The following is a 288,358-nucleotide window of genomic DNA, read 5'->3' as shown; positions in this document are numbered from 1 at the left end:
TGTGGGGTTCTGGTCTGGACAGAATCTTTAGCTCTAATCAATCCAAGGCAAATTGGAACAGTGCGCAAAGCACAAATGATTCCGGAGGGACTGCCTTTTATGTATATATAAATAAAGTACAAAAACTTGTAGGGAGGCGAGAGAATGTTACCTTCTGACCCCCATCATCTTTCTGTTAAATGTTGGCATGGATATAGCCTCAGTAGCCTGAATATTTACCCACTGAAAGAAGCAACAAGGAGATTCTCCCTCACCCGGCTAATGTTTTTCAATGACCAGTAGAAAGGTATTTATGACATTACAGGAGTGGGGTCAATGGCAGATGGGGGAGGGGGAGAATTCCCTTCGTGAGCACAAGTGTCTCTCTGTTCAGCAATGGAGATTCACTAAACTTGATGCTCCTCTTTACACTCTCCACAGCGGAGTCCTAATGTGACACCGGGCGGGAGAGTGATGTGAGCAGATCACTTTCCCTAGATAGGCAGGTAGGTAATGTAAAAGTGCTTCCAGAACATCTATGGAGACCAGGGAAAAAAGAAAAGCAAGACTTGCATTTCTATAGCGCCTTTCACAACCTCAGGACGTCCCAAAGCCCTTTACAGCCAATGAAGTATTTTTTGAAGTGTAGTCACTGTTGTAATGTGGGAAACATGGCAGCCAATTTGCGCACAGCAAGCTCCCACAAACAGCAATGTGATAATGACCAGATCATCTGTTTTAGTGCTGCTGTCTGAGGGATAAATAGTGGCCAGGACTCCGGGGATAACTCCCTGCTCTTCTTGGAAATAGTGGCCATGGGATCTTTTACTTCCCACCCGAGAGAGCAGGCGGGGCCTCGGTTTAACGTCTCATCCGAAAGACGACACCTCCGACAGTGCGGCACTCCCTCAGCACTGCACGTGTCAGCCTGGATTACTGTGCTCCAGTCTCTGGAGCGGGACTTGAACCCACGACCTTCTGACGTAGAGGCGAGAGCGCTGCCCACTGAGCCACGGCAGAGAGGAATTTGCTTGTTTTAATTCACCTAGTGGTCCTTCCACTCTACGTTAAAGCACAGGCCTGTTTTCCTACACTGCCACTGTTTGCTCCCGTGCTACTCATTAACTTTCCTGGTACCAGCAATGACTGTACTGTGCCACAGCTCAAGGCCACTGTACATCGGAGCGGTAAATTCAGAAGCTAATCTCCATTTCAGCTCTGGTTTTAATGGAGCCGTATTCCAACGCTGCCTTCAACCGAATCGCTCATCGGAACCGCGCCAGCAACCTGCCAATTAAAAACTTTGGGTTTCAGAGTAAACCTGCTGTTACTCGAGAACTCAAAATGTGAAACTACTCCCCTCGACACCCCCACCGCCCCTCGACCCTCGCCCCCCACACCTCGCCCGCCACCGCCCCTTGAACCTTGCTCCCACCCCCCCTCGACGACCCCCGCCCCCCCCTGGACCCCCCCGCCCCCCCCTGGACCCCCCACCGCCCCTCGAACCTCGTCCCCCACCACCCTTCGCCCTGCAGATTTTAAGACCTGATCGGGTGGACATCAAAGATCACATGCCACTATTTCGAAGAAGAGTAGGAGAGCTCCTGACCAATATTTATCCCTCACTATAAACAGATTATCTGGTCATTATCACATTGCTGTTTGTGGGAGCTTGCTGTGCGCAAATTGGCTGCCGCGTTTCCTACATTACAACAGTGACCACACTTCAAAAAAATGCTTCATTGACTGTAAAGGGCTCTGGGACGTCCAGAGATCGCGAAAGGTGCTGTAGAAATGCAAGTCCTTTCTTTTGCCTCTGAACCTACACTAGAGACACGTCACGTGTACGATTTGCGATAAGGCCCTGTTATCCAAAGGCAGCAGCAGGCAGCTTGGATCTAAAAGAACTGAATAACGCGGGAACAGACCAACAAGTGGTGTGCATCACGTTTCCATCACCGTGCACCCCATTGGCCACACGCATTCTGCCTCAAATTCACCAAATGTGAATGATTTAATTTGGGTGAAAAGCAACACAGCAGGTGAACCCGTTCACTGGAAAGCAGGTCTGTTTAAAAACACAAGCAGTAATTCCGCTTTTAGTCCACTTTCTATGGCGAGCCACTACGAGGAGACCAAACAGTTAAGTGTCTTTATTTCAACCACAACAGCAGCCACCCCGCTAGCGGACCCTGGCCTTCTTTGACAGACTAAACACACAAGCTGAATAGCAACCCGTCTCAGGAAAATGTGCGCGAGGCTTTTCCCAGCTGGAGTCCGACACAACGACCACCAAGTTTCTTCGCACTAATCCTGTTAACCCAGCTCCCTCCGCCCACTCGTTTCCTAAATAACTCCTGGGAACAGGAAGAGGCAATTCAGCCCATCCAGCCAGCTCCGCCATTGTTGTTCGCCAGGGCAGTTCCAATTTGTTTTTTGTTTTTTAAACCAGTTCCTTGGCTTTTCTCCATATCCCTAAAGCCTCATTTCCTGAGGCATTGTCGATGATAGAAACTGACGTAAGAAAACTACTAGGCACTCGGTCTAAGCGTTAAACAAAGCTTTAATCAACTGTTTTACAACATGGAGGTCTAGTTGTGTCCTTCACTAGTTCCTGTTAAGAATGTCCTGCGCAAGCTGGGCCCGTGCCCGAGTATTTATACTCTCCCTGGACAGCGCCACCCACAGGCTGCTCAGTATTATTTCATGAATGACTGATTCATGTCAGAAACACCTTATTCATTTTGCACCGATGGCCTTTTGGGCAATGTGTTCCACATTCTCACAGCCCTTTGTGTGAAGAGGTTTCTCCTGGATTGACTCCAGTGGTTGAGCTCAAATTCTAAGATACAGGCCATCGTTCTGGATCAGAACTATTAGAGGGGAGAGAGAGAGAGAGAGAGAGAGAGTGGTTCCCCAACTTCATTAAAAACACAAGCAGTAATTCCGCTTTTAGTCCACTTTCTATGGCAAGCCACTACGAGGAATTATTATAAATACCTCCAATCAGACCAATTCTAAACAATAACTTTAATTATTGGGTCTCCCGAGGAACTTGAACCACAGGGTTACACTACCCCAGGTGGAGAGCGAGCGTTAACGGAGGATCAGGTAGGCGGTTTCTCCCTGTATATTCACCATCACATAGCAGATTGGGCCAGTCAGCCCTCCGAGGCCAACTCAGTAATCGACACGTACTTCTGCGCTGCTCCAGAGGCCGGCTGATGGTCAGCCCGGCTCACTGGCGTGACCTGGAGGTAGATCAGTCACTGGGAGGTGGAGGTGGAGGGATAATGGGATTCCTCCAACTCCGCTTCGATGGAAAGCCACTCATAGAATCATAGAAACTTACAGCACAGAAGGAGGCCATTCGGCCCGTCGCGCCTGTGCTGGCTCTGTGAAAGAGCGATCGTGCTTAGTCCCACACCCCCGCTTTGTGTCCGTGACCCTGTCAGTTCATCATCCTCCAGTCCCTGTCCAACTCCCTTTTAGAATTATTGATGGAATCAGCTTCCACCACCTTTTCAGGAAGAACGTTCCAGATCCCCACAACTCTCCGAATGAAAAAATTTCTCCTCTCCCCTCGAGATCTTTTTCCAATGATTTTGATTCTATGACCCCTGGTTATTGACCCACTCGCCAGAGGGAATAGTTTTTCTCTCTCTCAAAACCTCTCATCATCTTGAAAAACTCTATCAGCTCACCTTCTCTGGTCCAAAGAGAACAGTCCGAACTTTTCCAACCTCTCCTCATAACTGAAGTCCCTCATTCCTGGTAACATCCTGGTAAACCTCCTCTGTCCCCTTTCTAAGGCCTTTACATCTTTCCTGAAATGTGCGACCCTCTCTCAGCAGGTGGCAATGGGTTTCCACACACGACTGTCGACGATTGTCTTAAATGGTGGAATACAATCAACTCTGGTCATCCATGAGTCGCTGTGGGCCATCAGCAGCAGCAGTATTGTATTCCACCACAATCTCTAACCTCATGGCCCGGCATATCCCTCACTCTACCATCCAGCCAGGGGACCAACCCTGGTTCAATAAGGAGTGTCGACGAGCATGCCAGGAGCAGCAACAGGTGTACCTAAAAATGAGGTGCCAACCTGGGGAAGCTGCAACACAGGACTACATGCATGCTAAAAAGCGGAAGCAGCATGCTATAGACAGGGCTAAGAGATACCACAATCAACGGATCAGATCAAAGCTCTGCAGTCCTGCCACATCTAGTCGTGAATGGTGGTGGACTATTAAACAACTAATGGGAGGAGGAGGCTCCAAGAATATCCCCATCCTCAATGATGGTGGAGCCCAGCACGTGAGCGCAAAAGACAAGGCTAAATCGTTTGCAACCATCTTCAGCCAGAAGTGCCGAGTGGATGATCCATATCAGCCTACTCCAGAGGTCCCCACCATCACAGAAGCCAATTCAATTCACTCCACGTGAAATCCAAGAAATGGCACTGGATACAGCAAAGGCTATGGGCCCCGACAACATCCCGGCTATCGTGAAGACTTGTGCTCCACAACTAGTCGCGCCTCTAGCCAAGCTTTTCCAGTACAGCTACAATACTGGCATCTATCCGACAATGTGGAAAACTGCCCAAGTATGTCCTGTCCACAAAAAGCAGGACAAATCCAACCCAGCCCCATCAGTCTACTCTCAATCATCAGCAAAGTGATGGAAGGTGTCATCGACAGTGCTACCAAGCGGCACTTACTCACCAATAACCTGCTCAGTGATGCCCAGTTTGGGTTCCGCCAAGACCACTCGGTTCCCGACCTCATTACAGCCTTGGTCCAAACATGGACAAAGGAGCTGAATTCCAGAGGTGAGGTGAGAGTGACTGCCCTTGCCATCAAGGCAGCATTTGACTGAGTGTGGCATCAAGGAGCCCTAGTAAAACTGAAGTCAATGGGAATCGTGGAAAACTCTCCTCTGGCTAGAAGAAGACCTAGCTCAAAGGTTGTTGGAGGCCAATCATCTCAGCCCCAGGACATCGCTGCAGGAGTTCCTCAGGGCAGTGTCCTAGGCCCAACCATCTTCAGCTGCTTCATCAATGACCTTCCATCCAACATAAGGTCAGAAATGGAGATGTTCACTGGTGACTGCAGTGTTCAGCGCCATTCACAACTCCTCAGATAATGAAGCAGTCCGCATGCGACAAGACCTGGACGACATTCCGGCTTGGGTTGATAAGTGGCAAGTAACATTTGCGCCACAGAAATGCCGGGCAATGACTATCTCCAACAAGCGAGAGTCTAACCACCGCCCCTTGATACTCAAAGGCATTACCATCGCCGAATCTCCCACCATCAACATCCTGGGGGGGGGGGGGGGGGTCACCATTGACCAGAAACTTAACTGGACCAGCCACATAAATACTGTGGCAACAAGAGGTGGTCAGAGGCTAGGTATTCTGCAGCGAGTGTCTCACCTCCTGACTCCCCAAAGCCTTTCCACCATCTACAAGGCACAAGTCAGGAGTGTGATGGAATACTCTCCACTTGCCTGGATGAGTGCAGCTCCAACAACACTCAAGAAGCTCGACACCATCCAGGACAAAGCAGGCAGCTTGATTGGCACCCCATCCACCACCTTAAACATTCACTTCCTCTACCACCGGCGTACCGTGGCTGCAGTGTGTGCCATCTACAAGATGCACTGCAGCAATTCGCCAAGGCTTCTTCGGCAGCACCTCCCAAACCCACGACCTCTTCCACCTAGAAGGACAAGGGCAGCAGGTGCAGGGGAACACCACCCACCTCCAAGTTCCCCTCCAAGTCACACACCATCCTGACTTGGAAGTATATCGCCGATCCTTCATCGTCGCTGGGTCAAAATCCTGGAAGTCCTTACCTAACAGCACTGTGGGAGCACCTTCACCACACCGACTGTAGTGGTTAAAGGTGGCGGCTCACCACCACCTTCTCAAGGGCAATTAGGGATGGGCAATAAATGCTGGCCTTGCCAGCGATGCCCACATCCCATAAAAAACGAATAAACTTTAAAAAAAAAAATTTAAACCTGTGCAAGCCAAGCACAATCCAGGACAATCAGACTCAACGCTACCCACTGGCCCGTCTGTTACTTAAGTGACCGACGGTGTGTTGATGTCTGAAGCCAGAAACTGCAACATCAATATTTATTTTTAAGAGGGTTGTGAATCTTTGGCATTTTCTACCCCCGAGGGCTGTGGATGTCGTTGAGTATATTCAAGGCTGAGAGATAGATTGAGTTTTGGACTCGAGGGGAATCAAGGGATATGGGGATCGGGCGGGAAAGTGGAGTTGAGGTCGAAGATCAGCCGTGATCTTATTGAATGGCGGAGCAGGCTCGAGGGGCCGTGTGGCCGAATCCTGCTCCTTGTTCTTACATCACTGAGCTAACACGTTAACCATTTGAGAATAGGACCAATTTTCAGTGTCCAAAAAAAATGCTCAGAATGTTACATTTTCAGTGGGCTCTCTCACAAACCTAAACCGTGTTTCCTAAGCTGCGTTTTCCTAGTGGAGGAAGAATGGCTAGGAACATATGAACAGAAGGAGGCCATTCAGCCCCTCGGCCCTGCTCTGCCACTGAATCAGATCATGGCTGATCTGCATCTCAACTCCATTTACCCACCTTTAGCCGCATATCACTCGATACTCTAACCTTACAAAACTATCCATCTCAGTCTTGAAAGCACCAATTGACGCATCACCCACAGCCATTTGGGGGGGTGGGGGGGTGGGGGGGGGGGGGGGGGAAAGAAGAATTCCAGATTTCCACTATCCTTTGTGTGAGGAAGTGCTTCCTGATTTCACTCCTGAGCGGCCTGGCTCTAATTGCAAGATTATGTCCCCTCGTTCTGGATTCACCCATCAGAGGAAATTGTTTCTCTGTATCTACCCTAATTGAATCCTTTTAACATTTTAAACACACCAATCAGATCACCCCTCAATCTTCTAAACTCAAGGGAATACAAGCCAAGTTTATGCAATCTGTCCGAATAATTTAACCCTCCATGCCCTGGTACAGTGCTGTTCTGAAACAATTAAACAGCCCTGGAGTTATCTAAAGGGTTAAAAAGTCAATCCTTCCCAGGCACTCCTTGCTTTGTGCTTTTGAACAGCAGGCAATGTTCTCTGTGCTGTTGCCCCTACAGACCTTAGTTACTGAACACTGTTGACACAGTTGGGCAGCAGCACATAAATATAACGTTAAACTGATGGGAACCTAGCCTGTCATCAGCTGTCAGTGCCTGCTGAGGAACAGCACTGTAGACAGGAAGACTAACGGGTGCTGGGAGAGACTGGAATCACACTTCTGTTGTGGTCACTTTGCTGATTCCACCTCACCCAATTGAAGAACCTGATTAACCACAGTTCCTTCACCACCCCCCAATTCTGCCAACACTCCCTAATCATAGTCTGGGCAAAGGCGAATGTATATTAAATCGGAGCAGTTTTTGCAAGTCTTGGCTGCCTGTGCTGTGGAACTCGGCCCATTAATATTGGCGGGCAGAATCCACAGTGGATGCATAAATGAGAGTCGCGATTGCAGCTTTCAGTTGCAGCTTCTGGGCCTTGTCCAAACCAACATGATTGTGCCCAGCGCCAGACCACTGCAGCCGTGCCCAACGCCAGACCACTGCAGCCGTGCCCAACGCCAGACCACTGCAGCCGTGCCCAACGGCAGACCACTGCAGCCGTGCCCAACGCCAGACCACTGCAGCCGTGCCCAACGCCAGACCACCGCAGCCGTGCCCAACGCCAGACCACCGCAGCCGTGCCCAACGCCAGACCACCGCAGCCGTGCCCAACGCCAGAACACTGCAGCCGTGCCCAACGCCAGAACACGGCAGCCGTGCCCAACGCCAGAACACGGCAGCCGTGCCCAACGCCAGAACACGGCAGCCGTGCCCAACGCCAGAACACGGCAGCCGTGCCCAACGCCAGAACACGGCAGCCGTGCCCAACGCCAGAACACGGCAGCCGTGCCCAACGCCAGAACACGGCAGCCGTGCCCAACGCCAGAACACGGCAGCCGTGCCCAACGCCAGAACACGGCAGCCGTGCCCAACGCCAGAACACGGCAGCCGTGCCCAACGCCAGAACACTGCAGCCATGCCTGTAGTGTCCATGTGTAGATAAAGACACTGAAGACAGGAGTTGGTTCATAGGTATTTACTAAGCAAGTCTGGGGGGGGGGGTTCTAAAGGATATACACAATACACAGGCTTATATAGCCCAAGTGGCAATTACCGGCATTACGCACACCTGGGGCTCTTAAAGGCACATACACCACAATTCCTCCCCTTCTAGCTAACTAGTACATCATATTTTAAGTAATTATTAATTACATGTTATATGCAAAATAATATACATTGCTGTATTAATTAATTATAAGTTAGTCTCTCAGGAGGCTTCCTGACTCGGTCCGGATAACGCCTCGGGGGTGTAGTAGTTTCTGGTGGTGTAGTAGGTTCTTCTGGCAAGGCTGATTCGGCTTGAAGGCCAGTGTCGGGTTCATCGGGTTCCAGTATCACCGGATCGGAGGTAGATATGGGTATCTCTACTTCATCGTTAGATGTATAGCGTGGTGGTGTAGGTTGTCCCTTTTCGGATGACTTGATGATTTGGTCAGCATGGCGCCTTATTATGCTTTCTCCGATGTCCACGGTATACATCAGTGGTCCTAGTCGTGTGCAGATAGTTCCAGGCTGCCATTTCTCGGTACGGTAGTCCCGGGCCAAAACCGGTTGGCCTATCTGGAAGGCCCTAGTTGGCCTTTCATTCATGCCCTGAAACTGCCGGTTCTCCACGTCCCTTCGGATGTTGGGCTTGACCAAATCCAGCCGGCATCTTAGGTTTCTATTGTAGAACATCATGGCGGGAGTTTGGTTTGTAACCATATGTGTTGCATTCCTATATGCAAATAAGAAGTTATCCACCTTGTGCTGAAGTTTTATGTCTTCATTACCCATGGCCTTTATGGCCTTCTTAAAGGTCTGGACAAACCTTTCAGCCAATCCATTGGTGGCGGGATGGTATGGGGCGGACGTGTAGTGCTTTACCCCATTGTTCTTTAAGAACTTTCTGAATTCTTCGGACACAAATTGCGGTCCATTATCAGAACATATCTGTTCCGGCAGCCCATTCCTGGCAAATATGGTCCTTAATACTGGGATGGTTTTTTCCGTGGTGGTGGAGGACATCTTTATTACCTCCGGCCACTTGGAGTGTGCATCAACCGCGATTAAGAACATTGAGTCCATAAATGGACCAGCAAAGTCGATGTGCACCCTTTGCCAGGGAGATGAGGGCCACTCCCATGGATGTAGAGGGGCCTGTGGCGGAGCATTTTGGACCTTCTGGCATCCTAGGCAGCTCTTGGTCATGTCTTCGATGTCTCCATCGATACCTGGCCACCATACAAACGCCCTAGCTAGGTTCTTCATTTTCACTCCACCCAGATGCCCATCGTGAAGCTCCTTTAGCACTTTATCCTGGAGTTTGGGTGGAATCACCACTCTGGATCCACACATCAAGGTTCCTCGGCACACTGACAGCTGTTCTCTTCTTTGCGAGAATGCTGGCAACAGTGGTTCGCCATGTGCTGGCCATCCCTTCATTGTTAAATCGTAGACCCGTGAGAGAGTAGGGTCATTTCTGGTCTCCCTTTCAATGGCAGAATTTGTCACCGGTAGACATTCCACTATGGTAGAGTGGAATATCTCTACTGGGTCTACTGTAGGTGCCTCTTCTATTGTTGGCAACGGCAGGCGCGATAAACCGTCAGCATTCCCATGCTGTTTTGACCCTTTGCATTCAATGTTGTATTGGTGTGCCCCTAGGAAAAGGGACCACCTCTGTAGTCTTTGTGCTGTCATAATGGGGACACCTTTCTTAGGGTTGAATATGGAGATGAGGGGTTGATGGTCAGTCAGCAAGGTAAATTTTTGTCCGTGTAGGTAATGGTTGAATTTCTTCACTCCCCATACCAGGCTGAGTGCTTCCCTGTCTATCTGGGAATAGTTACGCTCAGCTGAGTTCAATGAGCGTGACGCAAAAGCTATCGGCCGTTCCGAGCCATCAGGGAATCTATGGGACAATACCGCTCCTATGCCGTAAGGGGATGCATCGCACGCCAGTCTGATTGGTAGTGATGGGTTGTAATGAGCCAAAACTTTCTCGGATGTGATTAAGTCTTTACATTTATGGAAGGCACGTTTACAGTCTTCGTTCCATTTCCAAATCACTCCTGTGTGTAGAAGATCATTAAGAGGGTGTAGAATAGTTGATAAGTTCGGTAAGAATTTATGATAGTAATTTATTAATCCCAGGAATGACCTCAATTGTGAAACATTTTCAGGTGCTGGGGCTTTTATAACTGCTTCAATTTTCTCAGGTGACTTATGCAACCCTTCCTTATTAATTATGTGGCCACAATATGATATCTGATTTTGGAAAAATTCGCACTTGGGGCGATTTGCTCGTAGGCCCCGTTCTTTCAGCCTAGTGAGCACCTGCTCCAAATTGGCAAGGTGCTCGTTGTCGTTTTCTCCTGTTATAAGGATGTCGTCTAGGTAGCATTGAGTCCCCGGAATCCCTTGCAGGACTTGCTCCATAGCTCTTTGCCAGATGGCTGGAGCTGATGCTACTCCAAAAACCAGTCGATTGTACTGGTACAGGCCTTTGTGTGTGTTTATTGTGAGATACTTTTTAGAGGTCTCCTCAACCTCCATCTGTAGATATGCCTGTGCCAAGTCAATTTTTGTGAAACGTTTCCCTCCGGATAGTGAGGCAAAAATATCTTCTATCCTCGGAAGAGGATACTGTACCGTGTGAAGGACCGGGTTTACAGTCACCTTAAAGTCCCCACAGATGCGAATTTTTCTCTGTTCTTCAGAGTTATTTTTCAATGCTTTTTTCATGACTGGAACGATGGGTGTTGCCCATTCGCTCCAATCTATTTTGGATAATACGCCTGCCTTTTCCAAATTCTCCAGCTCTGCCTCGACTGCCGGACGTATTGCGTATGGCACCGGTCTTGCCTTAAAAATTTTTGGAATTGCTGCATCTTCCACTTTTATTGAGGCGGTGATGCCTTTCAAGGTTCCTAGTTTCTCTTGAAACACTTCTTTGGCGTTGGCCAAGATGTCTTTTAATCGTTCAGGTATGATGTCATCCTTGTTTTTTTCCTTACTGGTCACCGTCAGTGCCTGAATGGAGTGCCAGTCTAAACGTATCTTCCTTATCCATTCACGTCCCAACAATGGTGGACCACCATCTTGTAGAATGTATAAATACAACTTTTGTATTTCTTTGCCGTTGTATACCACAGGCACCTTTATTTTTCCTTTGGGGTATACTTTCTGCCCCGTATATGTTTTTAAGATAATGGATGTGTCTTTTAGAGGTATATGCGAAAATAGCCTCTCGTAATCTCGTCGATTTATTACGGTTAGAGCTGATCCTGTATCTAGCTCCATTTTAACTGGGGACCCTGCTATTATGAGGGTAACCCAAATGGTCTGGTAATCTTCATTGGCAATTACATTATGTAATTTGAGAGAGCTTAGTCTCTTGTTCCCGGAGTCGCTATCGCTCTTCTGGTCTTTGGAGCTACTGTCCATCATCATTTGTACCTTTCTGTGCTTTTCCTTATTGATTCTTTTCCCGTTAGTGGATTTTTTATTTTCAGATCGGCATACACGTGGAATGTGTCCCATCTTTCCGCATCGTCTGCATACTTTTTCTTTGAACCAGCAATCCCTCTGGTCATGGTTGGATCTGCCGCAGCGATAACATCTCTTGAAACCCCGTGTCATTTCATGGGTGCCGAAGTCCTGTGGCCTTTGCTGTATCTTTGCCGCTCCTATTGCACTGAAAGCCTTGTCCAGTGTTAAATCTTTTCCAGAAGATACCTTTTTTTGTGTTTCTACACTTAGGGGATCGCAGATGAATTTGTCTTGCAGAGAATCTGCCAGTCCTGCCTCGAATTGGCAGTGTAGGGTGTCAACAATCTCCTCAAAATTCTTGTCCATCGGTTCGGCTGGAGTGATTAAGTTGCGTAACAGCTTGTATGTTTCTGCGCCCATTAGATCCAGAAGCACTGAAGCTTTTTTTTCATCTTCTATTCCATTTGCGGTGCAAAACACCTCCACTCTTTCTACATATGTGGTCCAATTCTCTATCTTGTTATCAAAAACATCAATATTGCCAAAGTTAGGCTCTGTTTCGTTATCAAAAGCATCAATATTGCCAGACTTAGGCATTTCAAAAAAAAAAATATGGCGCTTCCCGCGCTTTTTTTTCCTCTGTAGCAACGATATGGCGCTTCCTGCGCTTTCCCACCGCTGTTACCGATAACAACGCTGTTTTACTGTGGTTTCCGTTTATTCACTGTTGGAGACTCGTTCCCGACGGAGGTCTAAACGCTGACCTGCTTGCCGCGCCGGCCGTCTCCCGAGTGCACCCTCCCAGTCCGTTATTGCTTGCCTCCGATTTCGCTGCCTGTCTCAGCTGTAGAGCCCGACGCTGGAGCCCCAGCCTGACGCCCAGGAAGGATTAGCGCAGTACCTGCCACCAGCTTGGCCAGCTGGTGAAACCACAGTTTCTATAACTTCCTTCAGTCTTCTGGACGCTGGAGGAATCGATGTCCTTGAGGTGCTGCCGAATTGCAGGTAAGTCCGTTTCCACTTCGTCGCCACTGTAGTGTCCGTGTGTAGATAAAGACACTGAAGACAGGAGTTGGTTCATAGGTATTTACTAAGCAAGTCTGGGGGGGGGGGGGTTCTAAAGGATATACACAATACACAGGCTTATATAGCCCAAGTGGCAATTACCGGCATTACGCACACCTGGGGCTCTTAAAGGCACATACACCACAATTGCTCTTAAAGGCACATACACCACAATGCCCAACGCCAGAACACTGCAGCCATGCCCAACGCCAGAACACTGCAGCCATGCCCAACGCCAGAACACTGCAGCCATGCCCAACGCCAGAACACTGCAGCCATGCCCAACGCCAGAACACTGCAGCCATGCCCAACGCCAGAACACTGCAGCCATGCCCAACGCCAGAACACTGCAGCCATGCCCAACGCCAGAACACTGCAGCCATGCCCAACGCCAGAACACTGCAGCCATGCCCAACGCCAGAACACTGCAGCCATGCCCAATGCCAGAGTATGGCAGCCATGCCCAACACCAGCCATGCCCAACACCAGCCATGCCCAACCAACACCAGCCCACTGCAGCCATGCCCAACACCAAAATACGGCAGCCATGCCCAACACCAACACACACACGTAGAGTTCAAAGGTACTGCATTCAGCCTAGTCAAGAGGCTACTAGATTGTACACATAGCGCAGGCTGGGATCTGAACTCAACCTTCTGGTTCAAAGTCCAAAACACAATCAAGATATTGATTCTTTATCGGAGAAAGGAAAACATGGCAACTTGGCATAACATTTCTTAGGCAACAACCAAATTCAACACCGAGTGAAAAAGTGCTTCCTGATTTCACTCCTGAACGGCCGAACTCTAATTTTAAGATTGCTCCCCACCCCACCCCAGTTCGAGAGTCTCTCGCCAGTGGAAATAGTTCCTCCGTATCTACCCTAATCAAACCCTTTTTAATCATGTTAAGCACCTCAATTGGATCACCTCTTAAATCTTCTGCATTCCAGAGATTACAAGCCAGGTTTACACAACCTGTCCTGATAATTTAACCCTCTGAGCCCCGATATAATTCTGGTGAATCTGCGCTGTTCCCCCTCAGAGACCAATGTGGCCTTCCTGAGGTGCGGGGCCCAGAACTGAACCCAGTGCTCCAGATGGGATCTGACCAGGGCTCTGTACAACTGGAAGCATCACTTCCTCTCTCCTTTGTATTCCAGCCCCCTTTGAGATAAAGGCCAACATTCCAGTAGCCTTTTTGATTACTTTTTGTACCTGTGCACTAGCTTTGTGATTTTTGTGCACGGGCGCCCACCAAATCTCCCAGTTTCACACCACTTAGAAAATACTCCATTTTGTCTTTCTTGGGTCCCCAAGGTGCAGGACTCCTGAAAACGAATCTTTCAGACAGACAGACAGCAATGGACATGGCCCCGAGTTCAATGCACCAGACAACTGCCATTAATTCTCTGAACAGCTCATGAATTGCTAGCCAGTCTCCGAGGAACAGGTCCACAACACCAAAACAGCAGACAATAAGCCTTCTGTACTCATCACCAGCATTATTTACAGAGCTGCTCTCGACAGATTAAACCCACCATTTACCCAACAAACACAACGGAGTGTCGTACAGCCACCCACCGCCCCCCCCCAACCCCCGCGTTTGAAATTTCACCTCTATTGAAATCAATCAGATGAAAAGAAAACCTGAAATATTTGTACTCACAAACGCAAAACATTTCCAAGTTTTTGTTCCATGGAAACTCAGCGTAAGCTCGAGGAACAGCACCTCATCTTCCGATGAGGCACTTCACAGCCTTCCACACTCGATATCGAGTTCAACTATTTCAGATCATAACCTCGGCCCCTATTACATTTTTATATATTTTTTATCCACACCTTTGGTTTGTGCTCTTCCCCCTTTTTTTCCTCTCTCAGAAACATAGAAGATAGGAGCAGGAGTAGGCCATTCGGCCCCTCGAGCTTGTTCCACCATTCAATTAGATCATGGCTGATCATCCAAACTCAGTAGCCGGTCCCTGCCTTCTCCCCATAGCCCTTGATCCCTTTAGCCTTAAGAAACTCTTTCTTGAATACATGGCAGCTGTCTCTCACTCTGCCAGCGCATTTCACACCTAATCTAGAGCCGTCTTTTGTCTCTTTACCTGTCCTATTACCATCTCGTCTCGTCTTGAATATCTCTTAATGTCTCTTCACCTCTCAGACCTTCCCTTTTGTTCTTTCATCCCCTCCCCCCAAACTGGCCTTTTAATCTGTTTCATTTCCTGAGTTTTTTTCTCAGTTCTGATGAAGGGTCCCAGACCGGAAACGTTAACTCTGTTTCTCTCTCCACGGATGTTGCCTGGCCTGCTGAGTTTTTTCCAGCGTTTTCTGTTGTTATTTCGGATTTCCAGCATCCGCAGTATTTTGCTATCGTATCCAAGTGCATCTCTTCCGACATCACAACAGTGACTATAGTTCCAAAGTACCTCATCGGCTGTGAAGCGCTGTGGGGCGCATGTCCCGAGGTTGTGAAAGACGCTATAGAAATGCAAGTTCGTTCGTCACAAAATGAATTACGATTGGTGTACGGCGACTTGCGTCGGCAAACATGGCAGCTCGGGCACCAAGGCGGTGGCGATCAGCTGGTTTTTAGGCAGCGTTTGTTTGAGGGAGGAAACAAATGCCAGCTCAAAACGTGTTGTGGGATCGCCACCTCCGTTTAATGTCCTACTTGAAAGACAGCACCTCTGACAATGCAGCACTTCCCCCCTCAGTGCTGCACTGCTGTGTGAGAATTAGCTATTATATATTCAAAGCAGAAACGGCTGGAGACACTGGGACCAGCAGTACAGTCAACAACAACTTGTATTTATAGAGCGCCTTTAACATAGTAAAACGTCCCGAGGCACTTCACAGGAGCGATTATCAGACAAAATTTGACACCGAGCCACATAAGGAGAAATTAGGGCAGGTGACTAAAAGCTTGGTCAGAGGTAGGTTTTAGGGAGCGTCTTAAAGGAGGAGAGAGAGGTAGCGAGGCGGAGAGGTTTAGGCAGGGAATTCCAGAGCTTAGGGCCTCGGCAACAGAAGGCACGGCCACCAAAGGTTGAGCGATTATAATCAGGGATGCTCAAGAGGGCAGAATTAGAGGAGCGCAGGGGTTGTGGGGCTGGAGGAGATTAGAGAGATAGGGAAGGGGCAAGGCCATGGAGAGATTTGAAAACAAGGATGAGAATTTTGAAATGGAGGCCTTGCTTAACCAGGAGCCAATGTAGGTCAGCGAGCACAGGGGTGATGGGTGAACAGGACTTGGTGTGAGTTAGGACACGGGCAGCCGAGTTTTGGATGACCTCAATTTACGGAGTGTAGAATGTGGGAGGCCAGCCAGGAGTGCGTTGGAATAGTCAAGTCTAGAGGTAACAAAAGCATGGATGAGGGTTTCAGCAGATAAGCTGAGACAGGCAATGTTACGAGGTGGAAATAGGCGGTCTTAGTTATGGCGTGCATATGTGGTAGGAAGCTAATTTTGGATAAAATATAACACCAAGGTTTTGAACAGTGCGGTTCAGCCTCAAAACGAAACAAAAAACAGATTGGAAGGTAGCAAATGTAACCCCACTATTTAAGAAAGGAGGGGTAGAGAAAATGGGGAACTACAGACCAGTTAGCCTGACATCAGTAGTAGGGAAAATGCTAGATACCATTATTAAGGACGTGGTAACAGGGCACTTGGAAAATAATAATAGGATTGGGCAGAGTCAACACGGATTTATGAAAGAGAAATCGTGTTTGACGAATCTGTTCGAGTTTTTTGAGGTTGTAACTAGCAGAATAGATAAGGGGGAACCAGTGGATGTGGTGTATTTGGGTTTTAAGAAGGCATTCGATAAGGTGCCACACGAGAGGTTATTAAACAAAATTAGGGCTCATGGGATTGGGGGTAATATACTAGCATGGATTGAGGATTGGTTAACGGACAGAAAACAGAGAGTCGGAATAAATGGGCCATTTTCAGGTTGGCAGGCTGTAACTAGTGGGGTACCGCAAGGATCAGTGCTTGGGCCTCAGCTATTCACAATCTATATCAATGATTTTGATAAGGGGACCAAATGTAATATATCCAAGTTTGCTGATGATACAAAGCTGGGTGGGAACGCAAGTTGTGAGGAGGATGCAAGAGGTTTCAAGGGGATATAGACAAGCTAAGTGAGTGGGCAAGAACATGGCAAATGGAATATAATGTGGAGAAATGTGAAGTTATCCCCTTTGGTAGGAAAAACAGAAAGGCAGAGTATTTTTTAAATGGTGAGAGATTGGGAAATGTTGGTGTTCAGAGGGACCTGGGTGTCCTTGTACACGAATCACTGAAAGTTAACCTGCAGGTACAGCAAGCAATTAGGAAAGCAAATGGTATTTTGGCCTTTATTACAAGAGGACTTAAGTACAAGAGTAAAGATGTCTTACTGCAATTATATAGGGCCCTGGTGAGACCACACCTGGAGTACTGTGTACAGTTTTGGTCTCCTTACCTAAGGAAGGATATACTTGTCACAGAGGGAGTGCAATGAAGGTTCACGAGACTGATTCTTCGGGTGGGGGGATTGTCCTATGAGGAGAGATTGAGTAGACTAGGTCTATATTCTCTAGAGTTTAGAAGAATGAGAGGTGATCTCATTGACACACAAAATTCTTACAGGGCTTGACAGGGTAGATGCAGGGAGGATGTTTCCCCTGGCTGGAGAGTCTAGAACCAGGGGTCACAGTCTCAGAATAAGGGGTCGGCCATTTAGGACTGAGATGAGGAGGAATTTCTTCATTCAGAGGGTGGTGAATCTTTGGCATTCTCTACCCCAGAGGGCTGTGGAGGCTCAGTCGTTGAGTATATTCAAGACAGAGATCGATAGATTTTTGAATATTAAGGGAATCAAGGGATATGGGGATAGTGCAGGAAAGAGGAGATGAGGTCGAAGATCAGCCAAGATCTTATTGAATGGTGGAGCAGACTCGAGGGCCAAATGGCCGACTGCTGCTCATAATTCTTATGAAACTACACAAGTCGACAGACTCTGGTTCTGCTGTAGACAGATTGAAACACTGCACAACACCGCCTCAAACTATTTCCTTTGGGCAGTATTTGGTAAGAAGGTCGTTGCAAAAGCTCTCAGCACTCATTAAAGGTTAATTCACTCCTCCAAGTAACTGACATTCTCCTACATCCTGCAAGTTTGTACACATTCAAGTTTAAAAAGGAGTTAGATAGTTCGAGCAGACTTTGAGAAGCCCAAGAACTCTATCTTCTAACAGCTCCCATTTCTTGAAATCTCCCAAGCATTTTATTTTATTCACTCCCAGCAGCAACTAGCGAACCGCGGAAATACATTCCTGAATTCAGATACAAGCAGTGCGTTCTCCTGCCCCCCACGCCCCCCCCGCCTCCTGCCATCCTCCCCACCCGCCTCCTGCTCTTGCCCACTCCCCCCGCTCTCTCCTCGACCCCCCTCCACACTTCCTCCTAACCCCCTCAACCTCCTGCCCCCTCCGCACTCCCTCCTGACCCCCAATCCCCCTCCTCACTCACTCCTGCCCCCCCACTCCCCCTCCTGACCCCCCTCCACCTCCCGACCCCCACCCACTCCCCCTCCTGACACCCCCCACTCCCCCTCCTGACCCCCCCCTCCTGACCCCCCCACTCCCCCTCCTGACCCCCCCACTCCCCCTCCTGAACCCCCCCCACTCCCCCTCCTGACCCCCCCCCACTCCCCCTCCTGACCACCCCCCCCACTCAATTCAATTCAAATCGCTTTATTGGCATGATGACAAGGTACATCTTATGTTGCCAAAGCATCGAAAAACATTCATGGTTGAACACATAAATACAGATCTATCCATACAGTGTATAAACAGATATATCCCTGAGTGTATAAATATACATTCATATAATTTGTATATACTCTTTTCTTATATTTAGTGGTTGTCCCTCTGTTTATGGCAAGCTGTAACATAGTGTGCCGCTAAGGTTACACAATTTCTCTCTTCCCCTAGTAGGTATGGGAGTTTTTGGTCGTCATTCAAATTTCTGAATTCCGGGCATATTTTTGTGAATTTTGGGTAGAAATTCTCCCTTATGCCCTGATATTTTCTACAAGCTGTGAGGAAGTGCATCTCTGTCTCTACCACTCCCTGACTGCAGTGAGAGCATATCCTGTCCTCTCTTGGTAGCCGGGTCTGCCTGTGTCTACCTTTTTCGATCGCCAGGCTATGTTCACTAAGTCTGTACATTGTCAAGGTTTTTCTCAGTTTGCTATCCTTTACCATGGTCAGGTAATCAGCCATGTTGTATTGTCTGTTTAGGGCCAAGTAGCAATTGAGTTTGTTTTGGGGTTTTGTTGTTTCTGCCCAATATGACAGATATTTTTCCTTTTGCTTAGTGACGATTGTGTTGGGTCGAATTCTTTGTGTTACGCTGTCACTGTCCTGGGGCTGGTTATTGTTAGCAGTGTTAGTAGTTACTTCACTGAGTCCCAGGACTAGTTGACTGAGGGTATTCTTCTTTATGGTCCTCTCTTGGCATTTCAGGGCTTCGTAATGATAGCAGTGGGGGTTGCTCATTTTTAGGTGTTTCCAAAATTTGGTGGCTCTTTTTTGGATAGTGATTATTAATGGATATTGGCCTAGTTCTGCCCTGCATGCATTGTTTACGGTTTTCCTTTGAGTCCAGAGGATACTTTTACAGAATTCTGCATGTAGGATCTCAATTGGGTGTTTGTCCCATTTTGCAAATTCTTGTTGTGTTAGCGGTCCCCACACCTCACTGCCATAGAGTGCAATTGGTTCAATTACTGATTTAAAAATTTTGAGCCAAATGCTAATTGGGATTTCTATTTGGATTGATTTTTTAATGGCATAGAAAGCCCTTCTTGCTTTCTCTTTCAGTTCATTCACAGCCAGATGAAAATTTCCCGTAGAACTGATTTTTAAGCCCAAGTATGTGTAGTTAGTGGTTTGTTCAATTTTGGTTGTTCCTAGTGTGAAATTTATTTTGGGTCCCTGATGTCTGGATCTTTGCTGGAACACAAGGACTTTGGTTTTTTGGGGATTTATTGTCAGGGCCCAGGTCTGGCAGAACGACTCCAGCAGATCCAGGTTCTGCTGTAGACCCTCCTTAGTTGGTGACAGCAGAACCAGGTCATCTGCATAGAGGAGGAATTTAACCTTGGATTCATATAGGGTGAGGCCGGGTGCTGTAGATTGTTCAAGTAGTTTTGCCAATTCATTTATGTAAATATTAAAGAGTGTCGGTGAGATGGGCGAGCCCTGCGTCACCCCCCGCCCCTGTGGGAAGTATTTTGTTTGTTTGTCTCCAATTTTAACTGCACATTTATTGTTTGTATACATTGATTTAATTACATCATATGTTTTTCCCCCTACCCCGCTTTCGATAAGTTTCAGGAATAGACCATCGTGCCAGATGGAATCGAAAGCCTTCTGGAAATCTATAAAGCATGCGTAGATTTTGCTTTTGTTTTGATGAACGTGTTTGTCAATTAGGGTCTGTAGGGTGAAGATATGATCTGATGTTCTATAGTTTGGTAGGAATCCAATTTGGCTTTTACTCAAGACATTGTGCTCCTCAAGGAAGTTTATAAGTCTTTTGTTTATGATACTACAGAATACCTTCCCCAGGTTACTGTTTACACAGATGCCTTGATAGTTATTTGGGTCGACTTTGTCCCCACTTTTGTATATGGGCGTTATGAGTCCTTTGTTCCAGATATCAGGGAAGTAACCGACACTCAGAACCAAGTTGAAGAGTTTTAGGATAGCCAGTTTCATTTTATCGTCTGCGTGTTTAATCATCTCGCTTAGTATGCCGTCTGCACCGCAAGCTTTTCCTGGTCGCAGGTCCTTGAGTTTTTCAAATAGTTCTTTTTCTGTTATTATGGAGTCTAGCGGGTTTTGGTTATCTTTTATGGCCATTTCGAGCTTTTCCAGTTTTTTGCATATTTGGTGTTGCTCTGGCCTTAGTGTGTTTTTCTGGTATAATTTTTCAAAGTGGTTTTCCCATGTGTCTCCATTTTGAATGGCCAATTCGTCGTGTTGTTTTTTGTGTAATGTGTTCCAGTTGTCCCAGAAACAATTGGAATCAATGGATTCCTCAATGGAGCTGAGTGTATTCTTAATATACTGCTCTTTTTTGGTTCTGAGTGTGTTTCTGTATTGTGTTAGTGTCTGACAGTAAGTAAGGCGTAATTCCTCGTTTTCTGGCTGTCTGTGTTTTTGGTTTGATATTTTTCTAAGTTTTTTCCTCATGTTATGGCAATCTGGGTCAAACCATTTTTCATAGTTTTTTGTTTTGGGTTTGTTCTTGCGAGCTTTCAAGTTAGACCTTGTTGCCAAATTATCAAAAATATTATTTCGGTTATTCACTGCCCGGTTTACGCCTTCTTTATTGTGAGTGTATATGTTATCCAGAAAGGTGGCCAAGAGAGCTTGAGTTGATTGATTGCTAATTGCTTGCTGGTATTTTTCCGTGCTGTTTTTGGCCCATCTGTACGATTTTTTGGTGTTGTACAGCTTACTGGGTTGTGTTTCGGTGTTGGTTGTTTCTGTCTTTTTAAGATACATAGTAATTTGACTGTGGTCTGACAGTGTTGTTTGTGGTTTGACTGTGAATGCTCTGAAAGAGGATGGGTCCAAATCCGTAATCATATAGTCTACGGTGCTACAGCCAAGAGGTGACTCCCCCACCACTCCCCTTCCCGACAACCCCCCCACTCCCCCTCCCGACCCCCCCCACTCCCCCTCCCGACAACCCCCCCACTCCCCCTCCCGACCCCCCCCACTCCCGACCCTCCCCCCACTCCCCCTTGCGCACACCCACTCCCCCTCCCGACACAATACAATAATACAATACAAATCGCTTTATTGGCATGATAAGGTACATCTTATGTTGCCAAAGCATCAAAATACATTTATGGTTGAACACATAAACGCGGTTCCATTCATACAGTGTATAAACAGGTATATCCCTGAGTTTATAAATATATTTTCGCCTTGTTTATATATACTCTTGTCTTAGTTTACTGGTTGTCCCTCTGTTCATGGCAAGCTGTAACATAGTGTGCCGCCAGTGTTACACAGCTTCTCTCCTCCCCCAGTAGGAATGGGAGTTTTTGGTTGTCAGTCAGATTTCTGAATTCAGGGCATATTTGTGAGAATTTTTGATAGAAATTCTCTCTGATGCCCTGATATTTTCCACAGGCTGTGAGGAAGTGCATCTCTGTCTCAACTACTCCCTGACTGCAGTGAGAGCATATCCTGTCTTCTCTTGGCAGCCTGGTCTGCCTGTGTCTGCCTTTTTCGATCGCTAGGCTATGTTCGCTAAGTCTGTACCTTGTCAAGGTTCTTCTCAGTTTGTTATCCTTTACCATGGTCAGGTAATCAGCTATGTTGTATTGTCTGTTTAGGGCCAAGTAGCAATTGAGTTTGCTTTGGGTTTTTGTTGTTTCTGCCCAATATGACAGATATTTTTCCTTTTGCTTAGTGACGATTGTGTTGGGTCGAATTCTTTGTGTTACCCTGTCACTGTCCTGGGGCTGGTTATTGTTAGTATTGTTATTAGTTACTTTATTGAGTCCCAGGACTAGTTGACTGAGGGTATTCTTCTTTATGGTCAGCTCTTGGCATTTCAGGGCGTCGTAGTGATAGCATTGGGGGTTGCTCATTTGTAGGTGATTCCAAAATTTGGTGGCTCTTTTTTGGATAGTGATTATTAATGGGTATTGGCCTAGTTCCGCCCTGCATGCGTTGTTTACTGTTTTCCTTTGAGTCCGGAGGATACTTTTACAGAATTCCGCATGTAGGATCTCAATTGGGTGTTTGTCCCATTTTGCAAAATCTTGTTGTGTTAGTGGTCCCCAGACCTCACTGCCATAGAGTGCAATTGGTTCAATTACTGATTTGAAAATTTTGAGCCAAATGCTAATTGGGATTTCTATTTGGATTGATTTTTTGATGGCATAGAAAGCCCTTCTTGCTTTCTCTTTCAGTTCATTCACAGCCAGTTTGAAGTTTCCCGTAGAACTGATTTTTAAGCCCAAGTATGTGTAGTGAGTGGTTTGTTCAATTTTGGTTGTTCCTACTGTGAAATTTATTGTGGGTCCATGTTGTTTGGATCTTTGCTGGAACACAAGGACTTTGGTTTTTTGGGGATTTGTCAGGGCCCAAGACACCCCCACACTCTCCCGCCCGACCCCCCCCACTCCCCCTCCCGACCCCCCCCCACTCCCCCTCGCGCACTCCCACTCCCCCTCCCGACTCCCCTCCACCTCCTGACCCCCCCCACTCCCCCTCCCGACCCCCCTCCACTTCCTGACCCCCCCCACTCCCCCTCCCGACCCCCCCCCACTCCCCCTCCCGACCCCCCCCCACTCCCCCTCCCTCACCCTCTCGACCGCCCCCACTCCCGACCCCCCCACTCCCCCTCGCGCACTCCCACTCCCGGCGCACTCCCCCTCCCGACGCCCCCCCCACTCCCCCTCCCGACCCCCCCCACTCCCCCCTCCCGAAACGCCCCCCACTCCCCCCTCCCGACCTCCCCCACCCCCTCCCTCCCGACCCCCCCCCACTCCCACTCCCCCTCCCTCCCGACCCCCCCCTCCGCCCCCCGACCCCCCCACACTCCGCCCCCCCCGACCCCCCCACACCCCGACCCCCCCGACCCCACTTCCCCCTCCCCGACCCCCCCACCCCACTTCCCCCTCCCGACCCCCCCCACCCCACTTCCCCCTCCCGACCCCCCCACCCCACTTCCCCCTCCCGACCCCCCCACCCCACTTCCCCCTCCCGACCCCCCCCACCCCACTTCCCCCTCCCGACCCCCCCCACCCCACTTCCCCCTCCCGACCCCCCCCACCCCACTTCCCCCTCCCGACCCCCCCCACCCCACTTCCCCCTCCCGACCCCCCCCACCCCACTTCCCCCTCCCGACCCCCCCCACCCCACTTCCCCCTCCCGACCCCCCCCCACTTCCCCCTCCCGACCCCCCCCCCACTTCCCCCTCCTGACACCCCCCCCACACTTTCCCCACCCGACCACCCCCCCACCTCCCGACCCCCCCCACTTCCCCCCCACCTCCCGACCCCCCCCACATCCCCCTCCCGACACCCCCCCCACTCCCCCCTCCCGACCACCCCCCCCACCTCCCCCTCCCGACCCCCCCCACATCCCCCTCCCGACACCCCCCCCACTCCCCCCTCCCGAAACCCCCCCACTCCCCCCTCCCGAAACCCCCCCCACACAACCCCCCCCACACCCCCCTCCCGAAACCCCCCCCCACTCCCCCCTCCCGAAACCCCCCCCCCACTCCCCCCTCCCGAAACCCCCCCCACTCCCCCCTCCCGAAACCCCCCCCCACTCAATACAATACAAATCGCTTTATTGGCATGATAAGGTACATCTTATGTTGCCAAAGCATCAAAATACATTTATGGTTGAACACATAAACGCGGTTCCATTCATACAGTGTATAAACAGGTATATCCCTGAGTTTATAAATATATTTTCGCCTTGTTTATATATACTCTTGTCTTAGTTTACTGGTTGTCCCTCTGTTCATGGCAAGCTGTAACATAGTGTGCCGCCAGTGTTACACAGCTTCTCTCCTCCCCCAGTAGGAATGGGAGTTTTTGGTTGTCAGTCAGATTTCTGAATTCAGGGCATATTTGTGAGAATTTTTGATAGAAATTCTCTCTGATGCCCTGATATTTTCCACAGGCTGTGAGGAAGTGCATCTCTGTCTCAACTACTCCCTGACTGCAGTGAGAGCATATCCTGTCTTCTCTTGGTCCCCCCTCCCGAAACCCCCCCCGCTCCCCCCTCCCGAAACCCCCCCCTCCCCCCTCCCGAAACCCCGCCACTCCCCCCTCCCGCTCCCCCCTCCCGAAACCCCCCCCACTCCCCCCTCCCGAAACCCCCCCCCACTCCCCCCTCCCGAAACCCCCCCCACTCCCCCCTCCCGAAACCACCCCCCACTCCCCCCTCCCGAAACCCCCCCCCACTCCCCCCTCCCGAAACCCCCCCCCACTCCCCCCTCCCGAAACCCCCCCCACTCCCCCCTCCCGAGACCCCCCCCACCCCCACTCATCCCTACCGACCACCCCCACCCCACCCTCCCCTCCCGACACCCCCTCCCCCTCCCACCCCGCCCCCCGACCCCCCCACACTCCGCCCCCCCCAACCCCACCCCACTCCCCCCTCCCGACCCCCCCCACCACCCCACCCCGCTTCCCCCTCCCGACCCCCCCCACCACCCCACCCCGCTTCCCCCTCCCGACCCCCCCCCGCTTCCCCCTCCCGACCCCCCCCCGCTTCCCCCTCCCGACCCCCCCCCCGCTTCCCCCTCCCGACCCCCCCCCACTTCCCCCTCCCGACCCCCCCCCCCACTTCCCCCTCCCGACCCCCCCCCGACTTCCCCCTCCCGACCCCCCCCGCTTCCCCCTCCCGACCCCCCCCCGCTTCCCCCTCCCGACCCCCCCCCGCTTCCCCCTCCCGACCCCCCCCCGACTTCCCCCTCCCGACCCCCCCCCGCTTCCCCCTCCCGACCCCCCCCCGACTTCCTCCTCCCGACCCCCCCCCGTTCCCCCTCCCGACCCCCCCCCCACTTCCTCCTCCCGACCCCCCCCACTTCCCCCTCCCGACCCCCCCCCCACTTCCCCCTCCCGACCCCCCCCCACTTCCCCCTCCCGACCCCCCCCCCACTTCCCCCTCCCGACCCCCCCCCACTTCCCCCTCCTGACCCCCCCCCACTTCCCCCTCCCGACCCCCCCCACGACTTCCCCCTCCCGACTTCCCCCTCCCGACTTCCCCCTCCCGCCCCCCCCCGACTTCCCCCTCCCGCCCCCCCCCGACTTCCCCCTCCCGCCCCCCACCTCCCCCTCCCGCCCCCCCCACCTCCCCCTCCCGCCCCCCCCACCTCCCCCTCCCGACCCCCCCCACCGCCCCCTCCAGACCCCCCCTCCCGCTCCCCCCCACTTCCCTCTCCTGACCCCCGACTTCCCCCTCCTCCCCCTCCCACCTCCCCCTCCCGACCCTCCCCCTCCCGACCCCCCCCACCTCCCCCTCCCACCTCCCCCTCCCGACCCTCCCCCTCCCGACCCCCCCCAACCTCCCCCTCCCGACCCCCCACCTCCCCCCCATCGCCAATGGCTCCCTACTCTCGGGCACCGCCCCAATAGGCTTCAAAACCACAGCGTTCAGGATTTCTTTTGAAACGGCATCACTGCAAAAGCTAGAAGTTGTCAAGTTGCCTCTCCACTTGGCTTTCGAGCAAGTGATGAATTTCGGTTTCACTAGCCTTGTGCTAGTCCAATTTTCACTATTCCTTCCTTTCAAAAAGAGAACAGAGAGTTTTGTGTATTCTATTACCCCGATCACCAGAGTGCCGGTTTCCAACGTCAGCACATGGCGCCTGTATTAGTCAGCTCGCAGTGGCATCCCCACAGGGCTTACAGCGAGCTCATGCACAACGAGTCAATGTAATGTTCAAGATTTATATCTTCATAGATGCAACTGGGTTTCAGGACAGCTGCATACAAAAAGATGCCACAAGAATTCGAAATAGTTTTTACACACAACCTACAGCACAGGAACTTAACAGTGGTGTTTATACTCCACACGAGCCTCCTCCCACTTTAACCGCCTCTTCACACCCTCCCCCCCATCTCCCCCCCGTATCCCCTCCATCCCCCCCGGTATCCCACTGTCCCCTTCGCCCTCATGTATGCATCAAGCCTCCCCTTAAATGCATCAATGCTCTCTGCTTCAACCACTTAAAGGCAGGGGAACAGAACATCACTGGTCACCCAGTCACTGTGGTCAGTGGGCAGCACCCTCGCCTCGGAGTCAGAAGGTCGTGGGTTCAAGTCCCACTCCAGAGATTTGAGCACAAAAATCTAGGCTGACACTCCCAGTGCAGTGCTGAGGGAGCGCTGCGCTGTCGGAGGTGCCGTCTTTCGGATGAGACGTTAAAGCGAGGCCCCGTCTGCTCTCTCAGGTGGATGTAAAAGATCCCATGGCACTATTTCGAAGAGGAGCAGGGGAGTTCTCCCCGGTGTCCTGGGGCCAATATTTATCCCTCAATCAACATCACAAACAGATTATCTGGTCATTATCACATTGCTGTTTGGGGGATCTTGCTGTGCGCAAATTGGCTGTCGCGTTTCCTACATTACAACAGTGACTACACTTCAAAACGTACTTCATTGGCTGTAAAGCACTTTGGGACGTCCGGTAGATGTGAAAGGTGATATAGAAATCTAAGTTTTTCTTTCATAAAGGATTTATTCAGTTATTTTCTTTACGTTGTTTAATGATTCTCTCCTCACTTTCTCACACCTGACCTTCAGGTAACCTCCCCATCAAACCTGCTGTCTGGGTTCCATTTACTAGGTTAGCTTTAGCTTGGCTCTGTAGAATGATGCAGCACAGAAAGGGCCAATTCGGCCCATCGTGCCTGTCCTGGCTCTTTGGTAGAGCTATGCAATTAATCCCACTCCCCATAGCCCTAAAGCTTTTCCCCTTCCAGTATTTATCCAATTCCCTTTTGAAAGTTACTATTGAATCTGCTTCCACTGCCCTTTCAGGCAGCACATTCCAGATCACAACTCGCTGCGGAAAAAAATGTTTCCTCAAGTCCCCTCTGGTTCTTTTGCCAATCTCCCGCACTGTGCCTCCTGTCCTTTGTGTGAGATGGTTAGTTAGGTATGAACTAGGCCAACACCCACTGGGAACTGGGCCAAGAGAGTCAATACTCATTTCATATAGAACTCTTACAGGCAAGGAGAGCGAGCAACTTGCATTTATATAGCATCTTTAATGTAGTAAAACGTTCCAAGGCACTTCACAGGAGCGATTATCAAACAAAATTCGACACCGAGGCACGTAGAAATACAAGGGCAGGTGACCCAAAGCTGTGTCAAAGAGGTGGGTTTTAAAAAGAGGAGAGTGTGGGGTGCAGAGGCCGAAGGTTTAGGGTGGGAATTCCAGAGCTTAGGGCCTGGACGGCTGACAATACCCAGCCCCAGGACAGTGACAGCGTAACACAAAGAATTCGACCCAACACAATTGTCGCTAAGCAAAAGGAAAAATATCTGTCATATTGGGCAGAAACAACAAAAACCCAAAGCAAACTCAATTGCTACTTGGCCCTAAACAGACAATACAACATGGCTGATTACCTGACCATGGTAAAGGATAGCAAACTGAGAAAAACCTTGACAATGTACAGACTTAGTGAACATAGCCTGGCGATCGAAAAAGGTAGACACAGGCAGACCCGGCTACCAAGAGAGGACAGGATATGCTCTCACTGCAGTCAGGGAGTGGTGGAGACAGAGATGCACTTCCTCACAGCTTGTAGAAAATATCAGGGTATAAGGGAGAATTTCTACCCAAAATTCACAAAAATATGCCTGGAATTCAGAAATTTGAATGACGACCAAAAACTCCCATACCTACTAGGGGAAGAGAGAAATTGTGTAACACTAGCGGCACACTGTGTTACAGCCTGCCATAAACAGAGGGACAACCACTAAATATAAGAGTATATATAAAATATATGAATGTATATTTATACACTCAGGGATATATCTGTTTATACACTGTATGGATAGATCTGTATTTTTATGTACAAACATGAATGTTTTTCGATGCTTTGGCAACATAAGATGTAACTTGTCATGCCAATAAAGCGATTTGAATTGAATTGAATTGAATTGAAGGCACAGCAGCCAATGGCGGGCCGAAGGAAGTGGGGGATGCGTGGGGATGGCCAGAGTTGATGGAACTCAAGAGATCTCGGAGGGTTGTAGGGCTGGAGGAGGTTACAGCGATAGGGAGGGGGCGAGGCCACGGAGTGATTTCCATCCCATCAGTACGGGCTAGATTCAAACTCAATATGCCAGAGCTCCAAGTCCAACACATTGCTTTACCCAGTACCCCAGCGAAAAGAGAGCGCGTCCTGGGAACAGCCCCACTGTACCAGACACCAACTCCCAACAAAAACTGAAGTAACCGGTCCTCCCAGCGTGCTGGCCTTGTGCACTTCTCAGTTCCTAATTAACATTGCAGAACAAGGATATTGCTTTTCTTGTGGTTTACAAGTGAACCTAAAATACTTTTTATCAGTTGGAGCCAGACAGAGCCTTAACCTCAATCACTTCCAGTGCTACTCGCAGGATCCCAGACAGCTTCTACACAATATCCCAGACTCTAACACACGCACTGAACCAGTGAACATTAGTACAGCCTCTCAGTTATACAAGCACTGTATTTAATTACCAGAAAGATTGCTGCCGGGCCATTGTTCTAGTCACAGACGCCATTTCACACCAGCGAACATTTAAACAAATAGGTTACACGAGTGAGAATCGTCACTCGATAGTCTGCACTGGCCGGTGTATTCATAGAATGATACAGCACAGAAGGAGGCCATTCGGCCCATCGTGCCTGTGCCCGCTCTTTGGTAAAGCTATCGAATTAGTCCCACTCCTCCTGCTTTCCCCATAAAAATAATTCTCCTCAACTTGTCTCTGGTTCTTTTGCCAATTACCTTCAATCTGTGTCCACTGGTTACCGACCCATCTACCACTGCAAACAGTTTCTCCTGATTTACTCCATCAAAAACCCTCAGGATTTTGAACGCCTCGATCAAATTTCCTCTTAACCTTCTCTGCTCTAAGGAGAACACCAGCTTCTCCACACAACTGAAGTCCCGCATCCCTGGTACCATTCTCGCAAATCTCCTCTGCACCGACTCAAAGGCCTTGACATCCTTCCTAAAGTGTAGAGCCCAGAATTGGCCCCAATACTCTAAGCTTCTAGGAGCCACTTTAAATCCTAGCCAGGGGATAAGGTCGATCCGCACGCGTGACACTGCATCACACACATACCCCTCCCCCGTGTCACCCTCGGAATATCAGCAGCCAACTAGGACTTTAATTCCTTTCCGAAACTCTACTGACAGTCCCTGTCCACATGGGAATCATTGATCAATTTCAGTCTGAAATGGGTTTGAAATAACCACCGCTTTTATTTTAAAAAGCAGAGGAGAGAGAGACTTCCATTTCTACAGCACCTTTCATGACCTCAGGACGTCCCAAAGCGCTTTACAATCAATGAAGTAATTTTAAAGAGTAGCCACTATTGTAATGTAGGAAACGTGGCAGCCAATTTGTGCACAGCAAGCTCCCACAAACAGCAATGTGATCATTTTTTTCATTGTTGGTTGCAGGATAAATATTAGCCAACTCCCCTGCTCTTCTTCGAAAAGTGTCAGAGTTATACAGCACAGAAAGAGGCCCTTCGGCCCATCGTGTCCGCGCCGGCCATCAAGCCCCATCTATTCTAATCCCATTTTCCAGCACTTGGTCCATAGCCTTGTATGCTATGGCGTTTCAAGTGCTCATCCAAATGCTTCTTGAATGTTGTGAGGGTTCCTGCCTCTACCACCCTTTCAGGCAGTGAGTTCCAGATTCCAACCACCCTCTGGGTGAAAAGGTTTTTCCTCAAATCCCCTCTAAACCTCCTGCCCCTTACCTTGAATCTATGCCCCCTTGTTATTGACCCCTCTACTAAGGGGAAAAGTTCCTATCTACCCTATCTATGCCCCTCATAATTTTGTACACCTCAATCAGGTCCCCCCTCAGCCTTCTCTGCTCTAAGGAAAACAACCCCAACCTGTCCAGTCTTTCTTCATAGCTGAAGCGCTCCAGCCCAGGTAACATCCTGGTGAATCTCCTCTGCACCCTCTCCAAGGCAATCACATCCTTCCTATAGTGTGGTGACCAGAACTGCACACAGTATTCCAGCTGTGGCCTAACTAGCGTTTTGTACAGCTCCATCATAACCTCCCTGCTCTTATATTCTATGGCTCGGCTAATGAAGGCAAGTATCCCATATGCCCTTTTAACTACCTTATCTACCTGTCCTGCTGCCTTCAGGGATCTATGCACATGCACACCAAGGTCCCTCTGATCCTCTGTCCTTCCTAGGGTCCTACCATTCATTGTGTATTCCCTTGCCTTGTTAGTCCTCCCAAAATGCATCACCTCACACTTTTCAGGGTTAAATTCCATTTGCCACTGTTCTGCCCATCTAACCAACCCGTCTATATCGTCCTATAGCCTGAGGCTTCCCTCCTCGCTATTTACCACTCCACCAATTTTCATGTCATCTGCGAACTTACTGATCATACCTTCGACATTCATATCTAAATCATTAATGTACACTACAACCAGCAAGGGACCCAGCACCGATCCCTGCGGTACACCACTGGACACAGGCTTCCAGTCACAAAAACAACCTTCGACCATCACCCTCTGCCTCCTGCCACTAAGCCAATTTTGGATCCAATGTGCCAAATTGCCCTGGATCCCATGGGCTCTTACCTTCTTGACCAGTCTCCCATGTGGGACTTTGTCAAAAGCCTTACTGAAGTCCATGTAGACTACATCAACTGCACTACCCTCATCCACACACACACCTAGTCACCCCCTCGAAAAATTCAATCAAATTGGTTAGACATGATCTCCCCCCGACAAAGCTATGCTGACTATCCTTGATTAATCCTTGCCTCTCCAAGTGGAGACTAATTCTGTCCCTCAGAATTTTTTTCCAATAATCTCCCTACCACTGATGTTAGGCTTACTGGCCTGTAATTCCCTGGTTTATCCCTACTACCCATCTTGAATAATGGTACTACGTTAGCCGTCCTCCAGTCCTCTGGCACCTCCCCTGTGGCCAGAGAGGTTCTGAAAATGTGTGTCAGAGCCCCTGCAATCTCCTCCCTTGCCTCACACAGCAGCCCTACTACATTGGTTGGGAGGGCGCGGCGCGGCGGGGGGCTCACCTCTAAGAACCGTCTTTCTAGGCTGAGGAACCCTAGGTTGTCCAGTCTGTCCCCATAACCCCGACCTTTAACAGGAGAACAGCCTCAATGACTCCTCTCGATACTGCCTCTAGCTCGTGTCTCTGTGACCAGAACTGGACAGAGAGCTCAAGCTGCCACCTCACAAGACAATTGTACAGTTTGATCACCACTTCCTCGGAATTCAACTACATCGGTTATGCCGATGTTAAATCGTACCAGTAGAGGTGGCACTGGGAGCCCTCTGGTGTCACCAGGCAGAACTCGGTACCACAATAAATCATCATGAATAAAATAATCTGACCCAAGGTCCAATCAAACTGAAAGAAACGTTATGTAACCTCAGTTACTGTGGTCAGTTTTAGCACTGAGCATCTTAAAAGGGAGGGGTTTGGGGAGGTCATTCAGAGCTTAAGTCCTAGATGGTGGAAGGCATGGCCACCAATGGTGGAGTGAAGGGAAATTGGGGATATGCAAGAGGCCAGAATTGGACTGCTGCCTGAAGTAGTTAACTCCGGGATATCTGCACTCCTCCAATTCTGGCCTCTTGCACATCCCCGATTTTCATCGCTCCACCGTTGGTGGCCGTGCTCTCAGTTATCTGGGCCCTGAGCTCTGGAATTCCCTCCCTAAACCGCTCCGCCTCTCTCTCCTCCTTTAAGATGCTCCTTAAAACCGACCTCGTCACCTGTCCTAATACGTGGCTCGATGTGAAATTTTGCCTGTGAACACTGCTGTGAAGCGCCTTGGGATGTTTTACCATGTTAAAGGCACCATATAAATGCAAGTTGTTGTTGTTGTCAGTTGCAGGGCTGGAGGAGGTTAGAGATAGGGGAGGGCGAGGCCATGGCGGGGTTTGGTATCAGTGCTTACAGTCTGCAAATAGTTAACGCCATTTGAGCTGCTGTACAGTTTGAAGATGTTCTTTGAACTTTTTAAATATGCACTATGGGTTGGTCGAGGTTTTAAATCACCAGTCTCACTGATGACGTGTGTTTTTTTTTGGATCAATCTGTCACATACACACAACAGAACCCAGTGCCTTTAGAACAACCTTTGCCAACCTCTCGGTATCCACACACTGGCTTTCCACCGAACAGCTTTAATCCATCCTCCAAAATCTCTCCCTACATCCCCCTGCTGCCCGAGAACCATTTCAAAGCAGTGGGACCCCTGGTAAAGTCCCCACACCTGAAACGTGAACTCTGTTTCTCTCTCTCTCTCTCCGCCTGACCTGCTTGCTGAATGTGTCTCAGCACTTTCTGTTGGCGATTCAAACCAGCAGGAATTCGGGATCCCAGCACGATCGAGGGGGATTCCCAGTTATAATCAGGAATGATCCAAGGTGGTGCGACTTGTTAAAGGCTACATTCTAACCCGGGGAGGGAGGGAGGGAGGGAGAGGATCCTCTCATCATCTGCTCGCTGCAGGATATATGAGTTCAGTGCTGTTGAGGATGTGGTTTTCAATTATCACACTAAGAATCCGTTAAAATAGTAATAGCGAAATGAGAAAGAAAAACTCACATTTGTAACATGATTTTATGCAGAAAGACTCCGTCCACTAGATCCATGAACATGGGCACTTTCTCATCGCTCGTCCCTCCCAGTGGGCCAAAGGTTTTAACCTGAAACAGGATTTTTAATCCCTGGTTAAAATTTGTGAGCAGGTGAAAAAGAAAAATGCTACAATTCCCATCTCCAGCATCTGAACAGGTTGCAAAACATCCACCCCAGCAGCCTGCGTAAACAACCCAGAAGAAAAGTAACATTTGTAGTTGTTTATAAAAAGTACTGACACAGATTCACACTCAGACACACAAACTCACAGATAGACAGACACAGAAACACACACAGACTCTCAGAGATTCACAGTCACAGACCCAGAGAGACAGACACATTCACTCAGAGATAGAGACAGACAGACTCAGTCACAGACTCCAGTCTAAATGTATTGAGCTTGGCCATGCGGGGGTCACCCTGGAGCCGGCGCTCACTTACCCAGGTCACCAGCGGGCTCTGCAGAAACTGCTCCATCAGCTCAGAAATGGTCACATCCATCGTCAGCATCGGGAGAGGAGGCGGCCCGGGCCGGGGCTGAGGGCCGCTCACTGAGCGGGGGGCCCCGGGGCTGAGGGCCGCTCACTGAGCGGGGGGTCCCGGGGCTGAGGGCCGCTCACTGAGCGGGGGGTCCCGGGGCTGAGAGTCGCTCACATCCTCCGCTAAGCGAGCTGACGGTGTTCAGGCTGCCACAGACTGGCCCCGGGGGATTGCTCTCCTGCAGCAGGTGTCCCGGGCCGGGCCGGGCCCTCTCTCTCTGCCCCGGGGGGTGGAGTTGCTCACAGTCCCGGGGGTGGAGGTGCTCTCTCCTGTTCCCCTCTCTCTCTCTCCGGTTCCCCCCTCTCCCCGGTTCCTCACTCTCTCTCCGGTTCCTCACTCTCTCTCTCTCTCCCCGGTTCCTCTCTCTCTCTCACTCTCCCCGGTTCCTCTCTCTCTCTCCGGTTCCCCCCTCTCTCTCTCTCTCTCACTCTCTCTCTCGCTCCGGTTCCCCCCTCTCTCTCTCTCGCTCCGGTTCCCCCCTCTCTCTCTCTCCCCGGTTCCTCTCTCTCTCTCCGATTCCTCACACTCTCTCTCTCCGGTTCCCCCCTCTCTCTCTCTCACTCTCTCTCCGGTTCCCCCCTCCCTCTCTCTCTCTCACTCACTCTCTCTCCGGTTCCCCCCTCTCTCCGGTTCCTCAGTTTGCCGAGTCCACAGAGGAACAAAATTTCACCGAGCCTCACGAGGCACCATAGCAACCCAGCGCTCCCGCCGCAAGCAGCCCGGGAGAGTCAGTCACTCCACAACTTCTGGTTGCGATGTCCTTTGGATGGAATCCCGATACTTTTTTTAAACAGATACAGTACAAACTGGATACTTTTCACTACAGATACAAAGCGGCGCGCCGCCCGCCCGCAACATTGTAACCAGCGGCGCCAGCCGCCTGACTGACAGGCCGCTCCGCCAATCGCCGCGCCGAACGCCGCCAGCCCGCCTTCCATTGGCGGGCTGTGCTACAGGCAGCCAATCAATGCTCGGTGGAGGTGGGATTTAAACCGCGCCGACCGGACAATGAGGAGGGAACAGGGTGACCGGCGCCTCCTGGAGGACACAAGGCGCACCGTAACCATGGGGACATTATACAGGAGCGCCTCCTGTCGGACACAGGGCGCGCTGTAACCATAGAAGATAGGAGTAGGCCATTCGGCCCCTCGAGCCTGGCCATTCAATGAGATCATGGCTGCTCATCCAAATTCAGTACCCTGTCCCTGCTTTCTCCCCATACCCCTTGATCCCTTTAGCCTTAAGAAATATCTCTAACTCCTTCTTGAATATATTTAATGAATTGGCCTCCACCGCCCTCTGTGGTAGAGAATTCCACAGCTTCAATTCAATTCAATTCAATTTTATTTGCCATATATGCAGCAGACGTGTGTACTGCACAATGAAATGTTGATTTTTTACGAGTCCACTCTCTGGGGGAAGAAATTCCTCCTCATTTCTGTCCTAAATGGCTTACCCCTTATCCTTAGACTGTGACCCCTGGTTCTGGACTCCCCGACCATCGGGAACATCCTTCCTGCATCTAGTCTGCCCAGTCCTGTCAGAATTTTATACGTTTCAATGAGATTCCCCTCTCATTCTTTTAAACTCCAGCGAGTATAAGCCCAATCGACCCAATCTCTCCTCATACGTCATTCCTGCCATCCCAGGTATCAGCCTGGTGAATCTTCGCTGAACTCCTTCCATGGCAAGAACGTCCTTCCTCAGATAAGGTGACCAGGACTGCACACAATACTCAAGATGTGGTCTCACCAAGGCCCTGTACAACTGCAGCAAGACATCCTTGTTCCTGTACTCGAACCCTCTCGCTACGAAGGCCGACATATCATTTGCCTTCTTAACCGCCTGCTGCACCTGCATGCTTACCTTCAGCGACTGGTGCACAAGGACACCCAGGTCTCGTTGCACTTCCCCTTCTCCCAATCTATTGCCATTCAGATAATAATCTGCCTTCCTGTTTTTGCCACCAAAGTGGATAACCTCACATTTATCCACGTTATATTGCATCTGCCATGCTTCTGCCCAATCACCCAACCTGTCCAAATCATCCTGGAGTTTCTCGGCATCCTCCTCACAGCACACACGCCCACCCAGCTTTGTGTCGTCTGCAAATTTGGAGATATTACATCGAGTTCCCTTGTCTAGATTAATATATAGTGTGAATAGCTGGAGTCCAAGGACCAACCCCTGCGGTACCCCACTAGTCACTGCCTGCCACTCGGAAAAAGACCCGTTTATTCCAACTCTTTGCTTTGCTTTCTGTCTGCCAACCAGTTCTCTATCCAAGTCAATACCTTGCCCCCAATCCCATGTGCCTTAACTTTACACGCTAATCTCTTATGCGGGACCTTATCGAAAGACTTCTGAAAGTCCAAATACACCACATCCACTGGTTCTCCCTTATCTATTTTACCAGTTACATCCTCAAAAAATTCCAGTAGATTAATCAAGCACGATTTACCTTTTGTAAATCCATGTTGACTTTGTCCGATCCTGTCACTGTTTTCCAAGTGCTCTGCTATTACATCTTTTATAATGGACTCTAGCATTTTCCCCACTACCGATGTCAGGCTTACCGGTCTGTAATTCCCTGTTTTCTCTACCACCTTTTTTGAATAGTGGGGTAACATTAGCTACCCTCCAATCCATGGGTACTGTTCCAGATTCCATCGAATGTTGGAAGATGATCAGCAATGCATCTACTATTTCTAGGGCCACTTCCTTAAGTACCCTAGGATGTAGATTATCAGGCCCTGGGGATTTATCGGCCTTCAATCCCACCAATTTCCCTAACACCTTTTCCCTACAAATACTGATTTCTTTCAGTTCCTCCATTTCATCAGACCCTATGTTCCCCGACATCTCTGGGAGGTTATTTGTGTCCTCCTTTGTGAAGACAGAAGCAAAATATTTATTTAATTGGTCTGCCATTTCTTTGTTCCCCATTATAAATTCCCCTGATTCTGACTGCAAGGGACCTACACTTGACTTCACCAATCGTTTTCTCTTCACAATATCTATAAAACCACAGGGAGCTTATCTCTCTCTCTCTTCTCTTAGGCAGTCCCTCGGAACCGAGGATGATTTGCTTCCACATTAAAAATGAGTTCTCAGGTGACTGATGAGTCCAATGCGGGACCTACAGTCTCTGTCACAGGTGGGGCAGACGGTGGTTGAAGGGGCGGGTGGGTGGGGAGTTTGGGTTGACGTGCGCTCCTTGCGCTTGGCTTCCGCTTGCTCCCGGCGAAGAGACTCGAGGTGTTCGGCGCCTTCCCAGATGCTTCTCCTCCACTTTGTGCGGTCTTGGGCCAGGGATTCCCAGGTGTTGGTGGGGATGTTACACTTTTTCAAGGAGGCTTTGAGGGTGTCCTTGAAGCGTTTCCTCTGCCCACCTGGGGCTCTCTTGATGTGTCAGAGCTCCAAGTAGAGCACTTGTTTTGGGAGTCTTGTATCGAACAATGTGACCCGTCCATCAGAGCTGATTGAGCATGGTCAAAGCTTCGATGCTGGGGATGTTGGCCTGAGCAAGAACACGGACGTTGGTGCGCCTATCCTGCCAATGGATTTGCAGGATCTTGCGGACGCAGCATTGGTGGTACCTCTCCAGTGCTTTGAGATGCCTGCTGTACATGGTCCATGTCTCTGAGGCATACAGCAGGGCGGGTATCATTGCTGCTCTGTAGAGCATGAGCGAAGTGCCGGGTTTGAGGTCCTGGTCTTCAAACACTCTCTTCCTCAGGCAACCGAAGGCTGCACTGGCACACTGAAGGTGGTGTTGGACTTCGTCATCGACATCTGCCCTTGTTGACAGTAAGCTCTCGAGGTATGGAAAGTGGTCCACGTTGTCCAAGGCCTTATCGTGGATTTTGATAATCGGGGGGCAGTACTGTGTGGCAGGGGCAAGTTGGTAGAGGACCTTTGTCTTACGGATGTTTACTGTAAGGCCCATGCTCTCGTACGCTTCGGTGAAGGTGTTGACGATGGTTTGGAGTTCGACCTCCGAGTGAGCACAGACACAAGCATCGTCTGCATACTGTAATTCGACGACAGAGGATGGGACAACCTTGGATCTGGACTGGAGGACTCACTGAGCACTGGCTCTTCACTTAAACTTAGCGCCCAAATTCTCAGACCTTTCTGCCGGGGAGATTATCTCGGAGCACTTAACAACAACCACAACAACTTGTATTTATATAGTGCCTTTAATGTAGTAAAACATCCAAAGGCACTTCACAGAAACGTAAACAAACAAAATTTGACACAGGGCCACATAAGCAGATATTAAGGCAGATGACCAAAAGTTTAGTCAAAAAGGTAGGTTTTATGGAGCGTCTTAAAGGAGAGACATAGGATATGCTCTCACTGCAGTCAGGGAGTGGTGGAGACAGAGATGCACTTCCTCACAGCTTGTAGAAAATATCAGGGCATAAGGGAGAATTTCTACCTAAAATTCACAAAAATATGCCCAGAATTCAGAAATTTGAATGACGACCAAAAACTCCCATACCTACTAGGGGAAGAGAGAAATTGTGTAACCTTAGCGGCATACTATGTTACAGCTTGCCATAAACAGAGGGACAACCACTAAATATAAGAAAAGAGTATATACAAATTATATGAATGTATATTTATACACTCAGGGATATATCTGTTTATACACTATATGGATAGATCTGTATTTTTGTGTACAACCATGAATGTTTTTCGATGCTTTGGCAACATAAGATGTAGCTTGTCATGCCAATAAAGCGATTTGAATTGAATTGATTGGAGAGACGTAGAGGAATGGAGAGGTTTAGGGAGAGAATTCCAGAGCTTATGTCCTTGGCAGCTGAAGGTATGGCAACCAATGGTGGAGCGATTAAAATCAGGGATGCGCAAGTGGCCAGATTTACAGGAGAGCAGATATCCGGAGGGTTGTAGGGCTGGAGGAGATTACAGAGATAGTGAAGGGCGAGCAAGGCCATGGAGGGAGTTGAAAACAAGGATGAGAATTTTAAAATCGAGAGACGTTGCTTAACTGCGAGCCAATGTAGGTCAGCGAGCACAGGGGGAGATGGGCGAACGGGACTTGGTGCGAGTTAGGACACAGGCAGCCGAGTTTTGGATGACCTCAATTTATGGAGGGTAGAGGGTGGGAGGCGGGCCAGCAGAGCGTTGGAATAGTCAAGTCTAGAGGTAACAAAGGCACCCGCTGGGGAGATGATATCGGACCACCCCCTGCAGGAGACAAGGGCACACTGCAACTACAGGGAGATGATATCAGAGCACCCCCTGCAGGAAACAAGGGCACACTGCAACTACAGGGAGATGATATCAGAGCACCCCCTGCAGGAGACAAGGGCACACTGCAACTACAGGGAGATGATATCAGAGAACCCCCTGCAGGAAACAAGGGCACACTGCAACTACAGGGAGATGATATCAGAGCACCCCCTGCAGGAGACAAGGGCACACTGCAACTACAGGGAGATTATATCAGAGCACCCCCTACAGGAGACAAGGGCACACTGCAACTACAGGGAGATGATATTGGACCACCCCCTGCAGGAGACAAGGGCACACTGCAACTACAGGGAGATGATATCAGAGCACCCCCTGCAGGAAACAAGGGCACACTGCAACTACAGGGAGATGCAGAGCACCCCCTGCAGGAGACAAGGGCACACTGCAACTACAGGGAGATGATATCAGAGAACCCCCTGCAGGAGACAAGGGCACACTGCAACTACAGGGAGATGATATCAGAGAACCCCCTGCAGGAAACAAGGGCACACTGCAACTACAGGGAGATGATATCAGAGCACCCCCTGCAGGAGACAAGGGCACACTGCAACTACAGGGAGATGATATCAGAGCACCCCCTGCAGGAGACAAGGGCACACTGCAACTACAGGGAGATGATATCAGAGCACCCCCTGCAGGAGACAAGGGCACACTGCAACTACAGGGAGATGATATCAGAGCACCCCCTGCAGGATATGAGACCGCCCACTGGAGACGATAATTGCAGCAGTGCATCTGCTGCAGACAGATAAATGATGGGAGAGAACTAGGTTTTGATATATCAAAAAAACAGGAATTCCCATGCATATTTAATGCTATGTTTTTTTAACAAAAATAAAAGCAACTTATTATCTGTGGAGAGCAGTAATTATTGGAATGATAGAATTAAACACTGCACATTGAAAATTACAAAAATCCATTAGCTATGCGTAAGGAAAAAGAGGCTATTATTCTGCTGTAAATTGAACTGCCTCACTTTAGAATAGTAGGAACTTGCATTTATACAGCGCTTGTCACATCCTCATGACATCTCAAAGTGTGTTGTAATTATTTTTTGATTCATAGAGTCATAACGGCACAGCAGGAGGCCATTTGGCCCATCGAGTCCATGCTGGCTCTCTGTAGAACAATCCAGTCAGTCCCATTCCCCCGCTCTATCCCCGTAGCCCTGCAAGTTTATTTCCCTCAAGTGCCTATCCAGTCTCCCCTTGGAAACATTGAGTGTCTCCGCTTCCACCACTTCCGTCAGCAGCGAGTTAACAGGTTCTCACCACTCGCTGCGTAAAAAGTTTTTCTTCACATTCCCCCCAATATCTCTTGCTCAAAACCTTAAATCTGTGTCCCCTAGTCCTTGTACCATCAACTAGTGGAAATAGCCTTTCCCCGTCTAGCCTATCCAAACCCGTCATAATCTTGTACACCTCTATCAAATCACCCCTCAACCTCCTTTGCTCTAATGAAAACAAATCCAGCTTCTCCAACCTGTCCTTGTAGCTAAGATCCCCCATCCCCAGAACCATTCTGGTACATCTCTGCACCCTCTCAAGGGCCTTCACATCCTTCCTAAAGTGTAATGACCAGAACTGGACGTAATACTCCAGTTGTGGCCTAACCAGCGCTTTATAAAGATTCAGCATAACTTCACTACTTTTGTACTCAATACCTCTATTTATGAAGCCCAAGATCCCATATGCTTTGCTAACCACCCTCTCAATATGTCCCGCCACCTTCAGGGACCTATGCACATTAACTCCCAGGTCCTATCAAAAAAAGCAGTGGCCCCAGCACTGACCCTTGTGGAACACCACTGTCCACCATCCTCCAGTCTGAAAAACAGCCATTTACCACAACTCGCTGTTTTCTGTCCTTAAGCCAATTCCTTATCCAAGCTGCCACTGACCCACCTATTCCATGAGCCTCAATTTTGTTAACCCGCCTTCTATGTGGTACTTTGTCAAACGCCTTCCTAAATCCACGTGGACAACATCCATTGCATTCCCTTCATCAATCCTCCCATTTACTTCATCAAAAAATTCAATTAGATTAGTCAAAAATGATCTGCCTTTTACAAATCTGCATTGGCTCTCCTTAATTAGCTTAAACCTCTCCAAGTGCCCGTAAATTTTTTCCTTGATTATTGTTTCTTAAGCTTTACCCACCACTGATGTTAAACTGGCTGGCCTGTAGTTCCTAGGATTGTCCTTGCACCCTTTCTTGAACAATGGTGTCACATTTGCCACTTTCCAATCCTCAAGCACCTCCCCCACATCTAGGGAAGATTGGAAAATTATGGCAAGCCCTTCTGCTATCTCCTCCCCTAATTCCCTTGGCTTGCATCCCAGGTTGCTAGCCATCTGGACCAGGTGACTTATCCACTCTAAGCATACCCAGCCTTTTCAGTACATCCTGTCTATCAATTTTCACCCCTTCCATTGCTTCTACCTTTTCCACTTCTCCCGATATTTTGTCAGCAACCACCTCCTTAGTAAACACCGATACAAAGTACTCATTAAGTATTCTAGCCTTGCCCTGCACCTCTAAGCATATGTCACCTTCTTTGTCCCCAATAGGCCCCACCCCACCTCTTACTACCTGCTTACTGTTTACATGCCAGAAGGTGATTTTTGGGTTCCCTTTTATGTTAACCGCCATTCTACTCTCATATTCTCTTTTTGCCAATCTTATTACAGTCTATAGCTCTTGCATATCTCTGCGATTTCCCTGCAGATTTGCTCCTCTAGCTCCCTCTCACTATTTGGAGACTTATAGATTACCCCCAATAGTGTGATCATATCCTTTTTGCTCCTCAACTCTAACCAAATGGATTCTGTCCTTGTTCCCTCAAGAACATCCTCCCTTTCCAACACTACAATGTCTTCCTTAATCAGCACTGCCACCCCACCTCCCTTTTTTCCTTCCCTATCTTTTCTGAACACCTTGTACCCTTGAATATTAAGCCATGTTTCCGTTATTGCCACATGGCTAATTGTGCTCGTAGCTCACCAACCTTATTCACCACACTTTGTGTGTTTACGTACATACATTCTAAACACATTTTTGAATTTTTCATAGTCTTTCTTAGTCTGCTCCTGTCTAATGTGGTACTACTTCCGCCTCTAGTACTACTTTCTTCTCTAGTACTATCCAACACACTCACTCTTTTATGCACCTTATTCCTCTTTTCTACTCCTACATGCTGGTGCCCATCCCCCTGCCAAGCTAGTTTAAACCCTCCCCAACAGCAGTAGCAAACCTCCCCGCGAGAATATTGGTCCCGGCTCTGTTGAGGTGTAACTCGTCCAGCTTGTACAGGTCCCACCTTTCCCAGAAACGGTCCCAATGCCTCAGGAATCTAAAGCCCTCCCTCCTGCACCATCTCTCCAGCCACGCATTCATCTGTTCTATCCTCCTATTTCTGTACTCACTAGCACGTGGCACCGGGAGTAATCCAGAGATTACTACTTTTGAGGTCCTGCTTTTTAATCTCTCTCCTAGCTCTCTAAACTCTGCCTGCGGGGCCTCATCCCTTTTTCTGTCTATGTCGTTGGTACCAATATGGGCCACGACCTCTGGCTGTTCACCCTCCCCCTCAGAGTGTCCTGCAGCCACTCAGTGACATCCTTGACCCTGGCACCAGGGAGGCAACATACCATCCCGGAGTCACGTCTGCAGCCGCAGAAACGCCTGTCTGCTCCCCTAACTATCAAATCCCCCACCACTATTGCTCTTCCACTCTTTTTCCTCCCCCTACCGTGCAGCTGAGCCACCCGTGGTGCCATGGACTCGTCTCTGGCTGCACTCCCCAGAGGAGCCATTGCCCCCACCAGTACTCAGAATAGAATACTGGTTGGAGAGCAAGATGCACTCCGGGGACTCCTGCACGACCTGCCTGGTCCTCCTCTTGTGTCTGGCGGTCACCCATTCCCTCTCTGCCTGCACGCTCTTAAGCTGCGGGTGACCACCTCTAGAAACGTGCTATCCACATAACTCTCAGCCTCGCGGATGCACCGCAGTGACTCCAGCTGCCGCGGAGCTCGAGCTGCCGTAGCTGGTGACACTTCCTGCATGTGGTCGTCCAGGCTACGCGAAACGTCCAGGACTTTCCACATGGCACAGGATGTCCACTCCATGGGACTGAGCTGCCCTGCAAGGCCTCTTATATAATATACTATGAAATAAACTTAAAATTAAAAAAAGAACACTCACCAGGTACTCACCAATCAGCCCCTTCCCATGTGCCAATGTCACTTTTTCTACTCTGACGTCACTCTTTCGAATTCTGCCTCTGTTGAGTTGCTGCCTCTCTCGCTCTGCTCCCGCTCTGGTCTCGCCCAGGTCCGCTGCCTCCTCTGCTCATGGGATGTGGGCATCACCATCAAGGTCAGCATTTATTGCCCATCCCTAATTGCCCCCGAGAAGGTGGTGGGGAGCCACCTTCTTGAACCGCTGCAGTCCGTGTGGTGAAGGTACTCCCACAGTGCTGTTAGGGAGGGAGTTCCAAGATTTTGACGCAGCGACGATGAAGGATCAGCGATAAACTCCCAAGTCAGGATGGTGTGCGACTTGGAGGGGAACTTGGAGGTGGTGGTGTTCCCATGCGCCTGCTGCCCTTGTCCTTCTAGGTGGTGGAGTTCGCAGGTTTGGGAGGTGCTGCCAAAGAATCAATTGATTGCTTTGGCAGTATATTCACCATTGCTGTATCAGCAACAGCCAGTTTGCACACAGCAAGATCCCACAAACAGCAAATGAGAGAAGTGACTAGTTAATCTATTTTGGTGTTGATTGAGGGATGGATGCTGGTCAGTACGCTGGGAGAACTCCCTGCTCTTCTTGCAACATCCATCTGAGTGGGTAGCCAACTTAACATCTCATCCAAAAGACAACACTTCTGACAATGAAGCACTCCCTCAGTCTGGATTAAGCAATAAAATCCATAGCAGCACTTGAATGCACAACCTTCCAGCTCAGGTATCGGAAAGAAAGACTTGTATTTCTATCACGCCTTACACGACCTCAGGGCATCCCAAAGCACTTTACAGCCAATGAAGTACTTTTTGAAGTGTAGTCACTGTCGTAATGTAGGAAACGCGGCAGCCAATTTACACACAGCAAGCTCCCACAAACAGTAATGTGATAATGACCAGATCATCTGTTTTTTTGTTATGTTGATTGAGGGATAAATATTGATAACTCCCCTGCTCTTCTTCAAAATAGTGCCATGGGATCTTTTACATCCACCTGAGAGAGCAGACTCCCTCAGCACTGCACTGGAGCGTCAGCCTAGAGTTTTGTGCTCAAGTCAATGGAGTGGGACTTGAACCCACAACCTTCTGACCCAGAGGCGAGCGAGTGCTACCAACTGAGCCATGGCTGACATGTTGAGAGTGATACTAACTGAGCCAAGCTGTCAGCTCACACATAGGATTGTAAGACATTTTAGGAATAGAAAAAGGCTATTAACCCCAACAAGCCTGCTCCTTCACCTTGTCGTGGGTCCAAGTCCCACTGCAGACACTCGAGAACATAATCCAGGCTGACACTCCCAGTGCGGTACTGCGAGAGTGCTGCACTGTCGGAGGTGCAGTCTTTCAGATGAGATGCTGAACCGAGGCCCCGTCTGCTCGATCAGGTGGGACGTAAAAGATCCCATGGGACTATTTCGAAGAAGAGCAGGGGAGTTCTCCCCAGTGTTCTGGGGCCAATATTTATCCCTCAACCAACATCACTAAAAACAGATGATCTGGGCATCATCACATTGCTGTTTGTGGGAGCTTGCTGTGCGCAAATTGACTGGCACGTTTTCCTATCTTACAACAGTGACTACACTTCAAAAAAGTACTTCATTGACTGTAAAAGCATTTTGGGACGTCCGGAGGTCGTGAAAAGCACTGAAGAAATTAAAATTATTTCCTTTCTTCGTATCTCTAAATCCCTTTTCTCTCCCAAATCGCACAATTGCATTTGGAGCCATTTATACTGTCTGCCTAACTGCCCATCTCGCTATTCCACAACTCCATCACCCTTTTGGACAAAAAGGTTCAGCCTGATCCACTTCTCACTCATAACAGCACTGTGTCCCCTTTGGATTTGAACCGGTCATCACAGTGAGCGATTTGCCTGGAGTAACTTTCGTCACTTGTCTTCAAAAACCCTGGACTTTAATCTTCCCATCATATTCAAGGCAGGAACTGACGAAGCATCTTCAAAAACCATTTTAAGAAGCAAACAAAAATTCCACATAGAAAATTGGTTGAGGGAGGTTGAGCAATAGTGCTATAATTTGATGATGAGGTTGAGATGATGCCATGCAGCATCACAGTGCGGTCCGACTGGCTTTAATTAGAGCCTGTCCTCACTCCCCTCAGACCATGTACTATTTTCATAATACTGTATATCATTTTATGGATCAATTGAATGAATGCAGTTTTAACGACAAATAAATGTGGAAGTGAAGTGACACTGATTGAAGTCTATGAGAGATCTGAAATTTGAAATCACCAGCACACAATGATATTGCCCCATGATTCACAGGAAGCGGTGTTGTTCCAGTTTTATCTCCTTAATAAGGGTGCTGCCTTCGACCAAGTCAGGAAGCAGGACAGAGTCCTGCAGAAGTTTAATTCCTATCCCATGATAAAACAAAAATCTAAATACTGCGGATGCTGGAAATCTGAAATAAAAACAGAAAAATGCTGGAAACACTCAGTGGGTCAGGCAGCATCTGTGAAGAAAGAAACAGAGTTAACATTTCAGATCGATGACCCTTCGTCAGAACTCAGGCCAATCCTATCCTCACTACACACACGCGGACACACTCACACATGCACTCTCACACACGGACTCACCCTCACACACTCACTCTCACACACATGCCCTCACTCTCTCACACAGACTCACCCTCACACACGCATTCACATACTCACTCTCACACTCACACACACACAGACTCACTCACTCTCATGCTCACACATGCATATACTCTCACTCACACACACGCACATACTCTCACTCACACACACATACACAGAGTCATAGAGTCGTAACGGCACAGGAGGCGGCCATTCGGCCCATCAAGTCCGTGCCGGCTCTCTGCAGAGCAATCCAGTCAGTCCCATTCCCCCGCTCTATCCCCGTAGCCCTGCAAGTTTATTTCCCTCAAGTGCCTATCCAGTCTCCCCTTGAAAACATTGAGGGCTAGAAATTCAGTAAGACCCCGCCAGCTTTGCGCCCAGTTACCGCCCAAAGAGGGCTTCTGCGCCAATAGAGGAGTTTGCACTGATATTCAGTGCAGCGGTAATGGCGGCGGTAGCCGGTAGCGCTGTGCCGGCACCGATGACGTCATCGGTGTGCGCAGTGCCCCGGTTCCGCCCCGACCCCCATATTTAGTTGCGGCCGCCTCTTCCGCAGCGGCTGCAAACAACGTTCTGCAACCGTGGCCGTCCTGCAGCCTTAGTGGCGCTAGTTAAGGCGGAGGTGCGGCCGGCCGCTTTTTCGGCGGCTGCCTGCCCGCACCTCCTTCCCCGGCCTCCTCCACCCCGCCCCCCCCCCCCGCGGCATTGCCGGCTGCTTTCCGCGAGCCCGGCACTTCTCCGTGGTGCCGGGCTCATTTGCCGGCACTATCAAGCGGCGATCTCCCCGTTGCAGGCACCTCCCCCTTAAGAGAAGGAGGAGGCCTGCAGTACCGCAGCCTGCTGCTCCGCAGCGGGTGGCGCAGCGGCACCTACAGCGCTGAAATTCAGTTTCAGCGCCCCAAGCGGGGGCAGGCACACCCTGGAATAGCGCCCGGTTCCGACTTGGGGCGCAAAAACTGAATTTCTGACGGTCGCAACTGGCTCCGCGCGCAGCGCTAACTTTTGGGCGCAAGCGAGCTGGCGGGGCCTTACTGAATTTCTAGGCCCGAGTGTCTCCGCTTCCACCACTTCCGTTGGCAGCGAGTTCCAGGTCTTCACCACTCGCTGTGTAAAAAAAGTTTTTCCTCACATTCCCCCTGTATCTCTTGCCCAGAACCTTAAATCTGTGTCCCCTAGTCCTTGTACCATCAACTAGTGGGAACAGCCTTTCCCCGTCTAGCCTGTCCAAACCCGTCATAATCTTGTACACCTCTATCAAATCACCCCTCAACCTCCTTTGCTCTAATGAAAACAAATCCAGCTTCTCCAACCTGTCCTTGTAGCTAAGATCCCCCATCCCCGGAACCATTCTGGTAAATCTCTTCTGCACCCTCTCAAGGGCCTTCACATCCTTCCTAATGTACGGTGACCAGAACTGGATGCAATACATCAGTTGTGGCCTAACCAGCACTTTATAAAGGTTCAGCATAACTTCTCTACTTTTGTACTCAATACCTCTATTTATGAAACCCAAGATCCCATATGCTTTGCTAACTACTCTCTCAATATGTCCTGCTACCTTCAGGGACCTATGCACATTAACTCCCAGGTCCTTCTGTCCCTGCACACTCTTTAAAACTGTGCCATTAAGTGTATATTGCCTCTTCCTGTTCCTTCTGCCAAAATGCATCATCTCACACTTCTCTGTATTAAATTCTATCTGCCACTTGTCTGCCCATTCTGCTAGCCTTTCTATGTCCTGTTGCAGTCAATTGGTATCATCCTCACTGTTTGCCACACCCCCAAGTTTGGTGTCATCGGCAAATCTAGAAATTCTACTCTGTATTCCAATATCTCACACACACACACACACACACACACACACACACACACACACTCGCGCTCTCAAACACACTCGTTCTCACACACGCGCACACTCATATACTCACTCTCACACACACAGACTCTCACACACTCTCGCACACATACATTCTAGTCCAATGGGGGTCACTGGACGCCAATCAAAAGGGGGCACCCCTCTAATTATTTCCCCACCCCAAACCCAGGGGCACCGCAGCCACTAACCCCAAATGAGATCATCTACCTCAGCACGGATGAATGATTAAACCTGGTGTCTTCCTGTTTGCATGGCTCAGTGCCACACTACTTTTAATGAGCACTAATCTGCGATCGGAAACTGATTACACTGCCAGCTATTAATCATTGGCTTTACTGAATTATCCCTGATCATTCCCGTATAATAGTCTATTTATTTAACGGTTTAAGTTTTTGCTAATTGGATTGAGCATGTCAAGCACAAGAATACTGATAGAATAGCAGAGAGACTCACAACGTATAACAAGGTTTCTTGCCAATAGACTTCGGTAATAGTGGGAGAGAAGCAGGTACTTGCATGTAAAATATATTTAACATATTGAACATCATTTTCTGCAGTATTTTTCTGTTAAGTGTGGGGTTTATTAACACCTAAAAAAAAAATCTAATCTGAAGCTTGTAATAACGAACTGATAAAGCCATCAACCAGATCCCTGAAAATCAAAGCTTATCCCAGTATATCAGTAAATAGGAACTAATCATAAAGGTTCAGAAATTGCCCTAACTATGAAATTGTGTAGCAGAACAGCGATAAATTAAGTAAAAAGAACTTGCATTTCTATAGCACCTTTCACGACCTCAGGATGTCCCAGATTGTTTTACAGTGAATGAAGTACCTGTGAAGTATAGTCTGCTGTAATGTAGTCCCACAAACAGCAAAGAGATTAGCTTTTTAGTGATGTCGGACAAGGGATGAATATTGACATCAGGTAGAACTCCACTGCTGTTCTTCCAATAGTGCCATGGGATCTGTTACATCCACCCGAGAGGGCAGACGGTGTCTCGGTTTAACATCTCATCTGAAAGACGGCACCTCCAACAGTGCAGCACTCCCTCAGCACTGCCGGTCGAGTTTTTTGTGCTGAAGTCCCTGGAGTGAGACAGGAACCCACAACCTTCTGACTCAGAGGCGAGAGAGAGCGCGACCCACTGAGCCACGGCTGACATCTTGGAACGACGGAAGTCAGGTGCTACTTGCCCACCTGAAGAATAATTCAGTTGCCGAATAAGTTGCCAGAGAAGAAATGGGTTCAAAAGACAATTAGATCCGTGTCTGAAGAAAGATGGGATTGAGGGATATGGTCAAAAGGCGGGTAGGAGCGACAAATCTATGAAAAACGGGATGGGCTTGTTTGAGCCCAATGGGCTTTCCCTTATTCTAGAAGTTCTATTATATTAACAGCCTGCAATTGTCTCAAGCAGTCAGTTTGTAAAATGAATGCCATTAACAGGGCTGAGAGTCAGACTCAGCGAGTGACTCAATTCATTAGCCCTCCTGTGCGTCGGCACTCTCTATACACCTGGGCTGGTGTTGACACAAGGTGCCTGGAGGGAGCACGATTGTACAAAGAGGAAATTGGTTGCATCCTTTTGACTACTGTTCAGATGACCCACACTTAGATTCAGATTTGAGTGCGATCACTGCACATTCTAACTGAGCTGGATAAACGCTCATTCTTTTCTCTGTTCCCTGTGCCCTTTCGTGTAACAGGGGAGATGGTAACACAATAGATAGTTTATATCTAGGACATTACATTCCAGGGAGGGGATCCGGAGTGCGGGCTGCTGGCGGAGAGTCTCGTTCGCCAGCCGCGCACGTTGGAAAATCGCAACAAGCACTGCTGCCAACATTGCACACTCGCCATTATTCCAAGGGGCTGCACCCCCAATATCAGAGACTCCACTTTAATTCCACGCTCCTGATTTTTGGCCACCCAGTGCGGAGGGGGATGGGTGGGGGTGAGGGTGGGGGCAAGTTGGGGGACCTCCACGTGGGTCTGCTCCTGGCCCTAGGTGGTCATGCACAGGTCCAGGTTAGACGCAGCCCATGGGGGTAGTCACTCTGGCCGCCTGCCTCTCTTCTGCACCTGCCCCCACCACACGCACTTTGCAGTGGGCTGCCCACTGGATGTCTATCAGGAGCGGGAGGTTTCTACCTCCATTGCCTAGAAGAGACACTGAGGTCAGTTGGTGAGCCCCCTCCCCACGTTGAGCTTAGCAAAGTCAGTCCAGACTGGGGTCTGAACCTCAGTGTTATTTTAAAAAGAATTAAAAATTCTCATCCTTGTTTCTAAATCCCTCAATGGCCTCGCCCCTCCCTATCTCTAATCTCCTCCAGCACCCCCCCACCCCCCGAGATCTCTGTGATACACCGATTCTGGCCCCTTGCGCATCACCGATTTTAATCGCTCCACCACTGGCAGCCGTGCATTCAGCCGAGCTCTGGAATTCCCTCCCTAAACCTCTCCGCCTCTCTCTCCTCCTTTAAGACGCTCCTTAAAACCTACCTCTTTGACCAAGCTTTGGTCACGTATTGTCTATATTTCAGAGACTGTTTTGGGAACGTCATGTATCCTAAGACCCCTGTTTTATCCTTTATTTCCCAGTTCCGAGACAAGCGCCCGAATTCTGCGGATGTGGGTGTCGCTGGCAAGGCCGACCATTGAGAAGATGACGGTGAGCCCTCTTCTTCAACTGCTGTAGTCACTGTTGTAATGTAGGAAATTACTATTATTCCACACCTTAATTTCAAAGCCTATACATATTTTAATCTCTCCCTTTGTCTTTTGATTTTTGCTCAGCCTTTTTCTGCTCATCTGAAAAATCTCAAGTACAAATCTCACTTTCCCCCCCCATGTCGTTTATTAACAACTCTGTTCACTGAGAGAGCGATGGATGGAGAGATTTCCAAACCCCCCTGTCTGCTGTAATCCCCCCCTTGAATTGCAGGGGCCAGGGCTGAGTACAACTGCACAGAAAGCATCGTCTCTAGGAGATGTGGGCATTTTGCCTCAGCCCATTAGACCCTGAACTGTTCCTTCTGCTTTGTCATTGACTGTACTGGCATTTAACAAATGAACAAAGGCTTCAGGTCCAAACAGAGACTTCTCTTACCAGGTGTCATGTCTCGAATAACTCCCTTGAGTTTGGTTATCACCTGTCCGCAGCTGCAAGATTGCTTTAGCCAGTCACCAATACTTCCTTTGTGACAGTGACTGTGAAATGTTATCGCTCCATGTCCTTCTTGACTTTGCCCCACTCTACCTCTGAAGACAACCCTTCCCCCCCCCCCCCCCGCCCGCCCCTCTTCCCCCCTAAATCCCTGCCCGTATCTTTCGGTGCTCGGACTCTGGCCTCTTATGCCTCCCTCTGTCCTCCTGCAGAGCCTGCTCGATCCTACTCTCTCAAACCCCGTCCTCTTGCTGCTTCTCTCTCCAACATTAAAAGGCTCCTCAAAACTTATCTTTCCATCGAAGCTTTTTGCCGTCCCCCCAAATTCTTTCAGTATGATGCCACATTCGCTTCTGTGAAGTGCCCTGGGATGTTTACTACATTAAAGGTGCTTTATAAACACAAGTTGTTGTTGTAGTCTTCCTTAAAAAAATATTTATCCCCACATTCCCTGACTTTTTTAATTCATTTTGGAGATAGGAGCAGGTTTAGAAAACTGCATTCTGATTGGCTGAAAAGTAGCTTTAAAGGCCAGTTTTTCATCCAGTTAAAGCCTAGACTTTGAAAGAGAGGAAAAAATAAAAGACTTGCATTTCTGTAGCACCTTACATGACCTCAGGACGTTCTAAAGCTCTTTACAGCCAATGAAATACTTTTGAAGTGTAGTCACTGTTGAACTGCTGCAGCATAGATAGAAGTAAATCAATCTTTGAGCTGTTCCTATTCCTACCTTTCAAACCAGGAAGAGGGCTGACGACGGGTTAGACTTACTGGCGGCTCTCAGAGTCCAAGAGCACCCAGACAAGTATTCTCTGTTTTCCCTGGTGAGAGGCAGCCTGGCAGTAGAGATGTCAAGCATTGAACCATTCCCATTCCCTGTTAATTGATGCAATTGAGGCTCTTTTCCAGCGCGATTGAGGAGTTTTAACAGACCACTTCAACTTTAAGAAGTGTTTGGTATATCTTATTGTATGTAGAACGGGAACCTGTTCTGGGCTGGATTTCCCCATTTGTGCTCAACGAGCTGACCTGTGGCAATCGGAGCATTACAATTTGGCCTCAGTGGCAGTGCCCACGAGTAAGGGCAATGGGCTGTTAGTCAATGTTTCCTGATGGAAAATGTGCGTGTGTGTGTGAGAACATCAGGTGAAGACAGCATTAAGTTTAGCTCCAATATCCAACAGAAGCGAAGAGACTCACACTTGAAGAATATCCAGGAAGATCCTGGCTCCTCTCTGTCCTCTTTATAACCCATAGGTGCCATAGACAGCGCACTCACCAATACTAATGCCCAGTGAGTGCCCTAACCCACTGCATGACCCAAGTCCCCAGTTAAATTTGGACCCAGACCCCGCCAATAAATAACGGCATTAAAATTCATAGAACCCGAGATGGTGGTGGTGGTGAGCCTGCTTCTTGAACCAAAGCAGTTTGGTACACTTCAGAGGGTGGTGCCAAGTGGTGTCAAATTGAGGGCTGTTTATGCTCTGGGCCCATACCCACTAGAAACTGAATTGGGACTACCTAAAAACATTCACATAGGAACATTACAATCAGCAGACCGAGGAACTTTCAACAACAACAAGTATTTATATAGCGTCTTTAACGTAGCAAAATGTCCCAAGGTGCTTCACAGGAGCGTTATCAGACAAAATTTGACACCGAGCCACATAACGAGATATTAGGGCAGCGTCAAAGAGGTAGGTTTTAAGGAGCGTCTTAAAGGAAGAGAGAGACGGAGAGGTTTCGGGAGGGAATTCCAGGGCTTAGGGCCTCAGCAGCTGAAGGCACGGCCGCCAATGGTGGAGTGATGGAAATCGGGAATGTGGAAGAGGTCAAAATTGGAGTGGCGCAGATATCTCGGAGGGTTGTGGGGCTGGAGATTATAGAGATAGGAAGGGGCAAGGCCATGGAGAGATCTGAAAACAAGGATGAGAATTTTAAAATCAAGGTGTTGCCAAACCGGGAGCCAATGTAGTTCAGTGAGCACAGGGGTGATGGGTGAACGGGACTTGGTGCGAGTTAGGATATGGGCAGCAGAGTTTTGGATGACTCAAGTTTAGAGGGTGGAAGATGGGTTGGTTGGCCAGGAGAGCATTGGAATAATCAAGTCTAGTGTAAACAAAGGTATTGATGAGGGTTTCAGCAGCAAATGGGCTGAGGCAGGGGTAACCAACCAGTATCTAACCCATCGCATCACCCAGTACCCCTAGAGTCTGTTCTTTTAACAAAACTAACTGTTTTCAAAAGGCGTCCTAGAGCATTAGTTAAGGTTAGTATAGGGCAGGGTTAATAGCTGCTAACCTGACCTTTCCCTTTAAGGTCACAACTCAGACACTCCGAGATTCTCGACCACTGTAGCTGGTTGTAATTTGCTCAGGTTAATTAAAAAGTCAGTAAATTTCAGGCTCCAGCTCAGTAATTTTCTCTCTCTTTTATATTATAAGATCATTTTGCTTTGTGACAAACGTGGGATATCTGTCATGGGGATACACTAGATGCAAAACTTCAACTGTGAGACAACAGGATCCTGCAACACACGGTTAAAATCAACTGTGGCTGAAATCTATTGTGTATCCGGCAAGCGATCTGCAGAAGCCACTTGCAACAAGCAATCTCCAGCAGTCGGGCACTGTGCATCCGAGCATTCGTCAGGAATCAGCACAAACACACAAAAAGCATCGTGCCAGTCCAGCCACCAACTCATTAGCTCAGAACTGCAACTATTAAAGAGACACTGTAAAGAAGTGACATGGAGGAGGAGGAGGAGGGGGCAACCAGCTACTAGATATATTACAGTAGACATAAGAAACAGTAAGTCAAGATTGTTTTTGTGCCCCTGACTGTTCCTGGCTGTTGACTTTAAACAAAGACGCTACTTAACTGCAGGTCCATGGCAACCAAGGGCAACAAACTGACAGCATTTAGCTCCATACTGGAGCATGTGGTTCAAGAGCATCAATGTAGACAGTTGCAGGATAAATCTGTAAAGCAGTGGCATTACTGGGACAATCAGGGAGGAACGTTCACACATTTAGTGACTGTATGGTGGAGTTGAGGTAGAAGATCAGCCATAATCTGACCGAAGACCCACACAATCAAGACTTACATAAATCAGGTCGTGATTCGGTGACACCACGTTTATCTTTGAAAAAGCTGTAGATGGAAGGAAAAGCTGAAAGGGATCTTCAGGGGGTGGGGGGGGGGGCGGGAGAGATGAAGAGAATTTTTTTAATGCAGCAGTTTGTTATGATCTGGAATGGATTGTCAAAGGGTGGTGGAAGCAGATTCAATAGTAACTTTCAAAAGGGAATTGGATATATATTTTAAAAAGGAAAGACATTTGCAAGGCTATTGTTGTGTATGTACCTTTAAGGGAATAACTGGTCTCAGACTGCAGTACCGGCAGTGACCATCCCTGTATAAAAGGCACTAGCAGCCTTCTGTAGTTTCAGTTCCAGGTTGTCTCCATTCAGTAAAGACTTGTTATAATCAACTCCTGCCGTCCGTGTCTCAATTATACACGGACATAATATTGGCGACGAGCAGATACGAACTTACCTACAGTCTGCACCACCTCATGGGATCCATCCCTGAAGCGAAGTGAGCAGAGGTTGAGGCCAGAAAGAAGAAACAAACAGTAGAAACGGACGTCGACCGTGGGCATCCGCCTCTGAGTCAGCGGAGTTGAAGATTTGCAGGAGAGGCTGTTGAGAGTGGGGCTTGGTTCCTGTCGACGGTGCTTCAGCTAATCGGGCTGGTGGCAGGTAGTACACTGATCCTTCCTGGGCTGCGGTGGTCTAGAACTCGAGCGGGTGGCTTGCAACGGGGCCAAGCAGCGTTGTCGGGAAGAGGAGAGAGAGAGAGAGGGTGGAGCACACAGGGCGTGGCCGGTGCTACGAAGCCGGGCAGCGTACAGACCCGAGAAGAGGGAGGCAAGAGTCCCGCAGGGTTGTTCCGACGACGGGAAAATAATAAAATAAAATTAAATTAAACGCGCAGAAAGCCGCGAGGAGCTGCAGTTTACAACGGAAACCGTGGAAAGCAGCGCTAGCAACAGCGGGCAAGAAGGCAAAGCGCGGGAGGCGCCATTTTAGATTTCCAAGATGCTGAAGACTGGCTATATCACTGCCTTTGATAATGCAATAGAAGACTGGACCACGTATGTGGAAAGAGTTGAGGTATATTGCGAGGCAAACGAAATAGCCGATGAGAAAAAGGCATCGGTACTGCTAAACTTAATGGGCGCAAGAACGTACGGCCTATTGCGGGACCTGATTACTCCAGCCAAACCGAAGGCGAAGAGTTTTAACGAAATTGTTGCTATCCTACAGGAACACCTAAACCCTGCACCGCTGCTGATAGCAGAAAGATTTAAATTCCACAGGAGAACTTAGCACAAAGGTGAGAGCAATGCTGATTACCTTACGGAACTACGCAAGCTATCAAAGCACTGCCAGTTCAGAGCAGGACTGACAGATACCCTACGGGACAAATTTGTCTGTGGACTCCTGAGTGAAGGAACCCAGAAGAAGTTACTCTTGGAGAAAGAGCTGACGCTAGAAAAGGCTTTCAGCGTGGCAGTATCGTACGAAGCAGCAGCCAGGGGAGCTGCGGAAATACAACAAAAGCCACAGGAATACGGCACCCATGAAATGACACGGGGATTTGCAAAATGTTATCGCTGCGGCAGAACAACCCATGACCAGAAGGACTGCTGGTCCAAGGACAAAATATGCAGGCAATGCGGAAAGATGGGACACATTGCACGAGTTTGCAGGTCTGGGAAGAAGACCAACGACAACAAAAAGGCTACTAAGGAACCGTACAAGAAAGTACAAAAGATGACGGACAGTAGTTCCGAAGACCAGATGCGCGATAGTGAATCCGGGAACAAGAGACTAAGCTGTCTCAAACTTCACAATGTAATCGCAAAAGAGGATCACAGAACCATTTGGGTCACCCTCACGATAGCAGGGTCCCAAGTCAAAATGGAATTGGATACAGGATCAGCTCTGACCGTCATGAATCGATGAGACTACGAGTGGCTATTCTCACACATACCCTTGAGAGAGACATCCAAAGTCTTGAGGATGTATACGGGGCAAAAAGTATACCCCAGAGGAAAAATAAGGGTGTCTGTCGAATACAACGGCAAGAAAATACGGAAATTGTATCTCTACATACTGCAAGATGGTGGACCACCGTTATTGGGACGTGAATGGATCAGAAAGATAAGCTTAGACTGGCACTCCATTCAGGCTTAGCTAACGCCAAAGAGGTATTTCAACAAGAACTGGGCACGCTTAAAGGCGTAACCGCCTCAATAAAAATAGAAGAGAATGCAATTCCCAAGTTTTTCAAAGCAAATATGCAATTCGCCCAGCCGTCGAGGCAGAGCTGGAGAATTTGGAGAATGCAGGCGTGTTATCTAAGGTAGACTGGAGCGAGTGGGCGACACCCATCGTTCCTGTCATGAAGAAAACGTTAAGCAATAAGTCTGAGGAGCCAAGGAAGGTTCGCATCTGTGGGGACTTCAAGGTGACGGTGAACCCAGTCCTTCACATAGTACAATATCCTCTTCCAAAGATAGAAGATATCTTCGCCTCACTATCTGGAGGGAAGCGTTTTACAAAAATTGACCTAGCACAAGCATATTTGCAGATGGAGGTTGAAGAATCCTCTAGGAAGTATCTCACGATAAACACTCACAAAGGTCTTTACCAGTATAATCGACTGGTATTCGGAGTAGCATCAGCTCCGGCGATATGGCAAAGAGCGATGGAACAAGTCCTGCAAGGGATTCCGGGGACTCAGTGTTACTTGGACGACATCCTAGTGACAAGTGAAGATGACAGTGAACACCCTTGACTGTAGTGTCCGTGTGTTGATAGAGACACTGAAGACAGGAGTTGGTTCATAGGTGTTTACTAAGCAAAGTCTGGGGGGGTACTAACGGATATAACACAATATACAGGCTTATATAGCCCGAGTGGCCATTACCGGCATTACAGCACACATGGGTTCTTAAAGGCACATACACTACAATTCCTCCCCTTTTAGCTAACCAGTACATCATATTTTAAGTAATTATTAATTACATGTTATAAGAAAAATAATATACACATTGCTGCAGTTAATTAATTATAAGTCAGTCTCTCAGGAGGCTTCCTGACTCGGTCCGGATAACGCCTCAGTGGTGTAGTAGTTTCTGGTGGTGTAGTAGGTTCTTTTGGCAAGGCTGATTCGGCTTGAATGCCAGTGTCGGGTTCATCGGGTTCCAGTATCACCGGATCGGAGGTAGATATGGGTATCTCTACTTCATCGTTAGATGTATAGAGTTGTGGTGTAGGTTGTCCCTTTTCGGATGACTTTATGATTTGGTCAGCATGGTGCCTTATTATGCTTTCTCCGATGTCCACGGTATACATCAGTGGTCCTAGTCGTGTGGAGATAGTGCCAGGCTGCCATTTCTCGGTACGGTAGTCCCGGGCCAAAACTTGTTGACCTATCTGGAAGGTTCTAGTTGGCCTTTCATTCATGCCTTGAAACTGCCGGTTCTCCATGTCCCTTCTGATGTTGGGCTTGACCAAATCCAGCCGGCATCTTAGGTTTCTATTGAAGAACATCATGGCGGGAGTTTGGTTGGTAACCATGTGTGTTGCATTCCTGTATGCGAACAAGAAGTTATCCACCTTGTGCTGAAGTTTTATGTCTTCATTACCCATGGCCTTTATGGCCTTCTTGAAGGTCTGGACAAACCTTTCAGCCAATCCATTGGTGGCGGGATGGTACGGGGCGGACGTGTAGTGCTTAACCCCATTGTTTTTTTAAGAACTTCCTGAATTCTTCGGACACAAATTGCGGTCCATTATCAGATCTGTTCCGGCAGCCCATTCCTGGCAAATATGGTCCTTAATACTGTGATGGTTTTTTCCGTGGTGGTGGAGGACATCTTTATTACCTCCAGCCACTTGGAGTGTGCATCAACCGCGATTAAGAACATTGAGTCCATAAATGGACCAGCAAAGTCGATGTGTACCCTTTGCCAGGGAGATGAGGGCCACTCCCATGGATGTAGAGGGGCTTGGGGTGGAGCATTTTGGACCTTCTGGCATCCTAGGCAGCTCTTGGTCATTTCTTCGATGGCTCCATCGATCCCTGGCCACCATACAAACGCCCTGGCTAGGTTCTTCATTTTCACCCCACTCAGATGCCCCTCGTGAAGCTCCTTTAGCACTTTATCCTGGAGTTTGGGTGGAATCACCACTCTGGATCCACACATCAAGGTTCCTCGGCACACTGACAGCTGTTCTCTTCTTTGCGAGAATGCTGGCAACAGTGGTTCGCCATGTGCTGGCCATCCCTTCACTGTTAAATCGTAGACCCGCGAGAGAGTCGGGTCATTTCTTGTCTCCCTTTCAATGGTAGAATTTGTTACTGGTAAACATTCCACTATGGTAGAGTGGAACATCTCCACTGGGTCTACTGTAGGTGCCTCTTCTACCGTTGGCAACGGTAGGCGCGATAAACCGTCAGCATTCCCATGCTGTTTTGATCCTTTGTATTCTATGTTGTATTGGTGTGCCCCTAGAAAAAGGGACCACCTCTGTAGCCTTTGCGCTGTCATAATGGGAACACCCTTTTTAGGGTTGAATATGGAGATGAGGGGTTGATGGTCAGTCAACAAGGTAAATTTTTGTCCGTGTAGGTAATGGTTGAATTTCTTCACTCCCCATACCAGGGTGAGTGCTTCCCTGTCGATTTGGGCATAGTTACGCTCAGCTGAGTTCAATGAGCGTGATGCAAAAGCTATCGGCCGTTCCGAGCCATCAGGGAATTTATGCGATAATACTGCTCCTATGCCGTAAGGGGATGCATCGCACGCCAGTCTGATTGGCAGTGATGGGTTGTAATGAGCCAAAACTTCTTTGGATGTGATTAAGTCTTTGCATTTATGGAAGGCACGTTTACAGTCTTCGTTCCATTTCCAAATTACTCCTGTTTGTAGAAGTTCATTAAGAGGGTGTAGAAGAGTTGATAAGTTCGGTAAAAATTTATGATAGTAATTTATTAATCCCAGGAACGACCTTAATTGTGAAACATTTTCAGGTGCTGGGGCTTTTATGACCGCTTCAATTTTTTCAGGTGACTTATGCAACCCTTCCTTATTTATTATGTGGCCACAATATGATATTTGATTTCGGAAAAATTCGCACTTGGGGCGATTTGCTCGTAGGCCCTGTTCTCTCAGCCCAGTGAGCACCTGCTCCAAATTGGCAAGGTGCTCGTTGTCATTTTCTCCTGTTACAAGGATGTCGTCCAGGGAGCATTGAGTACCCGGAATCCATTGGAGGACTTGCTCCATAGCTCTTTGCCAGATAGCTGGAGCGGATGCTACTCCAAAAACTAGTCGATTGTACTGGTACAGACCTTTGTGTGCATTTATCGTGAGATATTTTTTTAGAGGCCTCTTCAACCTCCATCTGTAGATATGCCTGTGCCAAGTCAATTTTGGTGAAACGTTTCCCTCCGGATAGTGAGGCAAAAATATCTTCTATCCTCGGAAGAGGATACTGTACCGTGTGAAGGACCGGGTTTACCGTCACCTTGAAGTCTCCACAGATGCGAATTTTTCTCTGTTCTTCAGATTTATTATTATTCAATGCTTTCTTCATGACTGGAATGATGGGTGTTGCCCACTCGCTCCAATCTATTTTGGATAATACACCTGCATTTTCCAAATTCTCCAGCTCTGCCTCGACTGCTGGACGAATTGCGTATGGCACTGGTCTTGCTTTAAAAAACTTGGGAATTGCTGCATCTTCCACTTTTATTGAGGCGGTGATGCCTTTCAAGGTTCCTAGTTTCTCTTGAAACACATCTTTGGCGTTGGCCAAGATGTCTTTTAATCGTTCAGGTATGATGTCATCATCGTTTTTTTTCTTACTGGTCACAGTCAGTGCCTGAATGGAGTGCCAGTCTAAATGTATTTTCCTGATCCATTCACGTCCTAACAGCGGTGGGCCACCATCTTGTAGAATGTATAAATACAACTTTTGTATTTCCTTGCCGTTGTATACAACAGGCACCCTTATTTTTCCTTTGGGGTATACTTTCTGCCCCGTATATGTTTTTAAGATAATGGATGTGTCTTTTAAAGGTATATGCGGAAATAGCCTCTCGTAATCCCGTCGATTTATTACGGTCAGAGCTGATCCTGTATCTAGCTCCATTTTAACTGGAGACCCTGCTATCGTGAGGGTAACCCAAATGGTCTGGTAATCATCTTTGGCAAGTACATTATGTAATTTGAGACAGCTTAGTCTCTTGTTTTCGGAGTCGCTATCGCTCTTCTGGTCTTCGGAGCTACTGTCCGTCATCATTTGTACCTTTCTGTACTTTTCTTTATTGATTTTTTTTTCCTGTCTGTGGATTTATTTTGTCCAGATCGGCATACCCGTGCAATGTCTCCAGTCTTTCCGCATTGCCTGCATGCTTTGTCCTTGAACCAGCAGTCCCTCTGGTTATGGGTGGATCTGCCGCAGCGATAACATCTTTCGAAACCCTGTGTCATTTCATGGGTGCCGAAGTCGTGTGTCTTTTGTTGTATCTCTGCAGCTCCTCTTGCTGCTGCTTCGTATGATACAGCCATACTGAAAGCCTTGTCCAGTGTTAAATCTTTTTCAGAAAGCAGCCTTTTTTGTGTTCCTTCACTTAGGAGACCGCAGACGAATTTGTCTTGAAGATAATCTGCTAGTCCTGCCCCGAATTGGCAGTATTTTGATAGCTTTCTTAATTCAGTGAGGTAATCAGCGTTACTTTTATTCTTATGTTGATTTCTCTTGAAGAATTTGAATCATTCCGCTATCAGCAGCGGTGTTGGGTTTAAGTGCTCCTGCAGGGTATCAACAATTTCTTTAAAATCCTTGTCCTTTGGTTTGGCTGGAGTGATTAAGTTTCGTAACAGCCCGTATGCCTTTGCGCCCATTAGATTCAGCAGTACTGAAGCTTTTTTTTCATCTTCTATTCCATTTGCAGTGCAATATACCTCTACTCTTTCCACATGTGGTCCAATCCTCTATTTTGCTATCAAAAGCATCAATATTGCCAGACTTAGGCATCTTAGAAAAGATATGGCGCTTCCCGCGCTTTTCTTTCTTGTCTGCAGAAAAAAATATGGCGCTTCCCGTGCTTTCCCGCCGCTGCTGCCGATGACAAAGCTGTTTCCCGCGGTTTCCATTCTTTTTTTAATTTTTATTTCTTTATTTACATTTGGAGACTCGTTCCCGCCGGACTTTCTCTCTAGGTCTGAACGCCGGCCTGCTTGCAGCGCCGGCCGTCTCCAGAGTGCTCCCTCCCCGTCTGTTATTGCTTGCCTCCGATTTTGCTGCTTGTCCCAGCTGTAGAGCCAGCCGCTGGAGCCCCAGCCTGACGCCCAGGAAGGATTAGCGCAGTACCTGCCACCAGCTTGGCCAGCTGGTGAAACCACAGCTTCTTTCACTTTCGAGTCTTCTGGACGCCCGAGGAATCGATGTCCTCGAGGTGCTGCCGAATTGCAGGTAAGTCCGTTTCCACTTCGTCGTCACTGTAGTGTCCGTGTGTTGATAGAGACACTGAAGACAGGAGACAGGAGTTGGTTCATAGGTGTTTACTAAGCAAAGTCTGGGGGGGGTACTAACGCATATAACACAATATACAGGCTTATATAGCCCGAGTGGCCATTACCGGCATTACAGCACACATGGGGTTCTTAAAGGCACATACACGACATTGACAACCTAGAACAGGTGCTCACTAGACTACGTGAACATGGGTTACGAGCCAATCGCCCCAAGTGCGAGTTTTTTAAGAAACAGATATCGTATTGTGGCCATGTGATTGATGAAGAGGGGTTACATAAGTCCCCTGACAAAATTGAAGCGGTAGTTAAGGCCCCAGCGCCTGAAAATGTGTCACAACTGAGGTCATTCCTCGGATTGGTGAATTACTACCATAAGTTTTTACCGAATTTGTCCACAATTCTGCACCCACTGAACGCCCTACTACGAACGGGAGTAGCATGGAAATGGAGCAATGAATGTAAGCGGGCCTTTCAGAAGAGTAAGGACTTAATCACTTCAAGAGAAGTATTGGCTCACTACAACCCATCACTACCGATAAGACTGGCGTGTGATGCGTCTCCCTACGGCATTGGGGCGGTACGGTCACATAAATTCCTTGATGGGTTAGAGAGGCCAATAGCTTTTGCGTCACGCTCGTTAACTTCAGCCGAGCATAACTACGCCCAGATTGACAGAGAGGCCCTCAGCCTGGTGTGGGGGGTGAAGAAGTTCAATCACTACCTGCACGGTCAAAAATTTACTCTACTAACTGATCATCAACCTCTCGTCTCCATTTTCAACCCTCAGAAGGGCGTCCCGATAATGACAGCACAACGGCTACAAAGGTGGTCCCTTTTCCTAGGGGCACACCAATATGACATCGAGTACAAAGGAACTAAACAGCATGGGAATGCTGATGGATTGTCGCGCCTACCGTTGCCGATGGTGGAAGAACTTGCAGTGGATCCAGTGGAGATATTCCACTCGACATAGTCAAATGTCTCCCTGTGACAAATGCAAACATAGAAAAGGAAACACGAAATGACCCGACACTATCCTGGGTCTATGATTTAACGGTGAAGGGATGGCCAGCACATGGCGAACCACTGCTGCCAGCATTCTCGCCGAGAAGAGAACAGCTGTCAGTGTGCAGAGGAGCCTTGATGTGTGGATCCAGAGTAGCAATTCCACCCAAATTGAAGGATAGAGTGCTCAATGAGCTTCATGAGGGTCATCTGGGAGGGGTAAAAATGAAGAACTTAGCCAGAGCGTTTGTGTGGTGGCTGGGAATCGATAGAGAAATCGAAGAGATGACCAATAAATTGACCCTTAGTGTTAGGGGGATTAAATACGTGGGGTTACGGGGATAGGGTGGGATATGTGTTGGTGTAGGGGTTACGGGGATCGGGTGGGTTATGTGTCGGTGCAGGCTCGATGGGCCGAAATGGCCTCTATCTGCACTGTGGGGTTTCTGTGATTCTGTGAAGAGCTGTACAGGATGCCAGAAGGTCCAAAACGCCCCACCACATCCATGGGAGTGGCCCTCATCTCCATGGCAAAGGGTGCACATTGATTTTGCTGGTCCCTTCATGGACTCGATGTTTTTAATTGCGGTGGATGCACATTCAAAGTGACCAGAGGTAATAAAAATGTCCTCAACCACCACAGAAAAAACTATCACAGTCTTACGAACCATATTCGCCAGGAATGGGCTGCCTGAACAGATTTGCTCTGACAATGGACCACAGTTTGTGTCTGGAGAGTTCCGGAGGTTCTTAAAGAACAATGGTGTTAAGCATTACACATCTGCCCCATATCATCCAGCCACTAATGGATTGGCCGAGAGGTTTGTTCAAACATTCAAGAAGGCTATCAAGGCAATGTATAATGAAGATATACCCCTACAACACAAGGTGGACAACTTCTTGTTTGCCTACCGGAATGCGACACATGCGGTTACCAACCAAACTCCTGCCATGATGTTCTTCAATCGAAGACTACGATGCCGCGTGGATTTGGTTAAGCCGAACATCAGAAGAGATGTGGAGAACAGGCAGTTTCAGAATATGAATGAAAGGCCGACCAGGAGTTTTAAGATAGGTCAACCAGTTTTGGCCAGGGACTACCGCACAGAGAAATGGCAGCCAGGAACGATCTGTACACGGCAAGGACCTCTCAGGTATACCGTGGACGTTGGAGAGAGCATTGTAAGACACCATGCTGACCAGATTCTAGAGTCACTGGAAAACGTCAACTCCACACCATGATCTGATACACCTGGCGATGAAACCGAAGTACCAATTGCATCTACCACAGAATCGGTGATATTGGAAGCAGACGAACCAAACAACGACATTGATCCTGACTCAACCTTACCAGAAGAACCTGATACCCCAAAGAGGCGTTATCCAGACAGAATCAGGAAGCCTCCTCAAAGACTGAACTTATAATTGCTTAACCTCAACCAATGTATCTAGCAACCGTAATTGTAATTAGTTATCATTTAGTTGTTAAATGAATGTTATGTACTGTTTATCTAAAAGGGGAGGAATTGTTGTGTATGTACCTTTAAGGGAATAACTGGTCTCAGACTGCAGTACCGGCAGTGACCACCCCTGTATAAAAGGCACTAGCAGCCTTCTGTAGTTTCAGTTCCAGGTTGTCTCCATTCAGTAAAGACTTGTTATAATCAACTCCTGCCGTCCGTGTCACAATTATACACGGGCATAATAGCTATGAGGAAAGATCAGGGCTGTGGGACTAATTGGATAGCTCTTTCAGAGAGCCTGCAGAGGCACGCTGGGCCGAATGGTCTCCTTCTGTGCTGTATGATTCTAGGTTAGATTCCACAGTTTTAAGGTTCTGTAAAAGAATGAGCATTCTGTGGGCTTGGATCATTCTGAATCAGAAGGTGGCGGGTTTAGGCGCCGCTCTGGGAGTTGAGCATATTTTTCTAGGCCGACGCATTGGTGCAGTACTGAGGGAATGCTGCACTGTCGGAGGTGCTGTGTTTCTGATGAAATAATAAAGTGAGGCCCATCTATCTCTTCAGAGGGGTGCCAAAGATTCCATGGAATTCTCCCTACTGTCCTAAACAACATTCCGTGGGTAGAACTCCTGCCTCTGGGTCAGAAGATTGTGGGTTCAAGTCACACTCCAGAGACTTGAGCACAAAATTCTAGGCTGACACTCCAGTGCAGTGCTGAGTGAGTGCTGCACTGTCGGAGGAGCTGTCTTTTGGATGAGACGTTAAATCGAGGCCCCGTCTGCTCTTTCAGGTGGACATAAAAGATCCTGCGGCACTATTTCAGAGAAGAACAGGGGAGCTCTCCCCGGTGTCCTGGCCAATATTTATTCCTCAATCAACATCACTAAAAATACAGATTATCTGATTATCATGTCACGTTTCCTATAATAGAACAGCGACTACACGTCAAAAGTACTTCATTGGCTGTGAAGCGCTTTGGGATGTCCTGAGGTCGTGAAAGGCGCTAAAGAAGTGCAAGTCTTTCTTTCTCAATGAAAATTGATCATTCATCTCATTTGATGTTTTTTGGGATCTTGTGGTGTACACATTGGCTGTCATTTGCCCATGTAACCACAATGAAAGCACTTTGAAAAGTAATCTATTGGTTGCAAAATGCATCAAAGACATAATAGGTTATTACATAAACACGAGTGCTTTACTTACATTTTAAGGTCAGATGATCCAACTCAGTTATGATTAAACACGGAAGTCTAAGACTGGACAAGTTACAGGGATGCTGGACATTGGAGCTTTTGTGTTATGATCTGCAATTAAACTCTGTTCAATAATCTTCTCTGGACAGCTGTTGGGCATCTGACTGGAGCTGTTTTTGTTAGCCATGACCCAGTGGGTAGCACTCTCGCCTCGGAGTCAGCAAATTGTGGGTTCAAGTCCCACGCCATAGACATGAGCACAAAATCTAGGCCGACACTCCAAGGCAGTACTGAGGGAGTGCTGCACTGTCAGAGGTACCGTCTTTCGGATGAGACGTTAAATCGAGGCCCCTTCTGCTCTCTCAGGTGGACGTAAAAGATCCTACAGCACAATTTCGAAGAGGAGCAGGAGCGTTCTCCCCGGTGTCTTGGCCAATATTTATCACTCAACCAACATCACCAAAACAGATTATCTGGTCATTATCACATTGCTAGTTGTGGGAACCTGCTGTGCGCAAATTGGCTGTCACGTTTCCTACATTAGAACAGTGACTACACTTCAAAAGTACTTCATTGGCTGTGAAACATTTTGGGACGTCCTGAGGTCGTGAAAGGTGTTTATAAATGCTAGCTGTGGTAACTACAATTAGGCATGGGCTGCTGCCACCCTCTGGAGAACAGAATGTAGCGACTATTACTGGACTATGTCTCCTTCTCTTCCCCTATCTAAGGGGTGTGGGTTGCACAAACTTGCAGGTCTACTAAGCGGTTTGGGGGCTTTATGTCAGCCCAGATGTAACATCATCTATTTCCAGTTTCCAAGGGAAGTGTGACATCAGTAACCACAGTAAGAATCACGTCTAGCTCTCCCCATGGCTTGGCAGGCTTTTCAATCCAAGTGAACAATCCAAAGCAGGAAGGTGCCAGGCCTGATGGCCTCGCCCCTTCCTACCTCTGTGACCTCCTCCTACCCTACAATCTTCCGAGATCTCCGCTCTCCTCCAATTCTGGCCTCTTGCGCACCCCGTTTTTCATCGCTCCATCAGCGGCCGTGCCTTCAGCTGCCTGGGCCCTAAGCTCTGGGATTCCCTCCCTAAACCTCTCCTCCTTCAAACCAAGCTTTTGGTCACCTGCTATATAAATGCAAGTTGTCGTCCTAATATCTCTCTATGTGGCTCGGTGTCAAATTTTTGTCTGATAACGTTCCTATGAAACGCCGTGGGACATTTTCTAGGTTAAAGGTGCTATTTGTTGCTGATCCCTGGTCGGTGCCGAGGATTGGACGAGGGGTGTTACAATTAGCCTCAGCACCCAGATTGAGTGGTAAAATCGTGCACAGTTCCTACTCTTGATCACAATCCAATGACACCATCTAAATGTGCAAGTGGGTGGATGTGGGGCAAGAAGAGGAACAGGGTTGGCTGTGATGTTCTCCCATGACAAAATAGCCCAACAGCATTCACTGTCACAGTAAGTTTGGGCAGAAGACCGTTGGTCATCTAGCCCACCCTTCCAAACCATACATCAGTTTCCCACATCCTCCTCCTCTTTACCCACGGTAAACAATTTTTCCTCATAATCAACCCTCAAGTTTTTAGGGGTTTTTTTTTTTTTTGCAAGAGTGATCTGTAAAATTATTGCTGGAGTTACCACAATTTTAAGAATTGAAGTTATTCATGTTCTCCTGTCCACCATCCCAGTCTCTTGGGTTTTGTTGATTTTTTTCCATCAATGATGCGTTTCACTCTGAGGGTTGTGAATCTTTGGAATTCTCTACCCCAAAGGGCTGTCTGTGACTGTCGAATCGTTGAGTATATTCAAGGCTGAGATTGATAGATTTTTGGACTCTAGGGGAAATGAGGGATTTGGAGATCGGGCGGGAAAGTGGAGTTGAGCGCGAAGATCAGCCATGATCTTATTGAATGGCGGAGCAGGCTCGAGGGGCCGTACGGCCTACTCCTGCTCTTATTTTTTATGTTCTTAATTGTTGTAATTGCTTCCTACTTTTATTGTTTTATGATCTCGCACTATCCTGTAATTTGTATACATGGATGACTTTGAACTTATTTAGTTTTAGTTATTTAGCCTCAGAAGTCCTTTGGATGCTGTCTATTAATTCTACATCTCTCCTGTAATATGGAGACTAAAACTGAACACAGTACAGCAACAACTTGCATTTATATCGCACCTTTAACGTAGTCAAATGTCCCAAGGCGACTCACAGGAGTATTATAACACAAAAAAATGACACTGAGCCAAATAAGGAGAAATTAGGGCAGATAATGAAGCAGTCCATGCTCGCATGCAACAAGACCTGGACAACGTTCAGGCTTGGGCTGATAAGTGGCAGGTAACATTCGCGCCACAGAAGTGCCAGGCAATGACTAACTCCAACAAGCGAGAGTCCAACCACCTCCCCTTGACATTCAACTGCATAACCATCGTCGAATCCCCCGCCAGCAATATCCTGGGAGTCACCATTGACCAGAAACTTAACTAGACCAGCCACATAAATACTGTGGCAAAGAGCGGGTCAGAGGCTGGGTATTCTGTGGCGAGTGTCTCACATCCCGACTCCACAAAGCCTTTCCACCATCTACAAGGCACAAGTAAGGAGTGTGATGGAATACTCTCCACTTGCCTGGATGAGTGCAGTTCCAACAACACTCAAGAAGCTCAGCACCATCCAGAACAAAGCAGCCCGCTTGATTGGCACCCCATCCACCACCTTAAACATTTACTCCCTCCCCCACTGGCGTACTGTGGCTGCAGTGTGTACCATCTACAAGATGCACTGCACCAACTTGCCAAGGCTTCTTCGGCAGCACCTCCCAAACCAGCGACCTCTTCCACCTAGAAGGACAAGGGCAGCAGGCGCATGGGAACACCACCACCTCCAAGTTCCCCCCCAAGCCACACACCATCCTGACTTAAAAGTATATGGCCGATACTTCATCACAGGGTCAACATCCTGGAACTCCCTCCCTAACAGCACTGTGGGAGTACCTTCACCACACGGGCTGCAGCAGTTCAAGGCGGCGGCTCACCACCACCTTCTCAAGGGCAATTAGGAATGGGGCAATTAATGCTGGCTTTGCCAGCGACGCCCACATCCCATAAACGAATAAAAAAGTGTGACCAAAAGCTTGGTCAAAGAGGTAGGTTTTAAGGAGCGTCTTGAAGGACGAAAGAGGCAGAGAGGTTTAGGCAGGGGATTCCAGAGCTTAGGGCCTAGGCATGGAGGCACAGCCACCAATGGTTGAACGATTATAATCAGGGATGCTCAAGAGGGCAGAACTAGAGGATCGCAGATATCTCGGGGGGGTGGGGGGGGGCGGTTGTGGGGCTGAAGGAGATTACAGAGATAGGGAGGGGTGAGGCCATGGAGGGATTTGAAAACAAGGATTAGAATTTTGAAATCGAGGCATTGCTTAACCGGGAGCCAATGTAGGTCAGCGAGCACAGGGGTGATGGGTGAACGGGAATTGGTGCGAGTTAGGACACGGGCAGTGAGTTTTGGATGACCTCAAGTTTACGTAGGGTAGAATGTGGGAGGCCAGCCAGGAGTGTGTTGGAATAGTCAAGTCTAGAGGTAACAAAGGCATGGATGAGGGTTTCAGCAGCGGATGAGCTGAGGCAGGGGCGGAGACGGGCGATGTTACAGAGGTGGAAGTAGGCGGTCTTTGTAATAGTACGGATATGTGGTCGGAAGCTCATTTCAGGGTCAAATATAACACCAACGTTGCGAACAGTGTAGTTCAGCATCAGACAGATGTTAGGGAGAGGGATGGAGTCAGTTGCTAGGGAACGGAGTTTGTGGCAGGGATTGAAAACAATGGCTTCGGTCTCCCCAATATTTAATTGGAGAACATTTCTACTCACCCCGCACTGGATGTCGGACAAGCAGTCTGACAATTTAGAGACCGTGGAGGGGTCGAGAGAAGAGGTAGCGCTGGATGTTGTCAGTGTACATGTGGAAACTGATGCTGTGTTTTCAGATGATGTCGCCAAGCGGCAACTTGCAGATGAGAAATAGGAGGGGGCCAAGGATAGATCCTCGGGGGACACCAGAGGCAACGATGCGGGAGTGGGAAGAGAAGCCATTGCAGGTGATTCTCTGGCTACGATTAGATAAGAATGGAACTAGGCGAGTGCAGTCCCACCCAGCTGGACGACGGTGGAGAGGTGTTGGAAAAGGATGGAGTGGTCAACCGCGTCAAAGGCTGCAGACAAGTCATGCAGGACGAGGAGGGATAGTTTACCTTTGTCACACTCACAAAGGGTGTCATTTGTGACTTTGATGAGAGCCATTTCGGTACTGTGGCAAGGGCTCCTGATGGAGCCTCACTAAGGTCAGATACAACTTCATCACCTTCTTTGATTAATAAACCAAGCCCCTAGCAATACATCCCAAAATGTTCTTTCTTGACCACTTGCAATCATTAACTAGTTTTAACAACCTACCACCGATACCTCTAGGTCTTTCCTGCTCCGTTAGTAGAAGGACATGCTCTCCGCTTCTGCCTCTCTCAACTTTACACATACATGTTTAATTCCATCAGTCATTGCTCTCCCCAGCAACCTGCTGCACAAAGATCATCATTGGCATCATCTGCAAACTTAAGGTGTCTTTAATAATAGCCACTGCGGTGCGGTAGAGGGGTCGGCCTGTTCACACTCAGCCCACGCTTCAGATACTAAGGATAACTAGCCACTGGTAAAACGCCAATGGTATGAATATTGTTTTAGTGATGTCGGTTTCGTTATTTAGCCCTGATGATAGGTACACAGGCGAAATGTCACAACCTATATTTTCTCTTTCAAGTGCTGACTGATTTGTGTAATTACAGTGACATGAATCATTCATGAAAGAAAGGCTTACGAAATAATACTGAGCGGCCTGCGGGTGGCGCTGTCCAGGGTGAGTATAAATACTCGGGCACGGGCCCAGCTTGCGCAGGACATTCTTAACAGGAACTAGTGAAGGACACAACTAGACCTCAATGTTGTAAAACAGTTGATTAAAGCTTTAACGCTTAGACCAAGTGCCTCGTAGTTTTCTTACGTCATCCAGCACTTTGTTTTTATTTCAAACTTCCAGCAATTGCAGTTTCTCTTTTTTTGTCTTATCCTTGCTTCACTCCTGAAGGCATTAAGTCCTTGCGGGTTCAGGAAATTCTAACGTTTTGAGTACGAAGTCGAAATCAACGAGTAAGGCTTTGTTGGCGGACCTACCCGAAAACACTGGCAACATTTCCCGCAGGGCAAAAGAACAAAAAATATGGGACACCATCGCAAAATCTGAAATAACAACAGAAAATGCTGGAAACACTCAGCAGGTCAGGCAGCATCCGTGGAGAGAAAAACCAGTTAACGTTTCAGGAACTTCCTGAGTGATTAAGGAAACATTTGCTACAACATACAACGAAAGCAAGAAAGGAACGCAAGACACGAGGCAAAAATCACTGTGAAAAAACAGCATTCCCCTCCTAACGTTTAAAAAAAAAACCTAGGATAGTCTTTATTTATAAACTCATGATGGTCATGTGGATCATTCTGGCCAACGGAGGAACATTAGAGAATATGATCGTAAAGTGGTACTGCTGGAAGATGATGTGGATTCTACTGGTAGAGCTACACGTTTCCCCTTTGTCTATCCTTACCTTATCGCGCCAAGCAGACCAAGGATTTTGTAAACATTAAAAAAAAAATTCTACTTTCCTGATCTTGGGTTAAAGCACCTGTGTGGGGGGTGGTGGGGGGTCTTGTCACGTTGAGAACAATCCTGATGCTCCTTCATACCTGTTATCCACTTGTGTTTAGTAGTTCTGAGTTCAAGGGACAGTCAGTCAGTCATTAGTCATTAAAACCGGAATCGCCACTGCACAACTAAATTTTGTACAATTGGTGACTGGGATATACTTTTTAAAATGTTATTCCCACCTCCGTACCAATATTTATACTGGTACACTGAACAGCAGCACACTGTTGTGGGGACTGGGCACGATGGGGGTAATTTGGTTCCGTTAACCGTTACTTCTGATTGTAGTAAAAAAAAAGCATTGGCACCATTTCCAAGATGGCAAAACGACTGCAACTTTGCTGTATAACAGTGTCCAAATTATGGTTCCTGGGCCCCGGTGATCTAGCGTATGAAGCTAAGGCAACTCAGTTCTAATTATGATCGATTTAGATCAATTTTATACTTACTGGTTTGCCCTGTTTGAGTTTCATAGGGCTGGAGGTTCGGAAAGGGCGGTTCCGATAGAAATCCTATATCACAACATTATTGTGTCAGCACTCTTGCCTGAGTCAGAAGGTTGTGTTTTTTAAAATTTATCCGATGTCACCGTCAAGGCCGGCATTTATTGCCCATGAACCGCCTTATACAACTGAGTGGCTCGCTGGGCCATTTCAGAGGGCAGTTAAGAGTCAACCACATTGCTGTGGGTCTGGAATCACATATAAGCCAGACCAGGTAAGGATGGCATTAGTGAATCAGATGGGTTTTTATGACAATCTGGTAGTTTCAGGATACCGATACTAGTTTTTTATTCCAGATTTATTTAATTAACTGAATTTAAATTCCCCAGCTGCCATGATGGGATTAGAACTCATATCTCCGGATTATTAGTCCAGGCCTCTGGATTATTCGTCCAGTGATATAACCACTATGCTATTGTACCCACTCCAAAGATCTCAGCACAAAAATCTAGGCTGATACTCTAGTGTAGTGCTGAGGGTTAGCTGCAAATTGGCCGCTGCATTTCCTACATTACAACAATGACTACACTTCAAAAGTACTTCATTGGCCGTAAAGCGCTTTGGGACGTCTGGTGGTCATGAAAGGCGCTACATAAATGCAAGTCTTTCTTTAATGGTTAGTATGTGTAGCTTGATGTACCCAAATTAGTTTGAAATGGATTTAAAACTTGCCCATAGACTGCATGGTACGTACCCATAAAGACTTGATAATAAAGAAGAAAGCTGCAGACTGCAGGAAGATATCAATGAACTGGTCAGTGGGCAGAACAGTCGCAAATGGAATTCAATCTGGAGAAGTGTGAGGTAATGCATTTGGGGAGGGCTAACAAGGCAAGGGAATACACAATAAATGGTACGACACTGGGAAGTGCAGAAGATCAGAGGGATCTTGGAGCGCACGTCCACAGATCCCTGAAGGTAGCAGGACAGGTAGATAAGGTGGTTAAGGCGGCATACGGGATACTTGCCTTTATTAGTCGAGGCATAGAATATAAGAGCAGGGAGGTTATGCTTGAACTGTATAAAACACTAGTTAGGCCGCAGCTAGAGTACTGCGTACAGTTCTAGTCACCACATTACAGGGAGGATGTGATTGCACTGGAGGGGGTGCAGAGGAGATTTACGAGGATGCTGCCTGGGCTGGGGAATTTTAGCTATGAGGAAATATTGGATAGGCTGGGGTTGTTTTCTTTGGAACAGAGGAGGCTGAAGGGAGACCTAATTGAGGTGTATAAAATTATGAGGGGCCTAGATAGAGTGGATAGGAAGGACCTATTTCCCTTAGCAGAAGGGTCAATAATCAGGGGGGCACAGATTTAAAGTAATTGGTCAGAGGTTTAGAGGGGACTTGAGGAGAATTGTTTTCACCCAGAGGGTGGTGAGGGTCTGGAACTCACTGCCTGAAAGGGTGGTAGAGGCAGAAACCCTCATCACATTTAAAAAGTACCTGGATATGCACTTGAAGTGCCGTAACCTACAGGGCTACGGACCAAGAGCTGGAAAGTGGGATTAGGGTGGATAGCTCTTTGTCGGACAGCACAGACAAGATGGGCCGAATGGCCTCCTTCTGTGCTGTAAATTTCTATGATTCTATGAAGACAAAAAACTTCAAACACACCGGAATGTGTCAAACACCACCATATGAAATGGTCAGTATATACCAGCCCTTTTAAAAACAAACAAAACCACCTTTCACACACACCTAAATCCATGTCTATTATAGCACAAACCTTTCCCCCCCACAAGTACCATAATGAAGGGCTCCAGTACAACAGGGGGAAATACATTACAGCAAATAATTTCTTTAATGGTCCCAAATATACTTAAACAACTAAGTGTACACTCGAGAAAAAAAATTGAAGAAAATGCAAGATATGAAACAAAAATGATCACATCTAGAAATTCCATTCACTTTTTAGTCAGAGGGGATGGGTTTTTTTTTTCCTCAAAAAATTATGCAGTTTTAAAGGGCACAGGTTAAAAAGAGAAAAATTGTGTACTCTCAGCCCTCCCCACAGAGGTTCCTTTAAAATGTTTTCTTTCATCGTGACCATCGATGTCCTGAATATACAATGCAAAGGCAGGAGGTCTTTGAACAACGAGAAAAACTGCTGGCACTCCGGGGAGGAATTACTGCTGGACAACACCGTGCTCTCCTGGGCTCCCGCTGACCTTCCCAACACACCGTTAACAGACTGGGTCAGAACCAGCTGGTCGCGCTACGTTTCGTAGCACTAGAAAACTCTCCACCCCTCACCGGCTGCTGCTTTTATATCTTCCTTCCCTGAGAAAGGGGGGGTAGAGCGAGGTCAAAGCCTGGACGCACTTGATTGTCAACAAGTTCCAATTCCTTTGCTCTGGTGTCCTATTATTTGTTGTTGTTGTTGTTGCATCATTTCCTGCTTCGTTGGATTGGCACTTCATCAGCAGAATTCCACGTGTACATTTTTATCTGTGAGAGACAACGGTTCAGACACCCTTCTGAGTCTGGTGATTTTTTTGCAGGTCAGTATGCGTCACTGGGCAAGGCCGAAGGGGATCGCCATTAGGATCCAAGCCTGGATTTCTTCGTCAAAGGTGTCGATTGTTCTTTTTCATCGCTGTCTTCCTCCTCCTCTTCCTCCTCCTCCTCCTCCTCCTCCTCCTCCTCATCGTCGTCTGGGTAATCTACAAGGCCGATTAGACCTCCCTGGACAAGAAACAAGAATTATCGAACAGGTATCTATAATATAATGAAAAGCATAGCGTGCAACACATTTCAAATGTTGACTGCAGCACAAACAAAATCGCTTACATTTTTCCTGAATTGTTGCTGGGAAATTTGAGCCAAATAAAAAAAAAACACCATCACCTTTCGTGACTGGCTCGGGAGCCAGAGAATTTACAGTATTCACTTACTTCACTGCATCTCTCAAACTTTACCACATTCTTACATAATACATAGAATTTACAGCAGAGCGAGAGACCATCCTGCCCAACTGGTCTATGCTCCACACGAACCTCCTCCCACCCTACTTCATCTAACCCCATCAGCATATCCTTTTATTCCTTTCTCCCTCGTGCACTTACCTACAGGAAACTCGTTATTATCCGGCACCAACGGGACCGGCGTGGTGCCGGTTTATCAAAAAGTCCGGATTACAGAGAGGTATAGTTAAAAGGTACGAGAGCTCCGTACACAGCAACAAATCCAGGCTTCCCTGTTGCTTAGCAACAGGTGCAGGAACCCCGGTTACACAGCCACAGATCCAGGAACTGCCACTAATATGAAGTAAAACTTACCTGAACCTACTCCTGAATTTTGCCGGTTAACAGAGATTTCCGGTTATTTAGGTGCCGGTAAATCGAGAGTTTCCTGTAGCTTCCCCTTAAACACAGCTAACTATTCACCTCAACCACTCCCTGTGGTAGCAAGTTCCACATTCTCACCACTCTCTGGGTGAAGAAGTTTCTCTTGAGTTTGTTATTGGATTTATTCATGACTCAACATGAGAAACTCCACAGGATGTCAACTAGTACAATTACACTTGTGCAGATTACGAGGCATCTCGATGTCAGAATAAAGTATTACACTTCCCTTCCAAACACTTTTACACCCGATAGCATGAGATGCTCTAAAATCAGGACATTAGCACTAATCAGATTTAACAAATAGCTCCCACAGTTCAGGAAAAGCACCCTTTGCGACTGATTATGAAATAACAGGAGACAATCAAAAAATTTAACCTCTCTCAAAGACAGGGCAAACAATGTCAAATCAGAGGGATGTTTTGAACTGTAAACAGATGACAATGGATATTTATTCAATCACCACACAATGGGCTAGGTTAGACCACTGCATTAGAGGAGTGACAGGGGAGCATGCCATTAGAATGGAGCATGTTAAATGGTATTACAATGGAGAGTTAGAAGTTGCAGCATCAAGGCGCCACACAGGAATGGCAAAATGCAGATTTCTGACCGTGATTCTTTCTAGGAGAAGGAAAAAGGGCCAGACGAACCCAACTGCTACTGTGCCTTCTAATGATCAAAGCAGTGTTAGTAAAGATCGAGGAGCACTTGCCTTAGTGGAGGGATGGCAAATGTCATAAAAGAGTCAATTATTAAAGGGTGTGATACCATAATTCTAAAGACAGGAATAAGAAGTTTTAATTAATTTGACAACACAGCTCCTGCGATGGTCCAGTTGGTAATGTCAGTGTATATCTGAGCTGTGCACACCAGAAGATTGCAGATAGCAATCCTGCCTGTGCTGGACTGGCCGACTTCAGCTGAGGTGGCAACAGAGACGCTACAATTGGCCTCAGCACCTCTGCACGTTGGGAGTGGAAAATCAACCATGGTTCTGGTTCCTGACCGTTATCCAGTGACGCAGAGTGCAGTGGGATGGGATTGGACTCGGCAGTGTTGCTCAGCAGTCAAATAGCCTGTCAACACTCAACAAAGTACTCATAGAATCTTAGAAATTTATGGCACAGAAGGAGGCCATTCGACCCATCGTGTCCGTGCCAGCCAAAAAAAGAGCTATCCAGCCTAATCCCACATTCCAGCTCTTGGTCCGTAGCCCTGTAGGTTACGGCACTTCATGTGCATATCCAAGTACCTTTTAAATGTGATGAGGGTTTCTGCCTCTACCACCCTTTCAGGCAGTGAGTTCCAGACCCCCCATCACCCTCTGGGTGAAAACATTTCTCTTCAAATCCCCTCTAATTTTTCTACCAATTACTTTAAATCTGTGCCCCCTGGTTATTGACCTCTCTGCTAAGGGAAATAGGTCCTTCCTATCCACTCTATCGAGGCCCCTCATAATTTTATACACCTCAATTACATTTCCCCTCAGCCTCCTCTGTTCCAAGAAAACAGCCCCAGCCTATCCAATCGTTCCTCATAGCTAAAATTCTCCAATCCTGACAACATCCTTGTAAATCTCCTCTGTACCCTCTCTAGTGCAATCACATCCTTCCTGTAATGTGGTGACCAGAACTGCACTCAGTATTCTAGCTCTGGCCTAACTAGTATTTTATACAGTTCAAGCATAACCTCCCTGCCCTTATATTCTGTGCCTCGGCTAATAAAGGCAAGTATCCTGCATGCCTTTTTAACCACCTTATCTACCTGGCCTGCTACCTTCAGGGATCTGTGGACATGCACTCCAAGGTTCCTCTGTACTTCTCAGCATCCTAAAGTACAACAGTGACTACACTCCAAAATACTTCATTGGCTGTAAAGCGCTTTGAGGCGTCCGGTGGTCGTGAAAGTAGCTATATAAATCAAAGTCTTTCTTTATTCCCTTTCCTTGTTAGCCCTCCCCAAAATGCATTACCTCACACTTCTCCGGATTGAATTCCATTTGCCACTTTTCTGCCCACCTGACCAGTCCATTGTTATATTCCTGCAGTCTACAGCTTTCTTCCTCACTATCAACCACATGGCCAATTTGTGTATCATCTGCAAACTTCTTAATCATGCCCCCTACAGTGAAGCCTAAATCATTGATAAGTACCACAAAAAGCAAGGGACCTAGTACTGAGCCCTGCTGAACCCAACTGGAAACAGCTTTCCAGTCACTGAAACATTTGTCGACCATTACCCTTTGCTTCCTGCCACTGAGCCAATTTCGGATCCAGCTTGCCACTTTCCCTTGGATCCCAGGGGCTTTTACTTTTCTGACCAGTCTGCCATGCAGGACCTTGTCAAAAGCCTTGCTATAACCCATGTAGACTACATCAAAACGCACTACCCTCAACACCCTTCTTGTTACCTCCTCAAAAAATTCAAATCAAGTTAGTCAGACACTACCTTCCCTTAACAAATCCATGCTGACTGTCCTTGATTAATCCATGCCTTTCTAAATGGCGATTAATGCTGTCCCTCAGGTTTTTTCCCCCAACGCTCGAACAGAGGATGGCCACTTGGCTGCGATAGCAAAGGGAGCCCATGGAGCCAAACCCAGGGCGAGCAAATGCCTTCAGGAGAGAAGGTCAAACAGAAACAAAGGAGTGATGTAGGAGGTTAGGCACTTATTACACAAGTTGAAAAGCCTGTTAATCAGCACGTACAATTGTATGTGATAAAAGGAAGGTAGCAATTGTATCATGGTTCAGTTCACAAGATAATTGCGGATGGGGAAGGCCATTCAGCCGATCTTTGCTCTTCCAATCCAGAAAGCCCCTAAAGTCCTGCCATTGTAGCATCCAATTGGTCTCTAAACCCAGTGGATGCATATTTGGGTGGCATTGTTTTAATCTCATATCAGCCTGTAATTTAAAAGAGACACCAATAAAGTGCATATTATCCCCAGTTACCATGATGCACTGGTTGTAGGTCCAGGAACAAATGTCCGTGTTGTGGAACATCGGCTACGCACCGACTAAACTGGCTGAGCATTGAGGGAGACCGGCACTCAAGTTTTTATTCCTATACAAGTCATACTTTACTTTGTAGAAAACACCTGGATTACAAGGTTTGAGATTGAACAATGATTTTGGAGTTAATGATTCATTAACATAATCACACAAAAGGGATGAAAGGGTAGACTTGATTACGATGTGAACAAATGAACAGTCAACGTTACTTTAATAAGGGAGTCAACCCCAACTTCAATTCAGATGGAGGGAGGGGACAGACTGCAGCAACTATGCCCGAAACAGTCCCAAGATTTGAGGAATCACTTAAATTCAATACGATACCTTGGTAGTAATAGCTGCCATATGAGGTGTGCTTTTGGCTATTGTTCCGGGTGACCCTGGAGAGCCCGGGGAGCCTGGCGACCCAGGTGAGTTACTCGAGGCTGACTGGCTGGTGAGGCTGGACTTGCTGTTTCCACTGCTGGTGCTGGAGAAGGAAAGCTTGAAGCTGGGGCTTTGCCTCCCTGTCAGAGTGCTTTTCGTCAGGACCTCCTTCTCATCCCCGTCCTTCACTAAAAAGGCAGAAGTTCAAAATTTACTTCAAATAATAGTTAAAAGGGTACCTTAGAGAATCATCAGTGTAATTTTAATACGTTTCAATGTATATCCAAGTCAGCTCTTCAAAACAGAACCGTGACAACTGAATTCATAGGAGGCTTGAGTGAACAAGATCTTTAAGTGTTCAACTTAAAGTGCAAATATAACCCTTTCTCTGGCATTAGTATTCCCAGTAAATTTCTCCTGCAAAACACTAAATTCATAAAAAATATCTAAAAATAATGCAGGCGGTGAATATTTTTTCATATAAAGTGAATTTCATACAATGCACAGAAGTGAAAATCAGAACAGAATGTAGAAAACAATTTAAGTAATGGGGATCTGCTCTGTAGGTCACGGAGAAAGCAGGAATCAGAGTAGTCAGCCACAGAGGGTGCAATAGCAACGACACAGGCTCGAGGGACCAAACAGCTTTCTGCTGTGTTGACATTTCTATCATTCTAAAAGTGAATAAAGTGGGTAAGAAGTAGAATCTAATCAAAGCAAAAATCAGAAAACCCCCCATCGATTAGCTTCCTTTCAATATATTGGCTCTTCTGAAATTTTGTGGGGGGAGTTCAGTTTGTATGCTAGACCCGAACTTTGTTCGGCTAATTGACAGTTTAATTTAATGTGTAATGCAATGTTCCCTTTAAGCTGCGCGGCGCTCTGAAGGTCCCGCGCAGCCGGTCAGCCGGCTTTTAAATAGAAAAACTGCGCAAGCGTGAATTTTGAATGGCCTGCACAGCCCAATAAAGGGGCCACAGAAGATAGGAGCAGGAGAAGGCCATTCGGCCCCTCGAGCCTGCTCCGCCATTCAATGCGATCATGGCTGATCATCCAAATTCAGTACCCTGTCCCTGCTTTCTCCCCATATCCCTTTAGCCTTAAGAAATATATCCAACTCCTTCTTGAATATATTTAATGAATTGGCCTCCACTGCCTTCTGTGGTAGAGAATTCCACAGGTTCACCACTCTCTGGGTGAAGAAATTCCTCATCTCAGTCCTAAATGGCCTACCCCTTATCTTTAGACTGTGACCCCTGGTTCTGGACTCCCCGGCGATCGGGAACATTCTTCCTGCATCTAGTCTGTTCAGTCCTGTCAGAATTTTATAAGTTTCAATGAGATCCCCTCTCATTCTTCTAAACTCCAGCGAATATAAGCCCAATCGACCCAATCTCTCCTCATACGTCATTCCTGCCATCCCAGGTATCAGCCTGGTGAATCTTCGCTGCACTCCTTCCATGGCAAGAACATCCTTCCTCAGATAAGGCGACCAAAACTGCACACAATACTCAAGGTGTGGTCTCACCAAGGCCCTGTACAACTGCAGCAAGACATCCTTGTTCCTGTACTCAAACCCTCTCGCTACGAATGCCAACATACCATTTGCCTTCTTAACCGCCTGCTGCACCTGCATGCTTACCTTCAGCGACTGGTGCACAAGGACACCCAGGTCTCGTTGCACTTCCCCTTCTCCCAATCTATTGCCGTTCAGATAATAATCTGCCTTCCTGTTTTTGACACCAAAGTGGATAACCTCACATTTATCCACGTTATATTGCATCTGCCATGCTTCTGCCCAATCACCCAACTTGTCCAAATCATCCTGGAGTTTCTCGGCATCCTCCTCACAGCACACACGCCCACCCAGCTTTGTGTCGTCTGCAAACTTGGAGATATTACATCTAGTTCCCTTGTCTAGATCATTAATATATATTGTGAATAGCTGGGGTCCTAGGACCGATCCCTGCGGCACCCCACTAGTCACTGCCTGCTACTCGGAAAAAGACCAGTTTAATCCAACTCTCTGCTTTCTGTCTGCCAACCAGTTCTCTATCCAAGTCAATACCTTGCCCCCAATCCCATGTGCCTTAACTTTACACGCTAATCTCTTATGTGGGACCTTATTGAAAGCCACGCGGGCCAAAAGAAAATTAGAGGGAACCTTGGTGTAAAGAGTAATTTCACATTTACAAACGATACAATAACTAGCTCTACAAGCTAGAATGGTGCTTTTGGACCCACTATATACACACAGAGCTCTCTTTCCAATTTCTTCCTTCCTCTCCTGCAGATACCGACTGTTACTACGGTGCAGTTCCATGGATGCCAGCAGCAACCCCTCCCCTTCACCCAAGGGCCATTCTTCTCGCGAGAGTGAGCGTCAGCAACCTACTCACCCTTTGGTGTGGGGGCACCACAGCCAAGACCAGTCCTGTCCTCCTCTGGCATCCACGTACGAGCACTTCCCAGCAGCAGTCATCGGATAATGGTCAGAGTGAGGACTTGGACCGATTTACACTCCCCGGGTCCCTCCGCCGCCCCCCCCCCCCAACTCCCTAGCCCAGTGATGCAAAAGCCAAGTCTAATGCCCCCTTCAGTGCACCACATGCTGCCTTTTACCCAACAGGCCATTGTGGAGCTGCTTCGTTAGATGGTTTTGCGAGCAGGTTGTTCATTCAGTGCCATAATTCATTCCTGCCTGCCACACACAGTAATGAGACATTCGCGATTGTGAAAGAACTGGCATCGGGGAAACTTTCTGTACGTAGAGGGTACTGCTCAAACTGATAGCCACTTGTCTTTTTATGTTCCTGCAGTCGAGTAATAAAAAAAAAGAATTTACACTTAATTGGCAGATTCCATACATTTTTTCCTCTCCATAAATTTGCCAAAATGGTCCATGATTTCGTCGTCATTTTTTGACTTGTCAGTTGGTAGTAGAACTGGCTCTCCGTCTTCCATTTCATCCTCATCCGTGTTGAACCACATCTCCTCCTCTTCCTCCAGGGTGCGGGCGTCTCGTCGGTACCTGTTATTCCGCAAGATGGAGCGCATACTGTATGCCAGAGGGGAAAAAAAGTGTTAGGATGCTTTTACATAGTGGGAATTTAAAATTCAAGACCCGGTAGTGATAAATCACTGGAATAGCAATCCAGAGAACAGGAGCTCAAATCTAATTGTTTCCAGCATTTTCTTCTTTAAAATAGTGCCTTGGGATTTTTTTACGTCCACCTGAGAGCACAGATGAGCCTCGGTTTAACGTCTCACCCGAAGGACGGCACCTCCGACAGTGCCGCACTCCCTCAGGGCTGCACCTCCGACAGTGCAGCGCTCCCTCAGGACGGCACCTCCGACAGTGCCGCACTCCCTCAGGGCTGCACCTCCGACAGTGCCGCACTCCCTCAGGACTGCGCCTCCGACAGTGCCGCACTCCCTCAGGACTGCGCCTCCGACAGTGCCGCACTCCCTCAGGACTGCGCCTCCGACAGTGCCGCACTCCCTCAGGACTGCGCCTCCGACAGTGCCGCACTCCCTCAGGACTGCACCTCCGACAGTGCCGCACTCCCTCAGGACGGCACCTCCGACAGTGCCGCACTCCCTCAGGACGGCACCTCCGACAGTGCCGCACTCCCTCAGGACGGCACCTCCGACAGTGCCGCACTCCCTCAGGACGGCACCTCCGACAGTGCCGCACTCCCTCAGGACGGCACCTCCGACAGTGCCGCACTCCCTCAGGACGGCACCTCCGACAGTGCCGCACTCCCTCAGGACGGCACCTCCGACAGTGCCGCACTCCCTCAGGACGGCACCTCCGACAGTGCCGCACTCCCTCAGGACGGCACTGGAGTGTCAGCCTAGATTTCTGTGCTCAAGTCTCTGGAGTGGGACTCGATCCCACAACCTTCTTACTCGGAGGCGAGAGGGTGCGGCCCACTGAGCCAAGGCTTACACAGGAGAATTCTTAAAGTGCATCCAGGAGAGCTTTTTGAGCCAACATGTAGAAAGTCCTACAAGAGAGGGGGCGGTACTGGACCTAATTCTGGGGAATGTAGCCGGGCAAGTGGTGGAAGTGTCAGTAGGAGAGCATTTTGGCGACAGTGACCATAATTCGGTGAGATTTAAGGTGGTCATGGAAAAAGACAAAGACGGCCCGGAAATAAGGGTTCTAAATTGGGGGAGGGCCGATTTTAATATGATAAGGCAGGATCTGGCCAAAGTGGACTGGGAGCAGCTACTTATAGGAAAATCCACATCAAAACAGTGGGAGACTTTCAGAAGGGAAATAGAGAGAGTACAACGCCAACATGTTCCTGTAAAGGTCAAGGGTGGGACCAACAAGCAAAGGGAACCTTGGATGATAAGGGATATACAAAAATGCATTAGAAATAAAAGGGGGGCTTTTGGCAGTTACAAAAGACTAAAGACGGAAGAAGCCCTAGAGGAGTATAAAAAAATGCAGGGGCATACTTAAAAAAGAAATTAGGAGGGCGAGGAGGGGCCATGAAATAACACTGGCGAGCAAAATAAAGGAAAATCCTAAGACGTTTTATAAGTATATTAAGGGCAAGAGGATAACCAGGGAAAGGGTAGGGCCCATTAGGGACCAAAGTGGCAATCTGTGTAGAGCCAGATGATGTAGGCGGGGTTTTAAATGAATTTTTTGCATCTGTGTTCACTATGGAGAAAGACGACGCAGACATAGAAATCGGGCAAGGGGACTGTGACATACTTGAACATATTAGCATCGAGAGGGAGGAGGTGCTAGCGGTTTTAGCAGGCCAAAAAGTGGATAAATCCCCAGGCCCGGACGAGATGTATCCCAGGCTGCTGTGGGAGGCAAAGGAGGAGATTGCAGGGGCTCTGACACAAATTTTCAGAACCTCTCTGGCCACAAGGGATGTACCAGAGGACTGGAGAACAGCTAACGTAGTACCATTATTCAAGAAGGGTAGCAGGGATAAACCAGGGAATTACAGGCCAGTGAGCCTAACATCTGTGGTAGGGAAATTATTGGAAAAAATTCTGAGGGACAAAATTAGTCTCCACTTGGAGAGGCAAGGATTAATCGGGGATAGTCAGCATGGCTTTGTCAAGGGTAAATCATGTCTGACAAATCTGATTGAATTTTTCGAGGGGGTGACTAGGGGGGTGGATGAGGGAAATGCTGTGGATGTGGTTTACATGGACTTCAGTAAAGCTTTTGACAAAGTCCCGCATAGGAGACTGGTCAAGAAGGTAAGAGCCCATGGGATCCAGGGTGCCTTGGCGCGTTGGATCCTAAACTGGCTGAGTGGCAGGAGACAGAGGGTGATGGTCGAAGGTTGGTTTTGTGACTGGAAGCCTGTGTCCAGTGGGGTACCTCAGGGATCGGTGCTGGGTCCCTTATTGTTTGTGATCTACATAAATGACTTGGATGAGAATGTAAAAGGTATGATCAGTAAGTTCGCAGATGACACGAAAATTGGTGGGGCGGTAAATTGCGAGGAGGAAAGCCTCAGGCTACAGGACGATATAAACGTGTTGGTCAGATGGGCGGAAAAGTGGCAAATGGAATTTAACCCTGAAAAGTGCGAGGTGATGCATTTTGGACGGACAAATAAGGCAAGGGAATACACAATGAGTGGTAGGACCCTAGGAAGTACAGAGGGTCAGAGGGACCTTGGTGTACATGTACATAGATCCCTGAAGGCAGCGGAACAGGTAGATAAGGTGGTTAAAAAGGCATATGGGATACTTGCCTTCATTAGCCGAGGCATGGAATATAAGAGCAGGGAGGTTATGATGGAGCTGTACAAAACGCTGGTGAGGCCACAGCTGGAGTACTGTGTGCAGTTCTGGTCGCCTCACTATAGAAAGGATGTGATTGCCTTGGAGAGGGTGCAGAGAAGATTCACCAGGATGTTACCTGGGATGGAGTGCCTCAGCTATGAAGAGAGGTTGGACAGGCTGGGGTTGTTTTCCTTGGAGCAAAGAAGGCTGAGGGGGGACCTGATTGAGGTGTACAAAATGATGAGGGGCATAGGTAGGGTAGATAGAGAGGAACTTTTCCCCTTAGTAGGGGGGTCAATAACAAGGGGGCATAGATTCAGGGTAAGGGGCAGGAGATTTAGAGGGGATTTGAGGAGGAACTTCTTCACCCAGAGGGTGGTTGGAATGTGGAACTCAATGCCTGAAAGGGTGGTAGAGGCAGGAACCCTCAACATTCAAGAAGCATTTGGATGAGCACTTGAAATGCCATTGCATACAAGGCTATGGACCAAATGCTGGAAAATGGGATTAGACTGGACAGGGATGGATGGGCGGCGCGGACACGATGGGCCGAAGGGCCTCTTTCTGTGCTGTAAAACTCTATGACTCTATGAGTTCTCAAGGAAGAGAAATAGTGGGCCTGAATTTGCGGTCGGAGGCTTCCCGCAGGCGAATGCCTCCGAACTGCAAGAAAAGTACGAACCTACCCGCTGGTCCCGGGGGTTTGTCGACTCGCGCTCCGGGGGTCTCTACGCGTATGCATGCGTAAAGGCCCAGGTATCCCAGGGGCACATCCGGTTCGCAAGCGCCCCAGGATCACGTGGGCCAGGCCAACCAATGAAAAAGGGAGATCCCCATTATGCTTATGGGGATTCCATTTGTGTACGGAATCCCTGGAAGCATAACAGGAATTCCCTAAAAAAAAATTACACACCAGTTAAATAAAAATAAATTACATGTTCAAAAAAATTAAAATACAATTAAATTAAACATTTAAAACAAAAATTTTATTTTTTGAAAAATAAATTTAAATGTTTTAAAGGGGCTAAAAATAACCTATAACTAATTTTAAAGTTCTTTTATGTTTAAATAATTTTTTTAAAATTTCTTCTTTAAATTTAAACTCTTACGCTGGTAGACGAAGGCCCTACGCCTGCTTTTGCCAGGCGTAAGAGTTTCACGGGTATTCGCCGGGCAGTAGCCCGACTCTCCGCCAGCGAATGTCCATTTCCCGGGGATGTGGATGATCTGTCAAGCTGAAACTTGACAGATCGCAAGTTCCGGGCTTTCGCGCACGCGCAGCCCACGCAGAAACCCGGAACTTGCGGGGCATTTACAGCCATGTAGGAGGTCATGGGCCCCGGAAAATATTAGCCAATATTTATTAAAAAGCCTCACCTGTCAAGTTTTGGATTATCCTGCCTTTCCCTTTGCTGCTCGTAACGCAGTTTCAGTCCTTTGAACGTCTGCACATAATCCACGTCTTCAAGTGCTTTCCAGTAATTTTCTATGACATGAGCTGTTAGAGACTTGATGTCTTCCTGTATAAAAGAACAAGGCGCTAGGTTTTAGCTATTAATAAAAACATACAAATACTACTTTTCAATTAAGAATATTTGTGTGCGTTAAAAATTCATGCGGTTTGATTTTCAGGTCTCTACAATGGAAATGCACTCAAGTTGGACTCAGCTAATTTGAGGTTCATATAATTTATAGCACAGAATTGATTCCATCTTCCTTGTGAAAATACTAAAAACAGAAAATGCCAAGATTATGAAAGGCTAAAGCGTCTACCTGTCTTTTCTCGTTCAGATGCTGACAGGCCTGTTGTGTATATTTTCTGTTATTTTCATATTGCCAGTATTTGTGGCTGTTCCTTTTCTCCACTGTTACAGTAAGTAAAACAAATTTGAACTGAGAAGCCGCTGCAGAACCTGCAACCTGAAATTCACCCGTAAGCTGCAGCTCCCGTCTGGGAAGGATGACGAAGCGGTCTGCTCGCTCCCTCGCTCTTGATGATCCACTACCAGAAGATGCACGGCAGCAGACTGCTGGAGACTCTGCATCCTACTTTCCCTGCCCCCTTGATAGCACTCTGTACAATGTGGCCGAGATGGGACACTCAGCGGAACAGAGGACTGAACCTGCCCCTTGGAGCGGCTGCTCTCTGTAAAATGTGGCTGAGATGGGGCGCTCGTCGGAACAGAGGATTGAACCTGCCCCTTGGTGCGGCTGCTCTCTGTAAAATGTGGTGGAGATGGGGCGCTCAGCGGAACAGAGGATTGAACCTGCCCCTTGGTGCGGCTGCTCTCTGTAAAATGTGGTGGAGATGGGGCGCTCAGCGGAACAGAGGACTGAACCTGCCCCTTGGCGTGGCTGCTCTCTGTACAGTGTGGCTGAGATGGGGCGCTCGTTGGAACAGAGGACTGAACCTGCCCCTTGGCGTGGCTGCTCTCTGTACAGTGTGGCCGAGATGGGGCGCTCGTTGGAACAGAGGACTGAACCTGCCCCTTGGCGTGGCTGCTCTCTGTACAGTGTGGCCGAGATGGGGCGCTCGTTGGAACAGAGGATTGAACCTGCCCCTTGGTGCGGCTGCTCTCTGTATGGTGTGGCCGAGATGGGGCACTCGGTGGAACAGAGGACTGAACCTGCCCCTTGGTGTGGCTGCTCTCTGTGGCACTGTGGCCCAGATTGGGTACAGCAGAACAGAGGACTGAACCTGCGCGCTCTGCCCCAGTTCCCACACCATCAGCTTCATTTATTTGGCAGTGACATAGGCACACTCACCACTCTGATGAACTCGAACATTTCAATAATTGCTGAATTCAGCAAGTTATAGCGGGACCCGTTGTTCAGAAATGCCTTCACCACAGCTTCAAACAGAAAGGCTTTCATAATGTAGCGATTGTAGAACTCGTCTTTCAACCCGATTATCTTTCTCATGAAGCGAAGTGCACCTGAAATTAAAAGTAAATACAGGTATAAATTAAAATACTCAAACTAATAAAAAACGCAAAATTTTAGAAAGAACAGCAAATGAATTAAAAATCAGACTATGACTTACATAATGCCACAAAGGCATGCTTTGAGCCCATGAGTACAAGCACTCTCCGGAGAATGTCTTTGTTTATAATGTAGTTCTTGATATGATAGGTGTGGTGCTCCACGCAGAAGGTGAGTAATTCCAAAATTAAGGCCAAAAGCTGAGCTGTCTGGAAGTCATCTGCAGAGTAAAACAAGAATGTGGTCTGAACAATTTGTTAAAAGTAATGCTTTTTTTCCCTCAAATTCTAATCGAGTGGAACAGGCTACAAATCCGATTGCCTTGAATCATTTACCTTGCTGTTAAAGAAAACAGAAAAGCTGTGTAATGAAAGTCAAGAAGCATAATGGACAATGTAACTTTAAGATGACAAAGTGCAATACATTATAACAGAAATCATTGGTTTTCAAAGCTGCAAACTATAGATTGGCAGATTGATACTAAGTTTATAATAGTGATTGGCTTCTCATATAAGCTTTTTCCCTGTTAAAAAGTTCCCAGCCATGACATTTAAAAAGTCTCTGAAGCTTTATGCCATCCTCTCTCAAAAGCAACACCAAAAACAGGTTAACTGGTCATTCACAATGATCCCTTGAAAATTTCGTTGTTGTGCGCTGCCAAGTTTTTCAATGAGCGGTACCTTTACACTTCTTGTGCAGCCGCTGTGCATGCAGTGTGTTTTGGAGAGCTTGTGAGCGGCCGGGGTGGTACCTTCCAAGATTGTTGCGTGCACGCTTGCAGCTTAGAGGGAACATTGGTCATTCATGTCTTTGCAGCTTGTAGGACCTTGCTGTGCACAAAATGGTCGCTGTGTTTGACCACGTAGCAATAACTGCACAATGTAATTTGCTCAATGTGAAATACCTTGGGATGTTTGAGACACCGACAGGGTGCTATACAAACGTGATAGATAAAAACTTCTAACAGAATGAGATGGTCCATCAGCAGCTACAGAAAATGCAAGGGTGCAGTACCAAGAGAATTATGACAATATGTACTGTTTAATTTTCTAGTAATCTGATGGAAATCACATGATAACTCACCGTACTGGTGCATAATATGGTTATTTTTTAGATTAACCTAAACTAATTCTACATCATGATCATATGGTGCTCTGCTTCTCAAGAAACATTCTATAAAGGAAACAACCATCTACTTTTAAGAATGTTACCTGTGGCTCAGTGGGTGGCACCCTTGCCTCTGAGTCAGAAGGTTGTGGGTTCAAGTCCCATTCCAGAGTCTTGAGCACAAAAATCTAGGCTGACACTCCAGTGCAGTGCTGAGGGAGTGCTGCACTGTCGGAGGTGTCGTCTTTCGGATGAGATGTTAAACCGAGGCCCTGTCTGCTCTCTCAGGTGGGCGTAAAAGATCTCATGGCACATTTCGAAGAGGAGCAGCAGAGTTATCCCTGGTGTCCTGGCCGATATTTATCCCTCAAATCAACATCACTAGCTGGTCATTAACATATGGCTGTTTGTGGGAGCTTGCTGTGTGCAAATTGACTGCTGCATTTCCTGCATTACAACAGTGACTACACTTCAAAAAGGATGTAAAGCGCTTTGGGACGTCCAGTGGTTGTGAAAGGCACTATATAAATGCAAGTCTTTCTTTTTTATTCAAGCTCCACACCAGGACTTAAGCACACTGAAGCTGACACTCCACTGCACAACTGCTTTGAGGTAGGGACCTACTCCAGCGCTTCAAGTTAAAGATCTATGGTCATTTTTGTAGTGGAGCAGGGAATTCTCAGTGTCTTAACCAACATCAATGAAAAAAAACAGTACCAACTCATTGCTGTTTGTGGGATCTACTTCGGTACAAAAACGGTTGCCCCATTTGCCTACACAACATTGGTCATTGCACTTCAAAGTAATTCATTGTATGAAATATAAAATTAAAAATACTCTTGAATTATAATGTATTTTTCCCAGAGTCATTGTCCAGAAATCCCTGGTAATAGCATACAGATATGAAAGAGCCAATTATATGGTATATGCTGAGAGACAACTTCAGGTTCACTTTTGCAATCGCCTTCATTAAGCTTTCACCTATATCACAGTCATTGTATCAACATTACTACGTCACTCAATGACACCACATCAGTCTAGATTTAATTTCCGTCATGTAATTAAATAGCACCTGCCAGTGTCTGGTTATAACTACCACATAATTCAAGAGTATTTTTCATTTTATATTTCATACAATGAATTACCTTGAACTACAATGATCATTGTTGTGTAGGCAAATGAGGCAACCATTTTGTGCACGAGATCCCACGAACTGCAACGAGATGAATGACCAGTTAGTTCTGAAAGTCAGCAAGTTCACTCCTGCGTTCAGATGTACATAAAGCAGTTGAACATTGCGCTCTCATGGTTTATGGAAACAGAAACATCGGATAGAATTACTTTGGTAACTTGCCCCATAATATAAAGGGTCACAAGACAGTTTTGGATGAAGGTAGTTCTTCACATATTGGATCTCAACCTTCCAAAACACCAACTCCACCATCTTCTCATTAGAGTCTACTGGTTTCTTAAACGAGCCTTGTCCTGGCTTGAACCATTTTCCTAGTAACCGATTCCAGCTTTTGACTAGGCTCTGTTTAAAGAAGTATTTCCTAACGCCCGTTAAATTTGCTCTTCACGACCCTGAACCTGTGCGTTTTTATCCTGCTGCCCTGGCAGATCTGAATATTCAAATTTAATTGCGTTTAATTTCCTCTATTCCATCAAGTATCTTGCATACCGTAACAAGATCCCCTGACACACTTTGAGGCTGTAGGACCCTACTTGTATCAAATTCTCCCTCACAACTCTCGACCAAACTTGTTGCTTTCCTCTGCACAGCTGCTAGTGCCTGGATGGCCCCTTATGTTGTAGTGTACGCAGTTCTCCAGGTGATGCCTGACTGAGGCACTGTATATCTTCAGCATTACCTCTGGGGACTTCAACTCAGTTGATTTCACAACTTTTCCCAGCATCCTATTTGCCTTGTTTATTGCCACTTCTCACTGTTTAGACATGCAAAGTGACAAGTCAACTAAGACTCCAGGTTTCTGTCAATCTCCCCCAATGGCAAGTCCTATCCCACATTCTCTCTATTTTTACTCCCAATATATGCAGCCCTTTGCATTTTTTGGCACTGACCTTCATCAGTCACTGATTAGTCCAAGCACAAACTTCGTTCAGCTCCCTTTGCAAGATCTTGGCTGCCTCTAGTTTGCATTAGGACTGTAAGTCCAGGTCATTTATGCATACTAGGAAGAGGAGCATGGATCCAACTGTGATTGAGCTTCCTTTAGGCTTATTGCTTGACAGGGTAGATGTAGGGAGGATGTTTCCCTTGGCTGGGGAGTCTAGAACCAGGGGTCACAGTCTCAGAATAAGGGGTTGGCCATTTAAGACTGAGATGAGGAGAAATTTGTTCACTCAGAGGGTGGTGAATCTTTGGAATTCTCTACCCCAGAGGGCTGTGGAGGCTCAGTCGTTGAGTATATTCAAGACAGAGATCGATAGATTTTTGAATATTAAGGGAATCAAGGGATATGGGGATAGTGCAGGAAAGTGGAGATGAGGTAGAAGATCTGCCATGATCTTACTGAATGGCGGAGCAGGCTCGAAGGGCCAAATGGCTGACTCCTGCTCCTAAGTCTTATGTTATCGCTGCTCTTTGCTTGAGCCAGCACATAATCCATATCCAGGTCTTACCTGCGATATCTACTGATCGTTTATAAAAGGAACCTTTTGTACAATACTTTATTACAGCCCTTTTGGAAGTCCACGACACTATATGGGAGCTTGCTGTGCGCAAATTGGCTGTCGTGTTTCCCACATTACAACAGCGACTACACTTCAAAAAGTACTTCATTGGCTGTAAAGCGCTTTGAGCCGTCCGGTGGTCGTGAAAGGCGCTATAGAAATGCAAGTCTTTCTTTCTTTCCCTTATCAATATTGGATATCACCTCTCCCAAAAAAAGATTCAGAAGGTTGGTCAGGCAAGATCTACCCCTTCATCAACCCTCTGAAAATTATTGCCAGTGCATCACAAATATCTGGTATTTACTGGTTTTCAGCCCTCGCGGCTTATCTAGAACTTCTACTTCAGTATCAAAGCCCGCAGGACACACGTGTGCTTGATGTTGGATACTACAGGAAACTGTGCGCTATCTGGCACCCACGGGACCGAGCTGCTGCCGTTGCCTCAAAATTGCCGTACTCTCCCGAGTTAATGTTGAGAGATACGGAGATTCTTATCTCCGTATTTGACAACAAACACTGTTGCTTAGCAACAGCTTCTAAACACTCAGGTGTGGCCCTAAAGCTCTGTAGCTGAAGCTGTTGCTATAGCTACAGACCTTGCACAGCTTGACTGTTCAAACAAAGCAAAAAAAACAAACAAAAAGGATAAAAAAGGGCTGCTGATTTTTGCCGGTGGCTCCAGATTGCCGGATAGCACAAAGTTTCCTGTATACAGTTAGTGTCCTCCCTGGTTGGAAAAAAAATCAAGTAGTCATTTAATAGATTAACCATCACTTGTTCATCCCCATGTTCAACTGCATACAGGTTCGGCTGATTTTTAACGTCCTCCCTTCCTGTGACTGTTGCAACTGAGAAGAAACGGCGAGCTCAATTCCGGTTTCTGCTGAGCAAAGCAGCTGATGTCAGACCTTTACATACCTACGGCCTTTTAAGACTATGGGTGACACCGTTAGTCTTTCTTCTCTGGTACAGGACGGTGCAGATGGCTCCAGAGGAAGTCCTTCACTTCTGGTCTACCACAGGAAGCACTTCTAAAGGAGCAGCTAAATAAAAACTCAGATGTTTGGTATCATTGAAACTGAATTTTATGAATGACTGCATGAATAACAGGGGTTTTCTTTGGAGTTGGGTGGGTGGGTGGGGCTCTGAAAATCAGTAGCTGGAACAGAACCACATGAAGCAGAATGCAACAAGATGTTCTGAAGGAGAAAGGCTAGCGGCATTGCCTATGGTCACGGTTCTCAAAATCCTGCACGAGTTTTCTACAAGCTCTGACAATAGCAGCTCTGCTCAATTGAAGTTATTTTCTAAGCACACACAAAAATATGAAGTAATTGGGAGATCACATTCCTTGAAATGTCACGTTGTCCCTTTCGTAACACAACAACCCATCACATTTAAACATTATGCTGTTGCGATCAGCGACACTAAATCTGGCAGTATAACTAGCATCCTACACACCCAATTGCGAGCAACACAATGGCTCGGAGATGGGGCGGGGGGGGGGGGGTGGGAGAGGGGGGAAGAGGGGGATGAAGAGTCTTAAAACCAGACTACAACAATCAAACTGCACATACTAACACAGTTAAAGTGTAAGGAAATGCAGTTCCTATAGGACTCGGAATCAAAGCACATATTTTCCAACTTTTATGGCTTGTGTGTAGGCAAATAAAACACACACCCACTAACTCACCCACCCACTCACTAACTCACACACCCACTCACTAACTCACTCACTCACCCACCCATTAACTCACTCACCCACTAACTCACTCACCCACTAACTCACCCACCCACTAACTCACCCACCCACTAACTCACCCACCCACTAACTCACCCACCCACTAACTCACCCACCCACTAACTCACCCACCCACTAACTCACCCACCCACTAACTCACCCACCCACTAACTCACCCACCCACTAACTCACCCACTAACTCACCCACCCACTAACTCACCCACCCACTCACTAACTCACCCACCCACTCACTAACTCACCCACCCACTAACTCACCCACCCACTAACTCACCCACCCACTCACTAACTCACCCACCCACTCACCCACTCACTAACTCACCCACCCACTCACTAACTCACCCACCCACTAACTCACTCACCCACTAACTCACTCACCCACTCACTAACTCACTCACCCACTCACTCACTCACTCACCCACTCACTAACTCACACACCCACTAACTCACCCACCCACTAACTCACTCACCCACCCACTAACTCACTCACCCACTAACTCACTCACCCACTCACTAACTCACTCACCCACCCACCCACTAACTCACTCACCCACTCACTCACTAACTCACACACCCACTAACTCACCCACCCACTAACTCACTCACCCACCCACTAACTCACCCACCCACTCACTAACTCACTCACCCACCCACTCACTAACTCACTCACCCACTCACTAACTCACACACCCACTAACTCACCCACCCACTAACTCACTCACCCACTCACTCACCCACCCACTAACTCACCCACCCACTAACTCACCCACCCGCTCACTAACTCACTCACCCGCCCATTAACTCACTCACCCACCCATTAACTCACTCACCCACACACCCACCCACCAACTCACCTACCCACCAGCTCACCCACCCACCCAACTACCTACCCACCCACCCACTAACTCACACCCGTTGAATAGTTGTTGCTTTTCTGTGTTTGGATTAATGGAGGCTGTTGGGATAATGAAGAGAACCTTCGTCTGCATGTACATCTAACTTGGGGAGCCCTTAATGATAACAAGGGCAGAAGTGACTATGTCTTCCCCAGCCACTTGTACAAACCTTTTGTTTGGAAAACGAAATCAGTCTTTAAATGAGCTTCAAGGAATTGAAAGTTAAATTAGGTAGAGGATGAAAATAAAGAAGAAAAAGAACTTTAATCAGCAAATATTAGCACTTGCCATAATGACCTGAAACGTATTCAGAGCACTTCACTAAAGTGTGTACGTATCTGGGTTGTACCGACCTAGAGGCTCATGTCTCAAGAAGTTTGCCTCAGCAAAACCAAGCAATCATGCAGAAAAATTTAAAACCCAAAACGTCTTTCCACAGACGTAACATTTTCAAGTTGTACACACATGACTCTGAGATGCAGCAAAACAATCCGGTACATCTTGCAACTCGAGTTCCTCCAACCACACCTCACAGAAGTAGCTCTGCTCTCCAATTCTCCGAGCCAAGCTCCACTTAACTTTAAACTGCACCATAAGTATTAAAAACACTCAATAAAAGTTAAACATACAGAGCAAGAAAATGAACACCTATCCTTACTCTGGAGGCTTTACCTCTCAAGCGTGCTTCTCAACACCAACAGTTCAGTCCTGTGGTCTTTCTCCCACCAAAAGTCAGTCTCTTTAACTTGGTTCTACAACAGCCTCAGTGGTGTGGTCCATGTCGCACAATCTAGAGCCAACAGCAGCACCTTTTATTTTATGGATGGCCAGCTGGGAATGTGGGAAAGGCGCCAACTGAAAACAAACTGGGGAAAAAACCCCATAGTATTTGAAAAGGTAATTACGTATCGTTACTTTGCTGATCGGAGTTAAGAGAGACAGGTATCTGACTCACTGGCAAGCAGCGTGTTTGTGATGAGGCATGCATTGTCAGTTTCTTTTCCTCAAGCTGAGCGCTGTTGCCTAGGAACTGACAAAACAAAAGCTCATCACAGCCAGTGCTGCTGGATTTCAGAGACAGGCAACTCCAGAGACTTGAACACAAAATTCTAGGCCGACACTCCGGTGCAGTACTGAGGGAGTGCTGCACAGTCGGAGGTGCCGTCTTTTGGATGAGACGTTAAACGTCTGCTCGCTCAGGCGGACATAAAAGATCCCACGGCACTATTTTGAAGAGGAGCAGGGGAATTATCCCCGGTGTCCTGGCCAATATTTATCCCACAAATCAACAGAACAAAGAAAAATTAGATTATCTGGTCATTATCACATTGCTGTTTGTGGGAGCTTGCTGTGCGCAAATTGGCTGCCGTGTTTCCCGACATTACAACAGTGGCTACACTTCAAAAGTACTTCATTGGCTGTAAAGCGCTTTGGGCAAGCTTGAGGTCGTGAAAGGGGCTATAGAAATGCAAGTCTTTCTTTTCATCACCACGCAACATTTCGACACAAGTGTATTTGCATGCCACACGCTGAAGGTAAGATGGTGATTGGTACTGACCATTATATGGAGATGGCTCACCTTTGCTGGGCTTCTCCTCAGTGGTATTCGCCAGCAAGGGGGCAGTCAGAACATGCATGCAGTGTTTGTAAAAGAAACTCAGGAATTCTGTCTTCTCGGTTTTCTGCAGCAAAGAAATACATCTTAATTTAGACCTCGCTGCTAACAGAATGGAAAGTGTACTACAAATCCTACAGATCATTTAAAGATCATCTATTAATATTTATAACTACCAAATAGCAGAACCCGATGTAGAAAAGGCTGGTCAGAGAACACCTTACATTTACTAAAAATACTTCAAGATCTGGCAAAACAATGACAGATTTTGTTCTTCCATCTTGGACTGTACCTGGACATGGCATTTAAGCAGCATTAATACTAAGGTGAAGTAGTAGTAGTAATGTTACTGGTGGCGGCGATGCGAGGAACTCAAAAGTGAGCAAATTTGAAAAAGTACACGATAAACACTTCACACATTAATGTATTGGTTAATGGTCAGCTGGCTCAGTTAGTGTAACATTCCTGTTTCTAGATCATGGGCTCACATTCCCCACCAGGATGTCAATTCATAATCTGGACCAATGGTGTTCCAATTTCATGCGTGTGTGGACCCCTGAATATACTGACACACTTCCCGAGACTGCTACCCTAATCTCCAAAAGACAGAGCGAGCTGCCAAACGGAAAACAGTGCTGGTATTGCAGAGACCATCACATAGTATACAGAAACAGAAAAAACATGCTCGCCAGTCAACCCATACAGAGGCGAGTTCTCGGGACACAAAGCTCATGGTATGCCTGGTTCCAGGCGACTGAAATCCGATAATCTTGCAGATCCCCATGGGTCTGCAGACACCACTTTGCAAACCTATGATCTAGGCAGACACTTCAGTAACTAACTAGTCAGTCATTCATCTCATTGTTGTTTGGGGGAGATGTTGCTGGCTCAGAATGACTGCCACATTTACCCACACAACAATCACTGCACTGTAGGAGTAAATCATTTTCAGATTACAGCACAAGGCATTGTCTAAAGGCAGGTATTATTTCTCATTTAAGTGCAGTGTTTTCAATCACGCATTGTACTATTATGCACAATATTCCCGGTGACAACCCTGGGGGGGTTTAGCGCCTACAATTCACTGACATTTAGATTAGCTAGTGCCACGGGCCCTCGGATGTTAACATCCGTGATGCTCCACGTCTAACACAGTCCTGCACTCGGTCTCAGCGCGTGGCCATTGGGCGATCAGAGTCCATGGAACTGGACTTCAGCATGACACGGTGGAGGGCGAAAAAAGGCAAGAAAACTGCAAAGCGCCCTCTGCCAAGAAATTGTACCAGGTAGTCCGCAAGAATGACGGAGGGCGGGACAGCAAGCATCAATGTTGCGAAAAGCGGATCGCTCGCCCAGATATTTTCTTGTTTTGAACTTGTTTAAATTAAATTGACTTTTCCCTTGCTCAAAACTGTTGCCCGAATTTCAAACCAAGAGGAAACTATCGTGTTACTAAAGGAATAAAACAACAGTTTTGTTAAGAGTAGTTGAGACTAGCAAGACACCAGACAAAAAGATTTTATTTTTAAAAAGGCCGAGGTATAGGACAGAAAAGTAAAAAAAAAAGCGCACCACGAGGCATGGACTGGATGAGTAATGCTCCCAATTTCCACTAAAAATAAATTGATGGGAAAATACTGAATAAACTGAGAGACAGGCCATTAAGCCTGGTTTGCTAAAATAAACAGTTTTTGCCCCTGTTGAAATAGCAGCGATGAGGAACTTGCTATCAGTGTTCGCACGTTAACACCCAACCTCCGGGCTAGTATTTCAACCCGTTTCACGTGGTTCCCTTTCTAAATGGAAGGCAATCTGCCTATCGTTTCAGCAAGGGTATACACCATTCTGAAATTACTTCACTGTGGGCCAGACTCTGGCTTTTCACCTCTGGGACCCGAGTATTAATCGAGTACAGACCTACGTCTCAATCCAATTCCTCATGAATTTGGGTCCAAAGCATATATCTGCTCTCAATCCATCACTAAATTGCCAAGCTCATTTAAAATGAGGCCACAGAGAATGGAAAAATGTTACCCTGATGCCCTTCTTGAGGTTGGGATAAGGCAGTTTTCTGAGACAGAGCAGAGGGAGTGTGACTGCATCTATCTGTGCTGCGACCTACCTAATAAGTCCAGCTATAACTCCAGATCTGTTCAGGGCAGACATCATTCTACAGCTCTGCCAAGAGTACCAATAGGTGCTCAATAAAAGGATAGTTCAGTGATTGCTCTCTGATCCTTTATAAATAGCATAAAGTCCAGTGATGACCAAGGTTGCACCAATTATAACAGCACCGGCTTGGATTCAAAACTCTGCTCAAATGTATCAGAAATATTCACAAGTGTAGCTGTCGTTTCTGTCCCTCAGCTAGCCAGCAGAGGGAGCTGCTGAGTGATTCGGATCACAGCACTACAAGAATTCATATAAAGGCTACATTAAACATGCTCATCTTCCAGAAATCGTTTAATGGGACAGATTGAAGGTGGGTTAAAATAGTGCAATATGTTGTTCAGACAGTCATTGAGGTGACAATATTCTGCACACACTTCTAGGGTTATGACTACTGTACTAACTAGTAATATTTAGTTTATTTCACCCCCAACACTTGGCTATTTGCCACTTGGAAGTAGCTGTTTAGGGTGCGATTCCCATAAGGAACTCAGGAAAGGATGCCAACCTGGAGAGTGAAGTGGTAGCTTGTGTGACCTAATGCCAGCTGAGTGCCATTTGCAGTAACCCAGGAGCAAGCTACCCATGTCCTCTCTGGCACAGGAACAGCACTTAATAGAAGAATCGATCCTCAAATCAATCTGTAACTAAGCAAAATAATTTCAGCTGTTACAGCTAACAAAACTTTAGGATTGGGTCAGAGAATGGAAAAATGTTACCCTGATGCCCTTCTTGAAGTTGGGATAAGGCAGTTTTCTGAGGCAGAGCAGAGGGAGTGTGACTGCATCTATCTGTGCTGCGACCTACCTAGAAGTGCTTAATAAGCAAAGGGATTCACAACACATTGAAGGGGTAACTTATGGAACAGACTGTTGCCCAATGCAGTGAATAAAGGACACCAAGTAAATCCCCAACAAGGTGACATTTAAAGATGTGAATCAGCATGTGAGCAATAAAGCTGAAGATGTATTTTATCTTTCAAAGAGCCGGCACAGGTACAATGGACCGAATGGCCTCCTTCAGTGCAGTATCATTCTATGATTCTATGAAATTTCATAACTTTGCTATCTGATTTGAGCTGATGAGAGAGAGCCAACATGGATTTGTAAAGGGTAGGTCATGTCTAACGAACCTAATTGAATTTTTTGAGGAAGTAACTAAAGTAGTAGACAAGGGATTGTCTATGGCTGTTGTTTATATGGACTTCCAGAAGGCATTCGATAAGGTTCCATATATGCTAGCTAAAATTAAATGCAATTGAAGGCAAATGATTGACCTGGTTAGGAGATTGGTTAGGCTGTAGAAGACAGAGAGAAGGGATAATGGGTATGTTCCCGAATTGGAAGGAAGTGACTAGCAGTGTCCCACAAGGATCTGTGCTGGGCTCTCAACTATTCACGATATTTATTAATGACTTAGATAACATAACAGAGAGCTATATACCCAAGTTTGCCGATGACACTAAGATTGGTGGTATAGTAAGTAGTGTAAATAGGAGCATAAAGTTGCAAAGAGACATTGATAGATTAAGTGAGCGGGCAAAACTGTGGCAGATGGATTTCAACACAGGTAAGTGCGCTTCCATTTTGGACTAAAAAGGGATCGGTCCGAATATCATTCAAATGGTGAAAAGCTAGCAACAGTGGAAGACCAAAGAGATTTACACAGATCACTAAAAAATCAAAGAGGCTAGTGAAACGTTAGCCTTTATAACTAGAGGGCGAGAATATAAAGGGGTAGAAGTTATGCTACAGCTATACAAAGCCCTGGTTAGACCACATCTGGAATACTGTGTACCAATGCTCCCCATAATGTTTTTTGGGTGCGCGGTCCCTTTAAGGGACTGCGCAGCCCATTCACAGTTTCGCACATGAAAAAGCTGGTCCTGGGCTGCGCAGGACTGGCAGAGAGCTGTGCAGCCAGACAGATAGAGGGAACGTTGCGCAGTCCCGCACCTTAGAAAGGGTTCTATTTGCCTCGGAAGAAGTGCAGCACAGATTCACCAGAATGTTACTGAGGCTCGAAGGGTTAGATTATGAGGAGAGATTACATAAACTAGGCTTGTATTCCCTGGAATACAGAAGGTTAAGGGTTGATTTGATTGAAGTGTTTAAGGATTTTGAAAAGAATTGATAGGATAGATAGAAACACTTATTCTGCTGGTAGGGGAGTCTAGGACAAGGGGGCATACCTTAAAGTCAGAGCCAGGCCATTCAGGAGAGAAGTTAGGAAACACTTCTTTACACAAAGGGTGGTCGAAGTGCGGAACTCTCTTCCACAAAGAGCAGTAGATGCTCGCTCAATTAATAATTTTAAATCTGAGAATGATAGATTTTTGCTATAAAAGGATATGGAGCCAAGGCAGCTTAATGGAGTTAATGGCGGAACAACATCAAGGGGCTGAATAGCCTACTCTTGTTCCTATTTTCCTAACACTGGTGTAAACAAAGAAAAATTAATGAAATAAGCAAGTACAAAACCTACCCAACATTTGGTGCAGCTCGAGGTTAAAATGGTCCCACGAAGCAGTGGAATCGCACTGGTGATTTACGTTACTCTAGAGGCCACAGCCAATATATAAATACTGATTCAGTTGAAGCACGCAAAATAGAAACGGATTCCCGATTCAGTAGGAAGTAGAGGAATATCGGCTCAGTGCGAGGATTAGATAAAATGTCCTGCAGTGGTCCTTCGTGGACAGCGAGCTAGCTGGAGCTTACCTTTGATAAACTGCTCGGACCATCCTGGATTCAGGCTAGCTTAGTTACAGAGTTCTCCTTACACACGGTGTTACATGCAACCTCGGACGTAAGGACAGGATAGATCGCTGCAGTGGTGATCTCTAAAGACAGCAGGAGCAGGATCAGCAGAAGATGTTATATATTTGAAAGGGGGAGGAGAGGAGGTAACAGAAAGCAAGAGAGCGTGTGTGAGAAAGAGTTAAGAAAAAGAGCAAGAGATCAATGAGCTTGTCAACAATTAGCTTCATCGGAATATGGGTAGGCCATTCAGCCCTTCAAGTCTGTTTTGCTGATCAATGGAAGCCTTATATAGTGGTCCAATGCTCCAAGCTACTCTACTAAATGATGCCAGCTTTGGCCGGGAAAGTGGAGCCTTTAGAGCCGCGAAGGCCGGTTTCGAAAAAAAAAAATGCAGTCTCCTTGCTTCTGTCACGGAACGCCGCGGCCGCCATTTTGGGCAGGTCGGCAATGCTGCCGTTGCCTGCGCTCGCTGTACATATTTAAATGACCCTGATCGTGACATCATTCGGCGTGCAACGCCTGAATTGATGCACGATCTGTGATTTGGACGTCGCCGCTCTCAACACCCTCTCCAAACTACGCACGGAAGAACGTGTGTGCAGCAGTACAACGGGCCACACCAGCGCTTCCTAAAGGGGGACACACAGCTTAGATTTTTGCTTTGGGACTGGTTTCTTTACATTTTATTGGAGTAGTGGCTTGGTGCAATACATTAAAAAAGTTGTTAGTGTGCTGGACGTTTGCAAGGCGTTGGCTTGTAAAGAAAGATCTCCGAGAACATCACTTGCTCCCAGTCCTGGGGGCTCTAGTTGCAGTCCGCCTTGAGCTGCAGCATGAGATGGAGATGGAGCAGAGGCAGCAAAGGGGACAAGCTGCTCGCAGAGGGAGGAAGGAGGCAACCCAGACAACCCCTTTCTGGCCGGGATATCTGGGATCAAATCATCCACCTGTGGTATCAGTGAACACAACCCCAATTCCACTTTCAACATTTGTCCAACCCCTTACCTTCCCTCTGTTACTGACCATCACAGCGTCCTCTTGGGTACAGTGCTGAAATAAAAGCCACCACAAAGCAAACTTTCCAATCCAACTTCATCCATATATGCATCCAATTTTACATCAAAAAATCAACGAATCACCCTTATGCATTCCCTTAGTGAGTGTCTTGCTTGTGCCTTTTCCTATCCTAGTGATGTCACGCAGTGCTACCCCAGTGGCTGCAGCATGACTGGTGGAAGGCTGCTGACTTTCAGTGGGGGACACTGCAGATGGCCTTGCACAACGACCTCGAGGAGCTGGTGGCTGGGAGTGTGAAACCGAGTGACTGTTTCTTCTTCTTGTTCTTCACCCTCCTCTCCCTCTTCTTGGTCAACCTCTGGCTGGGCAGGCTGGATTTCTTGGGTGTCTGAAATGAGGAAGGCACAAGGGTAGGGTTGTGGTGAGGGGAGGGCGGGAAAGCAAGAGGTGCATGCTTGCACTATGTGCAGCTTGTAAATCAGAAGAGATTGTGGGATGCAAGAAGGAGGAGGATACCAGCATCTTGTATTCTTTCAATCCCGCCGCTGGTCCAGGGCTCAGCCAAGAATGGCCAGCACTGTCTCCTCCAAGGGGGGTGAAGTGAAGCTAGAAATGTGAGGTGTGCCTCATGTTTGGTAGAGATTGTTGGTAAGTGAGTGATATGGGGAGGGGAGAGGGCGAGGTCATGCATTGAGCAGAGTGTGAGGCGAGTGGTGCAGTTGGTAGGAGATGGCTTTTAAAAATGCATTCACTGACTATGACCACTCGTTTGAGGTCATGAAACTTCTTTGGGCACTGGAGCCAGGTCCTGGGGCGGTGACACTGCTGGCAGTGACCACATCGGCGATCAGGCCCCACAACCTTATTTCTGGAGGGCCTCCTGTGTGTAGAAGACCTCTCTTACAGTGTTGACCTCTGCTCAAAGTTCGAGTGCTGTGTCCAAGACCCTGGGTGCCCTTTCCCTAGCCTGTTGAGCCATTTGTGTAAGTGCTAAAGCACTTTTAGCACTTCTGATCAGCAGAAGGCAACTCACCTTTAAGAGACTACCTAGTGCTGAAACATAGACATAGAAACATAGAAGATAGGAGCAGGAATAGGCCATTCGGCCCATCGAGCCTGCTCCGCCATTTAATGAGATCATGGCTGTCCCTGCTTTCTCCCCATATCCCTTGATCCCTTTAGCCTTAAGAAATATATCTAACTCCTTCTTGAATATATTTAATGAATTGGCCTCAACTGCCCTGTGTGGTAGAGAATTCCACAGGTTCACCACTCTCTGGGTGAAGAAATTCCTCCTCATCTCTGTCCTAAATGGCTTACCCATTATCCTTAGACTGCGACCCCTGGTTCTGAACTCCCCCGTCATCGGGAACATCCTTCCAGCATCTAGTCTGTCCAGTCCTGTTAGAATTTTATAAGTTTCAATGAGATCCCCTCTCATTCTTCTAAACTCTAGCGAATATAAGCCTAATCGACCCAATCTCTCCTCATACGTCATTCCTGCCATCCCAGGTATCAGTCTGGTGAATCTTCGCTGCACTCTCTCCATGGCAAGAACATCCTTCCTCAGATAAAGCGGCCAAAACTGCACACAATACTCAAGGTGTGGTCTCACCAAGGCCCTGTACAACTGCAGCAAGACAGCCTTGCTCCTGTACTCAAATCCTCTGGCTATGAAGGCCAACATACCATTTGCCTTCTTAACCGCCTGCTGCACCTGCATGCTTACCTTCAGCGACTGATGTTCAAGGACACCCAGGTCTCGTTGCACTTCCCCCTTTCCCAATCTATTGCCGTTCAGATAATAATCTGCCTTCCTGTTTTTGCCACCGAAGTGGATAATCTCGCATTTATCCACATTATACTGCATTTGCCATGCATCTGCCCAATCACCCAACCTGTCCAAATCATACTGGAGTTTCTCTTCATCCTCCTCACAGCACACACGCCCACCCAGCTTTGTGTCGTCTGCAAACTTGGAGATATTATATCTAGTTCCCTCATCTAGATCATTCATATATATTGTGAATAGCTGGGGTCCTAGCACCGATTCCTGCGGTACCCCATTAGTCGCTGCCTGCCACTCGGAAAAAGACCCGTTTATTCCAACTCTTTGCTTCCTGTCTGCCAACCAGTTCTCTATCCAAGTCAGTACCTTGCCCCCAATCCCATGTACTTTAACATTGCATGCTAATCTCTTATGCGGGACCTTATCGAAAGCCTTCTGAAAGCCTTCACACCGGCGGCAGCAGCGAGAGCGGCCCTGGGTGGAGACTGAGTGTGGAGACCGAGGAGTTAACGAGCGGGGAGAGAGCGGCCCAGACACACCGGCGGCAGCAGCGAGAAGTAAAAAGTAATCGATGTGTGACATCACCAGAAAGCAGGTAAGTGATTGGTTGGTGAGTATTTCTTTCTCGCTTTTTTTCAAACTTAATTTTTGTGGTTAAATTTTCTAGGGTCTCTGTTGTGTAGTGGGGAGTGGTAGTAAACAAGGGCCCTTGAGTATATCATTTAATTGTAGTGTAATTAGTGGCATTGATTTGATTTAATTTAATTTGAATTAATTAAAGGGTAAGTCATGGCAGGACAGCTCGGCCCCATGATATGCTCCTCCTGCGCTATGTGGGAAATCAGGGACACTTCCTGTGTCTCTGACGACCATGTGTGCGGGAAGTGTATCCAGCTGCAGCTACTGACAGACCGCATTGCGGCGCTGGAGCTGTGAATGGATACATACTGGAGCATTCGCGATGCTGAGGACATCGTGGATAGCACGTTTAGGGAGTTGGCCACACCGCAGGTAAAGGCTGCACAGGCAGGAAGGGAATGGGTGACCACTAGGCAGAGTAGTAGGCGCAGGCAGGGGTCCCCTGTGGCCATCCCCCTTTCAAACAGATATACCACTTTGGATATTGTTGAGGGAGATGGCTTATCAGGGGAAGGCAGCAGCAGCCAACTTCCTGGCACCATGGGTGGTCCTGCTGCACAGGACGGGAGGAAAAAGAGCTGGAGAGCTATAGTGATAGGGGATTCTATTGTAAGGGGAATAGATAGGCGTTTCTGCGGCCGCAAGCGAGACTCCAGGATGGTATGTTGCCTCCCTAGTGCAAGGGTCAAGGATGTCTCGGGGCGGTTGCAGGGCATTCTGGAGGGGGAGGGTGAACAGCCAGTTGTCGTGGTGCATATAGGTACCAACGATATAGTTAAAAAATGGGATGAGGTCCTAAAAGCTGAATATAGGGAGTTAGGAGGTAAATTAAATCATAGGACCTCAAAGGTAGTAATCTCAGGATTGCTACCAGTGGCACATGCTAGTCAGAGTAGAAATATTTGGATATTTAAGATGAATATGTGACTTGAGGAATGGTGCAAGGGGGAGGGATTCAAATTTCTGGGACATTGGAACCGGTTCTGGGGGAGGTGGGACCAGTACAAACAGGATGGTTTGCACCTGGACGGGACCGGAACCGATGTCCTAGGGGGGAGTGTTTGCTATTGCTGTTGGGGAGGGTTTAAACTAAAATGGCAGGGGGTTGGGAACCTGTGCAAGGAAACAGAGGAAAGGGAAGCAAGGATAGAAATAAAAGACAGGAAGGAGAAAAGCAAAAGTGGAAGGCAGAGAAATCAAGGGTGTAAATCAAACAGTGCTACAGTAAATAAGAATTCTAAAAGGACTAAGAGTGTTAAAAAATCAAGCCTGAAGGTTTTGTGTCTTAATGCGAGGAGCATTCGTAATAAGGTGGATGAATTAACTGTGCAAATAGATGTAACCGGATATGATATAATTGGGACTACGGAGACATGGCTCCAGGGTGACCAAGACTGGGAATTCAACATCCAGGGGTATTCAATATTCAGGAAGGACAGGAAAAAAGGAAAAGGAGGTGGGGTAGCATTGCTGGTTAAAGAGATTAACACAATAGTAAGGAAGGATATTAGCTCTGATGATGTGGAATCTGTATGGGCAGAGCTGAGAAATACCATGGGCAGAAAACGTTAGTGGGAGTTGTATACAGAACCCCAAACAGTAATGCTGAGGTTGGGGATGGCATTAAACGGGAAATTAGAGACGCGTGCAATAAGGCCACAGCAGTTATCACGGGTGACTTTAAACTACATATAGATTGGGCTAACCAAATTAGTAACAATACTGTGGAGGAGGAATTCCTAGAGTGTATATGGGATGGTTTCCTGGACCAATATGTTGAGGAACCAACTAGAGATCAGGCCATCTTAGACTGGGTATTATGTAATGAGAAAGGATTAATTAGCAATCTTGTTGTGCGAGGCCCCTTGGGGAGGAGCAATCATAATATGATAGAATTCTTCATTAAAATGGAGAGTGAAGTAGTTGACTCAGAGACTAAGGTCCTGAATTTAAATAAAGGAAACTACGATGGTATGAGGCACGAGTTGGCTAGGATGGATTGGGGAACGTTACTTAAAGGGTTGGTGGTGGATAGGCAATGGCAAACATTTAAAGATCGCATGGATGAACTACAGAATTTGTTCATCCCTGTTTGGCATAAAAATAAAACAAAAAAGTTGACTTAACCATGGCTAACAAGGGAAATTAGGAATAGCATAAGATCCAAGGAGGCGACATAAATTGGCCAGAAAAAGCAGCAAACTTGAGGATTGAGAGCAGTTTAGGATTCAGCAAAGGAGGACAAAGGGATTAATTAAGAGGTGGAAAATAGATTATGAGAGTAAGCTTGCAGGGAACATAAAAACTAACTAAAGGCTTCTACAGATATGTGAAGAGAAAAAGATTGGTGAAGTCAAGCATAGGTCCCTTGCATGCAGAATCAGGGGAATTTATAATGGGGAATGAAGAAATGTCAGCCCAATTAAATACGTACTTTGGTTCTGTCTTCACAAAGGAGGACACAAATAACCTTCCAGAGATGTCGGGGAACATAGGGTCTAATGAGGGAGGAATTGAATGAAATCAGTATTTGTAGGGAAATAGTGTTAGGGAAATTGACGGGATTGAAGGCTGATAAATCCCCAGGGCCTGATAATCTACATCCTAGGGTACTTAAGGAAGTGGCCCTAGAAATAGTAGATGCATTGCTGGTCATCTTCCAAAATTCTATAGACTCTGGAACAGTTCCCATGGATTGGAGGGTAGCTAATGCAACCCCACTATTTAAAAAGGGTGGTAGAGAAAAAACAGGGAATTATAGACCGGTAAGCCTGACATCGGTAGTGGGGAAAATGCTAGAGTCCATTATAAAAGATGTAATAGCAAAGCACTTCGAAAACAGTGACAGGATCGGACAAAGTCAACATGGATTTACAAAAGGTAAATCATGCTTGACTAATCTACTGGAATTTTTTGAGGATGTAACTGGTAGAATAGATAAGGGAGAACCAGTGGATGTGGTGTATTTGGGCTTTCAGAAGGCTTTCGATAAGGTCCCGCATAAGAGATTAGCGTGTAAAGTTAAAGTACATGGCATTGGGGGTAAGGTACTGTCTTGGATAGCGAATTGGTTGGCAGACAGAAAGCAGAGTTCGGAATAAACGGGTCTTTTTCCGAGTGGCAGGCAGTGACTAGTGGGGTACCGCAGGGATCGGTGCTAGGACCCCAGCTATTCACAATATATATAAATAATCTAGACAAGGGAACTAGATGTAATATCTCCAAGTTTGCAGACGACACAAAGCTGGGTGGGCGTGTGTGCTGTGAGGAGGATGCAGAGAAACTCCAGTACGATTTGGACAGGTTGGGTGATTATACTGCATTTGCCATTCATCTGCCCAATGTGGATAAATGTGAGGTTATCCACTTCGGTGGAAAAAACAAGACGACAGATTATCTGAACGGCAATAGATTGGGAAAAGGGGAAGTGCAACGAGACCTGGGTGTCCTTGTGCACCAGTCACTGAAGGTAAGCACACAGGTGCAGCAGGCGGTTAAGAAGGCAAATGGTATGTTGGCCTTAATAGCCAGAGGATTTGAGTACAGGAGCAAGGATGTCTTGCCGCAGTTGTACAGGGCCCTGGTGACACCACACCGCGAGTATTGTGTGCAGTTTTGGTCGCCTTATCTGAGGAAGGATGTTCTTGCCATGGAGAGAGTGCAGCGAAGATTCACCAGACTGATACCTGGGATGGCAGGAATGACGTATGAGGAGAGATTGGGTCGATTAGGCTTATATTCGCTAGAGTTTAGAAGAATGAGAGGGGATCTCATTGAAACCTATAAAATTCTAACAGGACTAGACAGACTAGATGCAGGAAGGATTTTCCCGATGGCGGGGGAGTCCAGAACCAGAGGTCACAGTCTAAGGATAAGGGGTAAGCCATTTAGAACAGAGATGAGGAGGAATTTCTTCACCCAGAGAGTGGTGAACCTGTGGAATTCTCTGCCACACAGGGCAGTTGAGGCCAATTCATTAAATATATTCAAGAAGGAGTTGGATATATTTCTTGAGGCTAAAGGGATCAAGGGATATGGGGGGGAAAGCAGGGACAGGGTACTGAATTTGGATGATCAGCCATGATCTCATTAAATGGCGGAGCGGGCTCGAGGGGCCGAATGGCCTACTCCTGCTCCTATCTTCTATGTTTCTATGAAAGTCCAAATACACCACATCCACTGGTTCTCCCTTATCTATTCTACCAATTACATCCTCAAAAAATTCCAGTAGATTAATCAAGCACGATTTACCTTTTGTAAATCCATGTTGACTTTGTCCGATCCTGTCACTGTTTTCCAAGTGCTCTGCTATTACATCTTTTATAATGGACTCTAGCATTTTCCCCACTACTGATGTCAGGCTTACCAGTCTATAATTCCCCGTTTTCTCTCTACCACCTTTTTTAAATAGTGGGGTTACATTAGCTATCCTCCAATCCATGGGAACTGTTCCAGAGTCTATAGAATTTTGAAGGAATTTAACGGCCTGTATTTTCCGATGCCTACGGGTGCGTACGAGCTGTGTATACACCCGTAGAGACATCGGAAATGCCGGTTTCAGGCATGCGAAGCACATGTGCTGAAAACCGGCATTTCTGATCTGTCAAGAATCGTCCTGACAGATCAGACGCCTGCCCCGGAGAAGGGCCTCTGCAGGTGGAGAGTTCCGCTTTCTGCAGAACCTCCGCCCGCTGAAATCACTTAAAAATCTTATGCCCGGTAAAAGCAGGCGTACCAGACATAAGAATTTTAAAAAGTAAAAAATTTTTTCCCACTCATTTATAATTTAAAAATACTTCAAAAAAAGGTAAGTTTATTTTTAGCCCTGAAAAAAACTTCAATTATTTTTTTCAAAAAATGTCAACTTTTGTTTTTTTGAACGGGCGCGGGCCAATGTTCCCTTTCAGCTGTGCAGCCTCGCAGCGCTCTGGAGCTCCTGCGCAGCTGGCTTGCCGGCTTTTAAATGGGAAAAACCGCGCATGCACGGTATTTTGAATGGGCGCCGCGCACACAAAAAAAAATGAAAGGGAACATTGGCACAGGCATCTCTCGCCGCGCAGTGCCTGTGGCCGTCTTCCAGCAGTATCCAATTTCTAGGCCTATCACTCCTGGGCCCCACTTTGTGCATCCTCCTATCATAACACCAGAGCCGTCGAAAGCTGAAGTATGCAGCTCTGGTTCGCGATCATCCTGCTGTAGCTCAATTTATTTCAGCACACTAGGATTACTACCAGAAAATCCTGGAGTATGTATTTCCCCCCCAATTAGTTAGCATTCTAGGAGAAATCATTGTGCTTGGAATTTAAGCTAGATCGCATGCATTAAGAGCTCGACACTGGGGCAAAATGCTCCAATGCTTGGAAATACAGCCCGGCGGGAATTTCCGAGTCCACTGGGTGAAGCAGCAGGCGGCTTTCAACACACAGAAAGCCACTTCAGCAGGGTGAGAGTACACAAAATGAGCTCTTGTATCCTTAACTGAATGAGTGAACAAATTAAGTCCTCAATGGGTAGACCCAGTATCTGGGTGACAGCTGAACAGGCCTATGAAGAATTACTGGTGTACTGCTGCACTAATCCCAAGACACATGTACCTGAAACAAAGCAGTCTCAATGCCTCGAAGGGATTGTTTGGAGACAGACAAAATAATCTCCTGTCTTCCGCAGCCTGCTAAAAACACGCCACGGCTAAGTTTTGATCGTCACCGAGCATCTATCAAGATTAGTCTCTTTGTACTTCTTGTCCAGAGTCACTGTTTTAGCCGAACTGACCTTCATGAAGCATCCTTGTTTTACTAGTGCTGAACTAGCAATCTTAATCAGTGGCTGGTTACACAAACAGGAGCTTAATTGCCTGTTGTGCCCCACCCCCCATCCCGTACAGTCACATCGATACACAAATACCACAGGCTTCATTGATTTGGGCCATATTTTCTTTGCAGGGCACCACAGCGGCAGGCGCACGTTCATCTCACCGCTCCTTTGAAAAGCCGAGGGTACCAACCACCCTCGCGTCCTCAAAACCCTTTGGCTATCAACACATCGAGTTGACTGATCAATGGTATAGAGAAAAAGGGTGCAACTTGCTTTTGTGTATGGCTCTCATATCGCTACAATAAAGAATGTGTGTGTGTACACACACGATTTATTAAAAATTGCTTAGCATTTGAAATTTGACGCTGAAAGCTATCAGCAACTTCTGATCAAATGCATATTTTTGGGGGGAAACCATTTCTATTAGTGAACAGATCTGCAATTTAAGTGGCAACAGACAGAACTGTAGCTGGAATTTTTAAACCTCCTAGCTTAAGGCTTACAAGAATCAGTACCGAGGGAAAGGATTTCAACGGCAAAAAAAAGGTCAGGTATCTAATACAAGAAAGGCACATCCCAACATCACTATAATGGAGCTAAATATAGTGTGCATTTATGATCCAGCATAACTTGCGCTCACTAACTGTGGACTGGTGAAGCTAATCCTGGCAAAAAAAGCTTTGTTCTGAAGGGCTCAAACTAATGCTTGCAATTGTGCAAAGTCTTCACCTGTTGAACTAATCACAGAATCACAGAAACCCCACAGTGCAGATAGAGGCCATTTCAGCCCATCGAGCCTGCACCGACACATATCCCACCCGATCCCCGTAACCCCTACACCAACACATATCCCACCCTATCCCCGTAACCCCACGTATTTAATCCCCCTAACACTAAGGGTCAATTTATCATAGCCAATCAACCTAACCCGCACATCTTTGGACTGTGGGAGGAAACCGGAGCACCCGGAGAAAACCCACGTTAAATTGGACAGCTTCTAGTCGAACTGAAGTATGACATTCGGTCAGCAGGCTCCAGTTTAACAAAGAATGAGATTTCCCCCCAACCCCCTCTGTAATTTACTCTCCGTCTCTCAAGGCACTGTCTGAGGCAACCTCTAGTACCCCACTCAAGTGGAGATGAAGCACGCATACACACAGCAATTACAACTTAATTTCTATAGTGCTCCTCGTGCATGAAGAGACATCTCAGGATGGACACAAAGCAACAAGGAGAGAGCGCAGTTAGGAGGGGGTGAAAGTGCGATCAAAGAGAAGGATATTTAGGACTTTGAAAGCAGGAGGCAGTGACAAGGTGACAGTGCCGAAGAAGGGAATTTGGATGGCGGAGGAATATGGGCTGAAAGAGTGCGTCATTCAATGGTGGAAGAGAGAATGAGAATAGTGCCCGATGAGGTGAGGGTGCATGAAGGAGATTATGGAGGTTGGGCTAGGAAAGGCCAAGGGGGGATTTCAAAGGAAGAATGAGGATCTTTTCTTTCGGGTACATGGGAGCCAGTGGACCGTGGCAAGGATGGGCAGATGATGGAGATGCAGGCCGTATAGATGTGTGGAGGAGCACAGAGAACTGGGCATTCCGGATGACTCAGTTTATGGGTGGAAATGGGAAGGATGGCAACGAAAGCATTGGAGAAATTCGGCCTCGAGGAGATAAAGTTATGGATTGAGGTTTTGTGGCAGAGGGGGAGGTAGCTGCTAATGTTTTAGAGGACCAAGAAAGCAATCTTGGTAAAGGACAAACAGGGTGAAAGAAGCTGAGCTCAAGGGTTGAGCAAAGCACCAAAGTTCCACACCTCTGGACTCAGTTAGAGGTGGCAACCAGGGAGGTAGATGGAGGTGTGGGATAAGATGAAATATCAGGTTTTTATATTAAAAAACAACAAATAGTAGAAAATGGACGGTAAGGAACACCCACATAACTGGAAAATAGAATGCGACTTATAACAACAATATACTTACATTGGCTGTGGCCAACATGTTCTCGGGGTCAACTAAAGTGCGGAGTAGTCCCATAAGTTGGACTGCACCGCCCAGCTCAGGATCTGGATCACAAATCATATGTTCAATGATGAGATTGATGAGCAGGATATCCTAAAAGAAAGTACACCAATAGCTATAAGTTTCATATTCAAACCAAGCTGTGAACTAGTGCAGCACTGTACTGATCATCGAGTGGCCACATCATTTCCCTCTCCAGCAACAGGTGCGTGGCCCACATTTCACACACTGGTGGGCTCAGGGAAAAGCTAGATACTAAACGGAATACAAGCACACACATTCTTCGTTTTTCTGCCATTCAAGTTCAGATGTGTCTGGTGATTTAGGCTTTCCTACCAAGTTTTCATCATGCATACCCCACCCTGCTTTACCCGCATTCAACGATGTGAAAGTGCCCAAGGCTGATTGTTCTGGAAATCCGTGTTTTTATTTAGAATATAGAATGGGGTCGTTGAAGTGCAGTGATTAAATAAGTTGAACTGTGTTTTTATTATGTACAATTCCAAGATTTTTTTTTTTTTTTTTTTTTTTTTTACTGGCGCAGTGGGCATAACATTCATTCAAAACCAGAAAGCAGTGGCCTGAACCGACAAATGCAAGCCTTTTCTGGATGCTTTTTACAGTAACTACCAAAAGTAACACTTCACAACAGGCTTTCCTGCATGCGCTGCAGGCATCACTGCACAAGGGCACAGGGAGAACGCTAGCAGTCCAAGTACATTTCCTAATTATTTCCTGTAATAACTTCTGGTTTTACACTTCATTTTGTGAACACGAGCTTCAAAGGCAAAGACAATTTTTTTTACTATAAGGAATTGTAGCTACGGCTTTTTTTTTGCCTCAAGCAATTTACACAAGAAAAGGTGAGCGAATAATCGGAATACACAAATACAAACATTTTACATACTTTATATAACTAGTTTGTAAGTCCTCTATATTGTAATTAAATAAAGTTGAAGAATGTTAGATTTTGGAATGGGGACAGTACACCATAAAAGGATCAGAATTAAATGGAGTACAGGAGCAGAGGGACCTTAGTGTGCAGATACAGGTCACCAAAGGTGGCAGCTCAATCGGAGAAGGTAAATAAAAGCACAGGGAATCTTTGGGTTTCTATCTAGAGACATGCAGTACAGAAGCAAGGTAATAATGTTAATGCTGCACAAGACCTTAATTAGTGGAGTACTGTGTACGGTTATGGACACTCCATTATAGAAAGGATATAAAAGCAATGGAAAAGGTGCTGGGTAACTTAACTAGGATGTTATCAGAGGTGAGGGGTTACAGTTGTGAAGAGAGATTTGATAAGTTAGGATCCCCCCCCCCCCCCCCCATCTCTCCCCTAGATCGGAAAAGGTTGGAGGGTTGTTCAGACAGACCTTCAAGATTATAAAGGGAATTAGATAGTTACCTAAAAGTAAAGGGTGTTGGGAGTGAACATGAGAGTGGGGTTAGACTCTGTAGCTCCACCTGCAGTAGCATGTCACGGTAGGAACCATAGGAACAAGAGTCGGCCATTCAGCCCCTCGAGCCTGCTCCGCCATCAAATGAGATCATGGCTGATCTGCAATCTAACTCCATATACCTGCCTTTGGCCCATATCCCTTAATACCTTTGGTTAACAGAAGGCTATCAATCTCCGATTTAAAATTAACAATTGATCCAACATCAATTGCTGTTTGTGTGTAGAAGTGTTTCCTAATTTCACTCCTAAAAGATCTGGCTCTAATTTTTAGACTATGCTCCCTAGTCCTAGACTCCCCAACTAGGGGAAATAGTTTCTCTTTATATACCCTTAATAATATCTTGAAAACTACGATCAGATCACCCCTTAACCTTCTAAATTCTGGGGAATACAACCCTAATTTGTGTAATCTCTCCTCATATCTTAACCCTTGAAGTCTGGGTATCATTCTGGTAAACCTACGCTGCACTCCCTCCAAGGCCAATACATCTTTCCCAAGATGTGGTGCCCAGAACTGCGCCCAGTACTCCAGGTGTGGTCTAACCAGGGTTTTGTATAGCTGCAACATAACTTCTACCCCCTTGTATTCTAGTCCTCTAGATATACAGGCCAGCATTCCATTAGCCTTTTTGATTATTTTCTGTACCTGTTCATGACATTTTAATGATCCATGTACCTGGACCCTCAAGTCTCTTTGGACCTCCACTGTTTTTGGCCTTTCACCATTTAGAAAGTACTCCTGTTCTATCCTTTTTAGATCCAAAGTGGATGACCTCACATTTGCCTACATTGAAATCCATTTACCACAGTTTTGCCCATTCACTTAATCTGTCGATATCCCTTTGTAATGTTATGCTTCCATCTGCACTGCCTACAATGCTGCCTATCTTTGTGTCGTTGACAAATTTGGATATGTGGCTTACTATGCCAACATCTAAATACTGCGAATAGTTGAGGCCCCAACACAGATCCCTCTGGGACACCACTAGTCACCTCCTGCCAATTTGAGTACCTGCCCAATATCCCTACTGCCTGTCTCCTGCCGCTCAGCCAATTTCCTAACCAGGTCAATAATTTGCCCTCAATTCCATGGGCTTCTACCTTAGATAACAGTCTCCCATGTGGGACTTTATCAAATGCCTTCTGGAAGTCCATATAAATAACATCCATTGACAGTCCTCTGTCCACTACTTTAGTCACCTCCTCAAAAAATTCAATCAGGTTAGTCAGGCATGATCTGCCTTTCACAAATCCATGCTGGCTCTCTCTGATCAACTGAAAATGATTGAGGTGTTCAGTCACCCTATCCTTAATTATAGACTCGAGCATTTCCCGACAACAGATGTTAGGTTAACTGGTCTATAACTGGTTTCCCCCTCGCACCATTTTTAAATAGCGGAGTGACATGCGCAATTTTCCAATCTAAAGAAATGGTTCCTGAATCAAACGAACTTTGGAAGATTATAGTTAGGGCATCTGCAATGTGCTCACCGACTTCCTTTAAAACCCTGGGATGGAAACCATCTGGTCCTGGGGATTTGTCACTCTTTAGTGCCAATATTTTCTTCATTATTGTTACTTTACTTACATTAATTTTACTGAGTTTTATTACCAACATACAGCTGTTGAATTACAGGTGACTTTTTGCCTGCTCAAAATGATTGGCAGGTTTCTGAGGAAGCAGAGCTTCTGTGGAGCTTTGCCAGAAGGAAGGCTAGTGTTTACAGCAGGGCTGTAGAGCAGGGAGCAGCAGTATCACCCCGGTGAACAGGTAGCAGGACAGAGAGGAGCAGCAAAGTGGTGAGTGACATCTGGCGACCGTTATAGGTTACAGCGATTTTTAGCTTCAAATGTTCCAGATAGTGGTTTATGGGGTTTCATAGAATTTACAGCACAGAAACAGGCCATTCGGCCCAACTGGTCCATGCCAGTGTTTATGCTCCACAGGAGACTCCTCCCACCCTATCAACAGATCCTTCTATTCCTTTCTCCCTCGTGTACTTAGCTAGCTTCCTCTTAAATGCGTCTATGCTATTTGCCTCAACTACTCCACGTGGTAGCAGGTTGATAATGTTGAAATACTGATACTTTGAGGTGGCAAGTGCAGTTTAATTGGATTTATTTTGGAGAAGTAGGGTGACATGAATCAGTCATTCATGAAAGAAAGACTTATGAAATAATACTGAGCGGCCTACGGGTGGCGCTGTCCAGGGAGAGTATAAATACTCGGGCACGGGCCCAGCTTGCGCAGGACATTCTTAACAGGAACTAGTGAAGGACACAACTAGACCTCCATGTTGTAAAACAGTTGATTAAAGCTTTAATGCTTAGACCAAGTGCCTAATAGTTTTCTTACGGCATAGGGGACAAAGTGAAACCTACAGTAGAAATTTTTGAAAAAAGTTAAAAAATAAAAAAAAAAATTTTCAAGTTATGGCCTTTATTCTCCTGTCCCAGGATGATTTAAAAGTGAGTTCTTTTCTCATCTCTCAACCAAGGTGAAGACGACAAACTGATGACATCACGCAGGGTGTGCCACGTGAGTGTTTCAATTGCTAGTACTGGAGTCAAAGTCTCTCCTTTGTGGAGTTGGAAGCCCAGGGTGTGCCGCAGTGTTTTAAAAGTATTGGTGCCAAGCTGAGGTTTAAGAGGGCTGTTCCATGTGAGAATTGTTGAAACATCAAGACTGCAGCCCTTGCCCAATTTCTATGCTCAGTTCCAACTATGGGTGCAAGCCTATATTTCCCCCCTTACTGTTGAACAGATAAACAAAAGTAAGGATCTGATGCGACTGACGTTCACATTTCAGAGTGGTTTCTATTCCTATATAAGGAAATGACCTGATCTCTGTTGAGTCAACAGAGACACACTTTTAGCACCAATCTCCCAGGACCTTGCTCCACTGCAAAAGGGCTGCTGAATGGGCCTAAGCACCAACAACTCTCCCTCTCTGTCCGTCTCTCTCTCACAAAACTTAATTCCTCTGACCACCAAACAGTGTAACAAGGAGGTGGGGGAGAAAGTAAATACTTCCTATTGGAGGGTATGTTTCACATCACCAATTAAAAAAATACAGCAATGGTCTCTTATAATAAACTATTCTGGCAGATTTGCATTAATGTTGCATATTGGTTCCTGGGAATTTGTGCTACAATATAAATCATGCTTAATACTGTACTGAAAAGCAGATCATGTACTCAACCACCAAATTCCTGACTTTTTTTTTGCAACATTTCAGAACTATACATTAGTCTAACAAAGATCTTATCTTTGGGTTTTGAAGGGTGTAAGATTGCTGTAAGTCTCATACAGATTACTTTTTACTTGAGCAGAAAAATAGACTTGTTTTTATTTTCCTTGAGGGAGAAGATTTATTGATCGATTTGAAGTTTAGCTTGGTGTCTGATACATGAAGGCCAAGTGGAGATTTTGCCTCAGTCTACGGGGATTCCAATTACATGGTAAACCCAGATTCACACAACATGCTGATTTGGAACATGAGTAGACAGCGTGTTTGACGCTTTAGAGGAATCAAACCCCTACCCATTCAGTTTATTTTTCCACTGCAATTTCGGTATTCCATTTTATATATAGAAAAAATATATATATTATAAGTGCACTGAGTATATAATGTCTACATTAAATAAGTTTAAACAGTTACCTGGAGCAGGTTCATTGGCCTCAACAAGCTCATTCATATATGACTGGCCCTAAATCTTGCCTCATTAAATGAGGTCAGTCTGGTGGATCTTAAATAAGCTTAAAAGTTTCTCTCTCCACGGATGCTGCCTGGCCTGCTGAGTATTTCCAGCATTTTCTGTTGTTAGTTTAAAAGTTGCCAGCTTGGCTCAGTTCGGAGCCACAACAGAATGTTGTTGGTTCACGCTCATAAGCACTCCAAGTGCAGCAGTGAGTGAGTGACACATTCTCAGAAATGACATCCTTCAGATGGGGTGCTAAACTGAGTTTCCTGTCTGTCTGTTCAGGTGGGATGTTAAAAATCCCATGGGCATGAATTGAAAAGGAGCTGGAAGTTCTCCTGGTGTACTGGCCAACATTTGTTCCTCAAAAAACAACAACAAAAAAATCACCATAAACACAGATTTAAGTGGTCACTCATCTCTTCGCTGCTGGTGGGGTGATGCTGACCCAGAACGGATGCCACTTCTGGCTACATAACAGTTAGTGCACTTCAAATAAGTAATTTGCAGTGTGAAGCTGAGAAAAACATTCAGCCGTACAATCATTTGCCAATCACCACGAATAACTACAATTTAGTTCAATTGGGAAGTCAACAGCTTCTGGCAGAAAAGTACTTTAAATGGCTCAGCATCTTTTGCAAAACACAATGCATAGTTAACCTAGAATTTTTAAGGATGGCTTAATGTGTATGGACATTGTTTCATTCCGCAGAACATCCCTCGCCTTAATGAGCACAAAATACACCAAACCGTGAATATTTAAATCAGTAACATTCCAAAATAGAATTACACAGAATTGACAACACCGAATTAGGCTGTTCAGCCCAACCATTCTGTGTTGGTGTTTACCCTCCACATGAGGAGCATTTGTAATCCCATGTGCCCACCTTGTTCCCATATCCCTTTATCCCACTTTCCTTTAACCACCTATCTAATCTATTCTTAAATGTTGATATGGTCTCTGCTTCAATCAGTAACTCCGCTAAATCTTTGTGTTAAGCTTACTTTGGGGCCACAACCTCATAACCCTATATATAAAAAAGGTTTTTCCTGTTCTCTGTCCTAAATCTCACACTTAATCTTGGATCTATGTCCGCTTATTCTAGGACCCTCAATTACCAGAAACCCTGTTTGTATCTATTCTGTCCCAAACTTTTACAATTTTAAATATGTCAAAAAAAAACCTGAATATCAGTTCCAATGAAAATATCCCTAACTTTTCAACTATTATTTCATATTTGTATTTCCTCATGCCAGGCAACATCCTAGTGAATCTGCACAGTACCGTCTGTTGCCTCAACACCCTTTCCTATGGTGTGGAGTCCAAAACTGTACACAGTCCCTCCAACTGTGATCTTAACTAAGGTTTTATATTTTTTAAAACTTGCATTTATACAGCACCTTTCACAACCGCAGGATGTCCTAAAGCACTTTACAGCCAATGAAGTACTTGTGAAGTGTAGTCACTGTTGTAAAGTAGGAAACGCAGCAGCTAATTTGCACACAGCAAGATCTCACAATCAGCAATGAGATACATGATCAGACAATCTGTTTTAGTGATGCTGGTTGAGGGATTAAAAATTGGCCAGAACACCAGGGATAACTCTCCTGCTCTTTTTCACAGTGAGATCTTTTACGTCCAGCTGAGAGGGCAGGTTGGGTCTCGGTTTAATGTCTCATCCGAAAGCAGGCACCGCTGACAGTGCACTGGATTATGTGCACACGTCTCTTGAGTGGGCTTGAACCCACGACCTTCTGACTCAGATAGATTAATCACTACATCTTGATACCGTCAATGCTGGAACTGCATATACAATACATGGTAATACAGTAATGTTTTGACCATTAGTCCATCTAGCCTGTGTAGAGCAGCATAGACTACGTCCCAGCAAAGTTCAAACATTTAAGAAATCTACATCTTTCAAGTACTCACGTCATCATTTTGTTGAGCTTCCTGCATGACAAATTCTCGTACCATGGAGGGATTGTACTCGACCAAATAGGAAAATATATCGGTGGCTGCACTTCGCACCTGAACGTCATCCATACCCTGGAAATCAAAATTTGAAAAGTTATTAAGGTATACAGAATTAGCACACAATAGGTAGACTTGGAAAGAAAAGAGAGATATCTTGGTCAAATTACTCTATCAGAACCTTCACTACTGCTACTGCATATTAAATACAGAAATATAGCAGTGCTTTTATCTGGTTTCCTAACAAGAATTCATCCAGTCCGATTTGAAACACTGCCACGTTTTTCCATTCTATCCGTCCTTGGTGATCTGCTCCACAGTTCGATCACCCTTATTAAAAACGTCTAAATGTTCCGATTTCCCTCCCCCCCTTTAAACTATGTCTCTTAGTCCTTAAATCCTGTGCCCGACAGAGTAATGTTCTCGGATCCGAATTATCTCTGAAAATCTTTAAGACCTCTATCAAGTCCCTCTCTTGCTTCTCTTGAGACAGAAGTCCCAGGGAAGACAATCTTTCCTCCTAACCGAGTCTGTAGGTCATGAATCAGTCCCCTAACCCTCCTCTGGACTCCCTCTTTCCTGTAATACGGAGACCAAAATCTTAATACAGTACTCCAGATGCAGCCTCACCAAGGCCAGATTCAACTTCAACATCACCTCCTCAGACTTGTAGGTCACACCCTAGCTACAGGTCAAATTTTCATTTGCTTTTAACTACCTGCAAAAACACCAAATTGACAATTTTAATGATTATCCATCAAAACTAGGTAAAATTTAAAATCAGACTTTTTTTGTGTTCTAAATACATTTAAACTAGCATAAGCAAATATTTCAATCAGCCCACCGGTTACATGATCGGTACGATTACTCAAATACTTTGTGGGCGGGCGGCATGGTGCAGCCACAGACAACTGCAACATGAAGAGAATTAACAGCGGTGGTTTCGGGGAGCAGGAGACGACGTCATGGCACGATTGGCCCCCCTCAGTTTGAGCATAGCAGAGTAAAATACCTGTAGCAGAGGCACTGAGGGTACAGTATACACAAAAAACAGCCAGAAAACTGAGAACAAATGGGCCAAAGGACTAAGAAAAGATAGGACTGCAAAGACAGAAAGCAAGCCTAAAGTAAAAATGAAAGAAATAGTAAGTATCGCTTAAAAAGTGTTTTGCTTGATAATTATTTATTTTCTTCCCGTCTTTCTGAACCTAAATTCCCATCTGAGAGGAAGGACTGGAGAGGTCCCTCACAAGGCCATTCCACAACTAAGCGGTCCCATTAGAAAGCTGATCCATAAATTCCAGTTGTTCTTGGTATCCTTTGTGGTCCTTGATCCCATGGATCAGCTGAACTGGAAAATCTGGCATGCACCCGATGCCGAAGGTTCCAGTCATGAAGACTCCCAAAGGAGATCGAGGTCCGATAGCGACGGCAAGCTATAAATGGAGGAACCTGCTGATTGTGTGTCACTTGATGGTGGGAGTGGGTGCTCTGTGGCATTGCTCCAGGACCTTGACTAGGGCAATTAATTTCTCATACAAGACAGGAGACTAATATTTCCACCCCCCCACCCCACCCCTTAAAAAAAAATTGAACTTATTTTGATCAGAGACAACACCGCATGAAGCAGCCGATCTGGCAGCGTTTCTATTTGCAACATAACACGACTCGGTTCAATTTCCTTGCAGCTGCTGCTGTACTAAAGCTGGTTGTCTGTGAAGCTCTTCCGCATGGATATTACATTCCCATATCTCTTCAGAGGCCCAGCCCATGCCCCCCACTCGAGGTCCTGTGAGGCCGAGAGTGGGGACAGCGGTCAGACCAGCAGGGGGAAGGCTGGGTCCAGAGTGCACCAAGAGCAGGACCCGTGACACCCTGGTGCTGCTATTCAGGACTCCTGCAGCTGTAGTTTCGAAGTCTGTGGCTCTCCTCTGTGTCCAGTGGATGCGTTCCATTCTATTTTGAGTCCTTTGGTCCCTCCTAACCACCTGACGATTAGCGGACACTAATCAGTTGCCACAAAACAAACTAAATATGCTTTGGGCAGAAGACTGTCTGCATTATAAATGTTCATCTAGATGTGCCTCCCTCTTACTCCACATATGGTACAACAATATTTTTATCATGTTAAGTAAAATAGCGTATAACTGCTACATATTTCTTGATCTATTTGTGTTTTAAGTAGATGTGCTCTGCAGAACTTCAAAGTAGCAACACAAATTAAAGGCATGCAATCACCCCCCACCCACACTGCTCTAACCAAGAAGAACATCTGTGCTTGCACAGTAAAGTGTTCTTTAAAACATACACTATCAACATTAACATCTCAAGCACACAGCAAGCTTCTGTTAGGAAGTGTTGCGTGAAATGCTAATGTCACCCACTCTAAGTGGATGTAGGAAAATCCTGGATCGTTTTTAAATTAAAAGTAAATGAGCATTTGGTCCAAGTGGGTGGTCAAAGAAAACAGATATGATTTCCTGGTTGAAGACTCTTTCCCGGTGGGCAAATGCAGCATTTGGGACAGTGTCCGGGGCTTGGTTGGAGAAAGAGGTCATACTGAGCCGAACAACCAGGGAGAATCCAAATTGAATTCCCCAGTCTGATCACGGCTTGGGTGGAAGTACTGCATTACAATTGGCTTCAGTACCCCCTGGGCTACAGGGGGGAAAAAATATAATCAATCAGGGTTCCTGCTCCCTACTGCCATCCAGCAACTCCTGCTGGGAGTGTTTGCACGTGTGGAGGTCGGGTGAGAACAGGAATGGGCTTCCTGTGGTCGAACAGTTTCCCCGACGCTCACGTGCAGAATGGTCACTTTGGTGAAGTACTGGAGGGCTGCTGTCGCCTGTGGAACTGTATCCTCAGCAATTCGTGCACTTTAATTAACAACTTACCAAAATGACCTCAAGAGCTGGCAGTATGCCCATGTTTGACAATGTCTTGAAGAAAGAGTCCCTGTTTTGAGGTTGTAAAGTTTGAGAAAATGCGCAAAATTCTTTCAGAAAATTCACCTGAAACGAAAGAAAAATTACATTTTGGGGATCAATTAGACCACATGGCAACATTCATTCCACTCATCCACTAGACCGATGATTCTCACTAAGTGTGCTTCGAGCACCACAATCGCAACTCCATGCTCTAAATAATACTCCCAAACACACTTCGCCACGAGTGATGGGACAGTGTCTGCAGCTCCCCATATGTTTAGCTTGTGATTCCAAACGTGCCATTCTGGGTACCTAGAATGGAGCCCAGGTGTTTCTCCGCAGACGATGGAAAGAGCTTTCACTTATTCTACGGATGCTGGTACTGCCCTGCCGCCTAATAGTATCCCCGTGCTTTTTGCTCAGCTCCTTCCTCATCCCACAGCCATGCACGCCACGAATGAAGGCCCAGAGTTACATGGAGCATCAAATCTGCTCAGGGCTGAACTAGAACAACTCCCAGTAGCCCAGTAAAATTCATGACAACTGTCGACTTCTATTCTTCTCAAAGGAATTTAATGCACAAGTTAACAGAAAATGGGCTGGCTAATGTTTTTATTTGCTGTAGATATTGCCATGTATACTGGAGATGATAAAATGTAGAACTTTTCAGGAAAAGTGTTCACACTTGGGAGTCTGAAAAACAACTTTTAAGCACCAGTTTACATTGGTTCATAAAAACATGCAAAATTTAAAACAAATTCACAAATAAACATTAAAATTAAACCATGATTTAAAAAAAAATATGAAACCTGGTGACTTTTTCCATTTTATTGAAGCTATGCTGCCGGTAACCCTCGTCATATCCGTGAGCTTAAACACAATACTGGTCCTTCAGAGAGCTATGTACTCAATAAGTGATGCAGGACGACAGAGGTAAGAGCCTCCCCTCCATGGACTTGAACACTGCTACTGCTGGTTAAGAATATCTAATTTTATGAATAAACTGCCAGCCAACAGTCCAGTCAGTGGCTGGTAGGGCAGCACAATCTTAAAGTGGATGAATTTCTTTTTGGGGGTGGGGGGGGAGAAATCATTTTTGCTCAAAGTACCCCTCCTTATTGCACACCGCAGAACGTACTGGCTTAACAATATTCTTGGGACTCTTCAGTGAAGGCTCAATTGTGACTGGGAACCGGCTTTGGCCGTTTCAAGCTGTGGTTCTCAAAACACCTGCAGCAAAATTTCTCTGGCACATTCGTGACGCGACACCTCCCCATCGCTGAGGTCACTGAAGCGGCCTGGAACTGAAGAGATCCAGCAGGACAGGATGCCACGCAAGTGAGAAAATTTAGTCGTTTAAAAAAAAGACAGTGAATATTTTTTCCAAATGGGCAGCGATTTGAATTTTAAAAAACTATTCTCTTCCCACCCACCCCTCCACCAAGACAGTCCTTAACTAAAGCAAAATCTGGTTTTAAATAAGTACTAGGCATGGTGTTGGAGTAGGAGCTCAGCACCCAGCACTTTTACACCATTTGAATCAAGCCCAAATACCACCGTGGAGTTTGTAGCACGTTTGCCCGATGTTTTCTACATATGCCTACATGAGAATTACTGGCACTGATCACTGCTAGTGCGCACTCATCAAAAGTACTTGTCTTTACAATTCCCATTTTAAAACAGCCATACAAGAATAAAAACTCACTGGTTCGGAGTACTCGTATATGCAGGGCTAGATCTCGTGATAGAGTCATAGAGTTTTACAGCACAGAAAGAGGCCCTTCGGCCCATCGTGTCTGCGCCGCCCATCCATCCCTGTCCAGTCTAATCCCATTTTCCAGCATTTGGTCCATAGCCTTGTATGCAATGGCATTTCAAGTGCTCATCCAAATGCTTCTTGAATGTTGTGAGGGTTCCTGCCTCTACCACCCTTTCAGGCATTGAGTTCCACATTCCAACCACCCTCTGGGTGAAAAAGCTCCTCCTCAAATCCCCTCTAAATCTCCTGCCCCTTACCCTGAATCTATGCCCCCTTGTTATTGACCCCCCTACTAAGGGGAAAAGTTCCTCTTTATCTACCCTATCTATGCCCCTCATCATTTTGTACACCTCAATCAGGTCCCCCCTCAGCCTTCTTTGCTCCAAGGAAAACAACCCCAGCCTGTCCAGCCTCTCTTCATAGCTGAGGCGTCCATCCCAGGTAACATCCTGGTGAATCTTCTCTGCACCCTCTCCAAAGCAATCACATCCTTCCTATAGTGAGGCGACCAGAACTGCACACTGTACTCCAGCTGTGGCCTCACCAGCGTTTTGTACAGCTCCATCATAACCTCCCTGCTCTTATATTCTATGCCTCGGCTAATGAAGGCCAGTATCCCATATGCCTTTTTAACCACCTTATCTACCTGTACCGCTGCCTTCAGGGATCTATGTACATGTACACCAAGGTCCCTCTGACCCTCTGTACTTCCTAGGGTCCTACCACTCATTGTGTATTCCCTTGCCTTATTTGTCCATCCAAAATGCATCACCTCGCACTTTTCAGGGTTAAATTCCATTTGCCACTTTTCCGCCCATCTGACCAACCCGTTTATATCGTCCTGTAGCCTGAGGCTTTCCTCCTCGCAATTTACCACCCCACCAATTTTCGTGTCATACACATATTACAGACACAGAAGTGAGAGCCTAATATATGAAAGCACCTTGGTGAAAATACAGTTACTTCCACGGACTGTGTGTACAGGGACACCGGCAGCTTTGGTCCTGTCTATTATTCACCCCATTACATTTTAGCCCTGAGGCACAAGTGCTAGCCCAAAATGCAATTTGGGGGGGGGGGGGGGGGGGGCTACGCTCAAACCCCTGTGATATAAGAAAACTACTAGGCACTTGGTCTAAGCGTTAAACAAAGCTTTAATCAACTGTTTTACAACATGGAGGTCTAGTTGTGTCCTTCACTAGTTCCTGTTAAGAATGTCCTGTGCAAGCTGGGCCCGTGCCCGAGTATTTATACTCTCCCAGGACAGCGCCACCCGCAGGCCGCTCAGTATTATTTCATAAGTCTTTCTTTCATGAATGACTGATTCATGTCACCCTGTGCATGACCCAACAGCTCACCCATACTCCCAGACATGCTCACACTTACCAGTTCCTGTCTTTTATCATCGTCTGTGCCATCGTCTGTTAACTGTGCAAAAAGTTCTGTCAGGAACTTCTCATCTTCCTGGAAGATTGAAAACAAAAAATGCAAGATATACCAAATAAAACACAGACAGAAACCCACCTGTGACCCACTGAACTGGGCGTTTCCTGCTTTACTGTCGGACTAAAACATTCGTTAATGTACCTGCACAATAAAAATAGCTCACGGCCACGACCAAAGCAGTGAAGAGAAATAAGAGGTATACTTTGAAAGCCATGATCTGTGTTAGTGATAACAGAGACTCACTTAATGCCATTAAATACACCTGCCTGCAGATGCTTAGTCAGTTACATCGTATTTCTGAAGGAATCTTAATGGGAAATCAATGAAGTCCACTTGTATACAAACGGTTATGATAGTACTCGCAACCCTGAGGTTGTAAGCTTAAATTGAATTGAAGTCAATAAATCTGGTCACTTGTGGGCAGCCAGCATAATAAAAAAAAACAAATGACCATGAAAGCTGCCGAATTGTCATAAAAACCCAACTGGTTCACTAATGTCCTTTTAGAAAGGAAACTTGTCACCTTTACCTGGTCTGGCCTACATGTGACTCCAGTCCCACACTATGCTGTTGACTTAATGTTCTCAGGGAAACTAGGCATGGGCAATAAGTAATGCCCTGCCAGTGTTGCCCAAATACCCAAGTAGGCTCACCACCACCTTCTCAAGGGCAACTGGGGATGGGCAATAAATGTTGGCCTTGCCAGCGACGCCCACATCGCATGAACGAATATAAAAAAACAAATAAACCGTGTTTCTAGTGCAAGTACATTTTTACTATGTTAAAACTTGTACTGCCACTCATATTATTATGTGCAGCTAGTTGCAAGTGACTTATTGTACACATCTGTTAAGGTGGAGACAGATATCGATAACCATTGGCCTAGTTTGACCTGGCCTGGTGATCAAGACAGGTTGAGGATTTTAAAGAAGCCCAGTAGTTATGGAAACATTGTCACAATATTAAATTGCCGTCCAGACTGACAATTGCTTATGGTGCCAGTGTTATTTTGTTAGTTAGTTTCTTGTGCCGTGAGGTTCGTTTGAGATACCAACACTGGCACAGCCCATTGCAGGAAAGGCATGAGAGAGGAGAAGGGAAATGCAGCACTTATGGTCAAGTTGCAGAGCTAGATCATGTGATGAGAGCAGTCAGTGATGTTTGTGCTGCGCCTGTTATATAGTACATGCTGTTTGTCATCATCACTAAAAACTGGTTGGCAGAACCAGACTTCAAAACACTCAGCGTTTAGATTTGGTAAAGTATTAGCCACACTACGTGGTGCGGTCACTAGCATTTCAATAAATTGCAAAAGTGGGTGTGTGAAATATTCGTACTATGTCCATCTGACGTGTGAGAAACAGTACAACCATCGATTTTGTTTCCTGTATCTGGAGGTCGCATTTTGAGCTGTTTGACACTAAGGTAAAGTATAGATGGGTACAGGTATGTCACTGTTGTTGGTAATTATGGCAGCAATTGAAGGTGATGGTCATTGAGTGAATTTATGTTTAGAAAGACTTGCATTTTTGCAGCGCGTTCTAATATCTGAAACATTTCAAAGCTCTTCACACAGCACTCTATTCTGAAGTGCAGTGGCTGTTGTGCAGGCTGACACAGCAGCTATTTTTCATACTGCAAGACACCAAAACCAGCAAGGAGATGAATGACCAGTTAATCTGTTTAATGGCAGGCTGAGGAGGAATGTTGGCCAGGACACAGAGAAGTCCCTGCGCCTCTTTCAAATAGTGCTAGTTGAGAAATGTAATATATGCTGTCAAATTAGTGACTTTTTTTTATATCAAGGGAAAAAGACCTAGGTGCGATTGCTGATCATTCACCAAAGATTTCCAGTCAACATGGGTGAATCAAAAACAAAATTAAATCACAGTATCAGATTACAGTTTGAGGGCATCTGATTATAAGTCAAAATAAATTAATCCAACCTTGTGCAGATCACTGGTGAGGCCATAGCTAGAACACTGATATGCAGAAGAGCAACAAGGTTTATTTAAAATCATTCATTTACACAGTGCCTTAAATCAAAACATCTTAAAGCACTTCACACGATGAAGAGTGCAAAGATGGTTACAAAGGCAAACACAGCAGCCATTTTGGGGCATTTTTTTGCACCTAAAGGCCAGTAGCTAAAACATTAGTAAATTTTCCTCATTTCAAAACGTCTTTTGACATTGCCATTCTGGAATGGTTGAATTCCTATTAAAATGAGATCCCCAAATGTTACACTAACAACAGCTATCTCGTAAGCCACAGAAAAATACAAATTCTATTTTTTTTTTTAAGTAGATACAGTACTAGGAGTGAAGTGTCCTTTGCATTTCTCAAATTCTGCATATTATATTAGAAATTCTATTAATATAAACTACAGAAAAATCAGTGTTCCACTGGTGATGTAACCTGGCCCATCTTTGAATCATTGGCATCTTCCAAAGTTCAGGAATGAGCTGGAGAAAAGTAGCACTTTACTGGAATCTGCTACTGACCTGCCAGTCTGGCTAATGGATTGATGTCATACAAAAGATTTACAATCTCCTTGAACCTGGCCTAAGTGTTTTTTTAAGCTACTGAAATCACACACACAGTCAAATGCACAAACAATCCAGCTCACAAAGCGTAACTCAATGAAATCTCAAACTTTACTCTCAAGTAGGTTAAGAATTGCAATTTTATTCCCGTGATCCCAAAGCCATGGAATCCCTTTCCCTGACTTCCCACACAGGCTCAGTACCACCTAACCACTAAGTCACAATTTACCTTTCAACTTTTGCAGTGTGTCTTTCATTGTGGCCCCTGTCCCATCACTTTAGTTGGCAGGATAAAAGCTGCCAAAAGCACCGAACGTTATTTTCAGAGACTTTCAAAAGTATGTTAGGAAATAACCAGCTTTGGCAACACATCCTACATCGCACCAATGGTCGAGAGTGCTCTGTTTAGAACAACCGCAACGTAGGTTTACACAATGACTCCTGTTCAATACAGTATAAAGGAAACCTAGAATGCGTAATTGTTCTGGAACAGAAAGCAAATGCCGTTCCATCACCCGTGAGCAACAGGAAATCGGAGCTTACACAAGGAATTTTGCCAGTGAGTCTGCATAATGATGTCATGGTGCAGCAATTCTGTTGCACCATGACATCATTATGCAGACTCACTGGCACGTGCTCACCATCACCCAGTGAATGCAGTAATACACCTTTTGAAATAAGTTATATTCATCCAATGAGACGCCATTACGAGATTCTGCTTCTAGCATCTTATTTGGCCCAGTTATTTGATTAGGGAAACCGTCGAGCGTATTCTCTATATTATACCAGAACCAGTCAATTCAACAAACTGATGCCACTTAAGTCTTTGAAAAATCTCAGCTGCCTATTCATTGCAGCAAATTAAAACTCTTCCCGATTTGTGTTTCAAGTACTGTATATTGTTTTTGAAAGGACATGCGTAACTTCCAAACTGCTACACAAAAATAGGTTTTTACACAATTCCTGAGAAACTTGTTCAATCTTCTCATCCTGAATTCATGTACTGTAGATAAAGACCAGTTTCCTTTTCAGGCCAGTTTCATTCTCTTCTAACTCGCAGTGAGCCCAATCTAAATAATTCCAAATGACCTTTGCCGCAATTGTTAAAGCAAGAAGAAACTTGCATTTATATAGCGCCTTTCACGTCCTCAGGATGTCTCAAAGCTCTTCACATTCAATAAAGTACTTTTGACGTGCTGTTACTGCGGTTATAGTCAATTTGTGCACACCAAGGTGTCTCAAACAGCAATATGATGAATGATAGTTAATTGGTTTTGGTGGTGTTGGATGTAACATTCCCGCTAAGCTGCGCAACGGTCTGAAGGTCCCGCGGAGGCCACTCACCGGCTTTTAAATGGAGAAAAAACTGCGCAAAAGTTTGAACGGGCTGCGCAGCCACTTAAAGGGACGGCGCACAAAAAACATTGAGGGAATACTGGTTGGTTGTGGGATAAATGTTTGCCAGGACATGGTGAATTCCCCAGCTCTTCAAATAGTGGCATGGACGGTTTAACACAGACCCAAAAGGTGGCATCTCCGACAGTGCAGCACTCCATCGGACTGCACTGAACGTCAGCCTAGATTATGTGTTCAAGTGCTGGAGTGGGGCTTGAACATAAAACTTATAGTTTGCTGTCTTTTAAAATACACAAATTTCTAGAAAAACAGAAGGAATATTTCCTCATACAAATATTGATACAATATTGACGTTGGACTATTCACAAACACAAATACGAGTAGCATGCTGCACAACACAGCACAGGTGCTAATGTTTAAACCTATGTTGGATCTGTACAGTCTACAGTCAATTTTGTATGTTTGTATAATTTGGCACTGTTGGTGCATGAAGTGCTAATTCTTCAACTCTACCAGCTGGTGGCCACACCAAGATGTAGAATTCAAAATCTAGTTACTGTAAAACCTGACACATTGGCCCCAGCAGTATAGAAGTCACAAGGCTGGGCAGTCGACTGGAAAAACAAAGCTCATACACACAAGCGCACAACTTGCACGCTTAAATTGTGAAAGGTGTTACTTATACTTCCAATTTTATGGAATGTATTTTTTTTAAAAAGGAGCAACTCACCTCCTGACTCCCCAAAGCCTTTCCACCATCTACAAGGCACAAGTAAGGAGTGTGATGGAATACTCTCCGCTTGCCTGGATGAGTGCAGCTCCAACAACACTCAAGGAGCTCAACACCATCCAGGACAAAGCAACCCACTTGATTGGCACCCTTAAACATTCACTCGCTCCACCACTGGCACACTGTGGCAGAAATGTGTGCCATCTACAAGATGCACTGCAGCAACGCGCCAAGGCTTCTTCGGCAGCACCTCCCAAACCCCGACCTCTACTACCTAGAAGGACAAGGGCAGCAGGCACATGGGAACACCACCACCTCCAAGTCACACACCATCCTGACTAGGAAGTATATTGCCGATCCTTCATCGTCGCTGGGTCAAAATCCTGGAACTCCCTACCTAACAGCACTGTGGGAGTACCTTCACTACACGGACTACAGCGGTTCAAGGCGGCGGCTCGCCACCGCCTTCTCAAGGGCAATTAAGGATGGGCAGACCCAGTGTAGACCAGAAATCAACCTTCCTGATTTGTATGGCACAGCTACTCACTGCATTTTTAAAAATTTGTTCACGGGATGTGGGCGTCGCTGGCAAGGCCAGCATTTATTTCTTATCCCTAATTGCCCTTGTGAAGGCGGTGGTGAGCCGTCTTCTTGAACTGCTGCAGTATACTTCTTTGTAACAGTTTGTTACAACTGAGTGGCTGGCTGGGCCATTTCAGAGGGCAGTTAAGAGTCAACCACATTGCTGTGGGCCTGGAGTCACATATAGGCCAGACCGGGTAAGGGCGGCAGATTTCCTTCCCTAAAGGACATCAGTGAACCAGATGGGTTTTTAACGACAATCCGGTGGTTTCATGGCCACCATTTCTGATACTAGCTTTTTATTCCAGATTTATTTAATTAACTGAACTTAAATTCCCCAGCTGCCGTGGTGGGATTGGAACTTGTGTCTCCGGATCATTAGTCCAGGCCTCTGGGTTATTAGTTCAGTAACATAACCAATATGCTGTTCCCGACATAAACATAGCGAGCCACCAGGGGACCATTCGTATAATCTAATTGCTCGATTTTATGTTCTGACCCCAAACGTTGCTTTACTACTTCGATCCAGAGTACTGAAGTACTCACAAAACACTCTGGTACTTGCTGCATGAGTACTAATCCCCTCCGCCCCCCCCAACCCATCGAGTACAGGTCAAGATTTGTGCGAAGAGGCCACTTCAACTGATTAACCCCTAAGCAAGTTCCTGACCAGCAACTCTTCAGGTCCTTGCAAACACGACAGAAGCAGTATTGAGTAAAAAAAAAAAAAACACCCTTATCGTTCACGAGTAACGCCGACTCTGACACACACTTACATCATCAAATTCGACAATAAGTAGTATAAAAATAGTTGCTTAATGTGTGAAAATAACTTGCATTTACATCGTGACTTTAAAGTACCAAAGAGCCCCAAGGCATTTTTTCAGAAACATAAACAAGACAAAAATCAATATCGAGCTAAAGCAGGAGGTTGGTTTTAAGGAGACTCTTCGAGGTGGAGAGGTGTAGGGAAGGAATCCCAGAACTTAGGCCCTGAAGCTAAAGCCACCATTGGCGGGGCGAAGGGAAGGGGGTGAAACGCAAGAGCCCAGAGCTCTCAGTTCTAGGAGGGCTGGAGAAGGTTAGAGATGGGAGTGTGGTCAAGGCCATGAGGGGATTTGAACGGGGGATGAGAAATTTTCAATGGAGGTCTTGGGGGGAACTGCGAGCCAATATAGGTCAGTACGCACAGGGGTGATAGGTGGGTGGGACTTGGTACGGGCAGCAGTTTTGGATGAGCTGAACTTTATAGAAGGTGGAGGATGGAAGGGTGGCTGGGAGAGCATTGGAATAGTCGCGTCTGGAGGTAACAATGGCATGGATGAGGGTTTCCACAGCAGATGCAATGAGGTAGGGGTGGAGACAGGCAAATGTCACACAGGTGTAAATAGGCAATCTTTGTGATGGAGGATATAAGGTTGGAAAGTAGGATGCTGACTGAAGTTAAAGCAAAGTAACCTACCCAATTTGAGGCAGAGATACAGAACTAAAATCAGTTACAAGTGAAAATCATTTTTTTTTGGTGTTTCCCCAATAGTAAAATAACTTGCTGCTAATTTTGTTTGGCTACTGGCTCTTTATAGCACCTAGCTACCAGAACAGTTTCACTGTTACTGAGATCTTTGCCAGTACAGTATATACATGGGCATCAACACTTCCAATGGTTATTCTGGCAGCATTTTCACCACTGCAGCTACTGTTCTCTGTAGTGAAACTTCCACTACAGACAGTCTTACCACGGTCATTAGTATATCAACTTTAAACATTCCAAATCAGTAAGGCTTACTACAAATTCTTTTAAGTACCAAAACATTTCATATTGTATTATTTTTCCTTCAAAACTTTTCCCTAGCTCCAAAAGCAGCAACCACATCGCTTTCCTAGATGGTCATATACAGGAAACTTTGGTTTATCCGGAGGTTAACTGTCCGGAATGCTCGAGCCACCGGCAAAAATCAGGAGTCGGTTCAGTAAATTTTTTTTCACCAGTCAGGCTCTGCAAGGTCTAACTAAAGCTGTTGCTTAGCTACAGAGACGCTTGCAAGCTGCGGCCGACTGTTTAGAAGCTGTTGCAGGGTTTGTTGCTAGATACGGAGCTCAAAAGCTTCCGTGTGTTTTAACATTAGCGCTGGTGTGTCCGGCAGTTTTGATGGGACGGCAACAGCTCGGTCCCGTCGGTGCCGGATATCACAAATTTTCCTGTAGTAGTTAGAGAGAGCATTTCATGCGGACTCTCGATTCAGAAGCTTTATACACAATACACTAAGAGATAAGATAAGGATAAGTGTTGTAAATTTACTTATTTAGTATATATTAATATCAATGTTTGAGAGAAAAATTGCACTTAAGCCAATCTATGCTTCTGGTGTGCTACTCTTGATTTAACGCCTCAAATTGATCTCAACACGATCACGACTAGTGAGAGATCCGTAATGACCTGTACTTCACCCTAATGTTACACAGCTCAAAATGCTCACTCCAGACAACCAGTGTTTGGAAGGACAAAAATCTATATTTGCACTGCTGAGCGTTCTTACTTCAGTACAAAACTGTCACAAACCTACCATTACACTCTACTGAAACTCATAGCAGCAAAATAGATATCAAAATTCAGTACCATGCCCATGTCGTACTTGCTCAGCTTTTCTTCTACATCACGAAAGATGTAATACGCTTACCTGAAGCATACCAACTATTTCAACTTTATTAAAAAAGATGAAGGAGTGAAGTGTTGATAACATGTTTTCCTCAAATACAGAGGGTGTAGGTAGAACCATATCCTGAATGTACTGCACTCTGTACGTCTGGTGGATTTTCTGTTTAAGTTCTGGATCCGATATGGGAATCACCTCTTTAAACTTAGCTGTTTTTGTCAGAAATTCTCTGTGTTTTCTTGGCAGGGTTAAAGAAGGGTCATATTCTAGACATCCTATTACGTCCATTATACATTCTTCTGAAAACATGACTTCAAAAAGTGCAGTTCTGTTCAACAGGAAAATTCCCTTGATTATTTCGTACAAGTGGTGTAGTCCTTCAACGTTCTCCAAGTCCTCACACACGTGAAAAAGTTCCAAGAGCTTCTTAATGTAGCCCTCGTTCTCCAGTGCAAGTGCAAGCTTCTCCCGCCGCAAGGGTGAAGGCAGTGATGTCGCAACCAGTTCTGCCAGCTCTTCCAGTCTGCTCAACTCACACGGCGGAAGTTCCAAACCTGGCGACGACATGTCATCGAAACGCTCCTCCTCAGACTCGTCCACGAGGTCCTGCGTGATATCCACCGAGGGGTCCTTGCCTTGAACCTGGCAAGGAAGAACGGGCAGAATTAGTCCAAAGTAAAAACCCGTGCCATTAGATTTTTTAGAAACATAGAAGATAGGAGCAGGAGTAGGCCATTCGGCCCCTCGAGCCTGCTCCGCCATTCAATGCGATCATGGCTGATCATCCAAATTCAGTACCCTGTCCCCGCTTTCTCCCCAAATCCGCTTTCTCCCCAAATTCCTTTAGCCTTAAGAAATATATCTTACTCCTTCTTGAATATATTTAATGAATTGGCCTCTACTGCCTTCTGTGGTAGAGAATTCCACAGGTTCACCACTCTCTGGGTGAAGAAATTCCTCCTCATCTCAGTCCTAAATGGCCTACCCCTTATCCTTAGACTGTGGCCCCTGTTTCCGGATTTTTGTTTTAAGTAATTTCACACAAGTGAACAGCATTGGTTGTGACGGAGGCGCATTGACTGAAGATACAATTGTCTAGGCAGCTCTGGAGGAAGAATTTTCGTATGTTCTCGCAGGCAATTACTAAGGTGATCACAAAGGATCAAGTGCTGTAGGCTGAAAAAGATAAATTAACGAACCATCTCAAATATCACCTCCTTTCCATCACATAGCAGAATACAGTAAATCATCATTACAATAGTCCCTCACGTACAAAAATGTGAAATCCTGCAGCCTTCTGTTAAAGATTATATACCTGCCAACCAATGTTCCCCCTAAAGTGCGCGGCCATGCATCAATCGTGAGCATCCACACAGGCCGCTCACCAGCTGCTGGAAGAGATGCCGCACAGGGGGACAAAAATGAGAGGGAACATGGCTGCCAACATGAACCACTGTATTCAAATATCTGCAATACACGCTGAGAAACACTTGCCCCACCTGCATGTAAATGGTCACACTAAACATTGTTATTACACCCTGGACACTCATCAGAAATTTCAATTAACAGCACCAGTACACAAGGTGAACTATGTACATTTCACCAAACAGCTGGCATAAGGTTTAAATATGAAATCGGTTTCTTTTATATGAAAATATTACTGCATCAGAGTGAAATTGAAAACGAGCTCCGTATCAGCACATTTAAAGCAACATTTATAATACAAACCCCTTGCACCATCTTTGTGTTGAGCATTGCCATCCTCAAAGCTTCCAACTGTACAGCAAGCTCTACCAAACGGTGCACACATCAATAAAATCTCATTATTTTTTGAATGGTACTCCATTGTGAAAAATAATTAAACACGCCTGTACAGGAGAAGACCATAACTGAAGTAGCACAAGTTCAGTTCATGTATCACACATTGGCATCGAGTTGTGCTAGCCAAGGAAGGGATACTCGGCTGGGAGCTTGTTTCAACAAGTTTCATCTTGGGTCAGCTTTTTTCTGAAAACCGTACTAAATTGCAAAAACATGCTCATATTACAGATCTGCAGGAGAGATTAACAATCCAACTGTGCTGCAGGCGTACTGAATACGCAACTTTCCCTTTCCCTCCATTCACTTTCCCCAGAGCAACCACATGTGCACTTAGTCAAGTGCCTTATTCTACCATAAGTACTTCTGATATAAATAACAACATGGCATTCATTTTCAAAAACCTGGCATTACAGTGCACAATATCCTCAGGACATCTCAAATCAATTCTCATCATCAACATCTTGTATTTATATAGCATCTTTAACATAGCAAAACATCCCAAGGCTCTTCAGGGGCAGCGGTATCAAACAACATTTTACACTGATCCACATAAGGAGATATTAGGGCAGGTGACCAAAGGTTTGGTCAAAGAGGTAGGTTTTAAGAACGTCTTAAAGGAGGAAAGAGGGGTAGAGGGGTTTGGGGAGGGAATTCCAGAGCTTAGGGCCTTGGCAGCTGAAGGCACGGCCACCGATGGTAGAGCGATTGAAATCGGGGATGCTCAAGAGACAGCCAGTGAAATGCTTTTGAACTGTAGTTATTGTTGTTATGTAGGCAAATGCAGCAACCAATTTGTGTGCAGTAAACCAATGAAATGAATCACGAGTTAATCTGCTTATGGTCCCTCAGTTTACGGTCTCATCCAAAAAACCAATGCAGTACCCCCCCAGAACTGCACTGATAATCTAGGTTGACAGACTATGTGCTCAAATCCTAGAGTGCAGCTTGAAGCTCCAAATTGCTCAGAGGGGAGGATGTTACCAACGGAGCCAAGCTAACACGATAATTTCAAAAGAAGTTAATTTCTTAGCACCATGTGTGCTACAAAGGTTGCTGATATTTTTTTGTGGTTCCCCTTTCATCTGCTGAAAGTGCTAACTCATGCTGGAACAAGTGGCCATTCTTCATGTGCAAATTAACTAAATGTTAGCAGGCTATAGTACCATGGTGGTATCATAGCCGAGCCAAATCCCAACCATTTTCTAGTAGGACAGCAACCAGAAGCAGAAATTATGGCCATTTTCCCCGCAGGGGCAGAGAGGCAAAATGTAGGGTCCTTATTGCCACCCGGGCTGAGATTAGCCAACTTGGCATTGGCCAAGGACAGACCCTGGGAGTTCTTGTCTGTATGGTTCAGCTACTCAATGACTTTACCAACTGAACCACAAGTGGAGTTCAAGTAGCCAAATGTCTTTTTTTTATTCGTTTATGGGATCTGGGCGTCGCTGGCAAGACCAGCATTTACTGCCCATCCCTAGTTGCTCTCGAGGTGGTGAGCCGCCTTCTTGAACCGCTGCAGTCCGTGTGGTGAAGGTACTCCCACAGTGCTGTTAGGGAGGGAGTTCCAGGATTTTGAACCGTGGCTAACGAGGGAAATTAGGGATAGCATAAGATCCAAGGAGAGGACATATAAATTGGCCAGAAAAAGCAGTAATCCAGAGGATTGGGAGCAGTTTAGGATTCAACAAAGGAGGACAAAGGGATTAATTAAGAAAGGGAAAATAGAATAGGAGAGTAAGCTTGCAGGGAACATAAAAACTGACTGTAAAACTTTTATAGGTATGTGAAGAGAAAAAGATTGGTGAAGTCAAACGTAGGTCCCTTGCAGTCAGAATCAGGGGAATTTATAATGGGGAACAAAGAAATGGCAGACCAATTAAATACATATTTTGGTTCTGTCTTCACAAAGGAGGACACAAATAACCTCCCAGAGATGCCGGGGAACATAGGGTCTGATGAGGGGGAGGAACTGAAAGAAATCAGTATTTGTAGGGAAATGGTGTTAGGGAAATTGATGGGATTGAAGGCCGATAAATCCCCAGGGCCTGATAATCTACATCCTAGGGTACTTAAGGAAGTGGCCCTAGAAATAGTAGATGCATTGCTGATCATCTTCCAACATTCAATGGAATCGGGAACAGTACCCATGGATCGGAGGGTAGCTAATGTTACCCCACTATTCAAAAAAGGTGGTAGAGAGAAAACAGGGAATTACAGACAGGTAAATCGTGCTTGACTAATCTACTGGAACTTTTTGAGGATGTAACTAGTGAAATAGGTAAGGGAGAACCAGTGGATGTGGTGTATTTGGACTTTCAGAAGGCTTTCGATAAGGTCCCACATAAGAGATTAGCGTGTAATGTTAAGGCACATGGGATTGGGGGCAAGGTATTGACTTGGATAGAGAACTGGTTGGCAGATAGAAAGCAAAGAGTTGGAATAAACGGGTCTTTTTCAGAGTGGCAGGCAGTGACTAGTGGGGTACCGCAAGGATCGGTCCTTGGACCCCAGCTATTCACAATATATATTAATGATCTAGACAAGGGAACTAGATGTAATATCTCCAAATTTGCAGACGGCACAAAGCTGGGTGGGCGTGTGTGCTGTGAGGAAGATGCTGAGAAATTACAGGCTGATTTGGGCAGGTTGGGTGATTGGGCAGAAGCATGGCAGATGCAATATAACGTGGATAAATGTGAGGTTATCCATTTTGGTGTCAAAAACAGGAAGGCAGATTATCTGAATGGCAATAGATTGGGAGAAGGGGAAGTGCAACGAAATCTGGGTGTCCTTGTGCACCAGTCGCTGAAGGTAAGCATGCAGGTGCAGCAGGCGGTTAAGAAGGCAAATGGTATGTTGGCCTTCATAGCGAGGGTTCGAGTACAGGAACAAGGATGTCTTGCTACAGTTGTACAGGGCCTTGGTGAGACCACATATTGTGTGCAGTTTTGGTCACCTTATCGGAGGAAGGATATTCTTGCCATGGAAGGAGTTCAGCGAAGATTCACCAGGCTGATACCTGGGATGGCAGGAATGACGTATGAGGAGAGATTGGGTCGATTGGGCTTGTACTCGCTAGAGTTTAGAAGAATGAGAGGGGATCTCATTGAAACTTATAAAATTCTGGCAGGACTGGACAGACTAGATGCAGGGAGGGTGTTCCCGATGGCCGGGGAATCCAGAACCAGGGGTCACAGTCTAAGGATAAGGGGTAGGTCTTTTAGGACAGAAATGAGGAGGAATTTCTTCACCCAGAGAGTGGTGAACCTGTGGAATTCTCTACCACAGAAGGCAGTGGAGGCCAATTCATTAAATATATTCAAGAAGGAGTTGGATATATTTCTTAAGGCTAAAGGGATCAAGGGGTATGGGGAGAAAGCAGGGTACTGAAATTAGATGATCAGCCATGATCGCATTGAATGGCGGAGTAGGCTCGAGGGGCCGAAAGGCCTACTCCTGCTCCTATCTTTCTATGACCCAGCGACGCTGAAGGATCGGCAATATACTTCTAAGCCAGGATGGTGTGTGACTTGGAGGGGGAGGTGGTGGTGTTCCCATGCGCCTGCTGTCCTTGTCCTAGGTGGAAGAGGTCATGGGTTTGGGAGGTGCTGCTGAAGAAGCCTTGGCAAGTTGCTCCAGTGCATCTTGTAGATGGTACACACTGCAGACACGGTACGCCGGTGGTGGAGGGAGTGAATGTTTAAGGTGGTGGATGGGGTGCCAATCAATCAGGCTGCTTTGTCCTGGATGGTGTCGAGCTTCTTGAGTGTTGTTGGAGCTGCACTCATCCAGGCAAGTGGAGAGTATTCCATCACACTCCTGACTTGTGCCTTGTAGATGGTGGAAAGGCTTTGGGGAGTCAGGAGGTGAGACACTCACTGCAGAATACCTAGCCTCTGACCTGCTCTTGTTGCCACAGTATTTATGTGGCTGGTCCAGTTAAGTTTCTGGTTAATGGTGACCCCCCAGGATGTTGATAGTGGGGGATTCGGCGATGGTAATGCCATTGAATGTCAAGGGGAGGTGGTTAGACTCTCTCTTGTTGGAGATAGTCATTGCCTGGCACTTCTGTGGCACGAATGTTACCTGCCACTTATCAGCCCAAGCCTGAACGTCGTCCAGGTCTTGTTGCACGCGGGCATAGAAACATAGAAGAGAGGAGCAGGAGTAGGCCGTTCGGCCCCTCGAGCCTGTTCAGCCATTCAATGAGATCATGGCTGACCATCCAAATTCAGTACCCTGTCCCTGCTTTCTCCCCATATCCCTTGATTTCTTTAGCCTTAAGAAATATATCTAACTCCTTCTTGAATATATTTAAATAAGTTGGCCTCAACTGCCTTCTGTGGTAGAGAATTCCACAGGTTCACCACTCTCTGGGTGAAGAAATTCCTCCTCATCTCTGTCCTATATGGCTTACCCCTTATCCTTAGACTGTGACCCCTGGTTCTGGACTCCCCGACCATCGGGAACATCCTTCCTGCATCTAGTCTGTCTAGTCGTTAGAATTTTATAAGTTTCAATGTGATCCCCTCTCATTCTTCTAAATTCTAGTGAACATAAGCCTAGTCGACCCAATCTCTCTTCATAATTCATTCCTGCCATCCCAAGTATCAGTCTGGTGAATCTTCACTGCACTCCCTCCATGGCAAGAACATCCTTCCTCAGATAAGGCGACCAAAACTGCACACAATACTCAAGATGTGGCCTCACCAAGGCCCTGTACAACTGCAGCAAGACATCCTTGTTCCTATACTCGAACCCTCTCGCTACGAAGGCCAACATACCATTTGCCTTCTTTACTGCCTGCTGCAGCTGCATGCTTACCTTCAGCGACTGGTGCACAAGGTCAACCAGGTCTCGATGCACTTCCCCTTTTCCCAATCTATTGCCGTTCAGATAATAATCTGTCGTCTTGTTTTTGCCACCAAAGTGGATAACCTTGCATTAATCCACATTATACTGCATCTGCCATGCATCTGCCCAATCACCCAACCTGTCCAAATCAAACTGGAGTTTCTCTGCATCCTCCTCACAGCACACACACCCACCCAGCTTTGTGTCGTCTGCAAACTTGGAGATATTACATCTAGTTCCCTTGTCTAGATCATTAATATATATTGTGAATATATATACAGGAAACTTTGGTTTATCCGGAGGTTGTATGTCCAGAATACTCGATCTAACGGCAAAAATCAGGAGCCGTTTTCTGTAAGTTTTTTTTAGATCTCGTTCTTTTTTTTCCCCCCAGTCAAGCACTGCAAGGTCTGTAGCTATAGCAACAGCTTCAGCTAGAGACGCCTGCAGCTGCAGCCCACGCTTTAGAAGCTGTTGCTAAGCAACAGTGTTTGTTGTCAGATATGGAGATGAAAACCTCCGTATGCTTCAACATTAACTTTGTATGTCCGGCAGTTTTGATGGTTCGGCAACACGCCGGTCCCGTCGGTGCCGGATATCACAAAGTTTCCTGTAACATGGACAGCTCATTATCTGTGGAGTTGTGAATGGTGCTGAACACTGTGCAGTCATCAGCGAACATCCCCATTTCTGACCTTATGTTGGAGGGAAGGTCATTGATGAAGCAGCTGAAGATGGTTGAGCCTAGGACACTGCCCTGAGGAACTCCTGAAGCAATGTCCTGGGGCTGTGATGATTGACCTTCAACCACCACAACCATCTTCCTTTGTGCTAGGTATGACTCCAGCCAGTGGAGCGTTTTCCCCGATTCCCATTGAGTTCAGTTTTACTTGGGCTCCTTGATGCCAAACTCGGTCAAATGCTGCCTTGATGTCAAGGGCAGTCACTCTCACCTCACCTCTGGAATTCAGCTCCTTTGTCCATGTTTGGACCAAGGCTGTAATGAGGTCGGGAGCCGACTGGCCTTGGCGGAACCCAAACTGGGCATCAGTGAGCAGGTTATTGGTGAGTAAGTGCCGCTTGATAACACGGTCGATGACACCTTCCATCGCTTTGCTGATGATTCAGAGTAGACTGATGGGGCGGTAATTGGCCGGGTCGGATTTTTCCTGCTTTTTGTGGACAGGACATACCTGGGCAGTTGTCGGATAGATGCCAGTGTTGTAGCTGTATTGGAACAGCCTGGCGAGAGGCGCGGCTAGTTCTGGAGCACAAGTCTTCAGCACGATAGCCGGGATGTTGTCGGGGCCCATAGCCTTTGCTGTAACCAGTGCGCTCAGCCGTTTCTTGATATCACGCAGAGTGAATCGAATTATTTGAAGACTGGCTTCTGTGATGGTGGGGACATCGGGAGTAGGCCGATATGGATCATCCACTTGGCACTTCTGGCTGAAGTTGGTTGCAAATGCTTCAGCCTTGTCTTTTGCACTCACATGCGGGGCTCCACCATCACGGAGCATGGGGATATTCTTGGAGCCTCCTCCTCCCGTTAGTTGTTTAATGGTCCACCACCATTCACGACTGGATGTGGCAGGACTGCAGAGCTTTGATCTGATCCATTGATTGTGGGATCGCTTAGCCCTGTCTATAGCATTCTGCTTCCGCTTGTTAGCATGCATGTAGTCCTGTGTTGCAGCTTCTTCAGGTTGGCACCTCATTATTAGGTAGGCCTGGTGCTGCTCCTGGCATGCTCTTCTGCACTCCTTGTTGAACCAGGGTTGGTCCCTTGGCATGATGGTAATGGTAGAGTGAGGGATATGCTGGGCCATGAGGTTACAGATTGTGGTGGAATACAATTCTGCTGCTGCTGATGGCCCACAGCGCCTCATGGATGCCCAGTTTTGAGCTGCTAGATCTGTTCTGAATCTATCCCATTTAGCACGGTGGTAGTGCCACACAACACGATGGAGGGTGTCCTTAGTGTGAAGACAAGACTTCGTCTCCACAATGACTGTGTGGTGGTCACTGCTGCCAATGCTGTCATGGACAGATGCATCTGTGACAGGTAGATTGGTGAAGACGCGGTCAAGTAGGTTTTTCCCTCGTGTTAGTTCACTCACCACCTGTTGCATGTCCTTCAGGACTCTGCCAGCTTGGTCAGTAGTGGTGCTACCGAGCCAATCTTGGTGATGGACCTTGAAGTCCCCCACCCAGAGTACATTCTGTGCCCTTGCTACTCTCAGTGCTTCTTCCAAGTGGTGTTCAACATGGAGGAGTACTGATTCATCAGCTGAGGGAGGGCGGTAGGTGGTAAACAGCAGGAGGTTTCCTTGCCCATGCTTGACCTGAAGCCATGAGACCTCATGGGGTCCGGAGTCAATGTTGAGGACTCCCAGGGCCACTCCTTCCCGACTGTTTTCAGAGTGGCAGGCAGTGACCAGCGGGGTGCCGCAAGGATCTGTCCTGGGACCCCAGCTGTTCACAATATATATAAATGATCTGGATCAGGGAATTGGATGCAATATTTCCAAATTCGCTGACGACACTAAACTAGGAGGAGGGGTGGGCTCTGATGAGGATGTCAGGAGGCTACAGTGCGATTTGGACAGGTTGGGGGAATGGGCGGATACGTGGCAGATGCACTATAATGTGGATAAATGCGAGTTTATCCACTTTGGGGGTAAAAACAGGAGGGTAGATTATTATCTAAATGGCAATAGATTGGGAGATGGGGAAGTGCAGAGGGACCTGGGTGTTCTTGTGCACCAGTCACTGAAGGAGAGCATGCAGGTGCAACAGGCGATTAAGAAGGCAAATGGTATGTTGGCCTTCATATCAAGGGGGTTCGAGTATAGGAATAGGGATACCTTACTACAGCTGTACAAGGTGCTGGTGAGACCGCATCTGGAGTATTGTGTACAGTTTTGGTCGCCCCATCTGCGGAAGGATGTTCTTGCCATGGAAAGAGTGCAACGGCGATTCACCAGGCTGATACCTGGAATGGCGGGAATGACCTACGAAGAGAGATTAAATAGTTTGGGCTTGTACTCACTGGAGTTTAGAAGATTGAGAGGGGATCTCATCGAAACATATAAAATTATGGCAGGCCTGGACAGGCTGAATTCAGAGAGAATGTTTCCAATGGCCAGGGAGCACAGAACCAGGGGCCACAGTCTAAAAATAGCGGGCAAATCATTTAAAACAGAGATGAGGAAGAATTTCTTCACTCAAAGAGTGGTGAGCCTGTGGAATTCCCTGCCACAGAGGGCTGTGAAGGCTAATTCAATAAATATTTTCAAGAGAGAATTGGATATATTTCTGAAGGCTAAGGGGATTAAGGGTTACGGAGAAAAGGAGGGGACGGGGTACTGAACTGGTAAGATCAGCTATGATCTCAGACGAGGATCAGCCATGATCTCATTGAATGGCGGAGCATGCTCGAAGGGCCGAATGGCCTACTCCTGTTCCTATCTCTATGTTACTATGTATACCACTGTGCCGCCACCCCTGGTGGGTCTGTCCTGTCCCAGGGATGCTGATGGAGAAGTTTGGGACATTGGCTGAAAGGTATGATTCTGTGAGTATGATCATGTCTGTGGGACAGAACAAGTCCCCAGATGTTGGTGAGGAGGACTTTGCAGGGTTGACTGGGCATGGTGTGCCGAGGTGTCCGTCCGGTTTCATTCTTATTATTTTGTTTCGTAGTTACAACTGAGTGACTTGCTAGGCCATTTCAGAGGGTAGTTAAAAGTCAATCACATTGGTGTGGGTCTGGAGTCACATATAGGCCAGACCAGGTATGGACAGCAGATTTCCTTCCCTAAAGGACATTAGTGAACCAGATGGGTTTTTACGACAATCCGATGGTTTAATTGTTAATATTACTGATGCTAGCTTTTTATTCCAGATTTATTTAATTGAATTTAAATTCCCCAGCTGCCGTGGTGGGATTTGAACTCACGTCTCTGGATCATTAGTCCAGGCCTCTGGATTACTAGCCCAGTGACATTACCACTACGCTACCGTTCCCTATGATTAAAAGGGCACAAGACAAAGGCTACTGTGCTTGTCGAGTTCCACAGCACCGTGCTGGAGGACAAAGACCAGACTATATTCAATTTGGGCCCTCTACCTCACAACAGATTTGAAGGCGTTAGCTTAAAACACTTGGAGGAGGAATCACTGCAGCTAATTGGAGAAGTGCGGATTTGACCAAGGATGAAGAAGTTTTAAAAATGACTGCAGGAATTTATTTTTAAACTGACAAGGAAAAGGAAAGAATTAAGAAACTTGCACTTATATAGTACTTCAAGTTTTTAGAACATCCCAAAGCACTTTGCACTTACTAAGTAATTTCAGTCACCTATTATGTCGGCAGCAGCTGATTTGCACATAGCAAGGTCCCACAAACAGCCACAAGATAAACACCCAGTTAATCTGGTTTGGTGGTATTGTCTGAGGATAGAATACTGACAAGGACATTAGAAACAGCAAGAATAAGGCTGTATTTCGGGCATTAAAAATAAAAAAGCACAAGACACAAAATAAAAACAGGTCACTCGCTAAACAATGAAAACCACGATCAGAAATACTGCCTTGCATTGATTCTCTAACACATGCTGTCAGAAGATGAGCTCTCAAAGGATTCAAATAATAGGGGACACAAATTAAAATTAGGAAGTCTGGGAAAACTTTTCCCACCCACAGCCATTGAAGTGAATGTTATCAATGGGTAGAAGATGACAGTTGGGCACATTAGTGGAGAGAGAAGGGATTGATAAAAATAATAAGGAGGCAGTTATAGGTCATGCTGTTCTCAAATAAAAGGGGCCAACATGTTGGGCCCAATAGATTTTTTTCTGTTCCCGAAAATTCTCATGTATTTTAAGAATTTCCCACAAACGAGTTTCCAGTTGCAGACAATGTGGACAAGGGAAGGGTCCAAGCAGGGCACCAGTAATTTTCCAACAGATGGAAAGAGGAGAGTTTTAAAATAATCAGCAGACAAGCCCGGCATCCATTCTCACTCATCTCTTGAATGAATAAAATGTTCAGCCCCTGAATGCCAAACTGGATACATTCTGACCCCTGAAGTTGACCGAGCCACTGCCATGACAGCTCTTAAGACTGTACTTCAGTATTCTCAGTCCCAGGTTAATATAAACTCCAGACCACATCCTGCTCCTGCAGGGTTGTTTACACTGTTTACTCGAGTGACGGCCTTTATTTCCCATATGGGGAAGTTCTCTACCTCGGTCATGTTGTGAGCAGGCATTGCTGCAAGAGGTAAATCAGCTCATTCCCACTAGGCTGAGAGGCAAGTCAGAAGGTAAAATACTTTCTAAAAGGTGAGGACCAAAATAGTCTTTCGCTAAACATATTTACTTACACACTCCAAGGGTCTACATAAAGGCAAGCTTAGGGTTTCTATAAATAATCAAAGATATTTTTTGCAAGCTAAATCAGCTGTATAGAATTTACTAACTAGTTTCTCCCCGTTCTGTTTCAGCATAGCTACACTTACCTTTCGATTAGACACTTTACAGCTTTCTAGACTCAACATAAGAGTTCAACTATTTCAGATCATAACCACCGCTCCCATTTTTTCGAACAGCAGCTGTTGGTAATGATTCTGCTGTTGCCATTTACACCTCCTCTAGACCCATCTTTTGTTTCTTTACATGTCCCATTACCATCCCCTTTTGCCTTGCACCATCATCCCTTTTGTCATTTAATCGCTCGTCTTCCATCCTATCACAGACCTTCCCTTTGGTTCTTTCCTCCCCTCTCCATGCCTCTGTACTGGCTTAAAACCTGTTAACATCTCTATCTTTTCCCAGTTCCAATGAAATGTCATCGACCTGAAACGTTAACTTTGTTTCTCTCTCCACAGATGCTGCCTGAACTGCTGAATATTTCCAGCATTTTCTATTTTTATTTCAGATTTCCAGCATCCGCAGTATTTTGCTTTTGCACACTTATACAGAATAAAATTTAATCTGGCAAATAATGAAGTTTTACTTTAAATTAATAAGGTCAATAAATACTGCAGCAGTGCAGCCTTTTAACAGTGTTTGCTGTAAATAACATTCAGCAATCCTTAGGACACTCTGGAAAGCAAAGCACTAAGGCATTCCTGGTAACGAAAACAGGGAGTAAACCGTGCTGAAAATAGCCATTACATCATTCTGCACAAACAGCACCATTTTGTTATTTCAGATTTTTTTCTTTAATGATTAAACTGATTCCTGATATAATATTAGACTTTACAATTTGTTTTCTCCACCCCCGATTTTGGATTTAAGAGAATAGGGTAAAATCAGTTGCAGCTAAATCAGTGCTTTTCCAGGTCAAAAACAGAACAGAATATTTGCTCCATAGAAACATAGACGATAGGAGCAGGAGTAGGCCATTCGGCCCCTCGAGCCTGCTCCGCCATTCAATGATATCATGGCTGATCATCCAAATTCAGTACCCTGTCCCTGCCTTCTCCCCATATCCCTTAATTCCTTTAGCCTTAAGAAATATATCTAACTCCTTCTTGAATATATTTAATGAATTGGCCTCTACTGCCTTGTGTGGTAGAGAATTCCACAGGTTCACCACTCTCTGGGTGAAGAAATTCCTCCTCATCTCGGTCCTAAATGGCTTACCCATTATCCTTAGACTGTGACCCCTGGTTCTGAACTCCCCCGCCATCGGGAACAGCCTTCCTGCATCTAGTCTGTCTAGTCCTGTTAGAATTTTATAAGTTTCAATTAGATCCCCTCTCATTCTTCTAAATTTCAGTGAATATAAGCCCAATCGACCCAATCTCTCCTCATACGTCAGTCCTGCCATCCCAGGTATCAGTCTGGTGAATCTTCGCTGCACTCCCTCCATGGCAAGAACATCCTTACCAGAAAGCTTTGAGTTTAATAATAAAAATAATTTTAGAAGGAGATATATATACACAACGTGAATAAAAAAGCCAACAGTAAAATACTGCAAATCCTGGAAATGTGAAAGAAAAAAACCCACAGCATCAGGTACCCACTCCTGATCATGATCTAATCACTTGTGCTGGAAAGTGTGCATGTGGCTGTTGGGCGAGAAGGGAAATGGGCTTGCCTGCAATGCTTCCCACAGTCAAAGTGTCAGCAAGCAGGACCCCATCTAGATTCACACCTGAAGAATGGCAAGGTACTGGAGGATGATCAGTGTCTGCAGAGCTAGCAGGAGAGGAGTAAACTGGTGTAAAACAACACCCAAATTGCCTATTGGCTCAGTAACAGTTGGTGTGAAGAAAATAAACAAACCAACCAGTCATTTGCTAATTTTACAGCCAATATTTATAACTAATATCAATAAAAGTAGCGACGCAGGTTAGTAAGGCAGTAAAGAAAAGCAAACAAAGCACTGGGGTTCATTTCTAGAGGGACAGAATTGAAAAGTAGTGAAGTTATGTTAAACTTGTATCGAACCTTGGTTAGACCACACTTGGAGCACTGTGTGCAGTTCTGGTCACCATATTATAGAAAGAATAGAGAGGCACTGGAGAAGGTGCAAAAAAGATTTACAAGGATGATACCCGAACTGAAAGGTGATTAACTATCAGGAAAGATTGAACAGGCTGGGGCTCTTTTCTTTAGAAAAAAAGGCCGAGGGATGACCTTTCAGATTTAAAAAAAGGGTTCGATAGGGTAGATGTAGGGAAGAAGTTTCCACTTGTGGAAGAGTCCAAAACTAGGGGCTATAAATATAAGATAGTCACTAATAAAACGAACAAAAACTTCATGACCCAGAGTGGTTAGAATGTTAGTAGCTACCACAAGGAGTAGTTAAGGTTATTAGCATAGATGCATTTAAGGGAAAGCTGGATAAACACATGATGGAGAACAAAATAGAAGGTTACACTGCTTGGGTTAGATGAAGTAGGGTGGGAGGTGGCTCATGTGGAGCATAAACACTGGCATGGACTAGTTGGGTCTCATGGCCTGCTGCTGTGCTGTAAATTCTATGTAATTTTATTTAATGGTATAAATATTTTACGTCTGTACACAGAGGAATCAACTATTAGCCAAAAATGGTTATTTCCTGCACACAGCAGAAACAGTACCCAACTATTTGCACAAATTTGTAACTTCTGAACCACTTCTAAGAAATCTAATTCAATCTTCAGGAGCCTACACTTATGAAGTGACCAAAGTTTTGCATCAAAGAATTCTGTGCAATCCTTAAGCTTGAGGAACAGGTTGTTAGAACCAAGAGCACCCCGCCCCCTGCCAAGCCTGAAACTCTGGGGCACAGTTTTGCTCAATTACAAAAAACAGCTAGTATCCTAGGCAGTCTCTGCAAGGAAAAGACTCAACACTGTCTAAAACGTAAACACCATCAACTTTATAAACTTTCTTATGCCGAGCGCATTCTGTCGCACCCGTGAGCTGCTGTTTCACTGACCTTCCGCCAGCCACGTCAGTGCGGAGCAACATGTCTATAGACACATCAATAACTGGTCAAAACACAAGCTTACCTTGAACACTGGCGATAGCGAAGTAGCACCAAATTTAGATGTTCTTACTCTGAAAATAGGCCCTTGTCTAGCATTTATTTGTACCAACGTAATCTACTTATCAAACTTTTCACCCTCTCGTAGATACAGAGGGAGACTAGTCACTGGCCCAGTGACATTTGCTTCCGCGTGGCCGGTGAAAACTGGCATCAGCTGTGCTCCAAGATCAGAACCCGCCCGTTCAACTACAGGAGCAATTCAGGCTGGTGAATAATGTGGGTATTGTGCAATGAGAAGGGGTTCATTAATAATCTTGTTGTGCGGGGACCTTTAGGGAAGAGTGACCATAACATGATAGAATTCTTCATTAAGATGGAAAGTGAAGAAGTCCAATCTGAAACTAGGGTCCAAAATCTAAACAAAGGAAACTACAAAGGTATGAGGACTGAGTTGGCCATGATAGATTGGGGAGCTTCATTAAAAGGCATGATGGTGGATCGGCAATGGCTAACATTTAAGGAACAAATGCATGAATTGCAACAGTTATACATTCCTTTCTGGCGCAAAAAACATAAAAGGAAAAGTGACCCAACCATGTCTAACAAAAGAAGTTAAGGACAGTATTAGATCCAAAGAGGAGTCATATAAAGTTGCCAGAAAAAGTAGCAAGCCTGAGGATTGAGAGCAGTTTAGAGTTCAGCAAAAAAGGACCAAGAGATTGATTAAGAGGGGAAAAATAGAGTATGGGAGTAAACTTGCAAGGAAGATAAAAAAAGGATTGTAAAAGCTTCTACAACTATGTAAAAAGAAAAAGATTAGTTAAGTTAGGTCCCTTACAGTCAGAAACAGGAGAATTTATAATGGGGAACAAGGAAATGGGTGGGCAATTAAGCAAATACTTTGGTTCTGTCTTCACAGAAGGGGATACAAATAACTTCCCAGAAATGCTAGGGAACAAGGGTCTAGTGAGACTGAGGAATTAAAGGAAATTAGTATTAGTAAAAAAAAAAAAAGTGCTGGAGAAATTAATGGGACTGAAAGCCGATAAATCCCCAGGGCCTGATAATCTGTACCCCAGAGTACTAAAAGAGGTAGCCATGGAAATAGTGGATGCATTGGTTGTCATCTTCCAAAATTCTACAGATTATGGAACAGTTCCTGCAGATTGGAGGGTGGCAAATGTAACCCCACTATTTAAAAAAAGAGGGAGAGAGAAAACAGGGAACTACAGACTAGCATCAGTAGCCTAACATCAGTAGTAGGGAAAATGCTAGTCTATTATAAAGGATGTGGTAACAGGACACTTAGAAAATATCTATGGGATTAGACAAAGTCAACATGGATTTATGAAAGGGAAATCGTGTTTGACAAACCTACTGGAGTTTTTTGAGGATGTAACTGGTAGAATAGATAAGGGAGAACCAGTGGATGTGGTGTATTTGGATTTTCAGATGGTCTTTGATAAAGTCTCACATAAGAGGTTAGTGTGCAAAATTAAAGCACATGGGATTGGGGGTAATATACTGGCATGGATTGAAAATTGGTTAACAGACAGGAAACAGAGAGTAGGAATAAATGGGTCTTTTTCAGGGTGGCAGGCGGTGACTAGTGGGGTACCGCAGGGATCAGTGCTTGGGCCCCAGCTATTCACAATATATACCAATGATTTGGACGAGGGAAACAAATGTAATATTTCCAATAGCAAAATACTGTGGATGCTGGAAATCTGAAATAACAACAGAAAACACTGGAAACACTCAGCAGGCCAGGCAACATCCGTGGAGAGAGAAACAGAGTTAACGTTTCAGCTCTGGGACCCTTCATCAGAACTGGAAAAAGCTGGAGATGTAACAGATATTAAAGCAGATGCAGAGACGGGTGGAGGGGAGGAAGGAATTGAAGGAACATACTGTGCTTATGTAAGAGGCAGGAAAGATAAAATGTTGCAAATGGGAATGTCAAAATCATACAGCATGAAAAATGGGGGCTGGGGTTATAATTTGAAATTGTTGAACTCGATGTTGAGTCCAGAAGGCTGTAAAGTGCCCAATCGAAAGATGAGGTGCTGTTCCTCGAGCTTACATTGAGCTTCACTGGAACAGTGTAATAGGCCGAGGACAGAGAGATCAGAGTGGGAGTGAAGCGGTGAATTAAAGTGACAGGCGACCGGAAGCTCAGGGTCACCGTTACGGACTGAACGGAGGCGTTCCGCAAAGCGGTCGCGTCTCCCCAGTGTAGAGGAGACCGCATCGTGAGCAGCGAATACAGTACAGGGAACTTTGGTTTATCCGGAGGATGAATGTCCGGAATACTCGATCTAACGGCAAAAATCAGGAGCCGTTTTCTATAAGTTTTTTTAGTTCTCGTTGCTTTTTCCACCCCCCCCAGTCAAGCACTACAAGGTCTGTAGCTATAGCAACAGCTTCAGCTACAGACGCTTGCAGCTGCAGCCGACTGTTTTGAAGCTGTTGCTAAGCAACAGGGTTTGTTGATTCACACGGAGCTTCTCAGTTCCGTATGTTTAAACATTAACTTTGGTATGTCCGGCACTTTTGATGTTACGGCACCAGCTCGGTCCCGTCAGTGCCAGATATCAGAAAGTTTCCTGTATATTAAATTGTAAGAAATACAAGTAAATCGCTGTTTCACCTGGAAGGGGTATTTGGGGCCCTGGACAGTGGGAAGGGAGGAGATAAAAGGGCATGCGTTGCATCTCCTGCGCTTGCAGGTGCCAGGCGAAGGTAATATTTCCAAGTTTGCTGATGACAAAAAACTAGGTGGGATTGTGATTTGTGAGGAGGATGCAAAGAGGCTTCAAGGCGATTTAGACAAGTTGAGAGAGTGGGCAAATACATGGCAGATGCAGTATAACGTGGATAAATGTGAAGTTATCCACTTCAGTAGGAAAAACAGAAAGGCAGAGTATTATTTAAATGATGCTAGATTGGGAAATGTTGATGTACAAAGGGACCTGGGTGCCCTTGTACACCAGTCACTGAAAGCAAACATGCAGGTGCAGCAAGCAGTTAGGAAGGCAAATGGTATGTTGGCCTTCATTGCAAGAGGATTTGAGTACAGGAGCAAGGATGTCTTACTACAGTTATACAAGGCCTTGGTGAGACCACACCTGGAGTACTGTGCGCAGTTTTGGTCTCCTTACCTAAGAAAGGATATGCTTGCCATAGAGGGAGTGCAGCGAAGGTTCACCAGACTGATTCCTGGGATGGCAGGACTGTCGTATGAGGAGAGACTGGGTTGACTAGGCCTGTATTTACTCGAGTTTAGAAGAATGAGAGGGGATCTCGTATAAAATTCTGACAGGGCTAGACAGACTGGATGCAGGGAGGATGTTTCCCCTGGCTGGGGAGTCTAGAATGAGGGGTCAGTCTCAGGATATGGGGTAGGACATTTAAGACTGAGATGATGAGAAATTTCTTCACTCAGAGGGTGGAGAACCTGTGGAATTCTCTACCACAGACAGCTGTGGAGGCCAAGTCACTGAATATATTGAAGATGGAGATGGATAGATTTCTAGACACAAAAGGCATCAAGAGGTATGGGGAGAGAGCAGGAATATGGTATTGAGATAGAGGATCAGCTGTGATCATATTGAATGGCGGAGCAGGTTCAAAGGGCCGAATGGCCTACTCCTGCACCAATTTTTCTATGTTTCTAAAAGGCAACTTCACACGAAACACTCTTGCATAGAAACATAGAAGATAGGAGCAGGAGTAGGCCATTCGACCCTGCTCCGCCATTCAATGATATCATGGCTGATCATCCAAATTCAGTACCCTGTTCTGCCTTCTCCCCATATCCCTTGATCCCTTTAGCCTTAAGAAATATATTCAACTCTTTCTTGAATATATTTAATGAACTGGCCTCCACCGCCCTCTGTGGCAGAGAATTCCACAGGTTCACCACTCTCTGGGTGAAGAAATTCCTCTTCATTTCAGTCCTAAATGGCTTACCCCTTATCCTTAGACTATGACCCCTGGTTCTGGACTCCCCGGCCATCAGAAACATCTTTCCTGCATCTAGTCTGTCCAGGCCTGACAGAATTTTATAGGTTTCAATGAGATCCCCTCTCAATCTTCTAAACTCCAGTGAGTATAAGCCCAATCGACACAATCTCTCCTCATATGTCATTCCTGCCATCCCAGGTATCAGCCTGGTGAATCTTCGCTGCACTCCTTCCATGGCAAGAACGTCCTTCCTCAGGTAAGGTGACCAAAACTGCACACAATACTCAAGGTGCGGTCTCACCAAGGCCCTGTACAACTGTAGCAAGACATCCTTGTTCCTGTACTCGAACCCTCTTGCTACAAAGGCCAACATACCATTTGCCTTCTTAACCGCCTGCTGCACCTGCATGCTTACCTTCAGCGACTGGTGCACAAGAACACCCAGGTCTCTTGCACTTCCCCTTCTCCCAATCTATTGCCATTCAAATAATAATCTGCCTTCCTGTTTTTGCCACCAAAGTGGATAACCTCACATTTATCCACATTATAGTGCATTTGCCATGTTTCTGCCCAATCACCCAACCTGTCCAAATCGTACTGGAGTTTCACAACATCCTCCTCACAGCATACCCTCCCACCCAGCTTTGTGTCGTCTGCAAATCTGGAGATATTACATCCAATTCCCTCGTCCAGATCATTAATATATATTGTGAACAGCTGGGGTCCTAGGACCGATCCTTGTGGTACCCCCACTAGTCACTGCCTGCCACTCGGAAAACGACCCGTTTATTCCAACTCTTTGCTTTCTGTCCGCCAACTCTATCCAAGTCAATACCTTGCCCCCAATCCCATGTGCCTTAATTTTGCACGCTAATCTCTTATGCGGGACCTTATCGAAAGCCTTCTGAAAGTCCAAATACACCACATCCACTGGCCTTCAGTCCCATCAATTTCCCAAACACCATTTCCCTACAAATACTGATTTCTTTCAGTTCCACCCTTTCATCAGACCCTATGTTCCCCGGCATCTCTGGGAGGTTATTTGTGTCCTCCTTTGTGAAGACAGAACCAAAATATGTATTTAGTTGGTCTGCCATTTCTTTGTTCCCCATTATAAATTCCCCTGATTCTGACTGCAAGGGACCTACGCTTGACTTCACCAATCTTTTTCTCTTCACATATCTATAAAAGCTTTTACAGTCAGTTTTTATGTTCCCTGAAAAATTACTCTCATATTCTATTTTCCCTTTCTTAATTAATCCCTTTGTCCTCCTTTGTTGAATCCTAAACTGCTCCCAATCCTCAGGATTATTGCTTTTTCTGGCCAATTTATATGTCCTCTCCTTGGATCTTATGCTATCCCTAATTTCCCTCGTTAGCCACGGTAGAGTCACTTTTTTGTTTTATTTTTATGCCAAACTGGGATGAACAACTTCTGTAGCTCATCCATTCGGTCTTTGAATGTTTGCCATTGCCTATCCACCGTCAACCCTTTGAGTGCCATTCCCCAATCAAACCTACCCAACTCGCTCCTCAGACCATCGTAGTTTCCTTTATTTAAATTGAGGACCCTAGTCTCCGAGTCAACTACTTCACTCTCCATCTTAATGAAGAATTCGATCATATTATGATCGCTCCAACCCAAGGGGCCTCGTACAACAAGATTGCTAATTAATCCTTTCTCGTTACATAATGCCCAGTCGAAGATGGCCTGATCTCTGGTTAGTTCCTCGACATATTGGTCCAGGAAACCATCCCGTAAACACTCCAGGAATTCCTCCTCCACAGTATTGTTACTAATTTGGTTGGCCCAATCTATATGTAGATTAAAATCACCCAGGATGACTGCTGTGCCCTTATTGCACGCTTCTTTAATTTCCCTTTTAATGCCATGTACACGCGCGGGCATGAGTAGATGGAATGATTTCTCAGTATTAATTTATGTACACTATTTAATAAATTTCATTTTAGACATACGGGCCTAGAAATTCAGTATAGCCACTTTTGGGGCGGTAAAGTTGGGCGGCCGCTAAAGTTTGCGCCCGCCGGAAAGTGGAGGCCACTTCGCCGATATTCAGTAGCTTTGGCCAAGGAGTTTGCTCGAGCGCTAAAACTGGCGATGCACGGCTATCTTTAGGCGCTAAGCCGGCGGTGCAGACTGATACCGCTGAGGCCGGGCGCAGCGCAGGTGCGGTCATGTCTTGATTGACAGCAGACACCCTGGCGCCGGCCAGCTCTTAAAGGGGGAAGGGTCGACTTGGTCTGCTGCCACGCCCTGGATACTGCAGCCCTCCAGCTAGGCCTAAACACTGCTGCTGGAGAGAAATAGCGCCAGGAAGGATGCAGAGGGCCCGTGAGCGAGCGCAGCGCTTCTCTGCCCATGATTTAAAGGTGCTGGTTAGGGCTTTGGAGAGGAGACGCCATATCTTGTTCCCGGACAGTGGCAAGAAGCCTGCCACCAGGGTGTACAGGAGAGCCTGGAGGGATATCGCCCAGAGGGTCACAGCCACCTGCGATGTCCCCAGGACTGGTGTCCAATGCCGGAAAAAGTTTAACGACCTCACTCGGATTGTCAGGGTGAGTACCCTTTCCAGTGTCCTCCTCATCCTTGCATGTGCACCTCACATTATGGGCAAAGGGACCTGAAAGCCCTAATGGCCAGCCCTCATGCAGCAGCTATGGCACTGGCATGAACATCAATTGCACTTTCTGCACTTTACACACTGGCCAAGCTATTCGACCATGGGAGGCAGTGCACACAACAACAGGGCACCACACTGGCCAAGCTATTCGACCATGGGAGGCAGTGCATACAGCAACAGGGCACCACACTGGCCAAGCTATTCGACCATGGGAGGCAGTGCACACAACAACAGGGCACCACACTGTACTTAGAGGCCGTCCTTTCTCTTGCAGGCCAAGCTGGCCGAGAATCTGAGGAGCCGGACTGTCACCGGGGGAGGCCGTCCCCAGTTCCAGCAGCTCAGTGACCTGGAGGAGCGCGTGGGTCGACTCATGGGTGGCCGGCTGATTGGCCCCGTTGCATGTGGAGATGCCGACCCTGTGCTGGGCCCCAATGGTAAGGACATGACCTTTTGGACCTCTCTCGTTCCCCTTGCGCTTCAGATCTACATCCTTTGCCACTGTCCGACCAATGCGCTGAATGCCACCACTCATGCCTCCCTCGCTGACGCCCTGTCCTCACTCTAAAGCTACTCTTGTGCCTTCCTGCTTTCAGCTGGTGAGGAGGAGGTCCCTGAAGCTGCCAGTGACAGTCCCTCGGAAGAGGAGGACGAGGAGGAGCAAGAGGAAGGCGGCCCCTCGGGGGAACCCTCATCCGCGCCAGGGGATGGCAATGGAGGGGACACGTCTTCCCTGGAGGAGAGGCAGGGGGAAGTGTTGCAGGGGGGTGTAGCTCCTGTGCCCAGTGGCGTCCAGCCATGCGGGAAGGGTCGGGCAGCTCGGCTGCCTTCTCCCCAGAGGGGGGAAGTGTTGCAGGAGAGTGTAGTTGCTGGGCCCAGTGGCGTCCAGCCACGCGGGAAGGGTCGGCCAGCTCGGCGGCCTTCTCCCCAGAGGGAGAGTCCGGCCTCCAGTCCGGAGACGGTCCTCGCCCAGGAGGTGCGCCTCCTCGATCAAATGTCCGCGGACTCGGATCGCCGGCACACCGAGTTCATGGGGGTTGTGGCACGGTTGCCTGAGGCCATCGAGTCCCTGGCTCATAGTGTGTCCGATTTCGGGGCCTCACAGGCCAGGGGTTTCGAACAACTCGGGGCAGCACAGGCCAGGGGTCTCGAACAATTCGGGGCAGCACAGGACGCGAGTCGGGCCGAATTGAGGGCAGCACAGGACGCGAGTCGGGCCGAATTCAGGGCAGCACAGGACGCGAGTCGGGACGACTTCAGGGCAGCACAGGCAGCGAGTGGCCAGTTGATCAGTGGTGCCGTGCAGTCACTGGCTGGTCTGATGCGGGCACAGACCAGGGCAGTACGGGCACTCACTGCTGCCACACTCGCTGTGTCAGGCAGGCATCGCCAGGGCACCCGCCGCGCTGCAGCAGCACAGCGGTCTGGCCTTCAGCAGATTGCTGCACTTGCTGCAGTGCCAGCCCGGCCGAGTGCCAGTGTCTCAGGCGAGCAGCGAGCGCCTGGCATCAGCCAGCTTGCCCCCATTGCTGCAGCCGCCACTGCCACTCCCCCAGCGAAGCTGCCACGAGCTGCTGGAGAGACTGATGCTGCCCAGCCACAGCTGCAGCAGTCAGCAGCCGGCCCCTCGAGGGCCAGAGCTCGTCTAGGCCGACCCCCAAGGGCATCTGCCGTCACGCAATGTGCCCCTCAGGAGCCTTCCCCCAGCCTTGCAGCACCCACAGGGCCCAGGTTGAGGCGGAGCAGGTCGGCCAGGGGCCGGAAAAGGCTGGACAAGGACTCGCCCTCTCGGCACACAAAGTAGAGTGTGTTGCCAAATGTTTTTTTATATGGGGGTGGTTGTGTTGTCTATGGGGGGGGGGGGGGGGGGGGGTTGTTTTGGTAAGGCCGAGGATGAAGGCCATTTGGATGGAAAAGTTTTGTTATTCCTCCCCAGGTTGTGGGAGTGAGTCATGTGTTTGACTGTTTTTTGGGGGTGTTGTCTGTTTTTGGGTTTCATGTGGGAAGGGCCCGGAGTTTGTTCAATAAAGCTTTTTCTTTATTCAGCTTGTCCATGTGTGATGTTTGAAGTGGTTGTTGCGTTAACCGGCTGAGGGCTTGCGGAGCGGCTGCATTCATGTCCCTTCATTGACACAAGCCATTCCCTGACAGGGGGCCTAGAAGTGTCGTTCAATAAGCCGCCGACGGACGGCCCTTGGACCTTGTGGCTCCCTCCTGGGCTGGTACTCCTCCTCCTCCTCCTCCTCCTCATGGTCCTCCTGCTCCTCCTCCTGAGGTGGTGGTCCAACGTGAGGTGGCAGTGCCTGAGTCCTGCGGATAGCCAGGTTGTGCAGCATGCAGCAAACGACGACGAACTGGGAGACTCTATCCGGCGAATACTGCAGAGATCCGCCGGAGCGATCCAGGCAGCGGAACCGTTGCTTGAGGACGCCAATCGTTTGCTCTATGATGTTCCTTGTGGCTTGATGGCTTTCGTTGTATGCCTCCTCAGCAGGGGTCCTGGGCGCGCGGAGCGGGGTCATGAGCCATGTACACAAAGGATAGCCTTTGTCCCCGATAAGCCATCCTCTTGGGGGAGGCTGTGCCTGGAACATGTCAGCCACAGTAGTCTGGCGCAGGATAAATGCATCGTGGCTGCTGCCTGGAAAGCGGGCATTGACAGCTAGGATGCGCTGCCTGTTGTCACACACCAGCTGTACATTGAGGGAATGGTAGCCCTTCCGGTTGCGGTAATCCTCGGCATTGTCGATAGGTGCCCGCAAAGCCACATGCGTGCAGTCAATGGCGCCCTGCACCATGGGGAAGTCCGCGATCCTCGCAAATCCGACTGCACGCTGCTCCTGCCTCTCCAGGGTCATGGGGAAGGAGATGAATTGGTGTCTCCTTGTGAAAAGGGCATCGGTGACCTGCCGGATGCAGCGATGCACGGCGAACTGGGATATGTTAGCTATGTCCCCAGCAGCGGCTTGGAAGGAGCCGCTTGCATAAAAGTTCAGAGCCACCGTGACCTTCACTTCCACCGACAGAGACGTCCTGCACATCAGCTGTGGACGCAGATCTCTGTGAAGCAGCTGGCAGATCTCTGCAACCACCTCCCTTCTGAAGCGCAGCCTCTTAACACACTGCGCGGCAGTCATGGTGAGATAGGACACCTGCTGGCGGTATTCCCTGAGTGGGTAAGGCCTACGTTGCCGACGCCTGATGCCCCCTCTGCATCTAGGCATGGCTGCCCCTCTCACACAGCGTCTGCGAGCCCTTCGCACATAATGCTGGAACTGAGGGTTGGAACCCCATGCAGCCCCCATAATATACTTGCAAACAATGAAATCACAATGAGGCAAATTTCCAAGCTCTGGCCAGAAGCCAAAAATACCTCTCCTATGTTGGGCCAAATCAGTAAGGTCTCTTCCTTGGTCTCTGTCCAGAAATCCGTTGCACAAAAGTCATTGCAGCAAAATGGCTGGCCTTTATAGTTCAGTGTAAGTGCCCTTTAATTAGCGCTCCCCGAGGCCCGCAGGGCCTCTGCTGCGTTCCACTTCACAGTTCTTAGCACCGCCACGCCCACATTGGGCGGGCGCGACTGAAGTTCCGGTTTGGGGCGCACAAAGGGCGTTGCATGACGAAATGACGTCATAAGCTGCGCGCGCAGCTGAGCGCGCGCAAACACTTTGCGCCGGCGCTAAATGTCTACTGAAGTTGGGCGTAGGCGCAGATCGCCCTGCGCCCGGCCGCTAAGTGCCTAGCACTCGAGATCTACTCCTCCTAAGGCGCTAACGGCTGGCGCACACAACTGAATTTCTAGGCCACACTCTGGGCTCAGCAAGAAACTGAAATGGACTCAAATAATTTTGAATTGTTTCATAGGCTGGGTTTGTATTGTACTGCTCTTTAGGTGACAGGTCAAAAATCAGGATAAGCTTATTTTAAGTGTGATTGCTAAGTCACTAGTTGATCTCCGATAGCATTGCACATGGGGGAGAGAGAGCAAGTGTTATCTTCTAGAGGGCAGGGAACAATTGACAGGGCGCACAGATGAAATTCAGTCACAATTTTCAAGTCAAACATTCTGTCTTTATTTTTATGTAATACTTTGATTTGATAATTCTTAATTAAATTGAAAAAGTGACAGTAATTTAAGAAGCTGAGAAGTTGGTTGAAGCATAGTAATTTCTCTGCTGTATGGGCTGAGGATCTGAGATGCAAAATGGAGTGGAGCTAATTTTCAGAACAAACGGGAAACTGTTCAACCTCCGTCGCCTCCAGTCCAGAGCCAAGGTTGTCCCATCCTCTGTCGTCGAATTACGTATGCAGACGACGCTTGCGTCTGCGCTCACTCAGAGGTCGAACTCCAAACCATCATCAACACCTTCACCGAAGTGTATGAGAGCATGGGCCTTATACTAAACATCCGTAAGACAAAGGTCCTCGACCAACCTGCCCCCCCCTCCCCCGCCCCCCCAACCATCAAAATCCACGACAAGGCCTTGGACAACGTGGACCACTTTCCATACCTCGGGAGCCTACTGTCAACAAGGGCAGACGTCGACGACGAAGTCCAACACCGCCTTCAGTGTGCCAGTGCAGCCTTCGGTCGCCTGAGGAAGAGTGTGTTTGAAGACCAGGACCTCAAACCCGGCACTAAGCTCATGGTCTACAGGGCAGCAGTGATACCCGCCCTGCTGTATGTCTCAGAGACATGGACCATGTACAGCAGGCACCTCAAAGCACTGGAGAGGTACCACCAACGCTGCCTGCGCAAGATCCTGCAAATCCATTGGCAGGATAGGCGCACCAACGTCAGTGTTCTTGCTCAGGCCAACATCCCCAGCATCGAAGCTTTGACCATGCTCAATCAGCTCCGATGGATGGGTCACATTGTCCGCATGCCTGATACGAGACTCCCAAAACAAGCGCTCTACTCGGAGCTCCGGCACGGCAAGAGAGCCCCAGGTGGGCAGAGGAAATGCTTCAAGGACACCCTCAAAGCCTCCTTGAAAAAGTGTAACATCCCCATCGACACCTGGGAATCCCTGGCCCAAGACCGCACAAAGTGGAGGAGAAGCATCCGAGAAGGCGCCGAACACCTCGAGTCTCTTCGCCGGGAGCAAGCGGAAGCCAAGCGCAAACAGCGGAAGGAGTGCACGCCAACCCAAGCACCCCACCCACCTGTCCCTTCAACCACCATCTGCCCCACCTGTGGCAGAGACTGTAGGTCCCACATTGGACTCATCAGTCACCCTGAGAACTCATTTTTAATGTGGAAGCAAGTCATCCTCGGTTCTGAGGGACTGCCTAAGGAGGAGGACTGGCAGGAGGGTGTAATTACAGCGGACACATTTATGTGGGCAGTTTCAATTACAACTATGGACATAGGAATTTATAACAGTGATAGTTGACAGAATAGTGTGACAAAAACTTTACAGCAGAATGGAAGGCTTTGTAGACAGAGATTGCAAAGTGATGGAAGGAGTGATTAATGGTGCCATCAAGAAGCACTTGCTCACCAATACCAGCTCACTGATGTTCAACTTAGGTCCCACCAGGGCCACTCAACTCCAGACCTCATTACAGCCTTAGTCCAAACATGGACACAAGAATTGAATTGCAAAGGCGAGGTGAGACTGACTGCGTGACATCAATGAGCCCCAGTAAAACTGAAGTCAGTGGGGATCAGGGAGAAAACTCTCCAGTGGCTGGAGTCATACCTGGCACAAGTGTAAATGGTTGTGGTTGTTGACGGCTAATCATCTCAGTCTCAGGACGTAGCTGCAAGAGTTCCTCAGGGCAGTGTCCTAGGCCCAACTATCTTCAGCTGCTTCATCAATGACCCTCCCTCCATCACAAGGTCAGAAGATGGGCTGTTTGCTGACGATTACACAGGGTTCAGCTCTATTCACAATTCCTCAGATAATAAAGCAGTCCATAAGCGGCAAGTAACATTCACATCACGCAAGTGTCAGGCAATGACAATGTCCGACAAGAGAACATGCAATGTCATTATCAGAGTCGCCCACCAACAACATCCCGGGGGTCACCATGGACCAGAAACTCAAATGCACCAGACACATAAATGCCGTGGCTACTAGATCAGGTCAGAGGTTGGGTATTCTGTGGTAGGTGGCTTACCATTTCACTCCCCAAAGCCGGTCCATCGCCTACAAGGCATGTCAGGAGTGTGATGGGACACTCTCCACTTCCCTGGATGGGGGCAGCTCCAACACTCAAAGAAACGCAACACCATTCAGGACAAAGCAGTCTGCTTCATCAGTGCATTGTCCCCTAGACTAAACATCCAACCCCTCCACCATTGAGGTACCGTGACTGCAGTGTGCACTATTTACAGGATTCACTGCAGCAATTTGGCAGCAACTCCCAAATCCGCTACCTCTAGCATCTAGAAGGACAAGGGCAGCAAATGGGACCACCAAATACCCCTCCAAGTTACACAGCATGCCGACTTGCCATTCATTCATACTTACTGACAAAATCCTGGTACTGCCTACCCAACAGCACATGGATGTGTGAAAGGTAGGTCATGCCGGAGCAACCTGATTGAATTTTTGAGGTGACTAAAGTAGTGGACAGGGGAATGTCTATGGGTGTTATTTATACGGACTTCCAGAAGGCATTTGATAAAGTCCCTCCTATATTCACCTCCGTAACATCGCCCATCTCCGCCCTTGCCTCAGCTCATCCGCTGCTGAAACCCACATCCATGACTTTGTTACCTCGAGACGATTCCAACGCACCCCTGGCTGGCCTCCCAAATTTTACCCTACGTAAACTTGAGGACATCCAAAACTCGGCTACCCGTGTCCTAACTCGCACCAAGTCCCGTTCGCACATCACCCCTGTGCTTGCTGACCTACGTGGGCTCCCCATTAAGCAACGCCTCGATTTCAAAATTCTCATCCTTGTTTTCAAATTTCTCCATGGCCTTTCCCCCTCCTTATCGCTGTAATCTCCTCAGCCCCACAATCCCTCGAGATATCTGCGCTCCTCTTGAGTATCCCTGATTATAACTGCTCAACCATTCATGGCCATGCCTTCTGTTGCCTGGGCCCTAAGCTCTGGAAATCCCTGCCGAAACCTCTGCCCTTCTCTTTCCTCCTTTAAGACGCTCCTTAAAACCTACCTCTTTGACCAAGCTTTTGGTCACCTGCCCTAATTTCTTATGTGGCTTGGTGTCAAATTTTTTCGTCTTATAATTCTCCTGTGAAGCACCTTGGGATATTTTACTACGTTAAAAGGCGCTATATAAATACAACTTCTTGTTGTTGTTATGAGAGACTGTTAACTAAAGTAGAAGCCCACGAAATTGTGGGAAGATTATTGACCTGGTTTGAAAATTGGCTGTGCTGCAGGAGACAGGCAGTAGACTGTTGGAGATAGTGACGTTAAACCAAGGCCCAGTCTGCCCTCTCAGGTGGACATAAAAATCCCACGGCCACTATTTTGAAGAAGAGCAGGGGGGAGTTCTCCCCGGTGTCCTGGGGCCAATATTTATCCCTCAACCAACATCACTAAAACAAGATGATCTGGTCATTTTCACGTTGCTGTTTGTGGGAGCTTGCTGTGCGCAAATTGGCTGCTGCGCTTCCTGCATTGCAGCAGTGACCACACTTCGGAAGGTACTTCATTGGCTGTGAAGTGCTTGGGGACGTCCGGAGGTGGTGAGAGGCGCTGGAGAGATGCCAGTCTCTCTTTCATTTCTTGTTCTGCTTTTCTAACTGTTGAAATGAATGGATGGAAGATCACGGGCTTGGGGTGTGAACTGTCCCATTACCTGCTGCCAGCTTGCGGCAGGAAGGCTGAAGTGGAATCTCAATAATCTAGAGTGGCAAGTTGCCCCTTGCAATAGCCCAGCAATTTAGAAACATAGAAGATAGGAGCAGGAGTAGGCCATTCGGCCCCTCGAGCCTGCTCCGCCATTCAATGAGATCATGGCTGATCATCCAAACTCAGTACCCTGTCCCTGCCTTCTCCCCATATCCCTTGATCCCTTTAGCCTTAAGAAATATAGAACAATGTGATACACTCCAGGCTGTCTTGCTCTAGATCTCTAGCTTAGACTGCACAATGCGATAATCTAGAACCATACACCCTACTGTTGTACCATAATGATCTAGAATAGCGGGCTGCACAATGATCTAGAACACCTTTTTTTAAAATTCGTTCCTGTGATGTGGGCGTCGCTGGTAAGGCCAGCATTTATTACCCATCCCTAGTTGTCCTCGAGAAGGTGGCGGTGAGCCGCTTTCTTGAACTGCTGCAGTCCGTGTGGTGAAGGTGCTCCCACAGTGCTGTTCGGGAGGGAGTTCCAGGATTTTGACACAACAACGATGAAGGAACGGCCGATATATTTCCAAGTCGGGATGGTGTGTGAGACTTGGAGGGGAACTTGGAGGTGGTGGTCTTCCCGTGCGCCTGCTGCCCTTGTCCTTCTAGGTGGAAGAGGTGGCGGGTTTGGGAGGTGCTGTTGAAGAAGCCTTGGCGAGTTGCTGCAGTGCATCTTGTAGATGGTACACACTGCAGCCACGGTGCGCCGGTGATGGAGGGAGTGAATGTTTAAGGTGGTGGATGGGGTGCCCATCAAGCGGGCTGCTTTGTCCTAAGGAATAGGCCAAGTTACACAGCGACACAATGATCTAGAAGAAGAGGTTAAGTTCCACGGTGTCGCAATGATCAAAAATTGCATTTCCTACTGATGACAGCAGATTTTGAGCTTGCGCATCACAGATGCAACGTGAACTTTAGCAAAGAACTTAGCAACCGCAAGCAATTAATGAGTGGCCAGTTGCCACTATTCACAATCTACATTAATGACTTGGATGAAGGGACCGAGTGTAATGTAGCCAAGTTTGCGGATGATACAAAGATGGGTGGGAAAGCAAGTTTTGCAGAGGACTCAAAGGGCTGGATTTTCATTGGGCCGTGGAGTCAGGATTGGAGGCGTGTGGGGGTTTAAAATCCTGAAATCGGGGGTCCCAACCCCATCCCGCCCCCAACCCACCTCCATGCCAGTTTCAAAGGAGGCGGGTACCCGACCCGTGCTGGGGCCCGCCGCCCCAAGGCAGGAAGGGGATTAGTGCCAATTAACTGCCTGTTAACAGGCAGTTTTTAGCCTAATCCCTATTTTCATTGTTGAAATGTGGGATTCCCGACGGCTCCAAACCACGCCAAGTTAGCGAGGCGGACCGTCGGGATGAAGGGCTTGGAGGGGTCGAGATGTCCGGTGTTCAGGTGAGTGATGGGTGCATGAGTGCAGAGGTAAGTGTGTTTGGTCTGTGTAAAGTGTTTAAAGAAGTTCTACTAACCTTTACTGCCTTCCTTCCTTCAGGTCTCGGGAGTCCCTCATCTCACCGGCGCAGAAAGCAGAATGGCAGCGAGCTGTCAAAAGTTCCAGCATTCAGCTTTCTGTTCCGGGGAGATCTCTAAGTCATCCTGAGAGGAAGGAATTAACTTAGTGTGCAGATTGTCAGTGTTTGACAGCTTCAAACAGCTGTCAAACACTGCTATTTCTTCTGTCAAAAGCTCTTGACAGATGAAATGCCAATCTGTGACGTCACCTGTTGCCGGGTGGCCCTTAATTGGCCTGCTGAGCGGGCTTAACAAGGTCAATCAAGTGAAAATTGCGTGGGTTGGCCACAACTCGATGGAAGCGGGACTATAACCCCGAAAGTTGTAGTCCCGACTCCTCAATGAAAATCCAGCCCAAAGAACCTGCAAAGGGATATAGACAGGCTAAGTGAGTGGGCAAACATTTGGCAGATGGAGTATAATGTGGGAAAGTGCAAGGTTATACACTTTGGCTGGAAAAATAAAATAGCAAATTATTATTTAAATGGAGAGAGATTACAAAATGCTACAGTTCAGATGGACCTGATAGTCCTTGTGCATGAAACACAAAAGGTTAGCATGCAGGTACAGCAAGTAATCAAAAAGGCAAATGGAATGTTGGCCTTTATTGTAAGGGGGTTGAAAGCAGGGAAGTCCTGCTACAACTGTACAAGGAATACGGTATTGGTGAGACCACACCTTGAGTACTGCGTACAGTTTTGGTCTCCTTATTTAAGGAGGGATATACTTGCATTGGAGGCAGTTCAGAGAAGGTTCACTAGGTTGATTCCAGAGATGAGGGGGTTGACTTATGAGGAAAGGTTGAGCAGGTTGAGCCTATGCTCATTGGAATTTAGAAGAATGAGAGGTGATCTTATTGAAACATAAGATACTGAGGGGGCTCGACAAGGTAGATGCAGAGAGGATGTTTCCCCTCGTGGGGAAATTAGAACTCGGGGGCATAGTTTCAGAATAAAGGGTCGCCCTTTTAGAACCGAGATGAGGAGGAATTTCTTCTCTCAGAGGGTCGTAAATCTGTGGAATTCTCTGCCCCAGAGAGCCATGGAGGCTGGGTCATTGAATACATTTAAGGTGGAGATAGGCAGATTTGTGCAAGACAAGGGAGTGAAGGGTTATGGGGAGCGGGCAGGGAAGTGGCTTTGAGCCTAAGATCAGCCATGATCTTATTGAATGGCGGAGGAGGCTCGAGGGGCCAAGTGGCCTATTCCTGCTCCTATTTCTTATGTTCTTATAATGGGTAGGTACTCAAATTGGCAGGATATGACTAGTGGTGTCCCGCAGGAACTATTCACAGTATTTATTAACGACTTAGATAATGGCATAGAAAGTCGTATGTCCAAATTTGCCGATGACACAAAGATAGGCAGCATTGTAGATGAAAGCATAAAATTACAAAGGGATAGCGACAGATTAGGTGAATGGGCAAAACTGTAGCAAATGGATCTCAATGTAGGCAAATGTGAGGACATCCACTTTGGGCCCAAAAGGGATGGAACAGGGTACTTTCTAATTGGTGAAAAGCTAAATAAACAGTGGAGGTCCAAAGAGACTTGGGGGTCCAGATACATCGATCATTAAAATGTCATGAACAGATACAGAAAATAATCAAAAAGGCTAATGGAATGCTGGCCTTTATATCTAGAGGACTAGAATACAAGGGGGTAGAAGTTATGCTGCAGCTATACAAAGCCCTGGTTAGACCACACCTGGAGCACTGTGAGCAGTTCTGGGCACCACACCTTAGGAAGGGTGGTAGAAGTTTGGAACTCTACTCCGCAAATGACAATTGATGCTAGATCAATTGTTAATTTTAAACCGGAGATTGATAGCTTTCTGTTAACCAAAAGTATGAAGGGATATGGGCCAAAGGCGGGTATAGGGAATTAAGTCGCAGATCAGCCATGATCTCACTGAATGGTAGAACAGGTTCCAGGGGCTCAATGGCCTACTCCTGTTCCTATGATCCTAGGTTCACCACACAGACTGCAGCAGTCCAAGAAGGCAGCTCACCGCCACCTCAGGGCAATTAGGGATGCGAATAAATGCTGGCCTTGCCAGCACCGCCCTAGCCAGCGATGCCCTATCCCCGAGGATACATTTTAAAAATGTTTTAATATATTATCGATAAACAGAGAGTAGATATTAATGCACATTTTATGGAGGGGAGGGATGTAAACAATAGCAACAAAGGATTATTGAGACCATGGGGTAAAATTGGGGCACTAACCTCGCCGGGGTGCGATTTTTAGTGCCCTCGCACCCGAAATTCACTGGTAGTGCCCCAAGAGGGAGGCGGTGGCACTACTGGAAACACCCCACCTCCCTCTTGGGGCACTGCAAGTGAATATCACGGCGCTGCGGGCCGCAGCACCACGCTCTGCGGCATGTCGTGTTGCGGTACTGCAGGCCTTTCTCCCCTTATTAAAGAGGAGGGGCCTTGCGCAGCGTGATCCGGGGCCCAGCTGGGCCACCAGGGATCGGAGTTCCGGCAAAAGAGCCCGGCACTCAAGGGAACTGCCGGGCTCACGGAGCGCAGCTGGCACTCCGCGGGGGAGCTGCTCAGGAGGCCGGGATCAGCAACGGGGGCAGGCGGCCAGCAACAAAAATGGCCGCCTGGCACCTCCTCTTTAAGTTGCGCCGCCCCGGCCGCAGGTAGGGCCCCCTGACCCTGTCGGACATAGCGTCCGGCGGTAAGTCAGGGGGCGCTACCGAAGACCGCGGCGCTAACTGTTATCGCCGCTGCTGACCTCCCGCTGAATTTTGCGGGAGGAGTCGGTGGCGCCGCGCCCAGGCGCTAACAGGAGGCGCAAATCAACCGAATATTTCCCCCCCCCCCCCCCATATGTCTTAATAAAAATAATATGGATTTAGCGATGTCAAAGTTTGCAGGCAACACTAAAGTAGGGAGCATGGTTAACCATGAAGAGTACTGTAAGTGATTTCAGGAGGACTGGTGGACGGGACAGACATATGTCAGATGAAATTTAATGCAGAGAAATGGGAGGTGATGATGCATGAGGAAAGCTACACGACTTTCAAAGGAGCCGAATGACATGGATACATAAATCTTTAGTGGGAGGACAAGTTGATAAAGCGGTTATAAAATGAAAAACTATGCAATCCTAAGTTTTATAAATAGGAGCTTAACAACACCGTGTATTTATATAGCGCCTTTAACGTAGTAAAACATCCCAAGGCGCTTCACAGGAGTATTTTAAGACAAAACATTTGACACCGAGCCGCATCAGAAGAAATCAGGGAAGGTGACCAAAAGCTTGGCCAAAGAGGTAGGTATTAAGGAGTGTCTTAAAGGAGGAAAGATGTAAAATGGGCCTCTCTCTTTTGGAGAGCTGGCACAAGTGTGATGAGCCAAATGGCCTGTGCTGTAATATTCTGATTCTAATAAAAAACAAAGAGGGAATGCTAAACCTATACAAATCACTGGTTAGGCTGTCGTTAGAATATAGCATCAAGTTTTGGGCGCTTTGCTTTAGGAAGGATGTCAAGTTCATGAAAAGGGTGCAGAAGAAATTCACCAGGATATCAGGAACGAGAGGCTTTACTTATCACAGAAATTTACAGCACAGGAGGCGGCCATTCGGCCCATCGTGTCCGTGCCGGCCGACAAAGAGCCAGCCTGCCTAATCCCACTTTCCAGCTCTTGGTCCGTAGCCCTGTAGGTTGCGGCACTTCAAGTGCATATCCAAGTACTTTTTAAATGTGATGAGGGTTTCTGCCTCTACCACCCTTTCAGGCAGTGAGTTCCAGACCCCCACCACCCTCTGGGTGAAAACATTTCTCCTCAAATCCCCTCTAAACCTCCGACCAATGACTTTAAATCTATGCCCCCTGGTTATTGATCTCTCTGCTAAGGGAAACAGGTCCTTCCTATCCACTCTATCTAGGCCCCTCAATGTTATACACCTCAATCAAGTCTCCCCTCAGCCTCCTCTGTTCCAAAGAAAACAACCCCAGCCTATCCAATCTTTCCTCATAGCTAAAATTCCCCAGCCCAGGCAACATCCTTGTAAATCTCCTCTGCACCCCCTCCAGTGTAATCACATCCTTCCTGTAATGTGGTGACCAGAACTGCACGCAGTATTCTAGCTGCAGCCTAACTGGTGTTTTATACAGTTCAAGCATAACCTCCCTGCTCTTATATTCTATGCCTCGACTAATAAAGGCAAGTATCCCGTGTGCCGCCTTAACCACCTTATCTACCTGTCCTGCTACCTTCAGGGATTATGAGCGCGTACAGAAGGTTAAGAGGTCCAATACAGCCATTCAAAATTATGAGGGGTTTTGCCAAGGTAAATAGGGAAAGTCTATTTCCATTGATCAGTGAGTAACTGGAGAGCATAAACCCAAGATCATCAAAAAATAAAGGGAAAGTTCAAGAGCTTTTATGCTTAAATGTAGAGGGTTGTTTGGCCATGGAATGCCCTACCATAAACAATGATGGAAGCAGATTCTAGAATAGCTTTTAAAGGGAAAGGGAAATGGGCCTCTCTCTTTTAAAGAGACAACGCAAGTGTGATGAGCCAAATGGCCTGTGCTGTAATATTCCGATTCTAATTATACATCATGGAACGGCACGACTTTCAAAATAAAGATTTGCTGTTGGAACTTAAATCTACAGCAGACTGTTCCAATAGTAAATTTCAATCTCTTCTTTGGACGTAGTTTAAAAAAAAATACTTTTCACAGAAATCAAAATATCTCATCACGCAGGAAGTCTGGTACTAATATTGAAAATAAGATTTTATTTTCAGCAGCGACCGACACCCGTGACCTTTATAAATGACCACACTTAGCACACAGACTTCGGTCAAAAACAGGCTGCTGGAAGAGGTAGCCAGCTCACTAAAGATTAATGAATGCCCACAATCACTAACTAATTATGAAGTAAATGTGTGTTATGTGCGGGACATAAACGCAGGATTTCCAAATTAAACCTTGCAAATATTTTTTTTTAAATGTTAAGCATACTAGTTAAAAAACACAAAGGAATATTACATTGAGAAAAAGCAGAATAAAATGCTCTATGACAATAGGAAGTGTCAAATTTATGCAACGAAATTAGATTAAAACATGATGAAAAACACAACAGTATTCAATAACTAATTTGTACTTTAATCTGACGCTTATTTTAAAAGCTCAAGAACAATGGGGATATGCATAAATTGGATGCAGAAGATACACAGTGGGTAGTGTGTAGTCTATTTTTGTAATGCATACCAGTTATCATCAATAATTTTGTCCTTCCAAAATGTAGGCGTGCACAAACCACTTAGAGCTGTGTAACACGAGGGTGGTTATTGATGTACTGGCGATGACAACAGTGGTAGTAGTGCTGAGAATGAGGTAATTATGCAGCACAGAAAATGAGCGCGTCTTGGCACAACATTAAAAGTATATTGGGTCAAGTGTCAATTTTTAATATCTGCACCAATATGCCCAGCGAGGACAAGAAAAATGCTTTATGAAATCATGAGGAAGATTCATTGGCATTACAGAATGCCCTATGATACCATATCAGTTTGGAAGTTTAAATATTGGTTTTACTGATAAAAGCCCACTATTCTGTACCTAAAGCTAAAATACCTGCCTGTTACTTTGAAAACCACCGAGGATAGGAATGAAGTAGAAAACAAGATAATTACAGTTAATTTGGCCTTTTTTTTCAAACTTTGGACTTGTAGAACATAAGAATTAAGAGCAGGAGTAGGCCATACGGCCCCTCGAGCCTGCTCCGCCATTCAATAAGATCATGGCTGATCATTGACCTCAACTCCACTTTCCCGCCCGATCTCCATATCCCTTGATTCCCCTAGAGTCCAAAAATCTATCTATCTCGGCCTTGAATATACTCAGCGATTCAGTGGAAAGACAGTATTTAATGCCCATCCTAGCTCCTCTGAGGGAATTAAGAATTAACTACATAGCATGGGACTGGAGTAATGTGTAGACTTGACTGTGCAGAGGTAGCATGTTCCCTTCCTTGAAGGACATCACTGAACTAGTTTGTTTTATGTGACAATCTGGCAGGTTACAGTGTCACTTTCTGGAGCTAGTTCACAAATTAGCAGGTTTACTAAATTCAGTTTCACAAATTGCAATGATGGGACTTGAATTCACAACCTCTAGCTCTAATACAGTACCATTACACGACACCAATGTTCCCGAAGATTCAGCCCAGAAAAACATACATTCAGTAAAGCCCCTCTCCATAGCGATTTTGTCTCCACCACTCGATCTGGGAGTCCATTCCACTTACTGATCACTCTTTCTTTGAAGAATGGCCTGATATCAATCCTAAATTTGCCCTTTACTAGTTTGAACCCGTGACCATTTGTCGTACTCTTGCAAATTAATTTAGTGATTTTCTGGGTTTACATTTTCCATACTGCTTACTAACTTATATACTGTTTATTAACTTATATACTGCTTACTAGCTTATATACAGGAAACTCTTTATTATCCGGCACCGACGTGGTGCCGGTTTATCAAAAAGTCCGGATTACAGAGAGGTATAGTTAAAAGGTACGAGCGCTCCGTACACAGCAACAAATCCAGGCTTCCCTGTTGCTTAGCAACAGGTGCAAGAACCCCGGCCACAGACCAAGCGTCCCTGTTGCTTAGCAACAAGTGCAGAAACCCCCGATTACACAGCCAAGCATCAAGAAATGGCCATTAATATGGAGAAAAACTTAACTGAACCTACTCCCGAATTTTGCCAGTTAACCGAGATTTCCGGTTGTTTGGGTGCCGGTAAATCGAGAGTTTCCTGTACTTGTATAAGAACACCTTTCAGATGCCACAAAAGAGGAACTTGAATTTATATAGCACCCTTCAATATCTCAGGCTGTCCCAAAGCGCTTTATGGACAATGCAAGAACTTGTTTTGAAATGTAGTTACTGTTGTAATGTAGGGAAAAGCTGAAAAGACCAAAAATGACTCGACAGTGGGATCTGCAGCTTCATCTTACGGGTGAATGGGATTTACATCACCTGCCATTAAATACTGGTCTGTTCAGCAACAGTACAATATTTACAAAGTACATTACCGTGTTTTCATTTTAAAGCCGTGATTAACATGATTAAACCAACTTTCAGTATCTTAAATGCAACACCGAGCTCGAGAGAAAACGACCACAGCAGTCTGAATCGGGCGATAAACAACAGGTATCAAGTCAGATGGAAATTCAGACTTAAATTTGTGAACAAGTGCTTTTTGAATAGTGGTCCAGCCCTACTGTAACATTTATGCTTTGTGATACTCACCTGACATATCTTTTCCCAGATTTCATCACAGCCTGCTTTTTCTTGAAAGCTAAGGGCCAAGTCATAGTTTTCCGCTTCTGACCACACAATCAACGTATCCTGAAATGTATTAAAAATTCAAAAATCAGTAAAATGAAGTGCACAAATATCAACACACCAACACCATTATGCCACCTCGCCCTCTTCACTCATACCAAAATGGGCATGATATTTATTCTCTGAACCACAATAATGTAATCAATTAGGAAGAGTTAAGGAGCACGGTGGACACTGCAGCAAACATCAATGAAACAATAGTTCTCCAAGCAATAAAGTTATCACAGGCACAATACTGTATCATCTCTGCTCTCTCAGATTGTTTCCCAACATCTCAGTTAACGCATCCTCCTTCAACTGGACGGTATCCTGTTCTTTTTCATGGATCACTCTGGCCAATTTCTCTGCCCTGCTCCCCCCACCCCCAAAAAGGGGTTGATTCTGAGGGTACGCTTCAACATGCACCAGCAGCTCTCGAAGCACCTTATTCATCTGGCCGCTCTTCACATGCAAGTTGTGGAAAAACTATTCAACGGTGGGGGGGGGGGGGGCAGAAAAAAACAGAGAATGATCATGTCCGCACTGTACTTTGCAGCACTGGTGTCTACAGGAAACTCTTTATTATCCGGCACCGACGTGGTGCCGGTTTACCAAAAAGTCCGGATTACAGAGAGGTATAGTTAAAAGGTACGAGAGCTCCGTACACAGCAACAAATCCAGGCTTCCCTGTTGCTTAGCAACAGGTGCAGGCACTCCGGCCACAGACCAAGCATCCCTGTTGCTTAGCAACAAGTGCAGGAACCCCGGTTACACAGCCACAGATCCAGGAACGGCCACTAATATGAAGTAAAACTTACTTGAACCTACTCCTGAATTTTGCCGGTTAACAGAGATTTCCGGTTATTTAGGTGTCGGTAAATCGAGAGTTTCCTGTATCAGGAGTGTGAACAATGGCTGACAAATTATTGCCCTCCTCACTCTTTACCCCCACCCCCAAAATGCTTTTTAAAAACTCATCGGACCATGTGTTACTGTCATCTCAGCCATAAACTAACCATCTAGGCTCCATTGAATTGTGGAATACGTCACAGTATCCTATAGGATAGTTTGAATGTCAAGTGAAGACTTGGGCAAACCCCTGCTAACCTAATTATGGTCCATAAAGAAGTGCGACAGTCTTGTAATGCCAGCTTGTTTCATGGATTAAATGTGAATGGTGCAAATAGATTGCTAAACCACTAGTAAAGTCTGAAGGAGACTAGAAATAATTCTGCACTTCACTGTGACATATTCCACAATTCAATGACATAGACATGGCACAGATTCAACGAACTACAGTACAAGGAAATTCCGCCCTCCCCCTCCCCCTCCCAGGGAAACAAACACAAGTAATGAAGGGTTAAAAGAAATTCTAGTCGATAATCCTAAAAAAATGATTTTGCCAAGCAACAGTTTATTTTTGTCGAACTGAACAAATGGAGCACAGCGCAAATACAAAAGCAAAATACTGCAGATGCTGGAAATCTGAAATAAAAAACAGAAAATGCTGGAAATACTCAGCAGGTCAGGCAGCATCTGTGGAGAGAGAAACCGAGTTAATGTTTCAGGTCGATGACCCTTCGTCAGAACAGGAAAAAGTTTGAGATATAACAGATTTTAAGCAAGTGCAGGGGCAGGGAAAGGGGGAGGGGAGGAAAGAACAAAAGGGAAGGTCTGTGATAGGATGGAAGGCAGGAGAGATTAAATCATAGAATCATAGAAATTTACAGCACAGAAGGAGGCCATTCGGCCCATCTTGTCTGTGCCGGCCGACAAAGAGCTATCCACCCTAATCCCACTTTCCAGCACCTGGTCCGTAGCCCTGCAGGTTACGGCACGTCAAGTGCATATCCAAGTACTTTTTAAATGCGATGAGGGTTTCTGCCTCTACCACCCTTTCAGGCAGCGAGTTCCAGACTCCTACCACCCTCTGGGTGAAAAAATGTCTCCTCAAATCCCCCCAAGTGGGGTACCGCAGGGATTGGTGCTAGGACCCCAGCTATTCACAATATATATATATATATATATATATATATATATATATATATATATATAAACAGGAAACTTTGTGCTATCCGGCACCGACGGGACCGAGCTGTTGCCGTCCCATCAAAACTGCCGGACAAACCAGCGCTAATGTTAAAACATACGGAGATTTTGAGCTCCGTATCTAGCAACAAACCCTGTTGCTTAGCAACAGCTTCTAAACAGTCGGCCGTAGCTTGCAAGCGTCTCTGTAGCTAAGCAACAGCTTTAGCTAGACCTTGCAGAGCCTGACTGGTGAAAAAAAAGCAACGAAAAGAAAAAAAACTTACTGAACCGACTCCTGAATTTTGCCGGTGGCTCAAGCATTCCGGACAGTTAACCTCCGGATAAACCAAAGTTTCCTGTATATATAAATAAATGATCTAGACGAGGGAACTACATGTAATATCGCCAAGTTTGCAGACGACACATAGCTGGGTGGGTGTGTGTGCTGTGAGGAGAATGCAGAGAAACTCCAGTATGATTTGGACAGGTTAGGTGGTTATACTGCATTTGCCATGCATCTGCCCAATGTGGATAAATGTGAGATTATCCACTTCGGTGGCAAAAACAGGAAGACAGATTATCTAAACAGCAATAGATTGGGAAAAGGGGAAGTGCAACGAGACCTGGGTGTCCTTGTGCACCAGTTGCTGAAGGTAAGCATGCAGGTGCAGCAGGCGGTTAAGAAGGCAAATGGTATGTTGGCCTTAATAGCGAGAGGATTCGAGTACAGGAGCAAGGATGTCTTGCTGCAGTTGTACAGGGCCTTGGTGAGACCACACCTTGAGTATTGTGTGCAGTTTTGGTCACCTTATCTGAGGAAGGATGTTCTTGCCATGGAGGGAGTGCAGTGGAGATTCACCAGACTGATACCTGGGATGGCAGGAATGACGTATGAGGAGAGATTGGGTCGATTGGGCTTATACTCGCTGGAGTTTAGAAGAATGAGAGGGGATCTCATTGAAACTTATAAAATTCTAACAGGACTAGACAGACTAGATGCAGGAAGGATGTTCACGATGGCGGGGGAGTCCAGAACCAGGGGTCACAGTTTAACGATAAGGGGTAAGCCATTTAGGACAGATGAGGAATTTCTTCACCCAGAGAGTGGTGAACCTGTGGAATTCTCTACCACACAAGGCAGTTGAGGCCAATTCATTAAATATATTCAAGAAGGAGTTAGATATATTTCTTAAGGCAAAAGAAATCAAAGGATATGGGGAGAAAGCAGGAACAGGGTACTGAATTTGGATGATCAGCCATGATCTCATTAAATGGCGGAGCAGGCTCGAGGGGCCGAATGGCCTACTCCTGCTCCTATCTTCTATGTTTCTAAACCTCCTACCAATTACTATGCCCCCTGGTTATTGACCCTTCTGCTAAGGGAAATAATGACAAAAAGGTATGATTGTACAAATCAAAAGGAGATGGTAATGGGACAAGTAAAGAAACAAAAGATGAGTCAAGAAGAGGTGTAAATGGGAATGGCAGAATCACCAACAGCTGCCATCTGAAAAAATAGGGGCAAAGTTTTTTTATTTATTTATTCGTTCATGGGATGTGGGCGTTGCTGGCAAGGCCAGCATTTATTGCCCATCCCTAATTGCCCTTGAGAAGGTGGTGGTGAGCCGCCTTCTTGAGTCGCTGCAGTCCGTGTAGTGAAGGTACTCCCACAGTGTTGTTAGGGAGGGAGTTCCAGGATTTTGACCCAGCGATGAAGGAACGACGATATACTCCCAAGTCAGGATGATGTGTGACTTGGAGGTGATGGTGTTCCCATGCCCCTGCTGTCCTTGTCCATCTAGGTGGAAGAGGTCGCGGGTTTGGGAGGTGTTGCCGAAGAAACCTTGGCAAGTTGCTGCAGTACACCTTGTACATGGAACATACTGCAGCCACGGTACGCCGGTGGTGGAGGGAGTGAATAGTTAAGGTGGTGGATGGGGTGCCAATCAAGCGGGCTGCTTTGCCCTGGATGGTGTTGAGCTTCTTGAGTGTTGTTGGAGCTGCACTCATCCAGGCAAGTGGAGAGTATTCCATCACACTCCTTACTTGTGCCTTGTAGATGGTGGAAAGGCTTTGGGGAGTCAGGAGGTGAGACACTCGCCACAGAATACCTAGCCTCTAACCTGCTCTTGTTGCCACAGTATTTATGTGGCTGGTCCAGTTAAGTTTCTGGTCAATGGTGACCCCCCAGGATGTTGATGGTGGGAGATTCGGCGATGGTAATGTCGTTGAATATCAAAGTGCGGTGGTTACACTCTCGCTTGTTAGAGATAGTCATTGCCTGGCACTTGCGTGGCGCAAATGTTACCTGCCACTTATTAGCCCCTCAACGTCATCCAGGTCTTGTTGCATGCGGGCATGGACTGCTTCATTATCTGAGGAGTTGTGAATGGCACCGAACACTGTGCAGTCATCAGCGAACATCCCCATTTCTGACCTTATCTTGGAGGGAAGGTCATTGATGAAGCAGCTGAAGATGGTTGGGCCTAGGACACTGCCCTGAGGAACTCCTGCAGCGATGTCCTGGGGCTGTGACGATTGACCTCCAACCACCACAACCATCTTCCTTTGTGCTAGGTATGACTCCAGCCAGTGGAGAGTTTTCCCCGATTCCCATTGTCTTCGGTTTTACTAGGGCTCCTTGATGCCACGCTCGGTCAAATGCTGCCTTGATGTCAAGGGCAGTCACTCTCACCTCACCTCTGAAATTCAGCTCCTTTGTCCATGTTTGGACCAAGGCTGTAATGAGGTTGGGAGCCAAGTGGTCTTGGCGGAACCCAAACTGGGCATCAGTGAGCAGGTTATTAGTGAGTAAGTGCCGCTTGATAGCATTGTCGATGACACCTTCCATCACTTTGCTGATGATTGAGAGTAGACTAACGGGGTGCTAATTGGCCAGATTGGATTTGTCCTGCTTTTTATGGACAGGACATACCTGGGCAGTTTTTCACATTGTCGGATAGATGCCAGTGTACTGAAACAACTTGGCTAGAGGCACAGCTAGTTCTGGAGCACAAATCTTCAGCACGATAGCGGGGATGTTGTCAGGGCCCTTAGCCATTGCGCTCAGCCGTTTTTTGATATCACATGGAGTGAATCAAATTGGCTGAAGACTGGCTTCTGTGATGGTGGTGACCTCGGGTGGAGGCCGATATGGATCATGGATTCGGCACGTCTGGCTGAAGATGGTGGCAAACGCTTCAGCCTTGTCTTTTGCACTCACGTGCTGGGCTCCACCATCATTGAGGATGGGGATATTCGTGGAGCCTCCTCCTCCCGTTTGTTGTTTAATAGTCCATTACCATTCACGACTGGATGTCGCAGGACTGCAGAGCTTTGATCTGATCCGTTGATTGTGGGATCGCTTAGCCCCATCTATAGCTGCTTCCGCATTAATAGTGGGAGTGGAGCGGAAGCTTAGGGATTGAACCGAGTTGTTCTGTAAAGCGGTCACCCAATCTGCGTTTGGTCTCCCCAATGTAGAGGAGACCGCATCGTGAGCAGCGAATACAGTATAATAAATTGCAAGTAGTACAGGGAAAGCGCAGTTTCACTTGGAAGGAGTGTTTGGGGCCCTCGACAGTGGAAAGGGAGGAGATAAAAGGGCAGGTGTTGCAGCTCCTGCGCTTGCACGGGAAGGTGCTGTGGGGAGGGGAGGTGGTGTTGGGGGTGATTGAGGAGTGGACCAGGGTGTCGCGGAGGGAGCGGTCCCTTCGGAATGTTGAAAGGGGAGGAGAGGGGAAGATGCGTTTGGTGGTGGGATGACGCTGGAGGTGGCGGAAATGGCAGAGGACGATCCTTATAACCTCACAGGGGTGGGCGGAGGGAAATGTTATTTTTCAGTGCGACTGTTATTTTCTTTCAAACAATGATTCATTTTGTTGTTTCATTTTCCTATATTCTTCATGCCTATTCTTGCTTTATTTTTTTAAATGAAAGCCTAAAGGGACTTGTGCAAACAATAGTGATATATGCAGTGTAGGTTACGAATTATATAGCTACAATGATACTTCAGATATAAACTCAAAACATATGCAGGTGCAATACCAAAGAATTCCAAGAAAGTCAGCAGGCTAGCAGCAGCAGCAAACGATTCTCAACACAATCTTGTATAGTAGCCAAGTGCATTGCCAAGATATCTTAGACTCTCTCCTCATTTTGAGTATTCCTTTTAACTTATTCTTACCTTGATCTTAAGTTCTGCCTTGCCTATTCTACTGTATTCTTCATTATCCTCCATCTATTTGTCACAATATATCTTGACCGAGACCACCAGAACCAAACTCGACTATCTGGGCAATTCTTTCAGGCACAAATATAAAATAGGGGTATATTTTCCTCGGTTTTCTGTTCTAGTTAACGAAGCACATGTATAAAAGCAGGGACCACCACTTCAGAGTATTTAAAAAAACGTAATCAAGCCCTTCTGGGAAACTGTACTAAAATAGTAATTTTGAAAATATCACTCCACTGCAAAATCGTAGACAAGTGATGTTATTAGTGACAAAGTCACAAAATACATTAGTCAACTATAAGTTTTCTGTCAGCTAAATAGAATTGGTGCTGGCTATTTCCACTAAATTAAAACATATCATGACTATTAACCTGTACACAAAACTGTAATAGAGTGCTGGGACATTAACATTAACCATTAGTTTCTCTAGTAAGCCATATAGTTTCCCACTACATTGTTTGAATTTAATATATCACAGATCACAGAACAGATCACAGAAACCCCACAATGCAGATAGAGGCCATTTCGGCCCATCGAGCCTGCACCGACACATATCCCACCCGATCCCCGTAACCCCTACACCAACACATATCCCACCCTATCCCCGTAACCCCACGTATTTAATCCCCCTAACACTAAGGGTCAATTTATCATAGCCAATCAACCTAACCCGCACATCTTTGGACTGTGGGAGGAAACCGGAGCACCCGGAGAAAACCCACGCAAACACGGGGAGAATGTGCAAACTCCACACAGACAGTCGCCCGAGGCCGGATTCGAACCCGGGTCCCTGGCGCTGTGAGGCAACAGTGCTAACCACTATGCCACCGTGCTGCCATACTATATCTGTCTATAGTAAAATTAAATAATTCCACACACGTGAGCAATTATTTGAATCTTCAACAAGATGGATCTGAAGTTAACCGTAGTCTGTTTTGCACTATACTATGCACCATAGTAGTAATGCTTATTATAACACAGGAGGCCCAGGACAGCAGATACCATAATGCATGCTTGTTATCTTATAAGGAATGTGTAATTTGTTCTGTGTAACGGAGATAGCAATCTGACCAAAACTGCTTCCCCCTAGTCACCAGCAGTTTAAAAATACATTAAACCAGCTGTGCACTCACTCTCATCCTAAGTGCACGGCTGTATCCATAGCAACTCCCTCATTATGACTGCCCTCGAAGCATTCTGAAGCAGTGAAAAAAAATTCACTGGCACTACACAGCTGATTAACAAAAACTCAAAACCTGCATCTAAATTAAAATCAAACCTTCTGAACTAGACCTCAAGTACCAAAAGTCTGGCGTCACAACAATCAGTAATCAAGTCGACAGACTAAAACCGTATCATGTTATTGGAAGGGCGGGAAATGTAGGAAAGGCTAACAAGGCTGCATTTATTGAGTTGCCTTAGCTGCCATGAGAAGGTGGTTCAGTGGAAACTGACTGAGTTGCTAGGTTACTTCAAAGAACATTGAGAATCAACATGTAGTGTGGGACGGGTTTTCTTGCCTGAAGGACTTTAGTGAACCAGCTGGGTTTGAATAACAAACCGGCAACGTTCGTGGTCTTTTTCCTACACGATTAACCAGATTTACTGAATTCGATTTCACAACTTGCCATGGTAGGATTTGAACTCGTACCCTCTGGCTTTCTAGTCCAGCACCATAAACACTACCGTACCAATTTAAATATCACGCACAAAAGCAAATTATGAATAACATATTTAGTCAATGACTCCAATTAAGCACGAGTTAATTGGTCTCTATTCAAACATAAGAACTAGGAGCAGGAGTCGGCCACACCGCCCCTCGAGCCTGCTCCGCCATTCAATAAGATCACGGCTGATCATCGACCTCAACTCCACTTTCCTGCACTATCCCCATATCCCTTGATTCCCCTAGAGCCCAAAAACCGATCGATCTCAGCCTTGAATATACTCATGACTCAGCATCCACAGCCCCCTGGGGCAGAGAATTCCAAAGATTCACAATTGAAGAAGTTCTTCCTCATCTCAGTCTTAAATGGCCGGCCCCTTATCCTGACCCTAGTTCTAGACTCTCCAGCCAGGGGAAACAACCTCTCAGCATCTACCCTGTCAATCCCCCTCAGAATCTTATGTTTCAACGAGATCACCTCTCATTCTTCTAAATTCCAGAGTGTATAGGCCCAATCTACTCAATCTCTCTCATAGGACAACCCTCTCATCCCAGGGACCAATCGCGTGAACCTTCATTTCACCGCCTCTAAAGCATATACGGCCTTTCTCAGATGTGCACAGTACTCCAGGTGTGGTCTCACCTGAGCCCTGTACAATTGTAGCAAGACTTCCTTACTCTTGTACCCCAACCCCCTTGCACTAAAGGCCAACATGCCATTTACCTTCCTCATTGCTTGCTGTACCTGCATGCTAACTTTTGAGTTTCCTGTACGAGGACACCTAAATCTCTCTGAACACCAACATTTAAGTTTCTCACCATTTAAAAAACATAACTTCATATGCAGAATTTGGTACTTCTACATTCAATATATGTATACTGATTAAATTCCACTGCAGCAAATAGTAACATTTAATGCCCGCAATTAAAATAAGTTAGAATGGAGCATCTATATGGTGCCAGAATGGTTGAATGGCCTGGAATCCACCAACCTCAGTCACTCCACTACGAGATAACAGCAAGCAGAGGCCTGTTTCTTCCCACAGGGTGGGGGAAGTGTGGATGAGCCATGTTTCCACCCCCCCCCCCCCAGACTTACTACCAGTAAATTCCAGATCAACAACTTGCATTTATATAGCGCCTTTAACGTAGTAAAATATCCGAAGGCACTCCACAGGCGTGTTACCAGACAAAATGTGCCCAAGCCAGAGAGAGCTTATAAGGACAGGTGACCAAAAGCTTGGTCAAAGAGGTAGGTTTTATGGAGTGACTTAAAGGTGGAGAGAGAGGCGGAGAAGTTTAGGGAGGGAATCCCAGCGCTTAGGGCCTCGGCAGCTGAAGGCACGGCCGCCAATGGTGGAGCGAAGGAAATCGGGGATGTGCAAGCAGACCAGAATTGGAGGAGCGCAGAGATCTCGTAGGGCTGGAGGAGATTACAGAGATAGAAAAGGGCAAGGCCATGAAGGGATTTGAACACAAGGAGGAGAATTTTAAAACCGAGGTGTTGCCAGATAAGGAGCCAATGTAAGTCAGCTTTCCAACGCTGTCCTACTGCCAAACTATAACATACATTTATCTAGGGCCCTTACCTGTTGTTTTTGATACGCTGTATTAGGATTTATTTTAGATTCAAGAAGAAGAGAACCTAAAGAGAAAAGAAAAACATATATTAGATGGTAAATAAGAATGTCTCTTGCTATTTGAACAAAAAAAATCTTTAAAATCTGCGTCCTCCAGCCACAAAACATTCCTTCCCTAAAGGCGCTGGCTTATGCTGGCAGATACTTCTTCAGGCACCTCCAGCCCCTTCCGCCGCTCCATAACTTCACCCATAGCCTAGGCAATGAATATTGGCAACTATTCAACTGTGGAGTCCATTCCAGTTTTTTAAATTCATTCACGGGATGTGGTCGTCGCTGGCAAAGCCAGCATTAATTGCCCATCCCTAACTGCCCTTGAGAAGGTGGTGGTGGTGAACCGCCTTATACAACTGAGTGGCTTGCTAGACCATTTCAGAGGGCAGTTAAGAGACTGGGCAAGGACGGCAGATTTGCTTCCCTAAAGGACCTTAGTGAACCAGAAGAATTTTTATGACAATCTGGTCGTTTCATGGTCACCATTACTGGTCATCTTTCTTTCTTTTTACCATTATTGATACTAGCTTTTTATTCCAGATTTATTTATTTAACTGAATTTAAATTCTCCAGCTGCCGTGGTGGGATTTGAACTCAGCAGGGAATGCTGAAAAGTGAAGATGACTGATTTTTTCCCCCCCTCCCTTGCCCATAACATTGATACCATCTGTAGTGTCCCGACTGCTGCCCTGGAAGAGGTTAGCTAACTCAGCGCAGAGCTGGGTTTAAACCTAGGGGCTTCAGTACCAACCATGAATTAGATTCCAAAGTTCAGCCGAAGAAAAGGCAGAGTGGTGGGAAGGAACACTCAGCGTTGAGCAATTTCTCCCACTGGTGCGGAGTTACCAGTTATGGACATTGGGAAGCCACAAAATAGAACTTTCAAATCTGTAAGACTGACGGGATACTTTATAGTCATGACAAAAATGTGATAGAACACGACATATTACTACAACTCCGAATAAAGTGAGAAAATGTTCTCAACTCTAAATGGAAGCCATCATTTGAACGTCAGTGATTTTAAGTTAGAGCTGAACTCCTGTGCAGAGAACAAAAGTGATGTCGACAGGAATCATTCCCCCAATATTGCCAAAAAATCGCGCTGACCCTTTTTTATACTCCAATCCCAAATGTATGCTATTTGTTTGGGTTTTAGAATGGTTTTATGCTTAGGGTTGTATACAAAAATATATCTGATCCCTTTCTTCCCCCCCCCCCCCCCCACTGAATAAAAGCATACAAGCAGATATAATTTTTGTGCGGCTCTCATCCTCCCCCAATCAGTGTAACCAATCTGGTTTCAACATAAATTGATGAGGACCAGCTCCCAACACATAATGCATTGTCGTTCCCCTCAACAGTAAATAGAAGCCAGGAAAGCAAAGCTCACCAGTCACGGGATAAAGAACTACCCTTCCTCCGCATTTAACATTAATAACTCCAAAAACACCCCCTTTAATGGACAACTGGCTTGTCTGATTCGACAGTTAACATTTTGGACAGCTGTGCATTCCACATTTAGAGTATAAACTACTCAAACTGATCTCGTAACCATATGCTCTTTGCTTCTGCCAATTTCTTCCTGTTTTCACCAACTTTTGCTAGGGTACAGTTCCAATCCTCTGGCACATCACCCAAAAGCTATTCCTCATAAGTAAAGAGCCAAGATTTTTTAAAAGAGTGGTAAAAGTGGAGGTCTGCGGTCATTAAAACAGATTTGGATAGGACAACAGTAGAGGATAAAGGACATGATGGAAAGTGCTAAATAATTAAGCACATGGGCAGAACTATGGTAGATGCAGTCCAGTATAACTGTGTACGATACTACACCCTGGGTGCAAGTATAATGTAAATGGTGGGAAAATTACATAGAACAAAGTGATTTAGAGGTCCAGTTTTTGAAAAGTTAACTTGCAAGTACAAAAAGTAACCAAGAAGGTTAATGGGATGCTGGGCTGCATCACAAGTGGTTTAGAATATCAAAGCAAGGAAGTACTACTACAATTATGCATGGTGTGGAGATGCCGGAGTTGGACTGGGGTGGACAAATGTAAGAAGTCACACAACACCAGGTTATAGTCCAACAGCTTTATTTGAAATCACAAGCTTTCGGAGCGCTGCTCCTTCGTCAGGTGAAGTGGAGAGATGCATAAAGACACAGCTTATACAGTCAGAGAATAATTTCTTACAATTATGCAGAGTGAGACTACATTTGGAATACTGTATTCAGTTAGGCATACCCCAACTTAGAAAAGAGATATCGGTCTTGGGGAAACACTGGCAGTGATTCACCAAAATAATACCTGGAATGGAGAGGCTGAATTACGGAGAAAGGCTCGAGCTGTGTTCCCTGGAGATGAGGTTAAGGAAGCTGAACCGACAGCGATGATTAAAATAATAAAAGGAAGAGGACAAGGTTACAAAAGGAACTATTTCTGGGAGGGAAATCCAGAACATGGGAACATAATCTTCGAACATGAGCTGCGCTGGTTAAGTGAATCCAGGAAGCGCTTCATCACACAAAAGTAGAGAGAATGTGCAACACACTGCCACAGAAGGCCTTCATTTTATTCCAAAAAAAAGGCAGAATTACAGGAAACTTTCATTTATCCGAAGGTTAAATGTCCGGAAAGCTCTATCTACTGGCAAAATTCAGGAGTCGGTTCAGATAATTTTTTTTCTTTTCGTTGCTTCTTTTCTCCAGTCCTGACTCTGCCAGCGTCTCTGTAGCTAAGCAACAGCTTCAGCTAGACGCTTGCAAGCTGCGCCAACTGTTTTGAAGCTGTTGCTAAGCAACAGGGTTTGTTGCTTCACACGGAGCTCTGAGCTCCGTATGTTTTAACATTAGCGCTGGTTTCTACAACAGTTTTGATCCAACGGTACCAGCTTGGTCCCGTCTGTGCTGGATACCAGAAAGTTTCCTGTACATAGAAATTACAACACAGAAACAGGTTGTTCAGCCCAGATCCCTGACTAATTGTTTCCCCCCTCTACCTTCGAGGCATCAAGACCAATCGCAGCACCCCAACTGCTGCCTTGGATCACATCATCTAACTCAGCACAGACTGCAATCAAACCTGGGGCCTTCTAGTCTGTGCGTTTTACCATTATATTCAGTGCTTCCGTTACCCACCAAATCATCACCAGATCCCTTTTGTCATTCAATCTCTCTTGCCTTCCAACCTATCACAGACCTTCCCTTTTGTTTTTTCCTCTGCGCCATGCTTTCCCTGCCCCTGCACTTGCTTAAAAACCGGTTACATCTTGAACTTTTTCCACTTCTGACAAAGGGTCATCCACCTGAAACGTTTCTCTCTCCACAGATGCTGAGTATTTTCAGCATTTCCTGTTTTTAAATCATTGGGGAACTGGTTATCTTGCAGTTTGATATTTGTAATCGGGAATGGAACAGAGCAGTCCTTGAACTAAAAGATTTGCTTTCCAGGGAAAAGCTCTTAAAAGACTATTACTGCATAAATAGAGCTTTTGTTGCAACATTTGGTTAAAAATCACATTTACAAAATGCCCGAACTCAATGCAAGTTTGCTGTCACAGGCACTGTCAAAGTCAACAGCACTGAAACCCCAATATATTCCGAGGCAGCAAATGGCACTGAGTTAGTGGCTTTCACCTGCGTCTTTGACAGCAGTGTTAACAGAAATACCACGGACTGTTAATGAAGCCAGTTCATTCTCATTTGTACGATAGCAAAATACTGCAGATGTTGGAAATCCGAAATAACAACAGAAAATGCTGGAAAAACTCAGCAGGTCAGGCAACATCCGTGGAGAGAAATTTGAGTTGACGTTTCGGGTCGAACCCTTCTTCAAAACTGGAAAGAAAAGAAAATAGATTGGACAAAAGAAGTGAAAGAGACAAAAGAAGTAGAAGAGACAATAAAAAGGTGTTCGAAGCCAGATGAGATGGTAATAGGCTGAGATTAGGTGTGAAGTGTACTGGCAGGGCAAGAGATAGCTGCAAGGTGGGAGAGAGAAACAAAAGGAAAGGGGGGGGGGGGGGGGGGAAAGGAGTGGAAAAATTACAAGTAAAAAAGTGATAGGGGCCGAGGTTATGATCTGAAATTGTTGAACTCGATATTGAGTCCGGAAGGCTGCAAAGTGCCTAATTGGATGAGGTGCTGTTCCTCGAGTTTACGTTGAGCTTCCGTGGAACAATACAAGTGGGAATGGAGCGGTGAATTAAAATGACAGGCGACCGGAAGCTCGGGGTCACCCATACAGACTGAACGGAGGTGTTCCGCAAAGCGGTCACCCAATCTGCGTTTGGTCTCCCCAATGTAGAGGAGACCGCATCGTGAGCAGTGAATACAGTATACTAGATTGCGAGAAGTACAAGTAAATCGCTGTTTCACCTGGAAGGGTGTTTGGGGCCCTGGACAGTGGGAAGGGGGGAGGTATAGGGGCAGGTGTTACATCTCCTCCGCTTGCACGGGAAGGTGCCAGGCGAAGGGGAAGGGCTGTTTGGGGTGATAGAGGAGTGGACTAGGGTGTCTCGGAGGGAGCGGTCCCTACGGAATGCTGAAAGGGGAGGGGAGGGGAAGATACGTTTGGTGGTGGGATCACTTTCACTTCTTTTGTCCGATCGCAGCCCTGCCTTCGATCTATTTTATTTTCTTTCCAGTTTTGAAGAAGGGTTCGACCCAAAACGTCAACTCAAATTTCTCTCCACGGATGTTGCCTGACCTGCTGAGTTTTTCCAGCATTTTCTGTTGTTATTTCATTCTCATATGTGCTGAGCCTTCCCAGCCATTGGGAAAGTTATCTGAGCACAAAAACAAAAGTTTTTAAATCTTCAGATAACTGCAAGTTTGTTTTTAACATCTTTAAATATATCCTTTAGCTCTGGTGATCGCTCGTGGCTGGGGAAATTCTGTTTGGGGGAGGGTAACAAATTTGCTTTGAGTGTTGAGTGGAGGGTTTCAGCTGCTCACTCTGCTGTCAATTCAGCTGGACTGGAATTAAAACTAACTTTCAATAACCAGGACAGTTTCAACGGTAGCGGAATCTCTTCAGTAAGTGGTTCTGCAATATAAAAGGACGAATTAATAAATCTAGATGGACGAGTGCCAACAAACCACAATCTACTGGGTCCTTACTCTCAATGACTTCCAAAACATCATAAATGCCTGTGCATTCACCAAACCACAAGTAAAATCCTCCATAGACTGATTACTGTTTTAAATCCCGAAATGTTATATTCTAAAAACACAACCAAAATATTCTCTCAGTTTTCAATTTTGTTAGGAACATTAATAAAATGTTAAACTGGATCTTCTAATGCATAAAGTTACAAACATATGAAAGTGTCGACAGGAAAGGGCCAAATGGCCCATCCAGCCTGTGCCAAGTTATGCTGCCTTATGCATCACGATAAAGACACTCCCTAGCTTTTAGTAGTTGCAGAAACAAGAAATTAGTACAGGAAACTTTGGTTTATCCGGAAGTTGTATGTCCGGAAACCTCGATCTACCGGCAGAAATCAGGAGCCGTTTTGTTAGGTTTTTTTTCTTCTCGTGGCTTTGTTTTCAACAGTCGGGCTCTGGAAAGTCTCTCTGAAGCTGTTGCTAAGCTACAGAGACGCTTCCAAGGTACGGGCTGACTGTTTACAAGCTGTTGCTAAGCAAGTGTTTGTTGTCAGATACGGAGATGAAAACCTCCGTATGCTTCAACATTAACTTTGTATGTCCGGCAGTTTTGATAGATCGGCAACAGCTCGGTCCCGTCGGTGCCGGATATAACAAAGTTTCCTGTAGAAAGTGAGGGAAACATTCCATTTTTTGGCCTTTTTGTTGCTAGTTACTTTGAGAAAGATTAGCACTGCCTGCTGAAGAGCTAAGCCATATAGACCAAGGCGGTTCCAGTCTGGATCTGATCGGTGATGAGTGTGTGCCCCCCCCCCACAACTAGAACGGGACTCTGTGTCCCCTGTGCTGTAAGATGGAGGGAAAATACAGACGAGTCTCCCAACTCCTGTTTATGAAATAACAACAGAAAACGCTGGAAAAACTCAGCAGGCCAGGCAACATCCGTGGAGAGAGAAACAGAGTCAACGTTTCGGGTCGAAGACCCTTCTTCAGAACTGAGAAAAAAAGCTGGAAATGAAACAGATTAAAAGGCCAGTTTGGGGGCTGGGAAATGGGGGAGGGGATGAAAGAACAAAAGGGAAGGTCTGAGAGGTGAAGAGACATTAAGAGATATTCAAGACGAGGATTGCAAGCTTCATCAACTCTTGGACACCAACGCCCCTCCGGAACCTTCTTCCCCTTCACTTTCCTTTGACCCTCCTTCTCCCAATCTCACCCCCTGCCGTGTTTTCACTATCCCCTCTGACCTTCCCCTCTCTGACCCCGAACGATCAGTCCACAGCAAAGGCCTGAGCTTCATCCCCTTACGCCCCCACATCAACGAATTTCGAGTGCGGCAGGATGTTGAGCTCTTTTTCCGCCGCCTTCGTCTCCGTGCCCACGTCTTTGGCCAGGAGTCTTCCCCCCGCACGGCTGACCCATTCTCCCGCTTTCAGAATTCCCGTTCTACCTGGACCCCTCCCTCTGGCCTCTTACCCTCTCTAGATCTTTTCATTGCTAACTGCTGCCGTGACATTGGCCGTCTCCATTTCTCTGCTCCCCTCACTCACTCCAACCTACCTCCTCTGAACTTGCAGCACTCCATTCTCTCAGATCCAACCCTGACATTGTCATTAAACCTGCTGACAAGGGTGGTGCTGTTGTTGTTTGGCGAACTGACCTCTACCTAGCGGAAGCTGAATGCCAACTCTCCAACACCTCCTCCTACCTCCACCTGGACCATGACCCCACTACCAAACATCAAACCACCGTTTCCAAGACTGTCACTGATTTCATCTCCTCTGGAGATCCTCCCCCCACGGCCACCAACCTCATAGTTCCCCAACCCCGCACAGCCTGCTTCTACCTCCTTCCCAAGATCCACAAACAGGACTGCCCTGGTAGACCCATCGTTTCAGCCTGTTCTTCCCCCACGGAACTTATCTCTTCCTATCTCGACTCTACCTTTTCTCCCCTTGTTCAGTCTCTTCCCACCTACATCCGCGACTCTTCTGACACCCTCCGTCACTAACAGTTTCCAGGCCCCAGCCGCCTCATTTTCACCATGGATGTACAATCCCTCTACACCTTCATCCCCCACCAGGGTGGCCTGAGGGCGCTCCGCTTCTTCCTTGAACAGAGGCCCAACCAGTCCCCATCCACCACCATTCCCCTCCTCTGCCTGGCTGAACTTGTTCTCACATTGAACAACTTCTCCTTTAACTCCACTCATTTTCTCCAAATTAAAGGTGTTGCCATGGGTACCCGCATGGGTCCCAGCTATGCCTGCCTTTTCGTGGGATATGTGGAACACTCTTTGTTCCAGTCCTACTCGGGTCCCCTCCCTCACCTCTTTTTCCAGTACATTGATGACTGTATCGGTGCCGTTTCCTGCTCTCGCCCTGAACTAGACAATTTCATTCACTTTGCCTCCAATTTCCACCCTTCCCTCACCTTCACATGGTCCATCTCCGACTCTTCCCTTCCTCGACTTCTCCGTCTCCATCTCTGGGGATAGGTTATTGACCAACATTCACAACAAGCCCACTGACTCCCACAGCTATCTGGACTACACTTCCACCCACCCCGCCTCCTGCAAGAACTCTATTCCATTCTCCCAGTTTCTCGGTCTCCGCCGCATCTGCTCCGACGATTCCACCTTCCACACCAGTGCTTCCGACGTGTCTTCCATTTTCCTCAACCAAGGATTCCCCTCTACCGTGGTTGACACGGCCCTCGACCATGTCCGTTCTATCTCCCGCACTTCTGCCCTCACCCCTGCCCCTCCCTCCCGGAACCACGATAGGGTTCCCCTTGTCCTCACCTTTCACCCCACCAGCCTCCACATTCAACGGATCATCCCCCGCCATTTCCGCCACCTCCAACGTGATCCCACCAACAAATGCATCTTCCCCTCCCCTTTCAGCATTCCGTAGGGACCGCTCCCTCCGAGACACCCTAGTCGACTCCTCTATCACCCCCAGCACCCCTTCCCCCGGCACCTTCCCGTGCAAGCGCAGGAGATGCAACACCTGCCCTTATACCACCCCCCTTCCAACTGTCCAGGGCCCCAAACACCCCTTCCAGGTGAAACAGCGATTTACTTGTACTTCTTGCAATCTAGTATACTGCATTCGCTGCTCACGATGTGGTCTCCTCTACATTGGGGAGACGAAACGCAGATTGGGTGACCGCTTTGCGGATCACCTCCGTTCAGTCCATAAGGGTGACCCCGAGCTTCCGGTCGCCTGTCATTTCAATTCACCGCCCCATTCCCACTCGGACCTCACCGTCCGCGGCCTCTTGCATTGTTCCACAGAAGCTCAACGTAAGCTTGAGGAACAGCACCTCATCTTCCGATTAGGCACTTTACAGCCTTCTGGGCTCAATATCGAGTTCAACAATTTCAGATCATAACCTCGGCCCCTATTATATTTTTATATATTTTTTATCCACACTTTTGGTTTGTGCCTTTACCTTTTTTTCTCTCCCACATGGCAGCTGTCTCTCACTCTGCCAGCGCATTTCACACTTCATCTAGAGCCATCCTGTCTCTTTACCTGTCCTATTACCATCTCGTCTCGTCTTGAATATCTCTTAATGTCTCTTCACCTCTCAGACCTTCCATTTTGTTCTTGCATCCCCTCCCCCATTTCCCAGCCCCCAAACTGGCCTTTTAATCCGTTTCATTTCCTGCTTTTTTCTCAGTTCTGAAGAAGGGTTTCGACCCGAAACGTTTCTCTCTCCACAGATGTTGCCTGGCCTGCTGAGGTTTTCCAGCGTTTTCTGTTGTTATTTTGGATTTCCAGCATCCACAATATTTTGCTATCGTATTCCTGTTTATGAATGTCAGCAAGGGAATAAGTCAGGATTGACTGCCACACTCCCCGACAGTCCAATAGCCCAACAGTCACGGTAAGTGCATTCCACGGCTTACATAGAAACATAGAAGATAGGAGCAGGAGTAGGCCATTCGGCCCTTCGAGCCTCCTCCACCATTCAATGTGATCATGGCTGATCATCCAAATTCAGTACCCTGTCCCTGCCTTCTCCCCATATCCCTTGATCCCTTTAGCCTCAAGAAATATATCCAACTCTTTCTTGAATATATTTAATGAACTAGCCTCCACCACCCTCTGTGGCAGAGAATTCCACAGGTTCACCACTCTCTGGGTGAAGAAATTCCTCCTCATTTCAGTCCTAAATGGCTTACCCCTTATCCTTGGACTATGACCCCTGGTTCTGGACTCCCCAGCCATCAGAAACATCCTTCCTGCATCTAGTCTGTCCAGGCCTGACAGAATTTTATAGGTTTCGATGAGATCCCCTCTCAATCTTCTAAACTCCAGTGAGTATAAGCCCAATCGACACAATCTCTCCTCATACGTCATTCCTGCCATCCCAGGTATCAGCCTGGTGAATCTTCGCTGCACTCCCTCCATGGCAAGAACGTCCTTCCTCAGGTAAGGTGACCAAAACTGCACACAATACTCAAGGTGCGGTCTCACCAAGGCCCTGTACAACTGTAGCAAGACATCCTTGTTCCTGTACTCGAACCCTCTTGCTACAAAGGCCAACATACCATTTGCCTTCTTAACCGCCTGCTGCACCTGCATGCTTACCTTCAGCGACTGGTGCACAAGGACACCCAGGTCTCTTTGCACTTCCCCTTCTCCCAATCTATTGCCATTCAAATAATAATCTGCCTTCCTGTTTTTGCCACCAAAGTGGATAACCTCACATTTATCCACATTATAGTGCATTTGCCATGTTTCTGCCCAATCACCCAACCTGTCCAAATCGTACTAGAGTTTCCCGACATCCTCCTCGCAGCTTACCCTCCCGCCCAGCTTTGTGTCGTCTGCAAACTTGGAGATATTACATCCAATTCCCTCGTCCAGATCATTAATATATATTGTGGCTTAGGAGCCACATGTCACTCGCTAGCCCTGCCATCCAGGCCCACAAGCCCAGGCAATTCAGTTCTATTTTTACAATATTTTTTGGTCATTGGTTTGTCCGGTTTGAGTTTTGTGGGCCTGGAGGTTTGGAAAGGGCTAATGGACAAGTCCTAAATCACAATGGATAAATCAGTTAGCGTCTGCAGTTTAAAATAAATGCAAACTAATAGGAACATTGATTTAAACTTTATACATGGCACAGAAATCGTCATGATATGAACCTAAGCAGCCCACGAAATTAGAACGCTTGGATACTCTCTTCATAACTGTAACCTTACCTCTCTGGTAACATCTTGCTTAATTTACACTGCATTTTTCACCATTGTTTTTATATTCTTTCTATAATAGGGTGCCCAAAACTACACAAAATATTCCAACTACATTTATTAAGCTACTTTTTTGTACTTTTTCAGCTTTAATGCCTTTCTAATTTTGACATGAGTAAATCAAAACAACCCATCAGGTAGCATGATAGTTATTTTTAAAACATAGTAGTTTTCTAATGATTGATGTGTCATACTAAAAACGGTCTGCTACAACACTATACTAGCTGTTCCAAATAGGATGTTTTCACTGAGAATAATTTTGCAATACTCTACAATCTAGCATTTCAATTTGAATCCTGTAAATTCAGCTGATGATGCAGGACGATATAGACGGGTTGGTCAGATGGGCGGAACAGTGGCAAATGGAATTTAACCTTGAAAAGTGTGAGGTGATGCATTTTGGGAGGACTAACAAGGCAAGGGAATACACAATGAATGGTAGGACCCTAGGAAGGACAGCGGATCAGAGGGACCTTGGTGTGCATGTACATAGATCCCTGAAGGCAGCAGGGTAGGTAGATAAGGTGGTTAAAAAGGCATATGGGATACTTGCCTTTATTAGCCGAGGCATAGAATATAAGAGCAGGGAGGTTATGATGGAGCTGTACAAAACGCTAGTTAGGCCACAGCTGGAATACTGTGTGCAGTTCTGGTCGCCACACTATAGGAAGGATGTGATTGCATTAGAGAGGGTGCAGAGGAGATTCACCAGGATGTTACCTGGGCTGGAGCGCTTCAGCTATGAAGAGAGACTGGACAGGCTGGGGTTGTTTTCCTTAGAGCAGAGAAGGCTGAGGGGGGTGCCTGATTGAGGTGTACAAAATTATGAGGGGCATAGATAGGGAAGATAGAAAGGAACTTTTCCCCTTAGTAGAGGGGTCAATAACCAGGGGGCATAGTTTCAAGGTAAGGGGCAGGAGGTTTAGAGGGGATTTGAGGAAAAACTTTTTCACCCAAAGGGTGGTTGGAATCTGGAACTCACTGCCTGAAAGGGTGGTAGAGGCAGGAACCCTCACAACATTCAAGAAGCATTTAGATGAGCACTTGAAACGCCATAGCATACAAGGCTATGGACCAAGTGCTGGAAAATGGGATTAGAATAGACAGGGCTTGATGGCCGGCGCGGACACGATGGGCCGAAGGGCCTCTTTCTGTGCTGTATAACTCTATGACTCTAGTGACATCCGGCAGTTGGATTTAAAGTGAATACAAGTCTATGAAGATGATTCAGAAGGTAAATCGCGGATGAGAGGCTTTGGTGATGGAGAGACTCGAGAAACTAGGGCTCTTTTCATCCAAATTAAGGCTAAGAGGAGATCTAACAGAGGCGCTCAAATTTTAAAGGTTTTTGTTAGGATAAAAACCTTTTCCACTACTCCGTGAGTTGGAAGCGAGAGGGCATAAATGTAGTACCACCACCAAAAAGATCAAGGGAGAAGTTAGGAGATTTGTTTTTAAATGCAGAGGATTGTTAGGATATTGGAATGTTCGAAGAAACAGTGGTGGAAGCAGAATCTATAATTGCTTTCAAAAGGGAAGTGGATAAAGACATGTAAAATAGAAATGTTAAAAGTAGAGGAATCGACGGCTTTTTCCAGAGGCCTGGCATAATGACGATGAGACAAATAGCCTTCTCTTCTCTGCTGCAAGGTCCAATAATTCGAGGCTGCAATTTTTAAGATTGTTTTAGCATTTGTGTATTCGAAAAAATGGGAGGTGGGTAAATATATCTACAAAGACAAAGTCTCTGGATGTACAGCAAGTAATGACAAAACGGCGACGGCTAAATAAATGAACTAAAGTACTGATGGGCAAATTTCAATCCATTAACCCATTCCGAAAACCAGGAGAAAAAGCAAAAGCCAAAAGCTTGCCAACTGCAACAAGTTTAGGGTCAACAATTATAGCGCTCGTTCAATAGAAACATTCAGTTGCCCATAACAAACATTTGTTACTTAACCCAAGGAAGGAACGCAAATAGATAACTACAGGCTCTTCAGCCCATCAGTAGCTGGCAAAATAATGGAAACCATTCTAAAATTGGAGGAGCAACTATAAAGTGGTTGCTTCGTAAGGAACAGTCAGAATGGATTTAGAAGGGAAGGTTGTTTTTGTGGTACTGCGAATAAATTAGTTAATGGAGCTCACTATGATGCTGTTTATTTTTATTTTCAAGCCATCTTTTGACAAGCTCCCACACATCTATCTACTGATAAAAATCAAAACTCTGGGAATCTAGGATAGAATATTGGACTAGATATATAAAAAAAAATAGAAAACCAAGTACTCATGAAAGATACAGCATCAGGCTGTGTGGGAGGTGTTCAGGAGAATGACGATCAAGGATCACTGGTCAGACCTTGGCTGCTTCTTATCTGGCCTGGATACAGAAGCCAATCTTAAGCTTGTTAAACCAGGAAAGCCGCAGAGGACAATGTAAATGATTTACAGGATTAGAACAGTTAAACAATGAGGACGACAAATGTAAATGTATCCCATATTGGACAAAAAAAAGGTGACAGGTATAAAATGAAGGAACTAAATCAGCACAGAGACACTTGGAAAGGGGGTCAAAAGGAATAGTAGATCCAACACTTTCAATATTTGGATAAAGTGGAAAAAAAATTTTTGTAATACAAAGCAAACAGAGTGTTGGAATACATGTCTACAGAAGTTATGATGAAGTTTTATGATGCATTGATCAGATCACATTTGGGAGCACGGTGTGCAATTTTGGTCACCACATGCCAGCGAGAACATAAAAGGACGACAGAGGGTACAGAGAAGAGCAAGAAATTCTTTCCCCGACTGTAAATGGGATGAGTTATTAGAATAGGTTAAGCTCCATCGTCTAGAGAGAAGCTTCGAGGGTCCGGAGCATATTGAGCTATATAAAGTACTGAGTGGTATAGATAAGGTAAACCCAATGCATTACTTCAGTGTAAGTTGTGCGCTCGCTAACCTACATTGGCAACAGCTCGAATTTAAAATTCTCATTCTGGTGTTCAAATTCCTACATGGCCTCGCTCCTCCCTATCTCTGTAACCTCCTCCAGCCCGACAACCCTCCGAGATCTCTATGCTCCCCCAATTCTGGCCTCTTGTACATCCCCGATTCCCATCGCCCCACAATTGGCAGCCTTGCCTTCAGCTGCCTAGGCCCTAAGCTCTGGATTCCCTCCCTAAATCTCTCTGCCTCTCCCTTCTCCTACAAGACGCTCCTTAAAACCTACCTCTTTGACAAAGCTTCCGGTCACCTGTCCCAATATCTCTACGTGGCTCAGTATCAAATTATGTCTGGCAACACTCCTTTGAAGTGCCTTGGAATGTTTTACTACATTAAAAGCGCTATATAAATGGAAGTTGTTGTAGGACAAACTTTATCTAGTAAATTTTCTTTTTACTAGATTGACAGACAGAAGCTAGACAAACTCACAATTTAACATATCGTTCAGATGGAAGGGCTGATGATTTCCCAGAGCCAAGGAGTGGCTCAGAATTATTACGCAGCTTTTAAAAAAAATATAAATAGCTCAACTTTAAGTTAGGTACTCGAATAAGAGAATGGTCGAGAGGATTGGTTTGCTCAGGAAAGTGCAACTCACAGGAGCACCAATTCAGGGAGCCAGTGTTGCAAACCACTCTTGCCTGCAGAAAAGAGGGAAAAGTAGAGGGAGAACAGTTCAGGTCCATCTCACAAACCCCCCACCTCTCAGATAGCCTGTTTCAAATTAGCATTTGCAGTGGCAGTGCCCCATGTATGATGAATTAGGGGACAGTACATCATTTAAACGGCAAAGCCTTTTACTTCAGAGCAACACACTCCCATACTGCTCCACCATTTTACAGCCAACTAAGTATTTCACTAAGTATCAATGGTGCTAGTTATTACTCAGGAACACAAAAATATGGTAAGAGAGGCCTGGGGAAATAGAATCAGAATACAGGAAACTTTCTGATATCCGGCGCTGACGGGACCGAGCTGGTGCCGTACCATCAAAAGTGCCGGACATACCAGCATAATGTTGAAACATACGGAACTGAAAAGCTCCGTGTGAATCAACAAACCCTGTTGCTTAGCAACAGCTTCAAAACAGTCGGCTGCAGCTGCAAGCGTCTCTAGCTGAAGCTGTTGCTATAGCTACAGACCTTGCAGTGCCTGACTGGGGGAAAAAAAGCAACGAGAACTAAAAAAACTTATAGGAAACGGCTCCTGATTTTTGCCGTTAGATCCGAGTATTCCGGACATATAACCTCCGGATAAACCAAAGTTTCCTGTAGTACAACACAGAAGGAGGTCATTCGACCCATCGAGTCTGCACCGGCTCTTTTGAAGAGCAATCCAGTTAGTCCCACTACCCAGCTCCTTCCTCATCCCTGCAATTTGTTCTCCTCCAAGTATTTATCCAATTCCCTTTTGAAATCTACTATTGAATCTGTATCCACCACCCTATCAGGCACTGCATTCCAAATCCTAACCGCCCATTGGGTAAAAAAGTTTTTCCTCATGTCGCCTCTGGTTCTTTTGCCAATCACCTTAAATCTGTGCCCTCCCGTTATCGACCCTTCAGCCATCGGAAAGTTCCTCTTTACTTACTCTATTTAAACCTTTCATGATTTTAAACACCTCAATCAAATCTCCTCTTAGCCTTCTCTGCTCTAAGGAGAACAACCCCAGCTTCTCCAGTCTATCCACTTAACTAAACTCAAAAGGTTAGTATGCAGGTGCAGCAAGTGATCAAGAAGGCCAATGGAATGTTGGCTTTCATTGCTAGGGGGATAGAATATAAAAACAGGGAGGTATTGCTTCAGTTGTACAAGGTATTGGTGAGACCGCACCTGGAATACTGCGTACAGTTTTGGTGCCCATACTTAAGAAAGGACATACTTGCTCTCGAGTCAGTACAAAGAAGGTTCACTCGGTTAATCCCGGGGATGAGGGGATGGACATATGAGGAGAGGTTGAGTAGATTGGGACTCTACTCATTGGGGTTCAGAAGAACGAGAGGCGATCTTATTGAAACATATAAGATTGTGAAGGGGTTGGATCGGGTGGATGCGGGGAAGATGTTCCCGATGATGGGTGTAACTAGAACTAGGGGGCATAGTCTTAGAATAAGGGGCTGCTCTTTCAAAACTGAGATGAGGAGAAGCTTCTTCACTCAGAGGGTGGTAGGTTTGTGGAATTTGCTGCCCCAGAAAGCTGTAGAAGCTACATCATTACATAAATTTAAAACAGAAAGACAGTTTCCTAGAAGTAAAGGGAATTAAGGGTTACGGGGAGCGGGCAGGAAATTGGATGAGTCTAGGTTCGGAATGGTCATGGCCCTGTGGGTAGTGGAGCGGGCCCAGGGGCCGTGTAGCCTGGTTCTGCTCCTACTGTGTTCTAATTCTGTGTTAGATTTCAGGAGATGGTTTTATTCCTGTTCCTGGCTGGGGTGGAGATCGCCTTTACAGAAGGTAAGTACTGTAGAAAATATAGGGACAGAGTGATCTCCTGGAAGAATTTCGATCGCCTAGATGGGTCGGAGAGGAATTTCCCAGATTTTTTCTCCCAAATTGGCCATTGGGTCTTTTATCTGGTTTTTCGCCTCTCCCGGGAGATCACATGGGTTCGGGTGGGATGGAGAGTGATAGAAGGTTTGAGGTTAGGATCAGATCAGCCATGATCTTATTGAATGGTGGAGCAGGCTCGAGGGGCCGATTGGCCTACTCCTGCTCCTATTTCTTATGTTCTCATCCCTGGAACCATTCTAGTAAATCTCTTCTGTACCCTCTCCAAAGCCTTTACGTCCTTCCTAAAGTGTGGTACCCAGAATTAGACACAATTCCCCAGCTGGGGCCGAACTACTAGTGTTTTATAAAGGTTTAGCACAAATTCCTGGCTTTTGTCCTCTATTATTCAAGCCCAGGATCCCATATACTTTATTAACTGCTTTGTTAACCTGTTCTGCCACCTTCCTGCAGAAACACCCTCCCCCACCACGCCACCCCCGGTCTCTCTGTTCTTGCATCCCCTTTAAAATTGTACCATTTAGCTTGTATTGTCTCTCCTCATTCTTCCTACCAAAATGTATCGCCTCATACTTTTCTGCGTTGAATTTCATCGGCCATGTGTCACCCATCCACCAGCTTGTCTATGTCCTCTTGAAGTCTATTACTATCTTCCTCACTGTTTACTACACTTCAAGTTTCGTGTCATCTGCACATTTTAAAATTGTGCCCTGTGCCCCTAAGTCCAAGTTATTAATGTATATCAAAAACAGCAGTGGGCCTAGTACTGAATGAACCCGGGAGAACACCACTGTTATACCTCCCTCCAGTCCGAAAAATAGCCATTCACCACAACTCTCTTGTCTATCCCTCAGCCAATTCAGTATCCATTACAAGATTAGGTTAATCTTACAGTCTATTGAATTGCCAATCTCTGCTACAAGGCTGCGGGGAGACAGAGGAGGCTGGGCAACGCTGCATCCAGTCTGTCTAGCCCCGTTATACATTTCAATGAGATCACCTCTCATTCTACTAAACTCTAGTGAATACAGGCCTAGTCGACTCAATCTCTCCTCATAGGACAGTCCTGCCATCCCAGGAATCAGTCTGGTGAACCTTCGCTGCACTCCCTCTATGGCAAGTATATCCTTTCTTAGGTAGAGACCCCAAAACTGCACACAACTTGTCTAAATCATCTTGAAGCCTCTTTGCATCCTCCTCACAACTCACAATCCCGCTTAGTTTCGTGTCATCAGCAAACTTGGAAATGATACATTTGGTTCCCTCATACAAAATCATTGATATATATTGTGAATAGCTGGGGCCCAAGCACTGATCCCCGTGGTACCTCACTGGTCACCGCCTGCCACCCCGAAAAAGACCCATTTATTCCTACTCTCTGTTTCCTGTCTGTTAACCAATTTTCAATCCATGCCAGTATATTACCCCCAATCCCATGTGCTTTAATTTTGCACACTAACCCCTTATGTGGGACTTTATCAAAGGCCTTCTGAAAATCCAGATACTCCACATCCACTGGTTCCCCCTTATCTATTCTACCAGTTACATCCTCAAAAAACTCCAGCAAGTTTGTCAAAAATGATTTCCCTTTCATAAATCCATGTTGACTTTGTCTAGTCCCATTGATATTTTGTAAGTGCCCTGTTATCACATCCTTTATAATAGACTCTTTTCCCTACTACTGATGTTAGGCTCACCGGTCTGTAGTTCCCTGTTTTCTCTTTCCCTCCTTTTTTAAATAGTGGGGTTACATTTGCCACCCTCCAATCTGCAGGAACTGTTCCATAATCTGTAGAATTTTGGAAGATGACAACCAATGCATCCACTATTTCCATGGCTACCTCTTTTAGTACTCTGGGATGGAGATTATCAGGCCCTGGGGATTGATCGGCTTTCAGTCTCATTAATTTCTCCAGCACTATTGGTGCTTATTAAGTCGTCCCACCTATACAGAAATGATTCATTCTCTTTCTCGTGCTCACCTGCCCACAGACATTGACATATAAGGTCTATAGTTCATAGATATGTTATTCCCAGCACTCCACACTTCTCCCAAGAGTGGAATTAATGGAATCGGACAACAGGTTAACTGCCCATGCCCTTGGCTGCAGTCAATGTTGGGGAGGTGGGGGGGGTAATATCCTCACAAAAATAATTGTAGGCTACTTGGACCATGTGGATGTTCCTACCACCAGGAACTAATAATTGGTCAGATTGAAGCATTCACTTTTCTCATCTGACTATGTGGCTTCTTAGGTTTCAATAATCTATGCTACAGCAACCTGGGGGGGGGGGGGGGGGGGGAAGAATAAACTAGACAACCAAAAGAATGTTATGACACAAATAACTACATTTATATTAAAAGACAAACTGGAAGGACCAAAAAAAGTATGTATTTTTGTCAACAAGGCTCTACTCGGGAACCTCGAGAGGACTTTAGTACAGGAAACTCACTTTTAACCGGCACCTCAATATCCGGAAATCTCTCTTAACCGGCAAAATTCAGGAGTAGGTTCAGGTAAGTTTTACTATATATTAGTGGCCGTGTAATCGGGACTCCTGGATCTGTGGCCGTGTAACCAGGGTTCCTGCACCTGTGGCTGTGTAACCGGGACTCCTGGATCTGTGGCCGTGTAACCGGGACTCCTGGATCTGTGGCCGTGTAACCGGGGCTCCTGCACCTGTGTACGGGGCTCTCGTAGCTTGGCAAGTATACCTCTCTACAATCCGGACTTTTTGATAAACCGGCACCACGCCGGTCCCGGATAAAAAAGAGTTTCCTGTAGTTGATTGAGATTCAGTGGAATCATTATCAGCTCCTCTTGGGAGATCGGGATTAGGTTATACATCTTTGAAACAAAAAAAAAGTTCTTTAAAACAGTCACAAGGTTTAGAAAACCAGGATGCCTAGTTTTAACTTCGACAAGTACACGGAACCCAATTATGGCGAATTATTTTGAAGAAAATTTTCAATACCGAGAGTCACTCACGACAAATGTCAATAGCATACTCATGACGCTGAAATCACTAGCAATTCATAGCAAAAAACTGGAATACTAAACTTCTGTTTAACTCAGAACTTGCATTGGAACACACCAGTCAAACTGGAATTCAACAGTCTGAAGTCAAATCATTTATACTCGGTTTTAATCAAGTCCAGCTGAAGTGGCACATAAATCTGATGACTGAGCACACACTGGACCAGAAAATCACATCTGTACTGGGGATTGTTTTCAGTGCTGGGAGATGGGGAAAAAACCCCACCAATTTTGCCCACTTGTAAAATTGCTCAGACCCTTAAATAGCAGTACCCTTTCCCACCATTTTTCTTCTGCACGAGCAGCTGAAACATTATTTTTTTTAAATTGCTGTTTTAAATTTTAAAAACAGGTTATAATTTCTTCACAAAGAAGCCAAAGTAGATGAGAAAAAAAAACCATTGCATGAGCATACAAGTTGGCTAATATTTCTTTGAGAGCCTGCTTTAATTACTGCTTACTGGGAATAACATATCTACGAACTATAGACCTTGTATGTCAATGTCTGTGGGCAGGTGAGCAAGAGAAAGAGAATGAATCATTTCTGTATAGGTGGGACGACTTAATAAGCATCATTGCCAAATCCCTGAAAGTGGCAAACAAACACTGAATGTGTTGAGAATATCTAGCTGCTGGATGACACAGCTAAATCAGTAATAATTGCTTGTCCCCATTACAAAATTATTTTATAGTAGTCTAACATGTACAATGGTATTGGCTTCTTTAATTCCGTCATTGTACACAAGTCATTAAAAAAAAGTTTAATTATTTGGAAGGTATAACCTAGTTTATTGATATAGTCTTAAAATTAGTACTTTTATCCGAGCCAGGTCCCTCGATGGAAGTCCCCAGTCATTCAATTCAAATACAAACATCTTGTGGGATTGATTACAATTGCTCTTTTGGAGTCACTAAAAGTTGCTTGAACCCAGCTGTTTTCAGAAAGCATTTCAAACCGGAGAGTCTGAAGCCTGAAAAGAAATAGTCAGACTAGATTGCTTCCATGGACAGTGAGAGAAAAAACAATCACACAAGATTATGTACGCTATAGTTTAGTGCAGCACTTGTAACCGCTTGGTTTTTCTACTTAATCAAATAATTAAGCTTCATAATTGTAAGTACTATGTTGTCGAATTTCTACAAACTATGAATTTGTTTGTGGTTTAATAAATTTGCTTGTTGACTTTGGTAGGTGGCAGAATAACTGCCAAAGATTGCGTGAGGGCACGTGATAAACCCAGGAATAAAATGGAGTGTTCTCGGTTTGATCCTGGACACACTACAAATGTACTGGGACATATGGGCACTCGCTGGGGCAGAGAGCATGAGTAAACAAAAGTTTAAAACCCCAAATAACAGAACAGCCTCATCAGAAGACCCTGCAAGCAAGGCCCTCACAGCTTAGCCTTCAAAGCAGAGGAGTGGGTACAGGAAACTTTCGTTCAACCGGAGGTTAATTATCCGGAATGCTCTATCCACCGGCAAAATTCAGGAGTCGGTTCAGTTAAGTTTTTTTTACTTTTCGTTGCTTTTTTTCCTCCAGTCCTGGCTCTGCAAGCGTCTAGCTGAAGCTGTTGCTTAGCTACAGAGATGCTTGCAAGCTGCGCCGACTGTTTTGAAGCTGTTGCTAAGCAACAGGGTTTGTTGCTTCAGACGGAGCTCAGAAGCTCCGTATGTTTTAACATTAGCGCTCGTTTTTCTGGCAATGTTGATCGACCGGCACCAGCTCGGTCCCGTCAGTGCCGGATACCAGAAAGTTTCCTGTATAATGATTAGCCTGTAAATAGGCGCAAGTGAATTTCTGCTCAGAAGGCAGTTGAACAAGCTGGGGCAAAACACTCAATGAATTTCTGATTTCTTATGAGCATTTTGTCACAGGAAAAAAAGTTCCAAGTTACAAAGATTATTGAAGTTTAAATATTTTTTAATTTTCAAATTGATCTAAATAAACCACTGTGACTTATCCTTCTGTTACTTGACTATTACCTTCTGCTAATTTTATATTTGACAGTAAGCCTGATTTATAGTTTATCGGGCACATACGGTCTGTTACCATGTTATTTGTCTGTATATCAAAAGAGAATTAGGCTTTATTGTTCACTCCAGGCATGCTGCCTCTCAGATCACCATGTGCAAAGGCCACATGGCTTATAGAAAGGTGAGGTTGCCTATGGAAGTGCTTTTCTGCACCGGGCATGAGAAAAACGTTTCTGCAGTGTACCTGAACTGTCAACGTATGTGTCTGGAACTACCATGCAATCTGTTGATGTGCCATGACCAGAGAAAGAGTGGAATGTTTCTATAACTGTAAAACAAACACCCTATTCCATCATTTGTACAGCAAGTAAAAATGCTTTATTAAAGTCAAAGACCTAGACAGTTTCAAATGAAATTGTTTCGGTAGTTCTCTCCCCATTTCTTGCAGGGGAAGGCTCTAGTCTTGCTCAGCAGATACTTGGGGCAGCACATTTCAAATCAGAAGCTATATAACATATTAAGAGTCTTGCATTTGGTGTGCACTTCCTGTTTGGCTCGAAGTAAAAAAAAATCAGCAGCAAATGAGAAGTGAAAAGGCAAGCAGCATAAAAAAATCCAAAGTGAGGAAAGCAGTTAGAAAACTACCAACACAAAGTGCACTAAAAATGTACTGATTTACCAGTATTCCACACACTCTTCTTAGGCAGTCCCTCGGAACCGAGGATGACTTCCTTCCACATGAAAAATGAGTTCTCAGGTGACTGATGAGTCCAATGCGGGACCTACAGTCTCTGTCACAGGTGGAGCAGACGGTGATTGAAGGGGCGGGTGGGTGGGGTGCTTGGGTTGATGTGCGCTCCTTCCGCTTGGCTTCCGCTTGCTCCCGGCGAAGAGACTCGAGGTGTTCGCCGCCTTCCCGGATGCTTCTCCTCCACTTTGTGCGGTCTTGGGCCAGGGATTCCCAGGTGTCGGTGGCGATGTTACACTTTTTCAAGGAGGCTTTGAAATTCCCCACACACACACGTGAATGTTACTTTTAGTTTTCTATAGACTCAATGTTCAATTCTTAAAGAGATCAAATTCCTCAGCAAAAACACATACAAATGATTCACCATTGCTCCCATCATTAGTTATTCTACTGACTGAAATGGCCAGATTGAGACATCAGCAGTTTTTGAGAAAGATTCTGTAATTAACCAGGAAGTGGTGCAAACAAGCCCGAACTTGTCTGGATAACGTTGTGTTCATGAATATCAACCACCCAGCTAACGAATGGAATTAAAAACATTGTTCACCTTTTCAATCGTAATAACATTGGTACTGTATTAAATTTGCATACTATAATGAATCACACCCATCTACAAATATTTTGTCTAACGAGACAGGTTAGATTCTGATCAATAGAAAAATGTAATATCATCTGTCACAATCCTGAAAGAATATTTCTTTAAAAAGTAAATTTTACCCCACATCAAGGTGATGAAAAGTATTAAGTCCCAATGCCATGCCTTTCCCCTTACTGTGATCAATATATGCTCAGTATTTTACCTTAAAAATACTTTATCTTTCAGCATTAAAAAGGCACCATGATCCCAAATAAGAGTCTTGTTCAAGGCCTACACTCAGTAATAGTCAACACTTTGCAGTATGAGCAAGGGAGAAGGAAGTGGCCCTAGAAATAATAGATGCATTGCTGGTCATCTTCCAAAATTCTATAGACTCTGGCATTGTTCCCATGGATTGGAGGGTAGCTAATGTAACCCCACTACTTAAAAAAGGTGGTAGAGAAAACGAGGAATTATAGACCGGTAAGCCTGACATCGGTAGTGGGGAAAATGCTAGAGTCCATTATAAAAGATGTAATAGCAGAGCACTTGGAAAACAGTGACAGGATCAGACAAAGTCAACATGGATTTACAAAAGGTAAATCGTGCTTGACTAATCTACTGGAATTTTTTGAGGATGTAATTGGTAGAATAGATAAGGGAGAACCAGTGGATGTGGTGTATTTGGACTTTCAGAAGGCTTTCGATAAGGTCCCGCATAAGAGATTAGCGTGTAAAGTTAAAGCACATGGGATTGGGGGTAAGGTACTGACTTGGATAGAGAGCTGGTTGGCAGACAGGAAGCAAAGAGTTGGAATAAACGGGTCTTTTTCCGAGCGGCAGGCAGTGACTAGTGGGGTACCGCAAGGACCCCAGCTATTCACAATATATATTAATGATGATCTAGACGAGGGAACTAGATGGAATATCTCCAAAATAACAACAGAAAATGCTGGAAATACTCAGCAGGCCAGACAGCAGCCGTGGAGAAAGAAACAGAGTTAACGTCTCGGGTCTGGGACCCTTCATCAGAACTGGAAAAGGCTGGAAACGTAACAGATATTAAGCAGGTGCAGAGACGGGGCGGGGGAGGAAGGAATTGAAAGAACATACTGTGAAAATGTTGCAAATGGGAATGGCAAAATCATACAGCATGAAAAATGGGCAGGGATTATTATCTGAAATTGTTGAACTCGATAGAGTCCGGAAGGCTGTAAAGTGCCTAATCGGAAGATGAGGTGCTGTTCCTCGAGCTTTCGTTGAGCTTCATTAGAACAATGTACTAGGCCGAGGACAGAGAGATCAGAGTGGGAGTGAAGCGGAGAATTAAAGTGACAGGCGACCGGAAGCTCAGGGTCACCCTTACGGACTGAATGGACGTGTTCCACCTAACAGCCCTTCTCCTTCACCTGGCACCTTCCCGTGCAAGCGCAGGAGGTCCAACACATGCCCTTTTACCTCCTCCCTTCTCACTGTCCAGGGCCCCAAACACACCCCTTCCAGGTGAAACAGCGATTTACTTGTACGTCTTGCAATTTAATGTACTGTATTCGCTGCTCACGATGCGGTCTCCTCTACATTGGGGAGGCCAAACGCAGATTGGGCGACCGCTTTGTGGAACACCTCCGTTCAGTCCGTAAGGGTGACCCTGAGCTTCCGGTCGCCTGTCACTTTAATTCACCACTTCACCCCCACTCTGATCTCTCTGTCCTCGGCCTATTACATTGTTCCAATGAAGCTCAACGTAAGCTCGAGGAACAGCGCCTCATCTTTCGATTGGGCACTTTACAGCCTGCCGGACTCAATATCGAGTTCAACAATTTCAGATAATAATCCCTGCCCCCATTTTTCATGCTGTATGATTTTGCCATTCCCATTTGCAACATTTTCACAGTATGTTCTTTCAATTCCTTCCTCCCCTCGTCTCTGCACCTGCTTAACATCTGTTACATTTCCAGCTTTTTCCAGTTCTGATGAAGGGTCCCAGACCTGAAACATCCCAGGCCGGTTTCTCTCTCCACGGATGCTGCCTGGCCTGCTGAATATTTCCAGCATTTTCTGTTGTTATTTCAGATTTTCAGCATCCGCAGTATTTTGCTATTGTAATATCTCCAAGTTTGCAGACGACACAAAGCTGGGTGGGCGTGTGTGCTGTGAGGAGGATGCAGAGAAACACCAGTATGATTTGGACAGGTTGGGTGATTGGGCAGCTGCAGTATAATGTGGATAAATGCGAGGTTATCCACTTTGGTGGCAAAGACAGGAAGACAGATTATTTGAACGGCAATAGATTGGGAAAAGGGGAAGTGCAACGAGACCTGGGTGTCCCTATGCACCAGTCGCTGAAGGTAAGCATGCAGGTGCAGCAGGCGGTTAAGGCGGCAAATGGTATGTTGGCCTTCATAGCGAGAGGATTCGAGTACAGGAGCAAGGATGTCTTGCTGCAATTGTACAGGGCCTTGGTGAGACCATATCTTGAGTATTGTGTGCAGTTTTGGTCGCCTTATCTGAGGAAGGATGTTCTTGCCATGGAGAGTGCAGCGAAGATTCACCAGACTGATACCTGGGATGGCAGGAATGACATATGAGGAGAGATTGGGTCGATTGGGCTTATATTCGCTAGAGTTTAGAAGAATGAGAGGGGATCTCATTGAAACTTATAAAATTATAACAGGACTAGACAGACTAGATGCAGGAAGGATGTTCCCGATGGCAGGGGAGTCCAGAACCAGGGGTCACAGTCTAAGGATAAGGGGTAAGCCATTTAGGAGAGATGAGGACTAATTTCTTCACCCAGAGAGTGGTGACCCTGTGGAATTCTCTACCACACAAGGCAGCTGAGACCAATTCATTAAATATATTCAAGAAGGAGTTAGATATATTTCTTAAGGTTCAAGGGATATGGGGAGAAAGCAGGGACAGGGTACTGACAGGGTCCTATAGTTCCCCATTTTCTCTCTACCACCTTTTTTAAATAGTGGGGTTACATTAGCTACCCTTCAATCCATGGGAACTGTTCCAGAGTCTATAAAATTTTGGAAGATGACCAGCAATGCAGCTACTATTTCTAGGGCCACTTCCTTAAGTACCTTAGGATGTAGATTATCAGGCCCTGGGGATTTATCGGCCTTCAATCCCGTCAATTTCCCTAACACCATTTCCCTACAAATACTGATTTCATTCAGTTCCTCCCTCTCATTAGACCCTATGTTCCCCGACATATTTCCAAGTCAGGTGTGAGAGACTTGGGAGGGGAACTTGCAGGTGGTGGTGCTCCCATGCGCCTTCTGCCCTTGCCCTTGTAGTTCGTAGAGGTCGCGACTTTGGGGAGGTACAGTTGAAGAACCCATGGCAAGTTGCTGCAGTGCATCTTATAGATGGTACACACTGCAGCCACGGTGTGCCGGTGGTGGAGGGAGTGAATGTTGAAGGATGGGGTGCCAATCAAGCGGGCTGCTTTGTCCTGGATGGTGTCGAGCTTCTTGAGTGTTGTTGGAGCTGCACTCATCCAGGCAAGGAGAGTATTCCATCACACTCCTGACTTGTGCCTTGTAGATGGTGGAAAGGCTTTGGGAGTCAGGAGGTGATTCATGCCGCAGAAAACCCAGCCTCTGACCTGCTCTTGTAGCCACAGTATTTATGTGGCTGGTCCAGTTAAGTTTCTGGTCAATGATGACCCCCCAGGATGTTGATTGTGGGGGATTCGGCGATGGTAATGCCATTGAATGTCAAGGGGCGGTGGTTAGACTCTCTCTTGTTGGAGATGTTCATTGCCTGGCAGTTGTGTAGCACGAATGTTACTTGCCACTTATCAGACCAAACCTGAATATCGTCCAGTTCTTGCTGCATGTGGGCATGGACAGCTTCATTATCTGAGGAGTTGCGAATGGAACTGAACACTGTGCAATCATCAGAAAACATCCCCACTTATGACCTTATGATGGAGGGAAGGTCATTGATGAAGCAGCTGAAGATGTTTGGGCCTAGGGCACTGCCCTGAGGAACTCCTGCAGCGATGTCCTGGTGTGAGATGATTGACCTCCAACAACCACCTTTCTTTGTGCTAGGTATGACTCCAGCCAGTGGAGAGCTTCCCCCGCACCACCCCCTGCCCTGATTCCTATTGACTTCAATTTTACTAGGGCTCCTTGATGCCACATTTGGTCAAATGCTGCCTTGATGTCGAAGGGCAGTCACTCTCACCTCACCTCTGGCATTCAGCTCTTTTGTCCTTGTTTGGAGCAAAGATGTAATGAGGTCTGGAGCCGAGTGGTCCTGGCGGAACCCAAACTGAGCATTGGTGAGCAGGTTATTGGTGAGTAAGTGCCGCTTGATAGCACTGTCGACGACACCTTCCACCACTTTGCTGATGATTGAGAGTAGGCTGATGGGGCGGATATTGGCCGGATTGAATTTGTCCTGCTTTTTGTGGACAGGACATACCTATTCTTTCCATATGGTGCTTCCTTACTGAAGACTTCAGATAGTTTGAAATAGGAGTGACTGTTGTCATTTAATTAATGACAGGAAGAGAGCAGATTATGTTATAGGTTCAAATATCAGTTTTAGAAAGGAAACAAGACAAAGGTATTTTACCCTAAATCCCCATCACCTGAGGTACAAGAATATCGTGGCACGGTGTGCAATGTACACTGTGCCAGGGAGATTTATGGCAACTCTGCTTAGTTGTTTTACTGGTCTTTTATGTGGGTGTAAACAGTAAACCAGATTGTATAGCGAGTTAGACATTGGCCTTTCACCTCGGGGATCTGAATCGGTTCCAGTAATGGAACGGTCTCTTTATTGGGCTAGCCAGGACTGTCCTAGGCAGCGCTCGACAGTTGTGCAAGTGAAATTATTCCCCAGAAACATGAATTTCACAAAAAAAAACTTGAAATTGAAAAATTGTGTGCTAAAATACAAGTAGACCCACGCAATATCCTAATTTTCATCTGAACACAAATTCCAAATTCAGTAAAATGGCAATTCCCTTTGACTATTCTTTCTTCCACAATTTCTTTCAAACATTTCAAGTTTTTTCCAAAATAGTATACGTCAGAAAGGAAGGGCCTTCAACTAATGCACAGCAGGTAATTTGACCCTGACATCAGTCAAGCAAGAACTCACGCCAGTTGCCGAAATGTCCTTCAACTGCAACTGTCCCAACAGGAATGAAGAACAGATTTTTGGCCAGCTTTGACAAACTGGGACACGTGTCATGTAAGACTAGATTGGAGATTTGCATCATTTTGTACTAGGCTTTAATCCAAATGCCAAACAGATATACCCTGAACTTTATTTTTAAAGGTGGTCAATAACCAGGTCTATGTAAAACATTTTGTAGGTTGACCAAAGCTGCGAGACCATAATATAGTTTGTCGATGTAAACAGACAATCGAAGATTGAACTACATTGAGGAGCCACAAGCTCATCATTGAAACGACTTTTCCCTTGAAAAGCAGGTACGACACTACTGGTCAAAAGATAGACCCAGGCACTTCAGTTTCACAGGCCACCTTTGGATTCGAACAGGGTTTTTCAGCTCCTTGGTCAGTGATTGAACATGTAATCATAGCGGCGGCACTCAAATTTGCTCAATTCTAGTTATTTGCCGAGAGCTTCCAGGTACTGAGGAACAGCCGCGAAATTCAGTGCTTTCTGCTGCAGCGACTTCGACAGAATTAAAAGAATCGCTGCAACGACTAAAGGACCACCGCTGCGTGTGTGTCAAGTAAATGAAGCATTAGGCATTCAGCTTCAGCGAAATCCGGGTTTTACAGCTGCAACTTTGCTCAGTGAGACGGACCCACTTAAAGCACTTCACGGCACATTTGACACCGCTCACGTGAAAGTCATTGTGTGCGACGAGTAAATGAGATTCAAATAGATTCACCACCTAGAAATATTTTCATACTCTCCTTGACCACATGATAAAACTGAAGAGTGACTTCAGGCTTGCTTGACCGTTGGAGTCACCTTAGTTGCATGAGTTGGATATATTGCTTGAGGCTAAAGGGGTATGGGGAGAAGGCAGGGACCGGGTACTGAATTTGGATGATCAGCCGTGATCTCATTGAATGGCGGAGCAGGCTCGAGGGGCCGAATGGCCTACTCCTGCTCCTATCTTCTATGTTTCTATGAACCAAATCAGGAAAATGATGGAACACTTCCCTGGATGTATGCAGCAACAAGTAACTTAGCAGCCAGGATAGAGCAGTTTGCTCGATTGTCCCTGTCCCTCCCCACCCCTCGACATAACGCCTACTCCCTCCATCTCAAGTGCACTGTGACTGTAATACGTACCATCTACCACAGCACGGCAAGAGAGCCCCAGGTGGGCAGAGGAAACGCTTCAAGGACACACTCAAACCCTCCTTGAAAAAGTACAACATCCCCTCCGACACCTGGGAATCCCTGGCCCAAGACCGCACAAAGTGGAGGAGAAGCATCCGGGAAGGCGCCGAACACCTCTAGTCTCTTCGCCGGGAGTAAGCGGAAGCCAAGCGCAAGGAGCGCACATCAACCCAAGCACCCCACCCACCCACCCCTTCAACCACCGTCTGCCCCACCTGTGACAGAGACTGTAGGTCCCGCATTGGACTCATCAGTCACCTGAGAACACGTTTTTAGTGTGGAAGCAAGTCATCCTCGGTTCCGAGGGACGGCCCAAGAAGCAGCAGCATCATGGGAACACACACCATCACCTCCAAGGTCATACACTATCCTGGTGTCATCTTATTGGTTCATCAGAAAAGACATACCATCCTAACGCGAGACATGTATCACTGTTCCTTCATGGTCACTGGGTCATTAGCCTGGCATTCCCTACCTAAATCCAACATGGGAGCAGCATCCCCACAGGAAGTCCAGCGGTTTAAGGTGGCCCATCACCTTCTCAGGGCAACTACTGATGGGCAATAAATGCAGCTTTGAGAGCATTATTGAACATCCTGAGAATTAAAAAAAAACCCACAGAGAATTCCACGGGCAACAGGTAACAATTTACTGCAACACTGATTTCAAACATTAAAGGGACACGATCAAACATCACAAGAGCGCAGGATTAAAGAAGCGCCATCAAACAAACAACCTGGGAGGTTCCAAAAGGTTCATTTTTCTGCTTGTGAATTTGGAAACCAAAAGTTCAGTTATGCTTTCTGAATTTTTCAACAACTTGAAAAAAAATCTCCCACCCGATTCAAACCCTTACAATAATGCACACCAGTGCAGTTTACAATAGCAATTCACATTGCTACAATTAGAAGCAAAGGAACCAAAGAAGGGCGAATCCTTCATTTCTTGCTCCAGTACTTCAAAGAAAGACCTTTGCAGCTGCTGTGAAAAATATTGAGCAATCTTTGAAAAAAAATGTAATCCTCCCACTTAGTGTTTCTATTAGCAAGCTCAGAGCAGTTGTGTGGGCCAGCTCATTCAAAGGCAAATGACATCGTCAACTTGCATTTATATAGCGCCTTTAATATAGTAAAACGTCCCCAACGCGTTTCACAGGAGTGTGATGAAACAAAATTTGACACCGAGCCACGTAAGGAGATATTAGGGCAGATGTCAAAGAGGTAGGTTTTAAGGACGGTCGTAAAGGAGGAAAGAGAGGTAGAGGGGTTTAGGGAGGGAATTCCGGAGCTAAGGGCCCAGGCAGTTGAAGGCACGGCCACCAATTGTTGAGCGATTATAATCAGGGATGCTCAAGATGCCAGAGTTAGATGAGCGCAGATATCTCGGAGGTTTGTGGAGCTGGAGGAGATTACAGAGATAGGGAGGGGGGCGAGGTCATGGAGGGATTTGAAAATAAGGATGAGAATTTTAAAATCAAGGCATTGCTTAACCGGGAGCCAATGTAGGTCAGCGAGCACAGGGGTGATGGGTGAACGGGACTTGGTGCGAGTTAGGACACGGGCAGCCGAGTTTTGGATGACCTCAAGCTTACATTGGGTAAATCATGGGAGGCCTCCATAAGGGGGCGCATCCTGTCGGCACGGTGGCATAGTGGTTAGCACTGTTGCCTCACAGCGCCAGGGACCCGGGTTCGAATCCGGCCTCGGGTGACTGTCTGTGTGGAGTTTGCACATTCTCCCCGTGTTTGCGTGGGTTTTCTCCGGGTGCTCCTGTTTCCTCCCACAGTCCAAAGATGTGCGGGTTAGGTTGATTGGCTATGATAAATTGACCCTTAGTGTTAGGGGGATTAAATACATGGGGTTACGGGGATAGGGTGGGATATGTGTTGGTGTAGGGGTTACGGGGATCGGGTGGGATATGTGTCGGTGCAGGCTCGATGGGCTGAAATGGCCTCTATCTGCACTGTGGGGTTTCTGTGATTCTGTGAGTGCGTTGGAATAGTCAAGTCCAGAGGTGACAAAGCATGAATAAGCCAAACTGGCCAGACTTTTAAGGCAAATTCAATTTTTAACTTTTTGCAATGAAGCTCACATGACTGGGTGATGCTCACCAACACATCCTTTTGCTTTCACAATTTAACTGCCCTCGCTAATCCAAATACAAAACTTTGACTTGGTAATGTTTCTTTAGCTTACTGCTAAAAATAAATGAATACTTTGACAAATGCCCTTCAGGCATTAATCTTTATGGTGAACTGCACCTTCTTTATATACGAGCCTAGGCACTGAGTGAGAGCAGTCTAGTCAGTCAACCAACCACAGGAAATTTTCACGGTCGAGCTTGATACTTTCCACAAGCACTTTTACCGTCAGGGTAGGGGTTCCTGGATAGCAATTAATAGTAAGAGCATGAGCTGATATTTCCCTCTCTATCCCAGAGGTCCTGAGGCTGTCCCTACTGCTGCCTCAGCTGTGATCAGATAACTTAACACAGACTGGGTACTGCTACCAATTACATGCACAGAAGGCTGCTTTTAATCAGACCACTTTTTCGGGCGACAATGATTCAACTTAAAGGACAAGGAGGGAGAGAGAATTACCAGAACGAATCTTGCAGCGACATGCATAAAATTCATCAATTGTTCCTTCTTTTAAAAAGCTGTAAATACACGGAGTTACTGATCTTGTTAATTAGCGCGAGAACCATTCCTTATTCTGACCACACACTATTCATGCGTTGCCTATTGCTATCCAGATTACCTACATTAAGATTTTTAGAAATGGTAAACATTAAATATGACCGAACTCCCAACAGATTCAAAGGGATGCAGCTATGTCAAAACAAGTTTCATTTGTGGCACAGAGGGGGAAAAAAAGTTACATTGCATCACGAGCAGTCAGTAGAATTTTCAGTTTTCTATGAAACCTAAAATATTCCTGTGTCAGTAAAATAAATCCCAATATAACAATTTATTAAACCAGTCAGAACTAAATTTCTGTACATAATGTCTATTATTTTCCAAGGCAGTAGCAGATCTCGAGGTCGAGACGATAAACCACTGAAGCTTTGAGATGAAGTTATAAACTACTGAAGCATCACTCAATGTGGTACTTCTGTGTAACACTGGAGATGGTTAAGTGGGTACCTGATTAAACTTAATTCTTGCATGTCTCTCGATAAACAAGAATGGCTGAGCTACAGATAATCCGAGAGGTGAAAGCTGCTAAAAAGAAAAACCCTCTGCTCTGTCGGAATAAGCCCTCGCTTCGAATAGCTTTTCAAGGGGAAAGTTGGGAACCTGTAAGTAAATCTTCTTACCCCATTGTATATTAACACAAGTGCCGTGCTGTCACTGACTAGGCTTTTTAAAAAAAAAAAAATTACTGGAAGCAAAGTCAGGAGGGGGTGAGGGATGGGATGGAGCGGGAAAGCGAATACACATTAATGCTGTGCAATAGGCTTCTTGTGCGGTGCTCCCAATTAATCACTCCAAATTGCTCGCGCCATTGGAAAACCTCCAACCAGTACTTCACCGTAGAATTATACACTCAAAAGGCTCTCTCCAGACAAGTCTGGAAAAACAAAAAGCGTGCAGTTCTAATACTGGGTGTTTCTCGCAGTTCAGGTGGCAATGCATGAAAATGTCCCACGTCCTGCATTAGAATCCTAACAACACTGTTGAATGCAGGTACTATACAAGAATAAAAAGCAGCATCAACAGAGAGCTGCAAAACTACATTATAATGGAATGGAAAGGAAAGACAAAACAAATACATTGCTATAAATACTTCAGCTGCAATGCCCCACAGCCTCAAACCTATAAGTACGTAGACAGTGAAGAATACAGCGACTGAATTCATCAATAAATATTAATGCTTCCTTATAACCCCATTTATCAGCCATGAAAGGAAAAATAAAATCTGCTCTCCTGTGTAACTTTAAAAGCCATAAACCCGTGCCCATTTACTCATATTCCATACGCTATACAAAAGTATCTCGGGTACAGAAAACTCGCCGCGAATTTAGAATGCCAGTTAGATTTGACGATGCAGCCCTCTGGAACTCCGCATCTGCAGTTATTTCAGATACTAGTCTCAGACCGGTGTCTGTGGATTGTGATGTTCAGTTGGCAGACCCAAGTTATACTGCCAGCTGTGCATCAGAATTCATTTAGAAATATAGAGCTTGTTTGCGTGGAAAAACATGCACAAGTTTCACTCCGTGTGGCTCATTTTTCGTGTTGGAAGCAAACAGGCAGAGGCACCTGTTTGATAAGAACATAAGAAGTAGGAGCAGGAGTAGGCCATACGGCCCCTCGGGCCTGCTCCGCCATTCAATAGGATCATGGCGGATCCGAACTTAGACTCACGTCCACTTCCCTGCCCTCTCCCCGTAACCCCTTATTCCCTTATCAGCTAGGAAATTGTCTATCTCTGTTTTAAATGTATTTAATGTTGCAGCTTCCACAGCTCTCTGGGGTAGCAAATTCCATAGATTTACTACCCTCTGAGTGAAGAAGTTTCTCCTCATCTCAGTTTTGAAAGGGCAGCCCCTTATTCTAAGATTATGCCCCCTAGTTCTAGTCTCACCCATCAGTGGAAACATCCTCACCGCATCCACCCGATCAAGACCCCTCACAATCTTTTATGTTTCGATAAGATCGCCTCTCATTCTTCTGAATTCCAATGAGTATAGGCCCAACCTACTCAACCTTTCCTCATAAGTCAACCCCCTCATCTTCGGAATCAACCGAGTGAACCTTCTCTGAACTGCCTCGAGAGCAAGTATATCTTTTCTTAAATATGGAAACCAAAACTGTACGCAGTATTCCAGGTGTGACCTCACCAGTACTCTGTATAACTGCAGCAAGACTTCCCTGTTTTTATACTCCATCCCCCTCGCAATAAAAGCCAAGATTCCATTGGCCTTCCTGATCACCTGCTGTACCTGCATACTAACCTTCTGTGTTTCATGCACCAGGACCCCCAGATCCCTTTGTACTGTAGCACTTTGCAGTTTCTCTCCATTTAGATAATAACTTGATTGAAAGAACTTCGATTTAAAGCCTTTCACATCCCCAGGACATTTCACTGTCAATTAATTAAACGTAACCAGTGTTATGGAGGAAAACAGCAGCCAAATTGCACACAACAATGTCTCACAATGAGATAAATAACTAGACAATCTGCCATGGTAACGTTATTTGAAAATGGAGTTTAGGAAGTGCGCAGGGCCAAAATGGCCTCCTTCCGTGCTGTAACTTTCTATGATTCTAGGTGGTCTATGGACTGTGTGTGCATTTTCAAAATGCAGGTTTGCACCTGCCTAGAGGTATACTACCGCTGATGTAAACTTGAAGTGTTTGACATCAGCATGCTTGGGAGTCAATTCTCCCAACTTCCAAGTTATACCACCACTTTCACGTCAATGCACGCTCAAAATCACTTCTGCATCACTGCAAAAGTAGCTGCAACCTTAAGGACATTATGATCATGATGTTAGGTCACTGGTTTCCACCCAAATTCCCCAAGTTGAAAATGTTAACCAAAATGTGGGCAGTGAAATGAGAAAGTCAGTTATCTCATGCTTCCATTATGTAAACAGAGCACTATTACCAGAAGATGGCTGAGTCAGGGTGAAGCAGCCAATGCAAAGTGAGTAATGTGAGATATTATCTTCAAAATTAACAACGGAATAAATCTGGCATTAATAGGCTGTCGTGGTGCTTATTATTGCCCCCTCCCTGGCCAAGGGGTATTAGGGCTGATTATATTATCTCAGCTGCCTCGGCTAAGAACAGCTCACAATATATGAGGAGGAATTAAACATGGTCTGTCGGACCGAGAACCACGCTGGCTCAGCATTTCTTTGCTAAGGGATCAGGGAAAAAGCTGCCCGCAGTTTTGGGATTCAACTGCATCAGAAATTGCAGAAGTGATTGGAGACGAAGATGCTTCGCAGCTATTGTAAAGGGTACATTATCCTGGCATTCATTCGAGGCGTCCTGGTCAAATTACCCGCTACTCACCCGGGACTACTAATTCTAGTGGATGTGGATTTTCCCACTTGGCTCAAAACTGCAAACACGCTGGTCCATATCCAAAAGAGCAAAGAGAGGGGTTAGGAGGATGTTAATTTTAAAAGAGAGGACACGATATGCCCAAAAGTAATAGCTTTTCAAGGAGAATTTAATAAATATCAGTAAAATGTAATAGGGGTAAGGGCAGAGAAGTGAGACTGAGTGGATAGCACTTTCAGAGAGCCAACATAGACATAAGGAGTCAAAAGGCCTGTGCTGTAAAACTTTATGATTCCAAGTTATCATTCCTACTACATTACTGATTGCCCATTGAACACAACTTTCAATGCATGTTGGAACAAGTCTTGTTCAACAATAAACCTCCCAACGTTGAGTGATGGAGAACTGGTCCTCAAAAGGCATCAACTAAACAACAACAGCTTGTATTTATACAGCGCCTTTAACGTAGTAAAATGTCCCAAGGCGCTGCACAGGAGTATTTTAAGACAAAAAAATTGACACCGGTCCACATAAGAAGAAATTAGGGCAGGTGGCCAAAGGCTTGGTCAAAGAGGTAGGACAGAGAGGTAGCGAGGCGGAGAGGTTTAGGCAGGGAATTCCAGAGCTTAGGGCCGAGGCAACAGAGGGCACAGTCACCAATGGCTGAACGATTATAATTAGGGATCCTCAAGAGGGCAGAATTAGAGGAGCGCAGATATCTCTGGTGGGGGGGGGGGGGGGGGGGGATATTACAGAGATAGGGAGGGGCGAGGCCATGGAGGAATTTGAAAACAAGGATGAGAATTTTGAAATCGAGACATTGCTTAACGGGGAACCAATGTAGGTTAGCGAGCACAGGAGTGATGGGTGAACTGAACTTGGTGCGAGTTAGGACACGGGCAGCTGAGTTTTGGATGACCTCAAGTTTACGTAGGGTAGAATGTGGGAGGTCAGCCAGGAGTGCGTTGGAATAGTCAAGTCTTGAGGTAACAAAGGCATGGATGAGCTGAGGCAAGGGCGGAGACGGGCAAGGTTACGGAAGTGGAAATAGGTCTTTGTTATTCTGCGGATATGTGGTCGGAAGCTCATTTCAGGGTCAAATATGACACCAAGGTTGCAAACAGTGTGGTTCAGCCTCAGACAGATGTTAGGGAGAGGGATGGAGTCAGTGGCTAGGGAACGGAGTTTGTGGCGGGGACCGAAAACAATGGCTTCGGTCTTCCCAATATTTAATTGGATAAAATTTCTGCTCATCCCGAACTGTATGTTGGACAAGCAGTCTGACAATTTAGAGACCGCGGAGGGGTCGAGAGAAGAGGTAGTGAGGTAGAGCTGGGTGTCGTCAGCATACATGTGGAAGCTGATGCTGTTTTCGGAAGAAACCATTTTTCTTCACAGCATTCAGTTATTCCCACAGGTAACACCACGAAGCATGCCACTCCAGAATCTGATCATCAACATCACAGAACACAGATAGATTCAATCAAGTCAAGTACAGTCAGAATATTTGTTTTCTCTTCTTCTTAGGCAGTCCCTCGGAACTGAGGATGACTTGCTTCCACATGAAAAATGAGTTCTCAGGTGACTGATGAGTCCAATGCGGGACCTACAGTCTCTGTCACAGGTGGGGCAGACGGTGGTTGAAGGGGCGGGTGGGTGGGGTGCTTGGGTTGACGTGCGCCCCTTGCGCTTGGCTTCCGCTTGCTCCGGGCGAAGAGACTCGAGGTGTTCGGCGCCTTCCTGGATGCTTCTCCTCCACTTTGTGCAGTCTTGGGCCAGGGATTCCCAGGTGTCGATGGGGATGTTACACTTTTTCAAGGAGGCTTTGAGGGTGTCCTTGAAGCGTTTCCTCTGCCCACCTGGGGCTCTCTTGCCGTGCCGGAGCGCCGAATAGAGCGTTTGTTTTGGGAGTCTTGTACCGGGCATGCGGACAATATGACAATATTTGTTTTACAACAAAACTGCCTACATGATACATGCTGACCAATACAAATGAGAGGTGGCAAAACCCCTCAGAGATAAAGAAAAGACTTGCATTTATATACTGACTTTCACGACCACCGGACGTCCCAAATGAAGTAATTTTGAAGTGTCATCACTGTCGTAATGTAGGAAACGCGGCAGCCAATTTGCGCTCAGCAAGCTCCCACAAGCAGCAATGTGATAACGACCGGATCATCTGTTTTCTGGTGATGTTGACTGAGGGATAAATATTGGCCCTGGGACACCGGGGAGAACTCCCGCCCTGCTCTTCTTCGAAATAGTGGCCGCGGGATCTTTCACGTCCAGCTGAGAGAGCAGACGGGGCCTCGGTTTTAACGTCTTGTCCGAAAGACGGCACCCTCCGACAGCGTGGCGCTGGGAGATTTATTTTTGCGCTCGAGTCTCTGGAGTGGGACTTGGAACCCGCAATCTTCATGACGCGGAGGCGAGCCACTGGGCTGACACTGAGGAATGAATATAAACTCAAGGCAAAAACTTACTTTCCAGTCACAGTATATGATGCAGAGGAAGATCCCAGGAAAGAACTTGAGTGCAATTAAATATTTATAGATATATATAAATAAATACACACCCTATTGACTCTGATCTATTAATACTATACAGCACATAGTTAACACTGCCCAGCCCGATTGCTAGATGACTGACTGAGGCCTGGAATTTCTGGGTGTTTTTTACCCCCCACCTCACACACCAGCTTCTGTCAGGTCGCTGCTCGCTTACCGTCGGACTCGGCCCGGACGAGCAGAGACATTCCCTTCAGACGCTCCACATAGCTGGACGAGACGTGCCCGGTGCCGCGATCGTCCCACTGCCGGTCCTCGTTGAGCGTGTAAACCTTCACCCGCCTCCGGGTGTCCGCCATGGCCGCGGCGGCGCAGGCTCGGGAGGGAGAGGAGGAGGAGGAAGCAAATGGAGAGCAAGTGATCTCCCCCCGCTCCCAAAAAAAACAAATAATAAAAAAGAAAATAAATCGCAGGCGGGGCGGGGGGTGGCTCACACAGCGCTCATCCTCCCAAGGCCTAGGCCCAAGCCGCGGGCCCCCGTAAAGAGGGGGCCGGGACAAAGCTCTTCCCCCGTCCCGTCAACACCGCTTCCTCACACCCCAGCCGGTTATTGTTTTAAATCTTCATCGCCGCTCCTGGTTTTGTATTTGTGTGTGTCTTCCCCCCCCTCCTCACTCGCTCGCTCCCTCCCCCCCGAGGCCGGGCTCCGTGTGTGGGTGATGAGTGTCTCCGAGCCGCGCTGCCTCCTCTCCCAGCCTCCCCCCGCTTGGCCCGCTCAGCCAGCAGCCGCCGCCATCTTGCCAACCCAACCCGGCACGGCAGCACGGGGTCTCCCGGCGCCGCGCCGCACGGGCCGCCCTCCCTCCCGCCCAAACCCGCCTCCCACGCGGCCGGCCGGCGCCATCGAGAGAAGGGCAGTGAGAGAGAGGCCATCGAGAGAAGGGCAGTGAGTGAAGGGCCTTGAGAGAGAGGTCAGTGAGAGAGAGGTCAGTGAGAGAGAGAGCGACCAGGAAAAGCTTGCGGTGCAGACGGCATACTAAGCGAGATGATTAAACACACGGACGATAAAATGAAACTAGCTATCCTAAAACTCTTCAACTTGGTTCTGAGTGTCGGTTACTTCCCTGATATCTGGAACAAAGGACTCATAACGCCCATATACAAAAGTGGGGACAAAGTTGACCCAAATAACTATCGAGACATCTGTGTAAACAGTAACCTGGGGAAGGTATTCTGTAGTATCATAAACAAAAGACTTATAAACTTCCTTGAGGAGCACAATGTCTTGAGTAAAAGCCAAATTGGATTCCTACCAAACTATAGAACATCAGATCATACCTTCACCCTACAGACCCTAATTGACAAACATGTTCATCAAAACAAAAGCAAAATTTTTGCCTGCTTTATAGATTTCCAGAAGGCTTTCGATTCCATCTGGCACGACGGTCTATTCCTGATACTTATCGAAAGTGGTGTAGGGGGAAAAACATATGATGTAATTAAATCAATGTATACAAACAATAAATGTGCAGTTAAAATTGGAGACAAACAAACAAAATACTTCCCACAGGGGCGTGGTGTGACGCAGGGCTCGCCCATCTCACCGACACTCTTTAATATTTACATAAATGAATTGACAAAACTACTTGAACAATCTACAGCACCCGGCCTCACCCTATATGAATCCAAGGTTAAATTCCTCCTCCATGCAGATGACCTGGTTCTGCTGTCACCAACTAAGGAGGGTCTACAGCAGAACCTGGATCTGCTGGAGTCGTTCTGTCAGACCTGGGCCCTGACAATAAACCCCCAAAAAACCAAAGTCCTTGTGTTCCAGCAAAGATCCAGACATCAGGGACCCAAAATAAATTTCACACTAGGAACAACTAAAATTGAACAAACCACTAACTACACATACTTGGGCTTAAAAATCAGTTCTACGGGAAATTTTCATCTGGCTGTGAATGAACTGAAAGAGAAAGCAAGAAGGGCTTTCTATGCCATTAAAAAATCAATCCAAATAGAAATCCCAATTAGCATTTGGCTCAAAATTTTTAAATCAGTAATTGAACCAATTGCACTCTATGGCAGTGAGGTGTGGGGACCGCTAACACAAGAAGAATTTGCAAAATGGGACAAACACCCAATTGAGATCCTACATGCAGAATTCTGTAAAAGTATCCTCCGGACTCAAAGGAAAACCGTAAACAATGCATGCAGGGCAGAACTAGGCCAATATCCATTAATAATCACTATCCAAAAAAGAGCCACCAAATTTTGGAAACACCTAAAAATGAGCAACCCCCACTGCCATCATTACGAAGCCCTGAAATGCCAAGAGAGGACAATAAAGAAGAATACCCTCAGTCAACTGGTCCTGGGACTCAGTGAAGTAACTACTAACACTACTAACAATAACCAGCCCCAGGACAGTGACAGCGTAACACAAAGAATTCGACCCAACACAATCGTCACTAAGCAAAAGGAAAAATATCTGTCATATTGGGCAGAAACAAAAACCCAAAACAAACTCAATTGCTACTTGGCCCTAAACAGACAATACAACATGGCTGATTACCTGACCATGGTAAAGGATAGCAAACTGAGAAAAACCTTGACCATGTACAGACTTAGTGAACATAGCCTGGCCATCGAAAAAGGTAGACACAGGCAGACCCGGCTACCAAGAGAGGACGGGATATGCTCTCACTGCAGTCAGGGAGTTGTGGAGCCAGAGATGCACTTCCTCACAGCTTGTAGAAAATATCAGGGTATAAGGGAGAATTTCTACCCAAAATTCACAAAAATATGCCCGGAATTCAAAATTTTGAATGAGGACCAAAAACTCCCATACCTACTAGGGGAAGAGAGAAATTGTGTAACCTTAGCGGCACACTATGTTACAGCTTGCCATAAACAGAGGGACAACCAGTAAACCTAAGAAAAGAGTATATACAAATTATATGAATGTATATTTATACACTCAGGGATATATCTGTTTATACACTGTATGGATAGATCTGTGTTTATGTGTTCAACCATAAATGTTTTTTGATGCTTTGGCAACATAAGACGTACCTTGTCATCATGCCAATAAAGCGATTTGAATTGAATTGAATTGAATTGAGAGGTCAGTGACAGAGAGGTCAGTGAGAGAGAGGTCAGTGAGAGAGGTCAGTGGGAGAGAGGTCAGTGAGAGAGAGGTCAGTGAGTGAGAGGTCAGTGAGAGAGGTCAGTGAGAGAGAGGTCAGTGAGAGAAGGTCAGTGAGAGAGAGGTCAGTGAGTGAGAGGTCAGTGAGAGAGTGGTCAGTGAGAGAGAGGTCAGTGAGAGAGAGGTCAGTGAGAGAGGTCAGCGAGAGAGAGGTCAGTGAGAGAAGGTCAGTGAGAGAGAGGTCAGTGAGAAAGAGGTCAGTGAGAGAGAGGTCAGTGAGAGAGGTCAGTGAGAGAGAGGTCAGTGAGAGAGAGGTCAGTGAGAGAGAGGTCAGTGAGAGAGGTCAGTGAGAGAGGGGTCAGTGAGAGAGAGGTCAGTGAGAGAGAGGTCAGTGAGAGAGAGGTCAGTGAGAGAGAGATCAGCGAGAGAGGTCAATGAGAGAGAGGTCAGTGAGAGAAAGGTCAGTGAGAGAGAGGTCAGTGAGAGAGAGGTCAGTGAGAGAGAGGCCAGTGAGAGAGAGGTCAGTGAGAGAGAGGCCAGTGAGAGAGAGGTCAGTGAGAGAGAGGTCAGTGAGAGAGAGGCCAGTGAGAGAGAGGTCAGTGAGAGAGAGGTCAGTGAGAGAGAGGTCAGTGAGAGGGAGGGCAGTGAGAGAGAGGTCAGTGAGAGAGAGGTCAGTGAGAGAGAGGTCAGTGAGAGAGAGGTCAGTGAGGGAGAGGTCAGTGAGAGAGAGGTCAGTGAGAGAAGGCCAGTGAGAGAGAGGTCAGTGAGAGAGAGGTCAGTGAGAGAGAGGTCAGTGAGAGGGAGGGCAGTGAGAGAGAGGTCAGTGAGAGAGAGGTCAGTGAGAGAGAGGTCAGTGAGAGAGAGGTCAGTGAGGGAGAGGTCAGTGAGAGAGAGGTCAGTGAGAGAAGGTCAGTGAGAGAGAGGTCAGTGAGCGAGAGGTCAGTGAGAGAGGTCAGTGAGGGAGAGGTCAGTGAGAGAGGTCAGTGAGAGAGAGGTCAGTGAGAGAGAGGTCAATGAGAGAGAGGTCAGTGAGAGAGAGATGTAAGAAGTCACACAACACCAGGTTATAGTCCAACAGCTTTATTTGAAATCACAAGCTTTCGGAGCGCTGCTCCTTCTTCAGGTGAAGTGGAGAAATGCATAAAGACACAGCTTATATAGTCAGAGAATCATGTCAGATGTTTACAGGTAACCTTTCCAACTGCCATTTATCACACCTCGGCAGAGAGATAATCACAGCAGTCAAAGGTGTGAATGGTGTCCAAACAGGTCAGTCAGGGAAACATTACATCAAAGAACAATGAGGTGGGGTCACAAGGGGTCAAATATTGCAGATGCTGGGGTCTGTATGAAAAACAAAAAAACAGACAAAAAACATTTTTTTTGGCTGGAAATCACAGCAGGTCCGGCCGCATCTGTGTAGAGAGAACAAGCCAGACATGCCAGATCATCAACACAGATACCATCATCACACGTGAGGACACCACCCACCAGGTACATGGTACATACTCATGTGACTCGGCCAACGTTGTCTACCTCATACGTTGCAGGAAAGGATGCCCCGGAGCATGGTACATCGGCGAGACCATGCAGACACTGCGACAACGGATGAACGGACACCGCGCAACAATCACCAGGCAGGAGTGTTCCCTCCCAGTCGGGGAACACTTCAGCAGTCAAGGACATTCAGCCTCCGATCTTCGGGTAAGCATTCTCCAAGGTGGCCTTCGAGACACACGACAACGCAAAATCGTCGAGCAGAAACTGATAGCCAAGTTCCGCACCCATGAGGACGGCCTCAACCGAGATCGTGGGTTCATGTCACGCTACATGTAACCCCACCTGATGCAGGGTCATCCAGACTCGAGTCGACATTGGCTTGTTCTCTCTACACAGATGCGGCCGGACCTGCTGTGATTTCCAGCCAAAAAAAATGTTTTTTGTCTGTTTTTTTGTTTTTCATACAGACCCCAGCATCTGCAATATTTGACCCCTTGTGACCCCACCTCATTGTTCTTTGATGTAATGTTTCCCTGACTGACCTGTTTGGACACCATTCACACCTTTGACTGCTGTGATTATCTCTCTGCCGAGGTGTGATAAATGGCAGTTGGAAAGGTTACCTGTAAACATCTGACATGATTCTCTGACTATATAAGCTGTGTCTTTATGCATTTCTCCACTTCACCTGAAGAAGGAGCAGCGCTCCGAAAGCTTGTGATTTCAAATAAAGCTGTTGGACTATAACCTGGTGTTGTGTGACTTCTTACATTTGTCCACCCCAGTCCAACTCCGGCATCTCCACATAGTGAGAGAGAGGTCAGTGAGAGAGGGTCAGTGAGAGAGAGGTCAGTGAGAGAGAGGTCAGTGAGAGAGGGGCAGTGAGTGAGAGGTCAGTGAGAGAAGGTCAGTGAGAGAGAGGTCAGTGAGAGAGAGGTCAGTGAGAGAGGCAGTGAGAGAGGGGCAGTGAGTGAGAGGTCAGTGAGAGAAGGTCAGTGAGATACCACTGAGAGAAAGTCAGTGAACGACCATCAAGAGAAGAAAGAAAAAAGAAAGACTTACATTTATATAGCGCCTTTCACGACCATCGGATGTCTCAAAGCACTTTACAATTAATGAAGTACTTTTGATTGGTTGAGGGATAAATATTTGCCAGGGCACCGGGGATAACTCCCCCGCTCTTCATTGAAATAGTGCCATGGGATCTTTTACATCCACCTGAGAGAGCAGACAGGACCTTGTTTTAACGTCTCATCCAAAAGATGGCACCTCCGACACGGCGGCGCTCCCTCAGCACTGCACTGGAGTGTCAGCTTAGCTTTATGTGCTCAAGTACCTGGAGTGGGACCAGCGAGAGAAGGACATTGAGAGACCATCGAGAGAAGTTCAGTGAAAGGCCAGTGAGACAAGGTCAGTGAGTGGCCATCGAGTGAACGTCAGTGAGTGACCATCAAGAGAATGTCAATGAATGGCCATCGAGGGAAGGTGAGTGAGTGTGTGACCATTGAGAGAAGGTCAGTGAGTGTGTGGCCATTGAGAGAAGCTCAGTGAGAGACCAGCAAGACAAGGTCAGTGAATGACCATCGAGAGAAAGTCAGTGAGTGACCATCAAGAGAAGTTTAATGAGTGGTCATCAAGAGAAGGTCATTGAGTGACCACAAAGAGAAGGTCTGTGAGAGACCATTGAGAGAAGGTCAGTGAGTGAGTGGCCATCGAGAGAAGGTCAGTGAGTGGCCATCAAGAGAAGGTCAGTGAGTGACCATCGAGAGAAGGTCAATGAGTGACCATCAAGAGAATGTCACTGAGTGGCCATCAAGGGAAGGTCAGTTCATGACCATCGAGAGAAGGTCAGTGAGTGGCCAACGGGTGAAGGTCAGTAAGTGACCATCAAGAGAAGATCAGTGAGTGACCATCGATAGAAGGGCAGTGAGTGACTGAACTTTGAGAGGTTAGTGAGTGACCATCGAGAGAAGGTCAGTCAGTGACCATCGAGCAAAGGTCAGTGAGTGGCCATCGAATGAAGGTCAATGAGTGGCCATCGAGAGTAGATCAGTGAGTGAGTGACCACCAAGAGAAGGTCAGTGAGTGACTGAACTTTGAGAGGTCAGTGAGTGACCATCAAGTGAATGTCACTGAGTGGCCATCAAGAGAAGGTCAGTGAGTGGCCAACGAGTGAAGGTCAGTGAGTGACCATCAAGAGAATGTCACTGAGTGGCCATCAAGAGAAGGTCAGTGAGTGGCCAACGAGTGAAGGTCAGTGAGTGGCCAACGAGTGAAGGTCAGTGAGTGACCATCGAGAGAATATCAGTGAGCGACCATCGAGAGAAGATTAGTGAGTGACCATCGAGAGAAGGTCAGTGAGTGTGTGGCCATTGAGAGTAGCTCAGTGAGAGACCAGATAGACAAGGTCAGTGAATGTCCATCAAGAGAATGTCAGTGAATGATCAGTGAGTGAAGGTCAGTGAGGCACCATCTAGAGAAGGTCAGTGAGTGAATGACCATCGAGAGAAAGTCAGTGAGTAGCTGTCGAGAGAAGGTCAGTGAGTGGCCATCGAGAGAAGGTCAGTGAGTGGCCATCGAGAGAAGGTCAGTGAGTGAGTGACCATCGAGAGAAGGTCTGTGAAATACCAGCGAGAGAGAAGTTCAGTGAGTGGCCATCGAGAGTAGGTCAGTGAGTGGCCATCGAGTGAAGGTCAGTGAGAGACCAGTGAGACAAGGTCAGTGAGTGACCATCAAGTGAAGGTCAGTGAGTAGCCATCAAGTGAATGTCAGTGAGTGGCAATCGAGAGAATGTCAGTCAGAGAACAACGAGAGTAAGTCAGTGAATGACCATCGAGAGAAGGTCAGTGAGTGAATGGCCATTGAGAAGATCAGTGAGTGGCCATCAAGAGAAGATCAGTGAGTGGCCAACGAGAGAAGATCAGTGAGTGGGCATCGAGTGAAGGTCAGTGAGTGGCCATCGAGAGAATATCACTGAGTGACCATCAAGAGAAGGTCAATGAATGGCCATCGAGGGAAGGTCAGTGAGTGGGTGATCATTGAGAGAAGGTCAGTGAGTGTGTGGCAATTGAGAGAAGCTCAGTGAGAAACCAGCAAGACAAGGTCAGTGAGTGAGTGACCATCAGGAGAAAGTCAGTGATTGACCATCGAGAGAAGGTCAGTGAGTGACCATCGAGAGAAAGTCAGTGACAATCAAGAGAAGATCAATGAGTGGCCATCGAGAGAAGGTCAGTGAGTGGCCATCAAGAGAAGATCAGTGAGTGGCCAACGAGAGAAGATCAGTGAGTGGGCATCGAGTGAAGGTCAGTGAGTGGCCATCGAGAGAATATCACTGAGTGACCATCAAGAGAAGGTCAATGAATGGCCATCGAGGGAAGGTCAGTGAGTGGGTGATCATTGAGAGAAGGTCAGTGAGTGTGTGGCAATTGAGAGAAGCTCAGTGAGAAACCAGCAAGACAAGGTCAGTGAGTGAGTGACCATCAGGAGAAAGTCAGTGATTGACCATCGAGAGAAGGTCAGTGAGTGACCATCGAGAGAAAGTCAGTGACAATCAAGAGAAGATCAATGAGTGGCCATCGAGAGAAGGTCAGTGAGTGACCATCAAGAGAAAGTCAGTGAATGACCATCGAGAGAAGGTCAGTGAGTGACCATCAAGTGAAGGTCAGTGAGTAGCCATCGAAAGAAGATTAGTGAGTGGCCATTGTGAGAAGGTCAGTGAGTGACCATCAAGCAAAGGTCAGTGAGTGAGTGGCCATTGAAAGCAGGTCAGTGAGTGACCATCGAGAGAAGGTCAGTGAGTGAGTGGCCATTGAGAGAATGTCAGTGAGTGGCCATCGAGTAATGGTCAGTGAGTGAATGGCCATTAAAAATAGGTCAGTGAGTGGCCATCGAGAGAAGGTCAGTGAAAGACCAGCGAGAGAAAAGGTCAGCAAGTGGCCATCGAGAGAAGGTCAGTGAAAGACCAGCGAGAGAGAAGATCAGCGAGTGGCCATCGAGAGAAGGTCAGTGAAAAACCAATGAGACAGAAGGTCAGCGAGTGGCCATCAAGGGAAGGTCAGTGAGTGACCATCGAGAGAAGATCAGTGAGTGAGTGGCCATTGAGAGAAGGTCAGTGAGTGGCCATTGAGAGAAGATCAGTGAATGAATGACCATTGAGAGAAGGTCAGTGAAAGACCAGCGAGAGAGAAGGTCAGTGAGTGACCATCGCGAGAAGGTCAGTGTGTGACCATCGAGAGAAGGTCAGTGAGAGACCATCGAGATAAGGTCAGTGAGAGACCATCGAGAGAAGGTCAGTGAGAGACCAGTGAGAGAAGGGCAGTGAGAGACCAGCGAGAGTAGGTCAGTGAGAGACCATTGAGTTAAGGTCAGTGAGAGACCACTAAGTTAAGGTCAGTGAGAGACCAGCGAGAGTAGGTCAGTGAGAGACCATCGAGTTAAGGTCAGTGAGAGACCACCAAGTTAAGGTCAGTGAGAGACCATCGAGAGAAGGTCAATGAGAGACCATCGAGAGAAGATCAGTGGGAGAGCATTGAGAGAAGATCAGTGGGAGACCATCGAGTTAAGGTCAGTGAGGGACCATCGAGAGAAGGTCAATGACTGGCCAACGGGTGAAGGTCAGTGAGTGACCATCAATAGAAGGGCAGTGAATGGCCATCGAGTGATGGTCAGTGAGGTACCATCAAGCGAGAAGGCCAGTGACTGACCATTAAGAGAAGGTCAGTGAAAGACCAGCGAGAGAGGTCAGTGAGTGGCCATCAAGGGAAGGTCACTGAGTGGCCCTTGAGAGATCAGTGAGTGAGTGACCATCGAGAGAAGGTCAGTGAGTGACTGAACTTTGAGAGGTCTGTGTGTGACCATCGAGAGAAGGTCAGTGAGAGACCATCGACATAAAGTCCCTGAGAGACCATCGACATAAGGTCAGTGAGAGACCATCGAGAGAAGGTCAGTGAGAGACCATCGAGAGAAGATCAGTGGGAGAGCATTGAGAGTCGATCAGTGGGAGACCATCGAGTTAAGGTCAGTGAGAGACCATCGAGTTAAGGTCAGTGAGGGATCATCGAGAGAAGGTCAATGAGTGGCCAACAGGTGAAGGTCAGTGAGTGACCATCAAGAGAAGGTCAGTGAGTGACCATCAATAGAAGGGCAGTGAGTGACTGAACTTTGAGAGGTCAGTAAATGACCATCACGAGAAGGTCAGTTAGTGACCATCGGGAGAAGGTCAGTGAGTGACTGAACTTTGAGAGGTCAGTGAGTGACCATCGAGAGAAGGTCAGTTAGTGACCATCGAGCAAAGGTCAGTGAGTGGCCATCGAGTGAAGGTCAATGAGTGGCCATTGAGTGAAGGTCAGTGAGTGAATGGCCATTGAGAGTAGGTCGGTGAGTGGCCATCGAGAGAAGGTCAGTGAAAGACCAGCGAGAGAGAAGGTCAGTGAGTGACCATCGAGAGAAGGTCAGTGAGTGACTGAACTTTGAGAGGTCAGTGTGTGACTATCGAGCAATCAGTGAGTGAGTGGCCATCGAGAGAAGGTCAGTGAGTGACTGAACTTTGAGAGGTCAGTGTGCGACCATCGAGACAAGGTCAGTGAGAGACCATCAAGATAAGGTCAGTGAGAGACCATCGAGTTAAGGTCAGTGAGAGACCATCGAGTTAAGGTCAGTGAGAGACCACCGAGTTAAGGTCAGTGAGAGACCATCGAGAGAAGGTCACTGAGTGGCCATCAAGAGAAGGTCAGTTCGTGACCATCGAGAGAAGGTCAATGAGTGGCCAACGAGTGAAGGTCAGTGTGTGACCATCGAGAGAAGGTCAGTGAAAGACCATCGAGAGAAAGTAGTGAGAGACCATTGAGAGAAGGTCAGTGAGACACCAGCGAGAGTAGGTCAGTGAGAGACCATCGAGTTAAGGTCAGTGAGAGACCATCGAGAGAATGTCAGTGAGAGACCAGCGAGAGTAGGTCAGTGAGAGACCATCAAGAGAAGATCAGCGAGAGACCATCGAGAGAAGGTCAGTGAGAGAACATCGAGAGAAGATCAGTGAGAGAAGGTCAGTGAGAGACCATCAAGAGAAGATCAGTGAGAGAAGGGCAGTGAGAGACCAGCGAGAATAGGTCAGTGAGAGACCATCGAGTTAAGGTCAATGAGAGACCATCGAGGGAATGTCAGTGAGAGACCATCGAGAGAATGTCAGTGAAAGATTGTATCGATTTGTATGTGGGTTCAATGACGACACATTCATGAAAGAGATGTCTTTTTATCTAAAGTATGTTCAACTCAGTTAACAGCATTACAGGAGACACCATCTTAGAGATCCATCTAAAATGAAACTAAAACTAAACTCTGCCTCTGTCACATGCCCTCTGCTGGTCAGGCATAAATAATCAAGCAGGCAAATATGCTGGTAAGGCATCACAATCAAACAGGCAAATACCATCACTATTTGCTGATATCATTACATCTCCCTTTCTTAAAACAAAAGTATTTTACTTTTATCTAACAACATGTTTTCTTTGTATTACTCTGCATTTTAACTGTAACACTTAATGAACTTACATTATCATTATCATGATCAAGGTTTTTTAACCTTGTTTTGTGTGTTCACATGAAATATGTAAATACCTAGAACTTGAAGAAAGAATAAGATAACATTACTTCCTTCTATAACAAGAGTCCTTAAATTTGCTCAATGAGTCTCTCAGGAGGCTTCACGTGTCTTGAGGATTTTCTGATTGATTGTCCTTGAATCTGAGTTGTTGCCTCAGATGATGATTTCTCAGCTGTGTGATCAGGTTGTTCAACAGTATCAGTCTTTTGACCTGCTGTGTGATCAGGTTGTTCAACAGTATCAGTCTTTTGACTTGCTGTGGCTGGTCCCATGAGAAGATCTCGACGATTTCTTCACAGAACAGCACCCTCATCTGTCTGAATGGTGTATGATCTTGGTTGAACTTCACTCAGGACAGTTCCCTTCTGAGTCCATATGTTTGTTTTGTCTTTGAACCTTACTTAGTCACCAGTGTGGAGTTCAGGTAGGTTTTGTGTTCCTCTGTCATAGTAGTACTTTTGCTTTTCTTTCTGTTGTTCTTTGAACTTCCTCACTTTCTCCCCCTCTTTTGTTTTCAGGAGGTTCTCCGGTATGGGTAGGTTTGACCTTAGCAGACGTCCCATAAGGAGTTGGGCTGGTGACATACCACACTCGAGCGGCATTGTGCGGTATACAAGCATGCTCTGGTAGAAGTCAGTTCCACTGTCTTTTGCCTTGTACATCAGTCTTTTCACTGTCTGGACCGATTTTTCCACTAGTCCATTGGACTGTGGAAAGTGAGGACTTGACGTTGTGTGGACAAAGTCCCACTCTTTGGCAAAGTGTCGGAAACTTGCATTGTAAAACTGGGGTCCGTTGTCTGTGAAGACCTCGCTTGCCACGCCATGTCTGGAGAATATGGCTTTCATACATCTTATCACAGCATCTGCAGTGGTGGTGTACAGTCTACAAACCTCTGGATACAGGGAGTAATAGTCTGTGACTACAAGATAGTCCTTCCCTTGACATACGAATAGGTCAGCGCCTACCTTCTGGTAAGGTCTGTCTGGCGCTGGGTGTGGCTTTAGTGGTTCTACAGGATTGCTTGCTCGATATTTCAGGCATATTGTGCAGTTTGACACCTCATTTGTCACATCTTGGTTGATTCGTGGCCAGTACATCACCTCTTGTGCTCTTTTCTTACATTTTTCGATTCCCAGATGTCCTCCATGGATCCTTTTTAGCATCTCTTTTCTCAGACTCTTTCGGGTAACTATTTTACTTCCTTTGTAGATGATGTCTTCGACCACTGATAGTTCCGCCCTGCAGTTCCAGTACTCTGCCACGTCAGGTGAGCAGTCTTGCTTCATGTTGGGCCATCCATCCAAGATGCTTTTTCTCAGTCGTCTCAGTGTTTCATCTTTGTTTGTCTCAGTCTTTATGAGCTCCATTTTTGCATTTGCTATGGGCAGTGCACTTGTGATCATGTCCACGTAGGCGTTCACTTTTTCATCCATTTTGGTGTTTGCGGGCTCACTTGGGTCAACAGCTCTGGACAACTTGTCTGCTGTATACATCAGCTTACCCGGTGTGTACGCAACATTCAGTGTATAGCGTTGCAGCCTGATCATCATTCTTTGTATTCTAAGCGGACAGCTATTTAGTGGCTTTTGGAACAATGCAATCAAGGGCTTATGGTCAGTCTCTACACTGATTGCTTGTCCTGCCACAAACTGGTGAAATCTTTCACAGGCGTATGTGATGCTGAGCAGCTCCTTTTCTATTTGAGCATATCGCGTCTCCGCGTCTGTCATTGAGCGCGATGCATATGCAATAGGTTGCCAGTAGTCATATTTTTGCAGAAGAACGGCACCGAGCCCACTCTGTGATGCATCTGATGATATCTTGATGGGTCTCGCTGGGTCATAAAACCTCAGAACTGGTTCCTCTGTGAGCAGTTTCTTTAGATCGCTCCATGACTTCTCATGCTCATGATTCCATTCCCATTCTATGTTCTTTTCAGTTAGTCTTCTCAGTGGCGCCATCTTTTCTGAGAGGTTGGATATGAATTTACCCATGTAGTTGATCATTCCATTAAACCTCTGCACGTCCTTTTTGCATTGTGGCTTTGGCATATTCTCAATGGCGGACACCTTTCTGGGATCTGGTCTGATGCCCTCACCGCTAAGGATATCTCCCACGAATGTCAGTTCTGTCACCCCGAGCTGGCATTTCTCTCTATTCAGCTTCAGGTTTGTTTTCCTTGTTGCTTCCAGCACTTTTTTCAGTCTCTCGTCATGCTCAGTTCTCGTGGTTCCCCATACTATGATGTCATCCATTGATGTATCAACTCCCTCCAGGTGCTCATAGATCATATGGATAGTTTTGTGATACACTTCAGGAGCTGAGACAATGCCAAATGGTAACCTTAGGAATCTGTATCTGCCAAATGGACTGTTGAACGTGCACAGTCTTGAACTTGCCTCGTCCAATTTCATCTGCCAAAATCCTGATGATACATCTAACTTGCTGAAATACTTTGCATTTGCAAACTGTGACATGATTTCCTCACGTGTAGGAAGCTTGAAGTGCTCTCTCTTTATTGCTCTGTTTAGATCTCTTGGATCCAGGCAAATTCTGAGCTTTCCATTCTTTTTGTTCACAACGACGAGGGAACTCACCCACTCAGTTGGCTCATCTGTCTTCTGAATCACGTTCAGGCTTTCCATCCTGTCCAACTCTGCCTTCAGTTGCTTTTGAAGAGCAAACGGAACTTTTCTGCATGGATGTATGACCGTTGGCATACTTTTATCTACTCTGATCGTGTGTTCTCCTGGAAGGCAGCCTAGACCCTGAAATAGGTCATTGTACTCTTTCATGAGTTCATCATAGACTGTCTCTCCTTCGCTTTCATCTACTGCATGGACCTTGCTTTGTTGCGCTTGGTTCTTGCAGCAACGGGCATAATGGTTGTTTTTGTTGCAACTATTGCATGTCTTACCATATGCTGGACACTTTTTTGGTGTATGCTGTGTACCGCATCGACTACATGACTTTCGATTGCCCCTTTCATTTTTGTTCGCTGGCCACGCCTCTTTTTTCACATTGGCGCTCTTTTTGTTAAACGGTTTGTGTCCGTTCTTTCTCACTGCATCCACGTTGCAGCTACTGTCACTGAACAGCTCCTTTGCCTGCAACTTCACAGTCTCTGTAGCCCTACACAGTGCTATGGCTTTTCCCAGGTCTAGATCTTGCTCTCTTAGCAGTCTTTCCCTTAGACCATTATCTGGAATACCACACGCCAGTCTGTCTTTTATCAGCGAGTCTGTCAGTCCCCCAAATTCACATGTGTTGCTTCGGTTTCTCAGTTCAGTCACATACTGATCAATAGTCTCTCCCGTTTTCTGTACACATGTGAAAAATCTGTGCCTCTCAAACGTCACGTTACGTTTAGGTATACAGTAGGCCTCAAACTTCCATTATTTTATCCAACTTCATTTTGTCTCCATCAGCAGCGAATGTGAAGTTATTATACACCTCCAGTGCTTCATCACCCACGACATGTAAGAACACTGACGATTTCATTTTATCACTTTTCTCGTCAGCTCCGATTGCCGCTAAATACAACTCCAAACGTTGTTTGAACCTCCTCCAATTTTCAGCCACATTACCTGTCAACTGAAGCTTCGCCGGTGGGAGTAAACCTTCCATTTTTTCACTTCGTTAGCTATTCTTCAAAGGTAAGTAACGATGTTCTCTTTTGGCTTGCTAATATGTGGAGAGCTGATTTAACTTCAGATTTTTCCTCTTCATCTCTTTCAATCACTTCTGACACCATGTATCGATTTGTATGTGGGTTCAATGACGACACATTCATGAAAGAGATGTCTTTTTATCTAAAGTATGTTCAACTCAGTTAACAGCATTACAGGAGACACCATCTTAGAGATCCATCTAAAACAAAACTAAAACTAAACTCTGCCTCTGTCACATGCCCTCTGCTGGTCAGGCATAAATAATCAAGCAGGCAAATATGCTGGTAAGGCATCATAATCAAACAGGCAAATACCATCACTATTTGCTGATATCATTACAAAGACCAGCGAGAGTAGGTCAGTGAGGGACCATCGAGAGAAGATCAGTGAGAGACCATCGAGAGAAGGTCAGTGAGAGACCATCAAGTGAAGATCAGTGGGAGACCATCGAGTGAAGGTCAGTGGGAGACCATCGAGTTAAAGTCAGTGAGAGACCATCGAGGTAAGGTCAGTGAGAGACCATCGAGAGAAGGTCAGTGAGAGACCCCTGAGAGAAGGTTAATGAGTGACCATCGAGAGAATGTCACTGAGTGGCCATCAAGATAAGGTCAGTTCGTGACCATCAAGAGAAGGTCAATGAGTGGCCAACGATGAAGGTCAGTGAGTGACCATCAAGAGAAGATCAGTGAGTGACCATCGATAGAAGGGCAGTGAGTGACTGAACTTCAAGAGGTCAGTAAGTGACCATCAAGAGAAGGTCGGTTAGAGACCACTGAGCGAAGGTCAGTGAGTGACCATTGGGAAAAGGTCAGTGAATGACTGAACTTTGAGAGGTCAGTGAGTGACCATCGAGAGAAGGTCAGTTAGTGACCATCAAGCAAAGGTCAGTGAGAGGTCAATGAGTGGCCATCGAGAGAATGTCACTGAGTGGCCATCAAGAGAAGGTCAGTTCATGACCATCGAGAGAAGGTCAATGAGTGGCCAACGGGTAAAGGTCAGTGAGTGACCATCAAGAGAAGATCAGTGAGTGACCATCAATAGAAGGGCAGTGAGTGACTGAACTTGGAGAGGTCAGTAAAAGACCATCGAGAGAAGGTCAGTTAGTGACCATCAAGCGAAGGTCAGTGAGTGGCCATTGGGAGAAGGTCAGTGTGTGACTGAACTTTGAGAGGTCAGTGAGTGACCATCGAGAGAAGGTCAGTTAGTGACCATCGAGCAAAGGTCAGTGAGTGGCCATCGAGTGAAGGTCAATGAGTGGCCATTGAGTGAAGGTCAGTGAGTGAGTGACCACCGAGAGAAGGTCAGTGAGTGGCTGAACTTCGAGAGGTCAGTGTGTGACCATCGAGAGAAAGTCAGTGAGTGACCATCAAGAGAAGGTCAGTGAGTGGCCAATGAGTGAAGGTCAGTGAGTGACCATCGAGAAAAGATCAGTGAATGACCATCGAGAGAGAAGGTCAGTGAGTGACCATCAAGAGAATGTCACTGAGTGACCATCGAGAGAAGGTCAGTGAGAGACCATCAAGAGAAGGTCAGTGAGCGACCATCGAGAGAAGATCAGTGAGCGACCATCGAGAGAAGGTCAATGAGTGTGTGGCCATTGAGAGAAGGTCAGTGAGAGACCAGCGAGACAAGGTCAGTGAGTGAGTGACCATCGGGAGAAAGTCAGTGAGAGACCATCAAGAGAAGATCAGTGAGCGACCATCGAGAGAAGGTCAATGAGTGTGTGGCCATTGAGAGAAGGTCAGTGAGAGACCAGCGAGACAAGGTCAGTGAGTGAGTGACCATCAGGAGAAAGTCAGTGAGAGACCATCAAGAGAAGGTCAGTGAGCGACCATCGAGAGAAGATCAGTGACCGACCATCGAGAGAAGGTCAGTGAGTGTGTGGCCATTGAGAGAAGCTCAGTGAGAGACCAGATAGACAAGGTCAGTGAATGTCCTTCAAGAGAAAGTCAGTGAATGATCAGTGAGTGAAGGTCAATGAGTGGCCATCGAGAGAAAGTCAGTGAATGACAATTGAGAGAAGGTCAGTGAGTGGCTATGGAGAGGTCAGTGAGTGAATGACCATCGACTTAAAGTCAGTGAGAGACCATCGAGTTAAGGTCAGTGAGAGACCGTCGAGAGAAGGTCAGTGAGAGACCCTTGAGAGAAGGTCTATGAGTGACCATCGAGAGAATGTCACTGAGTGGCCATCAAGAGAAGGTCAGTTCATGACCATCAAGAGAAGGTCAGTGAGTGACCATCGAGAGAAGGTCAGTGAGTGACCATCAAGAGAAGATCAGTGAGTGACCATCGATAGAAGGGCAATGCGTGACTGAACTTCAAGAGGTCAGTAAGTGACCATCAAGAGAAGGTCGGTTAGTGACCATCGAGCGAAGGTCAGTGAGTGACCATCGGGAAAAGGTCAGTGAATGACTGAACTTTGAGAGGTCAGTGAGTGACCATCGAGAGAAGGTCGGTTAGTGACCATCAGGCAAAGGTCAGTGGGTGGCCATCGAGTGAAGGTCAATGAGTGGCCATCGAGAGAAGATCAGTGAGTGAGTGACCATCGAGAGAAGGTCAGTGAGTGGCCACCGAGAGAAGGTCAGTCAATGACCATCGAGAGAAGGTCAGTGAATGACCATCAAGAGAAAGTCAGTGAGAGACCATCAAGAGATGGTCAGTGAGTGGCCTTCGAAGAAGGTCAGTGAGTGGCCACCGAGAGAAGGTCAGTGAGTGACTGACCATTGCGAGAAGGTCAGTGAAAGACCATCGAGAGAGAAGGTCAGTGAGTGGTTATCGAGAGAATGTCAATCAGAGAACAACGAGAGATGGTCCGTGACTGACCACTGAGAGAAGGTCAGTGAGAAACCAGCGAGACAAGGCCAGTGAGTGAGTGACCATCAGGAGAAAGTCAGTGAGTGACCATCGAAAGAATGTCAGTGAGTGGCCTTCGTGAGAAGGTCAGTGAGTGACCATCAAGTGAAGGTCAGTGAGTGGCCATCGAGAGAAGGTGAGTGAGTGACCATCGAGAGAAGGTGACTGAGTGACAATCGAGAGGTCAGTGAGTGACCATCGAGAGAAGGTCAGTGAGTGAGTGAGGGCACATGCAATTGGGGGTAATATACTAGCATGGATTGAGAATTGGTTAATAGACAGAAAACAAAGAGTAGGGATAAACGGGTATTTTTCAGGATGGCAGGCTGTGACTAGTGGTGTACCGCAAGGATCGGTGCTTGGGCCCCAGCTATTCACAATCTATATCAATGATTTGGATGAGGGGACTAAATGTAACATTTCCAAATTTGCTGATGATACAAAGCTAGGTGGCAGTGTCAGTTGTGAAGACGATGTGAAGAGGCTTCAAGGGGATCTCGACAGGCTCAGTGACTTGGTGTGAACATGGCAGATGGAATATAATGTGGATAAATGTGAAGTTATCCACTTTGGTAGAAAAAACAGAAAGGCAGAGTATTTCCTAAATGGTGAAAGATTGGGGAATGCAGATGCTCAAAGGGACCTGGGTGTCCTTGTACATGAGTCACTGAAAGTGAATGTGCAGGTGCAGCAAGCTATTAGGAAGGCAAATGGTATGCTGGCCTTCATTACAAGAGGATTGGGGTACAGGAGTGAAGAAGTCTTATCCAATTATATAGGGCCTTGGTGAGACCACACCTGGAGTACTGTGTACAATTTTGGTCTCCTTACCTAAGGAAGGATATACTTGCCATAGAGAGAGTGCAACGAAGGTTCACGAGATTGATTGCTGGGATGGCAGGACTGTCGTATGAGAAGAGATTGAGTAAACTAGGCCTGTATTCTCTTGAATTCAGAAGAATGAGAGGGGATCTCATTGAAGTATACAAAATGATTACAGGGCTTGATAGGGTGGATGCTGGGAGAATGTTTCCCTTGGCTGGGGAATCTAGAACCAGGGGCCACAGCCTCAGGATAAAGGGTAGGCCATTCAGGACTGAGATGAGAAGAAATTTCTTCACACAGAGGGTGGTGAATCTTTGGAATTCTCTACCCCAGAGGGCTGTGGAGGCTCAGTCATTGGGTATATTCAAAACAGAAGTCGATAGATTTCTGACTGGTAAGGGCATCAAGGGATATGGCGATAGGGCCGGTGAATGGAGTTGAGGCAGAAGATCAGCCATGATCTCATTGAATGGCGGAGCAGGCTTGAAGGGCCGAATGGCCTACTCCTGCTCCTATTTCTTATGTTCTTATGAGTGGCCATCGAGAGAAGGTCAGTGAGTGGCCATCGAGAAAAGTTCAGTGAGTGACCATCGAAAGAGAAGGTCAGGGAGAGACCAGCGAGACAAGGTCAGTGAATGACCATCGAGAGAAGGTCAATGAGTGACCATTGAGAGAAGGTCAGTTTGTGACCATCGCGAGAGAAGGTCAGCGATAGAAGGTCAGTGAGTGGCCATCAAGAGAAGGTCAGTGAGAGACCATCAAGAGATGGTCACTGAGTGGCCATCAAGAGGTCAGTGAGTGGCCATCGAGAGAAGGTCAGCGAGTGAGTGACCATCGAGAGAAGGTCAGTGAAATACCAGCGAGAGAGAAGGTCAGTGAGTGGCCATCAAGAGTAGATCAGTGAGTGGCCATCGAGAGAGAAGGTCAGTGACTGACCATCGAGAGAAGGTCAGTGAGAGACTAGCGAGACAAGGTTAGTGAGTGACCATTGAGAGAATGTCAGTCAGCGAATGAGAGTAAGTCAGTGAATGACCATCGAGAGAAGGTCAGTGAGTGAGTGGCCATTGAGAGAAGGTCAGTGAGTGGCCATCAAGAGAAGATCAAGAGTGGCCATCGAGTGAATGTCAGTGAGTGGCTATCGAGAGAAGATCAATGAGTGGCCATCGAGAGAATGTCACTGAGTGACCATAAAGAGGTCAATGAGTGGCCATCAAGGGAAGGTCAGTGAGTGGGTGACCATCGAGAGAAGGTCAGTGAGTGGCCATCGAGGGAAGGTCAGAGAGTGGGTGACCATCTGGAGAAGGTCAGTGAGTGACTGACCATCGAGAGAAGGTCAGAGCCCGACCATCGAGAAAAGACAGTGAGTGACCATCGAGAGACTGTCAGTGAGTGGCTATCGAGAGAAGGTCAGTCAGTGAGTGACCATTTATATCTCTCTATACTGAGGGGTCAGTCAGTGAGTGGCCAATTATCTAAATATATACCGAGGGGTCAGTGCCTGAACATTTATATATCTATATACCACGAGCCTTGTGCGTCCATTTATGTATTTGTAATGTATTACATACTGAAGGCTTGGGCATAGCCTACTTGTTTATATATAGCTGTATATACTAAGGGGCTAATCATTGAACATATATATAATGTTATGTTAAATGTGTGTAGAAACTTGGTTAGACCACCTTTAGAGTACAGTGTACACTTCTGGTCCCCATATTACAAAAAGAATGTAAAGGCTCTGGGGAAGATTTACATGGTTGGTACCAGAACTGAGAAGTTCTAACTATCAGAAAAGTCTCAACAGACTGGGGCTCTTTCTCTACAGAAGAGAAGGCTGAGGGGTGACCAATAAAGGTCTATACAATTATGAAGGGGTTTGATAGGGTAGATGTAGAGAAAATATTTCTGCTTGTGGGGAATATAAAATTAGGGGTCATAAATATAAGCGAGTCACCAATAAATCCAATCGGGAATTCAGGAGAAACTTCTTTACCCAGAGAGAGTGGTGAGAATGTGGAACTCGCGACCACAGGGAGTGGTTGAGGCGAATCGCAGAGATGCATTTAAGGGGAAGCTAGATAAGTACATATGGGAGAAAGGAGCAGAAGGTTGTATTGATACAGTTAGTTGGAGTAATGTGAGAGGAGGCTCGAGTGGAGCATAAACACCGACATAGACCAGTTGGGCCGAATGGCCTGTTTCTGTGCTGTAAATTCTGTATAGTTATATACTGAGGGTTTAATCAGTTACCATTAACACATATATATCTAATATATACTTAGGAAGTTAGTCAGTGACCATTTATATATAACACTAAGGGGGAAAAATTCAGTATCGCCCCATTTGGGGCGCCATTATCGGCCGTGCGCAAAGTTTAGCGCCTGGCGCTAATTATCGCCTCCGACGGCAAACTTGGCTTTTATCGCCCCTGGAGGTGATTGGAGCACTAAATCAGGCGCTTCACACCTGTCTTAAGGCGCAAAGGTCGAGGAGCGAGGCGCTACCTCAGAGCGCTGGCGAAGCTCATGCAATGTCAGTCAGCAATGGAACACAGACACACTGGCGCCGGCCAGTTCTTAAAGGGGAGTTCTGACGAAAGGTCATCGACCTGAAATGTTACCTCTGTTTCTCTCTTCACAGATGCTGCTTGACCTGCTGAGTTTCTCCTGCATTTTCTGTTTTTATCTTAAAGGGGAGGGTTGATTTTGCTCTCCATCCACATCCTGCTCATTGCAGCCTTGAATCTCGGCCTGGAGAGACCTGTACATCAAATCTGCTGGAAAGAACAATGGAGAGGACCAGGGGAACAGCTCAGAGTGCAGCCCCCACAGTCTCTTCTAAATCGATACAAGGAAGGGCAAATCAAAATGAATCTGCAAAGTGCTGCTCAGTACCCAAAACTCCTTCACACAGCGTTGAATCTCTCCAGAAGTCTCTCTCTCTCTCTCAGAATGCGTGGTGCAAAAATGTCACCAACAAAAAAAGGCAGGAAGCGGTCGCCTTTAAATAGCGCTCCCCAAGTCCCTTCCTGACTGCAAAACGTTCCCCTCAACCTGTCATTGCTAGCGGCAGGCAGTAAGGCAGGGGGCGCCACTCAATATCCGGTCCGGGGCGCTACCAGGGCATTGCGCACTCGACTGACGTCACGATCTGCCAGCGCAGGAGATCGTGGCGGTAGTGTTTAGCGCTGCCACAAAATGTCTAGTTAATTTCGCGAGCGGCGCAAACATCGGCGCGCCCGGGCGCTAGTTGCTTTGCGCCCCATTAGCGCCCTCTTAAGGCGCTAACGGGAGGCGCAAACCAACTGAATTTTCCCCCCTAAATATATATAAATGGTCACTGACTAAACACACACACACACACAAATGGCCTTAACATAGTAAAATGTCCCAAGGCACTTTACCGGAGGGTAATCAGACAAATATTTACATCAGACCAAAGAAGGACATATTAGGACAGGTGACCAGAAGCTTGGTCAAAGAGGTAGGTTTTAAGGAGCGTCAAAAGAAGAGGGAGGTGCTTCAGCAGCACCACCGGTGCAAAGGTGTAATTACAGAGGGACAAGTTTAAATAGGCAGTTCTTATTGTCCCGGATTTTGCAGTCAGCGGTGAAGTAATGGCGCTGTCCTCTGACCTCGAAGAAAGCCGCCCTCAAAGATCTAGCAATCTCTGGCGTCGATTTCACCTTTCCCAACGTTAATTTGATTCTGCCGCCAATCTAGAGGATCTCCAGCGTCCAGCAACAGTGATGTCATCAAACTGGCTAAGCATGCCATTCACATTGAAAAATTCTCACAGACAGCAAACCAGGAAATAAAATGAACTGATTTTTCTTCACTTTTTAATCTATTTACAGAGAGCAAAATAAAGATTGGGACATACACATGGGGATTAAGATAGAAACTGAAATATCATAAACAAACTTAAAAAAAAGTATATTAAAAACCATGGAATTTTTATCACAATGGAAAAATATGACATTCCACAAATAAAAAAGTAGTTTTTCAGGGCCAGAACGGTTGTTTAGCAGTAATTATGACTCAGTACGCCATTAAAAGCCCAGTTACACCTCATCCACCTGCGGTACCAGTGAACATAGCCCCAATTCTCCTTTCAACATTTGTCCAACACCTTACCTTCCCTCTGTTACTGACCATCACAGCGTCCTCTTGGGCACAGTGCTGAAATAAAAGCCACCACAAAACAAACTTTCCAATCCAACTTTATCCATATATGCATCCAATATTACATCAAAAAATCAACTAATCACCCTTGTGCACTCCCTTAGTGACTGTCTTGTGTGTGCCTTTGCCTAGCCTAGTGCTCTTACGCAGTGCTACCCCAGTGGCTGCAGCATGGCTGGTAAGGCTGCTGGCTTTCAGTGGGGGATACTGCAGATGGCCTTGCAGGACGACCTCGAGGAGCTGGTGGCTGGGAGTGTGAAATCGAGTGATGGTATTTCTTCTTCTTCACTCTCCTCTCCCTCTTGTTGACCCACTGGCTGGGCAGGCTGGATTTCTTGGGTGTCGGAAATGAGGAAGGCACAAGGGTAGGATTGTGGTGAGGGGTGGGGGTAAAGTTTACACTATGTGCAGCTTGTAAATCAGAAGGTATTGTGGGATGAGGGGGAAGTGGGATGTCAGAAGGAGGATAACAAATGAGGATACCGGCATCTTGTATTCTTTCAGCCCTGCCGCTGGCCAAGGGCTCAGCCATGCTCCTGCCAAGAATGGCCAGCACTGTCTCCTCCAAGGAGGTGAGGTGAAGCTAGGAATGTGAGGTGTGCCTCGTGTTTAGTAGAGATTGTTGGTAGGTGAGTGATGGGGTGTGGTGCAGTTGGTAGGAGACGGCTTTGGAAGATGCATTCACTGACTTTGACCATGAGGTCATGAAACTTCTTTGGGCGCTGGAGCCAGATCCTGGGGGCGACACTGCTGGCAGTGACGGCCTCGGCAATCTGGTCCCACATCCTTTCTGGAGGGCCTCCTGGCCCCCTGTGGGTAGAGGACCTCTCTTCCAATGTTGACCTCCTACACAAAGCTCCGAGACCTTGGGTACCCTTTCCCTGGCCTGTTGAGCCATTTGTGTCACTGGTCTTATCTCACTCCACTTATGATCAGGAGTATACCGTTAATATCTGGTATATGGTAGCATGGCTTCAGATCATAACAATGAAAACCCCTTTGCAAGGTGGTGAAATTTGCAGATGATATCAAACTGCAAGGGCGGTGGATTCGGCAGATGGCAACTCAGAAATCATAGAATCAGTTTCAAGTTCCCCTCCAAGTCACACACCATCCTGACTTGGAAGTATATCGCCGATCCTTCAACGTCGCTGGGTCAAAATCCTGGAACTCCCCATCAGCGCTGTGGGAGTACCTTCACCACACGGACTGCAGCTGTTCAAGGCGACGGCTCACCAGCACCTTCTCAAGGGCAATTAGGGATGGGCAATAAATGCTGGCTTTGCCAGCGACGCCCACATCCCATAAAAACAAATTTAAAAAAAAGTTGGATTAAATATGAAAGTGAGCAGATGGAATTTAATGCAAACAAGTACTGCACTTCTGAAGGGAAAAAACCCCAAGCGACACACATACACCATGAATGATGTTGAAATAGCCAAGGACAACATTGTATGAAACTTGGTAGAGTTGACGCTGAACATGTCCGCCCAATGCAGAGCAGCAATAAACAGGAGTGTTATTAGACAATAATTGACACCGAGCCACATAAGGAGATAGTAGGACAGGTGACCAAAAGCTTGGTCAAAGAGGCAGGTTTTGAGGAGTATCTTAAAGCGTCTTGATACAAAGATTGGTCACAGTATGAATTGTCTATTCAGATGCTGACTGACCTTTTATTTCCAGCATTTTCTGTTATCGATAGTAATACGCAGGCCCCGAAATTCCTGGGGCCAGGAGGGCATACTGGCATCCAAGAGGACGAATTTGGGGCGTAACGCGGATCTGCTAGTAGTCGGCGTCTTTTTTTTTCTCGACCCCTCAAAATCCTTGTACTTTTGGAGGGCGGGTCCATAATACACCTGTCCACAAATATTATATTGTAATTGAAATGAGGGAAATGTACTGTATTGTAAAACATATTTCCCTCAAGTTAAGCCCTGAACAGCTATGGCTGCAGTTAGGGAGGGGGGAGTTAAAAAGTTTAAGGGGCAGCTTTTGCAATGCAGTTGGTCACAGATTTCCAACAGGGCCAAGGACGTTGGCAGTGGGCAGGCAAAAGTCCCACTCCATCCTACCGCTCACCCCTCCACCACTCCCTTTCCACTGACCTCCCCGGGATATTCAGGGCAGCCGTGTGTAAGAATCTGCGCAAGAAGTTGTTTTTTTTACTGACACCTTTGCCTTTTTTGGCGTTCCATCACCCATCCTCCCGCTGTCAACAGCTCTTGGTTTATTCGAGGGGGGGGACTCGGGCCCGGTTAAAATCTCCCCTCTTAAAGCCACGGGGATCACCGGTCTCCGGGTTCCAACAGGGGAAGGCAGCAGGGAATATAAGCAGGAGAGACGGGCTCACGTTTGAGTGTCGCTTCCCTACGACCCCCTTAGCACGATGTAAAAGTGCAGTCAGAGTGCTTTCTTAGCAACCTGGAAGCGAGTAGATATAAGTGAACACGATACAAGCTGACCTAACGGCTTTGGTATTGGTCAGGAGTGAAAGACCACTGTGCAGTCACATTTATAAATTGGCCGACAGTGTTACAACAGTGTATGTGTCAGATCAGTAAAGGCAGCTATTGTTAGATTGATCATTATGCGAGCATTGTCAGGACAAAGGCCATTACCCGTTTGGCTTCATTTGTTTATGTCTGAGGGAGAAATCAATCATTTTTACACAATGAGATCAATAGCACACAGACCAATGACTAATCTAAAAGGCAATTCTAAATGACCACTCCAGCATCTGTTAAATTCTGCGATTTCCCCAGCGTTTTCTCTCAAGAATGTAATTACTGTGTGATGGTGAGCTAGCATGAGATTCTTATATTTCTTTTTTTCCTGCGATATTCATCCACCTCCCTCCATGAAAATGCATTTTTCTTGCTGGGTTACGGTTCCACCGCAATCGGTCGCTCTCTAGTACATCGCCCAAGTGACCATTCTCCAGGTTGTGAGTCTTGACCCCCCAGCGTCAATGGGCTATATGACCATAGAGGTCATTGCAGCCAGGCCCAATCCTGTCGTCATCTGATATCCACCTGCAAGGGTAGACGTCGATGACGAAGTCCAACACCGCCTTCAGTGTGCCAGTGCAGCCTTCGGTCGCCTGAGGAAGAGAGTGTTTGAAGACCAGAACCTCAAACCAGGCACTGAGCTCATGGTCTACATGTAGAGCAGCAGTGATACCCGCCCTGCTGTATGTCTCAGAGACATGGACCATGTACAGCAGGCACCTCAAAGCACTGGAGAGGTACCACCAACGCTGCCTCCGTAAGATCCCGCCAATCCATTGGCAGGATAGGCGCACCAACGTCAGTGTTCTCGCTCAGGCCAACATCCCCAGCATCGAAGCTTTGACCACGCTCGATCAGCTCCGATGGATGGGTCACATTGTCCGCATGCCCGATACGAGACTCCCAAAACAAGCGCTCTACTCGGAGCTCCGGCACGGCAAGAGAGCCCCAGGTGGCCAGAGGAAACGCTTCAAGAACACCCTCAAAGCCTCCTTGAAAAAGTGTAACATCCCCACTGACACCTGGGAATCCCTGGCCCAAGACTGCACAAAGTGGAGGAGAAGCATCCAGGGAGGGCGCCGAACACCGAGTCTCTTCGCCGGGAGCAAGCGGAAGCCAAACGCAGGCAGTGCAAGGAGCGCACGTCAACCCAAGCACCCCACCCACCCGCCCCTTCAACCACCGTCTGCCCCACCTGTGACAGAGACTGTAGGTCCCACATTGGACTCATCAGTCACCTGAGAACTCATTTTTAATGTGGAAGCAAGTCATCCTCGGTTCCGAGGGACTGCCTAAGAAGAAGAACCTACAATTTCCAGCAGCCACAGTGATCAGCAGTGGGAACCCTGGCTTATTTTCTCCCTCCTTAACCCAGGAATGCCAAGGCCAATTGTAGTGCTGCTCAGGCTGAGGTTGGTTAACTCATCACAGAGCAGGGGCAGAAAGCTGGGAAGTTCTTGTTCTGCTTGGCTCAGTACCACACCCAGCAGTGCACTTACTCAATACGCCATCAGGGAAGCTCCACAGTAAAAAAGAAAAGGAAAGACTTGCATTTCTATAGTGCTTTTCACGACCACTGGCCATCCCAAAGTGCTTTACAGCCAATGAAGTACTTTTTGAAGTGTAGTCACTGTGGTAATATCGGAAACATGGCAGGCAATTTGTGCACAGCAAGCTCCCACAAGCAGCAATGAAACATAGAAACATAGAAACATAGAAGATAGGAGCAGGAGTAGGCCATTCGGCCCTTTGAGCCTGCTCCGCCATTCAACGAGATCATGGCTGATCATCCAAACCCTAGCACCCGGTCCCTACACCAACAGCCATCCCACCCAAGCCCTATCCCCGTAACCCCATAACCTCACGTATTTAATCCCCCCTAATGCTAAGGGTCAATTTTTATCATGTCCAATCAACCTAACCCGCACATCTTTGGACTGTGGGAGGAAACCGGAGCACCCGGAGGAAACCCACGCAAACACGGGGAGAATGTGCAAACTCCACACAGACAGTCACCCGAGGCCGGATTTGAACCCGGGTCCCTGGCGCTGTGAGGCAACAGTGCTAACCACTATGCCACTGTGCTGAGATAATGACCAGATAATCTGTTATAGTGATTTTAGTTGAGGGATAAATATTGGCGAGGGCTCCAGGGAGAACTCCCCTGCTCTTCTTCAAATAGTGCCACCGGATTATTTATGTCCACCCGAGAGGGCAGGCTGGGCTTCAGTTTAATGTCTCATCCGAAAGACAACACCTCCGACGGTGCAGCACTCCCTCAGCACTGCACTGGGAGTGTCAGCCTAGATTATTATTTGCTCAAGTCTCCTGTTGCAGAGGCTGAGCCACGGTTGACATACTGGAGTGCTGTGCTGCTGTGGATACAAGCTCCACAAAGAGTCTACGCCTTCAGGAGAGAAGGGAGTTTCTGGAGAAAAAAAACTGTGGTTGAGAAGAGCCATGGCCTGCAGGATGGAACCAAAGATTCAGGTCATGTGAAATTGTTTGAATGGAGGGGGTGGGGGACGGGTGCAGGGCAGGCTGAAATAGACACCAGTATTTATGGAGCGGAGGAGACTGAACTCACCGTCGCTTAGTGACATCTCCAAAATAATCTGTGCTGCCTTGAAGCATGAAGAGATTTGGAAACAACAGGAAACATTTCACTGACCTGAAACTTAAAAAAAAGCTGTCAGCTGTCGATTTGCAGAGACACCAACCACCATGACCATAACTTGGACTCATATGGTACCTTGAAGATAAAGGACTAGAAATTTGATGGCGCCGTGCCCGATTTTCAGCCGCTAAATGGGCACCTAAGCCTCCAATATGGCGGGCAGGAAGCGCACACTAATTACCAGCCAGAGTGCGCCGCCCGCCATATTGGTATAGGCAAAAAAAGTACACATCCTGGGCTCACACCTGAAACAGGTGTTAGGCTTTCTGCACAAGCAGCCTAACACCTGTTTGAGGCGCTCCTGTGCACAATTGGGTTGCCCTGAGCACAGCCATCGCCGACTGTGTTCAGGAAAACCCTGTCGATATGCAGCCTAACGGGTGGGCCTTAAAGGGACCGCTACAAGCCGCCACCATAAAGGTAAGTTTGTAAATAAGGTAAGTTTGTACTGATGAACTGGTCGACCCCCCCCCCCACCGCCCTGATCAGCTTATAGAGGGTGGAGGCTGGGAGGCAAGCACAGAGAGCGCTGGTGTAGTCAAGTACGGAGGTGGCAAAGGCTTGGAGGGTTGAGGTAGGGGTGGAGGCAACCAGTGTTATGGAGGTGGAAATAGGTGGGCTTTGTGACTGAGAGGATGCAGGGCCTGAAGCTCAGCCTGGGGTTTAACTGGACATCAAGACTGCAAACGGTCTCTCTTTAGATGCTGATAGATTATCCATCAGTTTCTGTTTTGAATCCATGAACTGTGCAGTTGATGCCTGTAGAAAGAACCATTTTGTAATTTCTAAAAGCTTAGCAAGGTACATGACGTAAGAAAACTACTGAGCGCTTGGTTTGAGTATAAAACAAGGCTTTAATCAACTGTTTCACAACCATGAGTTCTAGTTACATCACTAGTTCCTGGTTACAGAAACATCCTGAGCAAGCTGGGCCCACGCCCGAGTATTTATACTTCCCTTGGACGGCGCCACCAGCTGGCCGCCCAGTGTTATCTCATGAGTCATTTCTACATGAATGGTAAGATTCATGACATTCTTCCCGCCTGAAAGATTTGGAAGTCTGACGACTTCCTTCTAGCGGATATAATGGACCATGAAGAGCCGCAGTCGTTTCAATTTTTGTTTGTGGCCAGAAGGCACGTCTCCTCGGACCATGTCTTGGTCTCTGGGTCACTTGGTTCGTACAGGTAGGTTGACAGGGCCCGTGTCGCCTTGATCGATCTGAGGGGGACTGGGGAGATCATGACTCTGGGTGCGGGTCCCCACAGGCACAGAGCTGGCTTCATCTTGCTTGGTAGCTAGTGATTGTCCGGCGTCCTGGCTTCGGGTGGCCATCCTGTGGGGAGTGCTCGGCTCCCCGAGTTGATCCAGTGGAGTAGCCGGCAGATCCCTTGATGTCCCGGGTAGGGCATCATCCTCAAAGGAGCGCAGAGTGTCTACATCATTAATATGGATCCTTCTATCGGTGGGGTCCGTGGGACCGGTTGGACAGGGAGCCAAATCTCGGAGTGAAATGGTGGACTCCTGGCCATCAGGGTACCGCACGTGCATGTATGTGGGATTAACGCCTGTTAGTTCCACCTCATCGACGAGGGGATCATTCTTGGAAGATCGAACGAATCTTCGGAGCAGCACGGGGCCGAGAGCTGCCAACCATGACGGTAGGGACATCGCATGAGTGGAGCGACGCTGGAACCCGAAGAATCGTTCGTGAGGAGTAACGTTGGTGGACGTAGAAAGATGAAACCTGATGGAATGCAACACGTCAGGGAGCACAGTTTCCCACTGCTGGTCTGGTAGGTTGTGTGACCTCAGTGCAAGACGAACAGCATTCCAAATGATAGCGTTGTATCTCTCAACCTGTCCATTACTGATGGGATGATACGGATACGGTGTCATTTTACTTGTGGCGATTCCCCGTTGGGAAAGATAACTTTTGAGTTCGCTTGACATGAAGGAGGGACCCTGATCAGAGTGGATGAAATTGGCTGTACCGCAAAGGGAAAAAACCTGATCGAGGCATTTGATCACTGTGGAAGTAAGCATATTGGGACAGAGGAAAGCAAAGGGAAAGTGTGAATATTCATCCACCATAGTAAGCAAGTAGGTGTTTGGCGTTGAGGAAGACAATGGCCCTTTAAAGTCAATGCTGAGTCGCTGCATAGGCTGTATAGCGTGTATGAGCGAGCCATCCGACGGATGGAAGAATTGCGGTTTTAATTCCATGCAAATTCTACAAGTGGAACATGTTCTTTTCACATCTTCTGTAGAAAATGGGAGATTTTTAGATCGCACAAAGTGCAACATACGGGTAATGCCAGGATGGCATAAGTCAGTATGAAGATCCGCAAGAGTCGAAGTTGACATAGAAGAGCAGAATGCACGCGTGAGGGTATCCGGGGCCACATTCTCTTTGCCGGGTCGATAATGTATGGTTGTGGTGATTATTCCTTGTTTAGTAAAAGTATTGTGATTGGTTGTTTGTTAACTGCCTTGGGATATATGTTGTAATCTCATTGGTAGTTGATGTCACATGATGTGTGGTGGCCACCTTAAATTCAGTTCTTTTCCAGCTTTGGTTGGGACTGGATGTGGAAAGATGTGCTGCAGATTTTAAAGTTAATAAAGCCTAGCTTTGGAAGGCAAATCTATTCTTTATTTCAATTTATTAACTTTATGTTAGAATGGAGCGATATCTTCAACCAGAACGATTCAAGGCTGACCCTAATTCTGCTGGAGTGGATGATAAATGGAAACATTGGTATTGTACATTTTAAAACTTTTTGGGCGTGTTGGATCAAGAGTCTCTAAATAAGCTGAATATGCTGATCAACTACATTGCTCCGGATGTATATAAATATATCTTGGACTGTAAAACTTACGAAGTGGCTATTTCTATATTGGAAAAGATTTTTGTTAAACCAAAGAATGAGGTATTTGCACGTCACCTTCTATCTGCTCGTAGGCAGCAGGTGGGAGAATCTTTGGATACTTATTTACAAGCACTTCGGTGCCTTAGTGTTAACTGTAATTATAAGGCCGTGACAGCTGAAGAATATAAGGAAGAATCGGTACGGGATGCTTTTATTAATGGATTACTGTCTAGATCAATTCGTCAGCGGTTGTTAGAAAATAAGACTTTGGATCTTAAAAGTGCTTTTGAGCAAGCTTCTACATTGGATGTGGCTCAGAGAAGTTCGGATTCTTATGCTCTTTTTAATCGGCCTGCGACTATGGTTTTGGCAGTTTCAGAAGAAAAGGAATTATGTGGACTTAATGGGAGTGGTTTACTAGATTCTGAAACAGTTTCTACTTCAGCGGCTGTTGCCTCTAGGATTCAGAAGTGTTATTTTTGTGGGAATATCCGGCACCCTCGTCTGAAGTGTCCTGCTCGGGAGGCTGTGTGTAGTAAATGCGGCAAGAGAGGTCATTATGCACGCGTGTGCAAATCATCAGGTTCAATTACCTCCTCCTCTCCTGGTGTGGGAGGGCCCTCCTCTACCACCTCCTCCTCTGTGACTATTCAGCCTTTAGATAGGGCGTTTATTGCATCAATTTCTGCTGCATTTGCTCATGGCCTAAACAAAGCTATAGTTACGGCTCAAGTTAATGAGTTGGAAGTGAAGGCCCTTATAGATACGGGCAGTACTGAGAGTTTTATAAGTCTTCAGTTTGCGAAGGAGAAGCATTTGAAAATTTCGCCTGTTACGTATCAGGTGTGTATGGCTCAGACGACCCTTACTTCACAAATAGCTGGTTGTTGCTTTGTGAAAATGATTCTTCTAGGTAATACGTATACTGATATACGCCTATCTGTTTTGCCTAATCTCTGTGCGGATATTTTGATTGGACATGATGTGCTTCAGTTACACGAGTCTCTTAGTCTTTCATTTGGAGGGACTAAGCCACCTTTATCTATTTGTGGATTAACCTCTTTATCCATTTATCCATTATCACTTTTTTCCAATTTGATGCCGGATTGTAAGCCAATTGCTACCAAGTCAAGAAGATATAGTAGTCAGGATAGAGAATTTATTAATTCTGAAGTTCAACGTCTCTTATTGGAAGGAATCATTGAACCTAGTTGTTCGCCTTGGCGAGCACAGGTAGTTGTCATGACTAACGAGAGACACAAGAAACGAATGGTGATAGACTATTCCCAAACTATTAATGGGTATATTCAATTAGATGCGTACCCTTTGCCTAAGATTGATGAGCTTATCAGTAAAGTATCTCAGTATAAGGTTTTTAGCACTATTGACTTAAAGAGTGCTTATCATCAGATTCCTATTGTTAAGAAGGATCAACCATATACGGCCTTTGAGGCTGGTGGAAAGCTGTATCAGTTTTGCCGAATACCATTTGGTGTTACTAATGGTGTTGCTTGTTTTCAACGGGCAATGGATGCTTTTATAAGTGATAACTCCCTCTCTGACACCTTTTCATACTTAGATGACATCACAGTGTGTGGCAAATCAAGGGTGGAGCATGATTCTAATTTTAAAAGATTCCTTCAAGCTGCGGAAAAAGTTGGTTTAACTTTTAATAAAGAGAAATGTATCTTTTCGACTACTGAGGTAAATCTATTGGGGTATATTATCTCGGGAAACAAGATTAAACCAGATCCAGAACGTCTGCGACCATTGATTGATTTACCTTGTCCTACTAATTCTAAGGCTTTGCAACGAGTTGTTGGACTGTTTTCTTATTATTCTAATTGGATTGCAAATTTTTCACGGAAGATCCGGCCTCTTATTCGGGTTACGACATATCCTCTATCATGGGAGGCCAGGACATGTTTTGAGAATTTTAAAAAGGATATTTTAGGAGCAGTTGTGCATTCTATTGATGAGCAGGTTCCTTTTGTGATCGAGACAGATGCTTCTGATTTTGCAATTGGGGCTACTCTGAACCAAAATGGAAGACCTGTGGCCTTTTCTCACGTACTTTGAACAATAGTGAAAAAAGACATTCTTCAATAGAGAAAGAGGCATACGCAATAGTAGAAGCATTGCGTAAATGGAGACATTATTTATCGGGGCGACATTTCACGTTGGTAACTGATCAAAAATCTGTGTCCTTTATGTTTGATGTTAAACATTTTGGAAAGATCAAAAATGATAAAATAATGAGATGGAGGATTGAGTTGGCATGTTACCATTTTGACATAGTTTATCGTCCGGGGAAGGATAATGTTGCTGCTGATGCACTGTCGAGGGCTTATTGTTCTGTGATTCACGGAGATATGCTTATTAATCTTCACAATGCCTTATGTCACCCTGGGGTTATGAGGATGATACACTTCGTACGCAGTAAGAATTTGCCCTTTTCAGTTGAAGACGCCAAGCGGATGACTTCATCATGTTCTATCTGCGCTCGGTGTAAACCGAATTTCTTTAAGCCTCAACGAGCTCATCTTATAAAGGCTACTTCTCCTTTTGAACGTTTGAGCGTCGATTTTAAGGGGCCTCTTCCTTCAACTACTCAAAACCGATATATTTTTACTGTTGTGGATGAGTTTTCAAGGTTCCCTTTTGCTTTTCCTTGTGCAGATATATCAGCTGCTACAGTTATCAAATGTCTGACTCAACTTTTTGTCATCTTTGGGATGCCTGCGTATATCCATTCAGATCAGGGAAGTTCTTTTATGTCTTCCCAGTTGAAGGAATACCTTCAGAGTCGGGGAATTTCTACTAGTAGAACTACCCCGTATAATCCCCAGGGTAATGGACAGTGCGAACGATACAATGGGGTGATCTGGAAGGCAGTTATGTTGGCTTTGACATCCCGGAACCTTAAGAATACACAGTGGGAAATGGTACTGCCTGATGCCCTGCATTCCATTAGATCATTGCTTTCAACGGCTACTAATGTGACCCCCCATGAAAGGCTCTTTAACTACCCGCGGAGATCTACTACGGGATACTCGGTACCTTCATGGCTTACTATGCAGGGACCTGCGCTGCTTCGACGCCATGTTAGATTGTCAAAATATGATCCTTTAGTGGAGGAGGTGGAGCTGTTGGAGGCAAATTCTCAATATGCTCATATTCGATTCCAAGATGGGAAAGAAAGTACCGTTTCAATTAAAGACTTGGCTCCTTGTGGTGGCCAGCCCTCTTCTGAGGATATTAACAATAGTCATGATTTAGATAATGTGGATGCTGTTAAAGATACTACGAATGTCTCCAATCCGATTGCAGATAATTATACTTCTATTAGTCAGCCCTTGATGGATGTTTATGACCGTCCCAGTTTACCTTTTGATGGGATTTCTAATCCGGAAACCGTTGAAAATCGGGATATGGATAGCCTTCCTGCTGAAGATACTTCTGTGCCTTCTGGTGTGGGAGGGCAAGGAATTTCACCAAGGTTAAGAAGGTCGACACGAACAAGATATCCGGTCGACCGATTGAAAATGGACTTTTAAATTGATAGTAATGTTTTAAAATTGTTGAAATATTATATTATATTGTTTTAGTTGAGAGATACTTAATACTTATGTGCAATGTTATTATTTGTTGTTGTTCACTTAGTATTGTGTCATGTAAACAGTTTTACTCTTGTTGTGCATAGTTTTAGTTGTAAATAATTAATTATAAGTTGTAAAGGTTATTTAGGTTGGAGTATATTTTAAAAGGAGGGGTGAATGTGGTGATTATTCCTTGTTTAGTAAAAGTATTGTGATTGGTTGTTTGTTAACTGCCTTGGGATATATGTTGTAATCTCATTGGTAGTTGATGTCACATGATGTGTGGTGGCCACCTTAAATTCAGTTCTTTTCCAGCTTTGGTTGGGACTGGATGTGGAAAGATGTGCTGCAGATTTTAAAGTTAATAAAGCCTAGCTTTGGAAGGCAAATCTATTCTTTATTTCAATGGTGTAGCCAAAGGCGGCCAATTCCATCCTCCAGAGCTGTATTTTGTTATTCTTGATCTTAGTGCGTTTCCGGTTATCCAGCATAAAGGCCACGGAGCGCTGATCGGTTATAAGCGTGAAATGGCGACGAGCGAGAAATAACTCCATTTACATACTGCTTCGATGATAGCCGTAGCCTCCTTCTCGACAGGTGGATAATCGAGCTCGCTACCCTGCAAAGTTCTGGGCAGAAATGCAACGGGTCGACCACCTTGATTCAAGGTAGCCGTGATCGCCACCTCCGATGCATCGCACTCGACCACGAAAGGGAGATTTTCATCAGTGGAACGAAGTGTGGCTTTTTCCAGTTGTCGCTTGAGGAGGTTGAAAGCTGAAATAGCCGTTGCCTCCAACGGAAATGACTTCGCGTGAAGCAGGGGCTGGACCTTGTTGGAGAAGTGGGGTATCCACTTCGCATAATAGGCGAACATGCCGAGTGCCCGACGAAGAGAGCTGAGATTCGTAGGGGGAGGGAGCTCCTGAAGTGGACGAAGTCGCTCCGGATCCAGTTTGATGACACCATTGCCCACCCAGTAGCCAAGGATGTTGACTGATGGTACTGATTTCACAGATTTGGACTCATTTAAGGTTAAGTTGCGACGATGGAGAATGTCAAAAAATTTCTGGAGGTTGGCATCATGCTCCTTCTGGTCATGACCAACAATGGTGATATTATCCAGATATGGAAAAGTGTCCGTTAAGGTCTCCTGTTTGACTAGGCTATCCATTGCCTGCTGAAAGATGGCCACCCCATTGGTGGCCCCAAATGGAAGGCGACAAAACTGGTAAAGCTGACCATTGGCCTCAAAGGCTGTATACTTTTTGTCAGAGTCCTTTAACGGCACTTGATGATATGCGCTCTTTAAGTCAAAAGTTGAAAATACTTTGTAGTTGGCAAGGTTATTGATCATGTCATCGATGCGTGGTAGTGGGTAGGTATCCAGGTCGGTATACTGGTTAATAGTTTGTGAGTAATCGATGCAAAGACGTTTCTTGTGTTGCTTCAGAGGATTTTTAACAACGACGACTTGAGCCCGCCAGGGAGATGACCATGGCTCAATGGTACCATCAGCTAGAAAGCGAGAGATCTCTGCCTCGATAAAGGATAGATCATCTTGGCTGAAACGTCGTGATTTAGTGACTATGGGCTTACATCGGGGGGAAAGATTGGCAAACAAGGAGAGCTCGTCGAGCGAAGCCGCGAAAGCGCACAAAATGGTACTTTGGAAATAGTAAGCTCCGGCTTTGACCCTCCAAACTCGAAAGTGAGTCTTTTATGTTGTTTCTGGAAATCCTGTCCCAGGAGCACATCACTGCATAGGTTTTTGAGCACCCCGAGCCGGGTGGAGAAATAAGTGCGGCCATTGAGAATAAGGTTGACAAGACAAAAGCCGGAAGAGTTGGTGGTCAGTGTCGTCAGAGCGATTGCAATTTCCCTGTCCGAGGGGTAAATATGCAGTTTTAATTTACTGACAGCCCGCTCACTAATGAAGCTGTCAGAGCTGCATGAGTCGATTAGTGCACTCAAAATGTGTCCATTTACCGAACCCTTCATGGCTGCATGGGACAGACTTTGGGGAAAAACAGCTGTGATGGGAGGAGGAGCAGTTTTACCCTTGACAGCTGTAACCTTAGTAGTGGTTCTTGGGGGAGGAGCAGTTTTATAGATAGCAGCTGTAACCTTAGTAGTGGCTCTTGGGGGAGGAGCAGTTTTATAGATAGTAACTGCAAAACTAACAAGGGCTATCGTCGATTTATTAGTGTCTATTTCACTCCATCTTTCTCTGTCTCTCTCTCTCTCTGGCTGGCTCCCTGTTTAATCCTGAGTTCCCTCAGCTTTCCCCTGTGCAGTGTGTGTTGTGTATCCGTTTATCTGTATCTGCACCTGGACATATGCAGTGAAATGTGGGTCACCTGAACCAAAGAGATGCTCACCTTCCAATGGTGTGGTGATGTCGGTGTTGGACTGGGGTGGACAAATGTAAGAAGTCACACAACACCAGGTTATAGTCCAACAGCTTTATTTGAAATCACAAGCTTTCGGAGCGCTGCTCCTTCATCAGGTGAAGTGGAGAGATGCCTATAGACACAGCTTATATAGTCAGAGAATAGCCAGCAGTTTGTGGTGTCGATAGTAGCCATGGTTTGGTGATGCCGGTGTTGGACTGGGGTGGACAAATGTAAGAAGTCACACAACACCAAGTTATAGTCCAACAGCTTTATTTGAAATCACAAGCTTTCGGAGCGCTGCTCCTTCGTCAGGTGAAGTGGAGAGATGCCTATAGACACAACTTATATAGTCAGAGAATAGCCGGCAGTTTGTGGTGTCGATAGTAGCCATGGTGTGGTGATGCCGGTGTTGGACTGGGGTGGACAAATGTAAGACGTCACACAATACCAGGTTATAGTCCAACAGCTTTATTTGACATTCAGCCTCCGATCTTTGGGTAAGCATTCTCCAAGGCGGCCTTCGAGACACATGACAACGCAAAATCGTAGAGCAGAAACTGATAGCTAAGTTCCGCACTCATGAGGACGGCCTCAACCGGGATCTTGGGTTCATGTCACGCTACATGTAACCCCACCTGACGTAGGGTCATCCAGACTCGAGTCGTCGTTGGCTTGTTCTCTCTACACAGATGCGGCTGGACCTGTTGTGATTTCCAGCAAAAAAAATGTTTTTTGTCTGTTTTTTGTTTTCCATGCAGACCCCAGCATCTGCAACATTTGACCTCTTGTGACCCCACCTCATTGTTCTTTGATGTAATTTTTTCCTGACTGAGCTGTTTGGACACCATTCACACCTTTGATTGCTGTGATTATCTCTCTGCCGAGGTGTGATAAATGGCAGTTAGAAAGATTACCTGTAATCATCTGGCATTATTCTCTGACTATATAAGCTGTGTCTATAGGCATCTCTCCACTTCACCTGACGAAGGAGCAGCGCTCCGAAAGCTTGTGATTTCAAATAAAGCTGTTGGACTATAACCTGGTGTTGTGTGACTTCTTACATTTGTCCACCTTCCAATACGCACCTTTGTAAAGCTCTCGCTCGCCCTCTGTAGGTTTATCATCTTTATAAAGGGAGTAATAGCAGAGCACTTGGAAAGCCGTGACAGGATCGGACAAAGTCAACATGGATTTACAAAAGGTAAATCATGCTTGACTAATCTACTGGAATTTTTTGAGGATGTAACTGGTAAAATAGATAAGGGAGAACCAGTGGATGTGGTGTATTTGGACTTTCAGAAGGCTTTCGATAAGGTCCCGCATAAGAGATTAGCGTGCAAAATTAAGGCACATGGGATTGGGGGCAAGGTATTGACTTGGATAGAGAACTGGTTGGTGGACAGAAAGCAAAGAGTTGGAATAAACGGGTCGTTTTCCAAGTGGCAGGCAGTGACTAGTGGGGTACCGCAAGGATCGGTCCTAGGACCCCAGCTGTTCACAATATATATTAATGATCTGGACGAGGGAATTGGATGTAATATCTCCAAATTTGCAGATGACACAAAGCTGGGTGGGAGGGTATGCTGCGAGGAGGATGTCATGAAACTCCAGTACGATTTGGACAGGTTAGGTGATTGGGCAGAAACATGGCAAATGCACTATAATGTGGATAAATGTGAGGTTATCCACTTTGGTGGCAAAAACAGGAAGGCACATTATTATTTGAATGGCAATAGATTGGGAGAAGGGGAAGTGCAAAGAGACCTGGGTGTTCTTGTGCACCAGTCGCTGAAGGTAAGCATGCAGGTGCAGCAGGCGGTTAAGAAGGCAAATGGTATGTTGGCCTTCGTAGCAAGAGGAACAAGGATGTCTTGCTACAGTTGTACAGGGCCTTGGTGAGACCGCACCTTGAGTATTGTGTGCAGTTTTGGTCGCTTTATCTGAGGAAGGACGTTCTTGCCATGGAAGGAGTGCAGCGAAGATTCAGCAGGCTGATACCTGGGATGGCAAGAATGACGTATGAGGAGAGATTGTGTCGATTGGGCTTATACTCACTGAAGTTTAGAAGATTGAGAGGGGATCTCATCGAAACCTATAAAATTCTGTCAGGCCTAGACAGACTAGATGCTGGAAGGATGTTCCTGATAGTCGGGGAGTCCAGAACCAGGGGTCATAGTCTAAGGATAAGGGGTAGGACATTTAGGACTGAAATGAGGAGGAATTTCTTCACCCAGAGAGTGGTGAACCTGTGGAATTCACTGCCACAGAGGGCAGTGGAGGCCAGTTCATTAAATATATTCAAGAAAGAGTTGGATATATTTCTTAAGGCTAAAGGGATCAAGGGATATGGGGAGAAGGCAGGGACAGGGTACTGAATTTGAATGATGAGCCATGATCTCATTGAATGGCGGAGCAGGCTCGAAGGGCTGAATGGCCTACTCCTGCTCCTATCTTCTATGTTTCTATGGCTTCCTGATACCCCGCCATCTACCGGCCGGGAGGGCTCACTGCAGCCCGGTATCTTTATAAAGGGAGACATCCTCACACACCGCCATCTACCGGCGGGGAGGGCTCACTGCAGCCCGGCCTTTTTTATAAAGGATGATTTTTCAGAATTCATTAGACTCGGGAACAGTGCCGATGGATTGGAGGGTAGCTAACGTTACCCCACTATTCAAAAAGGGGGGTAGGGAAAAAGCAGGTAATTACAGACCTGTAAGCCTTACATCAGTTGTGGGCAAAATGCTGGAGTCCATCATTAAGGATGAAATAGCGGAGCACTTAGCAAATGGGGACAGGATAGGACAGAGTCAACATGGATTTACAAAGGGTAAATCGTGCTTGACTAATCTATTGGAATTTTTTGAGGGAGTAACTGGTAGAATAGATGGGGGAGAGCCAGTAGATGTGGTGTACCTGGACTTCCAAAAGGCCTTCGATAAGGTCCCACATAAAAGATTAGCATGGAAAATTGAGGCTCATGGGATAAAGGGGAAAGTTTTGGCGTGGATAGGGAACTGGCTGTCAGATAGAAAACAGAGAGTTGGAATAAACGGCTCATTTTCTGAATGGCAGGCAGTAACAAGTGGGGTACCACAGGGATCTGTCCTGGGCCCCCAGCTGTTCACAATTTACATTAATGACCTGGATCAGGGAGTCGGATGCAGCATTTCCAAATTTGCAGACGACACTAAACTAGGAGGGGGGGTGGGCTCAGAGGAAGAGACCAGGAAGCTCCAGAGCGATTTGGACAGACTGGGCGATTGGGCGGATAAATGGCAGATGCACTATAATGTGGACAAGTGCGAAGTTATCCACCTTGGGTGCAGGAACGGGAGGGCAAATTATTATTTAAATGGCAATAGATTGGGAGAGGGGGAAGTACAGAGAGACCTGGGTGTTCTTGTACACCAGTCACTGAAGGCGAGCATGCAGGTGCAACAGGCGGTCAAGAAGGCAAACGGTATGCTGGCCTTCATAGCAAAAGGGTTAGAATACAGGAACAGGGATACCTTGCTGCAGCTGTACAGGGCACTGGTGAGACCACACCTCGAGTACTGTGTACAGTTTTGGTCGCCTCATCTGAGGAAGGATGTTCTTGCCATGGAGGGGGTGCAGCGGCGATTCACCAGGCTGATACCAGGAATGGCGGGAATGACCTATGAGGAGAGACTATGTAGTTTAGGGATGTACACACTGGAGTTTAGAAGATTGAGAGGGGACCTCATAGAAGTGTATAAAATTCTGACAGGTCTAGACAGACTGGATGCAGAAGGAATGTTTCCCTTGGCGGGTGAGAACAGAACTAGAGGACATAATTTGAGGATAAGGGCTAAACCATTTAGGACAGAGATGAGGGGGAATTTCTTCACTCAGAGAGTGGTGAACCTGTGGAACTCATTGCCACAGAGGGCAGTGTACGCCAGCTCATTAAATATATTTAAGAGGGAATTAGATATATTTCTACGGGCAAAAGGGGTTAAGGGTTACGGAGAGAAGGCGGGGACGGGATACTGAATTAAAAGATCAGCCATGATCTCATCGAATGGCGGAGCAGGCACGAAGGGCCGAATGGCCTACTCCTGCTCCTATCTTCTATGTATCTATGTATCCTGACACAGCGCCATCTACCGGCCGGGAGGGCTCACTGCCTTTTACACCGCTTTCGGCGGCGCTCGGCTCGGCTCTTTCCGGCAGCATCCCTCCTCCCTCACACAGACTTTGACAAACAATGATGATGGCGAGCGGGATGGCGGCAACGGAGGAACAGTCGGAGGCCGTCGAGCGGCAGTGGGATGAAGATGGGGATGAGTCTGGGCCTGCTGGGGGTGGAGAAGCAGCCGGAGCATCATCATCAGCACCACCGAGGTACAGAGCCCGCGGCGGCCTTAGGGCCCGGGACCGCCACCCCTCCCCCGGGACCGGGACCGGGCCCCTGCCCCCCCTCCCGGGGCCGCGCGCCCCCAGCCCCCCCTCGGTTGCACGGCGGCGCGCCCCCAGCCCCACTCCTTCCAGCCAGCAAATCCCAGCATTTGCAGAACAAGAGGCAAATTGCAAAAACAAACCCACATCCAGGGAAAAACCCCATTTGCAGGGCTGTGATGGGCGGGGGAAGCGGGACTGACTGAGTTGCAGAGAGCTGACACAGGCTGAATGGTCTCCTCCTGTGTTGGAACCATTCCCTGAGCTCTGGCTGTGCAATGAAAGGGAGTGTTCAGGTTTGGACTGTGCAAGGCATTTTCAGCACCAGGATCATCAATATTGACATGCTTTCAGATTTCTTTAAACCCTCTGATGAAATGGCTGGATTTTTTTTGTTCGGATGCTGAATTGGTAATTGAAATCTGTTTAATTGACCATTTGAAAAGCCAGATTTTATTTTTTTAATGCAAAATGAATATGAAAGAGAGAGTCATTTGCGGGAAAAATTGGGAATGCAGAAACACCTGAGTCAATTCGCGGCAGGTTTTATTTTCAACATCACTCAAATTCACAAAAATGGGCAAGAAAGGCTAGATGACCAATCACAATTATTTACAATTCATGGACGCTGCCATCATACTCTTGCTTAACCGCTAGATAGATTTTTGGTGAGAGTAAATTAGCGAAACCTATGTTTAATGTTGTGGGTTCAACCACTTACCTGGTGTGATAATAGCAATTGTTGGAGATTATGCACAGGACAGTTGCATGCGAATGCAATGCGCAGGCATCTCCAGACCTGATATTTTTGCAAGAAAAACAAACACGGGCAGTGCAATTTGGGATTTTTTTTTTAAATTAAGGGATGTGGCTGTTTCGGTGTTACTGCAGTAAACGTCAGCCTTTCATTGCTGGTTAGGGATGGAGCAAGGGCAGCAGGGCTCTGAGTTACCGCACTGACAGTGCCCTGAAGACCGAGGCTGTACCATGATGGGTCGGCTCAGGCCAGACACCAAGGTACTCTTTGCTAAAGGCAAGTGTGCAGCTGTTCTGTGCAAAATCTCCAACAATTTATATTATCGCACCATCATAGTGCCAGGAAAGTGACTGAAGCCACGACATTAAATGTAGATTCTAGAATGGTACCAGGGATGAGGGACTTCAGTTATGTGGAGAAACTGGGGTTCCAAATCATGAATGGTTTTGATAGAGTAAATAAAGGGAAACTGTTTCCAGTGGCAGGAGGGTCGATAAGCAGAGGACACAGATTTAAGGTGATTGACAGAAGAACCAGAGGCAACAGGAGGAAACATTTTTTTAAAAACAGTGAGTTGTTATGATCTGGAATGATCTGGAATGCACTGCCTGAAAGGGTGCAGAGTGGGAGCAGATCCAATAGTAACATTCAAAAGGGAATTGGGATAAATACTTGAAGGGAAATTTTTTTTACAGGGCTATGGGGAAAGAGCAGGGGAGTGGGATTAATTGGATAACTCTTTCAAAGAGCTGGCACAGGCACGATGGGCCAAACGGCCTCCTGTTCTGTATCAATCTATGATTCTACTAATCAAAATGATAATCCGGGACAAAATTAACAGTCGCTTGGACAAGTGCAGATTAATTAAGGAAAGCCAGCACGGATTTGTTAAAGGCAAATTGTGTTTAACTAACTTGATTTGAGTTTTTTGATGAAGTAACAGAGGGTTGATGTTGTGTACATGGACTTCCAAAAGGCATTTGATAAAGTGCCGCATAATAGGCTTGCCAGCAAAGTTGAAGCGCATGGAATAAAAGGGACAGTGGCAGCATGGATACAAAATTGGCTAAGTGACGGGAAACAGAGAGTAGTGGTGAACGGTTGTTTTTGAGACTGGAGGGAGGTATACAGTGGTGTTCCCCAGGGGTCGGTTCTAGGACCACTGCTTTTCTTGATATATTAATGACTTCGACTTGGGTGTACAGGGCACAATTTCAAAATTTGCAGATGACACAAAACTTGGAAGTTTAGTGAACAGTGAGGTGGATAGTGATCGACTTCAAGAGGACATAGACAGGCTGGTGAAATGGGCAGACACGTGGCAGATGAAAGTTAACGCAGAAAAGTGTAAAGTGATATATTTTGGTAGGAAGAATGAGGAGAGGCAATATAAACTAAAGGGTACAATTCTGAAGGGAGTGCAGGAACAGAGACCTGGAGTTATGTGTACACATTCGTTGAAGGTAGCAGGGCAGGTTGAGAAAGCAGTTAAAAAAGCTTACGGGATCCTGAACTTCATAAATAGAGGCACAGAGTACAAAAGCGAGGAAGTTATGACGAGCCTTTTATAAAACACTGGTTTCGCCTCAACTGCAGTGTTGGGTCCAATTCTGGGCACCACACTTTAGGAAGGATGTGAAGGCCTTAGAGAGGGTGCAGAAAAGATTTACAAGAATGGTTCCAGGGATGAGTGACTTCAGTTACGTGGATAGACTGGAGAAGCTGGGGTTGTTCTCCTTAGATCAGAGAAGGCTGAGAGGAGATTTGATAGAGGTGTTCAAAATCATGATGGGTCTAGACAGAGTACATACAAAGAAACTGTTCCCATTGGCGGAAGGGTCATGAACCAGAGGACACAGATTTAAGGTGATTGGCAGAAGAACCAAAGGCGACATGAGGAAAAACTTTTTTACACTGCGAGTGGTTAGGACCTGGAATGCACTGCCTGAAAGGGTGGTGGAGGCAGATTCAATTGGGGCTTTCGAAAGGGTGTTGGATAAGTACCTGAAGGAAAAATATTTGCAGGGCTATGGGGAAAGGGCAGGGGAAGTGGGACTAGCTGAAGTGTTCTGGCAGAGAGCCTCGACGGGCCAAATGGCCTCTTCCTGTGCTAGAATCATAGAATGGTTGCATGATTCTAATTTGCTCTTAAATAAAAACAGAAAATGATGGAAATACTCAGCTGGTCAGGCAGCATCTGTAGAGAGAGAAACAGAGTTAACGTTTCAGGTCGATGACCCTTTGTCAGAACGAAGGGTCATCAACATAATATTAAAATCAGAGCCAGGCCATTCAGGAGAGAAATTAGGAAACACTTCTTCATGCAAAGGGTGGTAGAAGTGTGGGGGGAAGAAACTCCCACAAAAAGCAGTAGCTGCCAGCTCAATTAATCATTTTAAATCTGAGATCGATGGACTTTTGCTGGACGGGGGTGTGATGGGATATGGAGCTAAGACGGGTGGATAGAGTTGAGGTACAGATCCGCCATGATCTCATTGACTGGCGGAACAGGCTCAGGGCTGAATGGCCTCCTCCTGTATTTTCACTAAATTCACATTTGGTCCCCTCTAACTCGGTGCATTTGAAACAATCACTGTAAATGGGGGCTTGCTATTAGAGGAGTGTGGGCCTCAGCACCCTTTGTGGCTTGTCCTTTGTGATGCCTTTGGTTACGGGACTTTGAGGGACCCTCAGGGTTTCAGATCGTTGGAAAGGTACATTGGGGATGAAAAGGTCAGGGAAAGAGACATTTCTCCAGCGCCTTTCACCACCTCCGGACGTCCCAAAGCGCTTTACAGCCAATGAAGTATTTTTGAAGTGTAGTCACTGTTGTAATGTAGGAAACGCGGCAGCTAATTTGTGCACAGCAAGATCCCACAAACAGCAATGTGATAATGACCAGATAATCTGTATTGGCCAGGACACTGGGGAGAACTCCCTTGCTCCTCTTCCAATAGTGTCGTGGGATCTTTTACGTTCACATGATCGGGAAGACAGAGCCTCGGTTTAACATCTCATCCGAAAGACGGCACCTCCGACAGTGCAGCGCTCCGAGCCTCAACCCTGCACTGGGAGTGCCAGTCTAGATATTGTGCTCAAGTCTCTGGAGTGGGACTTGAACCCACAACCTTCTGACTCAGAGGCAAAAGTGCTACCAACTGATTTCAGAAGAAAAACATGACCAAACGTGACTGAAAATTGGTGCCAGGCTGAGGGAGGTTGTCAGCCATGGGTCAGTGGTATCACTCTCTCCTCTGACTCAAGGTCATGGGTTCAAGTTGCCATCAACTGCGGAGAAACATCTGGCAGAACGGCAATCAGTCATGTCCTTCCAATCTGGAGAGAGCGAACACTGGGGTGAAGCACTGGTGGGTGCGAGACTGTCATTGGGGCAGGGGGAGAGCAATATGAGGGGATGGATTTAGAGTATCATTAAAAGGTGTGTTTTGTGCCAGTGTCAAATCAAGTGACAACACTGCCGTCACCAGCTGTGGCCTCCGTTAAATGACTGAATCGCTGTGTGGATGGGAAAAAGGGATCGGGAGGGGCAGAGGCTGGAGAATCTTCCCGAGGTGGGAGCCTGACAGCCAAGTGTGGGTTAATGCCAAGCACTGGGGATTGGGCCCTTCTCCGCTGATAGCAGAGGTGGGAGGGGCGATTAATGAACTTGTGAGCCTGGGTTAGAGGGTGCTGCCCAGCGCTGTGACTCTGTCAAAGGAACTAGATAGATTTCTGATCAAATACAACGATACAGCGCAGAAGGAGGCCATTCAGCCCATCATGCTTGTGCCGGCTCTTTGCAAGATCTATCTGATATACCTATCAATTCAGTTCATGAAAAGCGACGAGTTAAGTTAGTAACTATAGGTTTTTATTGGCTAAATAACAGAGCCCACCCTCGTGGGTGATCGGATCCAACAAGGAGGAATACCAGCCAGTCGACCACCTTTATACCTGGGCAAGCAGGCGGAGCCATGGGCGGAGTCAGCTGTGGTCAGCCCAGGTATAACAGCGTGGCAAGAGGTGACCTTGTGTAGTGATACAACAGTGTAAACAGTGATAACCATAGTGTAACGATATAAACAGTGATAACCATAGTGTAACGATAGTGAACGATAAAAGTGGTTTACCACATTCACCCCTTGTTTAAATTTGAGTCCGGCGGGGTGAAGTGTACTACCAGTTCGGGTATGTCAGTCTGTCCGGAGGCCTCGTAAGCCTTTCTGATCGGCGCGGCGGCGGTGGTGCAGTATCCGATGTTAATGCTGGTGTCTGCGTGGTCGGCGAAGGCTCGTGGGGTTCCGGCATGCCGTCTACCTGGGCTGGATTTGGGGGGGTGGTGGGGGGTAACGGTGGTGTCTCAGGGGTGCCCGAGGGTGCGAGGTCTCGTAAGGAGACTGTGTCCTCCTGCCCGTCTGGGTATGCCACATAGGCGTACTGGGGGTTGGCGTGCAGGAGGTCCACCCTCTCGACCAGGGGGTCCGTTTTATGGGCCCTCACGTGCTTTCGCAGCAAGACGGGCCCCGGAGAAGTCAGCCTGTTGGTAGCGAGGTTCCCGTAGTCGACTTCCTGGGGAAAACAAACATTCGTTCATGGGGGGTGGCGTTAATGGCAGTGCAAAGCAGTGACCGGATGGAATGCAGCGCTGCCGGGAGGACTTCCTGCCAGCGAGAGGTTGGGAGGCCCTTAGACTTTAAGGCTAAGAGAACGGCCTTCCAGACAGTCGCGTTCTCTCTTTCCACCTGGCCGTTCCCTCGGGGGTTGTAGCTGGTGGTCCTGCTTGCAGCAATACCTCTCGCTAGTAGGAACTGGTGAAGTTCCTCGCTCGTGAAGGCTGAGCCCCGGTCGCTATGTATATAGTTCGGGAACCCGAACAAGGCAAAGAGGTCGTTCAGGCATTTGATGACCGTGGTACTGGGCAGGGGAAGGCAAAGGGGAAACGGGAGTACTCATCAATAATGTTGAGGAAGTACACATTACGGTCGGAGGACGGGAGGGGCCCCTTAAAATCGATGCTCAAGCGCTCGAAGGGGCGGGTGGCCTTGATCAGGCTTGCTCTGTCCGGCCTAAAGAAATGCGGTTTGCATTCGGCACAGGTTTGGCAGTTCCTGGTCATGGTCCTGACCTCCTCGATGGAGTAGGGCAGGTTGCGGGCCTTAATGAAGTGGTAAAGTTTGGTGACCCCGGGGTGGCAAAGGTTGTTGTGGAGGGTCTGCAGTCTATCAATTTGCGCGTTGGCGCATGTACTTCGTGATAGAGCATCTGGGGGTTCGTTCAGTTTACCAGGCCGGTACAAGATATCATAATCGTAGGTGGAGAGCTCGATTCTCCACCTCAAGATCTTGTCGTTCTTGATTTTGCCCCTCAGCTTGTTATTAAACATAAAAGCGACCGAGCGCTGGTCGGTGAGGAGGGTAAATCGTTTGCCTGCCAGGTAATGCCTCCAGCGTCGTACTGCCTCCACGATCGCCTGGGCCTCCTTCTCGACCGAAGAGTGTCGGATCTCAGGGCCCTGGAGGGTCCTTGAGAAGAAGGCCACCGGTCTCCCCGCCTGGTTAAGGGTTGCAGCTAGGGCGAAGTCGGATGCATCGCTCTCCACTTGGAAAGGGATAGACTCATCCACCGCGTGCATTGTGGCCTTAGCAATGTCTCCCTTTATGAGGGAGAAGGCTGCGCATGCTTCTGCCGTCAGGGGGAAGGAGGTGGACTTCATGAGGGGTCTGGCTTTGTCCGCATAATTGGGCACCCATTGGGCATAGTAGGCAAAGAGCCCCAGGGTTCTCTTCAGCGCCTTTGGACAGTGGGGGAGGGGAAGCTCCATGAGGGGGCGCATTCTTTCGGGGTCGGGGTCGATGACTCCATTCTCTACTACGCAGCCGAGGATGGCAAGGCGCGAGGTGTTAAACACACATTTCTCCTTATTGTAGGTGAGGTTCAGCCGTTGGGCTGTACGGAGGAATCTCTCCAGATTAACATCCTGGTCCTGCCGGTCGCGGCCGCAGATGGTGACGTTATCTAGATAAGGGAACGTGGCATGCAGCCCGTTCTGGTCAACCATCCGGTCCATCTCCCTTTGGAAGACCGAAACCCCGTTGGTGACGCCGAAGGGAACCCTAAGGAAGTGGTAGAGGCGGCCAGTCGCCTCGAAGGCAGTATACTGGCGGTCCTCAGGGCGGATAGGGAGTTGGTGATAGGCCGACTTAAGGTCGATGGTAGAGAATACCCGGTACTGTGCAATCTGATTGACCATATCAGATATGCGGGGAAGGGGGTATGCGTCCAGCTGGGTGTACCGGTTTATGGTTTGGCTGTAGTCGATGACCAGGTGGTGTTTATCGCCGGTCTTAACGACTACGACCTGGGCACGCCAGGGGCTGTTGCTTCTCTCGATGATGCCCTCCTTCAGGAGTCGCTGCACCTCGGAGCTAATAAAAGCTCTGTCCCCGGCGCTGTACCGCCCGCTCTTGGTAGCGACGGGTTTACAGTCGCGGGTGAGGTTAGCGAACAGGGAGGGGGGCGGGACCTTGAGGGTGGATAGGCCGCAGGTGGTACGCGGTGGGCGGTTTAAAAGCTGCTGGTTGTAGACTGTGAGTGGGGGGAGGGGTCCACCGTATGCCAAAGTGACACTTTGAAGGTGGGATTGGAAATCCAGCCCTAGTAGGACGGCAGCGCAGAGCTGGGGCAGGACGAGAAGTTTAAAATTTTTATACTCCGTGCCCCTAACCGACAGGGTCACAACACAGTAGCCGCTGATGTCTGTAGAATGGGACCTCGACGCCATCGAGATCCGGTTGCGCGTTGGCCGGACAGTGAGGGAGTAGTGGCTCACCGTGTCTGGATGGATGAAACTCTCCGTGCTTCCGCTGTCGAACAGGCAGGTCGTGGCGTGGCCGTTTACTTTGATGTCCATCATGGACTTGGACGGGTGATGCGGGCGAGCTTGGTCAAGTGTGACGGAGGCTAGTGTATGGCTGAGCGAGCTGCTGTAGTCTGTGGGTGAGGCGGTGGTCAGGTCTGGAGACAAGGTGGCGGTCGAGTGTGGTGAACAAAATGGCGGCGCCCACGACGTTGAATAAAATGGCAGAGAAGATGGCCGCCCCCACAACTCACATGAGGCACTGCCGGCGTCGGTGGCCTTGATCAAAGATGGCCGCCCCCACGACTCACACGAGGGGATACTGGCATCTGTGGCCTTGATGAAAGATGGCCGCCCCCACAACTCGCATGAGGCACTGCTGGTTGATAGACTGCAGACCCTCCACAACGACCTCTGCCACCCCGGGGTCACCAGACTTTACCACTTCATTAAGGCCCGCAACCTGCCCTACTCCATCGAGGAGGTCAGGACCATGACCAGGAACTGCCAAACCTGTGCCGAATGCAAACCGCATTTCTATAGGCCGGACAGAGCAAGCCTGATCAAGGCCACCCGCCCCTTCGAGCGCTTGAGCATCAATTTTAAGGGGCCCCTCCTGTCCTCTGACCGTAATGTGTACTTCCTCAACATTATTGACGAGTACTCCCGTTTCCCCTTTGCCTTCCCCTGCCCAGACATGACCAGTACCACGGTCATCAAATGCCTGAACGACCTCTTCGCCTTGTTCGGGTTCCCGAACTATATACATAGCGACTGGGGCTCATCCTTCATGAGCGAGGAACTTCCCCAGTTCCTACTAGCGAGAGGTATTGCTGCAAGCAGGACCACCAGCTACAACCCCCGAGGGAACGGCCAGGTAGAAAGAGAGAACGCGACAGTCTGGAAGGCCGTTCTCTTAGCCTTAAAGTCTAAGGGCCTCCCAACCTCTCGCTGGCAGGAAGTCCTCCCGGCAGCGCTGCATTCCATCCGGTCACTGCTTTGCACTGCCATTAACGCCACCCCCCATGAGCAAATGTTTGTTTTCCCCAGGAAGTCGACTACGGGAACTTCGCTACCAACATGGCTGACTTCTCCGGGGCCCGTCCTGCTGCGGAAGCACGTGAGGACCCATAAAACGGACCCCCTGGTCGAGAGGGTGGACCTCCTGCACGCCAACCCCCAGTACGCCTATGTGGCATACCCAGACGGGCGGGAGGACACAGTCTCCTTGCGAGACCTCGCACCCTCGGGCACCCCTGAGACACCACCGTTACCCCCCACCACTCCCCCAAATCCAGCCCCGGTAGACGGCATGCCGGAACCCCATGAGTCAAATTTAGCCAATAAAATTGATATACCTATCAATTCAGTTCATGAAAAGCGACGAGTTAAGTTAGTAACTATAGGTTTTTATTGGCTAAATAACAGAGCCCACCCTCGTGGGTGATCGGATCCAACAAGGAGGAATACCAGCCAGTCGACCACCTTTATACCTGGGCAAGCAGGCGGAGCCATGGGCGGAGTCAGCTGTGGTCAGCCCAGGTATAACAACGCGGCAAGAGGTGACCTTGTGTAGTGATACAACAGTGTAAACAGTGATAACCATAGTGTAACGATATAAACAGTGATAACCATAGTGTAACGATAGTGAACGATAAAAGTGGTTTACCACACTATCCAATTAGTCCCACGCCCCGGCTCTGTCTCCATAGGGGTAACAGAGCACTTGGAGAGTCACGGTATGATTAGGCAGAGTCAGTACGGATTTATGAAAGGGAAATCGTGTTTGACAAATATATTAGAGTTTTTTGAGGGTGTAACTAGCAGGGTAGATAAGGGGGAATAAGTGGATTTTCAGAAGGCATTTGATAAGGTGCCACACAAGAGGTTATTAAACAAGATTAGGGCTCACAGCGGGGATAATATACCAGTATGGATTGAGGATTGGTTAACTGACAGAAAGCAGAGAGTAGGAATAAACGGGTCATTTTCAGGTTGGCAGGCTGTAACTAGTGGGGTACCGCAAGGATCAGTGCTGGGGCCTCAGCTATTCACAATCTATATCAATGATTTTGATAAGGGGACCAAATGTAATATATCCAAGTTTGCTGACGATACAAAGCTAGTTGGAAAAGTAATCTGTGAGCAGGACGCAAAGAGGCTGCAAAGGGATATAGACAGGTTACTTGATTGGGAAAATGGCAGATGGAGTATAATGTGGGGAAATGTGAAATTATCCACTTTGGTAGGAAAAATGGAAAAGCAAAACATTTTTTAAAAGGTGAGCGACTGGTAAATGTTGGTATTCAGAGAGATTTGGGGGTCCTTGTAAACGAATCAGAGAGTTAGCATGCAGGTACAGCAAGCAATTAGGAAGGCAAATGATATGTTAGCCTTTATTGCAAGGGGGTTGGAGTATAAGCGTGAAGAAGTATTACCATAATTATATAGGGCCTTGGTGAGACCAGACTTGGAGTACTGTGTATAGTTTTAGTCTCCTTACCCAAGGAAGGATATACTTGCCTTCGAGGCGGTGCAACGAAGGTTTACTAGGCTGATTCCTGAAATGAGAGGGCTGTGCTATGAGGAGAGATTGAGTAGAATGGGCCTATACTCTCTGGAGTTTAGAAGAAAGAGAGGTGATCTCATTGAAACGTATAAAATTCTGAGAGGGCTTGACAGGATAGATGCTGAGAGGCTGTGTGCCCTGGTTGGAGAGTCTAGAACAAGGGGACATAGTCTCAGGATAAGGGCTTGGCCACTTAGGACTGAGATGAGGAATTTCTTCACTCAGAGGGTGGTGAATCTTTGGAATTCTCTACCCCAGAGGGCTGTGGATGCTCAGTCGTTGAGTATATTCAAGGCTGAGATAGAGAGATGTTTGGACACTAAGGGAACCAAGGGATATGGGGATAGTGCAGGAAGGTGGAGTTGATGTAGAAGATCAGCCATGATCTTGTTGAATGGTGGAGCAGGCTCGAGGTGCCTTATGGCCTACTCCTGCTCCTAGAGTCATAACGGCACAGAAGGAGGCCATTCGGCCCGTCGATTCCGTGCCAGCTCTCTGCAGAGCAATCGAATAAGTCCCATTCCCTCGCTCTATCCCCGTAACCCTGCAAGTAAATTTCCCTCAAGTGCCTATCCCGTCTCCTCTTGAAAATATTGAGTGTCTCCACTTCCACCACTTTCATCGGCAGCGAGTTCCAGGTCCTCACCACTCGCTGCATAAAAAAGTTTTTTCTCGCGTCCCCCCTGTATCTCTTGCCCAAAACCTTAAATCTGTGTCCCCTAGTCCTTGTACCATCAACTAATGGGAACAGCCTTTCCCCATCTAGCCTATCCAAACCCGTCATAATCTTGTACACCTCTATCAAATCACCCCTCAACCTCCTTTGCTCTAATGAAAACAAATCCAGCTTCTCCAACCTGTCCTTGTAGCCAAGATCCCCCCATCCCCGGAACCATTCTGGTAAATCTCCTCTGCACCCTCTCAAGGGCCTTCACATCCTTCCTAAAGTGTGGTGACCAGAACTGGCCGCAATATCCCATTGTGGCCTAACCAGCACTTTATAAAGGTTCAGTATTACTTCTCTACTTTTGTACTCAATCCCTCTATTTATGAAGCCCAAGATCCCATATGCTTTGCTAACCACTCCCTCAATGTCCTGCCACCTTCAGGGACCTATGCACATTAACTCCCAGGTCCCTCTGTCCCTGCACACTCTTTAAAACTGTGCCATTAAGTGTATATTGCCTCTCTCTGTTCCTTCTGCCAAAATGCATCACCTCACACTTCTCTGTATTAAATTCCACAAATTCTCTATATTAAGTTCCATCTGCCACTTGTCTTCCCATTCTGCTAGCCTTTCTATGTCCTGTTGGGGATATGGGAATAGTGCGGGAAGGTGGAGTTGATGTAGAAGATCAGCCATGATCTCATCGAATGGCGGAGCAGGCTCGAGGGGCCGAATGGCCTACTCCTGCTCCTATTTCTTATGTTCTTCTAGCCTTGTAAATTTTTTCCCTCCAAGTATTTATCCGATTCTCTTTGAAAGTTACTATTGAATCTGCTTCCACCGCCCTTTCAGGCAGTGCATTCCAGATCACAACAACTTGCTGTGTGTATAAAAAAAAAAAAAAAAAAAATGTTTCCTCATGTCGCCTCTGGTTCTTTTGCCAATCACCTTAAATCTGTGTCCCTCTGGTTACCGACCCTTCTGCCACTGGAAACAGTTTCTCTTTATTTACTCTATCAAAACCCTTCATGATTTTGAACACCTCTACCAAATCTCCCCTTAACCTTCTCTGCTCTAAGAGAACAAGCCCAGTTTCTCCAGTCTCTCTACGTAACTGAAGTCCCTCATTCCTGGTACCATTCTAGTAAATCTTTTCTGCTGCGCCCTCTCTAAGGCTTTGTCATCCTTCCTAAAGTGTGGTGCCCAGAATTGGCCACAATACTCCAGCTGGGGCCTAACCAGTGTTTTATAAAGGTTTAGCATCACTTCCTTGCTTTTGTATTTCTGAAGCCAAGGATCCCATATGTTTTTTAAGAGCCTTCTCAACATCCTGCTGCCTTCAAAGATTTGTGTACATGCATCCACCAGATCTCTCTCCCTGCCTCCCCTTTCAAATTGTACCATTTAGCTTATATTGCCCCTCTTCGTTCTTCCTACCAAAATGCATCACTTCACACTTTTCTGCGTTAAATGTCATCTGCCACGTGTCTGCCCATTTCACCAGTCTATGTCCTTCTCAAGTCTGTTGCTAACCTCCTCATTGTTTACTACATTTCCGAATTTTGTATCATCTACAAACGTTGAAATTGTGTCCTGTATACCCAAGTCCAGGTCATTAATATATATCAAAGAGCAGTGGTACTCCTACCAACCCCTGGGGAACACCACTGTATACTTTCCTCCAGTTCCTCAGGGCAGTGTCCTAGGCCCAACCATCTTCAGCTGCTTCATCAATGACCTTCCCTCCAACATATAGAAACATAGAAACATAGAAGATAGGAGCAGGAGTAGGCCATTCGGCCCCTCGAGCCTGCTCCGCCATTCAATGCGATCATGGCTGATCATCCAAATTCAGTACCCGGTCCCTGCTTTCTCCCCATAACCCTTGATCCCTTTCGCCTTAAGAAATATATCCAACTCCTTCTTGAATATATTTAATGAATTGGCCTCCACCGCCTTCTGTGGTAGAGAGTTCCACAGGTTCACCACTCTCTGGGTGAAGAAATTCCTCCTCATTTCTGTCCTAAATGGCCTACCCTTTATCCTTAGACTGTGTCCCCTGGTTCTGGACTCCCTGACCATCGGGAACATCCTTCCTGCATCTAGTCTGTCCAGTCCTGTCAGAATTTTATAAGTTTCAATGAGATCACCTCTCACTCTTCTAAACTCCAGCGAGTACAAGTCCAATCGACCCAATCTCTCCTCATACGTCATTCCTGCCATCCCAGGTATCAGCCTGGTGAATCTTCGCTGAACTCCTTCCATGGCAAGAACATCCTTCCTCAGATAAGGCGACCAAAACTGCACACAATACTCAAGGTGTGGTCTCACCAAGGCCCTGTACAACTGCAGCTAGACATCCTTGTTCCTGTACGCAAACCCTCTCGCTACGAAGGCCAACATACCATTTGCCTTCTTAACCGCCTGCTGCATCTGCATGCTTACCTTCAGCGACTGGTGCACAAGGACACCCAGGTCTCGTTGCACTTCCCCTTCTCCCAATCTATTGCCATTTAGATAATAATCTGCCTTCCTGTTTTTGCCACCAAAGTGGATAACCTCACATTTATCCACGTTATATTGCATCTGCCATGTTTCTGCCCAATCACCCAACATGTCCTAATCATCCTGGAGTTTCTCGACATCCTCACAGCACACACGCCCACCCAGCTTTGTGTCGTCTGCAAATTGGGAGATATTCGACCCCTGCGGTACCCCACTAGTCACTGCCTGCCATTCGGAAAAAGACCCGTTTATTCCAACTCTTTGCTTTCTGTCTGCCAACCAGTTCTCTATCCAAGTCAATACCTTGCCCCCAATCCCATGTGCCTTAACTTTACACGCTAACCTCTTATGTGGGACCTTATCGAAGGCCTTCTGAAAGTCCAGATACACCACATCCACTGGTTCTCCCTTATCTATTTTACCAGTTACATCCTCAAAAAATTCCAGTAGATTAGTCGAGCACGATTTACCTTTTATGAATCCATGTTGACTTTGTCTGATCCTGTCACTCTTTTCCAAGTGCTCTGCTATTACATCTTTTATAATGGACTCTAGCATTTTCCCCACTACCGATGTCAGGCTTACCGGTCTGTAATTCCCTGTTTTCTCTCTACCACCTTTTTTGAATAGTGGGGTAACATTAGCTGCCCTTCAATCCATGGGTACTGTTCCAGATTCCATCGAATGTTGGAAGATGATCAGCAATGCATCTACTATTTCTAGGGCCACTTCCTTAAGTACCCTAGGATGTAGATTATCAGGCCCTGGGGATTTATCAGCCTTCAGTCCCATCAATTTCCCTAACACCATTTCCCTACAAATACTGATTTCTTTCAGTTCCACCCTTTCATCAGACCCTATGTTCCCCGGCATCTCTGGGAGGTTATTTGTGTCCTCCTTTGTGAAGACAGAACCAAAATATGTATTTAGTTGGTCTGCCATTTCTTTGTTCCCCATTATAAATTCCCCTGATTCTGACTGCAAGGGACCTACGCTTGACTTCACCAACCCTTTGAGTGACATTCCCCAATCAATCCTACCCAACTCGCGCCTCAGACCATCGTAGTTTCCTTTATTTAAATTTAGGACCCTAGTCTCTGAGTCAACTACTTCATTCTCCATCTTAATGAAGAATTCTATCATTATTATCGCTCTGACCCAAGGGGCCTCGTACAACAAGATTGCTAATTAATCCTTTCTCATTACATAATACCCAGTCTAAGATGGCCTGATCTCTGGTTGGTTCCTCGACCTGCTTTCTATCCTATCACTGACCTTCCCTTTTGTTCTTTCATCGCCTCCCCCTTTTCCCAGCCCCTAAACCTGCTCGAGGAATTCCGGCTCCGTGTTGAAGAGCTGGAGTCCGAGCTTCAAACACTGAGACACATCAGGGAGGGGGAGAGTTACCTGGACTGTGTGTATCAGGAGGTAGTCACACCAATTAGATTAATTAATTCAGTTGTAGTCCGTGGCCAGGGTCAGGATGGTGTGACTAGAAGTGAGGCAGGTACGGGGATCCAGGAGGTAGTGTTGGAGGAGCCGCAGCCCTTGCTCTTGTCCAACAGGTTTGAGGCTCTTACTCCCGGTGAGGATGGGAACAGGGACTGCGGGGAGGATGAGCAACCTGGCCACAGCACCGTGGAGCGGGGGGCTATTCAAGTGGGGGGAGTTAAAAGAAATGTTGTAGTGGTAGGGGATAGTATCGTTAGGGGGATAGATAGAGTTCTTTGCAGCCGAGAGCGAGAGTCCCGAAGGCTGTGTTGCCTGCCCGGTGCCAGGGTTAAGGACATCTCCTCTGGGCTGGAGAGAAACTTGGAGTGGGAGGGGGAGGATCCAGTTGTCGTGGTCCATGTTGGTACCAACGACATAGATAGGACAAGGAAGGAGGTTCTGCTGAGGGAGTTTGAGCAGCTAGGGGCCAAATTAAAAAGCAGAACCACAAGGGTAATAATCTCTGGATTACTACCTGAGCCACGTGCAAATTTGGCTAGGGTAAATAAAATTAGAGTTAAATGCGTGGCTCAAAGCCTGGTGTGGGAGAAATGGGTTTTGCTTCCTGGGACACTGGCATCAGTACTGGGACAGGAGAGAGCTGTTCCGTTGGGACGGACTTCACTTGGCCAGTGCTGGGACTAGAGTCCTGGCGAATCGAATAACTAGGGCTGTAGAGAGGGCTTTAAACTAATTAGTGGGGGGGAGGTTTTAAGAGCGAAAAATAAAAATGACAGCGGAGAAGGCAATAAAGCAAGGTAGCAGTGGGGGAATTAAAAACCAGAGCGCGTCAGGAAGGGACAGAATGTATAATGATAAAGGTAAAGTGGTAAAAGCAGGAATAAATTGTCAGAAAACATATTTGAAAGTTCTTTATCTGAATGCACGCAGCATTCGTCACAAAATTGACGAGTTGACGGTACAAATAACTACACATGGGCATGATCTGGTGGCCATTACGGAAACATAGCTGCAAGATAATCATGAGTGGGAACTAAACCTACAAGGGTATTTGACAATTAGGAAGGACAGACAGGAAGGAAAGGGAGGTGGGGTTGCTATGTTAATCAAGGATGGAATCACTGCAATAGTCAGAAATGATATTGGGTCAAAGGATCAGGATAGTGAAATAGTTTGGGTGGAGATAAGGAATAATAAGGGGAAAAAGTCACTGGTGGGTGTAGTCTATAGGTCTCCTAACAGTTGCAACTCTGTTGGTCGGTGTATAAATCAGGAAATAGTTGGGGCTTGTAATAAGGGAACAGCTATAATCATGGGGGATTTTAACTTTCATATTGACTGGACTAATCAAATTGGACATGGCAGCCTTGAAGAAGAGTTCATAGAGTGTATTAGGGACGGGTTCCTTGAGCAGTATGTAACTGAACCAACCAGGGGACAGGCAATCTTAGATCTGGTCCTGTGTAATGAAACAGGATGAATAAAAAATGTCCTAGTAAAGGATCCCCTTGGAATGAGTGACCATAATATGGTTGAATTCCAAATTCAGTTTGAGGGTGAGAGAGTTGGATCTCAAACCAGCATACTGAGTTTAAATAAAGGAGACTATGAAGGTATTAGAGTAGAATTGACTAAAGTGGACTGGGAAAACAGATTAAAGTGTAAGACGGTATAAGAGCAGTGGTCTACATTCAAGGAGATATTTCACATCTTTCAAGATAAATATATTCCACTGAGGAAAAAGGGGAGTAAAAGAAAAGACAGCCATCCGTGGCTTAGTAAAGTAATAAAGGATAGTATCCGACTGAAAACAAGGGCATATAAAGTAGCCAAATCTAGTGGGAGGATAGAAGATTGGGAAGCATTTAAAAGCCAGCAAACAATAACTAAAAGATTAATTAAGAAAGGGAAGATAGATTATGAAAGTAAACTAGCAAAAAATATAAAAACAGATAGCAAGAGTTTCTACAGCTATATAAAAAGTAAAAGGGTGGCTAAAGTGAACGTTGGTCCCTTAGAGGATGGGACCGGGAAACTAGTGGTGGGGAACATGGAGATGGCAAAGACGCTGAACAAATATTTTGTATCAGTCTTTACAGTAGAGAACACTAAAAATATCCCAACACTGGACAAACAGGGGGCAATGGGGGGGGAGGAGCTAAAGACGATTAAAATCACTAAGGAGATGGTACTCAGTAAAATAATGGGACTTAAGGCGGATAAATCCCCCGGACCTGATGGCCTACATCCTAGGGTCTTGAGAGAAGTGGCGGTAGGGATTGTGGATGCATTGGTGATTATTTTCCAGAACTCCCTGGACTCAGGAAAGGTCCCGGCAGATTGGAAAACTGCTAATGTAACACCCTTATTTAAGAAGGGAGGTAGACAAAAAGCTGGAAACTATAGACCAGTTAGCCTAACATCTGTGGTTGGCAAAATGTTGGAGTCCATTATTAAGGAAACAGTAACAGAGCATTTGGATAAACATAATTTAATAGGACAGAGTCAGCATGGTTTTATGAAGGGGAAGTCATGTTTGACAAATTTGCTCGAATTCTTTGAGGATGTAACATACAAGGTGGATAAAGGGGAACCAGTGGATGTGGTGTATTTGGACTTCCAAAAGGCATTTGACAAGGTTCCACACAAAAGATTACTGATCAAGATAAGAAATCACGGGATTGGGGGTAATATACTGGCATGGGTGGAAGATTGGCTATCTAACAGAAAACAAAGAGTTGGGATAAATGGTTCATTCTCGGGCTGGCAATCAGTAACTAGTGGTGTTCCGCAGGGGGTCAGTGCTGGGACCCCAACTCTTTACAATCTATATTAACGATTTGGAGGAAGGGACCGAGTGCAACATATCCAAGTTTGCCGACGATACAAAGATGGGAGGGAAAGCAATGAGTGAGGATGACATAAAAAACCTGCAAAAGGACAGACAGGCTAAGTGAGTGGGCAGAGATTTGGCAGATGCAATATAATGTTGGAAAGTGTGAGGTTATGCACTTTGGCAGAAAAAAATCAACGAGCAAGTTATTATCTAAATGGAGAGAAACTGCAAAGTGCTACAGTACAAAGGGATCTGGGGGTCCTGGTGCATGAAACACAAAAAGTTAGTATGCAGATGCAGCAGGTGATCAGGAAGGCCAATGGAATCTTGGCTTTTATTGCAAGGGGGATGGAGTATAAAAACAGGGAAGTCTTGCTGCAGTTATACAGGGTATTGGTGAGGCCACACCTGGAATACTGCATGCAGTTTTGGTTTCCATATTTAAGAAAAGATATACTTGATCTCGAGGCGGTTCAGAGAAGGCTCACTCGGTTGATTCCGGAGATGAGGGGGTTGACGTATGAGGAAAGGTTGAGTAGGTTGGGACTCTACTCATTGGAGTTCAGAAGAATGAGAGGCGATCTTATCGAAACATATAAGATTGTGAGGGGGCTTGATCGGGTGAATGCGGTGAGGATGTTTCCACTGATGGGTGAGACTAGAACTAGGGGGCATAATCTAAGAATAAGCGGCTGCCCTTTCAAAACTGAGATGAGGAGAAACTTCTTCACTCAGAGGGTAGTAAATCTATGGAATTTGCTACCCCAGAGAGCTGTGGAAGCTGCAACATTAAATAAATTTAAAATGGAGATAGACAGTTTCCTAGCAGATAAGGGAATTAGGGGTTACGGGGAGAGGGCAGGGAAGTGGACGTGAGTCTAGATTCAGATCAGCTATGATCCTATTGAATGGCAGAGCAGGCCCGAGGGGCCGTATGGCCTACTCCTGTTCCTACTTCTTATGTTTTTATGTTTCCTTTTCCTGCTTTTTTCCAGTTCTGACGAAAGGGCATCGACCTGAAACGTTAACTCTGTTTCTCTCTCCACGGATGCTGCCTGGCCTGCTGAGTATTTCCAGCGTTTTCTGTTGTTAATCTGGATTACTGGTCCAGTAACATAACCACTATGCTACCATTGCTGAACACGTGGTCAGTTTGCCGTGATTAGAGAGGGGTCAAAATGGAGCGGCAACGTTGAAATTGCCAGATATTGCGTCAAATCAGCGTTTACAATCATTGACATCACGATCTGCCTCATGTACATATCTGGAGTGAGCGCAGGTAGCGGCAGCACGACCGACTTTCCCAAAATGGCGGCGGCCGCAGGATGCAGCAGAAGTGTGGCGGCCGCCATTTTTTCAGAATAAACCGGCCTTAACGGCCGACGCTAGACCTCCGGATTTGGCTGCCACAGAGTTCAGTATTTTTCCCAGTTGGTGGGGGGAGGAATTCTAGTGAATGATTTGCCTCAGACAGGTTCTGGTGTGAGAATGCCGCCTCAGCTGGGGGCAGGGGGTGGCAGAGATTTAATATATAGTTGGGAGGGGTGGGGAGACTGATTTGGCCTCATCAGTGTGAAAGGATTTTTGTCTGCTATTTTTCTCTCAGCACTGAGACTATCAGCTGTGGGGAAGGTGCTGTGAACTTTGATACACATTTGGTCTCAGTGGGGTGAATTGCAACTGTTTCCTCTGTGGTGGTGTTTGGTGGGTTACAGTCAGATAGAGGCATGTTTGCCTTCTCGCTTCCTGATGGTGGTGAGTCATGTTCTGGTAGTTCCGTGGCTGCTGCCAGCCCTACAATAAACACACCCAGTAATCCAATCTTCATTTGTGAACATTTCCATGTGTTGAAGGGCTAGTTGAACACAAGAGGCTTCACAGCAAAGACTAATTCTGCCTTCACTCGCTGTCTACTTACCAGTAGGACTCACTGAGTAGCAACTAGGAAGAAGCTTGGATAATTTATAGAAAATAAATTCCAATAAGTCGTGAACTTTTATTTTATAAGATAAGGAACTTGATAACAGTAGTCACTTACCGCCCATGAATACCCACTGACGGCCTCTGCTTCTTCATTTGATACTATTCCTTCATAGGGTCCAAAGTGAACGCCTTTGGGAATAACCTGCCCTTCATTCCAGACACCAAGACCAGCTTGTTGAATTTTTGAAGTCGCTATGCTGAGACCCTCTGGAAGAGTTAAACGTGCTCTCTCTGGCTGATTGAATTCGACCACAGTGTCCTTTATGAACACTGGAGGACCATACACAGGGCATTCTTCAATAGAAAATGTCTCGCAGTCTTCACAAACTAACACATAAAATACAAATTAAAGATGGATCAGGATCTCAGTTCATTATTCAGTGTCCATGAAGACGAAGGGGGCTCACACTGAGAAAGGTAGATTACCTATCGTAGCTTTGATCTTCCTCATTGTTTGATTGCAATTCAGTCTGCACACACAAGTATGCTATTTCTGGAAACTATCAGCTGGTGAAAACACTTGAGGCATCTTCCCTCAACGAAAATTACACCCAGTGCCAGTTTAATCTTTCCCCACTCTATTGTATAAGGGCTTGTTCTGGGTGACATGTTCGGTTCTTTAATCCAAGAAGGCAGTACTGACCACAATTAACAACAACATTGTAAAACTGGCAACAGTCTCTCCAAGCCGTGCCGCACCCGATAAGATTAGGAGTGGGCAGGAAAGGAATTTTGCACATGGAGACTGAATTTAAAAGAATGGTGAAGATTATACATATAGTAGACAATTGGACATTGCTTCCTATAGGTGAAAGCTTCCTCATTCATTGAATGAAGTTCAACAGGCACATCCAGTTAGAAAAGTCCCTCTAAACCATCAGGCAAATTACTCTTGCGGACAATGTCACTTCTCTCTCAAATTTGCCCTTTCGGTTATGCCGTCATCTTCTCCCCACACCCCTTCCCAAACCATGCTGATTCCCAACTTAATTCTGTCTGCACCGTCAATTCTTCGGAGATGGTCCTTGCTTGCCATTCATAAGTTTGAATGTTAGCTGCTGCTTGCCAGCCCAAGCCTGGATGTTGTCCAGGTCCTGCTGTAGGCTGGCATAGGATGCTTCAATATCTTAGACAAGGAGCTGCTATTCCCTGTTTATGATTACTGAAAGTCCTATTCTATTTCATTACAAGATTCCAGAATTATTATCAATAGTTTGGGGATCAAATTTGTGATTGTTCTTTATCATTGAGGAAAAACAATCGGTGCCTGTCTGTGGGCACTCCTGTCCCACCACTCTGACATGCTGTATTGCTCCACCAATCCCCTGGCCTACCAAGCCCCCTGTGTCATCACACCAAAACACCCAATAAATTATTCCTGCCCTGAGGAAATGGATGGGTTACTTTGCACATACACAGGTAATCATCGTCACAAAGTTCCCTTTCTTCAGTGAAACTTTTCTCCCTCTATTTCTCAAACAGTATCTTCTGCTTCCAGTCTCTTTGGTTGTTTCTTTATTTGCTGACCCCAAGATTTTTCCAGTGCAGACAACTGTGGAATAAATCAAGAAGATCATGAACAAAAATTGAACCAAGTAATTGTAATATTCTTGCATGTAAGATTTGTTTTTGGTTGAACAGGAGATGCTGAAGATACTTACATCATAATGCAAGACATTGCGTTAATCTGATTTGAAAGACTACTGCAGTGATCACATTATCAACATAGAGCATCTCTTGCTCAATAAAAAACCCTCAATTATTCAAAATAGAAATACTTTCTGAAATCCTTTAGTCTAGATCAAATACCTTTGTTGAATTCACTACGAGCTTCATAGAAACATAGAAGATAGGAGCAGGAGTAGGCCATTCGGCCCCTCGAGCCTGCTCCGCCATTCAATGAGATCATGGCTGATTATCCAAATTCAGTACCCTGTCCCTGCCTTCTCCCCATATCCCTTGATCCCTTTAGCCGTAAGAAATATATCCAACTCTTTCTTGAATATATTTAATGAACTGGCCTCCACCGCCCTCTGTGGCAGAGAATTCCACAGGTTCACCACTCTCTGGGTGAAGAAATTCCTCCTCATTTCAGTGCTAAATGGCTTACCCCTTATCCTTAGACTATGACCCCTTATCCTTAGACTATGACCCCTGGTTCTGGACTCCCTGGCCATCAAAAAACATCCTTCCTGCATCTAGTCTGTCCAGGCCTGACAGAATTTTATTGGTTTCGATGAGATCCCCTCTCAATCTTCTAAACTCCAGTGAGTATAAGCCCAATCGACACAATCTCTCCTCATACGTCATTCCTGCCATCCCAGGTATCAGCCTGGTGAACCTTCGCTGCACTCCTTCCATGGCAAGAACGTCCTTCCTCAGGTAAGGCGACCAAAACTGCACGCAATACTCAAGGTGTGGTCTTACCAAGGCCCTGTACAAATGTAGCAAGACATCCTTGTTCCTGTACTCGAACCCTCTTGCTACGAAGGCCAACATACCATTTGCCTTCTTAACCGCCTGCTGCACCTGCATGCTTACCTTCAGCGACTGGTGCACAAGGACACCCAGGTCTCTGCACTTCCCCTTCTCCCAATCTATTGCCATTCAAATAATAATCTGCCTTCCTGTTTTTGCCACCAAAGTGGATAACCTCACATTTATCCACGTTATAGTGCATTTGCCATGTTTCTGCCCAATCACCCAACCTGTCCAAATTGCACTGGAGTTTCACGACATCCTCCTCACAGCTTACCCTCCCACCCAGCTTTGTGTCGTCTGCAAATTTGGAGATATTACATCCAATTCCCTCGTCCAGATCATTAATATACATTGTGAACAGCTGGGGTCCTAGGACCGATCCTTGCGGTACCCCACTAGTCACTGCCTGCCACTCAGAAAACGACCCGTTTATTCCAACTCTTTGCTTTCTCACTTTCACAAACCAAGGTATTCGTTTCTCTGTTGATCATTTGAACTGAAACTGTCTCTTGAATAGCTGAGGCAGTGTCCACAGTGAAGCCCCTGAAAACTTCATCTTTATCCTCTTCTGAATGGGACGCCATCTGTGATGGGGCTTTTCGGTTCTGAAATGCAGAATGTGACGATAAAACTGTATCTCACCGCTCCTGAATTAAAGAATAGCTGCCTCAAGACTGCCTGTATTACTAAAGCGAGTATGTACAAGTCGAAGTGTTTGTCTACTTTTCTTCTCCAATAGTTATTTTAGAATATTTAACAAAACAAAGTTACCCAACTACCCATTGGATAAAAGCAGTCGCTCCCCACTGAGCCAAACATATCACAGAGTTCCCATGTTTGATAATGTACTCCTGTGTTGAGTTTGATGATCTCAGCAAATCTAGTAAACTTCATACAATTAACCTCAGCACCCTTTTGCAAGGGAGGGAATAAAATTAGCCAGGATTCCCAATGATTGCTAACTAATCACTTCTGGAAAAGGTTTGCGTGCATGGACAGGATTCAACTTCTCCAACAAAATGAGAGCTGAACACATGAACGGCCATTTAGCAAATACCAACAGTCAGCACAGACTAAGGAAACCTATCTACTCATGAATCAGTGCCTTCAGGAAATGGGAGAGGAGGAAATTTGATACAGTTTTACTGCTTCACCTCTGGTCTTCCCACACCACCCACACTCCCTAAAAGAGAGGTAATGGGCCAGAAATTAGGATCGGGGGCTTGCCGCGCGTGCAAGCCCCCGATGTGCAATCACCCGGCGCGCCGACATCTGAAGCCTGGGCCTGCTTGGAATTCCTGTCACTGGCCCGGTTCAGATGTCAGCGCGATGTGCTTGCCTGATCCAGCAGCGTAGTTAGTGCGATGTGCCGGCTGGGATCAGGTGAGCACTCTGCAGCCAATCAGGGGAGGGGAAACTTCATTCATGAGTTTGATAGTAAGAACTGTCAAACTCATGAAAAGTACGGGCGCCCAAAAGACTAGTTTAACTTTAAATAAAATTTTTTAAAAATCCCAATAATTAAATAAACTATAAATAACTTTAAAAAAACTATTTTAAACAATCAAATTTTTGCAAAAAATAATTTTTTAAGAAATCTTGTCTAAAAATAAACTTACCTTACTGTAAAGTCCTTAAAAACAATAAAGCTGTGGAAAAAATGTTATAATTTTAAATAATAGACCACTTACCTTCAAGAATCCACTCCTTACGCCTCCTTTTTATATGTGTAAAAAGTTCAGGCCCTTACACACGGGCAAACCTGTCAAAAAGAAGGAAGTTCAACGTGTACGTGCAGAGTCCTGCGCGCACGCGTTGGACCTCTGAACCCCTTGGAGGAAATGCCAGTTTCCCGCGCATGCGCTGTGCATGCTGAAATCCGGCACTTCCAACGTCCGTACTCACGCGTTGGGACCGGAATTACTGGCCCAATATTTGACAGTGTATAAAAACTGACTTTGAATTCCAGCTGATGTACACAAGCAACTGGAAACAATGATCTTCATTCTGTGGAACATGGAATTAACTTTCCTAACTTTGGCACATCCACTCCACCAGCTGTGTTTGTGAAGGCTAGACATAGGAATTTAGAATACATTAACAGAACAAGAGTTCTATAGGCGCTAATTGTCCTCCTGTGCCTTGTCCAAGTGTCTGGATAGCAAGTATTGGCAGGCAACTCAAGATTCAGGAGGCTCCAAAGCACAGCTTGTCCTTGGTCTCCTCTAACTCTACACACACGTACAATTTCAGCAGAGCTCAAATCACAGCAATCAAGAGCAGGGAACCTGAGCACCCTGAAGCACAGTGGAATTGCTCCACTGCCAAATCTCAGCACAGAGCAAGAATCAAACTTCAATATGTCTTGGTTTTTGTACCACACATGGAGAAAATTACTTTAGATTCAAACCACTTTGCGCAAAGAACATTCTTCTTGAAGTAAAAGCTATTTGCTTGTTCATGAAGCATCATAGCTACAGAAGGTTAGTCAGAGACAAGAGCCCACGAGAGGGAATAAATGGAGGATCTAGAAGCAGATACAATTTCCTTTTAAAGTATCTGCTGTGCTTGTCGCAAAAATCAGTGTGGAGCTTTCTGCAGCCCTGCGTCAATGGAAATTTTGCCCCTCAACCTAGTTCCCAACATCAGAATTGCAATTCTTGATTTCAAGCTGCTACTATTCACAAATGTTGGGATGCTGATGGAGGATTTATCCACAAAAACATTAAGAGGAGTTAATTTCCAAATCTCCAAGTCATGAAATTCAAATAGGACAAGTAAGCAATTAAGAATATAAATACAAATAGAGTCAAGCTGCCAGGGACTGTGGGCTGGAAATTGGTCATACATGTCGCAGAGATAAAAAGAAAAATTGATTGCTGGAAATCTGAGGTAAAGACAGAAAATGCTGGAAGTGTGTAGCAGCTCAATTCATGTGTGAAGGAGACAGACCGGTTAATGTTTGGGTGGGAACTTGTATCGATATATCCTTCAGATGCTGACAGGCCTGCCGTGACCATGAAACTACTGGATTGTCATAAAAACTCAGCTGGTTCACTAATGTCTTTTAGGGAAGGAAATCTGCTGCCCTTACCTGGTCTGGCCTATATGTGACTGCAGAACCACAGCAATGTGGCTGGCTCTTAACTGCCCTCTGAAATGCCCAGCCAGCCATTCAGTTGTTAGGGATGGGCAATAAATGCTGGCCACATCTCGAGAATTAATTTAAAAAAAAGAATATCAAGCAGGTTGTTTCCATCTCAATGTATTAGTCTGATCATTTCTGTTCGCACTGAATTACCTTTCTGATATTCTAGTTCTCAGTCTTCTTGGTATCTTCATTCTTAAAGAGAGGCTTAAAGATTCTTATCTCTTAGGAAAAAAAAGACATCAGTGCTGATTGAGATAATCTCAGATTTCAGTTTATTTATGTTAACAGCATGATGATTCTAAAAATATCTAGTTTATTCAGGCGTAAAAGAAAATCGACACAAAATGCAGATAAAAATTGGAAAAGAAAACTTACACAAGTATAAGGGAAACTGTGATCAGACAATTTACTTACCTCTCCAGCTCTCCAAAACTTTAAAGTAACAGCCTCCTGACAAAAAAATATGTACTAGCTGCTGGCCAAGCTGGTTATAATCAGGGTGTTAAAAAAGCACCTTTAATACTTTAGCAAAGAAAACAGATTCAATTTACTTGGTGGGTTTTTCACAAGTAGTTTAGGTGTCCACTCCTCATCTGAGTCACTAGAAACATACCCATGGGGTTGGCGCACACTGCTAGGTCTTGACCTGAACGCTGGCTTTGGTACATTCAATCCTGTGAAAATTAAAATATTCCACTCATCTACAGTTGATAATTCCCTGTATTTAATTTGACTTAACTTACTGACGTAAGGCATCTGCTGAATCGAACCATTTTAGAATAATATCAGGTAAGAGCAGCACAGAGGCTTTCCTTTCATCAATGGCATCTGGATTTAAAGTAAGAAGTCACACAACACCAGGTTATAGTCCAACAGTTTTATTTGAAATCACAAGCTTTCGGAGCGCTGCTCCTTTGTCAGGTGAAGTGGAGAGATGCATAACGACACAGCTTATATAGTCAGAGAATAATGCCAGATGATTACAGGTAATCTTTCTAACTGCCATTTATCACACCTCGGCAGAGAGATAATCACAGCGATCAAAGGTGTCCATACAGGTTAGTCAGGAAAACATTACATCAAAGAACAATGAGGTGGGGTCACAAGGGGTCAAATGTTGCAGATGCTGGGGTCTGTATGACAAACAAAAAACAGACCGAAAAACATTTTTTTTGCTGGAAATCACAGCAGGTCCAGCCGCATCTGTGTAGAGAGAACAAGCCAACGACGACTCGAGTCTGGGTGACCCTACGTCAGGTGGGGTTACATGTAGCGCGACATGAACCCAAGATCGCGGTTGAGGCCGTCCTCATGAGTGCGGAACTTGGCTATCAGTTTCTGCTCGACGATTTTGCATTGTGTGTCTCGAAGGACGCCTTGGAGAATGCTTACCCGAAGATCGGAGGCTGAATGTCCTTGACTGCTGAAGTGTTCCCCGACTGGGAGGGAACACTCCTGCCTGGCGATTGTTGCGCGGTGTCCATTCATCCGTTATCGCAGTGTCTGCATGGTCTCGCCGATGCACCATGCTCCGGGGCATCCTTTCCTGCAACGTATGAGGTAGACAGCGTTGGCCGAGTCACATGAGTATGTACCATGTACCTGGTGGGTGGTGTCCTCACGTGTGATGATGGTATTTGTGTTGATGATCTGGCATGTCTTGCAGAGGTTGCTGTGGCAGGGTTGTGTGGTGTCGTGGTCGCTGTTCCCCTGAAAGCTGGGTAATTTGCTGCGAATGATGGTCTGTTTGAGGTTAGGCGGCTGTTTGAAGGCGAGTAGTGGAGGCGTGGGGATGGCCTTAGCGAGGTGTTCGTCGTCATCGATGACATGTTGAAGGCTGCGAAGAACATGGCGTAGTTTCTCCGCTCCGGGGAAGTACTGGACGACGAAGGGTACTCTGTTGGTTGTGTCCCGTGTTTGTCTTCTGAGGAGGTCTATGCGATTTTTTGCTGTGGCCCGTCGGAACTGTCGATCGACGAGTCGAGCGTCATAGCCCGTTCTTACGAGGGCATCTTTCAGCGTCTGTAGGTGTCCATCGCGTTCCTCCTCGTCTGAGCAGATCCTGTGTATTCGCAGGGCTTGTCCATAGGGGATGGCTTCTTTAACGTGATTAGGGTGGAAGCTGGAGAAGTGGAGCATCCTGAGGTTGTCCGTGGGCTTGCGGTAGAGTGAAGTGCTGAGGTGTCCGTCTTTGATGGAGATTCGTGTGTCCAAGAATGAAACCGATTCTGAGGAGTAGTCCATGGTGAGTTTGATAGTGGGATGGAACTTGTTGATGTTATCGTGTAGTCTTTTCAGTGATTCTTCGCCATGGGTCCATAGGAAGAAAATGTCGTCGATGTATCTGGTGTATAGTGTTGGTTGGAGGTCCTGTGCAGCGAAGAAGTCTTGCTCGAACTTGTGCATGAAGATGTTGGCGTATTGGGGTGTGAATTTGGTCCCCATGGCTGTTCCGTGTGTTTGGGTAAAGAACTGGTTGTCGAAGGTGAAGACATAGTGGTCAAGGCTGAAGTGGATGAGTTGTAGGATGGCGTCTGGAGATTGGCTGTTGTTGGTGTTGAGTACTGAGGCTGTCGCAGCGATGCCGTCATCGTGGGGGATACTGGTGTAGAGTGCCGAGACGTCCATCGTGACGAGGAGTGTTCCTGGCTCAACTGGTCCGTGGGTGCTGAGTTTCTGTAAGAAGTCTGTAGTGTCGCGACAGAAGCTAGGGGTTCCCTGTACGATGGGTTTCAGGATGCCCTCGACGTATCCAGGGAGGTTCTCACACAGGGTTCCGTTGCCTGATACGATAGGACGTCCGGGTGTGTTGGCTTTGTGTATCTTTGGGAGGCAGTAGAAGTCTCCCATGCGGGGAGTACGTGGGATGAGAGCACGTAGGATGCTTTGAAGGTCTGGATCGAAGGTCTTGATCAGTCTGTTGAGTTGGCGGGTGTGTTCTTTGGTTGGATCTGCAGGTAACTATCTGTAGTGTGCCTGGTTGTCCAGTTGTTGGTATGCTTCTTTGCAATAGTCCGTTCTGTTCTGTATGACAATGTGCTCCTCCTTTGTCTGCTGGTTTGATGACGATGTTGCGGTTGGTCTTGAGAGCGTGGATGGCGTTGCGTTGTGCTCGGGTGACATTCTGGACTGTCTTGTGAGTGCGGCTGATGAATCTGGCGTTGATGCATCTCCTGACAGCTTGAGCACACATGTCAAGCTTAGGGCAGCGACCCTCTGGAGGGGTCCAATTTGACTCTTTCTTCTTCGGTTGCTGCACTGCGGATCCCACTGTCTGCTGTTCCGGATCATTGGGTTCGCTGCTGACATCTTGGGATTTGTGGAAGAATTCCCGGAGCCTCATTCTCCTGATGAATTCCTCTGTGTCTGCCGAATTCCTCTGTGTCTGCCGCGAGACCGATGGGGTCCATTTTGGTGGTGGGGCAGAAATTGAGCCCTCGGCTGAGAACTTCAATTTCGTCTGGTTGAAGGGTGTGGTCAGACAAGTTGACGATGGACTTCCCTGTGGTTTCAACCGCGGTACCGGGGGCGGCTTGGTTGCTGCTGGTGGTGATGCCGAGTTTCTCAAGCTTCCTGTTCTTGGTGTGCATGTAGGCAGTGTAGTTCCGTTGCCTCGTCTGTTTGGCGGCGTCTCGTAGCTGGTCCGCTGTGTCCTGAACACAGGCTGAGAATATGGACTCTATCTCGGTTTCGAGGTTGCGGCCTCTGCTGTAGAGCTGGTGTACGAGATGATTGAGGAGTGTGCGAGAGGTACAACGGCAGAGCCTCTCAGCGTAGTCTGTGTTGTAGGTCGACTTGAGTGGGTTCGTGATCTGTAGTCCTTTTGGGATCTTGTCTGCTTTCTTGCATCTCTAGAAACTTGATGTCTGTGTCGATATGCGCGATCTTCTTGGAGATCCTCTCCACTTTGAGCCGGCAGTTTGTGGTGTCGATAGTAGTCATGGTGTGGAGATGCCGGAGTTGGACTGGGGTGGACAAATGTAAGAAGTCACACAACACCAGGTTATAGTCCAACAGTTTTATTTGAAATCACAAGCTTTCGGAGCGCTGCTCCTTTGTCAGGTGAAGTGGAGAGATGCATAAAGACACAGCTTATATAGCCAGAGAATAATGCCAGATGATTACAGGTAATCTTTCTAACTGCCATTTGTCGCACCTCGGCAGAGAGATAATCACAGCAATCAAAGGTGTGAATGGTGTCCAAACAGGTTAGTCAGGAAAACATTACATCAAAGAACAATGAGGTGGGGTCACAAGGGGTCAAATGTTGCAGATGCTGGGGTCTGTATGAAAAACAAAAAACATTTTTTTTGCTGGATTTAAATCCAGTACAGGCTGATCTGGCGAATAGGAGCTTT

General features: G+C 46.5%; 2 protein-coding genes, 1 long non-coding RNA gene and 1 pseudogene across 7 annotated transcripts in view; 1 reads left to right on the top strand and 3 right to left on the bottom strand.

Annotated features, from left to right (window-relative positions):
* LOC147109044 (protein Daple-like) overlaps positions 1-34,236 on the bottom strand; it is a 311,247-nt gene extending 277,011 nt beyond the window's left edge. The window contains exons 1-2 of the mRNA XM_086002608.1: positions 33,580-34,236; positions 33,106-33,206 (exon numbers count right to left, since the gene is read on the bottom strand). Of these exons, the coding sequence (XP_085858734.1) occupies positions 33,106-33,206; positions 33,580-33,648 (170 nt within the window). The 5' untranslated portion in view covers positions 33,649-34,236. The remainder of the gene's footprint in view (positions 1-33,105; positions 33,207-33,579) is intronic.
* Positions 34,237-73,192: 38,956 nt separating this feature from the next.
* Positions 73,193-218,160, bottom strand: LOC147109043 (serine/threonine-protein phosphatase 4 regulatory subunit 3A). 5 transcript variants are annotated; one of them, XM_086002604.1, is made up of 16 exons: positions 217,696-218,160; positions 180,331-180,386; positions 170,736-170,834; positions 132,343-132,960; positions 124,391-124,468; positions 121,213-121,329; positions 118,274-118,390; positions 111,136-111,267; positions 100,903-100,947; positions 94,931-95,033; positions 86,957-87,115; positions 86,680-86,849; positions 85,291-85,433; positions 81,009-81,199; positions 78,100-78,329; positions 73,193-74,099 (listed from the first exon to the last, which is right to left on the bottom strand). In XM_086002604.1, exons 1-16 carry the CDS (start codon positions 217,835-217,837, stop codon positions 73,956-73,958), a joined length of 2,544 nt encoding a protein of 847 aa, XP_085858730.1. In that variant the 5' UTR covers positions 217,838-218,160; the 3' UTR covers positions 73,193-73,955. The 5 variants fall into 5 exon arrangements, with proteins under 5 accessions (XP_085858730.1, XP_085858729.1, XP_085858732.1 ...); XM_086002603.1 differs by having other exon boundaries at positions 94,910-95,033; positions 217,696-218,159; XM_086002606.1 differs by lacking the exon at positions 100,903-100,947 and having other exon boundaries at positions 217,696-218,159.
* Positions 218,161-258,463: 40,303 nt separating this feature from the next.
* On the top strand, positions 258,464-281,523 carry LOC147109042 (uncharacterized). The gene is made up of 2 exons (XR_015080169.1): positions 258,464-258,689; positions 278,482-281,523. It is a non-coding gene; the product is annotated as an uncharacterized LOC147109042 (long non-coding RNA).
* A 1,328-nt stretch (positions 281,524-282,851) lies between these two features.
* On the bottom strand, positions 282,852-287,973 carry LOC147109041 (uncharacterized; annotated as a pseudogene).
* Positions 287,974-288,358: the final 385 nt, after the last annotated feature.

This window comes from Somniosus microcephalus, chromosome 12 (genome assembly GCF_052327205.1).
Source record: "Somniosus microcephalus isolate GS21.2 chromosome 12, FLI_Smic_1.0, whole genome shotgun sequence".
In the NCBI taxonomy this organism is placed as follows: domain Eukaryota; kingdom Metazoa; phylum Chordata; class Chondrichthyes; order Squaliformes; family Somniosidae; genus Somniosus; species Somniosus microcephalus.
Note: the sequence above shows the minus strand (reverse complement) of the source record. Positions and strands in the feature narration are given on the sequence as shown.

Coding starts and splice junctions, on each gene's coding strand:
- LOC147109043 (XM_086002603.1), bottom strand. CDS start 217,837: ATGGCGGACACCCGGAGGCGGGTGAAGGTTTACACGCTCAACGAGGAC. Junction 95,034..100,902: donor TGGTCAGTAACAGAGGGAAG/GTAAGGGGTTGG, acceptor TCTTTGCTGCAG/AAAACCGAGAAGACAGAATT. Junction 85,434..86,679: donor TGTTCGAGTTCATCAGAGTG/GTGAGTGTGCCT, acceptor TCTTTTATACAG/GAAGACATCAAGTCTCTAAC.